The following is a 288358-nucleotide window of genomic DNA, read 5'->3' as shown; positions in this document are numbered from 1 at the left end:
ATTATTTTTATTTTCTCCTATACATGTTTATAAACTCAAAGAATGTACATAAACATAATATTTAAACATTGTGTATATGATATATTTAATATTAAATATTTAAATATGTATACACATCCTCTGAATGCATAAATATGTAAATAAGTATTATAGTTTATAAATTATATATAAAATATATATTTATATTTTATAAAAAATTTTATAAAGATTTTATATTTTATAGTTTTATATATTTAGATATGATTAGTTATAACTTCCCATAAGGATAATTGTTTTTTTTTTTAATTAATATCTTTCCTGGCAAAGGTTCTCAGATCTGTCAATAGAGTAGTATTTAAAATGAAACATACAGGGGCGCCTGGGTGCCTCAGTCGGTTAAGCATCTGACTCCCTTGGTTTTGGGTCAGGTCATGATCTCGCAGTCTGTGAGTTCAACCCCTGCATTGGGATCTGTGCTGACAGTGCAGAGTGACTGCTTGGGATTCTCTCCCTCTCTCTCTCTCTCTCTCTCTGTCCCTCGCCCATGCGCTCACTCATTCCCTCTCTCTCTCTCTCCCAAAATAAATAAATAACTAAAAAAAAAAAAATGAAATGAAACCTACTAACTAGATGAATGCCAAGGAGGGAAATAGCTTACATAATCCACCCAGCGGCAGTAGTACACTCACATATTCCTTTTACTTCTTTATTTTAATGGTAGTTCCCGATGTTGAGCCTCAGGGCATGCCAACAAAATTTAAGATACACAATTAAAAATGAAATGCTATTCAAAAGTTTTAGTTATACTGATAACTTTTTCTCTTTCCTCATAAAAACATTGACAAACATGCAATATAAGAAATCCTTGCTTCACTGGCTGAGAAAATTATAACATGCTTACATTGACTATATGAATGAAATATGTATATAAATGGTACATACACACACATACACACACCTCTCTGAACGCTGTGCCATGTGATTTTTTTGAACTCGATATTTCAAAAAGTATAGAATCAAAGTATTTCCAGTTATATATTAAGTGGTACACTTTTTAAGAGCCTCTTCATGTTCAAACTCTTTTATTTTGTAACTATGCCACTTTCAAAGGTATGAAAATGAAATCCTATATGTTTTAACATACATGCAAAGCCAATATTGAGAGTAGTAGCTGTAGTAGAGTTGAGGTGGCAACAAGTTGTTGCCGTTTTCATTGAGAGACAGCATCAAATTCTCTTTTCCTTGAAACCAAGCTGACCTTAATGACATCCTAAACCAATGGAATGTGTGGAACGTGACATTCTCAGACTTAGAACGCTCTTTCTGAAACTTCTGAGCTTCCAGATAGGAAACGTGATTACCTCAGACTGTCAGGGTGCAGAGACCACATGCAGAGCCAATAACCCAGCAGAATCTGCTCTTCCAGTCCTCATTGCCAAGGCAGAGGACAAATGAGTGAAGCCATGTTGGACCTTCCTGATAAGCTTATCCATCAGTTGGATCCTACTCACTAATATTCACGATGTCACAGGAAATAAAAGAATTTCCAAAAAAAAAATCCCAGTTGATATCTGCCTGAATTCCTGATTCACAGTATCATAAAACATGACAAAATAACTGTCTTAAACCACTGTATTTTGGCATGTTGGCTACTCAACTATAAATAACTGGCATAGGTTCCTAGATATGATCCTCATGAGAAGGCATGAAAGTTGTGTTTATTGTCAGTGAAATTGTCTAAATGATTTTATTAACCCTGTGCTCTACACCAATGAAAGTTTTTCTCAAGTTTTTATTTTCTTTTTCTGACCTGACATAATTAATGGATGATTTTCACATGCTCAAAGACTGCCATTAGTATCATTGCTTGTTTGGTCTGCCTCATATCTAATTTAGATTGTGGCTTGTGGGTAAGTCCCAATGCACTTGTTATACCTCAGTTCCTTTCTCTTTCTCTTCTCATGATAACCATTGTGTCTAAACCATTGTTGATAAACCTGTACTCTAAGCTACAAAAAATGTCATAGACATACACAGAAATTGAAATAAGGTCACAAGCATTAGACAAAATAATAATATAAATAAAACAATTCCTAAACATCTATAATCATAACCCACTTCTACAACCTGATTCAAATGACTCAGTTTCTAATCTTGGAAACATTAAAGGCCAGGAAACATGAATATTTATTATAATCTGCTAATATATTTAATATAATTCTTTACATTTTACTTATTTTAAGCAGATATCTGCTTTGTATATTTCAAAATTTGTGAAATAAATTTTGGCAACTTAATTTTTCACTCATACACCTGCCTAGGTTTTTACACTTCATCAATTGAAAATGAATATATTAAAGTATTCACTATTATTATTGAACTTGATTACTTTATTTACATTGGTTTAGTACATCTTTTACACTGTTTTCATTGTTAGTCTTTCCAAAATACCTCATACCTTTGTCTGCCTCTGGCAGTATATATTTTAAATTTTTTATTTTATTTAACGTTCATAATAAACATATGAATTCAAACCCATTTTGTAAATGAGAACAATGAAAATTTAAAAGGATGGGACATTTTCTGAGTGACTTAGCTTCTTAGACATGATTTGAAAGTATATCCCTCTTGGCTGGGCTCTTAAGCACAATTATCACTGCTGGCACTCAAAACCAATATATTTCACTTTACCCTGGTATCATACTTCAGTTTTTCAGTAAGCATCTGATATGGCAGAAGAGATGGTGTGGATATCTATCTTTTCAGAAGTCATCTCCAGTTTTTAAAAGTCACAATCTTTAAGTTCTGGTCACTATGAACAAAGTTAGTTCCATGTGTGCCAAAATAATTACAGTTTGCCAATATGATATACTTTTTCTTGCCCTCTTGTCTTTTTTCATTCTACTCCTTCTGTTTGCATTAACCTTTGCATATTCTTGCCCATGAAAAATTGCTACATTAAGTTGCACACTCAGCTTAGAAATGACCTCTTTCTCTGATCTCCACAACCTAAGGCAATTGGTATCTCTCTACTTCCCACACACTTCATTCTTTTCCCCTATAAACTGGATATAGTAGCACACCCTAATTTATATGTGGATGTTAATATTAAATGAGATGAAGTATGGTGAACTCCTATAATACTTATATTCTTAGAACAGGATATATTGACCATATATTCTCTCAAAATATATATTCCTTAATACATCTTCAAACCTGTCAACATGCACAGCAGCTACTTAAATATAAATGACCACTGATAAATATGAATACTGTATTTTTTATGACAATGGAAAGCTAGAGAAGGCTGACAGTCATTACAGCATTTGCCTCTTGAAAGCAAAAGTGACAAAGAAAATATTTTGGTTAAAGGTTTTTAACTGTTCTTTAAAAAAGAAAAAAAATAGAAATGAGAAGTCATAGATTTCTTATGTATTTAGGTCTTGTACAACCATAAATTTAAAGTGCTTTTTCACTTTAATTACAACCAAAACCATATACTGGTTTAAAGTATAAACCATATACTTTAAAACAAATATAACATTGCAAATGATGCTTTTTTGACAGAAGTTAAATATCTTTACACAGTATGATAATGGTATACATATGTATTAGTCAGGGTTCCCCAGAGAAACAGAACCAACAGGAGATTAGATGATATAGATAGATGATATAGATAATAGATAAATAAATAGATGATGATGATGATAGATAGATAGATAGATAGATAGAAATACAGATAGAGATAGAGATAAAGATAGATACAGATATAGATATAGATTTATTATAGGGAAATGATTCATGTGATTATAGAGACTGAGAAGTCCCAAGGCGTTGGTCAGCAAACTCAAGCCAGGAGGGCTGATTGAGTATTTTGAGCCCAAATCTAAAGGCCTAAAAAGCAGGAGAGCTGATATGTTAGTTCAGGTCAAAAAGCTGGAAGGAAAGAGGCCCAAGATGAGTCAATGTTTCAATTTGAGTTCAAAGCAAGAAAATGACCAATGTCCTAGCTGAAGCTATCAGGCGGCAGGACTTCCCTCTTACTTAGCCTTTTTGTTCTACTCAGGCCATCAATGGAGTGGATGAGACCCACTTACCAGGGAGAGCAATCTGATTTATTCAGTCTACCAATTCAAATGTTACTCTCACCCAGAAACACTTTCAGATACAACTAGAATAATGGTAGACCAAATGTTTGGGGGCCCTGTGTCCTAGTTTAGTTGACACACAAAATTAACCATCACATATTGCTATCACTATAATATATTCAAACTATTCTAAAAACAAAACAAAACAAAACAATCAGCTTTTCTTTTCTCACGTATCATCATTTATACATTAACTTTGCTATAGTTCTTTTCACTTAGCCATTGGCTATTGGAGTAAAACTAATTATAGCCAATGAGATTAATTTCTGTGCCTGAGTTTTTATATGAGTGTTCAGTATGAGAGCATTCTACTACTAAAATAGTATCCAACTTTCCAGAATATGCATATACTTTTAACTATGCATATAAATGTCATACATTTATATTCTTTATAAAAAGAACAAAATGTAAGAAAAATATCATAGAAAGTATCATAGGTGATATCCTGAACCCAAGAGATACATAGAATGCAATTTAAGAAGTAAGCGATTAAGTATGTACATAGTATTAAGTATGTTAGAAAGTCCTCGGAATTAAATATATATATATATACATACATGTACACAAAATATGTACATATAGGCATGACAAATCAAATAAGCAGGAGCTAAAGACATTCTTTTTATAAAAGGAAGTTTGGAAAAAAATGAAACAAATTATTTCATTGCAAACGTATTTTAGTATCAAAAAAATTTATTCCATCAGGTTTTCCCTTTCCTCACCTTACTTTATCCTTTGTCAAACAGTCAACAAATTAAAAACTATTTCTTACAAACCAATGCTCTACATTATCCACACATTATCCACATTATCTACTTTCACTATATGTATATACACACACACACATGCACACACACACACAAATTCACTATAGATAATGGATGAAAAGAGATAGAGATGATGAAAGAAAGAAAGAAAGACAAAAAGAAAGACAAAAAGAAAGAAAGATGACAGATAGATGATAGATGATAGATAGACATAGACAAAATGGGTAGATAATAGATGGATTTCTAGCAAAAGACTTTTTCTAATAATTGTTTAGAGACAAACCATTAGAATAAGGAATTAACTATTTTATTTTAGATAGTATGGGGACAAGTAAATTTTTATTTCTTAAAATTTTCTCCTGCAGGTAGAAGCCCTCCTCCTCTTTGTCCTGTTTCTCCTTCTGATACACTAGTTCACTTATCACCACCCTCACTGCTCTTTTCTAAGCTCACTTCAGCCATGTCTGAGCCAATTATGGAGGCTCTCAGCATTGCATTCATACTTTTTGAGTGATCTTTGAAAATAGATGTGGGCTCTTTAAATATGTTTTCCTTTGCCAGCGGCCCCTGAAGTTTGGCCACTGGAAGGTCTAGAGAGGAAAGGGCTTTTTGCTTCCTGATTTCAGTGTGCCCACTTGGCTGGCTCCTGCAATCCCTTCTTTTTTTTTTTAAGTTTTTTTTAATGTTTATTTATGTTTGACAGAGAGAGACAGAGCATGAGTGGGGGAGAGGCAGAAAGAGAGGGAGACACAGAATCCGAAGCAGGCTCCAGGCTCTGAGCTGTCAGCACAGAGCCCAATGTGGGGCTCGAATTTACAGACCGCGAGATCATGACCTGAGCCGAAGTCAGATGCTCAACCGACTGAGCCACCCAGGCGCCCTGATCCTGCAATTCCAGCTTCTTTAGCACCAGGCTCCTGTAGGGCCTGGCTGGCAGAAGCTGGCCAGCAGCTTTTCCCTCCCTCCTAACCCTTTAGGTGAATTTATGGCAGACTGCTTCTGGTGAAATCCCTCCTGTTCACAGCTTTCTCCTACAACTCGAGGCTGATTTCCATCAGTCTCAAAGGTCAACCTCTGGCAAATTCTACCACCAGCAGGGCACTACAGTGACTTCTCTGCTGTCCAGTGAACTATAGTCAGACTTGATCCACGAAGGTCTGGATTTCAGCCTTGAGGAGATAGTGGCATTTAATTGAATGTTTTGTCTCCACCCTAGGAGTAAAGGCTTATATATATTTAGTATAGTATAGGATAGTATAGTGTAGTATAGTACAGTATAGTATAGTATAGTATAGTATAGTATAGTATAGTATAGTATAGTATAATATTATTGTATTATTATGGCCTAAATTGTGTTTCCTCAAAACCTGTATGTTGAAGTCCTAACCCACAGTACCTCAGAACGTGACTATATGTGGAGATAGAGCCCTTAAAGGGGTAATTAAGTTAAAATGAAGCTCTTAGAGCCCCAGTACTCATACGAGGAGGAAATGTGGATACAGAAACATAAGGGATTCATACACACAGAAGAAAGACCAAGTGAGGACACAGGGTAAAGCCGACCAACTAAAAGCCAAGGAGCATGGCCTCAGGAGGAGGCCAAACCTACCAACACCTTGATCTCAGACTTTCAGCCTCCAGAACCATGAGAAAAACAAAATTCGTTGTTTAAGCCAACTAGTCTGTGGTATTTTATAATAGTAGTCCTAGCAAGCTAATGCGGATATAATCTCCTATTGCATTCCTTATAATTGCTACATTCTTTAGAGTCCTCATTAATTCTTACTAGCCAATCCCTCCTTATTCCAGTCCCTTGTTATAGTTTAATAATTTTCTATATTAGGTGCACCTGGGTGTCTCAGTTGGTTATGCCTCCAACTCTTGATTTTGGCTCTGGTCACGATCTCTTGTTGGTGGGATTGAGCTCCCTATCAGGGCTCTGCGCTGACAGTGCTGAACCTGCATGGGTTCTCTCTCTCCCTCTCTCTCTGCCTCACCCCTACTCACACAGGATCGCTCTCTCTCACTCTCAAAATAAATAAATAAACATTAAAAAAATAATTTTCTATATGAAACTTTCCTTGTTCAAATTACTGTGTGGTTTCTCTCTCCCTTAATTGGACCCAGACTGATGCAATATTCTAGCAAACACAATTTATCGAACTCCCTAAATCACATAATGCCACCAGAGTGAAAATGAAAAGATGATCAAAATTTCTGAAATTTTCTTTATAACCATATCAAGAACCTCAGACACAAGAGAAAATTTTTCTTAGATATATCACATCTTTATTGTCCATATAAACCCACTTTTTCCATTTACATATATGTATCTTTATCACAACTTTTGTTTTATTGCAAATATGTCCTTTTTTAATTTAAAAATATCTAGTTTACAATTTGCTATCTTGTACCCACCAAACATTAGAGACATTACCAAATAAGCTGGTGAAAAAAAGAACAGTTATAGCTATAACATTTCTATTAAGAAGTTAGATTATAGGGGTGCTTGGTTGGCTCAGTCAGTTAAGTGTCTGACTCTTGATTTCAGGTCAGGATCTCACAGTTTTGAGACTGAGCCCTGCATAAGGCTCTGCACTGGGTGTAGAGCCTGCTTAAGATTTTCTCTCTCTCTCTCTCTCTCTCTCTTCCTCTGTCCCTCCCCTGTGTGCTCCCTCTCTCTCAAAAACTAAATAATTTTTTTAAAAATTAAAATTAAGCTAAGAAGTTAGATTTTAATATATGTCTCTTGTCATTCATGATTAAGTCATTTATTAAATTCCCATTACTGTCGTGTATTCGGATAAAAATGTGTATTAAGGGTACAGCATACAGTTCCTATTATAACTAATACGTAAATAAATTATTATGATGCAAATGAGAACAGTACTCTGGTTTGAATAAAATTTTATGGAGAAGAGAAAGATTAGTTCATACTGGTATGGTCTGGTAAGACCAGAGCCACAGCAGAGGTAGTATGTGAATTTACTCCTAAACTCTCAGTAATATATTACCAAAGTGGGAAGACATAGAAAGGAAGCATTAACTAATGGAAAATATTTTTAAAATGTGCCAAATACTAGCATTAGTGAAAAATCAAGTATGAATAGGTCTGATTGGCAGTGTGAAGATAACTGAAAATGAAGTATAAAATATACATATGAATACAAGCTTTTTGTTCTATCAATATTATAGTGGAAAAGATTTCAAGTTTTGCTCACATTGTGTTGTATTTGGAAGTGTGGTATTAGCTAAATAACCACATTCTCAAGGCTGTTGGAGAATAAATAATATTAACAATAGAAGGCTGTACCTTGGTATGAAAAAGCAATTTTTCGTGCTCACAAAGCACTCCTTCAGTTGATTTAGGAGATAATCCCTAAATTCTGCTGGAAACAGAATTTCTCTCTTTACACCCTTTCCTTCAGATCTTCTTTTGTTTGTTTTGCTTTGTTCTGTGGTTTTAGTTGACAAATATTTAATAAATGTCACATGGAATCTGGTACTGGAGATAGAGGTGTTAACAAGATAACAGTCCTACTCTTGTGGAGTTTATAATCTAGAAGAGAGCGCTTTAGCAATCACAAATATGTGAATGCTACTAGCAAACAGGGGGGTGTTAAGCATACTAAATCTTAGTTCCTTAATTCCTTCCCTCCCATATGACTAATTTATTCCTAAGGTCCAAAAGTCACTACATAATCATCGAATTCCACTTCTCGTCAAAATAGAATAATAGAAAACTCTCCTACAGAATTTGCCACATTCTAGAATTTGGTAATTGAATCCCTGAGTGCTTAACACTTTTATCTGAGATCTGTAATTTCTTTTAATGGCAATTAGATCTAGAGGCTATTTGTTCCTTTAATTAGTTATTTATTTGCACAATATTTTACAGATGGTAGCAAATACTTCCTATCGTACCATACTCGAAGGCCCATAATGGCTTGTTGTTTCTTTTTATTTTATGTTAAGATTGGTCATTTAGCCTAGGTTTAAAGTTTCTCATCAGATTTTTATCTAAGAATTTTCTCAGCCTTTGATGATCGTTATCTAAATACATTGTCTTATTAGGGATTATAAAATGGTCATATTCTATGATTTTTCTTCATTTATTAGCTGGCATTCTTTTATTAAATATTTCCCACAGTCAATAATTTGATTTTGTTTAGGCAGTATTTTATAGGAATAAAGAAGAACTATTTTATTCTCTCCTTTTATTTACAAGTATTCAGATAATGAGTTAATCTCCTAGCAATCTCCAAGAGTAACCAACGAGGGTTTCTTGTAATATTGAATCATGGGATAGATTTTAGTATTTTTCTGTCTTTCAATAAACTGCAGTTACTTTTATTTTTATGCTCAATTTGTACCATTTTTTGGCCAGTGAAAAGCCCTTTCAACTTGGCTTCCATCTTTTTTTTTCCTCAGAAGAAAGGAAAACATTTTCTTTTATCTTTTAGTATTTTTTTAATATTTATTTATTTGAGAGAGAGAGAGAGCATGAGCAGGAGAGGGACAGAGAGAGAGAGAGAGAGAGAGAGAGAGAGAGAGAATCTGAGGTGGGCTTCTGGCTGATGAGAACCTGATCTTCTTCTGCGGAAAAGAACCAGAGAACGTGATCTGATGAGATCTTCTTCTGCGGAGAACCTGATGCAGGACTAGAACTCACAAATGTTAGACCATGACCTGAGCTAAAGTCGGATGCCTAACTGACTGAGCCACCAAAGCGCCCCTATCTTTCAGTATTTTTAGAAGAAATTTTGTTTCCAGCATTTTGAACAGGGGTCCATATTTTGGGGTTTTTTGTTTATTTGTTTCATCAAGATTTTATTTAAATTACAATTAGTTAACATACAGTGTAATATTAGTTTCAGGTTTAGAATTTAGTGATTCATCATTTACATACATCATTACATTCCATTTAATTCATCATTTACATTACATCATTTACATACAATACCCAGTGCTCATCACAAGTGAATTCCTTACCACCTATCACCTATGGGTTTTTCATACATGGCTTTTATTATGTTGAGGTATATTCCCTCTAAAAAAACTTTGTTGAGGGTTTTTATCATGAATGGATGTTGTACTTTGTCAAGTATAGTTCTTATTATTTCTCTTACTGATGCACGCATCACATTGATTGGTTTGCAAATATTGAATTCCCCTCGAAGCCCAGGGCTAAATCTCACTTGATCATAGTGAGTGATTTTTTTTAATGTATTGTTGGATTAGGTTTGCTAGTATTTTGTTGAGCATTTTTATATCAATGTTCATCAGATATTGGCCTGTAGTTTTCTTTTTTCATGGTGTCTTTATCTGATTTTGGTATCAGGGTAATGCTGGGCTCATAGAATGAATTAGGAAGTTTTCTTTCTTCTATTTTTTAATAATTCTGAGAAGAATATGTATTAACTCTTCTTTAAATGTTTGGTAGAATTTGCCTGTGAAGCCATCTCGTCCCGGACTTTTGGTTGGTGGGAATTTTGATCAGTAATTTAATTTCTTTGCTAGTAATCTGAGTGTTCAAATTTTCCATTTTTTCCTGTTTCAGTTTTGGTAGTTTATGTTTCTAGGAACTTATCCATTTCTTCAAGGTTGTCTAAATTGTTGCCATGTCGTTTTTCATAATATTCTCTTATGATTGTTTGTATTTCTGTGATGTTGGTTGTGATCTCTCCTCTCTCACTTGTGATTTTATTTGTTTGGGTTTTTCTCTCTTTTCTTTTTCTTTCTGAATAAGTCTGACTAGAGGTTTATCAATTTTATTGATTTTCTTTCAAGAACCAGCTCCTGGGGTGCCTGGGTGGCTCAGTCGGTTAAGCGTCCAACTTTAGCTCAGGTCATGATCTCACGATCCGTGGGTTCGAGCCCCGTGTCGGGCTCTGTGCTGACAGCTCAGAGCCTGGAGCCTGCTTCAGATTCTGTGTCTCCCTCTCTCTCTGACCCTCCCCCGTTCATGCTCTGTCTCTCTCTGTCTCAAAAATAAATAAACATTAAAATTTTTTTTTAAAGTTTGCATATTCTACCCAGTTATCCCTCATTTATTTGTATGTTTGTTTTGCCAAACTATTTATCCTGGAATTCAACTCACAATAGTCTACATAAATGTTACTTGTTCCTTTTTATGGCTTTATCATTGAGCAAATGCACTGGAGTTCATTCAAGCAGTCCTGTGTGATGATCTCTGGGGTGAAACATTTATTTTCAATAAATTAAATATTTTCAAAAAAGGTATTTCTATATAAAGCATCTCCTTTTCCTTCCCCCCTACCTGATTAGTTACCATCAATTCAGTTTATTAAAACTAAGTTTCCATTTCTTGAACATGTTCCAGACCTTTACAAGTACCTCTGGGTCTTCTTCCTCTGAATCTCTTCTTATATTTACATGACATTCTATTTATAAACCATTATATAAGACTCACCACCCTGCATTATGCTAATGACTTATCTTCTCTGTTTCAGCTAATAGACTGTGAGAACTTTGAAGTTAGCGTCCTTACCTTCATGTTCTTACTATGAACCTGGGTCCATTGTTAAAATTGTTGAATAAATGAATTAAAAACAAAAGTGACAAATCAACTTAAAAATTCCTTTAAATAATTCCTACTCTTACATTAAAATGTTAAGGAGTAATATCATTGAAACTAGCATTTATAAGTTCATGATAGAAGAAACTATTGTTATAATTTCAATAGGTTTTTAAATAAAGATATTAAGGCACATTTGTAAATTCTCACAATTCTCAATATCTGACACTTCCAATATTATATTCATTTCTACCCATGTGAAACAGAAAGCTCTTTTCATTAATTAATAGGGAACTACAAATGAAACATTAGCTAGTAACATGTGCTTGGTTAGCCCAAGGCTCTTTCCTCTTGCCGCTGTCAGAGTGCCAGATCCTTTCCAGTCATGAATTTTAAAAAGGAAGGGTTGTAAGAACAATTTGTAGGCTATGTCATAGTTCAGATTTGTCTTTTTTTAGGTTTTATTTTATTTATTTTGAGAGAGACGGGGGTGAGGGCAGAGAGAGAGAGAGAATCTCAAGCAGGCTCTGTGTTCTCCTCACAGAGCCCAGTGCAGGGGGTTCAATCACACAAACTGTGGGATTATGACTTGAACCAAAATCAGAGAGTCAGATACTTAACTGACTGAGCCACCCTGGTGCCCATAGTTTAAGGTCAGCAAAATACTTTTCTCAACCTGTCTCATTTGCCTTCGAACTTTTCTCTTTTACCTACATGTCTCACAGCACAAACCTGAGATGCTTCCCACTTACAGGTTTCCCCTTATTTTCTGATGCTTTTCAGAAATGTTTTAAGTGGGTTTTGTGGTCCTCTGTTCTTCATAGGGAAGTTTTAAATTAACTTTTCCCCAGCATGCTAAAGTTGAAAAAAAATACCATCTGTAGGATCATATAATTTCATATCATGCTCATCAAAAACCTAAGTAATGCCAAGGACCTCATATCTTACTCTTACTGCATAATCTTGGTAAAACATATTCTTAATTTAGCATAAGCCATTTATTTACTGTATGAAAATCAATTTTCTCATAATTTTTCTTTTATTTTGTCTAAATGAATATGTCTACCTCTAATTCAGTTAGTCATGTTTCCTGATTATTAAGCAATATTACTCTTATTTCAAAGACACAAAAATTTTAAATATTTTGTACATCACTATATCACACATTAACTGTTCTCAAGGTGTCAAAGATTAGCATGCATTTTAACATTATTAAATATGATGTAGTTTGTGCCTTTAGCTACCTTCCTCCTTCAATATCGCCCACTTAGTATTCACCCTCTTTTCTCTCCACACTAAAATAATTTTAAATAGATTTAAAAGTATAGGTAAATACACATTCTAGTGTTGTATCACAAATGTATAATGAAGTCAGGATCTTTAAGAGGAATATAAATCACATCTATCAAATTAATGTTGTGTGGGTTTCGATAGAATTGTTTCTATAATTGTCAACAAAAAATACTAATAAAGTAACTGCAAACTCTTAGGAGAAACACAGATTACAATTCATGTCACTGGAAATAATAGTATTACTAAATTGCTTAGATACCATTCAGAAATTTAGTATTAAAATATTAAACCTTTTTTCTCTAAAAGAGATGTGAAATTTCAAAATAATATTTAAAAGTCCTAGTACATAGAGAAATATATTGAATAATTTCTCTAAACTAGCTATCTAACTTTTATAAATGATAGCAACTATGCAGATTATAAGCTATTTAAAACATATTAATGTACATAACTTTCCATGTAGTCAGCAGATAACTTATACTAAAGATATGTTAATATTAATATGTCAATTAATAATATAAATACTGATAATTACATTAGTATTTATAGGTCAGTTAATATAAATATTTCATTACAAAACACCAGTAAAATGTACACTATTTCAGAATGATTTTATTTTAGAAGCCTATACTTTATAAATTGCTTTTGCTTTAGTTTGTGGTTATTTTTAATCTCTTTCATATATAATCTAGACACTCTAATAACTTGACATACAGGTTTAACTTCTTATGATTCTATTTACCATATTTCTCTTCATCAAAATTTCAGAGAGACATTATATAATAATTTATAAAGAAAATAAAATCTTATTGATTTAAAAATACATTCACAATTCATAGTACACAGGCAAAATTCTTGAAAAAACTAAAGGTATTTTAATCCTACAATGTGTTTTTACCTATTTTTAATCCTACACTGTGTTTTTACCTATGCAGTAAGTGGACTTGATTTCTATATATAAGTCTAAAATCTGAGGATACCTGACCACTATGCAAGAAGGTGTATCCCACCCTAAATGTATAAAAGCCATGTGTAGCTCCTAATCTGGAGCTCTTCCTTGGTTTAATTCAAGTAGGAAAGTCTTGCCATCTCTTAGTGCAAGAGATTTTCTTGGTTGGCCTCCCTTTCGCTCTTCTACTAGGATGGCAGACTTGATTCTATCAATTAAATAACCAATTAGTATGTGCTATATTTTTGGATAAGCCAGAGTCCCAGTAGGAAGCAGATGTCATATTCTAAGTGGGTAACGCAAGAAAAGTTTAGTATAGTTAAGAAACATTTACAAAGATGGGGCTGGGAAAAAAGAAACGCACACAGTAACCAGTTGGTAGCAAGAGAAAGGAAGCCCTATCTATCACTCCTGAGTTTGAAGGTACAAAGTAATGGTTGTTTACCAGAATCCCAAGAGTGTGGCTGCACAGAGACGGACAATTGACAGAAGCTGTGACCTTCAGCAGAGAAGCACAACCAACCCACAACAAACTGTCAGGGGGAATAAATACCCCAACTTCAATCTATTCTCAGACTCCAACCTTCTCCTCCTTCTCCTCCTTCTTTCTTCTGCTTCTTTCTTCTTCTCCTTCTTCTCTTCTTCTTCTTCTTCTTCTTCTTCTTCTTCTTCTTCTTCTTCTTCTTTGTTCTTCTCCTTCTCCTTCTCCTTCTCCTTCTCCTTCTTTGCCTTCTCCTTCTCCATCTCCTTCTTCTCCTTCTCCTCCTCCTCCTCCTGCTCCTCCCCCTCCTTCTTCCTCTTCCTTTCCTTCTTCTTCTTCTTCTTTTTTTTTTTTTTTGAGAGAACATGCTTATGAGCGGGGAGGGGTAGAGGGAGAGAGAGAATCTTAAGAAGTCTCCATGCCTATCTCTATCACAGAGCCCCATGCAGGACTCTATCTCATGACTGTGAGATCATGACCTCAGCTGAAATCAAAAGCTGGATGCATAACACCTGAGCCACCCAGGCAGCCCATCAAACTTTGATATTCTGTAGATGCTTCCCATTGGTTGAGCACTACCAAGAATCTAAAAGCAAAAGAGGCTTTATGCAACCCAACCCAGTCAGTACATTTCAGGTATGAAAGAAAGGGACTCAAAGTATTCTAGAGGGACAAATGAAAGGTAAGTAGCATGATATTTTAGTTGATAATTGAAAAATAGCAACCAATAAAAAAAATCACTGGGTTATAAGAACTTTTATAATAATTTTACAATAGAAATATAACCCTGTAAATCTCCTCTAATTTATCATTCTTCATGTACTTATCACCATTTACAATAAAACATAATTTACTGATTTATTTTGTTATTGTCTTTTTGCCCTCACTAGAATGTAAATGCTATAGGGCATAGATTTTTCCGTTTTATTCACTGCTATGTTCCCAGAACCCTAAATATTGCTTGGCTTATAGTAGATACTGAAATAGTTTGGGAATGAATGAAATGGAAAATAAACAGTCATTTTAATGCAAAAACTGTAACTTAATTCAAATTGAAACCTGTTAAGTAAGCACATTCATATGATATAAATACTTCACGTATAAAGGACTGTTTAGGGTTCTTATTCATGTATGAAAACTGCTTTAGTTTTCAAAAGGCATGAAAAAGAAGAGATTTCTTTTACATTTGTATTTCTCCACAAAAATTAATTTTGTGCAGAGAAGAAAATTGGCAGGTGTCTGAGATGTAAGAAGCAATAAATTCAGCTGTAGTTAAGTGTCAAATATTACCCTACTCATTTTGCAATAATTAATCTTTTTTTGTCTTCAAGTCCAAAAGATAATAGTATATTTTCTAGCTCTTTTTCAAGTAGCCCTAAATGCTCAAAATAGTGCATGTATTTACTTATTTTTTAAGTGTGCATCCAGATTAGTTAGCATATAGTGCAAAAATGATTTAGTGCATTTATTTTTAAAGAGACCTAGAATATAAATCGATAGATAGGTGTAGGAACCTCTAAACAAAGAAAGCACTATAAAAAGTACACTAAAGTAAAATTTGGTATGGCATCTTCTCACATGGCTTTATTTTTGTTATGTAACTGGTATCTGAATGTGCTTATAAGGAAAGAAAAAGGAAAAGATTGATGGTCTTCTAAAATCTTAGAACTCAGAGCAGTTCTGTCACTTGCCAGCTGTTTGACTTTAAGAGTTGTTACACTGTCCCTAGACTTCAGTTTTACTGTCTACACTATGAGATTAATAATATATATTTCTCTAGGTTGTGCAGCTTACAAGGAATAATGTATATCAATCATGCTGGCTTCCCACTACTCTGTTTTGCAAAGCATTTCTTTTGCCCATAAGCTTCTGAGACCTATTCTTTGGTACTTAAGAGCCAAATCATACAAATCTTTAAGTACTAATATGCAGAACTTAAGAAACAAAACAGATGAGCATAGGGGAAGAGAAGGAATAAATAAGATAAAAACAGAGAGGGAAGCAAACCATAAGAGACTCTTAAATACAGAAAACAAACTGAGGGTTGCTGGGAGGGAGGTGATTAGGGCTAAATGAGAGATGGACATCAAGGAGGGTACTTGTTGGGATGAGCACTGGGTGTTACATGTAAGGGAGGAATCACTAAATTCTACTAATACTATACTATATGGTAACTAATTTGCATATAAATAAATAAATAAATAAATAAATAAGACACTAAATTGAAATCAACCAATGACCAATTCTTAGTTATTCCACGTGCACTTTGCCATCTTCCCGAACATTTAGTCAATGTAGTAGGAACTACTTTTATGTTATCTCCAACTGTAACCTCTAAGCGCAAACATTGAGAGTCTAGGTTATATGAAGTATAGTAATTTAGATATATAGTTTCTACATTTTATCTATATTTTGCCTATCTTCATGCTCTTTCTTCCTTTCCAACTTCAAAAGGTGATAGTAAGGGATGGAATGCCTCGGTTTACTGTTTATAATTTCTTATTAACATTCTGTTATAACAAATAAGTCTTCCATTGCTTTCTTCTTTCAAGAAATGAGAGCAATTAGTCTTTCATGCAATTAGTCTTTCTCAGAACTCTTGGTTAATCCACCATCCGATTCAAAATACTGTTGAATCATGTTTCTATTTCATTATGACTTTGGACTAGAGGAATTGATATGCTAGATCTTTTATACATTTGCTATTTCTTTCAAAACTGTCTGGTTTATTCATATAGTTCCCTATATGTACTCTTCTCAATTTACATAGAGATAAAATATATGCAGAAAATTATGAACAGATGTGTGTTTAATACAACACTGATTTATTTGATAAATATTTATTGACTGTCTAATATATAAGCCAGAGACTATTTTGATGTTTGGGATACATCAGAAAACAAGCTGACAGAAATCCCTGCCTGTATGAAAATTACAGTCTCATAGAAGTTAGATAATTTTTCACCTCAGCAGAGAAATACATATGTATCTTTAACAGACAGAGACCTATGTATCCATCTAGGTCAAGAGAATAATTGATTTATAAAAAGCATTCTTTCCATACTTATTTAATACAGAATATAGACCATGTCAGGGAAGGATTAGGTCCTGATAATTAAGTAGGGCAGAGATTCCTAATCAAAGTAAAATAATCTGTGACCCTGGTTTATTGAATGGTAGCCAAAATCCGTAAAGAGGAACAAGGTAAAAAGAAAAAAGTACAAGCATGCAAGACAAAGTATAGTAGAGGAGTCCTGAATTGAAAATGGGTAACATAATAAAAAACAATCTATGAACTAGATGAGAGCCAAAGTATCTTCACAAAACGTGCTGACCATCATGGAAACTGCCAAACATACCATTATACTTTATTCAGTTTTAAAATCCAGTGACTCAAAAGAGGTTGAATAAAGAGAGACAAGGATACATGTACAGGATTTACTAGGATTCTCATTTCCATCATACCATATTGGTCATACCTGGAGGCAGCAGACCTGGTCCATAAAAAGGTCCCCTAACATATAAGGCAGAGAGAACAGTACAACCATGAATGATTATGCCAGATTATTTTTTCTGGGTAAGAAAAATATTTTTGCTATTTTATTCTCCTATATTCATCATTTATTTCGTCTTCAATAAACAAGGGTATCCCATACATCCATGCAGCCATTGAATCACAGCTATGTATAACTTGCACTCTTACTGGATATCATGAACTAGCACATTGAAAGACATACTCCTCGTAAACTACACAGAATCCTTTATCTGTGCTTATTTCCAAATGCTTTCTTACTATAAGTACATTATAATTTTGAAGATACCCATACTTTTTTCTTGAAAATAAATGACCAAAAGGTGAGTGCTCATCCACAAAACAATGGAGTCACAACTATAATAAGATGAAAATGTTTTATTTCACCAAGTCCTACCAAGAACCAAGAAGAATATAACTGACATGTTTTAAGCTAAAAACAAAATGAATGTTAATATTGCACCATAAAAAACACCCCCTTTTTTTCTCTTGGGAAACAATAGGGAAACTTTGCATGTTATGAATCTGAAGCTAAAAATGAAGGAACATGGCTAACCTTTCTAAAACAATTGTCTCTCCTAAGGGTCTGGTTCTGCCTCTGTGATCATATAATTTTCATGTTGTTTTATGCATTCCCTATGGCTGAATCAACTACAATATCATTGCATATTAAAATTTCAACACAGAAACGCACATTTAAATTCTGTGCTTGATATAAAAGTCATGAAGAGACTGGAGGCAAGTTGGAGAAACAACTGAGTTTAATAAAGAGATCAGTATAGCTGAGCAGACACATTACACCCTATTTTCCAAGACTTCTCATACATACACAAAAGGAACAACAACAACAACAACAACAACAACAACAGTTTCCAGTTTTCTCAGAATGCTTTTAGCGAGAGAGTAGATATCCTCATAAAGTAATAAAACATCATTATTTCTATATCCATCCTATTTTTGAAATAATTTTAATCTGCTTTACAGAGTTTTTGCAGTCCACTAACTCTCAAAAGTAAGAATGCACAATATATAAATTGATACCTAAGAATTCTTCTCATTCATTTGTGCATTTATGTAAATTTCTAATAAAATAAATGAATTTATTATGAATGTCATCTGAAAATTATACTTCAGATAATGGGTAGAGGAAAAAGTCAGTCTTTCAAGTGCATCTATTTTACCTGAGTCTACATACTCACACACATGAAAAAAAAGTTACCCTTTCCTCAGAAATTACGTAAAAAGTTATTATTTAAATAGCTGTTCTATTCAAAAATAGATGCCATTCCAAATTGTGACTGCCTCACTTCTTTAACACCAAATCAAGTGTTCACACCACGTGCGTGTGCGCGCGCGCGCACACACACACACACACACTCACACACACAGAGACATATGATGGTGGTTTAAGGTAATTAAAATTTTTATTTTATTTATATACTTTAAAACTTTTCAACTGTTCAGCAATTAATCTATATTATTAGAAAAACAAATGCCATCTTAAAAACAAAAGAGAACATTTGATATCATGGCCCCCAAATTCTAAGAGCTTATTTTCCATAATCATAAGAAACATTCCTTTCAAAATGCAACATCAAAGAGAAACTTGGATAGTTGGAAAATTCACTGATTAAGAAGTTAGTGACTATTTTAAATGCTTCACTTCCATGCTTACTTATACTTCAAATTAGACATATTTTAAAATAATCCTTTAAAAAGAAGAAAAAGTAATTTAGCCTACTGTTTCTCAAGTGAAAGGATGTAAGTTCCCTTTTAGGGTAGACAAGTATTCCATCCTGAAAAATTACCCAGGGTCAAGTCTGAGAAACAGTGACTAGGAAATTAAATATTGTCACGAATAACTTTCAATTGGGTTTTCTGAAAAATCACAATTTATATTTATAAGTGGTTCTTATTAGCGTTTATAAAAACAAAAATGTAAAATTAAAATATTCTCCCAGAACAATTAGACCTCAGAGAATATATCCACAGATTGTATTGTGGGAAAATATTGACTTGAAGACCTAAAGCTTGTGGTAGGGATTGTCTTTTAATTACAAATCATCTCTTAAGAAGTCTTTGTTACTGATAACATGTTCCTGTAGATACAATCAAAATAAAAATTCTAAACTTTAGAAATGTCCTAGACTTCTGTTTTCCAGAGCATGTCTTCAGACTGATTTAGACTATCTGATGAAAATAACTACATTGGATAGCAAGCTAATCTCATTGTAATAACAAGAAAACATTTAAATATTCATATCTGTACTTGCATATGGCCCATGGCAATTTCATAACTATTTATATTTTTTTAATAATGCATAATTTAGAGCATGCAAAAATATCTCTTGGAACTAGCCTGGTTTTTTTGACTATTTAGAATGATATCTAGTAGTTTCATTCCTATACATAATTTTCACTTGCTTGAATTATCTAGATAATTGAAGTCAAAGGTCATTTTTGGTTTCAATATCCAGACAATTTATGCATAGATTCAACTGCTGTTAATTTATAGCAGAGAAATAAAATGTGTTTTTCAAAATGTACAATGACATAGGAGATTCAATCTGTGGCTGTACATGGATCTTAGTGCACTCCCAATACTATTTTGTGAACCTTGATAAACATTGATTGGTGGTCTCACCTACCTGCCACATATGCACTACTTTTTGTTATATGGTAGGAAGAAAGAATTTGTTCAATACCACAAGAAAACCATATACACAACCACTATGCACATACAAAAATGTATTTGCTTAAATTTATACCTAAGCCTACCTTAATTGTCTCATTTCTGCTCTCCTGTCTTTAAATTGCATGCAGATGATTTGTTATATAAAAACCTTTGCATTGTGTTTTTATTACAAAATATGCTGAAAAGATATTCAACATAGCTTTAAGAACTAGAATACTAATTCTTTTTTACAATGCATTGCTGTCAACAGCAATATCAGGGCAGAGCCACACAGAAAATGATTCAACCTCCACAAGCTGCCAGTGTGAATACTATGCACCACATTCATAAATATGAAGACTGAAAGTATCATTATTCAATGTCCCAGAGAAAATGAAAACACGAGATTTTCCAGGATTCCTCCCTTATGTGGAATAATTTAATTTAATTTTATCATATACATTATTTTCTCTTAGCAAAGACCTGTTTAAAATCTTTTGATTTCATAAAACAATTGAATATTGAATCAGCATACAAGAAAATATTCAGATACATTCTTTTTTGCTTTTTTTCCCCCATTAAAGCATTTATGGATATGGCAATCAGAGATATGTGCAAAACAGCAAGCTACAACTTCAGCTCCAATTACCATAATTTGACCATTGTTTTTTAAAAGCCTTAAATAATAATTAAGAATATTTTATAAAATAGTTAATTGTTCTGTATGACAAATTGGGGATAAAATTTTCTGTAAAGAGAGACTCCATGTATATGTGTATAATAGGAACAGCAGGGCACATAGAAGTCAAAAGGTTATTATTTTTCTAAAAATTACATATTCTCATGCAAAATCTGATAGTCTTTATTGATGGACAATGTCATAAAGCCATCACTGTGTTTATAGACATTTAATTGAAGACAGCATAAAACGATAAACTAAGAAACATGCATGGTTGACTCCTCCAATTCAAACCATAAATCATACTGATGTTCAGACAAGTCGCCCAGACACAAATTCTGATGATAGATGAACCATTTAACTTTGATTTTTGAAAGCAATGAGCTTGCTAGCAATACCTCACACTGACTAATACCACATATGGTCATATAAGAACTCATCAAAAATCCATTTTTCCCTTGTGTGGATGCTAAAATTATCTTCTAAATGATCATTATTAAAAGTATGCAGTGTGTAACATCTTTCTAATGTGCATAGCTGGATTCAATGTCTACTTGCTTCAGTAAGCAATGATTTTATCACTATTTCTGTCTTAAAAATTCTAAAAATAAAATAAAGAGATAAAATAGTGTGTAAAGTTAATAAGTGAAAAACAGTATAAGCAAGTTAATTGAAAAATGTGGAGAGGAAAACATCTTAAATTTCTTAACATATTGCTTATTTTTCGGTGGTAACATATACATCAGAGTACACACAAATCTTGTATCTAATAATTTCATCACATATCACCCTAATAATCAATATGTCATGAGAAAAATAAAACTTTCTCCTTGTAGTCATTTTCCAATTATCAAATTCCAAGTAAAGGAAATACAAACATATAAGATGTCCTTAATGATTTCTGCAATATATATTTTTAAAACAGTTTGACTAATTTAATTTTTATTCAACTTAAATATATTACTTTCCTTGAATACAAGGAAGCTTTATCTCACTTCTAAAAAGTTGACAATATACACTGTTATATTAATCTTTTAGAAGTATTTAATGTATTTTAAATTATGGTTATCTAAAAAAATGTTACCATACAGTTTAGGATAAATAAAATGAACTATTTGAGAATGTTTTAATATTCGGGTGTGTGCTTTTTAAAGCTGGCCAGACATGTAGTTAAAAAAGCATAATAATTTTGTGATTCTGTATTATGAGACACCAAAATGAAGTAATGAATGAGGAAAATTCTTGCACATTCTAAGTCAAACACCTTGCTAGATAATCAGAATTAACCTCATTTTAACTGAAATGCACACTTCGATCCACATAGCACATGATTAAAAATCTGTGTAATACAGATGAAGACCTTTTCAGTACTAGAAATTTATTTTTAATCTTTTTGAAATATTAATTTTGTTGTCAATAATTTTATATGTAACTTTTTATAAAATATTATGAAAGTTTCTTGGAGGTTGAGATATATAATTAGAACACAGTTTTAACTTATGATTTACGAAGAAAAGAGAATATTTTGCCATGCACACTTCAGGCTCCAGCTGGTGGCTCTCTCCAACTAGCCTAAGCCGAATATCTGCTCAGGAGTCAACATTTTAATGCAGGGCCAAAGGATCAGAAATTTCCTCTGGGACTTGTTTCGCTGTGTAGCACAGTGTCAGATTTGGGGTCTTGTTAGTAAGCAGTATTAGGAGGATATAGTTTTGGCATAACTGATAGTCTTTAAAATTCATTAAAGTAGCCTGTTTTAATTTTTTTCTCTGTTATCCGAATGCAAACTGCCATCCTTAAAGGGGTTTTTGTTATCAACCTCACAAAAGATTTGAAATTAAGCTAGTAGATTTGAGAGCTTTGAAAGTAAGAACTTTGCAAGATTGAGTCCAAGAATGTAAACTAATATAATAGCTTGTTTTCAAAGGCAATTGAACACGTCCCAAATCCCCATCAAAACATTTGAAAGTGCCGTGCTTCACACAGCAGTGTTCATTCAAATGATGTTCTGGCATGTTGTCCTACTTCAACCCTTGCCAAAACGCATTTTTGCATGACCAGGACAAGATCAGAATGCACCCCTTCTGCTGTTTTTTTTTTTTTTGGTACCATACAGCAGTAATAAATGAAAGAGCAGTGATATTTAGATGGATGAGTTGTGTGCCAGGAAGAGAAAACTACCAAACAAGGACCTAAAGCGATCCCCTGTCTTCACATGCTTGATTTCATTCCTTAATTAGAGCCATTAATCAATAGGTATGAGATATGAGGCTTTAGAAAGGCTTGGTGACACGACACCTTGCCACCTGTCAAAATTACAGCTTTCTGTTCATGCACCATCCCTCAAATAGTTATTTTCTGCAAGCCTGGCTGCATCCCACAATTCATTATTTACTATATAGTTCTATCCCAGTGCGATGTCAGAAGATAACCCATTGATGATAAGTAATGTTTTACATTGAATGGTTAATACTCGTGTGTGCGCGTACGCGTGCACACACGCACACACACGCATGCGCACACACAGACACACACACACACACACACACACGCATTCTTGTTTTGTAGTTAAAACTTTCAAATATATGATCATTATCCCTGGTTGGCACATTTTCACTATATTAAAACAATAGTTTCCCACTAATTAAACATTTTATTTTTTAAAAATGTATATTATTTTAGGAGAAAATTTTCTCCTTAAAGAAAAACTAAATCTAACAATGTTAACCATAGAAAAAATTACCTATTACTATGTAACCTTATTGGAAGATGCCAAAAGACCAAAGAGGAAGGCACTTAGGTGCATCTAAAAACTGGAAGGCCATTCCCAATTAAAAGTATTTCTGAAGGAGATAACAATATAGTGAAAATGATACATACATGGGTATTTTTTTTCTTGGAAATGTAGTTTTTGAGAAACAGATCAATATTCAAAATCCATGCCAGTTTGCCGTAACATGTAATCTCTGTTAATATAGCTACAAAATGGATTGTTTCAGACCAGCTTTCATAGAATCCTGCGAAGAAATACTGAAGGCCCAGCTCTGCTTTTTACTCAGAATAGAACTGTGACCCTCAATTAATTTTTCCTAAAGAATACCAACAACCATCAGATAGCTCTCAATCACAAATGACCTTGGCATAATTTAAACCTTGAGCGAAAGAGTAAAAAAAAAGATTACATTTCACTAGCCATTCCTTGTGTCACCCAATCCCCATACACTATTTAATATAATTGCATTCTATTCAATATTAGTACAATACCTATCCTCTGAATGTCATGCCAGCAGACCCTCTAATTGATGCTATGCCTGAAAAAAATACCTTTCTCATTTAACTATTTTAAAATATCCATAATTTCAGCTCCTTGTTAGAAATTTGCACAATAGCTAATTTAAAACTGATCTTATATATAGACATTGCACAGTAAATGATGATTGTTTCAAATGAGAAACATCACATCATCTACAAAGGAAATCATCCCCTAAATTATTGACCTGCTGCATACTGTCTTTTGTAATGTTGCTGATCTCTTCAATGTTTCAAGATACTGCCTGGATTGTCTGAAATGACATATGTTAAATTGTAACAGGAGCAGCATACCCAGTAAGTACAGTAAGCCATGGAGGCAAGAGATGAAAATATGAATTACAAAAGTATTTGTATATACTATTTATAACAAGTGGTCACTGATGACTTAATAAGTGAATTCACATACTCTGCTCATTTAGATTTATCCTTAACTATACAAATATACCTAACACATAAAATATTATTATATGCAATATAACAAACAATGGGGAAAAATCCAAGCATTATTATACAATTTGAGAATTTTGTTAGTGAAAAAGTTATGTGGGTACTAGCAAGTTTCCAGATAAATTTTATTCAATAACCCCCAATGTCACTACTTATTATTTTCAAATATTTTTTACATATATGATTGAATTTTCAAAAGAGTTCTGTAAGTTGGCACATGAAATATATTGCATGTACCAATATAAGTATATTTATTATCCATTTACTCTGAGTTGATGGTATACAACCTAGTAATTTACATATATAGTAACAATCTTGAGATCAATATCCATCAGTGGTCAGCAGTGTAGTAGAATGCCTATACTAATTCTGTTTTGAATTTAGTGTTGGCTTATTTAACAGTAATAGAGTTTGTCATCACAACCAATTGGAGTGTGTTGATTTTATATCAAGCTATAATTGTATTCATGTTTTCTTTGTTGTTTATCTAAAAACTGAAAAAAAATTTGGGACTGTAATTATGATAATAAGTAAACAGTTAAATGGAAATAAATGTGATATCCTGGATTCATTTAGTCTTCTAAATTGCTTATCATCATAGGATACATTTTCCAGGCAAACATTAACTTTAGGCAGCATTCTGAAAATTATGTTCCTTAGTACACTGATCTCAGAATATTCCACCAGAAAAAGAGGTTTATGGGATAAAAAGTGGGGACTAATGATAAAGGATATCCTCTGCTTTTTTTCTTGTGTTTTCCCTAGTGTATTTCTTGTGTATTCCCTAGTGTATTTGTATACTAAATACAGTGGTCCTACCTAATTTGCAGGTGATACATTCCAAGACACCCAGTACATACAGTATGAAATTGTGGATAGGACTGAACTCTTTACATATACTATATCTTTTCTTATACATACCTGTGATATAATTTAATTTATAAGTTAAGCACAGTAAGAGATTAATAACTAATAATAAAATAAAATTATTATAACAATACACTATAATGAAAGCTATGTAAATGTGGTCTCTATCTCAAAATATCTTATTGTATTGCCCTCACCCTTCTTCTTCCTGAGATGATGTGAGTTGATAAAATGCCTTCATGATGAGAAAAAGTGAGGTGAATGACTAGGCATTGTGACGCAGTGGTGGCTGCCACTGATCTTCTGATGGTACATCAGGAGCATCGTATGCTTCTGGACTGCGGTTGACAAAGGATAACTAAAACTGTGGAAAGCGAAACTGTAGATAAAGGAGGACTACTGTATTCAGAGCAGTATTATGAACATAAAAACCATTAACTTGGGGTGCCCGGGGGGCTTAGTCAGTTAAGCCTCCGACTCTTGATTTCGGTTCAGGTCATGATCTCATGGTCGGTGACTTTGAGCCCCCAGTCAGGCTCTGTGCTGACAGTGAGAAGCCTGCTGGGGATTCTCTCTCTCTCTCTCCCTCTCTGCCCCTCCCCTGCTCTCTCACTCTCACTCAGCATAAATAAACTTAAAAAAATAATAACTCTTAGCCATTATTAATCAAACATTTTACTTCAAATGTCTTTTTCATATAAAAGCACTTTAAAACATTCTTTTGAACTAGTTTTTGTAATACAAGACTCTTTGGGAAATACTAAATTTCAAGAACTAATGAAAAAGAAATGGGAGGTAAGAACATGAAAATAGTCCTTCTTTCTGGGAAAAAAAAGAGTATGGATTAATCAAACAGACTTCCATGCTAATTTTAACTGTGCCCCTAAGTAATGATTGAATAAATTATTTACCCTCTCTGAATCTAAGTATTCTCATCTCAAGTGGTAACTATGCTTAACACATTGGCTTATTATAACAATTAGATTAGATATAATGAAGTTAAGCACCGAATCTCTATTAGAAGCTACTGTTAGATTTTTTTTTTGTAAGCAGCTCTAAATTACCATTAGTTTTTTCAGCAATGCAGTGTAAATGGCTACCAAGATATTGGATTGTGTCCTCTCTGTTAGATGACCCTTGTGTTATGTAACTCATGGAGTCACATTGGACACGCTATGACCTATTTCGTGTCCCAATCCCCACTCCATCTTCCATCTCCTTATGCCATGGTAGGTGAAATTGATTATCTTTTTTAAAAAGCTCTGGCTCCACCCAATTTTTATGACTAATATTCCATTGTGTAGATACACTACATCTTCTCTATCTGTTCATCAGTGGATGGACACTTGGGCTATTTCCATTGTTTGGCTATTGTAGATAATGCTGCTATAAACATTGGAGTACATTCTTTTGAATTTGTATTTTTGTACTCTTCAGGTAAATACTGAGTAGTGAAATTTCCGGATTGCGGGGTAGTTCTATTTTTAACTTTTTGGGGACAGTCCATACTGTTTTCCAGAGTGGCTGCACCAGTTTGAGAGTATTATGCTAAGCGAAACAAGTCAGTCAGAGAAAGACAAATACCATATGATTTCACTCATATGTGGAATTTCAGAAACAAAATAAACAAAAGGAAAACCAAGAGAGACAGATGCAAACCAAGAAACAGATTCCTTTTATTATTTATTTATTTATTTGTTTATTTATTTATAGCACAAGCAAAGGAGAGAAGCAGAGGGAGAGAGAAAGAACCTTAAGCAGGCTCCACATTCAGCCTGATGCCGAGCTCAATCCCACAACCCTGGGATCGTGACCTGAGCTGACATCAAGAGTCAGATGCTCAACCAACTGAGCCACCAGGCATCCCCAAAAATTCTTAACTATTGAGAACAAACTGATGGTTACCAGAGGGGAGGTGGGTGAGGGAGATGTGTTAAATAGGTGATGCGGATTAAGGAGTGCACTTGCGATGAGCACAGGATGATGTTGGAAGTGTTAAACTACTGTGCTGTACTCCTGAAACTAATATAACTATGTTAACTAGATGGACTTTAAAACTTAAAAAAAAATAAAAGCTTTAGAAAGTAGCGAACATAAACCTAGAATCATAAGCTTAAGCAATTTGAGATGATCACAGTTCTAAAACATGTCCTAAGGCACTCAGACTAGATTTGGATACCATTGAGGCATCATGGCATATGACACCAGCACCATGATTATTCATCCTGTGTACCTTGTATGGATCCAGTTACTTGTGCCTTCCCAAATTCTTCGGGTACTGTATCACTGAAGTGATCTGTAAGGGGCATTTATACTGCATTTTGCTATGGGTTAACAACATTTAATAATTAAATAATGGTTCCTGTTTCTGGAAGCAACATTTCTCAACAGAGTTGCATATAATTTTAATTACTTAGATTCAACCTTCTTAGAAAACAGGTCATTTTTTCCAAAAGGAAGAGAAAATAACACTTCTATAAATTGCTGGCCTGTGAAACAAAGTAAAAATGGAAGAGAATCTGGGAGGAGGTTTAAGATACCCCAGGAGTTAAAGACTCCATTCCTTTTACTTAATACTTTTATGTCATTATGTATTTATACACATGTTTAATTTATTAATCTTGCTGATAGTCTATCTCCCTCCTCAAAAACATAAGCTCAGTTGGGGCAATTTTTTTTTGTTTGTTTGTACTTACTGTTATACCTCTAGGACTTAAAACCATACCTGGCACATCACAGGAGTTGAATAAACACTTGCTAAACAAATTAATCCAGAGGGTTGTAAATGAGAACATATCAAGTGCAAATATTTATGAAGACTATCAAAAAGAAAATCCTAGACATTTTCTATTTTTAAAATTCTGTGGCTAGAGATAATATTAAAATTATTTTAAACTGTAATTTAGAAAACAAAAATAATTATCTTTAGGTCATATTAATGAGAAATAAAAGCTGTGCTTCAAAAATATTGATGGGGCGCCTGGGTGGCTCAGTCGATTACACTGCCAACTCTTGGTTTCCACTCAGGTTATGATCTTACAGTTTGTAAGTTCCAGCCTGAGTTGAGCTCTGTGCTGAGGGAACGGGGCCTGCTTGGGATTCTCTGTCTCCCTCTCTCTCTGTCCCTTCCCTGCTTATTCATTCTCTCTCTTTCTCAAAAATCAATAAATAAACATTAAAAAATAATTATAATTCTCTGATTATAAATGATAACCATAGAAAAATATTTGTAAATTTCTCTAACATCATTAAAAATTTCTTTTTTTAAAGTTTATTTATTTTTAGAGAGACAGTGCAAGTGGGGGAGGGGCAGAGAGAGAGGGAGACAGAGAATCCCAAGCGACTCCTCTGTCTTGTCAGCTTAGAGTCTGATGTGGGGCTCACACTCATGAAACCCTGAGGTCATGACCTGAGCTGAAACCGAGAATCAACCGCTTAACTGACTGAGCCACCCAGGCACCCCATCATTAAAAATTTCTATATACCATTCATGAAAACCTTTCCTGGCTTCAATGAATGCAAGGCTGATTTAAAACTTATGGGAAACTTTTCACAAAATATGGAAAAGCTAGTAGCAAAAGAGCAGCACTGGGTACTCAAAAAAATATGTGACATGACAAGTAATGAAAGGTGTTGCATCTCAACCCACTGAGAAATTAATATAAAGATATTAGCACCTAGGGGCACCTGGGTGGCTCAGTGAGTTAAGCATCAGACTCTAGGTTTCAGTTCAGGTTATGATCTCACAGTTCATGAATTCGAGCCCCACATCTGGCTCTGTGCTGCCAGCACAGAGACTTCTTGGGATTCTCTCTCCCCCTCTCTCTGGCCCTCCCTGGCTCTCTCTCTCTCTCTTTCTTTCTCCCAAAATAAATAAATAAGCTTAAAGAAAAAGCACTTAAAAAAAAAAGATATTAGCCCCAAGAGTGAGGGAAAGAGGACATACATGAATTTAAATAGGTATGGACATAATTACCAATAATATTTATAAATGGCAACTGAAAGAAATGATGATATACTTCAATCAGAGTTGATAAAGGACATGAACCAGAAGCCCAGAATCATATACCCTGTTTGAATTTTGTGAGCCACAGCATATGGAAAAGTTCATAGGATTCAAGAGTTTTACCCCAGATATCAGTTCCCAGTCATTTATATCCCTATGCTAAATAGTAAAGCATTATCACAGATATAAAATAATCTCCATCTGTGTGCATGCAAGTAAACCAGGTAATTTGGCCAGGAATCACATTCCTTTAAGAGCATGTGTAAGATTTTTCTCAAGGCAATGCAGGTAATATTATCCCCTAATGTATAGTAAATATATGTCAAACAATATATCTATATCTATCTATATCTATATCTATATATCATATGTATATTAACATAATCTATAGATAATATATATATTCATAATTATATATTTTTCATTCATTCAACTAAAAATGTTTTTGGCATTCAGGTATTATGGTAGTTACTAGGGCTGAAAAAATGAATAAAATATATTTATCTGCCTCAAGAGACTCACAATTCAGAAATATGAATATATAACCAAAAAACTGACATTACATTTGGATAAACACTATGGCTTTAACAAAATGTTTTTCATTACACGTGGACTGGAGCTCAAAGCACAATAATGAAAATATTATTTCTGTTTTATGTATTTAAATCATCATTGTAAAATTCCCTTTTGCAAGATCTGATTAAGCCTGGTAGTCAGGTAAGATGTGCGTAATAGATGTTTTGTAATAACAAAATGCTAACTCATTTTATATCATTTGAACACAGAAATGTTAACTCTGTAAGTATGTTTAATTTAGTCTTTTAATACAATCAGTTACAGTCAAAAATCTTCAAAGTCTTTTATATTGTTCCAAATAAAACACAAAGCTGCTCTCACCAATTCAACAGGAAAAGGCCTGTTTCTGAGAAAGCATTCGAGTATATATTTTATTTGCACAACATACTTATTCAGGGCTTATATGCCAGGTAAATCTACAGACCTTTTTGCTATAAAAAGTTATGCAAGAAATATATACCCCTGATATTCCTTAGAGGATAGACTTCAAAAACATTACTTTCAAATAGGGATAGAATTTCCAAAGAAGTTCTTCATATCCCTGATTTTAAGCTAGACATCTGCAGGAAGAGAGAAATTTGAATTTGTTGGGAAATAAGTGAAAACAAATTCTGTACTTGAATATTGCTGAATATTCAAATATAGATGCCTGTCAGAAATAAGTCATCTGCAACAGTAAAAATGCTTTAAATTTATACAGCAGCTTCTTCTGAGGAATTCATTTAGCACTAAGTTGGCAAATGCAAAAGGAAGAATATTACACTTTAAAAAGATACAGAAAGAGGAAAATCAAAGTGGCTGTCTACCTAGGAAAACAATAGACCATTGTAAGCAGGAGCTAAACCAATCAAATAACAAATTCTACTGGTTTGCTCAAGGACTTGACCACCTGCTTGAGATAAATGAAGCAACAAGCTTTGAGTATCATCTGCATAGATCATCAAATTATTTTTGAATAAAGATTAAGTAATATCAGAGGGCATTCATTGAAAAGTTAAGTATTTTTTAAAGATGTGATTTTGAAGTAAAAATAGACCACTTCAGATGTAAAACAAAATTGTTTAATAACAAACTGCAACCAAAAGTATAGAGCACAATCATCACATCAGAAATAGTAATAGGAACCATTATTGATAAACTTCCAATTGACAGTATTAAGACCTCATTCTTTTATCCATCTGTCACATTTCTATTGAGTTTCTTCTTTGTGTCAAGCAAGTTACTGGGTTCTGGGAGAATTCAATAATGAATAACAACACCAAAAAAACCCAAAAAAGATTTCTCCCTTTATAAGAGTCTTATTTAGTGACGACATTCTCACTGTAAAATTTATTGCTTAAAATCCAATCATTTGTTTTTCTCTTAACATGAAATTTAAGGAGGAATGGTACTGAAAAAAAATTGCATTAGTTATTTCTTAACCCTCTGTAACTCTAGGTTTCTAAAGTCTTTAAGTTTATACGTAGAAATACATTTTATGTATCATATATATTATGTAATAGCATGCAAATATATATAATATAAACACATTACAATACCTAAAAGTAGAGTAAAATTGGACCAGCAAAAGCCTCTGAGAACTCTCTGAACTTACATATGGTAATTTTCACCCCAATAGGGCAATGTTTAGGACCGATTCTCTTGAAAGCAGAGCCTGAGGCAAGGATTAAAATAGTGATCCTTTAGTTGAGAAGTACAAGCCAAGGGCCAAGGATGAAAAAAATGGAAGTGAAGCAAAGGTGTAAAGCACTAGTCTATAGCGTTACCATACTGACTATCATGTTACAAAGTACCACTAAGAAACACAGCAAGTTCTTCTGGGATAGCTTGATAACGGTAAGAGTTACAAGTTGTCCCTCCATACAACAATACTTATTTCCAAGCACCAAATTATGTATAGATTTTGGTAAATAAATCAGAATATAGTGTTGTTAGTTTGCCATCAAATCCATTGTAGATTTTCTTTTCACATTACATAAGAAATGTTTCTGTGTTGCATTCAAGTGTCTTTAATCACTGTTTTTGTTAGTTACTGAGATTGCCATCAACCTTACTTTTCTAGAATATTTATTCTCTCAAAAAAGATTTCCTTCATTCAGGGAATATTCTCTGATTTCTCTGTTTAGATTACTGAGTAATCCTAATCTTATTTATCACACCTTCTAAAATATTTCAGACTTTAACAAGGCAAATCTTAGGCATAAATTCTTACTCTACAGCCATTAAGATTCCATGCCTATCCTAATTTTGCCTGACAATTGTTTTTCACTGAGAATGGGTGTATGAAACGCTGAGAGCCCAGTGGAGTGAGGAAATAACTTTATCATCTTAAAGTTTTTAAAAGCAATAGCAGTAACTAATTTAATCTATTTACACTTATGCTAATTAAATAATCCTACCAAATGGCAGTCCATTCCAACTTTCATTTAAAAATGAGCATAATAATAGGCCACACTCTAAGGCAAAACATTTTCAAAGAAAGAGGTAGGATGGGAATTTTGTAATTGTTCTTAAGGCAATTTTCAATATTTAGAGTTACAAAGTACTCTAAATATTTAGAGTTGAATTTGCTAGCAACACATTTGAAATAGACTTGGGTCTAAAAATCATCATTGCCAGAGTATTAAAACACGCTACCTCAATGATAAAAAAAGTTTGCTTTGGATATTATTAGGCTTATGAATAAATGAAAATCTGATATAATAAATTAAAGAAACATGCTTAAGTTTTTTCCATTCAAATAACAAGAACAGAAAAATGTACATACACATTTAATCTCTAGAATAATCAGTTAAATATGAAAATGTTGTGAGGAAAACAAATAAAATAAAATCCTAGAAATAAGTGAAAGAACTATACAATAGATTTAAAAGTTAGGAAATCTACATTCTAGTCCTGACTGTGTCCAAAACTAGTAATGGGGCCTTTAGTAAAGTAATATTCTTCCTGATTTTAAAATTCTTTATCTATGCACCAAATCAGAATTGAAATCGATGTCACAAAGCCCATCTCCTACCCTACAAATATGGCAGACGTTGCAAATAGATCCCAGCACTCTTTGCCACTGTGCCCAAAGTGGCAAAATAAATTCTAATCCTACCACTTCAAGCAGTCACGAATAATTAATGGACTTGGCATTAGAGAAGAAATAGTTTTGCCATCTTTTGATTAGATAATCTCTAGGAGCTCTAGCATTTCTTAACTTGAAGCATTAGTTCCTTGTGGAATTAATTGTTCTTTAACGAAATATAAACCAATTCTGCTTTTCAGTGAGCCAATTTACAGAACACTTGTGTACTGCCGACATTCAGAAGCAGGGAACTATTCCATCCAGCAGCTAGGCCTAAGGGAGAAATCAAACAGCTATTTAAATTAATGACAGTTGAAAATTAATTCAATTTGAGTGACTTAAGTATCATAGAGGCAGAATAAATTACAGAGTTAGAAGGTCAAGATACGTGGATTAAAACTCTATCTTCTCATCTTTATCCAAGTTGAAGTATTCAACAAATATGTTTGAAGCCCAGCCACTCTGCTTGGTGGTAATACAGTGTGACATGAAACCAATTTAATCTCTGTTTTTATGGTGCTCACAGTCTAGTGCAGGAGTAAAGGAATAGAAATATATTTTTAATATAAAATTAAAAATTTACAAAATGAATTATATTATTTCATTAGCAGGAGCAGTCATGAAAAATATGATTAAAACATGGATATTTAAGCTAAGATCTGAAGAATAAGCAGAAGGTAGACTAGAACTAGGGTTGGTTCTCTGAGGAGGAAAGAAGTGGGCAATCTTTAAATACATTTTTGCAGGAAGGTGAAATACGCAAAAGGATTAATTGGCAAAGGATTATATTTAGCAGATAAAAGAGATAAAGTTTGACACCCAATTTCTGGTTTTACTTCTAAGTAGATAGAGGCACCATGGACTGAAATGGATAATTAAGAGGAGTGAAAGATTTGGAGGAAGGCTTAAGAGCTCTGCTTTTGGAATTAGAAGCTTATTATGCCAATAAAACTTTCAAGAGATAATGCCAAGTAAAACTTGATCTATGGGTCTGGAAATTAGAAAAGGTGTCCAGGATAGATATTAAATGTGAGAACCATAAACGTGTGTATTGTATTTAACACCATGTGAATGGATGAGATTGCCTAGGGAGAGAATTCTTCATAAGAAATTATAAGAGTCACATGCGAGTCTTGAGGGTTTTTAGTGATTTTACAGAAAATTTCCTCAAAGTGTGGTCTGTGAAATAACAGCATCAGCATTACTTGGAATCTTGTTAGAAATACGGCTGACTCTTGAACCACATGGGGGTTAGGGACGCCAACCATCCATACAGTAAAAAATCAATATATAACTTTTAACTCCTCCCGAACTTAACTAATTAATAATGTATTGTTGACTGGAAGCCACATTAATAACATAAACAGTCAATCAACACTTATTTTGTATAACAAAGAAATAAAAATAAATAAATAAATAAAAACAAATATATTTATTACATACTGTATTCTTATTATAAAATAAGCCAGAAAAAAGAAAATGTTATTAAATCATAAGAAAGAGGAAATACATTTACAGTATTGTACTGTATTAACCAAAACAAAAAAAATTCCATGTATATGTGGATCTGTGCAGTTCAAACCCATGTTGTTCAAGGGTCAACATTACAGTGTCTCAAGACCCACTGCAGAGAACTACTGACTCATAACTTGCATTTAGAGGACCACTTGATGATCAATATGTTTAGCTGCGAGAAGCACTTGAGAAAAAGAGAAAGGGTCGACAAAGCAAACTGAAAAGAGAAAAATGAAAGGCAAACCAGGAAAGGCACCTGGGTGGCTTAGTCGGTTAAGTGACTGACTCTTGATTTCAGCTAAAGTCATCATCCCACAGTTGTGAGATCAAACCCTGTGTTGGGCTCTGCACTGAGCACAGAGCCTGCTTGGAATTCTCTCTGCTCCTCCCCTGCTCATTCTCTCTCTCTCTCTCTCTCTCTCTCTCTCTCTCTCTCAAAATAAATAAACATTTAGGGAAAAAAAAGAAAGGAAAGGGAAATAAGGTGTCATGAGGCCACTATAAAGAATGCATGAAAAATGAAGCAGTAGTCAATAGTGTATAATGCTGTTGGGAGGACCTATAAGATGACAGAAAAAGTGTGCATTAAATTTAACAGCATGGGGTTTGATAAGTGATGTCAGCCAGACCAGTTTTGATGGAGCAATGCAAGCAGAAGCCAAAAATTTTAGTTAGTTGAAATATGAATGCTATGTAATGAAATGGTAATGGCTACATACAAAGAACTCTTGGAAGAAGTTTGCCCTTGAATATAGGTCAAGAAATAAGGGGAATGAGAGGGTGATGAAGGAATCAAAGTTAACACAAACAATGATAGATATTTGAATGTCAATGAGAAAAATCAGTTGTAAAAGAAAAAAAAATTGAAGCTAACAAGAGGTGGACAAATTGAAGGAGTTCAATTTTAACAAAGGGGAAAGGGAAAGGATTCCAAGCAAACCTGATGATTTTGCCTTTGATAGGTGAGAAGTTTCCCTTCATTGTTAGAAGAAGAAAGAAGAAGATGAGTATAAATGACCACATGCTTGGAGGAGGGATGCTCATCTAATGGGTTCTAATATGCGAGAAGGTCATTTGCTAAAAATGAAAATGGGAAGGGAGAGGTCAAATATTTGAAAAAAGGGAACATTTTTATCCTTACTAGACAAAAATATTATTCTATTCATTCATAACAACTATTCCAGACGAGATTGGGTGCATTCAGGGTGGTACATAACGACCACTCCAGATAGGCCATTTTCTTACCCCAATATTACAGATAAGAGATTCCAGGTCAAGCAAATTAAGCAAATGACATTTTTTGTCAACTGCACCAATATCTTTTTTTATAGAAAGAATCTACTTCAGAAATATAAGAATACAGTGTGGGGGCACCTGGGTGGCTCAGTCCGTTGAGCATCTGACTTTGACTCAGGTCATGATCTCACGGTTCGTGAGTTCAAGCCCCGTGTTGGGCTCTGTGCTGACAGCTCAGCGCCTGGAGCCTGCTTCCGATTCTGTGTCTCCCTCTCTCTCTGCTCCTCCCCTGCTCACACTCTGTCTCTCTTTCAAAAATAAATAAAGATCTAAAAAAATTTTTGAAAAAAAAGGAATACACTGTGATGATGAATTTTAATGATAACTGTCAGCCAGATAGTACTATCACCAGTAAAACATTGTCTTTATACAAATGAAAAATGACTTAATTTCACTCTGACTCACTTTTTGTCTTCACACTGAATATAGTATTATGGACCATTAAGAAAGCATAATAATATTTAATAATTGCAAAAATAATTAACCTTTGTATAACAGCTCAGAAAACACTTTAACAGACTTTCTTTTACTACTTATTATCCCATAATATTTAATAACTGAGTATATTTTCTTATAAAAATCATTTTTTTAAAGATATTTTTGATGTTGGGTCAGAAGTAATGTTAGGATAGTTCCTCTCGCATAGCATTGTTATAAGGTCAAATTAGATAAAATAGTTGAAAGCATGACATTCACAGGAAAAGCTCAAAACTTCATTATTAAGGATGAAAAAAGAAAAAAAAACAAATGAAAGGAATGAGTGTCATTGTTATTTTTAAAACTACAAAACTGACTTATCGTATAATGGATCTTGATGAAAGGTATCTTTTAAGATTGATAGCAACTAGTGGACTTGACCATAAATCAGTGAAATGTAAGTGTCCATTTGTCATATTTTTGAGATAACTGGGGTAGTTTGACTCTGACACAATTCTATGAAATAAGAAACTTCCATAGGAAATTATTAAGTACACTAGAAAAGCAATATGTTTTAAGAAACCTTAGAAAATGTTCAGAAGATTACTCTACACAGCCCTTTGTAAATGTTGCCAGGACAGTAGAAGATTTGGGAGATATCACCATAGGGTTTGGTAACAGCCAAAGGACAACTGAGAAAGAATCAACATGCCAAGATGTAAGAAGAAATCACAACAGCCCAGAGCGATGACACAAAGGATAAAAGGGTAGGGACCTAAAAAACAAACAGTGATTGCCAACTCTGTAAGAAGTATCCTATGGGTCTAGGGCAATAAAAACAAATGAGCAAACAAACAATTCGTCTTTGTCAAAAGGCCAAACCATATACTCAGTAAAACAGACTCTGGCCAAATCTACAGACAAGACTCTCTCTTGGGAGGTTTGATGATTCTGGCCTATGAAATAATACTACAAACTAACAAGAAAAGTAGGAAGCTGCTAAAAATACATATGACTAAAATTCAGCAGGATAAAATACACCTACTCCATCCAAAGAATTTAACCTCCTTTTACTTCTACACTGTACCTTATGATAAAGCTAACTTTTATTTTTAACTACAGATTTTCTTTTTTATAAATATGTGGTGAAGCTTGATGGGGATAACCCTATACGGGCACCATTATAAATGGGATGTTATTTGCCAAGGATGTCAGAATGTGGATGTAATTGCCAACTGGTCTAACTTACAAAGGCCTTTTGAATTTTAAAGATTAAAGCTTTTATAAAGAAAACAACACAAACTACTTGTTGAAAGTAATTAAACACATACTAACGAATAAGTATATATAGTTTTAGTAAACAGGAAACAAAGATAAATTTACATAAAATACAAATAGCATAAAGACTGCATCTCTGTAGAATTAGTTTTAATTTTTTCTTCTTCAGTATATATTGCTCAAAACATTATTAAACAACACTCATTTAATAACTGAGTATATTTTCTTATAAAAATCATTTTTTAAAAGATTTTTTGATGTTGGGTCAGAAGTAATGTTACTAGGATAGCTCCTCTCAGATATTTCCTTTCTAGACCTTCTTATATATGAGATTCTCAATCAATATTGATGATCTTTTTCGTTTTCCATTTAATCCTTTTTCTTTATGATAATCCCTGTTAAAATTATCCCTTCTATCTTTCCATCTGTAGTGAAAACTAGGACAAGTGAAAAAATATTCCATCAATATTTTTACAATTAATCATTATTAAAAATTCAAAATTAAAGTTAAAGCTCAAAATTTTCTTTCATTCTGTTTCAGCACATCTGGATCATATTTTTCTATTGACAAAGCAGAAGTGTCTTCAGTACCAAAGCATATAGAGTTATAATTTCTCCAGTGCATAAGTTTCAAGAATACTAATGTTTACCATACTAGTATTATGAAATGGCTTTTTCTATCCCTGTTTCACTTTATTGGCAAAAGAAAGTTTATAGATCAACTGGATTTTTAAAGGGAAAAGATCGCTTTTAATTTGAAAACCACTTGCCAAAGTGTCTCCACTACTGAAAAGCATGTAACTCTATAAACCTTCCTGTGTTTCACAATTCACGTCCATTTAAACAGGACTAAAAATAATTTTAACTTAAAACAAAAATATGTCAATAAAATCTTACTATACAAAACTAAATATCCTGATGGAAAATTTCAATAATCATAGTATCTGAACTTTGGTTCAAGAAAACTCACTAAATGTCCTGACAATTAATTGCTACTATGCAAAATATCAATAAGCATACCGAGCAATTGCATTTATTTCCAATTTTGCACCATTCCATAGTTTTATACAGATTTACAAAGTATACGATTCATCTTTTCATTTCCAATTTCAAGTAATTTTATTTTGTATTGAATAGGAAGGCAAATATGCACACAATAAAACAAAATCATGTTGGAATATCCAATAAATATAGTATATATTAATGAAATCTTGATAGGAAATCTTGGTACACCTCTAAGAAGAGAGTAGATATGTAAAACTTCTGTAATTATTATTATTTTATACATGATCAGACCACATTTTAATATTGAGCACTAAAATAATAAAAAAAAGTCATTTTATTACTGATACATTATTTTTATACATTTAATTGCTTAAAAGATCATTAGTAACTCCCACTTAATCTGGAACAGCCCCCTTTCAGCTAGTATCTCTCTTTCAAGATGAGTATTCAGTGTGTTCACAGATAAAACGAAGTGTGCTTGGCACCAGCAGCTGTGGAAAGCTAATTCCACCAGGACCCTGGTCTGGTCAGAGAAGTATTTAATATTCAGCCCTGAAGGCCATTTGCAGCAAAACGCACAAAAAGCCATCATGCCGCTAGTCAACTGGGTCACTGAGTAATACAGGACATTACGATTAGGTACATCTGAAATTTATACTGGAAATAGAGGCTAAGCCAACTTTGCTAAACAGCAGTCAATGTCTTTCTACAGTGATTTTCCCATTTGTTATGTAAACCTAGAAATCTTATATCTATTTTTTGTAATGATTTTTTTCGTTGCCGTAAACACTTTCACAGCTATGAGCTCATAAAACGAAACATGCATATTTAATGAGAAAGTAAATACCAAATGCCTATTTCTCTAGAAATTTAATGGTGATTTTGTAACTTATACAAAATATCTTTTGACATTTGTCAATCACCGTGGATTACACTCAGGTATCATTGACCATGAAATCAACCAGACATATATTTTGTGACAAAACATTTAACATATACTCAAAATTTAAGAATCTGCATTATGAAGCTACATTTTGGCTTTCACACATTTTGTGAAGTATGACTTCTTGGTTGAACAAGATGAAATTACTAATTCCAAATTTCTTATGCACACACAAAGAGTAAAATGATAGCTGCTAATGTATTTTCTCCATCTAGGCAACAAAGAATTTTTAAAAAAAGTTGCATAAGCCACTTTTTTTAGTCCATTTCATTAGAAGCTTGAATGAAAAATCAGTTATATTAACTCCAAAAACAGTCCCTTCTTTACTTCTGCTTAACAAAATTAAAGATTGTGAATTGTATTGATAAAGTAGAAACATCTGACATTATTATCAGTGTTGTATTTAATCAAAAAATTTAACATTGAAGATAAAAATATTTACGTTTACATAGATAATACCAATATAAATTGTAATAAAGGAGACTATTTGGAAAAAATACATGTATATTTAATGTGTATTTATTTTTGAGACAGAGAGAGAGAGAGAGAGACAGAGTGTGAGTGGAGAGAGACACAGAATCCAAAGCAGACTCCAGGCTCTGAGCTGTCAGCACAGAGTCTGATGCAGGGTTCAAACTCACGAGCCGTGAGATCATGATCTGAGCCGAAGTCAGAGGCTTAACCAACTGACCCACCCAGGCGCCCCAAAAACATATATTTTATATACACACATTTATTAAATTAAGAGAGCTCTGGGGTAGAAATGACTTGGGAATTGGAAAAAATGCACAAAACTCAAAACTGAGTTCAGTGATCAAATATTCTACTGACATAAATAAAAACTAAAGATGTAGAGATTTACATAAATTCATACAGAGTATAAGGATACACACAGAATAAATGAACTACAAAACTGAATGTCATTAAAAGTGATACAAAAATAAATCACCAATAGATACTTTCTCTTTAATTTGTTACTTTCATAAATCAAAATTTCAAAATGTTTGATCCTTTGAATAATCTTACTTTAATATTATAAACATGTTTGTCAATGAGCCCTGTACCTGTTCAAAATAAGTTAGAAAACATCAACTCAAGTATTCAATAGAGAACTAACGAATTTCAACATGAAACACTTTAAACAAATTGCCATTCCTGAAAAAAAAAAAGCTTGCAACGTGAAGCTAAAGCAAAATAAAGGTTAAATTTATAATTCTAAAACTTAATTTTGGCATCTATTGACATATGGGTAGACTATCTTGGTATTCCAATTGATATTATATGTTGGAATTAAATGAAAGTGAAAATACCTGTTCTTGAGATATCTAAAAATGGAAACATATTCAAAAGAATCATAAAGGCAAGATTGTTATTTATTATTTCTTTCACGTAAGGTAATATTTGTCAGAAAAAGCTATTTTTAATGGAAGCAAAAAATATTATTAAAATACTTGAGTGGAAATAATTACACAATTTAATTGTGATTTTTAAACACCATCCATTTGAATGGATTGACTTTGAACTAACCAGTACCTTAGCTCCTGTAGAAAGTCTCTTCTCTTTTAAATTATTGTTGTCTGGGTATATGCTATGCACTATAGCAGCCACAAGCCCTATGTGCCCCTAACATGTGAAATATGGTTAATACAAATTGAGATATTCTGTAAATGTAAAATACATTGGATCTTGAAGACCAATATGAAAAAAATCATTAATATTTATATATAGATCATATATTGAAATTCTAATATTTTGGACATACTAAATAAAATAAAATATTTAAAAAATTTACCTGTTTCGGGGCGCCTGGGTGGCTCAGTCGGTTAAGCGTCCGACTTCAGCCAGGTCACGATCTCACGGTCCGTGAGTTTGAGCCCCGCATCGGGCTCTGGGCTGATGGCTCGGAGCCTGGGGCCTGTTTCCGATTCTGTGTCTCCCTCTCTCTCTGTCCCTCCCCCGTTCATGCTCTGTCTCTCTCTGTCCCAAAAATAAAATAAACGTTGAAAAAAAAAAAAATTTACCTGTTTCTTTGCACTTTTTAAAATGTAAAAAATGGTTCCATTTGTGACTCACATTATATTTTTATTGCACAGCACTGCTCTAAGTCCAGAAAAGAGCCAATTGAAGGTTCAACAATTTAAAATACATTAATTATAAATTCAACTTTTAAAAGTTACAATTGAATTTATTTTCAGAATATAAAGAGAGTAACACAATGTTCAAAAAAACTTTTGATAATATCAGTGATATGATATTAGAGAATAAAAAGAAAATGATTTATTAACTGATATGTTCCAAGAATACATATTTTATATTTGTCTTTTTTTAATGTTTATTTTTTGGGGAGAGGGAGAGACAGAGCATGAGTAGGGGAGAGCAGAGAGAGAGGGAGATACGAAATCTATAGTAGGCTACAGGCTCTGAGCTGTCAGCACAGAGCCTGATGCAGGGCTCCAACTCATGAACTGCGAGATCATAACCTGAGCCGAAGTCAGATGCTCAACCGACTGAGCCACCCAGGTGCCCCAATGTATTAGTTATTTTTAATGTTTAGATAATGTAAAGAAGTGAGGTAGTAGATATCATGTATATCCACAGAAGAATAAAGAACCTAAAACAGTGTCACTTGTGAAAACTAAGTCCTCCCAGTTTATGAAGGATTCTGAAGAAAAATCCATGGCCAAATGATACCTGGAGTCACAGTCCTAAGGAGGATAGAAAGCACAGCCGTAGTCCAGTGATTTGGATCCAAAACAGAAAGTTCTTGTGTTCAGTGGTGAGGAGTAATTAATCAGGACCTGAGCATTTTTCCAGTCCTATCTAACAAATTTTTAAGATAGGACATTTCATATCAAAGTTTCTCCTATTAATATAACTGTATCCCAGAACAAATCTCAAGAACACATACAAGATATGAAAGATAAAGCCCTCTAAAACCCAAAAAGGTAACATTTCCAATTATCTGTCATCCAACCAAAATTTAATGCAAACAATGAAACAGGAAAATATGATCCATAATCAATCAACTGAAATCAATCCAGAACAAACATAGATGTACAAATTAGCAAACAAATAGGTACAGTTAAACTGTTATTCTAACTGTATTCCATGTTGGATAATTTAGAGACATGTTAGATATAAAAAAATACAAGTCAAATTTCTAAATATTGAAACTACAATCTAAAAAATGAAAAATGCAGTTGATGGAATTTGTGGAATTTACATATTGCAGAAGAAAAGATTGGTAAGATTATTAACACTGAAGATAGCAATAGCACCTATTCAATATGATACACAGAAAAGAAAATATAGTTAAAAAAATAAACAGAGCACCAGAAAGCTGCTGGACAGCACTAAATGGCCTAATATTGGCATGGCTGAAGCCCCTGAAGATGGAGGGTGAGCTTTAGGGGCAGAAAAGATACTTAAAGAAATAATGCCTCAATATTTCAAATTTGATGAAAACTATAAATCTACAGATTCAAAGAATTCAATGAACCCCAGAAGTGCACCAAAGCACAACATATTAAAATACTGAAAAGCAATGATTAAGAGAAAATCTTAAATGCAATCAGAAAATAATGAAGTGTCAGGGCATCTGGGTGGTTCAGTGGTTAAGCGTCTCCTATTCATTGTAACATTATTTGCAATAGTCAAGATATATACAGTAAAACCTTGGATTATGAGTAACTTGTTCTGTGAGTGTCCCACAGTATGACCAAACATTTCTAATAAATTTTAAGTTGATAAATGAGCAATGTCTTCAGTATGAGTAGTATGTGATGCCGAATGTCACATGATCACAACTGAGCCAATGCTTCTTGAAATTCACTTTGATATACAAGTGTTTTTGATAATAAGCATGTTCTGAAATGAATTATGCTCGCAAACCAAGGTTTTAGTATATGGAAACCACGTAAGTATCCTTGGATGAATGAATGGATAAAAAAGATGTTTTATATGTATCGATATATACATACAGATATTGTTATAACAGATAATATAATAGATATAATTACAATTAATATACTATATAATGCATATTTTATAAATGGATATATATAAATAAGATATATAGATAAATACATATAGATATACACATATATACATATAGATACAGACACAATGGAATATTATTCAGCCATTAAAATTCAAAAATGAGGGAAATCCTATCTTTTGCAACAACATGGATGAATCCAGATGAATTATGTTAAGTAAAATTAGCCAGACATAGAAATACAAATACCCTAGTTTCTCACTTATATGTAGATCTTTAAAAAAAGTCAAACTCAGAAACAAAGATTGGAGTGGCTATTATGGGGAGCCGGAGAATGGAAAGATGGGGAGATGCTGGTCAAAGGGTACAAACCTTAGTTATATTACGAATATGCTCCGGAGATCTAAGGTAAAAATATGTAGCATGGTGATTATAGCTGGGTACTTGAAATTCAGGGAAAGAATAAACCTTAACCATTCTCAGTGAGCGCACACACACACACACACACACACACATACACACACACACATGTAACTATGTGAGGTGATGAATGTGTTAATTAACCTGTTTGTGGTAAACATTTCACAAAGTATATGTCAAATCATCACAAATATACAGTTTTGTCAATTATATCTCAATAAAACTGAAAAAATAAATGACGATAGATGATAGATAGATAGATAGATAGATAGATAGATAAAACATCAAAAACAGGAAGTGGAAGAAGCAATCGGGGTTTTCAGCTCTCAGACTCAGGAAGGGCAAGTAGTCTTGTGAGTCATTTTGGGGCTTTACAGACTATAATCCAGCTATACTCCTCAAATTGGGAACCATGCAGAAAGACAGAAAAAGAGACAGACAAAAAGAAAACCAAAGATCACCTGAGTTCCAGAAAGCCAAGAGCACTTTCCTTCAAACCAAAAAGCTGGCAATCGGACTGTCAACTAGGAAGGGAAGGGAAGGATGGGGAGGAGAAAAAAGAGGAGAGGAAAAGAAGAGGAGAGCAAATGGACAGATTACAGAATGAAGCATGCCCGCAATCTAATTCACAGTGAAATCAACCTCTTGTCACATCACAGGGTGCGCTGCTTTTGACATATGATATTCATCCTTATGTGAGTCTTTATTGCTCTATTAACTTGTACCTTTTTATGGATCAAACAGATCTCTTTATATTTATATTTCATTAGTACTTTTCGAAACTGGCATGACTAAATAGGCATATTTATATGTTGGAAGTTAAACACCTGCTATTTAGTGAACTGTTGTATAACAAATAAATTAAGGATGTTAAAAATGTCTATTCATCATAGAAAATACATTTTCTGTATATCTATTTCTTTGGAGAATATTTTTTTCTCTTTATGTTTTTCAGTTTCCATCACTCATCTTTGAATGTCTTTAAAAATGTTTTTCAAACCCTGTTCTATTGTGCAACTTTTCTCTGTGGCAGTCTCCTGTCTGCAAAGGTCATTTACTATCAAGTTTACTGTATATGCCTAATTTTATATTGTGCAATAAATCTCCAACAGCCCCTACATGTGACAAGTCTGAAGGTTCAATCAGAGGTTGGATGTATCAATGTTTAATGCATTTCTCAATAAAAAATTAGCACATGTCTTCAACTAAAATAAATGTTCTTGTTTTATGTGCTCTGTTTTACAAGACTATTAAAATGGTTTTTTTTATTATAGTTTTAGTATTCAGATAGGGATAGTATCAAATTGAACTGTTCGGTTAACAAAGTAAAATACACTGTGAAACACGATTATATTAAATCTGAAAAATCTAAAAAATACAGATGATCAGGTATATGGAGACAAACAACATAAAATACACTTGATTTGCATAAAATAATAAAATGTTTTGAAATTTAAGAAAAAAAAGATTATGTATTTAGAATTGAAAAATTAGCCTTGCTTTTTCCTCTTACGTTAGGGTAAAAATGATTCAAAATATTGTATTTGGAATAGCAAGTATTGTATGAACAATGACAACACCAAAACCACTGAATTATTGTCCAAATCATCAATACCTGAAAACTTACTTCAGGATATAGGTCTTGACTAATAACAATATTTTTTTTTCCATTTCAGTTGTGGGACAGTCTGAAAGCTAAAGTAAATAATGATTCAAAGAGCTATGATATACATAATATAAAGTAGCTTATTCACATGTATGTATATGTGTATATATCATAATTAAAATTGAAAAGAAATATTATATATATATATATGTTGTTTCAAAGCAAAATACTTTACAGTACAAAATCTCATTAATCCGTCCCATAAATTATTTTAATACAGAGATTTTAGAGGCCAAAACCATGTTATAGATCTGAAATAGAAATCAACACAGCAACATATGCACATTAAAACTGATATAATTTTAAGATTCTCCATGGTCATTTGGAGGGAAAATATAAGCCATCTTGCTGATAGAATCAGGGGCTCTTATATTCAGTCATTTAAACCAATGCAATTTCTAATGGTTTTACTTGTGCTGTGGTGAATTTACTATAAATCCCACCAGTGTGACAGATTCAATCAGTCCATTTGTTGGAATGACAGGTCATATTTGCAGCAGAATGATCCAGCACCAAATATTTCAAAATCACTAAAGATATTAAAAATGACAAAGAATGCAAAGAGCAAGAAAATAGCAGTCAGTACAGCCCAATTTCAGAAATAAAAAGCCACTTAGATAACTACAAAATTACCTGTAACTTGCTGCGGAAAACAAATTGCTATCAAATCTTCTATTAAGAATTCTTCGCCCTTTAATTAGCCTCTATGAAATTGGAAAATATTCTCTTTGGTACAACTTTTCTGTATCATAATTCCCATACAGAAGCAGTGAAGTATGCTAAAAACAATTCTAGATACTGGGAAGTTCTGGCTCCTAGACCCAACTCTGTGACCTTGGGCAAATCTTTTAATTTCCCCAGACCCTGATATCTTCAGTTGGAATATGCAAACATATCTGTAGTCCCTTAGTCTCACAGTTGGGGAGTAAAAAGCCAAATTTTTAAAAATCATCACCAGATGAATAAGTATTGAAAACTGTAGAGAAATAGACACTTGTAAGATACTATTATTTTCATAATTTTGTGTTAAGAAATTTGTTTAAATGAAAATTTCTCTGATTAATCTTTAACATTACTTTATCTTAACACTGCTTTGCAAATTATGTGTTGTGCTTTCTGCATAAAAATTAGTTTTCTCCTTTTCAAAGCAATTCTTTTTCTATACACTTTCTGACTGTCCCATTTTCATATTAATATATCTGATAAGTAAGATTAAATAAAAGAAAGGCCAAAAAATTGCATTATAAGCTAATTTACTGAAGTTGATTTCTAATTTCTTTTTCAAATAGTACAATGACTATTAATCAAACTAAGCTCCATAAGAAGGTTATGGAAAATGAAATACAGTTTTAACTAAGGTATGGAGAATACTCATTAGTCTCAATCTGGAGTCTGAAATATATCTCTCTGAAATATTTAGAAGTCCCAGAAAGTTAAAATTTTCTCCATTTTCTTCCATTTTTTTCTAGAGGTCAAAATTTTGCCAATACATTTACCCCGGCCAACAAAATTTAATGCAAGTTTCCCATAGAGAGTTAATCACTAAATTGTTGACTGTAACTTTTATACACACACATAAACACACACTCATCCTGAATAGCTATCATCCTGGTGAGTCTCCAAATGTTTACTCCATATTTGATTCATACCCAAACAATATACTGCTAATTAAAATTTTAAATTGATGATGGATAATAGTAATAATAATAATAATAATAATAATAGATAGATGATGGATGATGATAGGTGGGTGATAGATAGATAATACATAGAAACAAGGACTCTGGGATATGTCCTTGGGCATATTATTTAATCTCCTTATTTCTTGGAGCTTCAGGTTCTTTCTCTGTCCAAAGAGGATGAGAGCAGGACCTAATTAATAATGTTGTGAAGATTAAATGAGGTAATGTATAGAAAACCATTGTACAGCACCTGACTCATAGTAAGCACCTAGTAACTGTTGTATATTTATGATGTTATTATTAATCATTACTACTCCACAGCTAATTTGCATACTTAGCTGTACTCTGGGGAGCATTCTCCCATATCACAATTTATAGGTCTACATCCCATTAGATGGCTACACATGGCTATTATATGACTGCATGATACATTTTTCTGAACAGTACCCTATTTGGGGACATATATTGTCTTTCAACTTTTTGTTATTTTTAAAAAGTCATTGTAATGAACATTCCTGAACATTGGTTTTCACATACTTGTGGAATTGAGGGTTGTTTGTTAGAAATTTACTTCAAAAATGACTTACCCTTTTTGAAATTTTTTTAAGTTTTATTTATTTATTTTGAGAGACACAGAAACAGCATGAGTGGGGAAGGGGCGGGGGGGGGGGGGAGAGAGAATCCCAAGCAGGATCCATGCTGCCTGTGCAGAGCCCGATAGGGCTCAAACTCATGAAACCACGAGATCATGACCAGAGCCAAAATTAAGAGTGGTAAGCTTAATGGATTGGGTCACCCAGGCACCCCCAAAATGACTTATCTTTAAACTAGACCATGTTGTTAATTATATCATCATTTTAAGATATTGGCACTAACATTAATATATGGACCATTGATACAATTCCATTCCTAATTAGTTTTTAATTAGAGAGTATATTACTATATCTAATTACTATCTAAACTGACAGTTCCAGAGTCTATTACCTTCACATATAATTTTAATTTTCACCAATCCATTATGAGATTTATACTAGGATAACTGGCTGACTTTATATCAGTAGCAAACATACTTTTAGAACAAATGACTAAAATACTTTGACTTAGATATTTGGTAATGTTACTTACCCTTTAATCCAAATGTGGGGTTGAAATTTATAAAACTTTAAAATATATTTAATGCCTCATTATTTCCTTTGTTTTGCTTAACAATAATAATATTAACATTGATAATACATACAACATATATATAATAATAACAATTAATAATAATAATAAAACTTCCTTGAATAGCAGGAAACACTTCCACAGATTTAAACAATTTTATGCAGTTAGATATGTGGTCATCAAACACTTATCTTTTACCTAATAGTATGTTTCCATTTGCTGAAAGTTAGAGTTTCTCTACAAAAGAATTTTTGAGAAGAGATTTGATTGCTAATATGAGTTATTTCAAAATGTTACAGACATAAATGGAAATATAAAATAATACAAATACCACTAAGAAGGGGAAGGTGGAGGTCATGATCAATGAGATGCTGACCAGAGGTAGCATAGAGGTGATTTATCTATGGCTGTGATGACATTTTATGAAGGGAGGGACAATTTTTAGATATAATAAGGAATTCAAGTAAATAAAAAGTATCTAAGCCCAGAGAAACAGAATAAGGAATGATAAAACCTCACATCAGTTTACTACCATTGGTTAAGGAATCATATCAACTACGGCTCACTTGCTCCCTGAATTGGTGCTGCCCAGTGCCATACATAACTGGCCAGGTTTGCCCCCTTAGAAAAGCAAATGTGTGTGAAGCTTCCAGATTATGCTGCTCTTTTCTTCTCATTTCACTAATAAGTGACATGAGCCTGAAAATTCCAGCACACAGTTGGCTGGCTGCAAAACTGGGACTGGGGTGCAGGTTTTCCTTACTTCCATGTGACAATAATTTCTACCACCTACACATTCATAATTCATACAACAAACCTTCTAATCTAGCATTTGAACTTGACTTTGGTTTTTGACACCTGGTCAAAACCAGGTTTTATATCCCCTAAGACTGACCTTGGCTCTTTTTATATACTCTTTAAGTATTGTTCATCTTGTATTATGGAACTAAAATGCCTTCACATGTCATTTCATCCAACCCCACATCTGTGCTGATAGGGGAACTAAACCAGGTTAAATTAAGTGACTTTTGAAGTTAAACCAAACTTAGGGAGAAAGCAAGACTGGAAGGTCACTTCAGTAGCAGAATCAGGCTCTTGCTATAATCCCATAATGCTGAAATGTTCTTCTCTGGTTGTCATCTGGAAGGAGGCTTGATTTCTCCTTTTACCTGGTACTGGCTGACATTTCTCAATCCCAGTGCAGCAACTGTAAATTCCAGCCAAATTGTGTTTAAACAATGATTCACACTGCACCTATGATAACAATTTGCATGTACATTATATCTCTCTAGTGTATATAAAATGGACTTATTTGTATACATATATCTATATCACATATAAAGAATACAGGTATGTTGTCTCGTTATAAACAAAAACTCACTGGATAATCATTCACTGATTCCATGAAGACTTTTCCTTAAAACATGTCTAAGTTTTGCTTTCCCCTTATATCCTCACAACTGCAATTCAATGGGAAAACAAAACAAAACAAAACAAAAATCTTGCTTTTTCAGCAGTTTCAACAAAGTTCTGGGCTTGAGCCTCAGACTCTGATTGGCTTAGTTTAATTATGAGCATTTGTCTTTTTCTAAATAAATCACCACAGTCTGAAGAATCAGAGGCTCTAAATGGCCAAGCCTGGTTTACCAACCAACTCATGGGAACAAATAGAGTCAATTTCACCACATAGAATAAGAAAAAAGGAGGACAGTGCTTGAAGGAAAATTGGAAGAGTATTTATCAGAATTAGGCAGAACATCAAATATGCACTACTCAATAGACATGCTGTTATATTACCCATATAGTAATTTATTTAAAAAAAAACCCTAAGTAAAAGAGTACAGATATATCCACCTGTATACAAGCTAGCTCTAATCTTAAATCCACAAACTATTAATTAGGAGGTACTCTAAACAGGATGTGATACTCCAGAGATTGTTACTTAGGTTTTTAACAATTATTATGAAAATTTTCACCATAAGATTTTAATTAGCTTAAGAGATATTAGAAATAGCTCTCACTGATGAAATCTTGGTACCAGATAATCAGTGATAAAAGTGGTCATCAGTTCTCTTGCATGCATATAAATAAGGTGTAAGAATCCTCCAAATGTCACAGCCTATCAATTTTACTATAACTCAAGAACCATAACTACAGTGTCCCATGTTCCTGTATTTCATAGAATGAGCAATGGTCTAAACCATTAAAATATTGTTGCTTTTGATGCAGTGAGACTTTCACGTACAATACTTGGAAGGATGAGACTCTAAGTGAGTAAGGAGCCACTGAGACTTATTTAGGCTTCAACAAAAGTTTCTTAGGATAGTATGCATTAATTTATCAAAATAACAACTTTTTTTTCTGTCATTAGTATAAATGTTCAGGCCATAATTGTATACAACTCAGCTGAAACTTAGGAGTTCATAACAAAATACACGAATTAAGGCAAATATTTACACTGCCGAGAGCAATATTAGGATGTATGATCATAATTTTATGCTATAAATACTGAGAAGCAATAATACATTTTTTGATCAAAATATCAATTTGAATTTCAAATGATGTTGATTTTCTAACACAAATTCTAATTTTTTTTTAGTTACATATTTTTTTTTTGTGATGAGGACTTTTATGATTTGTGCTCTGCAATTTTAAAATATTCAATTCAGTATTATTGACTATGCTCACCATGTTGCAGTAAGTACATCCCCATGACTGATTTATTTTATAACTGAAAGTTTGTACCTTTAGACACCTTTTGTCCATTTTGTCCACACCCACCATACTCCCTCTGGCAACCATCTATCTGTTCTCTTACATCTATAAGCTTGTTTTTTTTTTCTATAAGATTCTACATATAAGCGAGATCATATAGTACTTGTTTTTCTCTGAAGTATTTACTTAGCATAATGCCCTCCAAGTCCATCAATGTTGTTGCCAATGGAAATATTTTCTTCTTTTATTTTTATAGCTGAAGAGTACTCCTGTGTGTGTGTGTGTGTGTGTGTGTGTGTGTGTGTGTGTGCACGTTATGTGTGTGTAGTATAATGCTGCAGTGACTATATCTTTTCAAATTAGTATTTTCATTTTCTCTAGATAAATACTCAGGAGTGGAATCGCTAGATCATATGGCAGTTCTATTTTCGATTTTTTGAGGAACCTACATACTGTTTTTCCATAGTGGCTGTACTAATTTATTTTCCCACAGGGTCCTCTTTTCCCCACATCTTGGCCAACACTTGTTATTACTCACCTTTTTGATACCAGTCATTCTGACAGATGTGATATTCTCACTGTGGATTTGACTTGCATTTCCTTGATGATTAGTGAGGTTGAACATCTTTTGATGTGCTTATTGGCCATCTTTAGAAAAAATATCTATTCAGATTCTCTGCCAAGTTTTTAATGATTTGTTTGTTTGTTTGCTATTGAGTTGTATTTCTTCTTTTTGTATCTTGGATATTAATTCCTTATCAGATATATGATTTTCAAATGTTTTCTCCCATTCATTTGGTTGCTTTTAATTGGTGTAAGATCTCAACTGGTGTTTTATGTTTATAACCACCAGTCTATAGCAATTGAAAAGTCATATGGCCTTAGGGCATCTAGGTGGCTCAGTCGGTTAAGAGTCCAACTCAATTTCCACTAAGGTCACCATCTCACCTTTTGTGAATTAAAGCCCCACATCAGGCTCTGTGATGACAGCGTGGGGCTTGCTTGGGATTCTCTCTCTCTTGGTCCTTCCCCGCCCCCTCCCCATTCTCTCTCTCTCTCTCAAACTAAACAAACATTAAAAAAAAAAGTTATATGGCCTTAACCCCTTTGAAACATGGGTATGTGAACCTGTTGGAAATGGTGGTCTTTATCTTGCTTCATCTGAATAAGTGAAACTAGCTCTACTAATTTGAATAGCTATGTGTTGCTATTATGAATTACTTAATAGTATCAAATATATCAATTTTAAATATAAAACATGTTTTATCTTATTTATTTTATTAAGAACTTCGAAATGAGTATACTGTTATGCTTCAACACAGGGTAAAGCACAGAAAGTGGTAAAAAGTAAAGCATTTTATTTATTTTTCTGTTACATGAGAATTAGGGCTTTCATTTTTAACATCTTTTAAAAAAGGAAACAAATAAAATAACATTGGTTACCATGCATTTGTCATACATACATGCTTTTTATTGACCAGTAAATAGAGGTCTATATCTCATATTTATATTTAAACTCTCATATATGAAACACAATGTTAATATGCATTAATTAAATAACTTATTCATTCATTTAATGCTTCTACAAATAATACTTGGAAGAAAAGGGTTTCAGGCAGGCTTGAGACTATTCTTTTATGTTATGTTAATAGTATATTTTTATGAGATATAATTAACATATAACATATTAGTTTCAGGTGTATAACAAAATGATTAAATAAATGTATATATTGCAAAATTATCACCATAGTGAGTCTAGTTAACATCCAGAACCACTCATAGTTACAAATATTTTCTTTCTTGTGATTGATAAATTTTAAGATCTAACTTTCATATCTATCAATTTTTACTCTGAATGTAAATGTAGCTCCAATCAAAAGACGTAGGGTGTCGGATGGATAAAAAAAATAAATAAAACCCACATTCTGCCTACAAAAGACGCATTTTAGAACTAAAAATACCTGCAGATTGAAAGTGAGGGAATGGAGAACCACTTACCATGCAAATGGATATCAAAAGAAAGCCATAGTAGCAATACTTATATCAGACAAACTAGATTTCAAAACAAAGACTATAGCAGGAGATGAAGAAGGGGTCTATCCAACAAGATTAACAGTTGTAAATATTTATGCCCCCAACATGAAAATCCCAAATATATAAAACAATTAATAACAAACATAAGGGAACTCACTGATAATAATACAATGATAGTAGGAGACATTAACACCCCACTTATATGAATGGACAGATTGTCTAAGCAGAAAATCAACACAGAAACAATGGCTTTGAATGGCACACTGGATCAGATGGACTTAACAGATATATTCAGAACATTTCTTCCTAAAACATCAGAATAAACATTCTTTTTGAGTGCTCATGGGACATTCTCCAGAATAGATCACATACTAGGTCACAATCAGGCCTCAACAAGTACAAAAAGATTGAGATCATACCATGCATATTTTCTGACCACAATGCTATGAAACTTGAAGTAAACTACAAGAAAAAATTTGGAAAGACCACAGATACATAGAGATTAAGAACATCCTATTAAAGAATGAATGTATTAACCAGAAAATTAAAGAATAAATTTAAAAATACATGGAAACAAATGAAAATGAAAACATGACAGTTCAAAACCTTTGGGATGCAGCAAAAGTGGTCATAAGAGGGAAGTATATTGCACTACAGTCTTATCTCAAGAAGCAAGAAAAATCTTAAATACACAACCTAACCTTACACCTAAAGGAACTAGAAAAAGAATAAGAAATGAAGCCTGAAATCAGCAGAAAAAGGGAAATAATAAAGACTAGAACTGACTCAGTCAGTTAAGCACAGAACCCAATGCGGGGCTTGAACTCACAAGCTATAAGATCATGACCTGGGCGGAAGTCAGCCACTTAACTGACTGAGCCACCCAGGTGACCCTGCCTGACCATTTTTTGAAGTGCAAATCTAGTCTTGTTCATCAGCACCAATGAGCTCCTCCTTAAAACAACTTATTTTAAAACCTAATTTTCCTTTTTGTCCCCATAAAAACCCTGAGTCCATTTCCTGCAATCAGGACACTAACTTGGGTTTCTACTTAAATCTGTGTGCCCCAAATTTCAAATAAACACTTTGCCTCTTGAACTGGCTTCATGTTTTTAGCTTGATGGATAAACAAAATATTCTATATCCATACAATAGAATATTACTCAGCTATAAAAAAAGAATGATGCTACAGTCTGGATGGACCTTGGAAAAATTATGTTAGGTGAAAGAAACCAGTCACAAAGACTATGTATTATACGATTCCAACTATGTGAAATATCCAGAATAGTTAAATCCATAAAGACAGAAAGTAGATTAGTGATTTCTGGAAGCTGAAGATCAAGGAGAAATAGGTAATGATGGCTAATGGGTACAAGGTTTCTTTTGGGGATAATGAAAATATTACCTACCTAAAACCTACTATATTGTAATTTAAAGGATGAGTTCATGGTATGTGAATTAATCTCAATAAAAAATAAAGTTTATAGTCTTTAACTCTTTTTTTTTTGTATTTTCTTATTAATCACTTCACTATTCCATTACAGCATGCCCAGAACTATCTACTATGTTCTAGCAACATGTTAGGTGTAAGAGTCATAAAGATACAGTACTGAGGTCAAGAAGCTAACTTTGTAGAGAAGAAAATAGAAACATAACAAAAACCTATAACATCATGAAGCAGAATAGAAGACAGTATACAACAGTTAATGGAGCTGGACTTTCTGGATTCAAAAACCAGTTTAGCCACTTTCTGAAAGTGATCTTATGCGAAGTAACCTTTATAAACTTCTATTTTCCCCCAGGGAAATTGAATAACAGCACCTATCTCATTGTATGATTTGAGTATTAAATTAAAGTTTGAATGGAAACATCTGGTATAATGCCTGGTTTATAGTCTAAACACTAAATAAATGGTAGCCATTATCATTATGCTAGACATGTGTTCAAATTGTTATGGGAGCTTAAAGAAGAAAATACATAACTCTTTCAAAAGTCCAGGCAGTCTTTCAAGTGTGAGGTTGAATTTGAAGGATTAGTAATATTTAATAAGGAAAATAATTGAAAAGTGACATTCATAACACAGGAAACAACAGATTGTATGAACAAGCAGCTCTTGGCCATAGTTCCCATTCACTGGTCCTTAGAGAAATGCCATTCTGTGATGAACTTTCTGTGGCAGAAATGTCATTCTGTGATTTAACTTTCCCCAACAAAATTAGAAAATTTAAAAAAAGAGAGAGATTGAATTGAATTTAAAAACTTTCTTTCGGGGCGCCTAGGTGGCGCAGTCGGTTAAGCGTCCGACTTCAGCCAGGTCACGATCTTGAGGTCCGTGAGTTCGAGCCCTGCGTCAGGCTCTGGGCTGATGGCTCGGAGCCTGGAGCCTGTTTCCGATTCTGTGTCTCCCTCTCTCTCTGCCCCTCCCCCGTTCATGCTCTGTCTCTCTCTGTCTCAAAAATAAATAAAAAAACGTTGAAAAAAAAAAAAGAAATTAAGCAAAAAATCTTTCTTTCATGTACTTTATAAAATGGACCTTTATTTTGATATTAATCATATTCCAATTTTAGTAGGTTTTTATATAGTCACTATTTTATTAAATAAGAGAAATAGCACATGGAAGCATTGCTTTTAATTCTGCCAGATAAATCACCACTTTTCTTTTGATAATCATAATTTATTTACTACTTTGTTTCACATTTTACTGCTTAATGCAATATGAGAGTCTGGTAATCACTGTTCAGAGTGGGATTAAATGAGTTCAGAAAGGTAAGCAGGAGTTAAACTGTGAAGATTTCTTACCCTGTTAAAATTAGATTTCATTTTGGATGTGATGGGATGAGAACATGGGAGAATGTTAACAGGCTTGTGACATAATCAAATAAAAATAGCCATTAATAAACATTATTATATCAATAATTGAAAAAAAAAACCTTCTTCCTCAATAATTTAAAACTTCAAATTACACAGCTTGGGGATAGGATATACAACATACCAAATTTAATTAAGTAGAGTGTATATGTTTGCATGTTTTCATGTGTACTCCTTAAAAAACAAACAAAAACAAAACAAAACCACACTTAAACTAAAATATTGGCTAGTGTCTCTGGTAGACTGAATTTAGATGCCATGGAAAAAGAATGGAATATAACTTCTACAACATGAGATAAGCTGTTACATTTTTATATGACACACTTTATTTTTCCAAAACAATATTATGAAATTATATAAAATGTCTTAAAATAATATTTTAAAATAAGCCAAATTATTTATTACAGTTTTTCCTTGAATCGAATAATTCTATATATTTGCACATTAAAAGCTTCAAGTCATGCAAAAGATATATCCCTGTTTTAATTGATCATCCAGTGGCTGTTTTTGCGTAATTCACCAATTTCACATTCAAAATTATTATATACATGTCCTTAGTGCTTTTAGAAAAAATAAAAAATAAGATAAAATTACGATTATTATGCATAACCTTCATATTATTTTTCTCTGAGCTCAATGGAAGATAACACTGAATTTAAAATAGGCTATTACATAGGTTTCAATAGTAAGAGTCTTGCCAATGCTAGTCCTCATTCATAGTTACATATCTGAGAAAACATTTGTGTAATCTCTCTATGTAAGCTTTGAAACAATTTGTAGGTGTTAGTAATGCCACAAAACATCAATCATTCACATCCATTTATTTCAGTACATAATGAGTTAATTTGGATATCCCTGTGTGAAGTCCATACTATAACCCATTAGATGAAATCACTTTTAGAGATGATATTAGTCTTATAATGCATAGAACTATAAGGATATTCATAATGTCATTATGATATTATAATAATGGAGTGGTCAAAGAATGAAAAATCTCTTCTAAGAGGTTTGATTTTTCTACATGAAATTATGGAAGAGGTGGTTAATTATATTTAGCTCAACTTGGCTCCAAAATGGTCAAGTTTGAAATAGTCTTATAAAAGATTCTGTGTCTAATTTTGACCTATTTTATTTTTCAGTTTTAAAATTTTTGTTGTGACAATATGCCTTTGAAGTATGAACATATATTATTATTGTTGAGAAATGAGAGGTAAGGTTTCGGAAAAGAGATAGTGTCAGAATTAAGTTAGAGAAATAAAACTACTAGTGACATTCTCGAATAAGAGAATTACTATAGGGTTTTGACTTACGCACTTGTGAAGGCTGGTATCACAGTCTTGGTCTACTGTTTCATCTCCACTCAACCTGAATGCACAAGACAGGCAGTAAGGTTTGAAAGACGGACAAGGAGGGAAGAACAATGATGACTGAAACCTGTGTCATCATGGGAGACCCTATTGGCCTTTTCTCATTTCCAAGCCTCCAATCTCACTGCCATGGATAACTTGTAGACAGAGCTGTCACTATACCAAAGAACCAAACCTGCTCCTGGCTCGGACCTGAGACATTGACAATGGAGCTCCAGCAGGAGCTGGAGGCCTGGGCTGGGCTTCTGTCCATGCCAATAATCTGAGTAAGCAAAAGCACAGAAACTTTGATGAGCTACAGAAGAGCTAGAATTTATCAATCTTCCTAGAGTGAACACAGCTACTGCTTTATTTTCCAAGTCTCACACAGATATCTCATGTGGCCAAATATAAGCAAAAAACATAAAAGGAAAAGTTTCTGGGAAATGTAGTTCAGCCTATCCAAGTCAACACATTCTAAAGCCATCAGAGTCAGCTAGGCACCCAAATACCCTTCTTTTGACCATACTTAACTTCCAAATAGAGATGATAGTAATGTCATGCTTCTGCCTAATATTATATACCTATCCTGCATACAATGAAAAGTATGTTAACTTTCTCCTCCTACAGGTACAATGTCATCTTGTCTGTTTTTTAATTCATGTCCCATTCTTCTGGCTGAGTCATAGTCCCTCTGTTTGATATCCTGTAACTAAAATATTGAACTATTAAATCAGCTAGTGCTTACAAATGTGATGTTAGATAGGAGAGTAGTAGATGAAAAGAGAAAAACAATCAGTTACTAAATTTCTAAATATATTTATAAAAGTTAGGAAGAAATACACGAAACTGGTACAGTTTTCATTTTTGCAAGCAGCAACATGACTGTAGCTGATACATACCTAACTTCTTTCTCTATACATTCTTTCTCCTTTGCCCTCAGCTAGTCAAAGTTCCTTGAATACCAGGGTGATGCGAACTTTTAATGCTGTCAGAAGTGAGTTGTTGAATTAGTTCAGTCCTACTTGGATTGTGCTGTTACAGCTCTCCATTGACTTGATCCAGAAGATACGGAAGTACTAAGAGACACCCTAGAAAATCTTCTGAATTCCAAATAGAATCCTCTTTTTATTCACATCGTGTAGTAGTAACCCAAGTCTGTCCTAGAACTGAAGATTAGTCACCCCAATTGGCACAAACTCATTACTTTGCTTGATAACTTATTGGCATACAGAGCCCCAAAGAGCCAAACGGCAGACTCCACTTTTGGTTTAAAGTAACCCATTGTGTGTCCCTTGGAGGAAGCATTCTATCTTGGGAAACTGAGACCTCTAGATCAGCAAAGCTTACACTTGTGGGGATAGGAAACAAAATTTTGTTAGAGGATCAATAGGGGTAAATATGAAGAAAAGCTGTTCACATTAACACCACTTAATTACTAAACCCATGAATACTAGCTTAGGGAAAAGCCAGTACATACACTGTATACTATCAACTGGAGGATATTGCTCAACTCAATATAAGGCACTGGAAGATTTGATTTCTTTATCTAAATTATGAGAGATGTAGTATTATTCTTGCTTTGATTAAAGAGTGGTGTAGTTTGAAATGTACCTTTTTTCCAGATTTGCTTGCCAAGTAGTGCTGTTGTGTTTCAGTTTCGATTTTTACATTTTTATCCTGTCACTATTTCATTGAGGTATGAATATTTATTTCCTAAGTAATGCTGACTATTGAGCAATGAAAGGCAATAAACCAGAATGTAAGCAGCATGGGTTGTGGAAACACATAACCTGGGTTTACACCTTGGCCTTGTCATGTACTAGGAATAATCTCCAGGGAGTAAATGTCTATGACTCTTAGTCTTCTCACTTTTAAATGGGTGTAATAATAACACATCACACTGTTCTGTGAGAATTCAATAAAATGTATATAAAACAGAATAATTATGTGCCTACATAATAAACATTAGTATTCTAATTGCATTTTAAATGGTAAAATGCATATTCTCCTATAAATGAAGCAGGGTAAAATATTATAAGGTAAGGAAAGACTCATAAATCAAATAATTGTATTCAAAATGTATTCTAGAAATTGCATTTGCTGCTTGTGCTATGTAACAAATACTGAAACAACGTAAAAAATATTTATTTTTCCCTATCTCTGTTAATCATCAGAAGAATGCAATTGCATTTAAATAAGTATTTAAATAAGTATTTTAAAAGATTAAACTGTTAAATATATGTACATTATATGCATATTATGTATTCATTGTATACATATTATATGAATTTATTTGACTTCTCTACAATATTTATATTTGTAAATCTGCCAGAAATTTGGATATCCCATGCAGTATTTGGAAGTTTATTTTCCATCAGCTTAGTCTGTGTAGTCTGCACTGTGTAAGTCAAATCCCTAAGCAACTTTCAACTAAAATCAATGAATGTATAGAAGATCAAATGGTGTAGTAAAGAAATATATTCTCTATCCTATCTTTGATTAAATGGCTGCCTAAGTGTGCTCAAAGCATGATTTTTTTTTCGGTATGGTGGAGTCTATATCCCAGCACTTGGTCAAGATTAACAATGAGTGTTCTCAGTCTCTCACTATTTTTTCTTTTAATTTTAAATTTTCTTAAATCACTCATAAAAACATAGCCAAAGATATCTTCCATTTTGTATGCATGTTCTCTAATCTTATTTATATTCTAATATCTAGTTAAAACACACCATTATGAGTTCCAAAAATAAATTTCCCTTTGTACTAAGTGTTCAAATTATGCCCCTCCTTATTCTAAGTGATCATATTATGAGAAGACACCTGTTTGTTCTATTCTAAGTTAATATTTATTAAGGATAAGGCCTGAAATCATCAACCCTTTCAATAGTTCTTTAGAAATGTAAAGTAAAAAATAATAATTGTATAGAAACATTCTGAGCTTTTAGTTGTAAATTGATGCAAGATAAAAGAAGTTATGATGGCAATTATGTAAATGAATATAGAAAATTAGCTTGCCACTGCACTTGTTTCAGGAATAATTTTAAAGGCAGAAGGCAAACAAAAGAATTAGGATCTAGTTCAAAAACACAACAGTGTCATTGACATAAATGGCTTCCATTCATTTGATGATCACAAAGACAACAACGCTAACCTTTATTTTTTTTAAACTGTTACTGATTTATGTGTTTGTCTTCTGTACTGTATGCTTATTGAGTTAAAATTTCAGCTTCTCAAGAATTGCTGTGTTGAAACACAAAACATTTGAAAAGGTTAAACCTTTCATGTGTAATGAGAAAGTAACCCACCTACTTAAGAATAACTAAATAAATCGTTAAAAAAACACAAAGATTTCTGCCAATGAAACAAAAGCTAATAATAAATAGGGTCTGCTTTTCCTATTAAATCTTACTCTGTGCTGTATTTTTTTTTCCAATGTACGCTGTATTTTCCAATGTATTGCTGTCCATTTTGAAGAAGCCAATTCTAATTTATATAATATCAGGCATTTAGATCTCAAGAATTCTGAAAATAAACTACACATGACACGCCCAAGAAATATAAGTGCTGTACAGTTGAGTGTGATGTGCAAGAGAGTGCGTGGGTGCAAATACGAAATCTTTTCGGACAATAAATCTATGAAGAGTAAGTGAGGCTCTTCCTCCATCCTTCTATCAATAGTTTCACCATCAACAATAAATGTTTGCTTTAAATCTACAGATTTGGGATTCTATTAGGAATAAAAAACAATCTTGTCCCTTCAAGAGCCTTACAATCTAGAATAAATAACGAAAAATTAACATGGCTGGGTAGTTAAGATAAATACTTCAGATATTGGGGTGCCTGGATGGCTCAGTCTTTTAAGCTTCTGACTACGCTCAGGTCATGATCTCATGGCTTGTGGGTTTGAGCCCTGCATCAGGCTCTGTGCTGACAGCTCAGAGCCTGGAGCCTGCTTCAGATTCTGTGTCTCCCTCTCTCTCTGCCCCTCCCCCTCCCATGCTCTGTCTCTGTCTCTCTCTCTCTCTTTCTCTCTCAAAAATAAATAAACATTAAAAAAATACTCCAGATATTAAGAGATGAGGAGTGATTATCAATGGAAGACCTCAGGGATGAAACTACCAGAGAAGGTGGCTTGTGAAAGATAATGCTAATATCTGCTCGATAAAAGTTATGTGCAAGGCACTCTCTAAGTACTTTATAAATAGGTTCTCATTTAATCTCCAACAGTATATGGAATACGTAGTATTGTTTTCTTAATTGAACTGATAGAGAAAATGGGGCATAAATCAAATTGCTCAAAGCTACACCACTATTAAAGCACCACAACCTGGATTTTTCCCACTCTGAAATTTAATCTGAATAAAGGGTAGTAAGAGCAAGACTCAGAAGTAGGAAGGAAAAAAAAAAAGACAATTGTTAAGAAGTATAAATGCACGTATACAAAGCCCTAACATAGGAAATATTATGGAGCACATATCTAATATCACATTCTAATTATAAATCAACAAAGATGATTTTGTTTACCCTCGAGTTTCTGTATAATAAAGGATAAAGTTTTGTCACTAGTGTTTAGAAACAGATTCTCTGGCAACAATATTAATTTGTATTTCTAATTACTTATAATTATTGATAAGATCCTGAGCCACTACATATTCTGCTGGGCACTATGACAAATATTTTATATCCCTCAAGTCTTGAAAACAGGTTTGTGGACACAGCACCATACCCAAGAAGAAAATCAGAAAAATATACAAAATCATACAATTTTTGCAGTCTTGATTTTTTTAGTTTTACCTATTGTTGCAGAGCTACTATTGAATAACATCTATTTTAACTTGACCTTTAATATTTTTGGGAAGAGTCTATTTGAATAGTTTCAAATAAAAATATAGTTTACTTATTTTTAAGATTTAGATTCTCTTGGGGAAGAGAGAATCTTTTTAAGCTAACAAGTTTCTGTCTTTGCATATAAATCAGAAAATTCTTTACATGAATTTAAAATTCCCTGCAAACCAATATTTAGAATTGATAAATAGTTATTGCATGTTTATAGCATAACATTTTAATGTAACATAACATAATAAGCATGATACTCATTTTAATTTTGAAATATATAACATTTTATCAGAATCTTTTTATAAATAGCTGATCAGAATCCTGAGAAGAAAAAAAAAGAAAGAAAGAAAGAAAGAAAGAAAGAAAAAAAGAAAGAAAGAAAGAAAGAATTTAAGGATTAATAGAAAGAAAAAAAATACTGGGATATGTGATTATCTTAAGTGGAAATGAATAGAATGTGTGAAAAAATATATATAAAACACTATCAATTAGATGAAATAAATGAAATTTACTTAGAACTTATAAATCTGACAATCAAGAAAGGAAACAAAAATTTATATAAAAGTGCAAGGCTTCGCTCTTGGTATACTAGTAACTAGCTCTCTGGAAAAAATAAAAATAAAAAAATAAAAACTATCTGGTTTGAAGGATTTGCCAATTTCCATGGACGAAATATTCCTACCATGGTCAATTTCAAGTTATCAATATATCACTGAACAAGGAAGTAGAAAGAAGTGCTAAACAATCCAATCTCTTGATACAGTGCCAACCATCTTCAGCATACCTCTGCTTTGGCTTATCTGTCATCTACCATGAGAAGTTCCTTGCAAACACAAATTCAATTTCCTATCTTTCGTATGTATGATGTATATGTAACATACTAGACAATGATCATAACAGAGAAGCAGAAAAGCCGGAGTTGCCAAGGCATTGTTTACTTAACTAGTATTGTAGCATCCACATTTCAGTTCCATCCAGAACCATATTCAGCTCTGTTCCTACATTACTGTTCTTCCCAAGGACAGTGAAACAAAATCCTTTTCCTTGCTGCATGAGTACAATACAAAGGGTCGGATGATACGGAGCAAAGTACACAGCCTGTGGAGTAAACTTGCCTTATCTATCTATCTATCTATCTATCTATCTATCTATCTATTATCTATCTATCTTCCCTAGGGTATTAAAAGCTGAGAAGACAATGTTTGGCAACAATAATTTGAGTGAGGGATGCCTCTTTAGCTGTAGAAATGATTAAATCTGCTACTTAAAATCTGTTTTTGGAACAAGTACATGAGTAGAAAGTTAATAATTAAGGTTTCTGATATAAGAAAGTAACATTCCAACATCGCACATATGATTCAGGAACAGTGTAAGATACACAGCAGTGTTAGAACTGGATGAAACCAGCAGAAGAGGAACGCAAACCATAGAGCATAGTCTTTGAGTTATACCCCAAGGAGAAAATAATATAAAAACTTTACTGAATGTCACTTATTGTCTGTTTTATATAAATTATGGTTGTTAACTATACCATAAAGTCTACACCACTCTTATTTTCATAATTTCCTCACTCACGCTCATGATGTGCCTCTTTTAGGAAATACTATAGTAAATATATTATAGTATTTAACATACAATATATATTTATATATATATTTTAATATACTATAGTATATTAAAATCTGGGAAAAATTATGTCAAGTCTAACTTCTTCAATCAACATTCTTGAATCAGAGTGGACAAAATCAGATTCTGCAGCATTCCTTTACAGACTTTGGCTGAAACAGGGCCTATCTTTCCTTGGATGAACTAAATGTATCTATGCCTACATGTGAGTCATTAGCTTTCAAAATTCAGTGTTAGTTAATTTTGGCCAGGAAAATGCTTTATTTGGGAACAGCAAGCTTTAATAATAAGGTGGGTAAACAGGGATGAGAACTAGTTTTCCCCAGAAGATATAGGGCATTCAAAAGAGAGAAAAAGGTATATGCGTATGCAAGTGTTATGATTAATTTGCTGCAATGACTACTCAGCTATAGCAGAAAGCTGCGGAAAATAAACTGAAAGGTAAATAATTAAAGGTCATATGTAGATTTTTATTTCTTAAGGTTTTCACTTTATCTGGCAGATCAATTGTTTTAAAACTTTTGTGTAGAACAGGAGGGCTTTTTTGTAGTAGGTGCTATTACTTAGTCACTATATTTCATGCCCTCTATACCCCCGTCATGGTTTCACTATGGGTTGAGCATGTTTCTTTATTATGTGACATCGTAGGCCAATGTCATTTGAGCACATAGGAACTGAGCAGACTCTGAAATGTGCTTGTATTATTTGACCTGTCTCTGTTGCTTCCGCATGTTCATGAAGAAAGAGGCCACAAACGGCCACTCATACCAGAAAGAAAGACACGAGGAGGAAACCTCAAGTACCTGCAGCAAAACCACCTGAACCAATCCAAAGACCTATGGACAAGAAAAGTAAATATTTGCCATTGTTAGACACTGACATCTGAAAGATCTTCATTATATGGCATAATCACAGTAAATGGTGAACTTATCTTTAAATATAATTTTAGCTGTGTCAAACAAATAAAAAAAAGTGGAATTATAGTTGATTGGGTATAAGACACTCAAAGCGCAGCCTGAGTTAGCTTCTCTTTTGCCTATTCCTGGTGGCTTTGGTTTGAAAAGAAATTCAAGTTATCTGGGAGTATAAAAGGATTTTAGGTGGAGGAGTGATCTAATCACATTTCTGCATGTTCATATGTGGGCATGTTTTATGTCTAGCCTAGCAGAGAGAGGATAAATAGAAGAGGAAGAGACCAATGGAAGAAAGACCCAAATGAAGACCTGAACTGAGTAGTGGTAGAAAGATAGAGAAATGGGTTTAAGACATTTATCGGGGTAACTGACGTGACTAGAAGATCAACTGGAAAGGGTCTGAGGAACAGTTCCCCCACACACACACAATATGAATATATATATATATTTTTTATTTTTAAAAAATGTTTAATGTTTCATTTATTCTTGAGAGAAAGAGAGACAGAGCATGAATGAGGGAGGGGCACAGCGAGAGAGGGAGACACAAAATCGGAAGCAGACTCCAGGCTCTGAGCTGTCAGCACAAAGCCCGACGTGGGCTCGAACTCACGAGCCTTGAGATCATGACCTGAGCTGAAGTGGGTCGCCCAACTGACTGAGCCACCCAGGCGCCCCAAATGTATATATTTAAAACAACAAAGATCTAACATTTCTACTTTCTGTTTTAAGTCATTTGACAGGCAGAACAAAGAGGTGAGAAATGGAGCTTCACACAGTGTTAGATGAGCACAAATATAACATGTGACACAGGAGGAAAGTTGGACAAAATGATAAAAACTTGATATGCAGGAAATATTAATAAATCATACATCATTTGGTTTCCCTCTTATTTAAATTTCAATCAGAATAAGAATGCAAACGACGATGATGATGATAAGTATTTTAAAATCATGACTTCTCTAAGTAAGGAAATTATAAAGCCATCAGCCTTACAGATTGAAATGAGAAACTACCAGAGAATTTTGAAAAATAAAGAAAATTACAGTTTTAATTGTCAGAATAGTAGAAAAGAGCATGAGTTCTGGCATGAAATAAAATGGTAGCTAAAGAGAAGATAATATACAGTGGTAAAGACCCTTTGGTTTCCATGGCCTCTCCACAACTACTGTTTGAAGCAATCAGGATCCTCACACATGTCAATCTCTCAGGAATCGTGTGTAAGTCAAGTGAGAGTCCTGAGCAGTGGCCGCCATATGGAAACAATAACAGGTCAAAGAGGAATTGGAGACAAGTGCTCCTGCTCAGGAAGATCTCAGTGGAGGCCAAAGGGTTTAATCGTCTGGTTCCCTAATTTATCTTCTCATAACAGCACCCTCAGATCTTGATGGTGAATCAGAGCACTAAGCATCACTTCAAGAAAGTAAGTGCTTAGCCGTGGATCACAGGCCAGGTCTGCTTTGATGCTCAGGGCTTGCAGACTGGTGAATTGGAAGCTTGAAGTTTCCACATTGAAGGAAACAACTTTGATATAAGCCTTGGGGCTGAAATATCAAGAAAGGACTTCTAAGAATCAATTGATGATAAAAGCTCTACCCTGTTTTAACTTACTTTTGTGTATGTGAAAAGAATAGCACCAATTATTCTGTTTGTGAAGCTGGTTGCTTGTTCCTGGTGGCAGGATACCCATACTTCATAGTGAAAGGATGCTAACCCACAGAGAAATATCAAATTAAACCTTTAAGGTAAGGAAAAAATATCAAGAACCTTAGAACCTTCAGAAAATATTTCCACTTAAGCAATATCAGATGGAATAGAAAGTATAAATATTCAGCTGCTTTAGTAAATGTGTAAATAATGAGGTCAGAGGCTCTTTCCTATTAAATAGGATGAACTAATGCAAATAGTTGCAAGTAATGAGAACATCCAAAATAAAGCTTATTGGGCTTAAAATTCAGGAGAAAGTAGAATAATATGAGGTCATGAGTCAATGTGAGATTATGTAAGGTTTGCAGTTATTGGAAAAGTTATTGCAACATAAGACATCCTCATTGCAGAAAAGAATGGCGAGAAACTAAATGATCATAGTATTGGAACGATAAGATATTAACAGGTAATTCACAGAAAAAATATAAATAACCATTAAACATATAAAAAGGTGCTCAATTTCCTTTAAATTATAGAAATTAAAATTAAAACTATAATGAGTATAAGGAGATTCCATATTTTATCGACAAGACTGTCAAAAGTCAAAAGACTTACCACACAGTCTTTGCTGGCAGGCCATGTTCTCATATAATCCTTGTGGAAATAAAAATAATTTTCTATTAAATTAAATAAAAATTATAAGGAGAGAGAGGCCTTTATGAGGGTTGTATGAACCAATGGTGACCATGAACTTAGGAGAATGATTAAGTCAGTAATGCACCTAAAGTTAAAAAAAAAAATGGCTGACTATAAAAAAAAAATGACTGTTTAATTTATTTTTATTTTACTTATTTTTTAAATGTGTATTTATTTATTTTGACAGAGAGAAAAAGAGAGAGAGAGAGAGAGAGGAGGGAGTGCACACACAAGCAGGGGAGGAGCAGAGAGAGAGGGAGGGAAAGAGAATCCCAAGCAGGCTACATAGTTAGCTCAGAGCCTGAAGTGGGGCTCAAACTCACAAACTGTGAGATCATGACCTGAGCAAAAATCAACAGTCAGACGCTTAACCGACTAAGCCACCCAGGCACCCCAAAATGATGGTTCCATTTAAATATGAAATGACACCTAGCATCAACTTTCCCAAATATAAATAATATTTTTTGACTGTTTATATGCCTTTAGTACAACATACAATGTATCACATAAATTATTCAGTCATCTATCAAGTATTTCTTAATTTCATACTTCATTCTAGAGACTTCATTTGGATGTTATGAATATAAAAATGAATCAAATATACATCTTGCCTTCAAGCTGCTCATAATCTAGTGAACAGACAGAAACTGAGCACACAGTTTCAATACAGAATGTTAATATGTTAGAATGATAGACTTGGTATGAGAAAATATGGAACATTTCAATTAGAATAAAGCTGAGTATTTTCAGTACTCTGGCTTACTTGTTATGGCCAATTTCTTCCTTTACTGTCCAAGCAAAATATTTCATCCCTTTTCACTTCTCAACCTTCCAACACTTCCTTCCCCATTGTTACTTTAAATTGATAACCTTACTTCTTCTTTCACTGAAAAGTTCGATAGCTCAAGACTATCACATCTACTTACCGTGTCTGTGCCCAGTTACCCTCTTTTATATTACTGGGGAAGATTTGCCCATGTTCTTAACTACGGCCAAACTTTCCATTTTTCTAGTAGATTCTATCAGCTTTTTCATTCTCAAAACATTGTTCTAGCAATGATCCTCTTTATTTTCTGCATTATAATTTTTTTCTGTTACTGTGACCATTACAATCAGAATAAATATGCACCCACCAAGACACTAAAATTGCTTTTGTCAAGATCGCCAATGACCTCTATGTAATTAAGATTAACTGTTAATTTTTAGCTCCCATATTATGAACTATAAGCAGCATTTTACACAGGTGATCATTTCTTTCTCCTTGAAATGTTTTCTTTGCTTGGATTCTAAAGCTCCTGATTCTCCTGGATTTCTTATTATCATTGGCTGTTTGATTCCTTTCCTGATTTCTCATATCCTTCATCTTTTAATGTTAGAATACCAACAAGGCTTCTTTTCCTTGATTCTCTTTTTACTTAGCATTTACTTCTTGGTCATCTCATCCTTTCTCTTGACTTTAATAACATTGATATGTTAACAATTTCATAATTTACATCTCCAGTTCAAAACTTTCCCCTGAACACCTCAGTCTCTCTCTGTTTCTCTCCCTCTCTCTCTCTCTCTCTCCCTCACACACACACACACACACACACACACACACACACACACAAATACGCACACACACAGGCCCATATATAACCTTTCCACTTTGGTGTCCATTTGAAATCCCAGAAATTACAAAACTAGAGGTGAATTTTGAATATATTCTTTGCAAAACATAAGTTTTATCCCCTTCTGTCACAGAAATCCATTTTAGATTTTTAAGAAATAACAGGCATTTGATATTTCCAAACAAGATACTGAGTCTTTTGTTGTTCTCCTAATTCACAAATTCTGTAAGAGCAAACACTTTGTGAAAATTCAGGAAAATGTGGCTAGGAATTTAAGTAGGCCAATCATTACATATATCATTGCATATATGAAAACGTGTAGAAAACAATGTCTCTTTGAATATAGCTGCTAAATTTCTTTCCCAGTGCCATGGCATGGGTACAGGGTATGAGATTCAAATTTGTGATGCACACATTACCACGACTCATTATGAGCTTTCAGGGTTATTCACAAATAATGAGAATGTTAAATCCTCATACGCCCACAAACTCCTACAGTATTAATTAGATTCTGCATGAAATTTTAACATAGATTATCAATATACTGTCCCCCATATATGTCTTGTAGGAGCAATTAAGTATTTAACCCATCTCTGATTACTCCAACCCATAGAAATATTTATCTGTCAGAACTTCCAGAACAAGTAATATTTATACCGCATATATACAAGAGTCGGCAAATACCTCAAAGGGTCCTGAGTCCGCATTCCATTATTAACTCCATTCTCAGATACAGACCTAAATTTAGGAGAGATAAAGCAAATTATCAAAACAGAGTCACATACTTTCCTTATATTTAGTTTACTTTTATAATTTGACTAACCCTGTTATAATAACTATCAATAATAAATTATTAAAATAATTATAATACCTAAAATCAGGCTACCAATCTCTAGTAAAATGTTCTAAGGCTCAGATACTGAGATTGTAAGAATGATATAATAAATATCTTTTGATTAGTGGATTATAAAAGCTATATAGTAGAGGGCAACATACTGAGGTTTCTCAGCCCTCACAAAATCAGTGTATATAAGGGCAAAAGTTGAAGAATACATTTTTGTCTAAAGGTATTCTCATGTACAATCGTCCTACTACCACAGGAAACTGAGAAAGACCATTCATACTATAATCTTTCCACTTCAAAAAACTCAAGTTTTTAGAGAAAAAAAAATCTCAAAAATCTAAAGGTTTACCAAAGAACCTTCTTCACTGAGATTGCTTGACAAAAGTATAGTTTAACAGTAAATTTGGTAAACATTAATTTCCAAAATGTAATTAAAGCAAAATAGTTCTTGAAAGGAATATACGGGATCTTTTCTAAAGATAACTTAATAATATCACAACACTAACAAGATGAATTCATGTGTAGATTTCTTTTATTCCAGAAACCAAATTATATCTAACAATAAGAAAAAAAAAAAACCAAACAAACTCTTCAAATCTACCTAAGCATTGCTGGCAAAGAAAAAATAGTACTCGGGATAAAATTTTAAATAGAAACTCACCGTGCATAAAACCACACTACAGAAAATAGATGTAAATGGACATTTTTTTTCTCAACAATCACGGGCAAGAGAAGAACTAATTGAAAACCAATAAATTAAGTACAGTGCAGCAAGCGGTCTCTAGCTAACTCGGCCTATACATCAATAGGTCATTCTCAGTTAATTAAGTGAAGGCATAATCAGCTTAATTTATGTAGTTCACAGAAGTTAATGATATCATAGTACAGTACCTGACGTTTGGCCTGTCCTTACAACTTGTTTTATATGTTCAGTTCATTTTGCTGTTCCTCAGCACGGGCACTTTATTGCGGTAGCTCACCTCCAGTGTTTCTCTTCCTGCAGAAAATGGGAAATGTAACAGTGAAAAAAAATGAAAATCCAAAGATCACTTAACAAAAACTTATTGTAAAAATGACCTGATGTTTCAGTGAACTACTTTGCATTATATAAATATCAACTGCAGCAATGAGCAGACGTTTTCTGAAATAAAAGCAAATGTTAAAATAAGATTAATGTAAATGTATATGATATGCACATATAGATATTAACAAAACTGGGAAGGAACTTTTAAAATATTGTGCAACCATCACATATAAGCACGAACTTGATAGATGTAAGAATTATCTGGTATATTTGTAAATTGTGCTGCATTTCAACACTGGTTACACTTGGTACTGAACTCTTCTTTCTCAGGGAGAGGGTTTCTTTCCACTGTCTCTGTAGCTCATCTTCTCTTTTCTGAAGCTGCAAGTTTACACACAAAGACAAACCACAATGTCAACCAATTGGACCTCACTTAAGGAACCTAGGAGATCGATTTGTAAAGCAAAGAATGAACAGGACCCTATTTCTGAAGTACGTTGCTCAAACTGCTCTTTCATTAAAAGATGCTCTTTCTTATTGATTTTGGCTTAAGTAATGAGAAAGCTTATCCAAAAATCTTTAGCATTTGGGCTCAAGTTAAGGAAATCAATACAGTCATTTCCCATTTGAACTGCATATGTGAGTTTTATGTACGAGAGACAAGACAAAGCCAAATTCAGATAAATCAATAACATTGTCAATAGAACATGAAACTGACAAATGGCGTTTTTCAGCAATTAAAGTGAGTTGTAAATATACAAAGACTAATCAATTACAATGTTTTGTCATTAACAGTTTTTAATTGGTACAAAAGTTATATGTGAATGTGACTCCCCAGGAATGAAGAATAGAGAACCTACCTCAGCATCACGTGGGACCATTTCACTAATATTTTATAAATATACAGATAACTTTATATCTGACAAAACAAATTACGATCTTCATTAGGCAGACTGTATTTGAATATCAATTAATCTATGTAAGCCGGTGAAATATTTTAGAAACACAGAAAGTATACACCTACAGTAGCCTTTCTTCCGGAATGTACTATTTTTAAACACCATTTTAAATTTTCCAAGATTTTATAATATATTTTTGTATCTATTAATTGAACGAAATTAAAATAACTTGAATTTAATTTGAAATAGTAGCATTATTCCTACATTGGAAGAGTAAAAGTAAAGTAAGCATTACATTTCTTTCATGGTTGTAGTCTAAAAATACAAAAAACAATTTAAATATATATTTTGGTTATACATACAGAATTCTAGAATTTATTCAAGTATCTTTTAAAAGTATTCTGTATCAATGATAACCTGCAATAAAATACTGAGCCGTTATGGTGTGCCATTATCCTAAAGTATTCAGGAAAATTGCAGTACAGATAGCCAAATATAATTCATAATATACTAAGATAGGCATATCATTAAAATGCAGATAAAACCTTTGTTTTTAATAAAAAATGATATAACAAAAGTAAAAGGTTAATTGAAAAGCAAAATAAACTACCGAATTTAGTAAGGCACATTACCTAGATTAACAGAAATCAATGAAATCATTAAAACAATTAATAACTTAGAGCTCCGTTCAGACTAAGATAAACTCTGTGGCTATTAGAATGCGGATACAAGGCTACAGAGACATATCTATTCTGACTGGGTAATTTCCTCTCCTCTGTAACAGTTCAGTAATATATGCAACTAGCATTATACGGCCACCCATTTCTTCTTGTGAGACAAGAGATCTTTCATGCTTTTTTGCTATTTGTGTTAAGTGAATCATAAGAACCATAGTCTTTACAGAAGTGAACATACTTCCCCCCAGTGTTCAGGATATAAAATGAGCCATTAAAGCATCAATAGTATTAATCAAAGCCTCATCATTGTTCAGACTCTTCCTTGGATAGAAAATGTACAGATTTCTACCCATCCTCCAGTCATAAACAGGAACATATATACAGCAAGCCCGGCACAGATATCTTTCCAATTAACTCTGAGGGTCACCTAAAGCCAGCATGTACTTCTCTGAAGATAATAGTCTGGTAAATAACTGAAAATAAGCAAATTTATCACTTCATGAGTTACAAAATCAGAACAAAAGTTATAAATGCTTTTTACCTGATGCATTTTTAAAAAGGAAGTGAAATTCTACAAACAGAACAGAAATGTAAGGTAATGTTATGAAACAGAAAAGGACACTTGAGCTTTAACCCCATTCCAAAGCTTTAGCCTTGCTCTAAAGGAAGTTCATATCTTAAGTCTTACAAAACAAAAACACAAGTGACGTTTTAAATCTGTTTCAAGGCTTCATTGCCACCACCCTCAAAACTCAGACTGAATGATCACATACTATTTTTGTCTTTTATCACTGAGACTAAAACCAGAACTATACTGGTGCTCTCCAATAGCAATATGACTTTAGAACAATTCATTGTTTTAGATAAAAATCTCTGTATTCAATAGGAAAAAAGAGCACATTTTGTTAATTACTTTAATCTCTAGCTATGGAAATGCAAATTATTAGTAAATGTTTAAGAAATAATATACAAGCAACCAAAAGCTAAAATCTTAAGTTTTTGAAAAGGATTCTGATGAATAGTACTACAGAAGGTTGTTCTATATAAACATCTAAGAAACTACTTTAACAATTTATAAATATCAAGAAACTAAGTAGAAAATAGTATGGTAAAAAAGAAAATGTTCATTATTAATCCTATAATCTAAGGAAATGGATATCTCAATGCTAAAGAGGTAGCATTGGGGAGACTGGGTGGCTCAGTGGGTTGAGTGTCTGACTTCCACTCAGGTCATGATCTCACGGTAATTGGGTTCAAACCCCACGTCAGGCTCTGTGCGGACAGTGTAGGCCCTGCTTGGGATTCTCTCTCTCTCTCTCTCTCTCTCTCTCTCTCTCTCTCTTCCCCTCTTCCGCTCATACTCTGTCTCTCTCAAAATAAATAAAAATTTTTAAAAAACATCCAAAAAAGAGGTAGCATGATTCATGTAGATAATATATATTAGACAAAAGCCTACAAGTACAACAAATGCAAATTTAATAGTTACACTAAAACTGAATTGCAGGGGGCTCTGGAGGCAGATAGACCTTGGTTTGACACTGTTCTGCCATTTGCTAGCTGTGGTGAGACATGAGGCATATTTTTATTTTTCTCTAAGTTTCCTTATCTGTAAAAAGTAGAGAAAATAAAAGAGCATCCTCACGTTGTAAAAGATTAGATCAGATGATATATGTTATCCTTGGCTTCACACATATTAGGTCCATACTAAGTGTTTCCTGACCAAATGACTTAGTTTACTAATTAATAAACATTAGTCTTATTATAATGCAGAATTTAAAAATATTGAAATTTCAAAATATATTGCTGATCAAGTCATCTTACATAAATGTAATTCAGGTTCCATCTCTGTAAACTCCTAAGATTCCCTGTTATCTCTCTATAAGAGCACTTCCACTATTTGATAATTGCCTTTTTATTTGTCCCTTATGTTACAACACTGGAAATTCTTGGGGATAGGAACCATACTTTACTCATTTTTTGTATATCTGACATGACAAGTACTTCAGTAAATGTTGATTGGATTAGTAAATGAATTAACATTGTGTTTGAGAGTGAATTGTTTAGGACTTATTATATATTACATACTCTGCAAAGCACTTTATATAAATTATCTCATTTTAGTCCCCCAAAGAACACTCTATATATCATTGCTATTCCAATATTCTAGGTGTGTAAACAGACGAGAGATTAGGTAACAGCCAAAATCACATGAATGGTAAATGGTGGAGGTTCCAAGTTACCTAAATCATTGCATTAATTGCCTTGGTCCAGGTGACTTCTCATTTTTATAGGTTTAGAAACTGTATATAATCAATTTTCCAAGAAAGATCAGGTCCTCATTTACTGATGCAATGTAACTAAAAGTTTTTTTTAATATGAAACTTATTGTCAAATTGGTTTCCATACAACACCCAGTGCTCATCCCAACAGGTGCCCTCCTCAATACCCCTCACTCACCCCCCCCCTCCCACCCCCCATCAACCCTCAGTCTGTTCTCAGTTTTTACGAGTCTCTTATGTTTTGGCTCCCTCCCTTTCTAACCTTTCTTTTTTTTTTCTTTCCCCTCCCCCTTGGTCTTCTGTTAAGTTTCTCAGGATCCACATTAGAGTGAAAACATATGGTATCTGTCTTTCTCTGTAACTAAATGCTTTAAGAGACCAAAGCTTAAATTTATTAATTTCTAATACAGTATAAAAATGCTAAGTAAGACAAAATATTATTTTCTGTGTTTCCTTATCTCACCTTTAAAAGACTACATGAGCTATCAAATTGTTCACCCTCTCAGCAAATCTTACTGGCCACTCGTTATGTAGTAAGTGTTGAAGATAAAGCAATAAACTAGATGGGGGAACAAGAGCCAAGCTTCTATGTTCTAGCTAATTCTTATATGATACTTACTATGTGCCAGGCAGTAAGCACTTTACACTTATTAATTAACATAATCTTCATAATAGCTTTATGAAACTGTTACCATTATTGCCCAATTTTGCCGACGTGGACATGAAGTAAAAGAGGTTAAAGCATAAGGTTAAAGTTTTAAGAGCTTCACTTACAGTTTGGACCAGGCTTTCTGTACAATGAACTTATTACACTCCAGGCAAGGGAGCTGTGTGTTAGTGGATCACGTCACTCAGCCTGATGGGATGCTAAGAGCAAAGCTATAGAGCCCTGGCTGCCGTGAGCACCCGGCACTGGCTCCTTTCCTCAGGGCCTCCTGTTCCCCGAGTGATACTGCACATGCACTGATACAGACCTACTTTCCAGTCCTCCTTTATGCTCACCCGTCAAAAGCACCATTACCTCATGTCTCTTACATGTAATACAATTAAGTCAGTTACATTCCCTTCATATGAATTGCTTGTTGAAATTAAGAGACAGCTCACTTGTGCACATTTCCTAGAGCGGATGATCTATATTGCGCTTTGTTTTTAAATCTAGATGGTTCTCAATGTTATGCTTTAGGGGTGTAGAGGCTCCTAGTCTCTGACTGCAGCTATTGCAAAAACTAAAATGGAAATAAGCTTTTAGGTTATTACATCATTCTTGTATCAGGAGATCGACAGGACATTGTTAATACATAGTATCAGTAAGGACACTGAAATACTTTCTTTACAGACTTTCACTGAGTAATATTTTAAATATAACATATATTATGTGAATACGACATAGTTATTTCTACTTTATTATCTATAATACATTTAAATACCATTTAACCAATACAAGCATGTGGCATTCTATGGTGAAATAACACCCTCTTGTTTTTCAGTCCTCCCCCAAAGCATACGTCCTACATAGTAGCAGTGGCATTGTACCAGAATTGAAAAGTTGAAATCAAAATTTTCAGTAGCATTCAAGATTGGCTGCAAACAAAACTTGAAGATTTCTCCTTTGCAAAATTCCTTAAATATGTGTTTATATTTATTTTCTCTTCTGGTTGCTTCATGTGTCTCTTTTCTCTTCTTTTTTTTCTTAACATATGTGAGTCCCATTCAATTTCCTTCTCGGTACTCTACTAACACTTCCTCTCAATTCTAACTTAATCTCCTATCTTCTTTCCCATTAACCTTTAATATACACACTTGCTATCTCCTCTTTACTTCCTATCTGGCCCATTCATCTCTCATTTCTTTCCTAATATAATAGATGTGAGAAAGGAAACTCAATACTCTATAACACAAATACAGAAATTAAGGTCTCAAAGATTAGAAAACATGATAACTCAACTGTACCACTTGAATACAAACATATTTACATATCTCCTTCTCAAATGTTTTTTCATCTTGCTTTTATAAACCAATATTTTCTGGGAGGAAAAAAAAAGCATACAAATGTTTGATCCCTCTCTGCTCCATCAACTGCAATTTCTCTAAACAGTATTTGAAATAACCTGTTCAAAGGATTAAGAGCATGTGGTACTTATCTTTGTATCTCTGCTACCTAGCAGACTGACTGCCACAGAATAGGCCCTCAATGAGTATTTGATGAACAGAACTGAAATAAGTAAGCTTCGTACTTGATAGGAAAATAAATAGGAAAATTAAAATGGAAACACGCTCACCAATAGCTGTGGTGAAGACTGTGGAGGTGGAGGAGGTAGGCAGTCGATACTCACAACTCGGTCCCCCTATTGAACCTCTCACTATTCTCCCTGATTTTCCCTTCCCTTCTCTCTTTGGCCATTCATTCAAAGGTTCAAGCAGCTGTTTGAGGATTAGGGTTAAGGTTATACCTAGAGGTTCAAAGACTCAAACAGCTGATGCCCTATTAAGTTGCTTGGTTTTGATCCCTAAATAAATGGTGAACCAAATCTAACACGAGGCTAAAAGAAAAACCTAAATGTAAACCTTCCTTTAATGGTCTTGCTTTTCTTCCCTTCCTATCTCTCTGTAATACTCAAATTTAAGATACATTGTGTGAATTAAATCTTCAAATACACTCAATACAACTTGCACTCACGGATTGTCACAAGCACAAGTAATCCTACCTATCATGGGAGAACGATGGTTTTCAAAATGAATTCTCCCAAAGACTCCTTTCAGGGGGTTCAAGTTTTCCACTCCACTCCTCAAACTTTTACCAGAGAGGATCTGATTTACTTTGTACATTTCTCTCCAGTATACATCTGTTTGGGGAAAGGAATCTGTTGCTATCTATATTCTGTCATCAACAGACCTAACCAAATTCTATCATCTAACAATGCATAAAATCAGAACTAGAAAAGTTAATACCCAACATGTTCAAAAATAAACTGGTGGCGGGGCGCCTGGGTGGCTCAGTCGGTTGAGCGTCCGACTTCAGCTCAGGTCACGATCTCGCGATCTCGCGGTCCGTGAGTTCGAGCCCCGCGTCGGGCTCTGGGCTGATGGCTCAGAGCCTGGAGCCTGCCTCAGGTTCTGTGTCTCCCTCTCTCTCTGCACCTCCCCCGTTCATGCTCTGTCTCTCTCTCTCTATCTCAAAAATAAATAAACGTTAAAAAAAAAAAACAAAAAAACTGGTGGCAAAATCAGGATTTGAACCACTAAAATTGCCATTTATGTCTTTCATCTGTCAGCACTATTTTTAGCCCTGGTCTACCCTATTTGAAAATGTAGAATGGTTGATAGAAAAATTATATTGTGCTACCTAGCAAACAATTGCTCTAGTATTAATTTTTGCCGTATTCATAGTGAGTCTTATTCTGAAACTCCATTCAACCAATTCTAGAATTAATATATAGGGAAAAACAAGAAGAATGTGTAACACAATAATATGGTTTACTTAGTTCACAAATGAAGTCATTTCATACTAGAGAATTAGGATCTGTATGAGAAACAATGGAGGCCGATTGCAGGGGTAGACAATACTCCAAAAGGTACCAAACGAAGATTGATGTGAGCGAATGACAAAAAGTCTGGAAAGACTCTCAAAGTTAACTCAAGTTTGAAATAGACTGGAACATTCAAGCGGGAAATACTTAAAGCAAATTCTTCATACTCGTCCACCAATAAAGTGCTATGAGTCAAAGATCTAGAGTGTGCGTAGGTCCTTGAGCATTACAAGGCTTGTGGGTTTTCTAGAAGTCTTACATCTCCCAAATCTAACCAATTGTTCTTATCCCTAAGTCATTTCACCTGACTGCTTAAGGGTCTTTTTTTTTTTCATTAGCCACTGTAACATCAATCACCTTCATTCTTTTTTGATCCCCTATCTGATTAAAAAAAAAAAAAAGTTTAGAATTATTTTACTTGCCAACACAGTCCCAATGTTTATAAAAGTTTGCTGTTAGTGTGAGGATTTAATCAGGTATAAGAAACTTTTCTATTTATGTGTATATATGTGTTGTTCCTATATTTGCTTCTATGTTTTCTTTTGTTTTGTTCTCGCTATTCTAGTCCTCTTCCCATAGAAATTTCCATCTTCTGCAAGATCAAGACCTTCACACATAAATTATATATACAGAAAGTTCAAAATTCAGTGCAAGGGCACTCATCTTGCTCATTGTAAGATTCATGCTAATATTCCACAAAGTATGTGGAAGATAAAGCACTGTGGGCTGGAGCACACAGTTTAGTTACATTGGAAAGGGTTATTGTCAATCTCTCAACGAGGAATTTATTCGGTGTATCACATATAAATATTGTAGCAAACTCCAAACAATTCTCAAAACAGTGAAAATTTAGTTATTCTCAGAATAAATGTTTGTCAAATTTATAAAGTGTAAATATAAAAAAAAACAGAGGTGCCTGGGTGGCTCAGTCAGGTACGGTGTCTGACTGTTGATTTCACTCAGGTCGTGATCACAGTTCGTGAGTTTGAGCCCCACGTGGGGCTCTGCACTGACCTGCTTGGGATTCTCTGTCTCCCTCTCTCTCTGCCCCTCCCCTGCTTGTGCTCCCTCTCTCTTTCAAAATAAGTAAATTTTTAAAATAAATAAACAGATAAACAAACAAACATACTTCAAATATTGTAAAGATAGCCACCTGGCTAAGCCTGATTTTAATGCTCAGAAGGATAATCAAGAAAAAGATATGAAATAGCACATTTGTAGAGGAATTGCTGAATATTCTAGTAGTAGGATAGCATAAGGTGAATGGTGAGGAAGTAGAAAAAAATCATTGGTTGCTTTAAATCCTAATGGACAGGATTGTCAGAATCTCTCTCAATATCCAATTTAACCAATTCTCTGTTAAGATCTCCACCATCCCAGGAAAATATTTTCACTTCATCAAATTATTTCTTTTGTACACTCCTTTCCAAATGAAGGCTAGAGCCTATATTTACATTTTTTGTCTCAAATTTTCTCAATTCTCTCCCAGCACCAACATAAGCCTACAAAAGAGATTAATAAAGTCTGTTTTCTAAGGAAAAACTTCAAGTAAAAAACTAAAAAATAATGACCATCAATATCAAAACCATACTTATTAAAGGTGAAAACTCCAATAACTTCCTTTTCTTTCTTCTCCCAGCTCTCTGAAGTGGAAAAGGATTCCAGAAATATTAAGGAATATATAATTGATTAGATGTGGAGTCCAAAGACGGAATTGCTTAGGATGATTCTCAAATGTCTGCCTTAAATAATTGGATGAATGTAATTTCTGTCAAGAATGAAGACCAATGACATTCTGATTAGATTTCCATTCTGGAAAAGCCAAAGCTATAGGAAACAGATCAGTGGTTGCTAAGGATTAGGGATGGAGAAGAGGTTTAATACAAAGAGCAGCATGAGGGAATTTTTAGTAATGATAAAACTATTTGGTATATTGACTGTGGTAATGTTTACACATTTCCTTGAAATGGTCAAAACTCAAAGAACTGTACATCAAAGCAGCCAATTTTACTATAGGTAAAATAAAAAGTAAATAAAAATAATCCATGCTTACTGATGAATTATTTTAAGTTAGGATATCTTAAGAATTACATATGTCAGGGGCACCTGGGTGGCTCAGTCAGTTAAGTGTCCAACTTCAGCTCAGTTCATGATCTCACAGTTCATGAGTTTGAGCCCCATGTCGGACTTTGTGTTGACAGCTCTTGGAGCCTGGAGCCTGCTTCAGATTCCATGTCTCCCTTTCTCTGCTCCTCCCTCTGTCTTTCTCTCAAAATTAAATAAACATTTAAAAAAATTGTTAATTGAAAAAAAAAAGAATTACATATGTCAGAATAATTGCAGGGGAAAATATGTAAAAATTAATGGAACACTGAATTAGATATTAGAGAAAGGAAAATAAGATTGTTGCAGAGTATGACCAAGACTAAAGTAACTATTAAATTAAAAGTCAGTGACAAAAAGTAAAAATGACACCACCTCGGACTTCCACAGGTACTTATGTTTGAAAATTACTTCTGAATTTCTAATCACAAACCATATCAAAAAGTCATTTTCCAGACAGTGGTTGGCTTCAGTTACTTTTGCTCTACTTATCTGATTAACAGAATTCTTAGTGTTGAGTGTAGAAACAAGCGAACAAGAAATGTAACCCAAGGCAGACAATTCAGTCAAATCTGATGAGTTACCATCACAGCCCTCCATTCCCTAACTTTGGAATGCCAGGACAAACAGCATCATGCCACTTTATATCCCAATGGGCCCAGGACAAATCCCTATTCAGCTGTGGCCCATGTCTCTTTCCACCGATTCTCCTAACCCTATCCATCTCCTAAATTTTACCTTCTAGACCTGAGGGTCAATCATCAGCAAATTACTTTTAAAGTTCATATGAAACTACTTCATAGAAGGAAGCAAAATCCCTTCTCCTATTTGTTTCAACTGATTTGTTTCAATCCCTTCTCCTATTTGAATCTCCCATGGCACTGCTTCTAAAGCTGTTTAAGTAATAGGTTCTTTTCCATACTCTTTCTGCCTCAGGGACTAGAAATGAAGGAGATGCCTTTTTGGCTCCTCATTGCTGCTTCCAGATCACTATCACTACATTCTGTAGTCATCTAATGCTCCCCAATGAACTCCCCCTCTTTTCCTGAGAAGCTAGTCCCTGACTCACTGATTCCAATTCCAGACCTACACATCTTCTTGGCAATTTCAAGTTCCACATAGAAGTCAATACCTTGACCCCTTAAATCCTTTTCCTCATTTATCCAATGATCTTGTTCTCCACCCTATGGCAGCTATTGAGTACCAAGGTCACACCCTTGACCTTGACATTTCTCAATAACAACTCCGCATCTCAATTTAATACGCATCCTTTCTGCTATTATTTTTATTTTTCCATCCCACTCCTTCTGACTCACATCTCTAACAAACTTTGCACTTCATCAGAACTCTCAATTCATTTATCCTAGCAATTTGTCATCGTTTTTTAGTACCCTCATGTCCTTACTTCAGTATGCACCTTAAATTTATGGTAAATAATTATAATAAACCTTTCTCTTAATTCCTCCCACTTGCTTGACCAAAAAAAAAAAAAAAAACCTGGTTAAATCCAACTTTCCACCTACTCTACTCCGACACCCCTGAAGCTGAACTTGGCTGGAAAAATGGACCCTTTTTCCATATGGACCCTGAAGTGTATTTATAAGTAATATTATATTTATCTAATCTATTTTTTTACATACTGTCTTAGAAAACCATTTTTCCTACACCTCCAAAACCTATTGTGATTTCTTCACATACAACTCATGACTTTGCTTCCTACTTCAATGAGAATACAAAAGCAATAAAAACAGGACTTCCAAAAACTGTCTCTACTTTCTCTATGCTGTTATTGTGGGTGAACTCTAAATGCTCATAAGTAAGGTAACTCTCTCACTTACATACCAGTAACTGACTCTAGCAATTTTCTACTTTTTCCCTTGCATTCTCCACTTTTCCCTTTCCAGTGGATCGTTCATCAGGATACAACAAGTTTCCATTTCAACCATATTTTAAAATAAAGAAAATAGAACTGCCTAGACCCAGTTCCTTCAACTAGCTCACTCATATCTTACCTCCAGTTTTATAACAAACTCTCTGAAAGAATCTATGCTTAGTGGTCTTCTATTTCTTCCATCCCACTTTCTCGTGGTCCACTTAATTAGGTTCCACCATTATCATTGAGAAGAAACCATTACCAACATCAGCAATGGCCTTCACTTTGCTAAATCTGTTATTCCTCAGACTTCATCCTATTTCATCAGTCAGCAGCATTTAACACAGTTAATTATTCTCTTTTCAAATTTTTCTTTCTCTTGTTTTAACATAATCTCCAAAACATCAGCCTCATGTAAATTCTGTCCTGCTTTTTTGACCACTCTTTCTCAAAGTCTTCTACTAGTTCTTTTTTTTCATATCTGATTTCTAAATGTTAGAATGTTCCTGACCTTGGTCCTCAAACTTATTCTCTATTAAGTCATTATAGTGATGGTATTACCCAGTTTATGACTTAGAATACTATATATTTATGCTGATAACTCCCAAATTTATATTTTTTACCCACACTCCCCCCATGAAATATAGACCCATATCTAAAAAAATTTTTTTAATGTTTATTTATTTTTTGAGAGACAGAGAGACACAGAGTGTGAGCAGGGGAGGGGGAGAGAGAGAGAGAGAGAGAGAGAGAGAGAGAGAGAGAGAGAATCTGAAGCAAGCTCTAGACTCCAAGCTGTCAGCAAAGAGCCCAACATGGGGCTCAAACTCACAAGCCATGAGATCATGACCTGAGTCAAAGTCGGAGGCTTAACCGACTGAGCCACCTAGGCACCCCTAGACCCATATTTTCAAAAGCCTTGGACTCTATGACATTCCCCTAAAACTGCTTCTCCTACAGTTTTCCTCATCTTGGTTAATAGCAATGGCATTCTTCCAGTCACGCAAGTTAACAATGTTGTCATTCCTGACTCGACTTTCTCTAAACCCCATTGCTAGTCTGATAACAAATCTTATGCTCCCTAATTCCAAAATATATTCAGAATTGTATCACTTCTCCATTCCATCGCTGTTAACACCTTAGTGGAAGCTACAGTCATCTCTCACCTGGACTATTTCAATTAGGCTTCTCCGGGTCTTCCTGTTTCAAGGCTATTATGCTTCAGTCTATTCTCAACATTGCCTCTGAGTTGATCCTATTAAAACCTAATTCATATCATGTCACTCCCCCAGTGAAAACTTTCCAATACCCATCCATCTCAGAATAAAAGCCAAAGTCCTTACAGTAATTTTCAAGGGCTTAAATGATCTGGGTCCCTATTATCTCTCTGAATATGTCAACTCCTGCTCTTTCCTCTCTCTCCACTCCCACTTCTCTGGTAGCACTGGCTTCCTTGTTGTTTCTCATTTAGCTCAGAGACACCCCTTGCATTCACACGTGCTAATTTCTCTGCCTGTATAACTTGCCCTCAGTTATACACAAGGCTAGTTCCCCCACATCCTGTAGGTCTTTATTTAAAATCATTTTCTCAATAAGATCTGCTTTGGTCACTTATTCTGAAATTTAAGCCAAGAATCCTGTCCCATCAATATTCTCTATTTTTTTTCTCCTTACCATATATGTTTGATGTCATATTACTTATTATCCATCTCTAACATTAGAATTTAAGATTCATAGGAACATATTTTTTTATCACTTTCATTTATTGCTATATTATCAGGGCTCAAGGTAGTTTCTGGCACATAGTAGACATTCAACAAATAATTTCCTGAATTAATGAATAAATGTGCAAATGAACTTTAATCCAATCTGTAAAATAAAACATATAAGAGTGACAGTTCATTCTAATAGTTGCTTTCCAAAAAAACATTATTATTTATATATTTTAAGCAGTTACTGTATGGTAATAGGAAACTGATAATTTAGATAGTTAGAAACTAGGCATTAGAAGCATATGTGAGCTGTCATGAAGAGAAACTTTATTTTTTTTTTAAATTTTTTTTAACGTTTATTTATTTTTGAAACAGAGAGACAGAGCATGAATGGGGGAGGGGCAGAGAGAGAGGGAGACACAGAATCCGAAACAGGCTCCAGGCTCTGAGCTGTCAGCAAAGAGCCCGATGCGGGGCTCGAACTCATGGACCACGAGATCGTGACCTGAGCTGAAGTCAGACGCTTAACCGACTGAGCCACCCAGGCGCCCCAAGAAACTTTAAATGTCAATTGCTTAATCTCACTTTCTCTCTCTCTCTAGAGAGAGAGATAGAGAGATAGATAGATGTTGTGTTGGTGGAGGTTCTCCCATATCCAGTGGCTCAAGAATTCAGGTCCCTATTCTGAAGTGCAGTCATCTTTTTTTTTTTTAATTTTTTTTAATGTTTATTTATTTTTGAGACAGAGGGAGACAGAACGCGAGTGGGGGAGGGGCAGAGAGAGACGGAGACACAGTATCTGAAACAGGCTCCAGGCTCTGAGCTGTCAGCACAGAGCCCGATATGGGGCTCAAAACCACGAACCATGAGATCATGACTTGAGCCAAAGTCGGATGCTTAACCGACTGAGCCACCCAGGCCCCCTGAAGTGCAGTCATCGTAACATGAGAAGTTCATGGTTTCTAGACCTAGGGAAGAGGTAACATAGAGTTCCCTAGTCAGTTCTTAAATTTCTCAACCCACAAGTGACAGTACCACTATCATTTATATTTCTTTAGCTAGAAATTGTCATAGAGTCCTTGCCTTGCAGCAAGAATAGGGAAAGTTCACTAGATACAATATGCTCATGAATAAAATTATGTGTAAATTTCAAATGTATATGTTCAGGAAAGACACTATATACATAAAATAACTGAAAATTATACCAGGAAGCATAAGGAAGTTAACAATGAATTGAAAATAGCATAATTACTGAAGCAAATCAGTGAGGAGTAGGATTTTCAATTGGAACTTTAAGAAGAAAGCAAGACTTTGCCAAGAGAAAAGAAAGTTAAAAAATTACTGCAAGGAGAATTACTTTAATATTCTACTTTAATTTGCTTGCATGATAGCCAAGTTACATTTTCATGTTTCTGACAAGTGGTTAGAGACACTGAGCATGACCAAAGGTGCAATAGTTTTATTTGCGTGTTCCCCCTGGATTAACATATTAACTGTTAATAGATTATGATCATTGGTATTAAATATATGGCTGTAGCTTTATAGCTCTTATAATACATTATTCGGGACCATTATTGTCCATCTAGCATGCAGACAGATCCAACTTTTTCCAATTTTTAGAAACTCTTCTTAACAGATTCTTAAAAATATGCATAAAATCTGCAATTGTTGGTAATAATACTTTTGAAAGACATAGAGATTTTTAGGAGGAAAACAGTTTAACTACTATCATAAAAATACAAATGGTATTATGTAAAATTTGGTTATTTTATAATAATTTCATTCCCTATAAAAAGTTTACAGCCAAATTGTTATATAAAACCATTACAGTTATTCAAATTGGATCCAACTGGTAAATCTGAAGCTAGATTTTCCGTTGCATTATTTGTGGTTAAATTTTCAATATCTTATGCTATAATGAATGAGGACCTATCACAGACCAAATCAATTAAAGTTTCTAATGGAATAGTGAAGGAGGGGCAATGATTTTCTACTCCACACATTTTCACGAAAATGAGGTAACTTTTGTTTGACTTCTCAAGGAGCAAAAATTATTATAGAATCATTTCCACTTCTTTCTTGCTCATCAATTTGTTTTATCAACAATTAGACTTAGAGCTGAATTAAAGTGAATGGCTAAATATCTGTCAGGCTTCCATTTCTAAACATTGATATTAAATTGGTTTCAAATCTTAATCATTCACAAATACCTTAAGCTATCAGTTTATATACATATTATCATCAATGTAAAACTGTATTATGATTACTGATTATTAATATGTGAATAAAGTATTTCTTGTTCTAATGGGGATGGAGGGAAAATGTGTGTTAGCACTTTACTTTCTTTCATTAGTCTTAGTACCATATATATACATACATACATGTATATATATATGTATATATACGTATATATACGTATATATACACATATATACATATATACGTATATATATGTATATATGTGTATATATACACACACACCATATATATATGGTTATGCATCCAACTTCGGCTCAGGTCATGATCTCACGGCTTGTGAGTTCGGGCTCCGCGTAAGGCTAGGTGCTGACAGCTCAGAGCCTGGAGCCTCTTCAGATTCTGTGTCTTTCTCTCTCTCTCTCTCTCTCTCTCTCTCTCTCTCTCTCACTCTGCCCCTCCCCTGCTCACACTCTGTCTCTCTCTGTCTCTCAAAGATAAACATTAAAAAAAAATTAAATTCCAGTTAGATAACTAACATACAGTGTTACATTATATTCAGGTGTACAACATAGTGATTCCACACTTCCATACAATATCCAGTGCTCATCGCAGCAACTGCACTCCCTAATCCCTATCACCTATTTAACCAACTCCCCAACCACCTCCCCTCTGGTAACCATCAGTTTGTTCTCTATAATCAAGCATCTATTTTTTGGTTTCTCTCTCTCTCTCTCTTTTCCTTTTGCTCATTTGTTTGGTTTCTTAAATTCCACATTTGCATGAAATCATATGATATTTGTCTTTCTCTGACTGACTTATTTCACTTAGCATGATACTCTCTACCTCTATCCACACCATTGCAAATGGCAAGATTTTATTCTTTCTTATGGCTAAGAAATATTCTTACATTCCATCTTCTTTATCCATTCATTTCATCAATTGATGAATACTTGGTTTGTTTCCATAGTCTTGCTATAGATAATGTTGCCTGAAACATTGGTGTGCATGTATCCTTTTGAACTAGTATTTTTGTTTTCTTTGGGTAAATACTTAGTAGTGCAGTTGCTGAATCATAAGGTAGTTCTATTTTTAACTTTTTGAGGAACCCCCATACTGTTTTCCAGAGTGACTGCAACAGTTTGCATTTCCACCAACAGTGCAGGCAGGTTCCCCTTTCTCCACATCTTCACCAACACCTGTTGTTCCTTGATTGTTGATTTTAGCCATTCTGACCAGAGTGAGGTAATGTATCATTGTAGTTTTGATTTGTATTTCCCTGATGATGAGTGACGTTGAGCGTCTTTTCATGTGTCTGTTAGCCATCTAGATGTCTTTGGAAAAATGTCTATTCATGACTTCTGTCCATTTTTTAATTGGATTATGTGTTTTTTGGGTGTTGAGTTTTATAAGTTCTTTATTTGGGATACTAAGTTTTATCTGATATATAATTTGCAAATATCTTCTCCAATTTTATAGGTTGTCTTTTAGTTTCATTGATTGTTTCCTTTGCTAGCAGAAGCTATTTATTTTGATGAAGTCCCAATCGTTTATTTTTGCTTTTGTTTCCCTTACCTCAGGAGACATATCTAGTAAGAAGTTGCTATGTAAAATATGTATCTTTTAAAATGATTCTTTTCTTGCAGAGAACTTTACTATTTATCAGAAAGTTTATTTTCTGACTATGAAAAGTTAGAGCATACCACGTAAAACAGGCTAGGCACAGTTTTTAATCTTTTTAGTCAGCATGTCACAATAACTTTTTCTGAATATAATGTTTAAACAGCTGGATTGCAGAGAAAATGTGAATACGCTTAGTGTTCTTCTGACTAACCCATATGTTATTTTCCCAATTGATGGGCATGCATTTGCATTCTTTGGGGGAAAAAAGGCATTTTCAGTATAATATATACTCTTTCAGTAAACTATATACTTAAAATGAAAAATAAATAATTTCCTTTGCCTTGGTGACTCAAGATTAAACTGCCCTCTGTTTCTCCCAATGACATCATATAGTCGTTCCCCAAATTAGATTAAAAACCTCAGAGTAGTAGAATTATGGATTCGTATAATTTATCTTCTATTGCTATGTCTTCCCCTAAGTGAAATTAGTCACAAAATTCTCTTGTTTTTTCTTTAATAATATCTCTTAGAGCCACCGCTTCTTTTTATTTTCTAGTTTAGGTACCAACCTCTTCTTACTTGGAAGACTTTATGCCGCAAAGTTAACTTCTGATACTCTAGCTGTAATAATTTTCCTAAACATCAGATACATCCTGTTACTGCTATATTCAAAAGCCTTTAACGACTCCTCATTGCCTTCATTTCTGAAAGTTGTAAGGCCTCTCAGTTTTCCAGATTGGCCTATTTTTAAATCTCTCATGACCCTCTGGGAAGCTAAGAGGACTCATACTGAGTCCTTAAAGAAAGGAAGATTTTTGATGGTATAGAGATTAGTCTATGCTCCAAATTCTACATTTAAGAAATAAGGACAAAGAAAACTTCTGTTTTCTGTGTTATATAATTTAGCTTGCCTGAATACAAATTTGATGTCATTCAGGGAAAATATTATGTCTAAAAGTAAGAATGCTTATATTTTACTTTTAGGACTAATGTATAGTTCCTCTAGGTATAATATTTGGTGAGTTTTAGGGAAACAAAGGAAGCCCCCCAAATCTCTAAATTCTCTTCCAAATCCTATGTTCTATAATATAGTAATTTTTTTTTAAGTAAGGCAGACTGCCACAAGCCGCACCTCATTTGGATGTGTCTGGAGTCTTGGAAGCTTGACTACCCTTTGTTCTCCTACAAATGGACCTGGAGAGTTTGTTTGGAGGTTCTAACAGGGGAGTGTAGCTACTTGTATACCCTTGGCCAAAGAATGGTTCTCCTTTAAAAGGGAAGGTCGTCCTCTTCAACAGAGCACAAGTGTGCAGCTTTTGGAGGGACACACATGGAGCCATGTGGGAGGAAAGGGACATGCACCTAGCCAGCCAGATCAGCCAAATCAAAGCTGGTGATCAATGGGGTGACAGATCTTGCAGCCAGATCACCCTCACATCCTATAATATAGTAATTCTGTTAATGTTCCATTTCTATATTTTGATTAGACCTCAAATTTCCTTATTTCAAATGATATTTAGGTTATGGAGAAAGCAATATAGAAGTACCTTAAATTGACCATTCTCAAGAAGTTTGCGTTATTTTCTAATATATACGCAACAAGGTCATAATACAAGATAAAAGAGAATCAAGTCGTAACCTTGTGGAACACTACCTGCAGAGCTAAGAGAGTGACCTCAGGCAGAATAGTGCAGAAGGACTCCAGGAAGAAATGAAGAGTAACTTATTCCTTGAAGGATACCTAGGTTATAGAAGTTTAGAGAAAAATACAATTGGGCTGCAGCATTTGGAAAGGATAGCAAGAGTAAAGGTGCAATGTTGTAATAATGACCTTTAGACCAGACTAGTCAGAAAGGACTAGTCATGACTCAATCTAGTAAGCAGTAAACTTGCCTGAAAAAGTGGAGCCAAGATTGGTAAGAATGATGGGAATGATAAAAATTATATAAGGATACAAATGATAGACCTGGAATGGGAAAGTTTACTTAGAGAAGATTTTCAGAGAAAAATCAAGAGGACTTAGAAGCACATTAGTGATAGCAAGAATTTTATTAGAGGTGAGAAGTTATAAATCACATCCTTAAAAACAGTAAAGTTACACATCTGAAAGATTTGTTTAATACAGATGGATGAACAGTGTGATGCCTCAACATCTTTTCCAAATCTAGTTCTTTCAACACACACATGCAATTTTTATGTTTTGTGCAACCTGTTCTTTCTAATGTTCATTTTAGACCGTGAACCTAAAATAGAATAAGGATTATAGTATTTAACATGTTATGCATGTAAAATGAGTACACAGAATGTTTTCATTTGACTATGTGCCAATTCTGAACCATGGTGACATTTTGGAATAATTCAGGAAATTCTCACACAATCAAATAGTGTATATGTGTTCCTATACTTACTAGATCCAATTTCCCCTTAATCACTACTTTGCTACTAGTGTCAAAATACAAGTTGGGAAGTACCACAGTGGTGCAGCTCTAGAAATACAATCTAATCATGAGCCAGGACTGGGTTCTGTGTGAATGACTGGTCATGAGGATGGCTTAAGTGGCACATGGGTTAAACAACTTTATCTGTGTAGAAATATAATTAAAATATCATAAATACTTTGACTTAGTCTTATACATTATCAATAATTTCATGACAACAAATTAATAAAAGCTATGAAAAAATAGAGTAAATGAATAACAATCAGAATCATAGGAGTTCTACTAGAATATTTGGAAGTCACTTTTAGAGTTTCTTTGCCTGTGCTTCCAACTTCATTTCCGTTATCCAACAGAGATAAGGATCAAAGAACATTCTCTGGGGCACGTGGCTAAGTGTCCAACTCTTGACTTTAGATCAGATTATGATCTCATGGTTTGTGATATTGAGCCTCACATCAGGCTCTACACTAACAGGGTAGAGCCTGCTTGGGATTCTGTCTCTCCCCCTCTCTCAGCACCTTCCCCACTTGCTTTCTCTCTCACTCTCTCTCAAAATAAATAAAGAAACTTAAAAAAAGAAAAAAAGAACATTCTCCACTTCCCAGAGTTACAACAGATCTTGTATTTGACCTTCAGATAAGTACCCATTTATTTACACATTGTGCATCTTATGGAGGTAACTTATGCAGACACTGTAAATAACAGTAATATGTCTCTCATTAGTATATACACATAATTTTATATATAATTACTATATTCTTCATTTTTAATTGAATGTTTTAATTTAGGCAGTATTAATCTGTGCAACACAAATTCATATGAGATGGCAAGTATAATCACAAAATTAAATCATTCTCATAACAACATATTTCATATAAAAAAAGGACAAGTGCTTACTTAACTAATCCTGTATTAAAATACCCCACCTCCATTTAACCAGCAAATGTTCCATGGTAAATCTCAAGCAACAAACAAAACTTTTTGAAATCAGGCCCTTTATATTTATCTTTATTATTTTTATTCATTAGGCATATATACAGTAGCAATCACATGCCAGCACTATTCAAAAATAAGACATTGCTTTATTGTGTCTATTCAATATCTAATTTTTCTTTTTCTAGTAACAGCAGCCCAAATGTCTTTAGGAATCACATCTCTCCTTGTCTTGATTATGTATTTTTGAGTACATTGTTCCCTCAAACTCTTTCCTTAAATTTCAGTTATTAACTTATGTTATTATTTTCTTTATTCACTTAGTTTTACGTCTATATATTTCTAATACCACCATTATGAAAAACTGTTCTTGTTCATCTATCTGCATTTGAAAATAAAGGAAAACAATATGTCAGAGTTTTTAGTAATCAAAAAGATTCAAAAGACTCTAATAATCCAAATTAACAATGAAAGAGAATACAGTGACCTGGTAATACAGAGAACAAAACAGACCAGGTATATTCATTAGAGAAGAAAACATCAAAAAGGGTGGTCTAGAGGTTGTCCATTTAGTTGAGTGAAAACAAATTTAAGTCATCAATTCTCATTAAACTCAAGGGAATTTAAATGTTTTCAGTAATGTTTGGAATGAAAGAAAATGGAAGATTTGGTAAAGTGGAGAAAAATTGCCAACTACCACTCAAACTACAAATAGTTTGTCTTCAAGTCTTTCACACTCTTCAAAAAAAACATTTTGAAAAGTCCAAATTACTCAAAATCATCCTCTCCATCTTGGAAATGATCAAGTAGAGGTCAATTTGCCCCGACCATGTAACCATATAAAGGAAGTTTGGAAGCTATCTTTGAGCACAGTAAAAGGGAATCAGGAAGAAAGCTGAAATAGAATAGCTATAATACAAGACACACATAATGGAAGGAGAACTGTTTCAGAAAATTTTGAAAAGTTATTATTTCCTTGTATTTTGTCATGTGTGTGTGTGTGTGTGTGTGTGTGTGTGTGTGCTTGTTATCTCTGATCTCTGTTTTACCCAACATACCTTTCTGGAGGTATCAATGAAACAATCTGTCAAACACTAGAGAAAGCAAAGACAAAAGATATAGTTATCCTAACCTAAGAGAGTCTAAAATTGACAAAAATGGGAGCTTCCATCCTATATATTCATATATTCATTAATTAAATATAGAATTGCTCAATATTCACAAATGAAGAAAAATCCACTATAAGTTCCCTACCATAAGAAATTTCTATTAGTGGGAGCTATCCACGGGTAAAAGTAAAATTTTAGACATAAGGAAGTGTGCTAGTGGTTGATAGTGGACAGAGCTAAAATTCTTTCTGGTGACAGGAGTATGATCAATTAGAGTGCCAATTTAATGAGATAGTTATGAAGGAATGAGGAAGCTTATTTAGCAGCAACAATTTGAAGCTCCTTGAGAAAATAACGATTGTCAGCCGTCTTAAAACCGGAGTCAGTGTAAAAACATAGATGCACCTATTTTAGGGTAAAAGGAAAAATAAATCCATTGTAAATTTCAAACTTATAGTTGTCACAAAATTGTTATTTTACTATCAGGGATTCTTTTAATAGGTTTCTAGAATTGATAATTGTGTTTATTTACACAACTCCCAAAATCCCAATAATAAAGATAGAAAAAGAAATAAATGAAATAGATTACAGAAAAGAAATGGAGACAAGCTCCAGACACAAAATAAAGGGTTTAATTAGATATAATTTATGGAAGGGACTATTTACACTTGTGAGAGAAGTGTTAAGGAGACAATTAGGATGCTGGGCACCCAGGAACCAGTAATGGTGGAAGATCATTTCTAGCCTAGACATAAAGGGCAAGAGGAAAAAATGATGCTTCAGAAGCTTGGAAAGAACTAGAAGATGTGAAAGCACAGCCTCTGGAGAGCAGCTGTGGCCATTGTAGGATCTGGTCACTGTAGGAATCACAATCAGACATGGAGGGAGTGTGAAACACATCCCCACCTTACTCATTGCCTGTCCTGTCCTCATGCCAGCACTTTCCATCCCAACCAGAAGCCAGAATGCAAGGGAGTCTATGTATGCAGTTGATATTGGTCAGCCTCCTGTGTGTCGAGAAAGGCAGAGAATCATGGATATTTAATCTGGAAATGGAGAGGATGACAGATTAACCAATACACAAGAAATAAGACTTCAGCTTCAGGTTTCTTTGGTTTGCACTTTTCTTTATGAATTATTTCACATAATTCATATGTGGGAGGGGTGTCAGTTAAAATATAAGGAAGTCAGCATTTTGGGAGTGTGGGAAAGGCATGTTAGAGAGACAATTTGTATTTTTTAATGTTTATTTATTTTTGAGAGAAAGAGAGAGAGAGAGAGAGTGAATGGGGGAGGGACACAGAGAGAGGGAGATGCAAAATCCCAAGCAGGCTCCAGGCTCCAGGATCTGCCCTGTCAGCAGCACAGAGCCCAACGCAGTATTCAAACTCAGGAGCTGTGAGATCATGACCTGAGCCAAAGTCAGCTACTGAGCCACTCCAGAGCTCCTAGAGAGATCATTTGTAATATGCTGATTTTCTCTTTTGGATATTCACTATGTGAGCAAACCCCTTTCTCCAGAGAAGCAACTCCTAAATTCAATCCTATGAATGCACTCAGCATAGCCATGCAATAGGCTTCTCATGAGCCAGTGGTCCAGAAATAAAAAAGTCACCACACTACATATCCATTATATAGCAGAAACAAGATTACATAGATTAAATCTCCCACTCAGAAAATGGAAAAATAGGGTATCTGTGGCATGTTCAAATCTTGCAAACAGGAATCCCAAAAGCACCACTCCCTGTCAGTGGAAAAACTCCCTCAATTGCTCTATTGAACAGCAAGTAACCAACTGTAGCCGGAACTGCAATGGGGCTGTGCTGCTTTCATAGCACTCTTTCTACTTGTGGAATTTGGGGGTCTGGAGGTTGTTTCTGAAGTCATCTGATCATGCTTTTATAAATCACACTTCTGGTTTCTCTAGTAATCTATTTGCCTTGAAAACTTAGTGGGAATTCAGTCACTTTGCTTCTGGTCAATTCTATATTGGAGTAAACACAAACCGTATTCTTTGAAGACATAGTTTATAAATCTGATAATAGATCTTTTATTTACTGGTCTCTAAGTTCTACCCATTGTCCTCTCTTGTGAAACAAAGGCTCGAGTAAGAGTCAGTCCCTCTCATATGACCTTTAAGCTATGTTGACAACATTACTGGCTAAGCAAAACACTTGTTTCAGTTAGTAAAAGAAATCAGTTGGCTGGGGTATGTGTTTGTTTGTTTGTTTGTTTGTTTGTTTGTTTGTTTTTGACATTTGAGATCCTGAACTGTCCAACTCTTAATCAACTTATATTGCAAGCTACATGTAGTGAACTTTGCAAACACTTCCCTATATTCACCTTCTCTATATAAAAATACCAAGAAAACACTCCAACATTATCAATATTTCCTAGATCTTACATAGTCCATTGTCTATCTGCCTTCCAATATATCATAGGCAACAGTTTTACTGAGTGTCATTCCCTGGCATAACAAAGATGCCACCTTTCCAGTTCTAATATTCGTGTTCTCACTGCTCAATTATTTCCAATAATTCAAAGCCATATATTTCTAGTTCTATTCCATGCAGCACCCCTCTTCTGATTTGGGAAATATTAAGAGAAATACCAAAAGAAACAACTACAAGAGTTTAAAGTTACATTTCAAAAGTGGGATTGAAGGGGCACCTGGGTGGCTGAGTCGGTTAAGTGTCCGACTTCAGCTCAGGTTATGATCTCACGGTTCGTGGGTTAGAGCCCCGCGTCGGGCTCTGTGCTGACAGCTTGGAGCCTGGAGCCTGCTTTGAATTCTGTGTCTCCCTCTCTCTCTGCCGCTCCCCTGCTCACGCTGTCTCTCTCTGTCTCTCAAAAATAAATACATGCAAAAAAAAATTAAAAATTTTTTAAAAAGTGGGATTCAAGAGTAGAAAAATAAATGCTTTTATTTCCAATAAAATATTATATAAAATAATACATTATTATCTATAAGTTTTGCCCAAGACAATAGGAGCCAACATGGCTCCGAAGAGGAAATTTAAATGTATTCCAAATATAAAATTTTCCCAAACATATAAGACTAAGTTAGAGATAGTATAAGATGGTAGTACTTACTGTCTAGAACAATGATTCTCAAGTGGGGCCAGGGTTGCCCACCCACCTCCCCAGTGTCATTTGGTAATATCTATAGTCATTTTTATTGACCATGATTGAGAACGAGGAAGTGCTACTAGCATCTAATGAGACTCTACTGAGAGCAAGAGACTGCTAAACATCCTACAATGCACAGGACAGTCCCCTCCTTTCCATATCCACAACAAAGTATTATCCAGTCAAAAATGTCAGTACTGCTGAGACTGAGAAACTCTGGTCTATACCATTGAATAAAAGAGACTACACCTATGGGTAGGAACTACAAAAGTATAAACATGGTACCCCAACCTCCCCATTGACCAAACGGATGACAGACATATCAAGATACAGCACAGCAAACAAAGAGAAAGTGTGATTCTGGTAGTAGAGTTCTTACCGTGAGGATAGAGGGAAGTAAGGCCACTACAGTGGTTGAAGGGATTCGTGTTACTGGCTTGTGGACATGACAACTGATACTAGTCCTGGAGTCTGCCAAAGTTTCCCTCAACCGTAATATATTAATTGGCTTGACTAGGTGAAGGGCACTGAATTAGCATAAAACTGTATCAGTTTACTGTAGGAAAATAAAACCCTTCAAGTGTATGCCTCACTGATACAGTAGGTCAGTTACTTACTAAAAGACTGATTACTAAAGTAATAAAGAGGAAGGAAAACAATTATTTTGATGGATAGATGAACTCCAGAGTGTATATACTAATTTAGTTATTTAATTTCCATTACACTTATGAAAAACTAGAATTTAATACTAAGCATATTTCTTTAGGGAGTTTCATTTTTAATTAGATATGACTTGAGCTGACTCTTTTCCCACTGCTGAAATAATGTACAAACTCAGTATGCGTGTGCATAACGTACAAGTAGGTCTCTGCCATTGTATAAGTAATTTCTGTTTCTTCACACATACACCCAGATGGATCTTCATTGGAACACGAATAAGACCAAAAAAAAAAAAAAAAGCTGTAAGATATTATTGCAAGTGAATTTATATATTAAATTAACCATTGCTCCTCTAACTTCTGGAGTTTGATTTCAATCTTCTTTACATGATTTTAAATATCATTTTGTGTGAAAAATAAACTTTATTTCACATTAGATTTTTAGGAAACAATGCACAGGTAACAACCTTATATATATTTTATTTTTCTTAAAGTACTTTTTTAGGGATGAAGTCTTTTAAAAGAGCAATTTGTTTATTTTAATAGAATCCTGTATTGGTTCAGTAAGTTATCTTACTAAAATGATATTAAGCATTTTTAGGCATAAATATACTTTCCCAGATTTTAAAAAGAAGGTTTAAGACAATAAATAAATAAAAATTAAAAAGAAATAGCATATTATCCATAATTTTCAAAAAACATAGCTTGATTTAATAAAGCAAGTTGCAGAGTTTTACATATTAGATATCATTTGCATAATTTTTAACGTTTATTTATTTATTTTGAGAGAGACAGAGACAGTGCAGTTGGGGAGGGGTAGAGACAGACGGAGAGAGAGAATCCCAAGCATGCTCTGTGCCTGCAGGGCTTGATCTCATGAATCGTGAGGTCATGACATGAACCAAAACCAAGAGTTGGATGCTTACCTGACTGAGCTACACACACACACACACACACACACACACACACACACACACACACATTTAAAGCATTGGAAGGATACACACCAAATTAATATCAAGGATGCGTGTAAATAGGGAAGGAAGGAGCAGGGAGACAGATCAGACTGGCCTGTGACTGGAAAAATGGAGCATCATCTTTATCTGTAATGTTTTATTTCATTTATTAAAGTAATATTTGAGAATATTATGATGAAATGTTAATAGCTAATTTTGTGTGAAGTATACAAAGATGTTTATCATGTTGTTTTTTGAATTTACTGTACTTTTAAAAATTTCTCCAAAAAATTTATTAAAAATGAAACAGGGGAGGGCAAGGTATCTGATATACAGATGTAAATAATGAGACCAAACAAAAAGAAACATACCATATTTGAGTATCCACAAGTAATGGGACTTGCATAATTTTCTTGGGGAGAAGATTGCAAGATGAAGCCAGGCAAGGAGATGGTGAGGTTGTGTTAAGAATTTCAGATTTATCCCAAGGATGATGGGAAGACACTGGAAGCTAATGAGGAAGCAAGTTACATGGTCTAGTATGTAGTTGGAAAGACTGACCTAATATTAACAGAGATATATTTTCCAGTAAACATTCTTCATTGAAAAATGCAATTTTAGGGGCGCCTGGGTGGCTCACTTGGTTAGGCGACCGACTTCAGCTCAGGTCATGATCTCACAATTTGTGAGTTTGAGCCCCGCATTAGGCTCTGTGCTGACAGCTCAGTGTCTGGAGCCTGCTTCAGATTCTGTGTCTTCCCCTCTCTCTACCCCTCCCCTGCTCATGCTCTGTCTCAATAATAAATAAATGTTAAAAAAAATTTTAAAAAGAAGAAAAAAGAAAAATGCAATTATAAAAAAGATTACATACATAGAAACCAGAAAAATTAAACCCAATGCGCATTCTGGGTGTCTCTGAATAAGAAAAGATATACAATTTAAAATATACATTTAATAATATGCCAGAATACATTTTCCGGAAATAAAGAAAAATCGAATCTGCACTGAGGAGTGAACCTAGTCCAGGAAAAATTGATACAGAATAATCTCACCATGCTCTATCTTCTTGAAGTCATTGAACTTCAAGAATAAAGACTCATGTAGGCATACATACAGTAAGAGGAAGTCATCCACAAGAGAGAAAGATAAATTGGGTGCCAGACGTCTCCACAGCAGCATTCAGGGAGTGCCATAAGTAGAAGAGCAATGTCTACAACATCTGAGGACATCCACACTTCTGAGAGAAAGTGTGAACAAAGAATTTTATGCCTTACTAAGTTGTCCTTTAAGTCTGAAGGCAATGGATATTCTCAAATAGGAAATAACCAGAGCCCAGTGAACAGAGCATGCATGAATAATAATAAAAAAAAGCTGGTGGATCATATGAATCATAAACATTTTTCAACAAAAAATAAATCAAAAATTTCAAACTCTAGATAAATCATAGTAAAAAGAGACTATGTGGTGAACATGTAATCTAATTAATAGAGATCTAAGCCTAAATAATTGTGGGGATTACGGTTACATAACAAAATATATTTATCAAAAATTTTGACCTTATAAAGTTAAACTTTTTTTAAGAAATAAGCTTTGAATGATTTTTGCATCTATTGACTTCTTAAAAATGAGAAAATTAGCTCAAGTATACTTCCTTTCCTCTCTCCTTGCCTTATTCTACATTTCAATATCCTTACCTTACATTTATTGGGCATGTGCATACAGACATGCACACGCGCACACATGCACACACACTTCTAAAACAGACCATGGTTTTAAAGAGACAATATAGACCATATCCACTTTAAGGAAGAAGGATATAGTCCTACTACACACATTATCATCCACTCAGATTCCTTTGCCCAAATCACAGGTAATGCTTTACATTATTTTGAGGAGTGATTTCAGTTTCTCCTGCTGGTAGAACACCCTCTGATACATGAATAATGAAGCCCCTTAACAATTTTGCCAAATAATAGAACAATTTGCCACAGTGGCTTCATTTAGCAACATAGCAGAGAAACTGGGCACACCTTGCAAGTTAAAAATCATTTCTTTACTTTGTACTGTCACCCTCCATTCACTGATTTTTATAATCTGAAGGGGGACATTTATTTTTCTTCTTTCTACAACAAAATCAAAGCAGAGTTCGATTCTTCCAACTACATATACAATGGTATTTAATATTTTTGTTATAACTTATTTTAAAGTATTAGTTTTATACATGTACTACCCTACAGGCTGTGAAAGCTTATTTCCCTAGACTCTGTTCTGTAAACAATTCAGAAATTTGATCAAACTCATTAACCAGTTGTGTTCCTTCTATTTCAGATGCAATAAATTACAATTGGAGCTTCAAATTAGCATGTACAATGTGTGAGTTTAATTAACTTTGTTGCATTATGAGCAAAAGGTCATATCTTCAAGGAAAATTAGAAAAAAACCCTTTGAAGCAAAAATTAGACCTTTGTAACCTCAAAATGTTTCTTAGAGATTTCCTAATACAGACCATAATTTTTTATATAAAAGATTTAGGCTATGATTTATTTTTTCTAAAGCCACTCAGCTAGTCAGTACTCATGTTCTATCTATGTGACATAAATCAAGCTGGTTAATATCTACTTCCTTGTTTGCAAAACACAGTTGTCATCATATTGATAGCTATTAATTGATAGCTATTTATTTAGAAATAATTTGATGATGATGATGATGATGATGATGATGATGGATTCTTCTCTCCAGTCTGATATTGTTTTCATTTATACGTACAAGAAGACATTTTCAGAATCGAAATATCTAAATAACACCAAAAAAAATTTCCCCTTAAGATTAAAAATATACACAAAACAAATTAATCAATTAAGACAGCCAAATATTCTCAAGCAGTATGCAGCAATTTCATGTGTTATTTTATGTTTGCTATCTCAACTAATAAATCAAGTGAAGTTTTTAAAGAATGGACTTGCTATGCCTACGCTTCATGGCATAACCAGCATTCTGGCTAAGCATGTTGCCAGATAAAATAAAATATTATCTTGATTTTCAACATATACTCCATTCAATAAAATTGCAGCTGATTGTATACTGAGAGAGAAAGACTTTTTTATGAAATTTTAACTCCCAATAGGTTGAGAATACACTGTCAATTAGTGTTTTATCGGCTCTTTCTATTTAGTTTGCATGAAGAGATCATTTTTCAATCCAACCACTTCATTGCCAACTCTCTTTTCACACTCATCTCATTCTCCCTCCAAGACGTGCATAGAAGCATCCCTTGTGTCTGCACTGCATGGGAGAACAATCTATTCCCTGGACTGAGTATGTAAAAAAAGTAGGCAGAATATAGAAATAGAAAATTTCCTCATTCCTCTTGCACAAGGAAGATTCATTATTTCTTTCAAACTGAATTTCCTGAGTTCGGTCCTATAGTTCTTGGTCTATATCAGTTGTTCCAAGATACAACTTCCATGAAGCAATTAAGTTATTAAACTAAATTCGGAGACTGGCATATCCAATATTCAATTTTGTCAGTTAAGAATATTTTCAAAATCACCATTTCATTAAAGATAGGACATTTAACTTCAAAAATGTAGGAAGGATATAATTTCAGATTAAAATTAGGAACAGTTTATAATTTTTACACCAACATGGAAACAACACTATATTCAATTTTACTCACTCTGCTATAGACTCTTGAATGTTAATCACTGGTGAGATCTACCCATGGCATGGTATTAGGATTTTTTATTCCATTCCACACAGCATTTATCCCATACCACCTTGTATGGGTACTTGTTAAAAATCTCTTTTATTTCATTTATCATCTTTGTTTCGCTTTGTGTTGCCCACACACCTTGTCAAATGATTCACTCATAGTGTGTACCCAATACGTTTGTCGAATGAATGCATAAAACAATAGTGCACATATTTATATCTTTAATTTTTATTTTTAAATGCAATACAAGAGTCAAACAAACAGTGGATTATGTCAATTAGACGTTTACACATTCTGCTCTCTTTTAAGATGAATAATTATACTTCATTTTTATTTTTTTTCTTTGCAATTTAGGCATTTAATTAGGGTTTTAAGGCTTAATTTTTTTTCAATATATGAAATTTATTGTCAAATTGGTTTCCATACAACACCCAGTGCTCATCCCAAAAGGTGCCCTCCCCAATACCCATCACCCACCCTCCCCTCTCTCCCACACCCCATCAACCCTCAGTTTGTTCTCAGGTTTATAGTTCATTTTTAAAAAAGAATAAAGTTAAAAGTTTTCAGTACATTATTTACAAAAAAAAAAAAAGGATTTCGATATAAGAAATTATATCACATGCCTCTAAAATCTGAACACTCATACAAAAAAAAATTCTCACCAACTCAATCTCTACTGAAGTTCAACAACGATGTCTAACAGGAATTTGCCTCCTCAAAGTAACTTCAATTATATTCTGTATGACCATTGACCTTCTCTTTTGGTTACTGCATTTAAAAAAGAAGTTAATGACTAGGGGTGCCTGGATGGCTCACTTGGTTAAGTGTCTGGCTTTGGCTCAGGTCATGATCTCACAGTTCATGGGTTCAAGCCCTGTGTCAGGACAGCTCAGAGTCTGGAGCCTGCTTTGGATTCTGTGACCCCCTCTCTTCCTCTGCCCTTCCCCTGCTTGCATCCTGTCTCTCAAAAATAAATAAATTTTAAAAACATGAAAAAAAAGGAGTTAATGACCAACTAATCCTGCTGTTTAGCTTATTTTATTCCTTTACCATCTGTATTTCAGGTATCAACCCCGGAAATAGGTGCCGGTTTTATAAGAAATAGCCTCTTAAAAATAAAGTCATTCCATTTTTAAAGTAAATTTATATTATACTATAAGTTTAATCTCAATACTGATACACCTTTAATATTTTTGTTCCTCATGCTTTTCATTTTCACTGGCACAACCTAAAATATTAATTACGCCACTACTAAATATTTTATATATTTCTATTTATATGTCAAATATTTTATATAATCCAGAAAACATTTTCCCAGAGTTGACGGCAGTCTCTTATCTCTGAAATCTGTTGGAAATTAATATTGAAGGTCCAGTTGCTGTATTCTTGTTATACTGTCTTCAGGACAGTTGCAATTTTCCTAACTGCATGTTTGAACTTCTATAGAGGTTAGCTTCTTAAAGCAAAAATCAGTAAATCCAATGAGTTTTAAACTTAAGATTAGGCATTTAGTCAACTCAAGCTTTATCCAAGGATGTTTTTTAAACATTCTTAAAATTACAGAAAACTTGCTAATTTGCTTGATTGCAAATTAGCTAAATGTTTTTAAAATCTCACTCTTCTTCTATTACCCATGACTTTAAATGTTCCCATGCCATTAATATACGAGTTGTACAATTCTTTATTTACCACAACTGAGAACCATATTTTAAGCCCACTTTTAGTTCACATGCTTACACATGAATTGTTTCTGTATGATTTCACTTTTATGTACCAAATTTGGTCAGGTCTCTGTCACATATTGTAGAAAAGTATTGAAATTCAACATCTTTATTTTCCAAATTTTCATGTTGTATCACTGCACTATTGCATGAATTAGTGCAGCACAGACTATCGGTGATGCCCATCTAAGCCTCCTCCTCCTTTTCCCTGACTATCAGGGCCTCATTTCATCAGGTTGCACACTGTCTTTGCATCCATCAACTTGGGGAAGAGGTCCTTTAATTAACCCAAGGCAGAGATGATGATATTTTTTCCCCCTTGCCTGTGATTGATTTAGGCATGGGCATGTGATACAATAAGATTTCAGATGATGTTAGTGGAGTCTTCTAGGGAAGGTTTTCTTTGCTTTTAGAAAAGGTCAAATTATAGACATGTGTCCTTTACACACTGTTGTGTAAAGAAGTCATGATACTGTAACCATCCCAGAGAAGCAAACGTAGAGGAAGGACAAAGAGACCTGGGCTGCTAATGACATTGTTGGACTTCTGAAGCACCCATGGAACTTTTCCAGATTTCTTGTTATCTAAGATAAGCAGCCTCTTCTGTTGGAGCCATGTTGGCTATGTTTCTGTTACTTGTGATCTGAAGCACTCCAAACGGTGACATCTCCATAATACAAATAAGGAAAGCAAAACTCAGAGAAATTACATGGTGGCCTAACATGGCTCAGTGATTAAATGGTACAGGCCTGGCCAGAATATAAATTCTTAGTTCAGTCCTCTTTCCAGTACAGTGTGAAGTTTCTACTTTAAGAACTGGTTTCTTGCACAAATAATTGATTAACAATATAATATATAAAGCTGTCATGTATACAGTGAAGTATTTTATGCAATAATGAGCACATATGCAAATTATCTTACATTGAACTATATGAAACAACCATTCTTGTGCATCAAAACTGTTCAAATATTGGAAAATTTCACGTGGTTCACCCCATCAATTTTATTGAATTTCCATTGCTAATATAGAGAAAATATGTCTAATTAGTGTACATTAAGTGCTCTTTACTTTGATTCTTAAGTTTCTACTTAAAATTTAAAGTGAAATTTCCCTCACTTTTCCATAAATTACCTTTATCAGCCTTCTTTCAAGGAGAAATTCTAGTTCGTTCAAACTAGTTTGAAAAGTTTATAAGCATACCCATTGATGACAATGTTGTGAAACTTTAAGCATCTAAAATAAGGGCGCCTATTTATTTAAGCCTATGACTCTTGATTTCTGCTTGGGTCATGATCTCCCAGTCATGGGATTGAGCCTCATGTCAGGTTCCATGCTGAGCACGGAGCTTGCTTGGGATTCTCTCTCTCTCTTTCTTATGCCCCCTCTCTCTCTTTCTCTCCCTCTGTCCCTCCCCCACTCATGTGTGTATGCATCCACGTACTCACTCTCTCTCTCTCAAAATTAGAATAGAATAGAATAGAATAGAATAGAATAGAATAGAATAGAATAATTAAATTAAATTAAAAAAATATATGTTCACTTTCTGAAATGAATACCTACAGGGCTCAATCAGAAACTGTAGCATGCTTCAGATGATAAAGTGCCATGCATATAATATGACTTGAATAAACAGTTAAAATATCATGATGTAACAAGTGAGAAGAAATATACCTCTCCTTAGAAAATGCTGCATCACGTTTTTCTTGCAAAAGATGTATGTGCAGTGGATTTTGTGGATATTATCATTTGCTGTCATTTAAAGTGGTATTTTATAACTTATTTATCATTTTAATTCAGCCATTTGAGAGTTTATTAAATCCTTTCTTCTCAATGGGACTCCCACTAGTTTTAAAAGAGTAACATATAGAACAGCAAGAGTCAATTCGATTAGGTTTCAATATTATTTTAATTGGCATTAGAATATAGTACTGAGAGGAGGAATTCAACTTGTTTGCTAAGTTCTTCACAGTAGTTTCTGTTTACTTCCAAAAGTATATTTTCTACAAACTTTACATTAACACATTCTAAAGAAACTAAGATTATTTACTTACAAAAAGTTTAAACACTGCTTTAAATGCATAGAGTTCTCCACAAAAAAAATGAGATTAGCAGCTTCAGTTTTGCAGTGTAGCCATATTATAAAAATTATTACAGAAATCAATAATGCTTTCATTTCCAGAACTAATCTGATGGTAAGATCTTGTTTATATAGATATTAAACAAATGCATTATTCGCATTTTGTAATGATTTTCTAGAGAAAAAAGGACATTTTTTAAATTATCATATGGAAGTGGTGTAATAAATGAGGATAATCTTTATTAACAGAAAGTTAATTTACATAAAACAAATGCTCATTGAATTATTGAATATGATAATATCTACATGCCTACTTCTGTTTGTCATATTTTGTGCCTTTTGGCGACATCAGAATTATAACAATCTGATTTATGCATTAAATTTAATGCATAATATGACAACGTACAGATATGTATGCCTTATAATGTATAATTTAAACATGATTGCTATATATTTCACCCATTCTTTCATGGCTTTCCCGATTTTCTCATGCAGCCAGAAATCACGATTAAAATGCAGGTTGCCAGATATGAATGTCTGTTTGAATTAATGAATATTTTCATAAAAATACTCCAACTATGAATGTTTTAAAAACCTTGTCATAACATTCACCAAACTTACACATGACAGCAAGCATGTGTTACTGCATTTTCATCTTAAATATTTGATGATTGCCTCTTTAAATCCAAGATTCATAACCCAAAGGCTTTCATTTTCTTACACCATGTGTAATTCAAAAGACATTTATTAGTACAGTCCTCTTTTTATGCATCAACAAAACATATCTGAAAAAAAGCAATATAAGAACTTCCCAGAATTTTGGACATATTTTAAGGTATTAATTATACATAACAATATTTTATAATATGTATATACTATTTATACTCTCTCTCTCCCTCCCAATGGAATAAAGATAGGATTTACAATAAAGATGATTCTGGTTAAACATTAAAAGCTACAATACAACTGGAATCTTTTTCAACTTACATTAAAAATGTGTAAACACTTCCTAAACTATCCGCATTTTCAGGAAATGATCAGAGTGCACAGCTGCAATTTATGAGATTCTGAGAAATGCCAGCGTTCTTCTACCAATTTCTTAACAATAATGTCACTTTTTAAATTACAAATTTAAATTTAGCATAGGTAAATAATGGTAACAGGCCTATTACAGTCATCTTTATTATTTAAGAAGGAAACCAACTAATAATTGTAAGAGCAATTCCATATTAGGTTTCAACTGAAGGTTGCCCATTGATGGGTCACTCTCACTTGACCTTGAGTGTGCAGAAAGGTAGTTCACCATGGTAACCTTGGTCTTGATGCTTTCCATACAGTAAATCATTTCAGTCTCTTCATGTAATTCTTTTATTGGCTGTGCAATTGAAATGTCATGCTTCACGAACAGAGAAGCTAGTAATTTCTTATGGGTGATTAAACCACCTTTCTAATGTATGAGCATGGATAAAGTTGTATGCAACATTTTAACACACACTTAGTTCATCATAATGTTTTCTCTGTTTTTTAAAAAATTTTTTGGTAAACATATTTTACCCTAACATATTTTTTTAATCTTCAAATGCACACAGTCTATCAGTATACCATCTAATATCTGGTATCATTTGATAACTTCTATAGTGGTGTTTCTACCTTCAGAAAGAATGGGTGTGTGTGTGTGTGTGTGTGTGTGTGTGTGTGTGTTTATGTTTATAAATAAAAACAAAGCTCTTTAAATAATACTGAAGTTTCCAAAAGCAAGCAAGTTTTAAAAGGACATTTTGGGCCCTAAGCCAAAACTGACATTCCACCTTTAATTATATGAAAATCAAAAAAATGTATTTTAATGACCAATTATGAGAAAATCATGAAAACCATACTTTCGCTATAAAGCAAGAGTTAAAAAATTGCTTTTTCCTTTATGAACTGTTCATATACATATCTCTAGACAATCATTCCCTTATGCTTTTATAAAAAAAAACTCTGCTTTTTTTGAAGCTCATTCCAATCCACTATATTACTCTCATAATCACATTTGTTAAGATCCCAGCACCCCCCCACACCCCCACTCCCACCACCCAGCCCTCCCATTTGTTGAAATCTTGGCACTTAACTCAAAGTTTCTCTACTCATGACAATTTCTGCTAAAAGCCACATGGACAACTCTTCCCAAATCCTGGCCTCTCAGTTCCTTCAAATCATCATCAAGGGCTTTCTCTTTGGTCATCCACTTTCCTGGACAGACACTAGAAACTATCATTACTAAAACTCTTCCAATCTTAATATTGGTATTTTAAGAATTCTTCTCTCTCAGGGCACCTGGGTGCCTCAGTCGGTTAGCATCGAACTCTTGATTTTGGCTCAGGTGATGGTCTCATGGTTCCGGAGATCAAGCCTCATACCAGGCTCTGTGCTGACAGCATGGGTCCTGCTTGGGATTCTCTGTCTCCCTCTCTCTCTGCCCCTTCTCCCCTCAAAATAAATAAATAAACTTTAAAAAATGATTCTCCTCTCTCACATTACAAGTTTTTGTTTTAGTTTTTAGATTATTATTTAATTACACTAACTACAACCCTAACACTCATTACAACTGAAAAACTTCAACGTGTTGGTCCCTTTAGTATTGCCTTATAAATAATCTCCTTATGACAAAACCTCTCTCCACACTAAGTTAAAATCTTGTGGAACGTGATTCTAACCATTGTCTTTATAACACCTAAATCCTCTATTCCTCTGTCTCTGCATTTTATCTATTTAAAAGACCTCCAATTTGGGTGGTCCTTTTCTTAAGAACTGGAGACCTTTCTCTGGTCTAACCTCAGGCATCTGAGTTCTGCTACAGAAAAACATACAACAGGGAATGTGGAATCCTTTATATAAATTAATAAACCACCAATCTTAACTGAACACTCAACACTTCCCAGTAATTGTGCCATATTCATTGGTCAAGCCACTTTCCTGTTTTCCACATAAAGATTTCAGACCTTCTGCATATCCTCAAACCACCAGTCCTATCACGGAAACCTCATTCTCAGCAGAGAGCTTCACACTCTACTACACCGAGTAAATTGATACAACGAGAAGAAAACTCCCTGCCATCAAACCTAAGTTGCCTGCATTTGTCCTAGTTTCTTATTTTTTCCTTGTTTAAATAGGCACTTTTCTTCTGCTGCTATTGTACCCATTTACTTCCCATTCTCTCAGATACTTTAGTATCAATGACCCCTTCTCTAATTTTGACAAGTTCTCTTTCTAGAACACTCTTCCCACTAAATCGATGAATTCTTATAATGCTTTAGATTGCCATTCAAATATTTAGTCTTCATTGGAGACTTACTGTTCCCTCCAAAATAAACCAGATTCACTTGTCTTTCAATCTTATTTTCCAGCAACTGTGTTTCCTACTGTCCTGTATTTTAATTGAGATTTTTATCAAAATTTGAAATTCTATTTATTTAAGTGATCATTGAGTTAATATTTGCCCTTCAATATTTTTTAGCATTACAAGGTCACCACTAAGGTGCATAGTAAAAGCTCAATAAATCTTTCATAATGAATGAGTAACAATAGAAGAACATTTTGACATGCCGCGTACTACGTACCAAGCACCATATTTATAAACTTATTTAATACACCAACCTTATCTTCATGTTATAAATAAGAAACCTCAGGCAGGTAGGACTTGACAGATACAGAAGGATTTAGCTCCAGAGTTTATAATCTAATAACTACACTCAACTGCTTGAGAAAGGATGAAATAAAATTATTACAGTATGCCTACACAAAATGGCACAAATATTAGAGTATAACTGCGATAAGATTTACTTCATATTTTTATGATTTGCAGGATAACTATGAAGAGGCAAAGTTAAATATAAGTTCAGGACTTTTCCAATCCTTTGACAGTTTGAATTGAAGTGTGGAAAACACCATATTCATCTTTGGTGTTTTAATTTCATTCTAATTGTTCTTAGCAGATGAACAACATTCTAAGGTCAGATTAATATTAATGGTGATGAAAAAGGAAGAAAACTTAAAAATATAGAATATAGGACAGTGGTCTGTTTGGGAAATAACAGCAAACTACCTTTAGCCACATGAGTCGTCTGGGTTGAAGCAAATGGGTATACTCAAAATGGGTATACTGAGGGGTGACTTTGGCTATTGAGACATAATGAAAATGCTGGAAATGAAGAGTATCATAATGGTGGAGGCAGGAATGTGACAGGAGCCATTACAGAGAAAGAGAAAAGTCAGTTAAATATCTCTCCTCTAATACTGGCTTCACCCCGCTAAATTCTTTACAGCTGAATCTACATAGTGTTCAAAATACAGGGAAGAATCATACTCATTATATTTCATTTTTCACCAACATTCTATAAAGTATTGAAGAACTGAATATAATATCTGATTCAATAATCAAGAGAAGAGGAAGCAATTTTCAACAAAGCCATCCTCCATGAGAAAAGAAACACACTTGAGAGAATATAAGAAGGCTTTCAACTCAGTGGGAAGGGAATGTGAAAGCACTTCATTGAAGCTCATTGTAGCTTGTGCACAGTTTGCCTGCCAAGAAATGCTCATTCAATATAGGGAAATAAATTCCCATTCACTAATAAACACAGTCAAATGCAAAGTTGCTTTACAAAGTCAAAGTCTATAAATATCTCATAACTGGTTTATGCTTTAACATAGTTCCTCCAAATTGTATTTTATCACAAGGCTTTTTTTAGTTATTCCATTCTTGTCTTTGACTTCAATTGCTCATGGCACAATCACATGTTCTTTAAATTATTCATATTTCTATGGAAGAAGATCATAATTCTCCAAATACTGGGATCATGCAGTGTGGGGATATTTAATTTTTCAGGTTTGTACATATGAATAAACAAAAAGCAAGAAGATCAATTACTAGTAGTGTTAACCATCAGCACCCAATCCCCCTGTCAGCCAAGGCTCAAGTGTCATCTCTTGACGTGAACATTGACCCAGGAGTCAGGAAAATAGCCCAGGGGTTCTATTTTCCAATAATGTACTGGAGACCCATGACAAGCTCACAGCCAAGTCGTAAAGCACTTCTTAACTCACAGGACCATCAAACGGGATTAAGTGCTTTGAAATCCATGGATAACAGGTGCTCCAAGGACTCAAGAGCTCACCAGGTCGCCTCTTTCCCTCCGGGTCACTCACCTTCTTGCGCCTCATGTTAGGAGAATATTGATGAGAAGAGTGACAGAAGATGCCCATGGCAGCAGAAAGTAATGTAAGGGAAGCCTATTAACTTCTCATATACGGATTTTATGCTGTGATGCTAAAAATTCTATAATGGTCTTTAAAAACATTGATGCGATTTTCAGAACCCTTAGAAGAGTCTCATCAAATGACTAAAACTGGGTTTTACAGACAGTTACAGATTTGCTTCCATATTAAAATTGTTCCTAATCACATATTATTAGCCAATTTTAGGAAGATTTTTTGAAAAATAGTTTGATGAAGCGTAATCATCCAATAAGATAGCAGTACATCCAAATAAGGATTTAAAAATACTGAAGATGATCTAAAAATAGCATCTCAATGAGGAAATCAATTCAAAACTTGGAAAACGGTTCAACATTAGTAGAAGTTCACCGATTTACAAAACTTAACTTCTTGAAAAGCCATAAAAAGTTTTTAAGAAATAATCTATTCTTTAATTTAGAAAAAAAAAAGATTATTAAAGATTTCCTGGAAATGACACATGTTAGTAAGATAGTATTCAATTTGAAAAAAAAAAATCACTAATTTTAGGAATTCACACTTTTTTGGCATTGTAAAACAAGCTATGTCTACACTCTAGTCTATTTCTCCCCCTAGGTATACAGTCTACTAAATCAATGACCTCCAAATTGTATCCAAATTTAATCTTTCAAAACTTTTAAAGAATTGTAGAACTCTTTTGCAGTGGATTTAGATTCTCCCCTTTCTCCACGACAATCTGAAGAGGTCTCTAAAGCTCGATTTCAGAACCTCTGCATTATAGCATGACTCCACTATGCTATCCAGTGATCCAACTGATGGGTTTTGGTGAAATAATGGTTCATTGGATACTCATCTTCTTCATAGACATCATAAGAAAAAAGGGGAAAAAATGAAAGGATTGTGGTATAGTAAAAGAGTTTTGTACTGTTAGCTCATTTTTCTTTAAAGTACAAAACTAATGTGGTATAGTAAAATAGTTTGCACACTGTTGAATTTTTTTTGACTTCAAAAGGCATAGCAAACCTCTGCAAAAAGAGACATATTGACCTTTCCATCTCATTATAAAATTAATTTGTATTGTTTGTGGGAAGGAAAATACAGGGCAGAAATCACATAAGAACAATACCTAAATGTGGAAATAAATGTCTTTAAATGTTAGCCCAACTAATTTACATATTTTTTCTCTAAATTCAGCTGAAAGAAAAGTCTATAATTTCAACCTGGCCTTGAAGCACAAATATAATGTGCAACGCGGCAGCAAAAAACAACTGAGAAATTCTGACCTAAAAGGAATGGAAGAGCTGTACCACATGGCCAGAGGGATGCAGAGAGCTGTGTGGGGAACTGCCCGGTACAGACAGCACAAGTCTGTATATGGCTAAGATTGCTTCTCTCTGGATACCACTTGGATTCTAGCCAGCACCCAGGCTGGATCAAACCCTGTCACCATTCTCTACTCCTCAAGTTGTGGAAGAGAAAGATGAAAGCTCAGGTTTATTTTGCATCTTCATCAAATCCTTGTTTACAGTATGATAACTGAAAACTTTTGGAGATAGAGTTTATAAAACAAACAATATTTTTACTGCAATCAATGAGTGTTTGAAAAATGTAAAGTGCATTAGTAAGCTAATATTTAACTGTGAAAATCAATTTTTTAAATGTTTGCCAAACTGATTCATATATTTTTCTTAGAATGTATCTTAAAAAATGTGCCTTCATTCATCTTGGCTATAAAACTCAGATACTGTGCAATGGGCAGAAAGAATAAATTGAGAATTCAGTGGCAAGTAACCAAAAGGAGAAAGGCCTATGAAATGTTCAGATATCTGCCAACATGTAAGAAAAATAAAGATACCTTTGCCGTATTTTGAGCAGAATTATTTACTTTATGCTCAGATGTTGTTATCCTGATAAACAAAACTCTTGAATTTTTTGTAACTGTTTTCTGTTTGTTTTTTTACTCTATATTTAAATAACTTCTATTGCTTTATTATATTTTAATAGACCCTTGTACATAGCTGGGAGGATGAACTCATCTTTACCAAACATTTATTAAGAATGCCCTCAGTGGTACCCATTATAGTACACCCTACAGGTATATTTAGTTTTGTGCAATGAAGCTTTCCTGGAAAGCACTGTGTCAGGTCATAAATTCCTTCCTCCAATCCTTTCCCACCTACTGCCAGCCAAAAACATTGCAGCCAAGTGTATCTGTCTAAGGTGCACTTCTGGTCCTGTTCTTCCCTGCTTCAAAGTCATTTACTGACTCCCCACTGCCTGTTTACCAAATGCTATGCATTATGCTTATTACTGCAAATACATACGTTTCTTTAATCTTTATAACAACTCCAGCAGGTAACACTAATATTATCTCCACATTATAGGAGAATATAAATAATTTGCCTAAAGTCACACAGCCCATAAGTAGCAGAAAGGATTCCTAAGCAAGACCAGCAGACTCAAATGACTGTATATTTAACTATCACTGCAACACTTTTTCATCATGCCAGAAACTACTCTAAATTTATCTCTCAAGATGCCTTTACATAAGTCCAATGGTCCAGCAAGAATGGTTTGTCTGCTATATAACTCATAGAACAGGACTACACTAGGTGCCTCTCAGTTAATGTTGCTAGCGTCTGTAGAATAGCCTTTGTGACTAGAAAATACCATCATGATAAAGCTTTAAAACTTCTCATTCATGTGTGAAGTTTAAGAAACTAAATGAACAAAGACAAAAGGGACAAACAAACAAACAAAAAATAGACTTAAATAACAGACAACAAACTGGTGGTTGCCAGAGGAGAGGTGGAGAAAGATATGGGTGAAACCGATAAAAAGGATTAAGAATACATTTAACATGATGAGCACTGAATAATGTATAGAATTGTTAAGCCATTATATTCTACACCTGAAACTAATATAACACTATATGTTAATTATGCTTTAATTTAGAAAGATTTTTAAAAACTCCCAAATTTCTTATTACAATGTGCCAGTTAAACATAAATGAGAAAAAAAAATTTTCTTCTCAGCTGATACTTTCATCATTTCTTGTAACATTCTTAAAGATTATCTTAGAATCATAGACCTCCCTAAAAATGGAAAAGCTGTTCTCTTGCTCCATATTATAGAGCTCCCTCAAGAAAGTTATTTTTTGGAAGATTTATTTAGCATTTTTTTTGCTTCCTGCAATGTTATGTTATACATTCAACATATTAGAGAATATTAGTAAGAAAATTAAATATTTTAGAGATTTTCCTTACAAGTTAGCCCATCACAGATTTTTATCTGAATTTATCTCTATATAAAGAAGTACAGTGTTCTTATATCAAAATGGTTCAATTAATGATTATTAATTTAGACAAATTGTGACGTGATGTCATCTATGTAATTGTTATTCATTATCATTACTTGAAGAATTCAAGTTTAGGAAAAAGTGACTCTAAACACCACAGTACATAATATTTAAATGCTGAGAGATACTCCTTTTAACAAACGATTAACGAACTGAATGCAAATGAAGGAATATGGTTGACTGAATGCAATCTGAGAAAACCACATCTGCATGTTGGGACTAAATACTATTAGCTAACATTTACCCTGTAACTACCATTGCTCAGCTTATATGAATTATTTCAACTTTAATCCTCGTAACACCTACAAGAGGTGTTACTGCAACTATTATTGAATTGCATGAATGTACCTGTCATTATCCCCATTGTATATATGAGTACAGTTAGACAGAAGGAGTTCAATAGCCTACCCAAAATGACAAAACTTCTGGGAGGTGAAATTCAAAGCCAGATAGCCCAAATGCAGAGTCTATACCCTTATCAATCATGGGGGGTTGACTGCCTTATCCTGCAGATGCTTTCAATTATATGGCTGCACCTAAAGATATCAGGCATGAAATGATGGTTTGATCTCTACTCCACTATCTAAATTTGAAGAAAGGAAAACATGTTAATCCATGAATTGGGTTTTTTTTTTTTTTTTTTTTTTTTGCAGCTGTCAGAACAAATTACCACAAACTTGGTGTCTTTAAAAAAAAGACATTTATTATCCCAATAGTTCTGAAAGCTGGAGGAAGAAGCAAAGAAGAGACTCTGCCCCTAGAACGTCCAGAGGGAGCATGGCCTTGGTGACACCTTGATTTCAGACCAGTGATACCAATTTTGGATTTGGAGCTCCCAGTGCCTACCAACTTTTCTTGGCTTGTGGCTGCATCACTTCAATCTTCAGGTCCAGCATCTTCAAACCTCTCTCTGTTCCATCTTCACATCAGCTTCTCTGTCTGTGTCAAATCTCCCTCTGCCTCTCTCTTAGCAAGGCACTTGGGACCCAGCCAGTATTCCAGGATAACCTTTGCATCTCAAGATCTTTTCCAAATAAGACAGCATTTACACTTTCCAGGTATTAGGACTTGAAACCTTTGGGACCGTGATTCAGCCTGCTCGCCTATCCATCTATAAATGTAATGCCACCTGTCAGAGAAATATGCGGCTGAGAGGCAAAATATCAAGAAATTTTTCAAGTAAAGAAGTTTGAAGAATTTTTGTCAGGTTGGTGTTCTTCAGCAGTTTTTCCCATGCCTTCTACATCTGCGTTTTTACCTCCTCTAACTAACTGGACGTGAAGCACATTACAGTAACATGCTCCTTTGGGTGGCTAAATCATCAGTGAGAGATTAACAAATGGCAATCACCTTTTCCATGATACTATGGAAGTAAAGAGTCATACTTCTAGGTAAAATTGTTCCATAAAAAAGAGCTCATTTACTGCCGTTTTCAACAATATGGATGGACTCGAGGCCATTATCACATTTCATTAGTGATATAAGTCAGACAGAGAAAGACAAATAGAGGATGATCTCACTTACAGGTGAGCAGAATCTAAAGAGCAAAACAACACGAAACAAAATAAACAAGCTCTTGGATACAGAGAACAGATTGGTGGTCACTAGAGATGGAGAGTGTAGGGTTGGGCAAAACACAGGCTAAAGGAGTCAAAAGGCACAAACAAACTTACAGTCATGTAAAATAAAGTAAGTAAGTCACGAGGATGTAATATATAGCACAGAGACTATGGTTAATAATAGTGCACTACATAAGTAAAAACTGATAACAGAATAGATCTTTGAAGTTCTCATGACAAGAAAAAATTTTTTTTACTACTACACAATGTTGATGGATGTTGAGTAGACTCATTATGGTGATCATTTCATAATATATACAAATATTACATAATTATGCTGTACACCTAAAATTAATATATGTCAATTTTACTTCAATTTTTCTACTTATCAAAAAAAAGACATTCAAAAGATGAACAATAAAAATGTCAACATGTTTGGCTAGAAAAAAAGGCCATTTAGTACATGATTTCCTAGTCTGTCTATGCAGGTTACAGGGGCAGTGGCCTTGTCAGTATAATAAGTTTGGCATTTAGATATAGTGACCACATGGTGAAAGGAAACAAAACTCAGGATCTTGACAGATATGGAGTTGGAATATATTAAGTCTGGGTTCCAAGCATACCACATCTTAACTGAAGAAGTAACCTAGACAAGAAATTACCTAGTAACACAGGAGTATAACAAAGAAACCTAATTCTAATGATCCTAATCACAAACTTGCAATTTAAAGGATGTTGGAATTAAATTCATGTGAATAGCATGGCATGGGAGTTCCAACACAGGCTTCTGATATCTCTGGGACATATGACTGAAACAAAACCAGCCCATATCATAGAATATACACGCTCAGGATAACCACACACACACACACACACACACACACACACACACACACAGTCTCATTGAAGATAAGGAAGATAAACTAACAAAACACAATAGGAAACACAAATTAATGAAAAATAATTAGCAGATGCAATGGACGGTAGGATTAGACTCTAAGAACTGCAGAAAATTAAACAGTATGATAGAGATTCCATAAAATGAAAAACCTTAAAGTAATTAAAGCATGAAGAGTAAACATTTTATGATTTCATATAAAACAACAAATGTATTTTAGAAGGAATGAAATAGAATTGTTCTGTTTTTCAAACACTGAAACATGCAGTTATTTTAATTAAAAAAATATGATGGTCAATTGGTTCAGCAGCCAGTTAGAAGCAGCTAAAGTGAAATTAGTTACCTGGAAAATAAATATGTGAAAATGACCTGGAATGAACAGAGATAACAAAGAAATTTTAAAAAGAGAGAATAGTGAAGTTGAAAGGCCTAGAGAATAAAATTATGAGTTCCAGCATTTCTTTAATATAAGTTTCAGCATAAAAGAATAAAGAAAATGGAAAGAAGCATATAAAAGTAATAATGAATGAAAGCATTGAATTTTTAACTGTAACTCCAAAAGCAAAGGGAACAAAAGCAAAAATAAACAAGTGTGGGACTACATCACTAAAAAACATCTGCACAACAGAGGAAACCATCAACAAAACAAGAAGGCAACCTACTGAATGAAAGAAAATATTTACATATCATGTATCTGAAGGGGTTAGTGACCAAAATATACAAAGAGCTCAAGTCAATAGTTGTAATAATAATAACCATTATCATCTGATTAAAAATGGGCAGAAGATCTAAATAGACATTTTTCCAAAGAAGACATACAGATGACCAACAGGTACATGATAGGATGATCAACATCACTAATTATTAGGGAAATGCAAATCAAAGACACAATGATACATCACCTCACACCTGTTAGATTGGCCATTATCAAAAAGACAAGAAATAACAAGTGCTAAAGAGGATCCAGAGAAAAAGGGACCTTCATACACTGTTAATGGAAATGTAAATTGGTGCAGTTACTATGGAAAATAGTATGGAGGTTCCTCAAATGCTACTTAGCCATGAAAAAGAAGAAAATCTTGCCATTTGTGACATGAATGGACCTTGAGGGTATTATGCTAAGTGAAATAAGTCAGAGAAAGACAAATACTGTATGATTTCACTTATATTCACTTAGTGGCTGTTAGAGAGGAAGGAGGTGAGGGTGGACAAAATGTGAGAAAGGGGTCAATTATACGGTGACAGATGGTAACGACTTATTGTGGCAATTGCTCTGCAATATATACAAATATAAAATTATTCTGTTTTGCACCTGAAACTATTACAATGTTATATACAATTTTACCTCAGTTAAAAAAAAAAGGTAAGTCAAAGAAAGTGAAAGAAATAAAAATATAAGACATAAACAAACTATGAAATGAAAAGAAAAGAAATAGAGAAGTTAAAATCTGTGACCAGTTCTTTGAGGAAAAACCCTATATTGACCTGGAAGAAGGTATCTGCAATTCATATCAATAATAATAAATTAGTATCTGAAATATATTCTAAATATACTGCAAATCAATAAGAAAATGAACAAAAGATATGTGCAGACAACTCACAAAGGAGAAATCTAGAGCAACTAAATAAAATACCCACTTGACCAAAAAAAAAAAAAAATAGAAGAAGAAAAATTTGTTTGAGCCTCATTTATAATTTAAAAAGAAATTCTAAAAATGAGAGAATCAAAATGCCACATGTAGCAAAGAGATCCCGGAAGATGGAGCTAAAAAAAGTAACCATTGGATTTGAGAATCTAGAAGTCAAGGGTGATCTTTATTAGAGCATCAATGAGAGTAAAATCGATTTGCAATGTATTGAGAAACAAATGTGAAGAAAGGAAATGGAGACAGAGTAACGACTTTCTTAAAAAGCTTACATGATCCAGGAAGAGAACAGATATAGTAATATCTGAAGTTAAGACACCTGCTCAAAGTAGGCCAATATATTAAGTTTTTCACTTGATTGTTTTATTGTGGCTGGACTGTGAGCTTATTATTAAGCTGAGAAGTAGCCATAAGAAAGGGAAAAGTCCTCAAAGTAAGAGAAAATAAATGATAGAGCAATGCTCTGGAGAAAGCAATCAATTGCACCAATGCAAAGTTTAGCCTTAAGCAAAGAGTAGTAAGAATGCCTTAATTTTTAAATTAGTGTGTATAGGGGATGAGCATGCATGAGGTTGAGGATATTCGGTAATATAAGAGAGTAAAGAAAGAGGAAGTGAGTCTAACATTAGGTGAAGTAGAAATGATTTAGATATGACATTGTAGAGATCTAAGCGGTTGTCAGCCCATAACCATATTTTATTCATGAAAAAAATATATTATACAAAGCTGAATTATACATAGGCCATCATGCCCTTAAGGAGCTCAGTCTACCAGGAAAAGTGAGACTTGTTCACATATAATCAAGATAACTAAAATGCCGTTCATCCCTCCTTTCTCAATATATACATATTATTTTGTTCTTTTCTCTTTCATTTTATGAGATCACATAGCATTTTGTGTTCCTCTTTCTTCCCAATTCTCTAAAGGGATACATGAAAGTGGAAATGTTTACCATAGTGCCAACATTAAGTTCAGACTCCTTTCCACAGCTTTGCACTGTGATCTCTACAGAAGCTCATCCAGAGCTCTGGAATGATTTGCACTAAATGCATGAAAGAGATGAGGAATAGGAGAAGTCATTAAAATTATTCTGTTTCTTCTCCTCCCAGATCCAAACAAATTTCACTTTTAGGAAAATCATTGTCCACACTTCCTAATGTGAAGCTTACTTTTGTCACACAAAGTATTTTAAAGACAGACAAAATCAATCTTATTGACCATTTCTCAAAACCCTGTCCTTGAATATTAAAAGTTGTATTTCAGGAAAGTAGAAGTTTCAAATTTATATTCTTCAACTTCATTTAAGATCACTGATGCTGATTAAAATTTTCATCTTTTAGATATATTTGAAAATATTCTACCAAACAAGAAAAGGCCATTAACATTCAGTTTAAATGCAATTTATACTAGCCTTTGGTTTTCAGCATAAATGTAGAGACAAATGAAATTATTACCATTATGAAAATAATGTGCATTTTTTGAGACAGCAATGTTTTTTCCATGCATGTTGCTAAAGAAGGCAAATTTATCATGTCCTTTAATTTCTCAGAATCAAAATCATTTGCTCAAACTCCAAAGAAATTGTAATATATCTAAAGTTAATTACAACTTTCTTTTCAATATTTAATTATGTTTTCTTGTAAAGAATAAGCATCATTCAATTAACTTCATTTTATGAATATTACATAGAATCTTACAATGATTCTATGGCATATTACGTAGAATCATTGAAGCAGAAGAAAATGTAAAAAAAAAAAAAAAGGAGAAATAATACTCAGAGCATGCAGTCCTCAGACACGTCAGGCCATTTGCTCCTTTTTACTTTTAAAAATCTCTCCAACATTTCATTAGCATTCTTCTTTTTAAGCACTGCAGAAAATACAGACTGTATGTCTGATACACTATTTCTAGACTATGCAGTAACAAACTGTATAAATTCACTTGGCTACTCAGAGTGACAACTTGAGTTTCCTTAATATATAGTTACTTTCTCTGAAATTAAACAATTAATAAGCCAGCAGCTATGTGAATCATAAATTATTCATACTTAGTCTACCAATGAACATTAATCAATTATAAAGAGACACAGAAATTAAGACCAAGAGAAAGAGTCAACCATAGCCTTTTAATATTGAGACTCTGTTAACCCAGTCTCTTTAAACATATTTGATTTGTATAATAACATCAATATGCACAGCTATGCTTGCTGCTCAACTTTCCAACAAAATAACCAATTTATGAGTATACATATGCTGTCAACCAGTAACAAGAAATACTCATCACAATTATGTAGTCTTTGACTAAAAGGGCTTATTAGAGTTCTTTCAAATTATTGTACCTCATCAAATATTTAGTATTAACTCTCCTGGCTTCCCAAAGAATTTGAAGCACACTGAGAAACATCTTTAGAATTCTTTCATAGTTTGAATACCATAATTTTATACCAATATATATATAATTATAACAATCACAAAAGCAAAACTTCCACCTAGACAATGGCCCCAGTCAGTCAGTTGTGACGCATTACATCCTTAACAGACACAGGTTCAGCAGCAAACTTATGACTTACAATTACCTAATGAGAAGTTGCAACAGGCTTATTCCCAACGCATATGATTTCCAGATTATGCAAGTACCCATTCTGATTAATTTATTTAAAATCAGTCAAGGAAAGAGCTATCGTTCCTAGTGTTCATTTTTACAAAGAGTCAAGCAATAAAATAATGAAGAGTATATAGATGGCAAATAGGGATTTAAGTGGAGAAATGGAATTAATAAGAATAAAAAATTAGAATCGCCATTTGGTTATAACTAGCAATCAAGTGTTAATGCAAAATATTACCTGGAAATAGGCTTCAAACTATTCTTTGGTTGATGTTCTGTAGACATGATGTGTTTGCTTCTCACCAAAGACAGGAAAAGACCATTGACAGGTATCACTGGATGTATTATTTCACTATTTCTTGGAAGCTAGAGGAAATAGAGAAGCTAGGTTTACAATATGGGAAATTGAGAACATCTGAGTCTTTAGTTTTTTAAAAATTTTCTGTGTCCTTGAGCATTCATAAAGACATGGCAAATTTTTTCCAGACTTGATGAGATGGTCAGCTCAGGGTGGGGGCGGGAGCAGAACCAGGATAGCTTTACCAGTATTCTGAAAAGGTCATTGGTCGTAGTTCTCATTCAGCAAGTGTAACATTGTAAAACCCTGAAAACTCACATGCTCACCTTGAAAAATCATTAACTACCTGTTAGTCCTTTCTTTCAAAATCAATCAACAGATATATAGAGTGCATAATAAACACTAACACTATGCTAAGTGTTATGAGATATACATAATATCAGATGCAATTGCTAAAATGTAAATTAATTTATATTGGTACAAGATAAAAACACCCTACAAAAGGATAAGTTATATGCAATAAGATGATATAGATAAAAGTCCTACCAAAGTACAGACAAGGTAGATTTCTTCAATGACTACCGGCATGGTTACTTTGTTAGAAATGCAGATTCTCAGACACCACACCAGACCTACTGAATCAGAATCTGCATTTTAGCAGATGCCCAGATCTTGTGATATATATGCACATTCAAGTTTGAGAAGCCCATCTTAGATGTTTTCATAAGCAAAATGATACTTAAAACAATTGTTAAACTAATGAGTCGGCCAAGAAAGAGAAAGAAAAACAGTCCAGGAAATTTCAGGCAAGTGGTCAGAAGAGAACAAAAGCATAGCATGAGAGGGCCTGAAACATGTTCCAGGAAGATTTTAGTTTGCCAAATTTGCTAGGGCAAAAGATTTTATTTAGAGATTGCCAAAAGGTAAGTCTTAAAATGTAGAATGGGTCTGGTAAGAGATGGTCTGAAAGTTAGATTGAGAGAAATGCTTAGTATTTTTAGACAGACCAGTGCTTTTGGAATAAAAGTGATTCATACTGTTCAGATTCCACCCTTCAGATATGAAGAATTCACTCTGTTAGCTGCCTTGAGTATTGGCTGCTGGTGCCTCAAAGTTGAGACCTCCCCTGAGAATTGCCCTCGGCCAAAGGGGGTTGCTTCACCCAAGTTTACACCCTCTTCCTGGAGGCAGCTTACATCCAGTACTGGCTGATGTAGGGGAACAAAACCTTGGCCTCATGGCCTCAATCGGAAGCCACATTATTGAAAGACTGTCTCAAAGTTAAAGTTCCCTGTGGAGTGAGATGAGTTATCTCATACAAATGCATCTCATTATGGTAACTCTCTCTGCTCAGTCCTGCTTTTCTCATTCTCTCACAGATGTTGTTCCCAAGAGAGCTTCTCAATAAATCTCCCGCACACAATTCTCCATATCAAAAAACAAAACAAAACAAAAAAACCAAAAAAAACCAAACTGATCACTTTCCTCGAAACTGTATATCAATAAAAAATGTATAATTAGTTCTATATAATTTTATTCTGATATTATCCTTTGGTTACTTTTTTAATGTGCTGTAACAATCCACCTAAAATGTATATTTCTTAAAGGCAGGAAATGTGCTGTATTCCTTTAAAAAAATATTTCACTAAGACAGGGGTGCCTGGGTGCCTTAGTTGGTTAAGCATTGGACTTTGGCTCAGGTCATCATCTAACATTTCACGAGTTCAAGCCTCACATCAGGCTGTCTGGTGTCAGCAAACAGCCGGCCCCGGATCCTCTGTCTCCCTCTCTCTCGCTGCCACTACCCACCTGGCAATCTCTCTCTTACAGAAATAAATAAAACATTAAAAAATTGTAGAAAAATAAGTAAATAATTTCACTACGATGAACACAGGTGTGGGTACATAATAAGTATTTAATTCTCATTTGATGAATTAAAAAACACTTCTTTTGGGTTCTTTTATGTTAAAATTTCTGTGATATGTCTAAGATAAGCAAATGAATAATTTCAGAAAAGCATTTCTGAACTGAGAAGTACCTACTTCCAAGACTGATTTCAGCCCTGCACATCAACCACATTGGCTCTTCTGTGTATCCCTGTTACAGCACTTGGAACATGATAGGTACTTAGTAAATACCGGTTACCTTATGAATAAATGAGTAACATTTATACAGTGCATTGCAGTCTACCTAAGTGTCTTTATTTAACCTTCCTGGAAACTTCCAGGTAATAGCCTCAGTTACAACACGAAGCTAAACATACACAGAAACATCTAAGTTTTAAAAAACATAGATTTCCAGGCTCACCTCAGACTTTCTGAATATTAGAGCCTCTATGGGCTTTCATTACTTATCAGACTTAAATGTGTATTAATTCCTAACAAGTTCCTAAGTGATGGTGATTGTCTGTGTCTCACACAACTAGGTCAATGTCACACGTTAGACCAGTAATGCTATATTGTTTCAGAACTCCTCAGGAGATTTTGAGGTGTGGTTACTCAGATTTTTTTTTTTTTTTTTCAAGTCATGCTCAGGCTCTTCTCCTGGAGATTCTGTTTTAATTGGTCCAGGATGGAGTTTGGGTACTGACATTGTCTCCTCATATGCAGCCAAGGTTGAGAACCACAGCTGTAGTTTTTGCTCAAGAGTCATTATCATTGAGGATCGGGTAGAAGCAGGACTACACCTGAGTCTCAACCCAGTGTGCAGGCTTTTTATGTACCCCATACTATCTCCCTGAACATAGATAAAATGTCTGAATTTCCCCACTCACTATCCAAGTTAGGTTTGTTGATTCTGAACTATATTTTATATATCAAGATGGAATAGAGACCCAAGATAATAACCACTATTACATAAGTTTCTAAAAATCACAAAGTAAAGGACAGATATGTGATCAGAAAATGAAAGTGGGTAAACATGACTGAATTATCCTCAGAATTCATTAATAAACTCTTTGAATATTTAGTAAATCTAGGGGTTCCAGAAAGTAGTCCTATAAATTACCTGAACAATCATTTCCTTATCTCAGGATAGTATTTGGATGGAGAATACACATGCCTCTATGCTCTCCAATTCCCCCGCAAAATTCTTTACCATAGAAGTATTAGTAAAATAATTTCCTTTTGCTTACATTTTCACCTTTTTTGTAGGCAATCCACAAATATTTCACTGAAAAATTGTAGTCACCCATCATGGCGATTGAAAAATATCAGCACAGTTAGCCACATGTGCATGCCATCAGTTTTCCAACATAATATAGCAGGCGGTAAAGCGCAAACATTTCAGCCGAGGTCTCAGCCACTAGATGCCGCTGATGTGTCTGGAGGCCTAGGAAGTGGATTCTACAGAACTATAAAGGCTTACATCTTGGAAAATAAAATGCTGTTACTATGGTGACCAGCTGAGATTATGGATAATGAGAGTACCATGTTTTCCACTCTCTAAGGAGCTATTGTTCTCCGCCTATTGCTCTATGCTGAACATTACTGACCTTCAAAATGTATCAAAATCACTGGTACTTTCCTTTCTTTAAAAAAAGGGTATTTCATTCAGTACTTTTGCGTGAGTGAGAAGCTATACACATCAGTTATTCACACATACACGCACACACACACACACACACACACGGAAAGGAACCATTATTCAATGCATTTATTTTTCTTATTTACATAGAGAGGAGAGATCAATGGTCTTAACAGTACATGACGTCATAGTTTCTACAACTTAGGTGTTTCCAAATTCTTTACAATTGTCTGTCTACCAAGATAGAGGAACTGAAGAAACTAGCTCAATATTTATCATCTGTGTGACAGCATCAAATATCTAGCTAGAGATAATTGTAGGCGAGAACATGTTTTCAATGGAACAAGGATATATGAAATTTCCAGTTTAGTTACAGAAAATCTTGCAATACAGTTATTTTTCTTCTAAAGCTAGCAATGGGCAGGAAAATAGAGTCATGGGGAAATAGAAATCTCTTACATAAAAGAGATTGGAACAGGTATTAAAAGATAGCAAAAGGATAAATGACATTTATTATTTACTAACTAGTTGTTGGTTATTGATGAGTTTTTAATATTACTCTCCAACAAGAAATCTGTTCAGGTTAAGGTTCATGTCCACATATTTTTAGAAAAATAAATGTAAAAGAAATGTTCAGTGGGTATTGGGATTGTCTGTAAGAATATCATACCAAAAAAATTTACCCCAAAATAATTACTTGAACTTGTATAGCCCAAGGAAATCAAAATTAATTAATATATCTCGAAATTCAAGCAAGGGAAGTATTAATGACCATATTTTTCATGTCATAAGATTTTACATAATAACTAATGAGTATGAAAAGTAATAAATATGTTATTTTTCATAATATATGATGGATTCTCATTATCCCAGAAGACTCCACCCAAACACTCCTTTCAAACACTATTGCGAAGCTGCTTAAACCCTCAGTGAATTTGACATGCCATCTCCTTAGGCCTAGTCTCCAATGGCATTAAATGATTCATAGCAACAAAACTTGGTATGTAGTTCTTAACAGTGGCTGCACCCTTTAAAAACAAATAGAAGATAGAATTGGCAAGAAATATCTAGAAATAAATGTCAAGGGACATTGTTAGAATACTAACCTGGTATTTGGGTCATAGTTTCCTAAAATACAGGAAATTCTGAAAGCACAAGTTTGTGGCCACCCATATGCAGCTGTCACTTCCATGAAAAGGTAATAAAGATATTCCAGGCACTAAAAACAATGGCATGCTATACCCCACGATGTATTTTACTCTATTAGTTTCCTACGGCTTCCGTAATGAAGCACCATAAACTAGATGCCTTAAAACAACAGACATCTATTGTTTCCCAGTCCTGGAGGCTAAAAGTCCAAGATCAAGGTGTCAGCAAAGCCATGCATGCGCTCTCTCTCTGAAACCTGCAAGGGAAACTTAACTTGCCACATGCTAGCTTCTGGTGGTTTGCCAGCAATCTTTGGCATTCCTTGGCTTTCAGCTGCAATCTCTGCCTTTATTGTCATATGGCATTCTCCCTGTGTGTCTCTGCCTTCACATCACCCTCTTTTTATAAGGACACCAGTCATACGGATTAGGAGCCCTCCCTACTCCAGTATAGCCTCATTTTAACTAATTACATCTGCAATGACCCTCTTTCCAAATAAGGCCACATTCTGAGCTACTGGGGGTTAGGACCAGTATGTGTGGGGAGGGAAGACACGATTCAACCCATAATGCTCGCCCAATTCTAGATAGTATTTGGTATAGCATCAGACCTTATAAATTACTACCATTCTATCTCTTGACCTACAACTGCTTTTTAGGAGATCAAGAGATTTACTACCAGCTTTTTGATGCCATACTCAAGCATTAAAAATGGACTCTAATAACTGCAAAGCAAGACGGACTAGAGACCCAAGGAATATAAAGGATTAACTACAGTCTCTTCTGACTTCTTCCAGTGATCAGGCAGAAATGTATATAAATCATATAGTCTTAAAAAAACATACTGAATTTTTTTCCAGTTGTCACTGGCAAGTAAATAATTACCTATACAGATGGACATGAATGACATTGACAATTATTTTGAGGAAATGTTTAATTCTAATAATAATTATTACAGCTTCATATTTTGCTAAAGAATATATAATTTATACCACTCATTCTTTTGTATTTCATGTAGTTATGTAAATAAGGAAGTGAAAAAACACTGTAGTTTCATAAATCTGTGAACTAACCTTAAATGCCTTCTGTGCTTCAATCTGCCCAACCAAGGATATTCTAGTTAAATTTAAGCAATGTAATTTTTTTTTCAGATTTCATCATGTATTCCCATCAAATTCTCTTCTAACACTATACCAAAAGAGGAAACACAAATGACTTCCAAAGTTTTAAAAAATTAAAAATGTGCTCAATGACCCATTGATTCTTTCTTCCTCATCCATGAGGATCTACCACATTCCAGGTATAGTGGTTGGTCCTGGATTTAAATGGCCCCCGGGATTGGCAATGGAACTAAGCTGTGGTGGTACAGTCACTGAGTCCTGACTAAATTATCCAACTTGCCCAAATACTTATTGAATATACAGTAAGCCCCTTATATTAGAATTTAAAGAGGAATGCAGAGGGGACTGCAAAATACATATTTTGTAAATTACATTCTGATTGGGTTTCCCAACAGTGATGCTAATGTAATTTACTCTTAGATTTCAAGGGAAGCTTTGGATTGCTTCTGCAAGTGTTCATTTGAAAAAACAAATATGCAGCCACATTTTCAACAGCCTAATGGCAATCGCCTGTACGTCCTGCCAATACCACAAACTAAACATTTTCAACACTGAACCTATCATCTCGTCCTCTAACTACACTTATTTGTATGCTACTGATTTGTCTTGTTGACACCATCACCTTCCCATCCTGCAGGCTCAAAATCGATCTATTCTTTTCTTTCTTTTTTTTTTTTTTAATGGTCCCTCGATGGGGTCTCTCATTCACTTTTTCATTTTAACTCCACAATATTTTGCTATTCTGTCTTCTTTATTTCCACAAACACAACTCTCTTTACCTCTCTTAGAATGGTAGCTTTCTAAATGGTCTCTCGACTTCCTTTTCCAGCATATTTATCTCATTGAAGCACAAATCTGATCATGATATCCTCTTAAATAAAAACTTTTTTCCTTCCTATTGGCCCATGGAATAAAGGCCAAAGCCCTTTGTCTACTATTCAGTCTTCGGTAATCAGTCTCCTATCTCTGTTCCTATATTCCTTAAAATATAAAAGAGGTATTTTATTCTTTGTCATTTTTGATATTAGAGAATGTAAAAAAAAAAATAAGGATTTTCACTGAAATAAATCTTTAAGAGTTCTACTAAAGATGGCAAATAAATGTACTTTGATACTTGCATTATGCCCCAGATACATAATAGTGATTTATAAAATATAAAAAGAGAAAGCCAAAAATTCATGCAGGATCAAGACCAAGATAGACATGCCTATAAACCAGAGTCCTAACAGGAATCAGGACAGAAGCCCATGGCAGTTGGGCTCCCGGACTGAGCAGACAGAGTAGCAACTTCTGTTCAGGCTATCTGCTCAGGCAATAGTCCAGAAGGGAATGGGAAGCTCAGAAACAAAGCCATGCATATAGAGGAACTCAATATATGATGTGGTGACCACACATGCCAGTTTGGTCAGGAATGACTAACATCTATTGTCCCGGTGTTTGTTCTGGTTTAGAAACTATTGTGTTTGTTCATTTCATGTTTTTCAATGATTTCCAATAGTTGCATTAAATTAAAGAAAATATCTCTTGTACTTCCAGAAACTTCCATGGTCTGTCCGGTGTTGTGTGAGATGCGTTGTGCAATGAATTTAGTTAAATTAGCTTTGCCAGATCCTTCCAGATACAATGTAACTAATAATACACATTCTAAGAAAACATGCAGGGTATTTACTGATAAATGTGTTCTGAGAAGAGTAGCTGAAGGCTCTTTCCAGGCTCCAGGGGTGAAGAGAGAAGTATTTGACGCCGGGTGCTTTTGCAAGTCATTTACATATCAGCTGACTTTGCCTTGTCTCAGGTTTTGGCCTATAAGATATATGACACCGCCATGTCCATCAGTTGGTGGACCATGCCTTGGCCTGAAATTTGTGCAAAACTGCCAATTGATGTGGTCTTTGGATACTAAGGGAAATCATGGAATGTGCTCGTAGATATAGAGGCAAGCAGAGTAGCTGTACTGTAAACAGTAGGTGGCATGCACCAATGTCAATAATGCTGTCATTTATTGTATGGTAGAAATATATAACTTTTTATTTTTTGTAAATAAACCCTTTTGACAATGAAATAAAAAATATAAATGCTTATGCTGAATGAAAAGTTAAGTACAGAATTTATGTGTCTCAAAAGGTTGACTAGGTATGTATAATTTTCACAAAATGTTTGTGGATACATATTATTCACTATAGAGTCCTAAGGTTATCATGACTACATGAAAACCAAAATACAAAAAATGACCAAAGAACTGTTAGCATCTTGTTTTAAATGGAAAACTATTTTAAGAAAACCATGCTGAAGACTACAGTTTAACAAAGAAACCACAAGAAGTACATTTTCATACTTCCTTGTGAAGCATGACTTTTCATTTAGATCAAATAATAGTTCTTTTCAATTAAATTCACTCATTTTCAAATGCAAGATTTCTAATGCACAGCTGAAAAGGTAAGCAATAGCTGGTGATATGTTGGGCCCAGCATTAAAGTTTAATGTTTCTGTTTGTATAGGTGTTACTAATTGCTTCGAAAAAAATATAGGTCACTTCCAACATTGACTTGATTTTTTTCAACCAATTTGTGGAATAATATTACAGATGTTAGAAGCTCATTATGTTGTAGTTTAAACATATAAAATTATTATAAATGCTACTGTAAATTTAACTTAAAAGCACGAAGGTAAAATCATCTTTTTTGGTGATATCACAAATTTTGCTAGAGCACATTTATGCAGAAATGTATGGATTTTATACTTAGTTCAAAACACAGACCAATAAGAGGAACAAATAAAACCACATTTTACTCATGTTTATAACATAGTAAGTACTAAAAATTTCAATGTACGGCAAGGAAATATAGAAGAGGAAGGTCTGTAAGAAGATACATGGCCTTACTTTAAGCAAAATGGAATGATGCAAAACTCCCAGAAAATAAAATATATTTTCATCACTTTGTGAAAAGGATTCTCTAGAGCTAGGAGCTAGGAAAGAGATCATGCCCCCAACTCCCCTTTCTAAAGGCACATTCATTTTATTTAAAACATGAACAAGATAAAGGCATTATGTATATTCTCAATTTTCATTTGTAAATTATAAAATAATTATAATGCTCCTAAAAAAAACAAAAGCCAGCAAGTCGTGCCTACAAAGGAAATAAAAACTATAATTTAATATTTCAAAGTAAGCTTAAAAATAACAAATGTAGAAACTATAAACATACATAATTAGCTAGAAAACCTCAGAAATAAGATGCTTGTAAAATAGGAAGATGTAAAAATATGGGTGACAGCACTTAGGCCAGAGCTGAAAGTAAAAGAAAATATTATCTCAGAGATTAAAAAAATGAAATAAGATGAAATAATAAAATAAAATAGCAAATAAGCATGCTAAATGATTCCTTCAGAAAAGTAAAAGATAGAAAGGAGAAAAATATTCAAAAGCAAAAGAAATGAAGATATAATAATAAGGATTTGAGCTATAACTGTAAATATGGAAGGTAAGTTATGAAAATTCAATAGACATATAATGATCCCCAAAGAGAAAATCTACAGCAATAGAATAATAAAAAAAAAAAAATGCTGAAAACCGTAACTCAAGAAAAATTCCCAGAAATGAAAGACCTGAAACTACTCATCTGGAAATAGTCCTAAAAAGCCCAACACCAAGAGATATTCTCATAAAACTGAGACTTCAAAGATTTTTTTTGTGTTTCCCAGCAAAAAGATCACCTCTTAAGAGGAAAGGAAATCAGACTTTTATTAGACTTTTCAAAAGTAACACTTTTAGCTAGAAGTAAATGGAGTAACACATTTTAAATACTGAAGAAAATAAAATAGGATCTACAGATGTTATATTCAAGCCAAACCCATCTTTAAGCAGGAAAACCTCAGACATGCTGTTATGAAATACAAGGATTTGTGGGATATTGTTCTCACGAGTCCTTCCCACAGAAAACAAAGAGAATGAGCTTCAGACAACCAGAAAATCTAGAGATCATCATGAAGACTGTTGGAACCTTGGGGCCTGGTCCTACCAGTAACATGATCAGCACCTGGGAGAAGTTCAAACTTCATCATCAAACTCATGACCTCAAACCAGACCAGACTGAGCACTCCCTGGTTCCTACTTAATGAGCTTTAAAATCTTGAGCTGTGGGAATCCAATCCTTGAGCTGCTGGAAACCAACTTCTGATCAAAGTTACTCATTCAGTGCATATTATCTTTCATATTCTGTGGCTCTCATGAGAAAGTTCTGGAAACTGTGTGACTGATCTCAACTTAATTTTGGCCACAGGTCTTTGCAGAAAGGAACTGTATTATAAACACGTATGCCACTGTACTTATACCTCAAAAAATATGAAATTACTCTCTTTTTCAATATATTTCTTTTTACAGTTGCTATGACTTCCTGTTGTTATATCCTTTCTCCTTCACCCATTAAAGATGAATTTTCAAAAAGAAGAATGAAAGTGAGGAGAAGAAAGAGAAGAATGAAGATCAGAGATAGGGGTGGGAAAGCAGGAAGGGTAAGGAAGGAGATTAAGAGGGAGAGAAGGAAGAGGGAACAGAGGAGGAGAAAGAGAAAATGGGTAGGAGGCAGGACAGCAGAGAAGAGGGAGGGGTGAGAGAAAAGAAGGAGAGGGAGGAGGAAGTAGAGGAGAACAAAGAGGAGAAGGAGAGAAAGGGAGAGGATGAGGGGCAAGTGGAAGAGAAAGGAGGACAAGAAAGAAGCAGGAAGAGGAAGAGGGGGAGGAGGAGGGGCAGAAGAGCTAACTGAAGCAGGAAAACTATGAACTGCAGGAGGAACTATGCAGGACAGCGACAGGGAGGTCAACCCTGAGGGCTCTGTTGCAGTCAGACACCACAGTGTAAGTGACTGGGACAAGAATGCAGATTAGAGTGACCAGGTTACAAAGCCAAGAGCAACATCAGGGTAATTTTTGTATCCACCAGGAGGTAATGTTTATATCCACCAGGGCAATTTTTATATCCACCAATCCCATTGTGAATCTCCTGGGATCCTGTCAAGGGAACAAGAGAGACTTGCTTTAGCCATGCTTTAGCCTGTTGGGGCTCAAGAATGACGAATTTTGCAATTATGTCTGTCTCTTCACTGTTCCTTCAGGTTGATCAAGCATGCAGACCTGGGGATTACTTTAGGTTGATAACCACAGCAACAAAAATGTTGTTTGTTGAATACCTTAAAAAGCTAATCAAAGATATTAATAATGTGCCACATAAATAACTTCACGCATAGTGTCACTTAAGTTAATCCTGTTTTGGTATTGTAAGAAATATCTTTGAAGAGTGCTTGGGTGGTTCAGTCAGTTAAACATCCAACTCTTGATTTCAGCTCAGGTCATGATCCCAGAATCATGGGATTGAGCCCATGTGGGGCTCTGTGCTGAGCCTGCTTAAGATTCTCTCTCTCCTTCTCTCTCTGCCCCCCTCCCCTAATCGTGCATTCCCACTCTCTGTCTCACTAAAATATATATATTTTACTCTCTAAAATGTATATATACATATATATATATGTTTTATACATATTTATATACATATATATGTATACATACATATATATGTTTTATACATATATATATGTTTTATATATATGTGAATTAATGTTTAATTGGTACAGATGGAACTTACTCTGATAATCTCTTTGCTTGCTTACACAGTAGAGGGTACTTAAAGTTAACAAATTACATTTTAGGATGTTATGAGTCTTGTGAAATATATTTCCTTCCATGCTTCCACACCATAGGCACAATTCACATATGCTTAAATTTGCCTTTCCATGTACCAAATATGAATTAATGCACTGTTTGATGGCAAGAATTTCCTGTTTTGTGAAATGTCATTAGGTAGTCAAAATCTTTCGAAAGTTTAAGTGAAGCTATGAAAAACAAAAAAAACATTCAATTATAATAAAAATGAAAATCACTAGTAAAATAAGCACTCACAATAAGACTTACCTGTATGTATGTTTATTACCAACTAAAAGTATCATTATAAACATAACTAATATATGGGGCACCTGGGTGGCTCAGTTGGTTAAGCATCTGACTCTTGGTTTCAGCTCAGGTCATGATCTCGAGGTTTCGTGTGTTCAGGACCCATGTCAGGCTCTGTGCCGGCAGCACAGAACCTGCTTGGGATTCTCTCTCTCTCTATCCCTCTCTCTCTGCCCTTCCCCCATTTACGTTGTCTCAGTCTCTCTCAAAACTACATAAACTTTAAATAAAAACAGTAAACATAACTAATACATGCATAAAAGTAATCATAAATTCTCAATAACATTTTTTTCCTGGAACTAAAATACTTACAATAGAAAACACATTCAGTGAGTATAAGATACTATCTTTTAAATTAACTTGGCAGAAAAAAAATTGCTAAAATTCAGAAAAATATTTGAGAACTAAGAAGTACATAGTATATTTTTTAAGTACATATAAAAGTCTCCTTGTAGAATTATATAGGCTTAAATTTCTATATACAGAAGGTACAAACTTAAGCATAGTTTCTCAAAGAAACAGAAATGTTTGACTAATATACCAATAAGAACGATTATACATATGTGTGTGTGTGTGTGTGTGTGTGTGTGTGTGTGTGTATCTTTGTTCAAAGACATTTTGCTTAACTCTTAAAATATTAGGAGAAAAGGAAATAATCATACAACAATGCTTTTTCTTAAGGCCATGCATCACTCCAAACTGACACATGTAACTGCCATTTTTTGAATGCCCTATTTATATTTGTGGGTGTTTTTTTACCTTATTTATCTCTCATTCCAATTTTTTGGATAGCGCAATTAAGGTCATATCTTTAAATAATGTGTCCATGTTCACACAGGCCACAAGTATTAGAACCAGAATTCCAACACAGATCTGTCAAAACATAACCCACCCTTTCTTCTATGTTACATATCTATCATAATGTATTTCCTAATAAAATTCAATTTTTAAAATTATTTTTTAACATTTTAATATTTAATATTTAATAATTCACAAATCAATTAATAAAATTTCAGCTTACTTTTGCCTATCAGAGGCTGTCCTACCAATTTTTTAGACAGAATTTATAGGAGTTAATCCCAGATAAATTTAGCTGGAAAATTATTGAAGACAAAGAAGATACTCGTTATGGAAATGAGAAAGTGTTCAAGACAATGATGATAGAATGGAGTTTGGTTTCCAGAAGATCCAAGTTGCTTCCTAGTGATTCCTTTGCAAGAGCACTGTCATTATCAATGGCCCTTATCAATGAACATATCAGCCATCTTGTCAGTCACTTATATTTCACTTTAAAAGAGCATTTCTACCCTGGTTTAGATAGTAATCATATATGAATCATTAATTTGTGTGGTTTTGCTTATCTTTTATATAGTGTTCTGAATATAGAAAGAAGGGTTGTAGAGTCAGACAGACTGGTTCCCTTTTTTACCAGTTGGAGCTCAGGATATCCAAGTCATTTATATACCCATTGCCATCTTCACCTCATCATTTCAAGTGGGGAAATTGATAGTTGCCATATACAGTTATGGTGAGGATTAAAATGGCTAATATATGAGGGGTGCCTGGGTGGCACAGTCGGTAAGTGTTTGACTCTTGATTTCACCTCAGGTCTTGATCTCACAGTTTGTGGGTTTGAGCCCCACATCAGGCTCTGCACTGATGGTGCGGAGCCTACTTGGAATTCTGTGTCTCTCCCTCTCTCTGCCCACATAATCTCTCTCTCTTTCTCTTTCTCTAAATAAATAAATAAATAAATAGATAAATAAATAAATAAGATGGCTAATATATGCAAAGGATTTAGCAATTCCTGGACTCATAATAGGCACTCAGTAAAATTTAGTCACTTCAGTTTCTGTCTTTTTGTTTGTTTTAACCTCATAATGCTTACCAAAGTATATGTATATGCATATATATATATATATATATATATAAAATATGCATATATAGGCTATATATATACAATAATGTGTGTGTGTATACGCAAGTGAGAATAATGAATTTCCTAATGGATACAAAACTTGCTAATACGAAATGAAAAATGGATACAAAATATTGTGAATATAAAATGAAAAAAATGTGATGTTTCTAATGTGTGACAACAAAATGTAACATTTGGAGTTATATTTTGTGGGGCAAGAAACAATTGTTTCTCAACTGGATAAAATTTGTTTTTCTTACTATAGAAAAAATCATTTACATCACTATTACTTTTCTACAGTTGTAAAATAGCTTAGTCAATAGAAATTTCATCATCACACCCCTTTACAATAAAATAATCCCCATAGGTACCATTACACAATGTCCTCCACTGAAAGGACGCCTAGTAAGCTCTTTAGTGAAATTCCTAAATCTGGATGTGCTATAAAGTATAAAGCTTTGGATTATAACCCTCCCAGTTTATGAACAACTAATTTCTGGACTTCATTCCCTATAATAAACAAAAGCATGCTTTGAACATTTTAGGTAAACTATATACATTTTTAAAAATGTTTCCCATGTATTTGGATTTTCCTCTTTCTATGTCTTACTTATCCGTTTGGATAGTGTGTCTATTGCAGTGATTAAGAAAACTTGTTCCCAATGCAATTCTAGCTCCTCTCTTACTACCTGATTATATAGGCAAGTCACTACTGCTCTCTAAGCTGGTTTCCTCCTCTGAAAAATGGGGAAAGCAAAGGTACCTACTTTATTGTGTTGTTATAAGGCTTAAATGAAGTAAGAAACACAAAATCTTAGAATCACTTTTGGCACAGGGTCATCATTCAGTAAATGTTGCTTTTATTCCATTGTTATTTCCTAGAGAGATGGGGCAACATTCATTGAGCCTTTGGTTATAGAGTAGTCACCAGAAAAAAAAAAAATGAGAACAAAAACAAGTAATAAAAGCTTTCTGGACATCAATAATAATGATAAATGTGACAATGAAATAAACTTAAGGGACCTGATTGGGACTGTGTTTCAAAAATCAAAACGAGGCACATTTATTGGTTCTAGGGTGGCACTTTTCTTTCTTCAGTTAAAGAGTTCCATGCATTTACAGCTGGAAAATTTAATTTGAAAACAGAGATAAAGATACACAAAGTAAAGACTTTGCTTCACAAATAATACTCCTCAAAAATTATTAGCTGTTGGCATGCCTGGGTGGCTCAGTCGGTTAAGCATCTGACTTTAGCTCAGGTCATGGTCTCGTTTGTGGGTTCGAGCCCTGCTTTGGGCTCTGTGCTGACAGCTCAGAGCCTGAAGCCTGTTTCAGATCCTGTGTCTCCCTCTCTGGGGTGCCTGGGTGGCTCAGTCGGTTGAGCGACCGACTTTGGTTCAGGTCATGATCTCACAGGTCGTGGGTTCGAGCCCTGTGTCGGGCTCTGTGCTGTGCTGACAGCTGGAGCCTGGAGCCTGCTTCAGATTCTGTGTCTCCTCTCTCTGCACCTCCTCCACTTGTGCTCTGTCTCTCGCTCGTGCCCTCTCTCTCTCTCAAAAATAGACACTTTAAAAAAATTATTAGCTGCATTACATTGTTGATTTCTTTTCAAAATTTAACCATGTGTGTTATGTTTGCACTTTATGAATTTATGGAATGAAAAATCTGACTCAAGTACTGACTTAAGTATCTTCCTTTTGCTTTTAGAGAAAAATATATTAAATATCTCACTTCCTTACAGTTAAGGATGTCCGATCCTTAACTGTGAAACAGTCTAATTTGGAAGGTAATGAGCCTCCAGCCGCTTAAGTGAGAATGGTGGAAAGGAAATATGCTAAAATACTACAAGGTTCCTTCTATTTCTGTGATCCTGAAATACACTTTGCTGTAGTGTAGAACCCCTGTTTCATACAAGTCAAACTCTTGGTTTTGGGGGCAGGAGCTGTTCTGTTTGATAACATCCTGTTTTTTACCTTTCAAAAGTTAGGTTCGGGGAAAAAAAAACCCAAAACAGTCTGATCCAACATGATGCCTTTAGGACAACAGTTAGACTTACATTCTTTGAAATCTTATTAGGCTTAGATTTCAAATGAAATGTCCTGTAATTGCTCAAATTTAGATGACATATCAGAGGAAGTTTCCAAAATGCTGCACTAACCTTCAGTCTTTTTAAAAAATAGGTATAAAACTTTGACCAAAACACACTGAGGGTAACAGAGGATATTCCTGGCTGAGAGATGACTCATATATTTAACAGAAGTCTCTACTTACCCTCCAACTCACAAATGTACAAATATAGAACACATCTTATGTGGGGGACTAAATTTCTATGTCCAAAGCCATAAAATCACCAACCAATAGCTGAAATTTAGGGTCTCATAAATTAACTGGGCCCTACCATACACTGTTTGAATTACAGTCCTCTAATATTTTACTACATAATTAAGCTACAAATATGTAGTATTTATATAATTCCATGGTTTGAAATTTAAATACAAGTTAGGACGGATTTTATAGTATGTATTTTTTAACTAACCACATACACTTTGGAAAATAGATGTGTTTTAAGAAAAATAAAAACGCACACATACACAAAGCAAACTAACATGTGGCAAAGTTTTGACTTACTTTGAACATTCCATATAGTACAAGTTTTGAATAAATTATGAACTAGTTATGTAAGAAATTTTAAAAAATTAGAACTTACAAGAAATATATTTAAAACTTTTATCATATTATAAATTAGCCAGAAAAGCTAGTGAAACTTTTTTCTCTGTTCATTAATTTAATCTAAAAATTTTTTTGGACTCTTAGAGCAGGCAATACAATATGAAAGCTGGCTTATAATTTGAAATGAATGGATATTCCAATATCAGATTGGGGCAACTTGGGGATACAAGTATAGCCTTACAAATCTGAAAGAAATAAAATTAGAATGAAGAAACATCTTACCAGTTCTTAAATGTAGATTTCTAAAGCTACATTTTCTAATTCTTTGTCTTCTCTGAGTTTCCATAAAAAGATTTCAAAAGGCATTGTGGGCTAACATAAAAAATGTACCACTGTGCTTGAGATTTCTTAAGAATATTATCTACTTAGAAGATAGAATCAGATACAAAGTTCAGTGAATCTGTACGTAGTCACTTTTCTAAAACAGCAGACTTTTTGGCTCTGCACCACCTGACAATTTCTTTGTCCAAGCCCCACTAAAAATAGGCCTTTATAAAATGGAAATGTTGAGACATTAACTATAGCAACGTGAATGAGCACCACTATAATAAGGATTTCTCATCAACTCTTGGTTTATGTTGTATTAACATATGAAAAAGCTATTTAAACATTAAAATTAATACATCATAAAACAATGGTAATGCTTCATACAAAATATAGTTTTATTTGAATCACAACTACTCACAATAGCTATGAATATCCCCATTCAAATTGCTATCATGAATATTGTATAAAATGAGAAGAATAAACTAAAAGTAAAATTAGAATACTGCTTTATAAATTATAATATGTCAAGCTAACAAATGGTAGACTTGTCATATTGAGCAACTAAATGTCTAAATGATCATTCAGCACTCATAGTGTAGGAAGAAAAAAACATTGGCTTTGTTGCCTCTAAAGCAGTTGCTCGATTTTTCATACTGTCATTCTGCTCTATTAGCAAAGCCTAACACAATTAGGTATGAATATGCAGTAATAACATGCAAATTGTTCCCTCACAATTGCCCTAAGGCAGCAGTCTCAGCCTTTCTAAGCTTGATTCCTTCTACATCATTACAGGCTTGGCATAATTCATCAGAATAAAAAATACCTCAACCTTATTGCATGTGGCCAGCTAGTAAAATCATCGGTAGTTGTTAACCACTCTCCCTCGATGGGTTTGTTAGCGATGCTGTCCCCAGCTCCCTGCCACTCCTGCACTTGTACATGTTTCCCTTGGGTAATGTTAGACACTACATTTGAGCCTGCCAGAACAATTAACCCTACTGTTAATTAGAATGAAATGTCAGGCGCACAGATGGTACAAGCTGGCACCCTGCCATCCCGCCAACTGCTGCTGAGAGCAGCTACCCCACTGCTGACAGCTGCTCAGCCATGTCCCAAACCAGCAGATGTCAAAACTTTCCAGCTGAGGAAGGTTAAAAAAAGCAGAGAGGAGGGGTTTCTCATCCCAGCAGTGATGATGACTGTTTTACCGCTATTGTGTCTATTACCTGTTGTCACACTGTACCAATCAAGAGGCAGTCGGCAAGCAGTGAGACGCAAATTTAAAATAATGATACTAATAATCATAACATAAATAAACACAATATGGCTATAATGCAATGTAAGGATGAAAACGGCACAGGCAAGAAAGTCACTGAACTTTTTCACTAAGTTCTCCTGAAGCTGAGCGGCGTGTTTTAACACACAATTTTCAAAGAGAAAAAAAATCTTTTAACATTCTCAAATCGGGTAATTTAAGCCAAATAGTGCCTATCTAACTTTCAGGCAAAATTTCACTTTGTTTTCAGAATGCCTACAGAGGGATTAAATTATTACTTTCTTTCCTGGTATCTTTTCTGTTCATTATTTATTAACATAATTTATGAGATGATAAAGTATGTTTCCCTTTATCCTCATACACACATAGGTAATCGCCAAAAGGATAACAGAACATTATCCATGAAAAATGTCAGAAACTAAAATACAACAATGAAATCACAACTGGATACCATTTTGATTAGAAGGCAGCTTCAGAATGTGACCTAAATATCATGTTAATTTTGTGGCCTAAAAAAAAAAACAAAACAAAAAAACCAACTCGTGATGTTATTAGTTGGAAATTTAAGTTATTTCCAAACTTTAGAGGACTGGATCATAAACCTCTAGTATTTATTTTGACTTTAGGAAACAACAATTTTGTGTCTGATTGTTATTAAACATTGAAAGTGTGGAAGTGTGAAAGTAATTTCCTTTCAATTATGCTACTTTGAGTCATTCTCTTTAACAGCGTGAATGCAGGTGGATATTATAATTTAAATGCCACAGGAAATATGCCATAAAAGTTAAAGTTCATGTTCCTGCTATTTCTACTTCAATCAGACATCATTTATTGATAAATTATTCATTCAGCATTACGTAAGTACACATACATACAAAAGAAACCACAATGCAAAAAGGCGTTGAGTATTCAAAAAGAGTTAAAAATTACACTCATGACAACCATTCCCTCTAATTAGGTAAAAACAATCATAATACTCACAGATACATGGTCCTGGTATTAGTCAGGGGTTTTGTGTCATGTATAAGCAAAATTAACATATACCAAGAGGAGATTTACCAGAAAGGTATGAAATGGTTCCCAGTATATTAAAAAGATTTGTAAAAAGCTGAAGAACTGACTTAGAAATTACACAAATAGTTCAGGGAACTAGGTGGCAGGAACAATGGCAAATCTAAGACACTAAGATGAATTAGTTAAAATCATTTCTTCTAAGAATTTAAACTTCATTTGGTCTATTTTGGTTCACACACCCAAGCCAGGTATGTGCAGCACAGCTTACTAATTCCAACAACACTGAAACAAATGTTTAGGTTGCTACTATCAGGAAAAGGGCAAGTGGGTTCTGGGTGTCTAACACAATAGCGACAAAGATGACCAACACCCTGTGAAGTCAGTTTTAACCAATTCCATAAAGGGATTTTATGCGAACATCATTAAAACTACAGAGATCAGTATAAGCAAGGGAATGAGTAGTTATTCCAAATATGAAGCAGAGAATATATATGATTTTGCACGTGGTGATAAGAAGCCTGGCTGATTTGAGCATTGAATGTCTCACTAGCACAAACCAGTAACAATGATGACAGTGATAGCTCAATGTTATTACTTCCACTAATTTCTTCTGGTAAGTACTACATTTCTATAGCATTTTACAGTTTATAAAATACTTTCTCAGCTAAATTCTTCTTTTAGTCTTACAATAATCCCGGGAAATATACGATACACATATTCACTGACTTTTATATATAAAGGATCAGGTGGCCTGTTATATTATAGATACTAATATTAGAGCCAATGCATGAAAAGACTTTGTTGCTAACACACATGAAGAATTTGATATTTCTCAGACAGGTTTTTGGAAAGCTAGAATTCTTTCTTCAGCTGGTAATGTTTCTCAATAGCAATAAATGAATTATTTTAAATATGATTCCCTATTTCATTATTTCATTCCAAAAAATATATATTATCTGAGCAACTACCACATGTCCAATCCCAAATCGAGATACTAGGAGTAGTGAGAAAAATGAGAGAAGCCTTGCCCTCAAGAAACTTGGAATCTACTATAGAGATACAATCATGTACACAAGTGTGGAAATGTTCATAACTGTTACAACAGAGATGGGATAAAGTATCATGTGGACACAAAAAGGTAACGGTAAGGTCCTACGTGGGGGCCATCAAGAAAAGCTCTTGAAAGTGACAGGACTATTGATATATTTGAAAATCAGTCTGTCTCAAAAATTGACAAAGGATTAATTAGCATACAAAAGAGTTGAAGAAAGATAGTTATGAATTAAAATAAATACAAAAACTCAGCAAAAATAAACCTGCTCCTAAAATGCACAAACCATACATTTAACAAAAAAACAAAACGTTTGTGGTTTGAATCCTTTTTCAAAATGTCTCTTTGAAAGTAACATATTAAAATGAAGATGCTACTAAATTCAGTGTAGATGTTCAACCAGAATATGTCTCAATTCCAATTACATTTTGAGTTTAGAATAACATGTTGGAGATCCATAATATAGATTAAAAATTTTCCTTGACTTCCACAGAACTTCCAACGCTGAAAAGTGAGATATATATTAAATTGAAATTATAGGTATGGCCAAAATCCTTTTGAATATTTTTGTTGGACAAAAGTAAAAACAACATTTGCCCATTCAAAATTAAAGTATATGTAGGTATATATAAAAGTGTATAATTTTACCATCTCTATTCAAATATTGAATAAAGTTAATCATATTCCCTCTCTCTACATATGTGTGTGGTGTGTGTGTGTGTGAAATAATTAATAAAATGTTACTTTGAACATAGAAGTCATTAGATACTAGAAACTTGAACATTTTTAAACTCATAAACATATAGCAAGTTCAAGTCATATCATCCAACCTCAATCTGAAATAAGATAAAATATATTTTTTCTGGAACCCTATTTTGGTTGCTTTTCCATTATTCAATACTCTTTTACAGAAAATGCCGTATTCTTAGTATCAATACTCATTGGTACACAGATTATAATTTTTAACTTTCATCCTCCATATTCTAGCAATATAAAATATGTATTTTGTTCAAGGTTTAAATCTGCAAATGAAATTTGTTATCTGTAAGAATGAATAATGCAGTCTTAGGTTTTTATAGTGTTTTGGAGTTTATGCATTGCTTTTGCTTATAGCATTTTACGTCATCCCTACAAGGCCACAGCATGGGAGATGCTATCACCCTCACTTTTCAGTGAGCTCCTCTGGATCACATAACTTATAATTAGAGCTAGGACCAACCCAAGGTCACAACCTAAGTACAGTGCTCTTTCCGATTTAACATCTACATGTAGTCTGCCCCTGGCTCACCACATGACAAGGAATGAGGCGAAAGTCCAGCAGCATATAGTGACAGTCTTACTGCTGTTTTGTTAATTAGGCCTATTTTCATTTATTGGAATCAAATGACACAGACAGGCCCTGAAGCAAAACACCCAGCCATCTATTGTTCTCAGCAACCACAATTAAAAGTCAAAGACCTCTGGACAGCCTGGAAAAACAAACCAGGGATATTTAGTAAACAGTTGTGAAAAAAAAATAGACATTAAGTAGTTAAACAGAAATAATGTAGCTTCTGCTCCTTACAGACTTAATGGTACAAAGAAGTGAAATTCTTTATCAGAATAAATACACTTAGATTGAAAGGTATGCCTACTTAGAAAAAATTTAAAAAGTATTGTCAGATGAAGAGTGTAATCTCTCTTCTCCAGCCTAGGAATCTGTTGAGACACAGGGGTAGGGCAAGAGACAGACAGATACAGAGAGAGAAACATATAGACACATAGAGACAGCAAGAGAGACAATTTAGGGAACTGCGGGTATTAATTAGCATAAGAAACCCAGAATGCAGTCAGGACATTAGTTCTGACTGCAAGAAGAAAGACTCTAGGCATACCTTGTTTACATGGCAGTCTCCCTACCCCAAAACATTATTGCCCCACCCAAATACCCAAATATCATTTCTATTTTATTTCATGAATGCAGTTTCAATATATCACATTGTTTTAATTCCACTAGAGGATTATTCTCTTACAAAATGATGCCTTTTTTAAAAATATGAATATCTCCTTAAGAGTTAAAATACTATTATTGGAATCATAGAACAATATAACTAGAAGAAAATAAACCCTCAGCTACTGCTTAATTCAAAACCCCCATTTTAAACATGCTGCTGAGACTTTGAAAGTTGAAGCTATTTCCTTAAAATCACAAAACCCAACAATGTCACAACTGAGTGCTCAAAGTCTTTTCCTAAGGTTTCATGTAAAGGTAACAACAACAATAATAAACATTTTTGAGTGGTCACCAGTGCTCCGAGCTAATTCCACATACCGTAACATTAAATAGTACAACCTGTACAAGTTTTTTCCTCCTGTGTTGAGCAGAGGCGTAAGTAACCTTTAGACTCTGTTTCTGGAAATGAGAAGCAAGAAAAGAGAATGGATTGGTCCCAGTTTCAATGAGAGGAGATCTATGCCTGTCTGTGTTATATATTAAGATTTTGTCTAAGATTTAAGAGCATTCCTTACAAGTCTCCCTTTAACGTATCTGTCGATACCATTTATCCCTACCCTTCACCACCAAGGAAATCTAGTGAGCTGCACCTTTCTTACATGATAAAATATTATTAGGATCCACAGCTTGAAATCAGTGTTCCATAAGATTCTCATTATGTTAGAAGTTCTCAACAACCTTATAATATTACTTACACATATATGTCATTAAAAAAAAATTACTTAGAATCTCTACTGGATATCAATTCATGAAATTCACAATTATTCCAAGTCTTTAAAAGCAATAAGAATAATCTATAATTCATATTTGAGCTAATTTAGACTGCTGCCACCATCTATCTAGTTAGTCTGGATTATAATAGTTCACCTTATTTTAGAATAGAGAAGTTGTTATGCTTTTCATTCTCTCTAGCATGGTCACTTCCTATCCCTGACAAAATTCTTTCTAGCCATCAAAGTTCAGGTCGAATGCTACCTCCCTTACAAAGCCTTCACAATTTACCCTGCCAGAAGTCATTGGCCCCTCTTTGGATTTTACTTGCAATTTATTTGAGACTCTCAAAGATTTATTACATGTAATTTTAGATTAATTTATGTAAATATGAACTATTTATGTATATCTTTTTCTTCCCAGACAAGAAATGGCTTTGGACTGGGAGCACTATATTCTTTATCAGAGAACCAAGATAATACTTTGCATAACTTCTCAATATGTTTGTTTTTGAATGAATGAATGAATGAATGAATGAATAAATAAATAAATAAAATAAATAAATGAAAGATGAGTGGAAGCCACGGGAAATGTAAAGAAAAAATAAAAGAAAAAATAAATTGCTTTTAAATAAATAAAGAAAAAAAAAAAGAAAAAAAAAAAATAAATGTAAAGAAAAAATAAAAAAAAAATAAATAAATAAAATAAATAAATGAAAGATGAGTGGAAGCCACGGGAAATGTAAAGGGAGACAGGTTCTGAATGAGCTTGAGAAAATCCCTTAAGAGTCTCTTTTATGTTGCCTCACAGTCAAATCACTAAAGACTATGCCCAAAGTGAAACTTTCACATTAAATGCCTACCTATATTTAGATCATCAGAAGACATAGGTAAAACAAACCTAGCAGGAAAGTCTTTAAAGAGAGTATCCAAAGATATTACACACTGGTTTCATTTACTAGCAATAGCTGTAAACCCTGATATCAAGTAAGAGGAAACAAAGTGAGTAACCATTGATCTGGCATAGAATGAATAAGCCCAGACTTCCACATTCCAGTTCAACTTCCTTATGTATCTTCACCTTCTATCAGCTCTCATATAAATAAACAAACAAACAAACAAACAAACAAACATGGAAGGCATGTGCTCAGCTTTGAGGAGACAATTTGGCTAACTGATCTAAAAAAAAAAATTGCAGATACCTTTTGACTAATGGGGTACGATATTTAGTTTCCATTAAAATAATCTAAAACTTACTAAACTTAGAAGTAGCAAATAAACTTATGTACGTTTACAAGAAAATTAAAGAAACAGATTGCTTTCCATGAGCAAGGCACTGTGTTAGGCCTACTTCAAGAAGATTCAGAGATAGGGTCCTATCCCTTATGGAGTTGACAATCCAGAAATTCTATCACCATTGATCAATTAATCCTAAATTAAAATTTTGGTAAATAAAGAAAAAAAGAAGAAAGAAGGAGCATTTGGGTGAGCATTCAAGTGAGGGACATATTACAGTTTAGAGAAGCAGGAAAAAATTCCTCAAAGAAGTAACATAGAGCTTAATTTTGAAGAATTTATCTATAGGTTCTCCAAAGCTATCATTTATAATTTCTACAGATTTCTGAATGAATAATAGATGATTTAAGGTTGTAGGGCTACACATTGATTTTTATTTAACCTCTGCTTTAAAGTGTGTTTCCTTCACTCTAACAGAAAATAAATCAATTGTTGAAAAGCATATATCAAACTAAATATGTATATTTTCATTAGATTGTAGATTAATTACCTGATTGGGATGCTTGTATTTTTACAATGTTGTTTATGAACAAGTGCAGAGTAATCATACTGGCATTTAAACTAAATTACTTTGCTGAGATGTTCTGATATATTAAGAGGAGGTTTAAGGTGCCATATAACTACATGTGTAAGTACACCCTTATTGCTGACCTTACAATGCACTTAGTATCTTATACTTCACTAATGCTGTCTCCACTACCACAAGCAATTTATTCTGCCTCATGTTCCTCAAGTGCTCATAAATCAGCATTAGATCCTTTTTACTGAGTTGCTGATTTTAAGCCAGGAGAGTAAGAAAGAGCATTTGGATTCAAAGTATAATATTGGCACACATATTGATTTTAATTAGTCTAATTAGTTCATTACACTAAAAATCACACAGATCATTTATTACATCAAACCTAATGGCATATGATCAAGGATTTAATATGATAATGAAGTAGATCAATTATCACTCATAAAGGGAGTCATTAACAAGTGTAAACATTGTCAAGCTGAATACCATTACAAATTATGAAGTCATAGCTAAAACAATTTGCATATACACATTAATATTATTTTATAGTCAACATTCTCTTCTAAAAATGAATACATCTTTCCTTTTAAATTCACTTCCATGTATCTGCTATTACTATTTTAAACTATGCACAAGCTGGTTAGCATAGGTTGGGCCTCTATCTGGAGAGTTCCGATGGCAAAAATGTTGCAACAAAATTAATATCGTTGGCTGAAAGTAAAGGCCATTTGCATTTCTCTTCTTCCTTCATTTTGAAAATGAAGAATTTGTTCACTTTGGCAGTTAAATGGTCCTGGCTTATATAACTATAAGCAGACAACCAGTGACAGTTCTTGAGATATTTGCGATACTTGAGATACCACATAGGTTAATTGATGTGATTTTTTATCTTTAATTAAATAATAATAGCAATATATAATTACATTGAGCAAGGACCAAGATATCTGCAAAAAGATTTCAGATTACAGCACTACATTCTCATTTATTAATGCTTTTTGCAGCTTTAACATTACCAAGACATCTTAAATAAAAGCAGCCAACTGTGCACCCTGTTCCTAACCCAATGCATCGCCATTTATCATTATTATTGCTATCATTACCCTTTGCTTAGGGTCCCTTCACTCTGTTTTAAATCCACTTGACAACAGTGCACATTCAAGCCACTCAGAATTTATTTTTCTGGTGAGAACTTGTAAGGTAGTGTATAAAATATTTCCTTGATATCCAGATATAATATGATCTAATTGTCATTCCTCAAATGTTAAACTGCTCCCTAAAAATGCAGTCTATAGAATACTATACTTCTTCAGAGAGTTTCCAGACAAAATATGACTCCTTGTTGACAATGATACATATAAAATCTAAATTTGCATTATAAATGTTACAGTCACTAATAAATAAAATCTGAAATAAATCATCTCCCTAAAATACTACCTTATTCTGTTGTCAAAATAGCAAATCTGGAAACCACCCTCTATGACATCATCACCTGTTCCAGCGCTCCCCTGTGCATACCCCATAGGCTTGTGGTGAAGACTAAATGAATTAATACCTATGGGGGGGGGGGTGCCTGGGTGGCTCAGTTGGTTAAGATGCCTACTTCATCTCAAATCATGATCGGGAGGTTCGTGAGTTGGAGCCCCACCTCTGGCTCTGTGCTCACAGCATGGAGCCTGAGCCTGCAGCCTATTTCAGATTGTGTGTCTCCCTCTCTCTCTGCCCACCCCCGACTCGCACTCTGTCTCTCTGTCTCAAAAATAAACATTAAAAAAAAAAGAACTTAAAGTAGTGTCTGGCATGCACTAGTCACTCAGATGCTAGCTATTATTATTATTATTATTAGGCAACAATAATATTGTATATCTAGATGTCTGACATTTTCCTAGTCGAGCAGCTTCCTAAAACAGATCCTGGTGCAATGAATGACTATACATGGCTCACTTTATGCTTTGCTTTCTGCACCCAATAAAAAGTATACCTCAGTGATATGACTTCTTAATGGTATTCTCTTATTATTGCACTCTAATGCATCCTCCTTATTGCCATTATCTTCTAAGAACTAAAATGACTGTCTTTTCGCCAGTTCTCTTTGTAAGGAGAATAAAGTCAAGTTCACACTCCTTATCATGCCATGTCTCAATCCTGCAGTATCCCAACTCCCTACTCAAGATATGTGTGCTGCGGCCACAAGGTTCTATTGTGTCCTAACAGTCATTGTTCCTGTAAGGTTCTGGGTTGTCCACATCCTTAGTTCGTTTCCTTATGGCTTCTCCTTTTCCTTCCTAATAAATCCCTAATGTTTCTTCAATATTGATCTTCTCCAAATGCATTGCATTCTTCATTATGAGCTATACAACTCTGGGCAAGTTACTTGCTCTAACTTCTTCAGTGCAATGGATCAATAAGGAGATTATGAGATTATGTACATAATGTATTTAAAATCCAACTCATAATAGGTGCCCAATTAATTGTAATTATTATTCTTGTTAACACTGTTATTATTCCATCAAAAAAATGGAAGCCTGAATTTTTTATCCAAGATACAATGGAGGATATAACTCTAGGACCAAAGCATTTGAGTCCCTGGCTAACAGGTCCCCAAGTCCTAAACGGTGTGTTAACAGATAAGACACTACTAGTGAGTTTAACGTGGGGCAGTAGTTTAAAACTCTGTAGCTAAAAATCTATAGATTGCCTTGAGAGAAGAAGCCTAACCAATAATACAGAGGCAAATCCTGTGGGGGTGGGAGGGACAATTTCAAAGGTCAACAGTGTTATCAACAAAGTCATCCTGCAAAAATACACACCCAAACATGTTTATGGGAAACATTTAAATATTGCAACATCCTATTATTTTTTGAGCTAAGAATATCATGACATGTCACTGGTTTATGCAGCACAAGCAATGTACCTACAGATTAGTCTACCCTGCAAAAGCAAGGAGAAAAAAGAGCACCTCCATCTCCTTTTGTGATCTGTCAAATAAGCGCTGCTCCTTCTCTGTCAAGATCATGAGCTTCGGTGAATTAGTCACGGGATTCTTTGTTTTTAATTCAAATAAGCTGACTGTTTGCTTTTGAAACGGAGTGTACAGACCTGTTGGCAAGTAGAGAGGAAGCCCCCAAGGAATACACTGAAGACTACCACAGAATCCCAGCCAAAAGCAGCACAGAAACTGCTCGCCAGATTCCACTGCATGCACACACACACACACACACACACACACACACACACACACACACCCCGCCTTAATTAATCCATCATTAACATCAGAGCACAGCACTGAGCCTACCACACCTGGTTTGACAGCTGGATTGAAAGCACCGTTGACAGCTGGTGCTTATGCACTTGCTTGAAGTGCGGGGGCTGATAATGGGCTTGCCTAGGGAGCTAGAGCCCTGCCGAGAGGTTATATGTTTGATGAAGGTAATAGCAGTTAATGAGAATATTTTTTGCTAGAGTTTGGGGACTGGTGTAACAACATTACAATAAAATCTACGTATTTGGCAATTCAGTACCTAACTCTGCTAAACATTGTAAAGTCATGTAAACATTTGAAAAAAAAATGTCCCATATGTTAAGAAATAAGCTCCCACAGAGCGATACTTTTAACATTAAATGGCAAAATAGAATCACTGCAGGTACTCGTGATGTGGTGGGGTGTGCGTGGGTGGGTAAAATATCCCATAAGTCAAAGCAGTTCTCTTCTAATCCTTGGCCGTACCCTATATGCTCACCACTGAGCTACGCAAGGATAGAGTATGAGTTTAATGTCAAGTACTTGTCTTTTCCCAACTCAATGGTCAGCATTTATGTTTAAGAGCTTTATTCAGGTACTTCTAGTCCACAACCACTAAGGGTGATTAAGGGGCTTGGTGTGCTAGGATGATTCCTTCTAGTGCTTATTAAGTTCAGAGTATTTCCTTTTACTTGCTAAAATAATATAATACAAAAGGGTTGGGTCCGTTTTGTCTCCAGGATCATCAAGCTGAGAATGTGATTTTTCTCAAAGTGTCCTGCTCTTGCCCCAGTTTTGCTTTGCTTTGCTTTGCAGCAGCAGCAGCCAAGATCATTAAGAGCTTCACAAGGCCCGTGGCATTAAGGCTAACCTCTTAAATGCATTTAGATCCTTCTCCAAATGACTTCCACGATCAGTCCAACCTATCCCTCAGACTCTAAGGGGGCTACACTGAAGTGTTTAAGTGTTAAGTGTTTAAGTGTTCTCTCAGAACACACTGCATTTGGTGTTTTTTTTGTTGGTTTGTTTGTTTTTTGTCTCTGTACCTTTGTTCACATTGTCCTGACTCATCTTCCATGGCTGAGGTCAATGTGACCTCCTGATCACCTTTGCTTCCTCCAGGCTACATAAAAGAATATAAGTGGCTTGAGCCACTATTGTGAGTTTTTAAAAACAAGGGACCCTGTCATAGTATTGCCAAACATGAGCCAATCAGTATATTTTGTGAATAAGTTAATTAATGACAAAATCAAGAACAGAACCAGCTCTCAACTTCTAGTATCATGTTGCTTCCTCCCCACCCCTACCTGCACCTGCTGCATTATTCTACCAGCTGTGAATCAGAAGAAATTTAAAAGATAGAAAGAAGCCAAATCTATCCCTTCAAGTAAATGTAGTATATATCCCTTTACTAATTACAGCTACCAGTTTTAAGTCTTGATTAAGAATATTCATTACATTTTTAATTTATGACTCAGAGTCCACAAATGAAATATCACTCCTGTTTCATAAGTGAGGAAAAACATGACTCAGAGAGAAAGTTAAGTAAATTTTTTAAGGCCACAATGATAAAAAGTGATAGAAGTTAGATTTTACAGAGCTAACATTTGTTAACAGCATGTTTTAGAAACGGTTCTAGACTCTTTCCCATAGTAAGTCATTTAATCCCCCCAACTGCTCTATGAGGTAGGTATTCATATAAGTTTTACCAATGAAGAAATTGAAGAGCAGGGTGGGTGCGTATTACATACTTAGAAGATGGTAATTGGTGGGAGTTGAATTTAAACTCAAGCAGTTCAGCCTCAATCCTTACCTACTATGCTATAGTGATTTCACCATCTCTGACATCAAGTTCAAACTTTTTAAGTTCTAGGTGAATTGCCTCTGTAAGTAACAGAGTATTTACATCACTGTGTGTTATCATAGGTGTGTGTGAGCACATGCTTTAACTCTTTGAGGACATGAACCATAGCTTTCTCATCACTCTGTATCACACAATATCTAATACTAAGTTTTAAAACGTAAGTTCCCAATTAATAGTTGAGAGATTGCACTTAGGTATGCCTAAATTCAACAGAAAGCTATGAGAGACAACTCACCGTGGGTGTCAGGTTTCTGCACTTCCTTAAGGGCACCGACTGTTGCAAAAAGCCTTGAAAGACTAAGATAGTATCTTTCTCTGGAGTAAAGTACAAGTGTGCTTTTGGCCCTAGTTGTTGGAGGCAGCGTCTCCTCCAGAGCAAAGAATAGTTATGTGTACCGTCCATTATAAAACCAAGTTCCCTCTCCTGTAACACAGCCCATTGCTGGGCCCTTATCTCCGGGGATAAGGAGAACTCATACAAATAGGTTCGCGCTACTTGCTAGCTGTAAGTAATAAAGTTTTTTGCCTCTAATTGAGGAATGTTGGGTCTTCGGCCAGCATCCTAGGAACATGGTCAGGCCACTTGTTTTGCTTGCCACTAGGGTAAGATCTCAGACTTTTCACAGTTCTTCACGAAAACAGCCAAGGTTAAGAAGACAAGTTTCCATTGGTCTCCATGAGTAACCAACAAGTTATTTCTAAAGCGGAAATTCAAAATTTAATATAAATGAAATTATTGATTCACATGTATTTATCTCTAGTGAAGAAATTTACCATCCAAAAAAGTCTGCATAATATTTTATTTTTTTAATGTTTATTTATTTTAAGAGAGAGAGAGCGTGAGCAGGGTAGGGGCAAAGAGGGACGCACAGAATCTGAAGCAGGCTCCAGACTCTGAGCTGTCAGCACAGAGCCTGATGTGGGCCTCAAATTCGTGAACCACAAGATCATGACCTGAGCTGAAGCCAGATGCTTAACTGACTGAGCCACCCAGGGGCCCTGCATAATAGTTTTATTTTAAAAGACCTTATGAAACTTTTAAGACACCATTGATAAATTATAATTCAGTAAAACTTGGAAAACAAAATTTCAATTATCATTGATGAGTAACTATAGCTAGCTAAATTAATGTTTTAACCATATCATAATATATCTTGAAGGCTATGATTCAATTGGCAAATGTCTGTCTGAATTTTCTATTTTGTTTTTTTCAAATTTACAGAGAAAATTATGGCTTTGTTCTTTCTTGCTCAGGAAACCAGTGTTCTTGAACAGGAACCAGGACTTAAAATCAAAAGATTTAGGTTAGTAACAAAATCAGTATTAGAACTATGCCTCCTCATTCATTCATTCATTCATTCATTTAACAGAGTTGAGTGCAAGGCACTGTACTAGGCACTAGGATTCTGAAGGTTAGTAAGACTCAGTTTAGGAGAGAAGTCATTATGCATATCTTCAGCCAAGCCTCTTAAATGTTATACAAGTTAAAGTCCTTATCTAGAATACTGTACTATAAAATACTATAAAAACTTTTATAATATCTATAAAAGTATTTAGTTATATTTTATAGTTTTCCCACCTTTAAAATCATACAATTTTTAAATAAAAATTTGACAGATTCTATTTGAACCATGAACCCAAAACAATGTAGCACAACTCTAGATACCCCCAAATTAGGAATGTTTAAACACATCAAAATTTTTAAAATAAAGATCCACTATGCATTACCTCAAGGACATGAAGACTGTGAACAGATATACTGTGAGATAGCATTAGAAGGCATCAATTTTCCCCTCTTCCTCAAGTAGTTGTAGAAGATGGAGATATTTTACTTCGTTTCTAACAGAGAAGAGATTACTTCACTAATTAGTGAAATTAGAAGGAACAGACCTTGCCTGATTTTGTCCCTTCTAGGTTTATTCCCTTCTGACGACCTATCCTCACGAAGCTCTCCTATCTGCTTCTCCACTGTGGTAAGTCTACAATGGCAGAATTTACCCCTAGGGGCCTGGTAAAGGAACCAGAGAGGCCAGAGGTTCTGGATGACTATGTGCAAATGGCGAAGTGTTAAGTTCTGCTAAGAAGAACTTCTGTTATGAACTAACTGACAGCAGATTTAAACCATATTCTCAAGACCTTTGCATAATAAAGCTGACATACTGATTTGCCTCTACATGTTTCTATGGTCTTATTTTTCAATTGTTTGATAACTCATTAAAAGGAAAGGGTGAGTTTTATCAGTCTCAAACCCTAACAGAAACATATTTTTGAAACGTGTACATAATTTTGCCAAATACTGTGGGGTGGGGGGACAAAAGAGAAAAAGTTCAGAAACAATTGTTACCAATTGTCTAAAAAGAATGTCTCTACTGCAAATTTTCCAGAAGGGCATTTATTGCATTTTATCTTAATGCTCATATTTCCATAACTATTGTTTTATAATTGCCTAACTGTAGTAAAAAGCATATTTTAGATAAAAGTATTGGCCATTCCATTGAACTTAAGCCCTTGGGGACAGGTCAGATAAATGCTGAATGAGAAAAGTTAAGTGTTGAATTAATGATTCAAACAATGAATGATGAGTAATTTATGGAATTGCACACTTCCAGAAGATGAGAACCCACCTGGTTCAGAAGATCTCATATTCTACACTTCATTCAGTACAGAATATTTTAGGCAAAACGATAAGTGTTCAATAAGTGTCTATTGAATATGCATTTAAGTAGGTAAAATACTGCATAAACTCATTCGCTCATTGTTTTCCCCATTGAGTCACTCGTCAATGGATTTTTACTATAAGTTTTGGACTACATGTCTTCAAGTCTATAAATTCTACATTTCTTTTTTAAAAATATACATTAGAAGAACAGTTAATGTGTACATATGAAATCATTAGGGATAACAATCTATAATTTGGTAATACTGCTGTATTATACTACTAATACTGCTTAATGGAAATAAAAATATATCAAATTACATAGAATTTTACTTTTGAAAACATCATATTTAAATACACTGTGTAATGTCTATTTGACAGATGAAAAAACTGAGGTTCAGAGAATGTGCACTAGAATGTGGCAAGTTGATTCTTGAGTCTAGTTCATTTGATGTCAAATTCTCATTATTCAACACTATGACTGCCTCGAAATAGGTTTGTAATTAAGAAACTTCTCTAACTGCAAATTATCTATCAGTTGCCTGTCATCTCTCAGATTTTGCATTTGTTGAACTTTTATGCTGGAGTGGGAGAGCAAGGGTCACTGAAGGTGATGTCCGCTGTGCAGTGCAAATTAAAAGGACCAGGATGAATCCTGCTACCAAAAATTCAATAAGAATAAAATGGGGCCAGTTCAGAAAAATAAAAAAATTCATTTTCAACAATGCTTTCAAAAAATAATGAACCGGGGAGCCTGGGTGGCTCAGTTTGTTGAGCATCTATCTGACTTTGACTCAGGTCATGATCCTGCGGTTCATGAGTTCGAGCTCCGCGTTGGGTTCTGTGCTGACAGCTCAGAGCCTGGAGCCTGCTTCGGATTCTGTGTCTCCCTCTCTCTCTCTGCCCCTACTCCACTCATGCTCTATCTCTCTCTCAAAAATAGATAAACAATAGTTAATAATAATAATAATAATAATAATAATAAACCACCCATCAGGATATTGTTTGATCTTTAGAACTAAAGTTCTCAATTGTGGAAACTATTTTTAGAATGCAATTAGCATGTCATCAGGATGTTTAGATTATGCCTATGAGTTCATTGTAGACTATACAAAAAACAGACAGGAGAAATTTGGATCTTTCTGTTTTTTTCCTTCAACAAAAAACATAGATCATCTGCTTGATTAAAAGTTTTAAGCAAAAGAAAACAAAAACAAAACAAAACAAACCTTTAGCTAATGAATAGAACACATCCTGAATCATTTAAAACAATGCTTCACCTAGTTTACCATCTGGACAGTTTCCATCAGAACAATAATATCTCATTCACTGGGCACTGAAGTATATGATTAATTAAGAATTTTTATTGCAAACTAGGCCCAAATTACATACCAGTCCCAGTGTTTTGATACATTTATTCTATATTCTTCCCTTTAAGGTTGAAATTTTAATGAAAGTTTTCATACACAGAAAAAAATTAATGTAATTCTATCAAACAAGAAAAGAAAAAAAAAAACACCAAGTTGAGCAAGATGAATTGCTATTTTCTTTGCGGGGAGAAATTATACCATATATCACAAATATATTTACCCACAATTGGATAGTCTTTTTTACAATTTACATTTCTTTCCTCTTTCCTTTATTTATATCAAACCACCATTTACTGAACATCTATTAGTGAACAGGAATGAATAAAAGGGAAGAGGCAAGGTAAAAAAAGAGGAGAGGGTTTTGAGACCCTCAAAAACCTAACGTGCTAGAGGAGCAGGAGAAAGAAAAACCTATAAGTAAATAATGGAGATTAGAAAAGTAGCGCTACTAATATTATTTTAAAAGTGTTCTAGCAGCAAACTTGAGACAAGTACCTGACTGCTCAGGAAAATTACCAAGAAAATGACATTTGACCTAGGCCTTTATGACTAGGTACGACTTGACTAGACAGGTAATAGGGATAGATAAATCACAGGCAGAGGAAGACTGCATATAAAGGCACCAGGCAAGTTTAGGAAAGGAGAAGTAAATCAGTGTTGCTGTAGGTATATACTGTTGAAGCTGAAGTTAGGGAGAGTAGAGTAGGTAAAGGTGGAAAAGGACATCTATGATGAGGGAGCATAAGGCAAGCTGACAGTCTGCAAACCTCCCCGCCCCTCCAACCTTGAGTGGGATACTTGTGACATTCCTCAGGCACTCCTGGCTGCCCAAGAGCAAAGGAAAGGGAAAAACCACTGGTTAACTTGTAGAGATCACAGTCATGCAGGACATGAGTTGCCATCAGTTTACAAATGTCTTAGAAAATGACAAGAAAAAGGCAATCTTATCAATAGCCTAATCTCCAGAAACCCATAGACTCAGTTTCCTAGAGCCTTAACGTCACCCTCCCCTCCATAGTGATGTAGGGAACAAAGGCAAGAAGAAAATGTAAATAACATTAAATTTCTTTATAAGCTGCATCCCATTGACAAATACTTGAAGCAAATACAGAGTTTACCATTCCTTCAGGAAGTCCCTACTGCCTTAATGTTAGTACTTTGCTAGAGGGGAAAAACATACAAACAAAAACACCTTGGCTTGACAATATCTTGGCCTCCAGTATCTTATGAATCCTCTTTAACATATGAAAGTCCTTTTGGAGACCTCCCTTTTGCCTTTACCCACCCCACCCTCAACTCCAATCAGTCACTTCTCACAACCCTGGTGGCTGCCCCCCGGGGTCCTGTCCCCATGCTTAAATAAAATCATCTTTTTGCACCAAAGACATCTCAAGAGTTCTTTCTTGGCCATCAGCTCCAGACCTGAAAACTGCACCATCTATACAAAGAGCTTCGTATTAATTGCATACTGAAATACTATCAAGCTGAAAATCACTGTAAGTTTTTGGAGTAAAGAAACTGTAGAATGACACTGTTTTAGGGAAATTACTCGACTGAGAGTGTGGGTGGAGATTGTAGCAGAGACAAAATCCCAAATCTCCAAGACCAGTTATGAAGTTATTTGTTCCCATAAGATGAGACAGAGGGATGGGGTCCCAAATTAACATACTGGCCTAGAGCTAGAGACAGACTTTGAGACATTTAATAGGGGAGGAGAGGGGCACCTGAGTGACTCAGTCAGGTCTGGGTCTGAATCTCAAGGTCAAGAGTTCAAGCCCTGCATTGGGCTCCACGCTGGGTGTGGAGCCTACTTTAAAAAAAAAAAAAAAAAAAAAAAAAAGGACGCCTGGGTGGCTCAGTCGGTTAAGCAGCCAACTTTGGCTCAGGTCATGATCTCGCGGTCCATGAGTTCGAGCCCTGCGTCGGGCTCTGTGCTGACAGCTCAGAGCCTGGAGCCTGTTTCAGATTCTGTGTCTCCCTGTCTCTGACCCTCCCCTGTTCATGCTCTGTCTCTCCCTTTCTCAAAAATAAATAAAACGTTAAAAAAAAATTAAAAAAAAAAAGGAGAATAGGGTTAGGATGGGGTGGGAGATTGTATATGAGGGATAGAGAAGGATCTGAGATAATACAAGCTTTTGAATTTACATGATTATGTGGTACCATTATCAACAATAAGAAATCTAGAAAGCCGAAGAACAGTGCTAAGCTGGTAATGAGTTTCATCTGAGGCATTTTAAGTTTAAGATGCCCTTGGAGGAGCACCTGCGTGGCTCAGACAGTTAAGGGTCCAACTTTGGCTCAGGTCATGATCTCATGGTTTGTAGGTTTGAGCCCCGTGTTGGGCTCTGTGCTGACGGCTTAGAGCCTGGAAACTGGTTCGGATTCTGTGTCTCCCTCTCTCTCTGCCCCTCCCCTGCTCGCACTCTGTCCCTAAAAAATAAATAAACATTAAAAAAAAATTTTTTTAAAGATGCCCTTGTAATACGCAGAGGGATATATGAAGAAGGCAGGGAGGAATATGGAAGAGTTTAGCAAGAACTATGGACTTCTAGGACATCCTGTGTGAGTAGAACTGGTGATAGTATATGAGATCACACAGAGCAAGTATGCACAAGGATGATTACTTAACCAAGCAGCACCTCAATTTTTAAGGCATGTGAGGTAGAAGGGTCAGTAAGAAAAACAGAAGGAACTTCAGGAGGAAGCAGAATCCAAGGAAGTATAGAAGTTCAAACAGGTAATGATCAAGAGGGTCCAATGTTGCAAGACAGTAAAAAGGAAAAGAAGTGAAAAACATCCAATTAATTTACATTCCCCAAAAATGCCATTGATGGAAATTTGGGAGTAGGAGGAAAAAAAAACTTGCTTAAAATTAAAATAGGCCACAGATAATGAAACAGAATAGGTAATTAACATATATTTTTACTCTATTAAAATATTCAGAACTGCCAAAAGAAGTATTTTCTCTTAATTTATTCTTAAGCAGAGCAAGACTTTATGAGTCATAAATGATTCTGCTGTAAGTGAAATTCTCTGTCATCATTTAAGCATATAGATTCCAAAGCGGTCCTGAAAATACAGACAGGATGTAGAACGTTTGAAATACAAAAAGAAACTTCCAACATTTTTGTTTCTTTCATATTCATTGACTTTCAAGCATGGTTCCTGATGAACAAAATAAATAAGGACCACATTTTTATTTTCTACTTTTGTGTTGACCCCCTGAGCTTTTTCCTCCCTAGTCCTGACATATTTTTCCATCTCTCCTAATAGAAGTGATATTGCTTATCCTAAAATTAATTTTTAAAACTTTTTCTTGAATCAGTGGGAATATGTAATTTCCTCCCTAATAGCACAAAATATATTAATAATAATACATACTTAGCATTTTATATGATATCACAATTTACAAACCTTTCCATGAACCATCTCATCTGATATCTTCAATAACTTATGAAAGCAAACATAGCAGATACATTTATCTTGCAGGTATTAAGTCTGACTCTAATGTTTAAGTTACTTGTCAAAAATCACATAGCTGAGAAGAATCTGGACTTTTTCTCTATGACACTCCCTCACAGTTATCTTTAGCCTGGAAAATAAAACTCCATAGCAAATGATAACTTGTGAATTTTTATTGTAAAATAGTCTTAATTTTATATTTTTAAAGAGCAAACACATTGGCTGATCTTCTCTTTAGTAGTTAATATATTAAGCCATGCTTAATAGATGTTAGGTATATAAAAAGTATAAAACTTCTATACGTAAGTAAATTTATTTCATTGTGAGAAAACAGATGGCATACAAATTAGTACTTTGGACTCTGGAGCCACATTGACTAGGTTCAAATCCTAGCTGTGCTACTTATTAACTGTGTCACTTTAGTCATGCCACTTAATCCCTCTCTGCCTCAGTTTTCTCATTTGTAAAATAGATAATGATAAGAACAGTACCTACTTCATAAGTTTGTTGCATGAGTTATTACATCTAAAGCACTATGTAAATGCTAGCTATTGTTGCTATTTTCTTTTTTTATTTAAAATGTTTTTAATGTTGGGTTGCCTGGGTGGGTCAGTTGGTTAAGCATCAAACTTCAACTCAGGTCATGATCTCGGGGTCCATGGGTTTCAGCCCCATATCAGGCTCTGTGCTGAGCCTGGAGCCTGCTTCAGATTCTGTGTCACCCTCTCTCTGCTCCACCCCTGCTCACACTCTGTCTCTCTCTCTGTCTGTCTCCTTCAAAATTAAATAAACATTAAAATAAATAAATAAAAATAAATAAGTTAATTAATTGATTAAATGTTCTTGATGTTTATTTATTTTGAGAGAGAGCATATGTGCTGTGGGGGAGGGGCAGAGAAAAAGGGAAACAGAGAATCCTAAGCAGGCTCTATGCTGGGCTCCATGTGGGGCTCTACATGGGGCTCCACCTGGGGCTTGATCTTACCATCACTAGATCATGACCTGGGCTGATATCAAGAGTCAAGACACTTAACCAACTGAATGACCCAGGTGCCCCCCTATTGCTGTTATTTTCTATAACGTAGTCACCTTTCTTAATGAAGCAAAAGGAATTAACAAAATGAACACTTTTTGTTTTGTTTCGTTTTGTTTTGTTTGCCTTGTGGCAATGTAAGACTCCAACAGGCCTCTATGTGTGTCTATTGAGCAGACCTAAGGAAATGAAACTATAAGGATAACAAGTTTCTACCATCATAATCACCATATTCAAAAGGATTTGAAAGTACAGGCTGTGAATGACTAGGATAAACCTAAGTCCCAAATTTTTGTTTGCCTCTGTTCATATAAATTATATACATTTTTAAAGGCAAACCTAAGTTTACATGAGCAAAAATACATGCATAAACGTCGTGCAGAAGAATAAAAGGAAGAAAATATAAACAACTATCAAAATATGTTGAACTGTACTTTGGTGACCATGGGAACCCACATAGGCCTTGGGATCTTGATGGAACAATCCCATGGACCTTTCTAATTAGTGTTGCTCTAAAATAATTCTTTTTTTTTTTTTAATTAGGTTTTATTATTTTTTTTTAATTTTTTTTAAACGTTTATTTATTTTTGAGACAGAGAGAGACAGAGCATGAACAGGGGAGGGGCACAGAGAGAGGGAGACACAGAATCTGAAACAGGCTCCAGGCTCTGAGTGGTCAGCACAGAGCCCGATGTGGGGCTCAAACTCACGGACCGCGAGATCGTGACCTGAGCCGAAGTCGGACGCTTAACCGACCGAGCCACCCAGGCGCCCCTGCTCTAAAATAATTCTGCTGCCAACACTGCCAGTCACCACTCTTTTCAATACTGCAAATCCTCGGGAAATCTCTGAGCCAGTTTTCATTACACGCTCACCTTGGGCAACTAAACTACATAGGAGAGGCAAGGTGATGCAGGCATTTTCAGGATGCTGAAAACTCCCCTATAACAATGATGGGCAATACAAAATAGAGAAGAATGGAGAGGGCTAGACAGACAACCCTCCCCCAAAATTCACTATAATTTTGTTATACAGAAATATTTGAGTCCATCTACCTACTTCCACAGAGGATAAGTAGCATAAAATTACTTAGTCAAAGAATATTACCATTGAAACCTCTTCAAAGAATTGCCAATTTGCTTTATAGAAAACCTATTCTATTAGCACCTCTCCCCCACCCCAACACTGGCTGAGGTTGTCTCTTTCATCACACCCTTGCCAATGTTAAATATTATAATTTAGGAAAAGAAGCAATTTCAACTTGACAGGTTAAAAAATGATAGCCATTATTTTAACTTTAATTTTGTGAAAGTTAGATATCCCACAATCTTCCAATAAATTCTCCTACCACTCTCCCTCCCTCTTTGGCCTTAGGCAAACTCAAGTTGATTTCTCATACTTACAGACAAAATTTGAAAAAGAAAGTTAAAAATGTAAAGGCATAAATCTAAGTGTTATTTGAAACAGTGAAAATTTGAAAACAATATGTATGCATCAAAAGGAAATGGCTAAATATGGTTTGTTAGGAAAGAAATAATATATTTAAAAATACATTTTCAAATAGTATTTAATGATATTAAATATGATCCTGGTGCAATTTTAGGTGCAGATAATTTATTTCAAAAGACTTTGTATGCATCATATAAAATGGATGAAACAAATAGAAAAAACTGAGAGAAGGTAATTGATTAAAATGCTAACAATAGTTCTTTCTACACAGTGGGATAAGTAACTTTGTTTATATTCCTCTTTTTCTTGCCTTTCCTATTTTCTTTCTTTCTTTTTTTTTTTTTAATGTTTATTTAGTTTGGGAAAGAGAGAGCATTGGAGTGACAGGAGGGGCAGAGAGAAAGGAGAGAGAGAGAATCCCAAGCAGGCTTCCGCTCTGTCAGTGTGGAGCCTGACTCAGGGCTTGATCTCATGAATCATGAGATTATGACCTGAGCCAAAATCGAGTTGGATGCCTAACCTTGATCTCACAAATCATGGGATCAGGACCTGAGCTGAAACCAAGAGTCAGACACTTAACATACTGAGCCACCCAGGAACCCCAGTTTTTCTTATTTTCTAAACATACGTTATCCATATATTCCACCAAGATCCCAAAGCTTAGGTCCCCAAAGCTTAGTTGAGGCTCAACATTGTTTCATTAGTTGTTACATTCTTTTTTTATTATTATTATTCTGTGCAATGTTTATGCATGCCTTTTGCTCAACTAAAAACAGACAGTAAAACGTTGGATTGCAAGTAACTTGTTCTGCAAGTGTTCTGCAGACGAGCAAACATTTCTAATAAATTTTAACTTGATAAATGAGTGATGTCTTGCAATACGAGTAGTACGTGATGCCAAATGTCACATGATCACAACTGAGTCAACGGTTCCTCTCTCTCTTTCTCTCTCTTGTTGAGAGATTGTGGGTGATCATCTCCCATCCTCCGATGCTTGGTCTCAGGCTGCAGTGTTGGGCAGAAATCAGTGATGTTTCAGAGCACTGGAAGGTGCCCACAACTGACACTAGTGTATTTTTTGTCACTTCATAACACCCATGGACAGTCCTCTGCTTTTCCATACAAGAGTAAGCTCAGGAATGCTTTGCTTCATTCTAGGTCAGGCTGCCTGCAGATAGAGACCCTTTCCTCTGCTGCCTTATTGCCAGTTACATTAAATACAGTATATGACAAGAGTTTATCAATACTGTACTGTAGTGAACATCCATGCAAGTGTATACAATGTCCTTCATGCAGAAAAAGGTTGAAAAGAAAGGTGGTATAAGGAGATGATTACAGTGGAAGCTAAGAAGGAAATCATCGAGATGTATGAACAAGGTATGCGAGTGGCCAAATTGCAAGCTTTTATAAGAAGTCTACATCTGCAGCTCTTATGCAGAGGAGGAGGGAAAAAAGGCAGAGGAATACCTCACCTCAAATGAGATTAGGGAGATGTGTAAAATGTGAGAAATTTTGAAGAGTACCACCCAAATAAAGCTGTAGCAGTGCAAACGATGAATCTATTTAATAACAATGCAATGACACATTTCTGTGAAATCCTCAAAAGGAGGGAAAAGCAAGTATCATTGGATAGGTTCCTTGTTAAAGCTGCACAAAAGGAAAAAGATTCCATTAAGCCAAAAGATAGCAGTGATTCTGGTAGTGATAGTGAAAATCATCCTGCACCATAACCCTCCTCTCTCTTGTCCCACTCACACCAGCCATGAAGGTTTTCAAAGGGAAGTGCAGGTTAATTTACTTTTCTTTCTATTTTGTATTTTCTTTATTATTTTGTATTATATTACAGTATTGTAATCATTTTTATAAGAGTATTTTTGGATTGTGAAACAAATCATTTGATTTTCCATTATTTCTTATAGGGAAATTCACTTTGATATACAAGTGCTTTGGATTACAAGCATGTTTCCAAAATGAATTATGTTGGCAAACCAAGGTTTTACTATACCTAGGCATGCCTGAGTGGTGCAGTCAGTTGAGGGTCTGACCCTTGATTTTGGCTCAGGTCATGAACCCAAGGTCATGTGATAGAGCCCTGCATCCAGCTCCAGTTTAAGATTTCTCTCTCTCTCTCTTTCTGCGCCTCTCCCCCACTGATGCACTCTCTCACTCTCTCTCTCTCTCTCTCTCTCAAATAAAAAATAAAAACAATGGATCTGCCTTCAAAATGCATGTATTTAATTTGTCATAATAGAAGCAAATAAATAACTTGAGATTTAGGTATACATCTCCAAACTATCCACAGCCACCTACTTTCAAATCTTTTTGAATATAGTGATTATGATGGTTGAAACTTGTTATACTGATTTTTCCATTTCCTTAGGTCTGCTCAATAGATGTTTAGAGTCTTGTTAGAATAAAAAATTGTCATAAGGCAAAAAGAAAAAAGCATTCTTTTTGTTAACTCCTTTTACTTCTTTAGGAAAGGTGTGACTACATTAAAGAAAACGATAGCATTAGCTGATGCCTACATAGTGCTTTAGATATAATAACTCATACCACAAACATGAAGTAGGCACTATTCTTATCATTATCATATGTATTTTACAAATGAAAAACTGAGGCAGAAAGGGACTAAGTGACATGACTGAAGTCACACAGTTAATAAGTAGCGCAGCTAGGATTTGAACGGCAATGTGACTCCAGAGTCCAAATATAGCACCCAGTATGTGACTATCTCTCCACTCACGATTCTATACTGTTAGCTCCCTCAGCCAAAGCTAAAGGGCTGCTGGAATCCTCAGGGGCCCTGATGGAGCACATGGAGAGCTCCAGATGCAGTTCTTTTTGCAGAGGCCTGGACAAGCACAGGACAAACAGTGCTAAAATTTGGGATGCAATTCTGAGAGTAACAGATCCTGGAGACAGTTTGGCTCTTGGAGATCTGTGGATCCCCAGAACAAGGTGACGGGGCCTTGTGCTAAGCAACCCAGACCACAAGAGTTGATTGAGAACTGAATGGATATACTGGCATTTCCTTTCCTCTGAGACAGGGAAAGAAACTGGTGCCTTGGCAGGAGACAGATCGACAGGTTAATGTTACCAAAAACACAGACATATCCACCAGGTGTGGTATACTGTAACACCCAGACCTATTCTTAAAAAGATGTATTTATAGCAAATCTGAGGTAGAGTAAGGCCAACAGAGTAGGAAATTACTGCCATTTAAAGATACTTCATCACTTACAGTTCCCAAAAGAAAAAAAAGCATATGGTGTGGAGTTCCCCAGAGGAGGGGCCATACAGGGAAGCACTGGGGACAGTCAGGAGGCAGACAGAGAGGGCATACTGTGGACAAGCATCTTTGTTAGAGTTTCCTTGGGACAAAATGGGTGAGGCAGGGCAAGCAAGCTTAAGATTGGCCAGTTTGAATGATTTCAGTGTGCTCTAGGGGATAGGGGCTCTCCCTGGTTGCCAGGAATCTGGGTTTGGGACGGTTAGGACAAGTGTATAGTGTTCCAAAGTAAAAGAGTCTAACAAAGAAGCAAAATTCTGGACTGTTGGTTTGTATTGGAAAAGCATGGCTGGGAGTGGGACTCTTCTCAAGTAGGAGGGGTGACAAGAGAGGCAGGAGGCCAAGGAAAAGTGACTCAGGCATATAAATGGGTTGTCCAGAGCAGGCATGTCTGGCATATGCATGCAGGGCAGATGTTAGAACATCAAGTTTACAGAAGCTAGAAACATGGTTAATACAACTTGGGGACTGGTAAGCCAAAAACAAAAATAGCAATTCATCTAAGGGATGCCAGCAACTGAAGAGAGAAAAAACAAACAGAACACACATCCAGTAAAATGGAAATGATGGCGGATTTAATGAAAATATGAGTAAAAGTAATAAAATCACTTAAATTAATTCAATAGATTACTTGGGAAAAAATCATTTATGAGTTCTCCATGTAATAAACTTCCCAGTGCTCAGAAAAATTATAAAAGAATAAAAATCATGAGGGAAAAGGTAAGAGATTTGAAAGATAGAGCTAGGAAGCCTGTAATTTAAGTGACTGACATTAAGCTTTTTTATTTATTTATTTTAAATTTACATCCAAGTTAGCATATAGTGCAATAATGATTTCAGGAGTAGAATCCAGTGATTCATTCCCTACATATAACACCCAGTGCTTATCCCAACAATTTTCTTTCTTAATGTCACTTGCCCATTTAGCTCATCCCCCCACCAAAAACCCCTCTAGCAACCCTCAGTTTGTTCTCTGTATTTAAGAATCTCTTATGTTTGTTCCCTTCCCTGTTTTTATATTATCTTTGCTTTCCTTCCCTTATGTTCATTTGTTTTGTGTCTTAAATTCCACATATGGGTGAAGTCATATGATATTTGTCTTTCTCTGACTGAGTAATTTTCCTTAGCATAATACCCTCTGGTTCCATACGTGTAGTTGCAAATGGCAAGATTTCATTTTTTTTATTGCCAAGTAATACTCCATTGTATGCCGAGTAATGCTCCATTGTGTATGTAGGCATATATATATCATGCCTACATCCCAGGTATATATATATATATATATACACACACACACACCTATATATATAGGTATATATATATATATAGGTGTGTGTGTGTGTATATATATATACACACACACACACCTATATATATATATATATATATAGGTGTATATACACACACACACACACACACACACACATGTATATACATATATATACATATATATGTATATATATGTATATATGTGTGTATATATGTATATATATGTATATATATGGTATATATATGCCTATATATAGGCATATATATATATCATATATATATCATATATATATATATCATGCCTGCATCCCAGGTATATATCACATCTTTTTTATCCATTCACTTGTCAGTGGACATTTGGGCTCTTTTCTATACTTTGGCTATTGTCAATAGCGCTACTATAAACATTGGGGTGTTTGTGCCCCTTCAAAATAGCATACCTGTATCCCTTGGATACAGGTAGTAGTGCAATTGCTGAATCATAGGGTAGTTCTATTTTTAATTTTTTGAGGAACCTCCATACTGTTTTCCAGAGTGGCTGCACCAGTTTGCATTCCCACCAGCAGTGCAAAAGAGATCCTCTTTCTCTGCATCCTCACCAACATCTGTTGTTGCCTGAGTTGTTAATGTTAGCCATTCTGACAGGTGGTATCTCATCGTGGTTTTGATTTGTATTTCCCTGATGATGAGTGATGTTGAGCATTTTTTCATGTGTCAGTTGGCCATCTGGATATCTTTTGGAGAAGTGTCTATTCAAGTCTTTTGCCCATTTCTTCACTGGATTATTTGTTTTTTGGGGCATTAAGTTTAATAAGCTCTTTATAGATTTTGGATACCAACCGTTTATCTGATATATCATATGCAAATATCTTCTCCCATTCTGTTGGTTGCCTTTTAGTTTTTCTGATTGTTTCCTTTCCTGTACAGAAGCTTTTTATCTTGGTGAGGTCCCAATAGTTCGTTTTTGCTTTTGTTTCCCTTGCCTCCGGAGACATGTTGAATAAGAAGTTGCTGCGATGGAGGTCAAAGAGGTTTTTGCCTGCTTTCTCCTCTAGGATTTTGATGGCTTCCTATCTTATGCTTAGGTCTTTCATCCATTTTAAGAAAAGTGGTCCAGGTTCATTTTTCTGCATGTTGCTGTCCAATTTTTCCAACACTATTTGCTGAAGATTGTCTTTATTCCATTGGTTATTCTTTCCTGCTTTGTCAAAGATTAGTTGGCCATACATTTGTGGGTCCATTTCTGGGTTCTTTATTCTGTTCCATTGTTCTAAGTATCTGTTTTTGTGTCAGTACCATATGGTCTTGATGATTGCAGCTTTGTAATACATCTTGATGTCTGGAATTGTGATGTTTCTAGCTTTGGTTTTCTTTTTCATGATTGTTTTGGCTATTCAGGGTCTTTTCTGGTTCCATACAAATTTTGGGATTGTTTGTCCTTATTCTGTGAAGAATTCTGGTATTATTTTGATAGGGATTGCATTGAATATGTACATTGTTTTGGATAGCATCAACATTTTAACAATATTTGTTTTTCTAATCCGTGAGCATGGAATGTTTTCCAATTTTTTTTGTGTCTTCTTCAATTTCTTTCATAAGCTTTCTATAGTTTTCAGTGTATAGATTTTTCACCTCTTTGGTTAGGTTTAATCCTAGATATTTTATGGTTTTTGGTGCAATTGTAAATGGAATCTATTCCTTGATTTCTCTTTCTGCTGTTTCATTATTGGTGTATAAAAACACAGCTGATTTCTGTGCATTGATTTTATATCCTGCAACTGTGTTGAATTTATGGATAAGTTCTAGCAGTTTTTTTGTGGAGTCTTTTAGATTTTCCATATAGAATATCATGTCATCTATGAAGAGTGAAAGTTTGACTTCCTTCTTTGGCCGATTTGGATGTCTTTTATTTATTTGTGTTGTCTGATTGCTGAGGCTAGGACTTCCAATACTATGCTGAATAGTGGTGAGAATGGACATCCCTGTCATGTTCCTACCTTAGGGGGAAAGCCCTCAGTTTTTCCCAATTAAGGATGATATTAGTGGTGGGTCTTTTATATATGGCTTTTATGATCTTGAGGTATGATCCTTCTATCCCTACTTTCTTGAGGGTTTTTATCAAGAAAGGATGCTGTATTTTGTCAAATGCTTTCTCTGCCTCTATTGAGAGAATCATGTGGTTCTTGTCCTTTCTTTTATTAATGTGATGTATCACAGTGATTGATTTGCAGATACTTAACCAGCCCTACATCCCAGGTATAAATCCCACTTGTTTGTGTTGAACAATCCTTTTAATGTATTGTTGGATCCAGTTGGCTAGTATCTTGCTGAGAATTTTTGCATCCATGTTCATCAAGAAAATTGGTCTATAGTTCTCCTTTTTATTGGGTCTTTGTCTGGTTTTAGAACCATGACATTAAGCTTTTTGATTGCAGAGGCATCCATTTCACAGACATCCATTTCAAATAAACATACCGCCAACTGTATGACAAAGCTACTAGCATACAATTATATTAGAAGCCAGACTTCTCTCTCCCGTGAAGTTCCCCTCTTAGAGAGCCCTGGGTGACCTGGACAACTGACTGCTTGGGTGAGCCTGTGTTTCCCTTCCCAGGCCTAATTCCCATTGTCATATTTTAAAATCACCAGTATCAGGTGAGTCCTTAAATCCCTAGGCACGCCACCTATCCAAAAGGTATAACCTCAATGCCCACACACTCTTTCTCTCTACCCACAACCTTCCTGTGTGGTCCTTGAGTGTGCTATATATCCTCCAGAACTTGTAAGTAATAATTTTTTTTAAAGTTCCCTGGTGTTTGTTACTGAGGTGCATCTTGCAATCACAGTAAGGACAAAAGCAGTCCAGGCACAATATTGACTCAGGGCTCACAACAAGTTGTAGGAACCCAGGTGAGTGCCCTAGGCAATCCCAGACCAACACGAAACAAACCAATACATTACAACAACAGGAATTCAGAGAGAGAGAGAGAGAAAAGATAACGAAAAAAAACCTCCCCCCCAAAAAACAACAACAAAAAAGAAGAGATAATGAAAAGCTTAAAATAGTGTCTAAAGACAATTTTCCTGAGATGAAGAATGTCTTGAGTCTTCAGAGTGATTGGCTCACTAACTTCCAGGTAGGATTAAGGAGAACAGGTAACCTCCTAGGCATATAGAAGCCGACATTCCCAAACTCAAAGGACAAAGAGACAATCATATGAGCTGCCAAGAAGAAAATCAAGATCATATGATTAAATATATATATATATATATAATAGAAATATAATTGTATGTAGTATAAATAAATAAGTAAAAAGATAAACAATTTATGTATATAAACGATTCCAGGCTTTTTATTAAGCATTTTGGAGACTACCAGGCAGTAGAACAGCAGCTACAGAAACTTCCAGCAGAAAAGACTACAGGTAACACTTAGCAACATCTCATTCATGTTTTGGGTTAAAAGTAAAACGTTTGAGGATATGCAAGAATTCAGAATATACACTTAAAAATTCCATATAAAGAAAATTCAGGCAGAAAAAGAAAATATGACCAGTTAAAAAATGAACTCAATTAGAGACAACAATATGAAGGACAATGAAGCATAAAGACAGCAGTGAGCAAAGAACTTTGACATTCATAATTGTATGTATATTATAGACATGATTATGTCTATACAGATCTTATATCAAATATTAAATCTAAATGGATAAGGGTAGATTGAAAAGGTACAATACAAATACTAAATAAGCACTCTTCATGATAAAATATCTATGATAAAAACTGCTAATCTATCTCAGGCAAAGATATTACATGTGGTCAGGGAGGAAGACAAAGCAAATGTTTTCTACAGAGCTTAGTTTGCTGGTGTTGTTAGGGAAAGACAGGGAAATAAAACATCTAGAAACCGAGTGTTATGAATTGAATGCCTTTCCCCAAATTTCATATGGTGAAGTCCTAACCCTTCCAATGCAACTTTTTTCAGAAATACTACTGTTGGAGTTAGGATAAGGTCATACAGAGTGGGCCCCTAATTCAATTTAACTGATGTCCTTATAAAAAGGGGAAATTCGGACACAGACACATATACAGGTAGAAAGAAGGCCACATGAAGAAGACTTCCAATCTCTATTTGAGTGATGCACCTACAAGTCAAGGAATGCCAAAGTTTGCCAGAAACCTCCAAAAGGAGACCTAATGAATGGAATAGATTCCCCCCTCACAACCACAACTCAGCTGACATCTTGATTTCAGGTTTATAGCCTCCAGAACTGTGGATTAATAAATTTCTATTGTTTAAGTCACCCAGTTTGTGGCACTATGTTACAGTGGCCTTGGCAAATTAATACAGCAGATGCAAATTTGTGGAAGAGCAAGTTGGTATCTTTTTTCTAGGTATCAGCAGAAATACATGTTTCTGATTATATATAAAAACAGAGAAAGGAAAAAAATAAAGATTTATAGAATGTGAAGAAACAAAAGGGAAAAGGAACAAAAGGAAGGAAAAGTAGCAACTTGATCAACAAGAAATAAGGAAAATGGAACAAAAATGAATAATAAAATCAAGCACAACATTCACTTTACTAAATGAGAACAAAATAAACTTTCGTGAGATACTTTACTTTTTTAAGTTAAACTTTTTTTTTTAAATTACTCACAAAAAACCCATTGTCATAGACATTAAAAGTATTTAGCATTATTAGATTCTTCTAACTTTCCTGGGTGCATGAAGACTACATTCCCAGGTCTCTTGCAGGTCAGTGTATCACATGACTAGTTTTAGCCAATGGGCTGTGAGCCAAATAATTTAATAGGAAGCATGGGCACCAGCTTCTTCTCCTCCTCCACAGTAAATACTGACTCCTCAAAATCAACAAAGACTGGAGATCAACACAGATGGAAAGCAACTGAGTTGGAAAGTAAAAAAAAGTAAAAACACAAAAACAAAAACAAACAAAAAAACCTTTATTGGATGTAGTGAAAGCCAAAAAATACACTGCTTTTTTTTAAGTCTCAGAAATGTCAGGATTGATTTGTTACTGAAACATAGTTCTTTCTATCTAGGCTGATACACATAAATAATTTTCAGCAACTAAAAAAAAATGAAAAGAATAGACAAAATAATACCAGGCAAATGCAAAAAAAGGAAGCAAGAATGGATATATAATAAGACAGATTATAAGGTTAAAAGCACCAAAAAGAATAAACAGTGACATTGTAAAATAATAGAAATCATAATTCATGGAGAAGGTATATAAGTGGTCTTAAATAAACACACACACACATACACACACATCAATAAGTTGATATTATATATCAACAATATGGTAGTTTAAAGATATAAAAAAACTATTGAAAATACAATAAAGTGTTGAGTAGAATATGAAATTTTAGTATATCTTTCAGAATCTGACAGATCTAATAAACAAAATGTAGAAAAGCCATAGAAGAACTGAATAATAATTGACTTAACAGATACATCATTTGAAGACAACAATAGATCCATCTCTTAAACAGAGTATACATTCCCTTTGTATGTTTAATTTGGCCACAAGATAAATTTTAACATATTTAAATAATAATAATTCATATAATAATTCAATAAAATTAGAAACTAATAAAATAATAACTAAAATCATATTAAGAACATATTAAAAATAAATTTGGGGAAAAAATACTTAGAAGTCTTCACAAACTTGCTAATATCAAGAAAGCATTAGCATATGGAGTGAAAATAACTACCAATACTATACTATATCTCATCTTCAAATCATCTTCTGCATCTAAACAGCATCTGAGATAGATGATGGCTTATGTTTCTTCCTGAATGGGAGAAAAAAAAGAGTTTGTTTCCCTACAAAGCCCTGTAATAGCCTAGCTATGAGGAAACAGAACTTATACAGACAACACAAGATACTTCAGCTCAGAAAAAATCCTAAACCAAGTTACATGCTAGGTTTGAAAGATCCTGTCCATACATCATTGTACCGTCTCCATGTAATAGGATGACCATACATCCTGGTTTGCCCAGGACAGTTGTGGTTTATGCCTGTTGTCCAGGTGTAATTATTAATAGCGCTCCTTTTCACTTTCAAAAGTGTCTCCGTTTGGACAATAAATTTTGTAGTCACCCTACCATGTAGTGATACAGCCCATTGCTTAAGAGGATAGGGGTCTCTGGGCCTTTTCTATACAAAGATTTGTGAGGACACTGAGGCCATCTACGGGCCCCTTTTAACTGTCCTGAATGAAAGTACCAGAAGCAGCATTCATGACCCTGACCCAATTAAATAATTAATGTTTATTGAGAAGACAGTAAATGCTATGTTCTACTACATAGGTGTGTACCAGGGACAATTATAATTATGTATTAGGAAAAACATAATATGTTTTAATTAAATATATAAAGCATATTTTTCTAAACAAACAAAAACTCATCTATTCAAAATCAACTCTGTATAAACTGGAACACAGTTCATGCCACTGTGATAAAAAGGAACAATATCAATTTGGTCACCTTATGTACATTAAAAAAAATTATAAGGTGAAGTGAATTAAGTGGTAAAACTTCCAGTTATAAAATAAATGTCACAGATATGAAAAACAGCATAAGGAATATAGTTAATAATTTTATAATGACATTGTATGATAGATGGTAACCACACTTATGGTGAGCAAGGTGTAATGTATAGAATTGTCAAATCACTATGTTGTACACCTGAAACTAATGTAACATTGTTTATTAACTATGCTTAAATAATAAAAATTAAAAAAATATATATATAGTGGATAAATTGTGAAAGCTATTGATAATATCTTGGGTAATATGTTACCTTCTTGATTCTATTTTACTACCATCACCATACCCCTGCCCCACACTGGTCATTGTTTTTTGGTACACATATTGACTTCTACATTTATTTCTATGAGTAACCCCCAATTGATAGATTTGTATTATCATCATCCCTATGCTGTAAAAGACCACTTGCTAATGTAAAATAAATACACTGATTATTATATTCTCAATACATAGTCAATACAGCACAAGTCAATACACCCATATCCTCTGTCTACTTCTCTTTGATATAAGAAACTCTGACTTTAGTTGATGCCTGGGCTATTCTTGAACATCTAATGTTACCATTGCTTAGCATGTATCACTTCTTGCTCCCCATTTCACTTTTGCAATGCTCACTACTAGCAACGTCTTAACCTGCCAATTCATTTTCAACCCAATGCAAATATCTCTATTTATAACAAAATGAATGCAATTTTCATCCTTTCAGGTCACTTGACAGCCAATACTGTTGGCTACTGTAGCTGATAGGCATCTGCTTTATCAGTATTGTATTAATTTGATTGCTTTAGATACTTGTCAATTTGTATAGATAGATGATAATTTATCTTGAATCTCTGTGAAATCAATGCTCAGTCACATAATCTCACTTTGTTTATTTGTCACAGAAATCTATGTAACACTTTACCTCAGAAATTAAGTTAATTAGCTGGCATGGGATGATTATTAACTATTGAACTTGAAGTCTATCATTGCTTCTTGTCTCCCACTGGTGGTCCAACTGACCATCAAAGTTATCATAATGGCAATCAAAATGATAAATACAGATTCTCCTCAGAGGAGGAGTAGTAGAGCTTTCAAGGAACATAAGAAATTTTATTTGTTTTCAAATGCGCAACTTCAAGAATTCAAAAGTAGGACTTAAAATCAGTCCATGAAAATTTGAAAAAAATTGAGTAAATTTATTTTAGAAAAATCAAATAGTCCTTTTTAATGATTAATAAGTTATATTCAATATTGAATGTAGTTTCACAATTTATAGAACTTCAAATTCAGTATACTAGCAATTGAAAAAATGACCAAAGCCAACATGCAAAGTACATCTGAACAAACAAGTACCTTCAATGTTTTGTAAACTGGCTCAAAGGTTTTCATTCTAAATAAAGGATTAATTAATTCTGGTAATATGTGTGTATTTGGAAAAGTTTATATTAAAAAAAGAGAGAAGAGGAAATATTTTTTTAAGTTTTTGTTATGTACAGTTTTATTGAGAAAAATATTTTCAATTCTCTGTTTTTGCAATCAAGGTGAATAAACATGGATACATTAAAAACCTAAAGCATATAGTAAGAAGGGTGTGTGTGTGTGTGTGTGTGTGTGTGTGTGTGTTCATGTGTGCATGTCACAAAAATTACAACCATTGGTGTTGCTGATAAAATGCTCCACTAGACACAATATAAAACTGTAGTTTCTATAACGAATAGGAGAAATGGTGGTGTTTGGCTAGGGTCTATTATTCAGCCCAAACTGACTCCACAGTTTCATCTTGAGCTAAATGCACACTTCAATATAATTTCTGGTAACCCAGAAATTGTGTATGATCAATGACAATGTGAATACAGTAGGTGACCATATTACTCAATCAGCAACTAAACCATGAAGACTACAAAGAATGTTTTTCATATTTTTGTTAATATCTGAATATTTAATTTCATCATATATAGGAAAATACTCAAGATATCCTACATGATGGGGCGCCTGGGTGGCTCAGTCGGTTGGGCATCCAACTTTGGCTCAGGTCATGATCTCACAGCTTATGAGTTCGAGTCCCACATTGGGCTCTGTGCTGACAGCTTAGAGTCTGGAGCCTGCTTCAGATTCTGTGCCTCCCTCTCTGTGTGTCCCTCCCCTGCTTGCACTCTGTCTCTCTCTCTCAAAAATAAATAAAGATATATAAAAAAAAAGATGTCCTACATGGTGAAAATCTACATTTTATGGGTAAAAATTCATCAGTGATATATAATTGTGTAGTTTTGTTGTTAGAACATAACTGATGAGCTCTTCATTTTAAGTGAAACCATGTTTTTTTTTATTTCAAAAAGTTAAAAGAGTAGTTAAGAAGCCAGTAAGTATAGGAGTGCTTGGGTGGCTCAGTTGGCTAAGTGTCTGACTTCGGTTCAGGTCATGATCTTGCAGTTTTTGAGTTCAAGCCCCGCATCAGGCTCTGTGCTGACAGCTCAGAGCCTGGAGCCTGCTTTGGATTCTGTGTCTCCCTCTCTCTGCTCCTCCCCCACTCATGCTCGCACGCGCTCTCTCTCTCTCTCTCTCTCTCTCTCTCTTTCGCTCTCTCTCAGAAATAAAGAAACTTTAAAAAAAAGAAAGAAAGAGCCAGTAAAGATATTAAGAGAATTAAATAGATAAACCTGAGAAGAATATTATGTACTTTTTGAATCAACAGTGTTTATGAAAATTTAAATATAAAGTAGAATAACAGATAAGTAGAAAGCAGATAAAATTATGATTCTAATTTTTTAGAATTATTTCTCCATTAGCATTCATAGCATTAAAGTAAATGACCTTAAAAACTTTATTAATATTTTTAGATATTTAATTTGTTTAGGTCATAAGTTTTTTTAAGATTCATATCTGTTTCTCCAGTGGGCATCAGTAGAAGGAAGCATCTGTTTACCGTACCAACATGTAGCAGAGTACCTTCAGGAGCAATCTAGAAACTGACAGTACTGAAAAAACATTGTTCCTGAGTTATAAGGTCAAATTATAGAAATATGAGCTTTTAAATGTACATAATTAATATTAATAAATATATTTTTAAATTTTGGTAAAATTTCAAATTTAATGTTGTGTCCCAGACATTCTATAAATGGTATTTGACCTCAACCTTAGCTTTAGCCATATATTGATTTTAATATACAGCAATTCAGGGTGCCTGGATGGCTCAGTTAGCTGAGCGTCTGACCTCGGCTCAGGTCATGATCTCGCAGTTCATGAGTTTGAGCCCTGTGGCAGACTCTGGCTCTGTGCTGACAGCTCAGAGCCTGGAGCCTGCTTTGGATTCTGTGTCTCCCGCTCTCTCTGCCCCTCACCTGCTCACACTCTATTTCTGTCTCAAAAATAAATGAAAATTTAAAAAAATTAAAATCCAGCCATTCAACATGGTCCAAATTCAGCCCCCCATGAGGAAAGGATCCCTCTGACTCTCCAGTGAGCTCTCCAAAAGAACATCTGAGTAAAACCCAAGAGGGGCTTCTCAAACTTGAATGTGTGTGGGCACCCCCTGGGGATCTTGTGAAATGCAGTCTCGTTCTGTAATAAGAGTCTGTATTTTTGTCAAGCTTCTAGGTGATGCCAGTGCTACTGTTTAGGCCCCACACTTGGAGGTTCAAGTTCTTTTCAAGATCCCTGCGGACAGGCAATGCATATGTGTAGGTGAACACCTAACAGGTTCTGAGCCAGAAATCCTGGAAACTAATTCTATCTACTCCACAAAAGTTCGTGTTGGGATCTGTGTAGAAAAAGGGAAATAGAGGGAATCAGGTGTTAAAAGATAAACTAAGGCAAATTAAAAATTTTAAGAATTTATTCGAGCAAAAATTGTTCAAATCAGGCATGTCCAATCTAACAGATAGAAAGGAGTTCTGAGGAGCTGTATGAAATGAGCCACTTTTATAGGCAGAAGGGAGCAGGAACAAGGAAGTTGTATTAGGCAAAAAAGTGGGTTGATTACTGTCAAGTCACTTTCCTTTAGGGGATGGCGGAGTCTATCAGGCAGATTACCTAACTAGTGCTGAACAAGGTATTTTTAAAAAAAATTTTTTTTAAGTTTAGTTATTTTTGAGAGCACGCACGAGAGAGAGAGAGAGAGAGAGAGAGAGAGAGAGAGAGAGAGAGCGCTAAGGGGGCAGGGCAGAGAGAGATGGAGAAACAGAATCCAATGCAGGGCTCGAACTCAAGGAACCTCGAGATCCTGACTCAAGTTGAATGCCTAACTGACTGAGCCACCCATGCGCCTATGGCCAGGCTATTTCTTGATTGACTAGTTAAAGATTTTATTTCTGGTGGCGCCTGGGTGGCTCAGTTGGTTAGGCATCCGACTTCAGCTCAGGTCATGATCTCATGGTCTGTGAGTTGGAGCCCTGCATCAGGGTCTGTGCTGACAGCTCAGAGCCTAAGCCTGCTTCAGATTCTGTCTCCCTCTCTCTGCCCTTCCCTCACTCATGCTCTGTCTCTCTCCACCTCTCAAAAATGAATAAATGTTAAAAAATTTTTTTTTAAAGATTTTATTTCTGGGAGATCTGAAACTGTAATTAAGTCTTAGTTTGGTGACATGGCACTTAGCATAAGCAACTCCATTTTGGGCCTGTTGTTTTTTAACACAGATTATGTCTTGCAAAACTTAAGAAGGTTCTAAATATGTAAATATAAAGGAGAAGCATCAGGGAATCTGGCAGTCCAGAGAAGGGTTATATTAAAGACCAAAGTTTGAGAAATGACTAAAGTATTCTGAATTCTATCTTAAGGGTAAAACTTTAAGGAGCATTATGTACAGTTTCTATTACAAAGCAAAAAGGAGAGTTGATAGAAGTTCAAGAAAAGTAAACAAAAATTTCCTGATTTAAAGGTCCTAAAAATAAAGTTAAAAGTAAGACTACATAGCATTAATTTAAATTTAAAGGAAAAGGATAAAGCAGGATAAAGTGCTAGCTACAAGAATAAAGCAACAAGATGGAATTTATAAATACTCTGTACTGAGGACAAGATAATTGAGAAAAAATAGACCTAATAAGCCAAGAGGGGCATAAAATTTATTATAACTAGAAAATGGCTAAGATATTGAAAAGCATTTCATATCAATCTTTAGGTAGAAAAATTGAAGAAATTAAATCTTTCAGGTTAGAAAGTACTGAAAACCTAGCAAAAAAAAAAAAGCTATAAAGTCAGATAGTGAAATATTTTAAAATTTTGAGAACACATAAATCACCCAGGTATCACATATTACCAAGAGGGTGACATGTAATCTAAGAGAGAGGAAAATTTAATAATGTTCCCATGGGACTAAATTTTTATTGTTATAATCATTACTTAATATGTCTGAGCATCAACAATATATTTGGGCTGTACTTAAGGTAGAAACAGCTGCTTCTGTATGAATTTATGGTTCAAGCTGAAAGACAAAACACAAGAGAAGAATAAAATACATTCATGGCAACATCCAGAAATCATTTCCCCCCCCCAAAATATTAGAATCTACTACATAAGGATAATATTGTTACATTAGTCCTTAGAAAAGATTATGACAAATGAAGGCTCTGTTTGCAGAAAAGTTGAATTAAAAATATGCTAATGAAACATAATAATTTCTATACTACTTAGTCTAGACCTGAAATATTTTCTTACTATTGAGTAACCCATGATAACATAACAGGGGGAAACCATCCATTATTAACACACAGGAGTAAATGAAGCACTTTGGAAGTGAGCTACCGTTCAGATCACCAACGCTCTATTGGCTTAATTGCACCCCATTGTACTAAGTGGTACTTTAATGGGAGGGAGGATGTAATGCAACTACAAGGCACTTGACACAACAGGGAATATTTACTCATCTGAGAGGATACTTACAGATACTGCACTGATAACAATTGTCTAGTACCACTTCACGCAAACACCTCTACGTTTTGACGTGTAAATTCACTTTTAAATTTGTCATTGGAAGAAAGGGTGATTTTTGCACAATTCAAAAATGTTCAGAAAGAAAAAGGGTATTTTAAAATAAAATTAAACGTTAAAAGAGTTCTTAGGATGCCTGGGTGGCTCAGTCGGTTAAGTGTCCAACTCTTGATTTCAGCTCAGGTCATGATCTCACAGTTTGTGAGTTCAAGCCCTGTCTTGGGCTCTGTGCTGACAGCATGGAGCCTGCTAGAGATTCTCCGTCTCTCTCTCTCTCTCTCTCTCTCTCTCTCTCTCTTTCTTTCCCTCTGTTCTTCCTCTGCTTGCACTCTATCTTTAAATAAATAAATAAATAAATAAACAAACATTAAAAAAATAAAAATAAATAAACTGAAGAGTTCTTCAAACTGCTTAAAAGCAACAACAGCATCTTCTGTAGTCACTGTAGTGTCCAACGTGAACCACCATGTATGTGTGTATGAGTGTGTGCATTTTGACATGGGGTGGGAGAAGCAGTGTATGTCTCTATGGGAATTTATATACATTGTGAGTGGTAGACATGCATGAAAAAAATGCCTTGTCCCAGTCCCTAGGTCATCAAAAAAACAGGATTCACTTTGAAGTTCTAACCTCGTTTGACCACAATAAATAACTCTTGACTCCGATTCACTCTGCAAGAGACCCACTGGAGCCCCGTTCTGCTTAGAGGACACGGCCCCATTAAACATAAGGTGGGTTATCTCCGGCTGGGCTGCCTGAAAAGCCTTTAGCATCACTATTCAAGGCAGCAACAAATATCCTTTGATGTAGCTATCTCCCTTCCAGGAATTTATCTTTAAAAATCATTGTGGCTATATGTAGAGCAAAGGCATACATTTGAGAATGTGTTTCAAAGTGCTGCCTATATTAGCACAAATGTAGAAACAAACATGCACGTGCAATAGTAGAGGACCAATTAGTGTGCTATATTCTTATGGTTAAATACTAAATAGTCAAATAGTGATTACAAACACATCTAATGGCATTGAAAAACAGCTGTTACATTAAGTGAGTAAAACACATGATCAGTTAATTTGCCAAGTATTACTCCATTTTGTTATATCTGCATATATAAATGTGTAAAATAAACTACAAAAAAAAGAGAGAATGAACGATGCAGGTTTGTTAACACGTCATAATCTATCTGGAAATGGAATCAGAAATGATCTTTCTTCATTGTGCTTTTCTCTAGTTTTTCATATTATATAAAAGAATCACATGTAATTCATCAAAATATTATACGTATCTTAACTGTTGGCACCATAATTCTTCCTAGGCAGGGAGTGTTTCTGAGAAAATAATTTGATGAGCTATCTGAAGCAGAGGGTGAAAACTGGAAGCATGGGAGACAATGTCGACAGTATACAAGATAAGAAAGGCAAATGCAGGTTACAAGGAGAGTGCTTTGTTTTCTTCTTGAAAGGAAAGGGGGAGAACAGAGAAGATGAAGGACCAACAAGTGGGATGATATGTGGAAGTGGGGACAGTGCCAGAAATCAGTCAGTGGAAATCCGCCTGAAACAGGATGGCTAAAGAATACTTTAAGAATAGAATGACTAGTGTTCAATTTCATGTTTTTATATTTGTTGCACGGGTTCCTTAAAATACTTCCAAAAACCTTCAGTATAGTTCAACATGCCCGTGCATGCAATGTGCAATGGCCAGTTTCTTACAGTCTGATAGTGTCACAGTCAGACTCTGTGAGAACCTAAGCCTAAAAAACTCACAAACATCTTGGAGAGGGCTGTACATTTCCAAAGGACATGGACATGGAGTGAGGCAGATGAGTGAATTAATTTGACTGGTTGCTATGGACCTTTACCCCAGTGGATCCAGAAGGCAGAGCATCAAACCAAAGAGGATAATTCTCAAGCCTTAAGATCTGATGGAACTTGACTTGCTAGGTTTGGGACTTGTTCAGCACCGGTCATCCTTTCCTTCTTTCCTATTCTCCCTTTTGGAATGAGAATGTTTATCCTATGCCTGTCTCACCATTGTATTGTAAAGGCACATAACTAGTCTGGTTTTACAGATTCACAGTCGGAGAAGAATTTAGGCTCAAGGTGAATCATACCTGAAGTCTCATTCACATCTAATTTAGGTTATATTTAGATGAGACTCTGGACTTTAGATTCTGGAGCTGATGCTGGAATAAGTTAAGATTTGGGGGGGATATTAGGATGGAATGAATAGTTTGTATGTGATAGGGACATGAATTTTGGAGGACCAGGGGTAGAATGCTGTGAATGGAACTGTGCACCACTTCCCACCAAATTCATATGTTGAAGCCCTAACTCCCATTGTTATATATGGAGATGGGGCCTTTGAGAGGTAATTAGGATTAGATGAGCTCATGAGGAGGGAGCCTTCATGATGGGATTAATGCCCTATAAAAAGATACCCGAGAGTTTGCACTCCTCTCTCTCTCTCTCTCTCTCACTCACTCAGCCATATGAGAACACAGAAGATGGCAGCAACCTGCATGCCAAGAATGGAGCCCTCATGGAGGAATTGAATGGGCCCATACCTTGGTCTTGGACTTCCCAGCCTTGAGAACTATGAGAAAAAATGTCATTTAAGTACCTAGCGTATGGTATTTGTTAGGCAGCCAAGCTAAACACTGTATTAAGAGGCTAGAGCATAATCGCTAAAGCTAAGACCTGGGTCACAATTTTAAACCAAATAAAACTCTAAAAACTCAGGGTCAGTAGTTAGCCTGATTTATGCCATTTGTCTTTCAGAGAGAAATTCCAGTTATTATGACTGACCTCAGCTTAACATTTTACCATCTTTTTACCTTCCTTAGTTACCTTCCTTAGTTTCTCCACATTCTATTGACTTGTTATTTCATCCTAGCCCCCCACGTTTGCTGGAATGCCTGGCTACCATTTTGTTGCCAGCCTATATTCAAAAGTGATGTAACCCTGGTTCAGATTTCTCTGTTTCCAACCTTGATGTTCTTTAAAACCTATTATAAGATGCACGCTCTAGTATTTAGCCCTTAGTACTATTTTTCTTTTTTTTATTTTATTTTTTTCAATATATTAAATTTATTGTCAAATTGGTTTCCGTACAACACCCAGTGCTCATCCCAAAAGGTGCCCTCCTCAATACCCATCACCCACCCTCCCCTCCCTCCCACCCCCCATCAACCCTCAGTCTGTTCTCAGTTTTTAAGAGTCTCTTATGCTTTGGCTCTCTCCCACTCTAACCACTTTTTAGTATTATTTTTCTTTTAAAGATTAGTCCTTAGGGGCGCCTGGGTGGCTCAGTCGGTTAAGCGTCCGACTTCGGTTCAGGTGATGATCTCAAGGTTCTTGGGTTAGAGCTCCGTGTCAAGCTCTGTACTGACAGCTCAGAGCCTGGAGCCTGCTTCAGATTCTGTGTCTCCCTCTCTCTCTGCCCCTCCCCTGCTCACTCTCTCTCTCTCTCCCTCAAAAAAATGAATAAACATTTTTAAAAAAACAAAAAAAAAATTAGTCCTTAATCTGTAGGCCATTAGTCCATCTGTATGCACACAGAGAACTGTTGGCTGCATGTTTTGATTTTCTCAACTACATTTTTCCATCTATAAAGTTAGATTATTTGTACACACTCATAAGAATGTCAGAGTGTGAGTGTTTTTAATTTTTTTCATGAGGAAATGGTGGCCTTGTGCCACCTGGTCCAGTAATTGTTATGGTTTTCCTCACATCTAAAATCAATAAGATTTGGAAGTACTGAGATTCCCACAGGTTCAAACTAAAGTAGATACTTAGGAGTAAAGACAAAGGCAGGGGTGGGGTGGGGAAAGACACACTAAAAAGAGTTCTGGTGGATGGAAATTTCAAATAGTGCAGAGAAAATACGAAATCAACCCTAGCCTCAAAGGAGAACATCCATGAGGTCAGTGGTCAAAAATGTCATATTACTGCTGAATCTCCTAGTTTTACTATAGTGTCTGGTGTCAAATAGGAACCTGTTACATATTTGTAGGATGAACGAATTATGAACTGATGGCTACATCTCTCCACCTGACTACTGAGGCTATTCTCCAAGAAATTACAGAGAAGATATGTCTTTATTAGGAGTGGCTGTTATAATCCAATTTTATAATCCAACTTGCTTCAGATAACTTATATTTAATTTTGAAAATTCTTAGTCTCCAAGTGTCCAATATTTCTTTATTACAAGACAGATAGTCCTAGGTACAGCTCTCAAAGACAAGGCATAATTCTTTGGCTTCATGTCTTCTGATGTTTCCCCAGTTCAAGACCCACTGAAGATTTCTTAGACAGAGAGACTTACCTCTCAGGTCAGATCCCCCCTTATACCGTTGTTATACCAGCAAACATACCCTACAATTCTTTCTTTTTCTTTTGCCTCTTACCTGGTCTAGACTTTCAGAAACTTCTTAAGTGACACTTAACATTATCTTATTTGTAAAATGAAAGTAACCAATCATGTCCATGGAAGATTTAAAGAAGGATTCTCCCCATTACTTCACTAATCCCTTTTAGTTCAGTAATGTGCCTTTTGGAACCTAAATGTAAGACAGGAAGCCATCAAAATCCTAGAGGAGAAAGCAGGCAAAAAACCTCTTTGATCTTGGCCACAGCAACTTCTTACTCAACATGTCTCTGGAGGCAAGGAAAACAAAAGCAAAAATGAACTATTGGGACCTCATCAAAATAAAAAGCTTCTTCCCAGCAAAAGAAACAATCAGCAAAACTAAAAGGCAACCAAAAGAATGGGAGAAGATATTTACAAATGACATATCAGATAAAGGGTTAGTAACCAAAATCTATAAAGAATTTATCAAGCTCAACATCCAAAAAACAAATAATCCAGTGAGGAAATGGGCAGAAGACATGAGTAGACACTTCTCCAAAGAAGACATCCAGATGGCCAACGACACATGAAAAAATGCCCAACATCACTCATCATCGGGGAAATACAAATCAAAACCACAATGAGATACCACCTCACACTTGTCAGAATGGCTAACATTAACAACTCAGGCAGCAACAGTTGTTGGCGAGGAAGCAGAGAAAGAGGATCTCTTTTGCGCTGCTGGTGGGAATGCAAACTGGTGCAGCCACTCTGGAAAACAAGATGGAAACAGAACTACCCTATGACTCAGAAATTGCACTACTAGGTATTTATCCAAGGGATACAGGTGTGCTGTTTTGAAGGGGCACATGCACCCCAATGTTTATAGCAGCACTATCAACAATAGCCTAAGTATGGAAAAAGCCCAAATGTCCATTGGTGGATGAATGGATAAAGAAGATGTAATACATACACACACACACACACACACACACACACACACACACACACACACAACGCAGTATTACTCAGCAATCAAAAAGAATGAAATGTTGCCATTTGCAACTATGTGGTTGGAACTAGAGGGTATTATGCTAAGCAAAATTAGTCAGTCAGAGAAAGACAAATATCACAGGACTTCACTCATATGAGGACTTTAAAACACAGAACAAATTAACACAAGGGAAGGGAAGCAAAAATAATATAAAAACAGGGAGAGAGACAAAACATAAGAGACTCTTAAATACGGAGAACTGAGGGTTACTGGAGGGGTTGTGGGAGGGGGGATGGGCTAAATGGGTAAAGGGCATTAAGGAATCTACTCCTGAAATCATTGTTGCACAATATGCTAACTAACTTGGTTGTAAATTAAAAAAATAAAAATGAAATAATTATAATGTGCCTTTTGGAGACAGTAGGATTCCTTTCCCCTCTCCCTGCTATTCGGTGCCACTTAGTACCTCAAATGATGGAGTCAAGTATGACGAGAGAGGAGGGTGGTATCAAGATTGTTTTAAAGGAGGGTTTCATCTCCCTTCAAATTTTATAACAAATCACTGAGATATATCCTCAAAAATGGCAATTTTAAAATTCATATTATTTTTTTTTTACCAATTAGTATTTTGTGGCATATGCTTTAATGGGTGAAGGGAGAAAGGAGTTATTGTTTTTAATTGAAAGAGAATTCACTTTAATTTTGGCTATTCTACTCACTAAATGCTACTTACTAATTCTGAGTTTAAATTTCTTAACTGTAAAATGGAGATATTACAGATGATAGATAGATAGATAGATAGATAGATAGATAGATAGATAGATAAATAGATAGAATGAACCTATAAACACTTAGCCCAGGCCATGTTCCTAAAGTAACTCAATGTAGATATGAATATAGCTACAGCTATAATGGTAGAGATTTACCCAAAACCTATCCCTGTTTCATGACAATATGTGAAGCTTCATGAAGACTTCTATTAGTTCTAAAATCTTGGCTGCTGACGAAAAGTGAAGAGTAACTAAGCAATGTCGGGTGTTCCACTCTACTGACATGTTTGCTTAATAGATTAAAATTTCAGCCACTTTTTATCTTCAAAATAAGACTCTATTAAAATATACTCCTGTGGATAATTACACACTCTAACACAAGTATACAACAGCAGGAACACAACAAAACAAGACTTGTAACAAACAGAGACTCCATGCTGTGAGGAGCCTGATGCAGGGCTGATCTCACATGTCCTGAGATTATGACCTGAACAGAAATCAAGAGTCGGACACTTAGCTCAGCTACCCAGGTGCCCCCTGTTCAAGATTTATAAGGGAAAATAAAACATTTTTTGGAAATACAGAATTAAGGGAAAAAGTGATTTACTAAGAATTTGAGCAAAAGTGCCATATGTGTTTGCAAGATAATACTTTGCTAAGTTTCTGTTATTGGAAATGGTTTCTCTGCAGCCTACCCCAATGAGAAGCATGCTCAAGGAATAAATGGTAGCCACTAATCTCCTTAAAAATCTGACTTGTTGACTGAGTTGGGGACACAATTCAGCCGAGCTGATTTGCTGGAGAAAAGAAGAAGAAATGCTAAATACTTCTCTAGATTTCTCTCCACAGATGCATTTCTTTAGCATCTTCTTCAGTATTTCTTGTGAACAAATGTTGAACAATTATTTAAATAAGATTGGTTTGAGTAAGTCCTCTGGGTGCCCATTTGTCTCAGTTCAGCCTTTCCCAACCATTACATTGTGACCCATACATGAAGCAAGTCTGGTGGCCAGAACTAACTACAGAGCAAGTAATTACTTGATGCATTTAGTTATGATTGGATATTCTTTATCCATGTGTGAAATCTGTCATATTATTTAAAAAAAAGCCTTGGTCTCAGCTCTAAATTAATCCCTTTAAAACTGAAAAGAAAGCTCCTCCCACCCTTCTCCCCTTAAAATATAATAGTTTCTGAAATGCAGAGGGCATACTTTCTTCAGTTTTCTGCCCACTATAATATCTAGAATTATGTTTTGCAGACACAAGTTTATATTGAATGATTACTCTATATACAGGCAGATAGCCATCAGATCTACAAGTCTAACTTATGAGTACTACATATTGTATCTCTTCCAACTTTTGGTTTTCTAAAAATTTTGTCAAAGTGGCTGTTACCTGAATATTGTTTTCTTTGTTTCCTAAAACATAGCCAGAACATACCATTTGCTTTTGCCTTTTAAACAAATACATAATGCCACACTTTCTTCCATTGCCTTCCTAAATAGTAAGAAAACCAAGCATATCGTGAGAAATGACTCAAATGCAATTGCTACTCTGCTTTTATCCAGTCTATCTTATCTCTCTATTTGATTTCTATTTAAGAGGTCTTGCCAGGAAGAGTGGCCATTCAGAAAGTGTTTGTGTAGTTACTCTTGGATGAATTGTTCTTGCCAAATGTTTAGGAAAGTTTCCTCAAATGCTCTTCTCAAACAAACAAACAAAAAACTATATACAGTAGAGATTATAATCTGTTGGCTGGATAAAAGCCAGGATAATTAGGAGTTAACTATTCAAGAGGTCTTCAGAAATTCAAATGTTCCATCTGAGATAAAAGAGATGTAGAGTCTGCTTTTTATTATAGTTTTAGCTAAGAAGAGAAGTCAAAGATAAAAATTGATTTTGATGAATGCTACCCTCAGCATTACAAAAGTGGATAGGACAAGCCATGATCTTTCATTACCGAATCAGCTAGGAAGTTAGATGTTATAGGTAAAGAGTCACCATTTATTGAATAATCAATTTATTCATTCAACAAACGATCAAGGGGCAGTCCTTATGATAGGTTCTAGGCTGACAAGAATAATTACCAAACCTTCTCATCCTCAAAGGCTTACGACTTAGTTGTGAGGCAAAGACATAAAAAATAATATGCTAAAAATGTTTTAAGTGTGACAATAGAAGTATCTATGTAGAAAAAAAAAGAAGTATCTATGTAGATTTAGCTGGAGCATCCTTTCATTCAATCAGTGGTAGAGGGGGCAGTTTGTCAGCTAAGGCTTAATGGAGGAAGTGGAGCTTGAGTTAGAGACTGCCATTCTGACAAGGGAAGAGCATTAGTGAAAGCACAGAAGTGAGGGATGGCAAATGAATTGCTTGGATTAGAAGAATATACAGTGTGAGACTGGTACCAGCAGACATGATCCTGGAAAGAAGTATTTACTCGTTTATTTGACAATAATTGAATATCTACCATGTGTCCTGGGGAAATACTTGTCCTCACTGACCCACAGTTTAGGAGCAGGATACACACACACACACACACACACACACACACATACATACATATATACACACACACATATATATACACACATATGTATATTTGAAGAATATATTTTATATTTATATATTATAATACTTTTAATTGGGCTAATCACAATATAAAGATATACATGGTATATTATAGGTGCATCCCTTATAGTCAGAGAAAACTTCCTGGAGATCAATTCAGAAAACTTATGATGAATATGGAGACTTAAAAGAAGAATAAAAATAAGTAAGGTAAACACGACAGGAAAAGCCATCTCATAAAAATGGAGAAGCACAAATACAGGGGAGACCCCAACCAGAAACAGCGTGGCAAATGCAACAGCACAAGCGATAAGTGATACGAGGTTAGAAAGAGAAGTCAGGATAGATGATAGGCTGACTTGTATGGCTAAGGTGTTTGGACTTTATCCTGTAGGAAATGGGGAAACTTTGAAGAATTCTTACCCACCAAGAACTCGGTCTGATATCTGCAATTTTGTCATTTCCTTATTTGAATTACTTAGTTAATCTCAGTTGCTTTCTTCATAGTGATTATCATTAAAATCCTCCAATAGAAAACCATCCCTGTGCTTGTTTTCCAAAGTAGCTAGGAAAAGGAAAGTGAGGGAGATTGCTTTACAGTCTGCAATTAGGCTTGAATTAAGAGAGAAAGAATGGAAGGGAGGGAGGGAGGGGAAGAGAGGGAGGGCAGGGAGGGGAGGAACAAAGAAAGGGAGAGAGAGAGAGGAAAAAAAAAAAGTCAAGGAATTGAATGGATGAGCACACAGGAACCAAGAAAGGAATAAAGCGAGCTGAATCCCTGGAGCTCCCTTCTAGGAAGAAAAGAGCTTCCGGTAAATCTAAGAAGGTCCTGAAACAGGATGATCAACAGACCCTTAGGGCTCCCACAACCCTCCCAAGTGAGAAACTGGGAGCTTTGCAAAGCTCTGTTACTCAGTTTGAGCAAGGCAACCTGAGTTTACGCATAAGAAACTTGATGATCCACAAACTCTTGATTCTGGTAATACTGGAGTGAGACATGCCTTTCCTTCATTAATTTCTTTTTTTGGAGGAAATTTACAGAACATTTTGAATTCTTCATGTCATTACTGATGTGTAATTAAGTGACACACCAATATAAAATTAGTCTTTCAATACAATTTTCCAAGGGTAATTATATGTAATTGAAGAGAAATAAGAGTTTCTCCTACTTTAAGGTGGTGATCATATCATACCATCATTTATGATTCACATGATAATCATACCCACAGCATAATAAGATCAAAATGTGTGTTTTTAAGCAAGAATGCTGACTTAAGTGGCATAGTATACCAAGTAATTAAAATGGAAAAAGCTCCCAGCAAAATGTCCAATGTTTGCAAAGAGAAATGAATTTTCAGAGTCTGTTGGAAGATAATTCTCAATGGGTTTCCTACATTTCTGCATGTCTTGTGAAGTGAGGCATTAATTGCCCTTTTTTTTGAGTCACTAAGTACCCTTTGTTGCAGACTATTTTTTTCAGATGTTTGTATAACACACAGCCTTGAAAGATAGTGTGTCCCCCTTTAGAGCAAAAGACAGTGTTGTTTACAGGCTTGAAAGATAGAAATATGTCTCCCTCCAGAGTGTAGGGTCCATTAGACTGCCCATTATGAAGAATCAGTTTCCCTAAACTCAGAGTTCTTCTCTGGGTCTCCTGTAACACATACTGCTTGTACAATCATCTGTCTGGGCCCATTGCACCCACGGAATTAGGGGACAAGGAAAACTGATACAAATACACAGCAGTGTTCCTGCTGTTCATTGTGCCATGAGTAATAAAGGTCTTTGTCTCTAACTTAGGAGTCTCATGTCTTCTGCCAGCTTATATGAAACTGCTACTGGCTAAATTGTTAGCTTCTGAGTAGAATACAATCTCAGATGCATCACAGGTTTGGCAGAGTCAAATAGTCAAGGGAAACTACGACAGTTTTTGGATAACATTTTAATTGGGGTGGGTCTCTTAACAGGACAACTTGACAAAAATCATATTAAAATGTACATCATATGTCCAAAGGAAAGGGGGTCTGTGGGAAAAAGGTGAACAGTGTACTGACTCAGGCTCTTCTAACTCTATAAGAATGTATTATAAACCTGATAGGAAAGATATTTCTCTAGAATGATAATAGTTTTCTCTGAGTCAGGCACCAATCAGAAAAGGCACTTTGATCCTTTAGCATGTTTTGTTGGAGTTACAGGAATAGAATCTGTAAAGAAGAATAGATCTGCAAAGAAGATCAGGGTTTTCGTCCTTTACTGCTCTGCCACTTTCAACTTTAAACAAGCTACACACTCTTCTGCAACCTGTTTTCTATCCCCTAAAAAAGAGAAGACAAAGCCTGCCTTGCATAGTTACTATGTGAGAGGGGTGGGGGGGAGATGATATATACATAGAAATGTACAGAAAAATATACATATTATACATACATAAGTGTCACCTGACACATGGTTAGCATTTAAGATGGTAATTATTGTTATTAGCACTTTTATTAATTATTACAAATAATACCTAGTAAAGTGTGGATTCAGTTTCAGGGGATTAACCAGTCTATAATCTTGTTCACATTTTCACAGGGGTAATACTCAAGAGAAAGCATTAAATTTCAACTGATGATGGTTACTAAGAGTCTGTTTTGTTGAGTTTTCTAGAAATCATTTACGTATGTGACAGATTTCTCATTGTGTTCACCACATGGCAACTTAAAAAATAATTTCACTCAGGGAGTCTGGGTGGCTCAGTCGTTTGAGCATCCAACTCTAGGGTTTGGCTCGGGTCATGATCTCATGGTTTCATGGGTTTGGGACCTGCATCTGGCTCTGCATTGACAGTGTGTGGAGCCTTCTTTGTATTCTCTGTCTCTGTCTCTCTCTCTGCCCCTCCCCCACTCACACTGTCTTTGTCTCTCTTAAAATAAATACATTAACTTAAAAAATAATAATAATTTAACTCATGTATTTAATACACACTTAGCAGCTGAGAAAAAAATATGACATAGATCTCTGCTGTCAACTATTTTCTAGATATAAGCAAATAATTACAATAAAATGTGGCAAATTTAATCCACTGCTTATTTATTTTTACAAGGCCAGGATACAAATAAATAACTTGTAAAGACCAAATGTGATCCCCACTGATATGCTGGAGGCAGATATAGACTAGTCTCAAAGCACAGAGAGACAGCTGACTATCTCTGACTGGAAACGTGACCTGATAGATGAGAGGTGTGGGGAATTCTAAACCCTATGCTTTTTTGATTGGAAGAAAGTCCAGATCAATGCCTCATCCCTCCACCTATGCAGTAGATTTAGAGTCTTGCTGAACTACTCAGAAAGTCAATATGTATATGGTAAAGGCTATTCTCTTCATTGTCTCCAAAACACTTACTGTTTTAAGAGAAATAATTATGATAACACTTCCTTCAATCCCAAGATAGCATGTCTCATCCTTGTCCTGGATCCTGGCCCCTCTCTTTCTCTAAAGAACCTTAGCCCATCATTCATTTCCTCTCTCTTTGGTACAAAGGCTTTGAACCTAGAAACAATTAGCTTTTTAGGACACCAGTAATTCCCTCAAATGGCATGCAAACTTTAGTAAATACATGTGCTATGCATTTTTTCAAAATGAAAAGATTTCGTTAGATAATCAGAGACTGTGACACACACACTTACGAAGGAGTATTCTGGTGTGTATTTAATTTCTCCCTCTCTTGTGGCCCTTTCTCATCAGCACATTTTCTAAGAGCACTTCACAGTCCTCCTCTACCTATTATTCTCTTTGCCTCCTTACCTTACCGCAAAGCTTCTTGGAAAAGGAGTAAGTGCTTGCCACATATATTGATTATTTACAGATGATGTTTCAGCCTACTACTTTCTGGCTTCGGGTGCCAGAACTACTCACTCAGATTGCTCTTGCTGAAGATATATGCCATTTAAGTGACCAAAAGAAAAGCTATTTATTCAGTCTTATCTTACTTGATAACTAAACGTGTTTACTATCCCCTTCTCTCTAACACAGTCTGCTGCTTTGACTTTCAGACACCACCTATCTTGTTACCCTCTGACCATCGTGAGTGTCTTCCCTCAAGATATTTTTGTTTCTCATGGATCCATCCTTGGCTCCTTGGAGTAATTCTCATTCTTATAGTCTTCCTGGACAAACTCCTACAAACCCACCCTTTGCTTCAATTACTTGTAATTCTGACAGCTTAGCGAGCCTTATCCCATATTACGAAGGAAGTCCAAAGCTTTACATACAATTTATGTGAATTCTTAGCAGATTAGGTTTTCATGGAAATTCCTGGCTCTGAGTTCCTGGCCCTGCTGGACTTAATCTTACCTGTATTTCATGTTCTTCAGTTGTTCTGATCTCACTGCTTTAGAGGTAAAACTTAGCTGTTTTGCTTTTTTTTCTTGATTTCCTCCAAAGTAATTTACAAGAGGATGTATGAGCAGCAGTCTTATGAAGGTACCAAGTAAGTAGTGTGTGTATATGGGGTGTGTGGGGGCTGGAGAAGCGGGGGGAGTTGTACATGTGTGTGCATGTGTGTGCATGACAGTGAGGGAAGGGTGTATGGTTATATCATAGCATTTCTCACTGTCCCCTTTCTGCACAGACTCCCCTCCTTTACCATATTCCTCAGAGCATACTCTTGCCCTCAAGTTGCTCTCTTATTTCTCTACCTCTCTGTTTCTAGGCCATCTCCTATATTAGGCAGAGCAATGTAACTTTCTACCCCATAGTCAATTGTGAGTTTAATTTTGCAGATTCAAAACCTCATTACAAAATCCATTAAAATAAAGAACTAGTATCTATTAAAAAAATAAGTGGAAATTCTACAAAAGTAAAATATTAAAACTGAAATTATGAACTCAGGAAATAAGTTAACAATAGGCTAGATACAGCATAAGAGAAGATTAGTAAACTGGAATTTACGTTAATAGAAAATACCTATGCTAAAGCATGGAGAGAAAATTGGGAAGAAAAATATAAAAACGAGCATAATAATATAAAAAGCATATTGAAATGAACTACATTATCAACTGGCAAGATCCTAGATACTAAGACATATCCAAGGAGTGCCAAAACAATTTCTCATGAAACAACATCAGATTGAGAAATCCCAAACAGAATCAGCCAGTAATTCCCCAAGAAAGTGCTTTCTAAGTTTTATATCATGTACAATAATACTAAACTTAAAGTATATATCTAGCAAATATAACTATGGGAAATAATTAGGCTTGTTGGTGAAAATTTTAGAAATATTTGCAATTAAAGATGTAATTTTAATATATATTAAATGCCTTATGAACTTATACAGTTACTTCTTGTTATTTGCGGTCATTATGTTCCATAAAGTCACTGCAAACTCTGAATTAGCAGATACTAAGTCAGTGTCCCCAGGGAAAACACAAGATTAGGTTTCTGCCAACCTCTGGTCACATTTTCTCAAGCTATCAATACATAACCTTGTTTAATGTGTATTTAAGTTTAAGTACACTTTATTTAATACATATTGTTGTTTCATTAACATTGAACTTACAGCCCACTACACTATGACTCATTCATGAATGAAGCTAATCTAGCACACTTATTTTCCCCACAAAGCATATCATAGCCTCTTGCATTTAGGAATAACAAATAAAATTTCATCAGTATGTTTGGGGGGTATTTTAAACAGAAAAATGATCAGCAAAAAGAACAAAGTTTTGAAGAATGTGGCACTAAATATACCATGGAAAGGACATTGTTGTTTTGTAACCTCAAGTGGGAACATGTATAGCAAGTAACTCAATTTTTTGCTCCTCTGAATATATGCATTTCTGTAAGTGACCAATTAAGTGACATGAATATTGATTTGGGATTACAAATAAATTTTAGCAAGTTGGTGAATTCACAAATGCAGAATCTCTGAATGAGGGTCAATTTGTGTGTATACACACCCATATGTACATACATATAATTTATATTTATATAATTTATCTTTAAGTTGTTATAATTTATATTTATGATAATAAGGCATGCAGACATTGATGCACTTTTCTACACAAAAGAAGAAAGAGGGGTGCTGGGTGGCTCAGTCAGTTGAGCACCGCATTCTTGATTTCAACTAAGGTCATGATTTCACGGGGTTCATGAGATAGAGCCCTGTCTCAGGTTCTGCACTGATAGTGAAGAGCCTGCCTGGGATTCCCTCTCTCCCTCTCTCTCTCCCCCCACCTCAAAATTAAATAAATAAACTTAAAAAAAAAAAAAAAGAAAGAAATTCCAATAAGGGTAATCTCTTCCCATTCTTCCACTCCAGCACTCCCAATCCCCCATGTCCTAATTCTCTTTGTTTTGTAGAACTTAATATTGTCTAACAAATGCATATATTTATTTATTTACTCATTTATTTATTATTCACTCTTCCATTTATTCATTTATTATGTTTATTGTTTATTTTCTGTCTTCTTCTACTATAATATAAATTTCACAGGGGAGCCTGGGTGGCTCAGATGGTTTGGCATCCAACTCTTGATTGGGGCTCAGGGTTCATGAGATTGAGCCCTGCATCAGGCTCTGAGCTAACAGCATGGAACCTGCTTGAGATTCTCTCTCTCCTCTCTCTCTGACTCTCCCCTGCTCACTCTCTCTTCTCTCTCAAAATAAACAAATAAATAAACATTTTTAAAAAAATTCACAAAAACAGGAACTTTCTTTTGATCACTGGTGTATCTCAAACAAAAAATTGGAAAGAAGAAATTAGCTTTAATGTGTTTCTCACTTCTTATTTCCTACTAAAGTTCAAAGCCCATGATGCTTGCACAGATCATAATAGGCTATACGCTATAAAGTAGTGCAAGAGTACTGAAGAAGTAGTTAGAGACCCGGGTTCTAAAATTGATTTCCCCACTTATCTGGGCAATCTTATAACTCTGAGCCTTGGTTAACTCTTGCATAGAACTAGTATTTACCCCTATGAATATCTCAGGATTATCAATTACCAAATTTTAACAAACAAGATCATGTAAGCTGAAAACATGAAGTTGAGGCACCTGGGAGGCTCAGTTGGTTAAGTGTCTGACCTCAGCTCAGGTCATGATCCTGCAGTTTGTGAGTTCAAGCCCTGCATCGGGCTCTGTGCTGACAGCTGAGAGCCTGGAGCCTGCTTTGGATTCTGTGTCTCCCTCTCTCTCTCTCTCTTTGCCCTTCCCCAAGTCACACTCTGTCTGTCTGTCTCTCTCTCTCTCTCAAAAATAAACATTAAAAATTTAAAAAAAGAAAATATGAAGTCGTTATTTCAGTAGGTACTCAAAAACAACTATATGATATTAAGTTAGAAATTCTAGGATATTTCTGTTTAGACTCAACAAAAGACCTTTTCCATCCTTCCCTACTTTATCTTATTTTAGTTTTCAGGTAATATATGCTTTGTCTGTTGTGATTCTACACAATTTTTATACATGATCATAAAAATTCTAATTTTATGCTAAAATAGTCAACATTGAGAAATAAGCTAATAAATATACTAATTGTTTGAAAAAAAGAATAACTCAGATAAAAACAAGATATATAGGAATGTATTGATTAGACAAATTAATTCTTTATAATAAATGCACTAGAAGAATTTAAAACATATATCTTACATAGAATCCTCTATAATACACATGTGGTTGCACAGAGGGAAAAAAAGTGAAATCCTTTTCTGGAACCAGGGACAGTACTCTTAATTTCTCTCTTTCTATGATGGGATTGTTTTTCTCATGAGATTTTGGCAGGCCCTTAAAATTGGTGTCATTTTTGATTAATTCTTTTTGTACTCTGATGACAGCTAATGGAATGATTTGAAAGCTATTTGCTTTACAAAAAAAGATCCAATATAGCTGCCTTTTGTGCCCATTCTTAAAGCTTTTACTTCTTTTTCTTGAAATAATTAGTAAAAGAGAAAAAAGATTGCTGTAATTACTAAGCATTATAAACTATATCTGGGTGCCTGACATTAACAGTAGCTGTCATTAAAATTAGATCACTTGTCTCACTTTAAGGAATGTTTCTTTTTCCTATTTTGATGATATAATCTGAAAAATATCTTGACAGGATACTAATTCAGAAAACAGAATACAGGCCCTTCAATATGTACTTATTTTTTCTTATTCAGAAATCTATAAGGTGATTAAAGTGTGCCTTCAAGTCTATCAAGTCCTTAGATTGGCATTAAAAAAATGGATCAAAGCCATCAATTATTTCATAGGAACCAGTAGAGTTCAAGCATTATAATTATATGTCAATTTTAAACACAGATCAAAAAGTAAAAGGTAAGAATATCCTTTCAATCCTATTCAGGTAATCAACAGATTTGTTTCAGGGGTAAGACTTCAAGTAAAAGGGTTTTAATATGCATAATGACTTCAATGTTTCTTTTTCTTTGCTAAAGTTAACATTTTTTTCATCAGTCCCTTGTTCACTGGTATTACAGAAAATATTATCATATATAATTTTCATTACATAGCAATTTCTTCCAGTAAATGCATAAATCTTAGTTAACAAATACAATTATAATATTGTCATATGCAATGGGCAGAAATACTTCAGAGACAAAGGAAAAAATAAGCAGCGTAAGTAATAAAGACCTAAGTCAAAATATTATCAGTGAGAATCCAGAATATTTCTCCAGATACAGAAATACCTAACCACCTAAATGATATCCTGAAAAAAGCAAAGATCTTAAATTCCCTTAATTAAACATTCTTATGGTGGCAAGAAAATTCATAAGCTATACAAACATAAATGCTTTTAATTTGTTGAATAATTAAATGCTCTTTAAGAGCAAAATTTTATGCTATGCATCTTATATTTCCATGCTACACAAGGTATGTAATTATGGTAACTATGAAAACCAACAATAAAAACATTTGAAAATAATGGTACCTAAAGTTGTGCTTGGAAATTAATGCTTTTCCCCACCTGGAAACAACAAAGTTGATTCTATTAAATGTGATAAATGAAATGTAAATTAAAATTTTAATAAGGTGCTTGTTAATCCATTTGTTCACAGCTAACTTGAACTCAGTTAAATTAGCTCCTTATTATGAGCACTGGAGATATGATTTCTTCTGAATCTCAAGGGCAAATATGTGTTAGAGGACTGCTTGTCCCACGATAGCTTCATAAATTGTTATTAAAATTATTCACTAGACACTTTTTCTGTGATGCATTTCATTTAGAAAATCAATTCTGTATTGTTAAAGATAGTAAAAGTCCTCTACCAGCAATCACACCACCAGATACGAAGGCAAAATAAATCTACATATGAGCTATCCTGGGATATTTATCATTGCCTTGATCATTCTATCTCCATGAATTGCAGAAAATAGTCTTTAAGTACTTGTAAAATATCACATGATTTCTGAGGCACACAATTTCTCCTAGAAAGTTTGAAATATCTAGTATTTGTTAAATGTTCTATTTAGTCTCCAGGATAGTGTTTCTCAAATTTGGGCACCTGCAGACAGATCAACTAGGTAAGGCAGTGAGTCTAGTGTATGTCTAATGGGTCTAGTGAAAATATGAACATCAATTTTAAGTAAAATTTTAAATATAATTCATATAACTTAAAAAGAAAAATGAAACAATAATTAACATTCATAATAACTTAGTTCTCCGTGCCAGGGAGAGAGAGATGGTATTTTTTACAGTGTTTTACCAGGAAGTTTGTGGCCAGACCATTAGTAAGCCATCACTGAATAGAGTGCAACCAGTTGGTTTTCACTTCTTACCCTTTATTTCCACCACATGGAAAAGCCTAGGTCATTATTATGGATGATCTAAAATAGCTACATATGCTTGGTGGCTCTCTCAGGCAATTCTCAAAACTCAAATCAAGCATGGAGATCTTTAACAATATAAAACCAATATTGTGTATGAGATGCCAAGTTAATAATCATTCTGCCCACATATGTGGAAAGTTTTTGAGTTTCTAGTACTCTTAGAAATAAGGTGACAATAACTGCAGAAGATACAAATTTAAAAAACATAAGGCACAACTTAGAATGATAGTAACTGAATGCTTCTTAAGAACTAATGATCCTTAAGCATATATACCACATTTGAAAGCAATTATTGGACCTGGACTAGCCAAAATAATCTTGAAAAATAAGAACAAATTTGGAAGAATTGTACTTCTTTTTAAAACTTATTTCAAAGCTAATGTAATGAAGGCAATTTTGACTGGCAGCAGAATAGATATATAGATCAGTAGAATAGGACTGAGTCTAGAAATAAATCCATACATCTATGGCCAATTGATTTTAAACAAGGGCGTCAAAACAATTCAGTCAGACTAGAAAAGACTTTTCAACAAATGGTTCTGGGACACTAGATACCTATATGCAAAAAAAAGAACAAAGCTCGACCTTTATTTCATACTATATACAAAAATTAACTCAAAATGGATCACATAAATAAATGTAAAAGCTAAATCTATAAAATTCTTAGAAGAAATCATAGGTATAAATATTTGTAAAGCTACCTTAGGCAATGGGTTCTTAGAAATCATCCTAAAAGCATAACAGACAAAAGAAAATATGAATAACCTGGAATCCATCAATATTTTTAAAACTGTGCTTTAAAGGACACAATAAGAAAATGAAATGGAGACCTTTATAATGGGAGAAAATATTTACAATCATTATATCTGCAAGCAACTTCCATCTAGAATACATAAGGAACTCCTACAACTTAACAATAAAGATAATCCAATTTAAAAACTGGGCTCAGGAGCTGAACAGATATTTCTCCAAAGAAAGTATACATATGTCTAACAAGTATATGAAAAATTTTCAATGTCATTAGTTATTAGGGAAATACAAATCAAAACCACAAGGTATTGGTAATTTCTCAAAATGTTAAATGTAGAGTTATCATATGACTCAATAATTCTATCCTTAGGTATATACCCAAGAGAAATGAAAACATATATCCACACAAAAATGTGTAAATAATTGTTCAGATCAGTAATATTCATAATAGCCAGAAAAGTGGAAATAACCTTAATATCTAATCATAGATGAATGTATAAACAAAGTGTGGTATACTCCTACAGTGGAATACTATTCAACCATTGAAAGGAATGAAATCCGGATACATGCTACACAATGCATGAACTTTGGAAACATAACCTAAATGAATTAAGACAATTATAAAAGACCACATTTTACAAGATTAATTTATATGAAATGTCCAGAATAAGCAAATCAATAGACATAAAAAGTATATTCGTGCTTATGAGAAGTGGAGTGGAGGGAAAATGGAGAACAAATGCCAATGGGAATGGAGGTTCTTTTTGGGGTGATAAAATCTTCTAAAATTAGTGATAAGGGTCAACCAACTTTGTGAATATACTAAAAAATGACTGAATTTTGTGGTATGTAAAGTATACTTCAATGAAACTGTTATTAAAAAACAATTGGTAAATCCATTATGGAAATGTGTATAAATCATGCCAAATCTCAAATAAGGCTCCTTTGTATATGATCCAAAAGTTAAGTACTTTTAGTGGTAGGAACCATTTTTTCAAATCCTTATTTTATACATGAAGAAAGCAAGGTGCAATGATATAAATTACTTATGTAAGGGCTATTAGTCATATTTTATTAGGATTATAGAGGAAATGAAAATGTTTTTAAGTAACACAATATACTTTAAGGTTAAAATAAATTAGGGAGAAGATTTCAAAGCGAATTTAGTGGCACACTGAAAGAAATATGTTTAATGACTGTGAGTAGTCATACAATGCAAAGCAGTCAGTTGCTGCAAATTCTATATGAAATGGAATGAAAAAGTCAATGGCTTTGTCAAGACTCTGGAATCATAGAGTTATAATTGTCAAGTATGTACAGAACAATGACACAAAAACAATGGGATCCTGCTCAGGATGGAGTCATATCAAAAACACATTTCTGCAGAAGTTAGCTGATACGGTGAAAATAACTTCCAAATAATTATATAGAGAGAGGCTATGATGGACAGCTAATAAAAGTAGAAAAGAATAAATGCATTAGAAAGTATCCAATAATTCATACAAAATAAAAAATAAGGAATTCAAAAATAATATTTATAAACACTGACCATAATTCAATATACTTAGGGTTTAAAGATTATCTGGTATCATAATTCTTAGTAAAGAAAAGGTAATAGACGTTTTTCATTGATTTTCCTAATACGTAGAGATATAAGATTTAAAATTGAAAGTTACTAATGGAATGATAGGACCAGAAAAAAATAAAACTAAGCAAGATAAAACAAAACAAGGAAGTGAATAGGGGAGCAGAGTACTATGATATTTTGAAGATGGTATTATTTCTAATGTTTATTAATAATCTTGTGCTAGAAGTAGATTGGAGAAATATAAGGAGAAAAAGAAGGATACCATTGTAGCATCACTTCCTGTGGCTAACTAGATACAATGGAATGGTGCATCCCTAAAAACCTCAGAAAATTTACAGGGACAAGATGACAAAATACAGCCAAAATAGAGTAATATGGAAGATTTCAACTTCTTAGTCATCCACTGGAATTTCTATCAGTCACCATAAAACAACTTAAAACTTTCTTCGCCTTGCTAACAATTTCATCAGCCCAAAGATAAAGAATGTAGATAAGACAGGTGACATGGAAAGTACTCTTTGGTAAATATTTTGCATCCAAAGGCGGGGAACTGGATGGCAAAGCAGAAGTGACAGAAACCTGGGAGAAAGTTACCATGTCATCTCAGAAAAAAAGTTTAAACAGAGTCAGATACAAAGCTATTTCTAATGTCATTGAAGACAAAGCTGCTGCTTCTTTTCTTTTTTCAATCTATGTGTCATTTCCTTTGTTACTTGGTATGTTTCAAGAATGGGAGCTGGAAAAGAATGCTTCTAATAGAAGTGTAATGCATGCAGAGTAGGGGAATGAGGAAAGAAAGCTAAAATAATTATGTTTATCTAAGAAAGTAATTTAAAACCAACAAGAAACTTTTTAATGAGAAAAAAAACAAAGATTTTTATCTTAAAATAACAGAAGATGCTCAATTAATAGCCGATTAATTTGTTTTCAGTAAACTGACATAAAACTTTCTAGCAGATAAAACAATCTTAATCTACATTAGACTTAAGAAGTTGATTACAATAGACTGACACACCTTAAAACAGTATGTTACCAAGCACCCTATGAATATTTGAGAAGTTCATGTAATTCTGAAATAGCATGTCTTGCCTGAATCCTCCAAGCTCAGACTATCTAAGCAATTGGTTATTTTTGGTCCAATCTATTGTAATAACAAGATATAAGCTCATTCTCAAATGTTCATGTCATTATCTTCACTTTTATGGCAAGCCTATTGTTCCCTTGCCTTTTTCATGCCATGGAACAAAAGGGCCAATTATAAGGAATTGTGCCCAAATACTTCATGATATTTAAAAAGTATTCAGGTGTTTGCCATCCATACCACCGTCTGGTAAGATTAATGAATAGTGAAATGTTAATATTATATGTCTGTTATTAAATTGAAAATTTATCACAAATAGTACACATTTAAATACTAGTAAGAAAAACAATTACTCTCCAGTTTCATTAGGGTTTGGGACAGGGAACAAAAGAAGCAAGAACTTTTTAGGAACATTTATTTTTCACAAGTAGCACGTCCATTTGAGAAACAGATAAACACAGAGACTGGGTCTAGATTAGAACTTGAGTTCTTTCTGTTCAAACCACTGGGATGTGCTATTGTAATATATTCACTGCCAAGAGATACATTACAGAGCAAATGATGGAATCTATCATATACAGAAAAATTGACTTCCCATCAACTGCATAATATGAAAAGAAAAACTGTAATGAGGAGCAGTGTCAAAATGTGAAATAGTATGAAATATATTCATCATTCACATATGAAAAAGAAAGAGTATCACCTGCCCATTGCAGACACTTAAAGGTAAATGAACAATGAGTAGAAGGGTGGTAGTGCCTCCAGTTTGGATGACAACATTCACATTTGCCTTGTGCTATATTTATTGGCTATTTTTTAACTTTAACAAGCCCTGGAAAAAGGTTTCAATGAGGCCACAAGGTGTAGAGAAGTCTTGGCCAAAAAGCAATAATTACAATATGGCGCAGGTCAAAAAGCCACAGGCTATTATAGTTCAAATTACTATTCATCCAATCCTGGTTAAATCTAGTATTACAGTTTAAAAGAAGAATCTAAGCATTTATAAATATTTATGTATTTTGTGTTGACAGTTCATATATTTTTTTGAAGACCCAAAACTAAAAATCTTTAAAGTGCTTTTATAGAAATGGAGGCATATATTTATTCTTTATCCATCTTATCACCCTAGAACATAAACTTAATATTATTCATTATTAACAAACCATATACCAAAGCCAATGAAATTACAAAAGTTAAAACCAATGAAAACTTTAAGTGAACTCATTCATATCCCTAAGTAATGTGAAATATTTTCAAGAAAAGAATAGAGATTTGGAGAATTACTTTTACCTGATTTTCTGCATATCCATTTTAAATATAAACAAATAAGAAATTTAAGATTTTACCACCTAATGTGCAAGGCAGCATACAAGTTGGAAGTGTTTGTCCCAGAGAGAGAGCACCTTCACTTTGCGGACTTGCTACTCATAATCCAAACCAGATGGGGAAAACAGCTTTCTGTCCCAAACTGCACATAGATTACCCCCCAAATTTTAATGGTTCATCTTTTAATGTTTTGGTTCTTTAAAACCCTGACTTATTTTACTTAAATGTATCCAGGTTACATATAGAAACTATCCAAGTTCTGAAACCTACCAACAACACATAGCAAAATGAATAAAACGGAGTTTGGGGTGGTTTACCAAACTGCAGTCCACAAAAACTGAATCACTTAAGTTTTAAATTATACCGGAAACCATCCAGAAATAGGTAACTAATGAGACACCTGACAAATGTCTTCTCACATATAAAGACCTCTAATGTGAAAAAAGCAAAAATGTTTCTTGCCTCAGAAACAAATCTGATCTGTTTGGTAGAAACTTCAAAAGGATAGGTTTTCCACTCAAGACAAGAAAAAAATGTCTTAATAATTTAAAATATCTAATTATTTGCCTGAAGTTAATCATGTTTTCTTTCAGTTGAGGTAGTCACTTAAAGAGATGATAGTTATCTGTCAGGGTTGCTGTAGAAAACAGTTCCTCATTAACAGTTGAAGTGGAAAAAGAACCATGAATGTCCCTTAAAATTTTGAGTTTTGTAGTTTAAAGATAACATCTTGAATTTTATGAAAATCATTACCTGTCTGGTTTTTCCATTTCTTTCTCTTTTGAATTAAGGAGAATGGAGTAGATGGGTGTCTTTGATAACTCTGAGGAGACTGTAAATGATTAAGATACATTTGAAATGATTTAAAAAATGAAGAAGAAACAGTATTAGTTAAGGAGTGCAGCAATTAAAATTTTCATGTAATATTAATGGGAAAGGATATTATAAACGTTCTACAGGACCCTGGGTTGTGTTAAGCATTTCTTGGGACCAGCAGTCACATTCCTGGGAATTCTCTCCTAGAGACACCATGCAAGATTATCTTAAAGTTATGCACTGGAGAATGCTCACATTAGACTCATTTCTAATGACTATAAATTTCAAACAATTTTAACTACTAATTAAATAAATTATACTGTATTACATAAATTATAGTATACAGATTAGCAGGCAGTCATTAAAATTAGTGATGTAAAATTATTATTTTATTTACACAAAAAGGAAAGAATGTCCACCTAGTAAAACAAAATCTCTCTTTCTGTGATTAAATACACATCAATACACATACGCCCACAGACATACATGTAGACTCACAATTAAACATGGGTGCTGATTTTTATGTTTTCCCTTAAACTTCTCTGCATTTTTAACTGTGTTAAGAGGAAATGCATTATCATTAATAAATAATTTTTGAATTACTTTTTATGGATTTAAAACATTTTTCATGACAGTTTTATCTTATGGAAAGAGGATCTATGAAAAGAAAGAATAAAGAGAAAACTTTTTAATTGATACAGTGAAAATCAGCATACAAGATCAACATACAAAAATCAATTATATTTCTGTATATAAGCAATGAATAACCTGAGAATGAAATTAAGAGAAGAATCCATTTATAATAACATCAAAAAGAACAAAACGCTTAGGGATATATTTAACATATTTTAAAATACTTAATGAGCTCCCACCATATGTTAGGCCCTGCTTAGGAACTGACAACAAAAGATAGATCAAGCAGAGTCCCTGGCCTCATGGATCTTCTAGGCAAGTGATTTACATTTTTTTAAGTTTATTTTCAGAGACAGAGAGAGCATGTACAAACAAATGTGGGAGGAGCAGAGAGAGAGGGAGAGAGAGAATACCAAGCAGGCTCCGCCCTGTCAGTACAGAACCCAACTGGGGCGGTGGAGGTGAGGCGCTCCAGAGTCAGATGCTACCAACTGAGCTACCCAGGTGCCCCTTTAAATTTTCCAGATAATACTGTAATACGTTTTCTTTCCAAGTAATTTTATATAATTAAGTGTTCTATTAGACAGTTTTCTATAATTGGTCTATTATAGGGGAACCTGGATGGCTCTGCTGGTTAAGCATTCAACTGTTGATTTCAGCTCAGGTCATGATCTTACAATTCATTAGATTGAGGCCTGCTTCAGGTTCTATGCTGAAAGCTTGAGGACTGCTTGGGATTCTCTCTCTCCCTCTCTCTTCCTCTCTCTCTGCTCCTCTCCCACTCGTGAGTACTCTCTCTCTCTCTCAAAATAAATAAAATAAATTAAAATAAATTATAATTGCTATATTACAGACCACGCAAGTTTTAAAATTATCATCAATGGCTAATTGCTCTGTGAAAATGTGGTACCAAAAACTTTCTTGCTCATAATCTTTGAGAGAGCACTAACATTTTGAACAATAGAAACCTCAGCATATGACTCTACTTAAATCTAATGATTCTTAAGTAATTTAAATTTTGGAGTAAAATAGATATCAAAGGGAATGATATGTATCTTCTCAATTTAGAGAAAGGAATTTAAAAAAAAAAAAAACCCAAAACTCTGAACTACAACTATTGTTCGAATAAGATAGTCCAAAAAGTAAAGATCTTCCTTGTTGAAAGCTAGAAATAATTGCATTTGCTACTGAATTTTCCAGTCATCATTCCTCGTGTTTAAAATGAAAAGGGTTGAGTCATATTTCTTTTCAAAACTGAATCAAGTTAAAAAACTAAATCAGATCTTTAAAAGAAAACCGCCCACCCAAAAGGAAATTGCCTTCCCTCACTTGAAAATATAGCAGCATGTTACCTCATTAAAATGCCAACATGTAAGGTATATGTGGTTGGTAAAGAAGAAATAAAAACTCTTGTCAACCCTGAGGTTAGCACGCTTTGTAAAGTGACGTAGTCTAGAAGTGGAGGGTTATTTAGTGCACTAAGAGGTAAAAGGAAGGCCATCAAAAATAAAACCTCCCTGTTAAGCGTGAATCAAATTCCAACTTAACATACACACTCACAATCAAGCAAGCTTCAGTATGTGCAAGAAAAGAAATCAAAGTCCACTACAGAAAAATCTGTAAACACTTATTCCAACATGGAGTATACGACACATAATATTACTTAAGTCCCCAAAGATTTGGTTTAATATATTTTCCTAAACTAGTGCTTGTAAATATATGGGAAAGTAATGTATTTTTATATTGCTTTTGGAAATATTCCCAATTACTACACAGTGATTTTTTGTGTTCTAAAAACTATCTTTAAAATATATGACTCTGGAATTATTATTCCAACAATTATTCTTAGAAGATTTCTTTAAAATACAAAAAAAAAATCAAAAATATTTTGTAGATAGTCCACAAAAATTAACTGCCATTATTTTAACAACTATTTAAATGAAAAACAAGAAGCAAACTTCTTCCCTACCACTTATTCCAACTGGTATCTACATATAAGTAAAAAACAACGAAAGGATACTACCATTTTCTTACCAAAACATTAACATGACTTGTCCAAGAAGTCACATGTTGCCACTGTCTATGTATACTCTATATTTTGGTTATTAATAAGAGTCCCTTTATGCTTCTACCTGTTGACTCTATTACTATGATACCTATCTCTTATTAAATCTCTCCATTAGCTGATTTCCACTTCTGAATACTCTGCTGTGTATCTTTTAAAATAAAAAAGTATTTCCCTCTTTATCAATGGGCATCAGCCTCCTGAAGTATCATAAGCACTGAAATTGGGGTAAAGCCTTAAATTTTAACTTCCCCTTCCACAAATCTATGAACAAAGTATAAACCTTCATTGTGTACTGGTGTCCTCATCAGTGCAGTATGGTCCCTACCTGAAATAATCTCTCTGCAAAGATTATGAAGGCAAATTGATACATTTTATGCAAATGAATGTTCTTTGAAAACAAAAATATAACTATACATATTGTATTTTATTTTTTTAAGTTTTTTTTTTTTGAGAAGGAGAGAGAGAGAAAACTTACAGGGGAGGAGAAGAGAGGAGAGAGGGAGAATCCCAAGCAGGCCCTGCACCAGCAGTGCAGTGCCAGGGCAGGGCTCGAACCCATGAACCATGATATCATGACCTGAGCCAAAACCAAGAGTCAAACGCTTAACCAACTGAGCCACCCAGTCTCCTGTATACATATTTTAAAAATTGTATATTTAACTACATGTATAGAGCTATATATATTGCCTATTTGAATAAATAGTATATACATAGTACACTGATTCCAGTCTATGGGACATTTCTTCCAGTTTGTAAAACTAATTGAACCTTGGGTGGCCCTATATTAGTCAGAAACATAACACATCAGAGAAATAGGCACGACACACTGTTCTTTTAGCTAACATCTCTTATAAGCATAAGCGCACACACACACACACACACACACGCACACACACCTGTATTCACCTACCAAGATGCTCCAAGAAAATTGATAAAATTCATGGTGACAATGAATTCCACTTATCCTTCAAAATATAGCAAACAGGGGACCTACAGGGCATCTGTTTCCAGCTATGCATCACATCCTATCTAATAAATCACTACATACATGCATATATGCATGAGAATGTGTATACACATATACACATATAAACACGCATACACACACACACACACATAAAGGTAAAGGCTTAATCTATAAAATCTCTAGAGGAAAATGTAAGGAAAATTATTTGTAACCTCGGAGTAGGCAAGGATACTCAAGGTACTAACCATAAAAGAAAAAAAATGATATACTGAATTTTTTCAAAATCAAAAATTTTGTTCTTCAAATATAATCAATAAAATAAAAAAACACATGACATAGACTGTGAGAATATATTCCAAATGTATGTATTTGACAAAAGACTTATATCCCAAATATATGATTCCTGCAACTCAAAAATAGGAAAGCAAACACACAGTTTAAAAGAAAAAATTGAGTAAATGATTTTAACAGACACTTCGCCAAAGATGATATATAAATGGCCAATAAGCACATGAAAAGATACTAAATATTTTAACTATGAAGAAAATGACTTAAGATCAAAATGAGGTGTCAATACATTCCCACTAGAATGGCAAAAATAAAAATACCAACAACGCGAAGGATTGGCAGGAATGTGGAGCACTGGCCCACTCATATATTGCTGTTGGGAATACAAATGGTACAATCATTTGGATAACTGGCAGTTTCTTATAAGGTTATATGTATGTTTATCATAAGACCTAGAACTTCCATGCCTAGGCATTACACAAAATAAATGAACATAAATATAAACAAAATATTTGCACATGAACATTGTTAGTACTCTCAGTCATAATTGCCAAAAACCAATGCAATCCAAAAGTCCACAAATAGGCAAATCAATAAAAAAAACAACTGTGGTATATTCATACAATGGAATACTACTTAGCCATTACAAACTACTGATACAAACAACACCTCAGGTGAATCTCAAAAATACTATACTGAACAAAAAAGCTAGACACAAAAGAGTACACACTTTATAATTCCATTTATATGAAGTTCTAGGGCAGAAAAACTCATCTCCAGTGACAAAAATCTATGGTTGCCTGAGGTAGAAGCAGGGGCTGGAAATTTACAAGGAAACATTTTGAGGAGACAGAGATGTTCAGTATGTTGATTGTGATGTTTGTTTCACTAGTGTATATATGCTATGCATACATTTGTTAAAAACATATCGAATTGTATGTTTAAATTGGGTGTATTCTGGGTACATAAATTATGTTTTAATACAGTCTATTTTATAAATAAAGTCAACAGAGAAGCAGAAAGCAGGAAAGGAGTAAGAAAAATAGGAGTTGATCTTCAGAGATGACAAAGAGTTGCCATTCTCATGCATATTAGACACTTGATAAACATGCATTGAATGCATTTATTGCACACAATGATTTGGAAAGTTAGCAAGGCAACCACTATTTCTCACACTTTGTAGGTTGAGATTAAGATAATGTGATTCAGGGAGCCACAAAATGAGTCTAAATGAACACTTGCCATAGATCACAAGGCAAATAAATAAATTATATTTCTATCAGAATTCAAGTTATTCCCAATATAAAGATGTTTCCATATAAATTACCTACACAATTCAAATTTGGTTATCAGTAATTAATTTCACGGAGTTACCAAAAGACTTACATTGATGTTGTGTTAAAGAAGAGTATTGTTTGAAATAAGTCAATTCTAGGCCTTGGAAGCCTTTCATTATGAAAAAGCTTATTTAACAAAATGGTGTTTTTTAAGTTGCTGTTTTTAACTATAGGCCCCAAATGTGAATACTTAAACACTGAATACTTTAAATATTTAATAGAATTGCCTATTATAAAGGTTGGAAAGAACTTACTCTAATCCCTATGCAATACTTGAAACTTTTACATATTCAATTTAATGTGATAGAAATTGAGAACATAAAAATGAAGATGTGGCTGCTGCAATCACAGAGCTTACAGTCTAAAAGACAATAAAAGGCACACAAACAAATAAATATTGTAAATGGCTTAGTGGATGTTCTGGACATAGAAGGGCCATAAGTAGAAAGCAACTTTCTTTTTCCCCACCTGTGTGTTCACATCAGCTTCCCTGTTGGCTTTTCTGGCTTACAACTGGATGAAATTGTAGGCAATTTAATAATCTATTCATTCAAGTTCAGATAAATAAGTCAGTTTAGTCTAATTATTAAATAAGTTTTGAAATAACTCATAAGAGCTGACTGTGAAATGAAATGCACAGGCATCAGAGGGTTTACATCATTTCAAGTTTTACTAGTCATTTCAAGAGGATTAAACAACCACAAGACACAAAGCAGAGAGAGGCCTGCAAAGTGAGAGTGTCTCCTCATGTCCTTTCCTGCATCGAACATACATCTCTGGCTTGGAATAATGGAAGAGGTCTCTAATATACAGCAGGGAGCACTTAGATTATGAAATATTGTCATTTTTTTGTCCCAGAAGGTTGTATAGCTTACATGAAATTCTTCTTGGAGACATGCCTCACAAATTCATGGATTCCAGATTTATTTATTATAAATAAACAACTCTGTGGGCTAATTCTTTTCTTGCCACTGATGACACTTGAAGCAAATCTTATATCTTTTGGTCTTAGAAAATTAATAGTCCTGTCATCATTTTTTCATATTAACAGTCTCATGTTGGTAATTAAAATGTCCAATCCAGGGTAATAGTCAAAATTCCGAACTGTCAGCAATTGGCTTTTTCCCTCACCTAGATTAGTGCTACCAAACAGGTCAGAAAGTTTGCAAAGGGAGAGGTCTTTACCTAGCCATATGCTTTACTGACTGCACTCCCAAGTCACAGGATCCAGATCCTCAAAATGAGATGCCAGGGGAAAGGACAATGGGAAATGACGCCCTCTCCCTAGGCTTCTAAGGCTGGTCAGAACTGTCATTATATAGTACTGCTGTACTCTGGGTTTTGTATGCTCATTTAACTCTTTCTTTTGGCAGGTTTAGTGGGTTTCTTAGAGATTAACCCATCAAATATCTCCAATTGCAGTTTCCATGATGCAGACAATGGCTCTACTCCCTCCAGCAATTTAAACTTGGAATCCCAACCCCCAGGACTTCTGGTAGTCTGGTACTCCTCCAGGGGACTCCACCCCTCCCCTGTCCACCAGCTGCTGCTGGGACCTTCATGGGTGAAATCCTTTTCAAGGATTACCCTGATTACTCTCCCATGGGTCTACTTGACTCTCAGGAAAAACTCACATAAACTCTACCCAACTATGAAGGTGCAGTTTGCTTGCACAACAGTCTTCTTTCTCTGCATCTACTGTCAATCAGATGTTTTACCTACAGTCTCCAGCCTTTAAAATTCTCTTGTGAACAATCAGACACCACCTGTTCCTTAAACTTCAGAGATGCAAATAAACCTTGAAGTTGTACTTACTGGCCTCAGTAAGAGTAAAACATCATACTCCCTTTCCCTACTGAAGAATAAATCTCTCTGAAGGTAACCTCTGCCAATCCTTCAACTCCATCCAATAAATTAGAAATGGCGAACATTTAGCATGGCTGCTTTCCCAAATTCTTAGTTTGTCCAGGATGTGTATGAAGGTAAGGCTAGTTGGTAAGGATTACATAGTTCTTAATCTCTGGAACCCCCGATAATTCTAAGAAAGAATGAGTTCCAAGACAACACATACACACACACACACACACACACACAACTTTTAATATTTGGTTACACTATTAAACAAGGTAGAATCTGGTAATTGTCAAAAAAGAAGTATGATTTCAGTGCCAAGGGAACATGGGTAAAGAGAAAGAAACAGTCATTTATTTTTAAATATTCCCACAACATGGATGTATCCATATATTATTACATTGTTTCATCTTTCAGACCCTTTAATAGAATGTGATTTCTTGATACTGGGCTAACCTATGCCTCTATACCTCTCAGTGTTTCTGGTTCTACCCTTGGAAATCACAGGAAACAAGTTGACATTTCATCCATAAGACTGTCCTTCAAAATATGTATCATATTTCTATAAGTATTTATCTTTTTGAACTAAATACCACCCCCCAGTACTTTCAGTCATTTCTCAAAGTTACGGTTCTCACTTCCCTCAACATACTGTGCACACACCTCTAAATCTATTATGTTCTGCCAATGTTTCTAAAAATAATGTGTCTGAAACTGGAGAAGTATTTAATCTGACAGAATTGTTCTGAATACTACATTTCTAAAATGAAATAAAAATTACACCATCATTTTTTGTTATATACATAATGCAGCTGACTTTTTTGAGCTCTCAGTTAATGAAGTCCCCTCAAGTTATTTTATAAAATGTTGTTTATTAAGTAAAACATTTCAAAAATACTAATTCTATTTAATAAAGATAATGTTAAAATATGCAGTATTAAATGTCCATGTGACTTTGAGTTTCACTGTCCAATCGCTTTGCACTGGTAAAACAATATAATAAAACCTCCTAATACATACTTTTAAAATAAAAAATTGAGGAAGGGCAGGTATTTCACCAGTTGACACTTCCCTACCTGGAAGCCACAGCATCCAATCTTGAACCATTGTGCAGTATTTCAGAAAAGAGGAGTCAAAATTTTTAAAAAATAATGGTTTTTAGGATAAAAGCTGGACCTAAAATATGAAACTGATATGAAACTAAAATATAGCAGCAGGGTTACCTGTTATATCAACCCACATTATATGCAAATTAATATATACATATGGGAATACAAAACTCCTAAGACACTTCCCACAAGAAACTTACATTGTTTTTGAGAAGAAAGAATATTTGCATCTAAGACCATGTATATTAAAATCATGCATTGACAATTTTGTCAAATGAGTGAAAGGAGGTCTTTAGAGATTAAAAAAAAAAAAGAGAGGTGGAACTTGAGTTGAAGTGAAGAATGACTAAAACTCAGATCAATGGTGATGATGAAGGTTTTCATTCTAGGTGAAGTAAATCCTGTGTGCAAAGGTCAAGAAAATGTGTAAGGCATACTGGGGCATTACAAATGAATTACTGTATTTGGAAAGAGGGAATAGTGTGTGATATGTGGGAAAAGATGGGGTGGGGCCAGAATATATGAGATTTTAAATGATGAGTAAGGAGTGTGGTCTCCAATATATTGGGGAGAGATAGTCATGGGTGGTTTTGATCCATACAGTGGCAAGCATACAGCAATGTTTTAAGAGAAATAATCTAGCTGAAGGACAGGCACACCTCAGAGATATTGCAGGTTTGGTTCCAGACAATAAATAACACAATAACGTGAGTCATATGAGTTTTTTGGCTTTCCAGTGCATATAAAAGTTATGTTTACACTACACTATAGTCTACAAAGTGTGCCATAGTATTATGTCTAAAAAAATGTATATACCTTAATTAAAATGTTCTTCACTACTTAAAAATGATAACCATCATCTGAATCTTCAGCAAATCATAATCACTGATCAAAGATCACCATAACAAATATAATAATGATGAAAAATTTGAAATATTGTGAGAATTACCAAAATGTGACACAGAAACAAGAGGCAGTCAAATGTTGTAGGAAAAGTGGTGCTGATAGATGTGCTCCACGCAGGGTTGCCACAAACTTCAATTAAAAAAAAAGAAATAAAGAAACGCAGTATCTGCGAAGCACAATAAAAGTGCAAAAAACAAGGTATGCCTGTAGTCCCTCCTTATCTTTAGGAATACAGTAGAAGACCCCTGTGGATGCCTAAAATCATGAATAGTACAGAACCATATACATACTATTCTTATACATACGTACCTATGATAAAGTTTAATTTATAAATTAGGCACATAAAATTTTAATAATAATGAATAAAAATAGAACAATTATAACAACATACTATAATAAAAATAATGTGAATGTGGCCTTTCTCTCTCAAAATATCTTATTCTACCGTACTCACCCCTTTTCTTGTGATGATGTAGATGACAAAATGCCTACTGTGAGGTGAAGAGAGGGCAATGCCATAGGCATTATGAGGTAAAGTTAGGTTGCTATTGACTTCTGACAATTCGTCAGAATTAGCACAGATAGTTTACTTTCAGTGGTGGTTGGCTGTGGGTAACTGAAACTTCACAAAGCAAAAGAGCAGAAGCAATAACAAAAGAGAGACTTCAGGGGTGCCTGGGTGGCTAAGCGCCCAACTCTTAGTTTTGGCTCAGATCATAATCTCACAGCTCATGAGATGGAGCCCGGGGCCAGGCTCCGTGCTGACACTGCAGAGCCTGCTTGGGATTCTCTCTCTCCCAGTCTCTCTCTGCCCCTCCCCTGCTCCCTCTTGCGTGCACTCTCTCAAAATAAATAAGTAAACTTTAAAGAAACAACAACAAAAGAAGAGAAACATAATATATATTTGTTTGTGATGAGTTAGAATTAAGTTTGTTTGGTGAGTTGGAATTAAGTCAATGGATGAGGTGAAATAAGCAAGGACTGTTAAGAACTGACAAATCTTGCTATGGGTTGACAGAGAGGGGTGGGGGGGTGGAGATGGGCTAGATGGTAGATGGGTACTAAGGAGGGCACTTGTGATGAGCACTGGGTGTTGTATGTAAGTGATGAATCACTGAATTTACTCCAGAAATCAATATTGCCTGGCATGTTAACTAAAATTTAAATTACAAAAAAAGGAACTCACATATCTGAGAGAAATTATAAAAGTAGCAATCCAGTAATAGCTTTTTTTTTTAAGAAATTCTTTTTTTTTTTTTTTTTTTTTTTTTTTTAGTTTATTTATTTTGAGACAGAGATAGTAAGAGGGGGAGGGGTAGAGAGAGAAGGAGGGAGAGAGAATCCCAAGCAGGCTCCACACTGCCAACATAGGGCCTAGCACAGGGCTCAATCTCATGGACCGTACCGTGAGATCATGACCTGAGCCAAAATCAAGAGTTGAACGCTTAACTGACCGAGCCGCTCAGACACCCCATAGTAACAGCTTTAATGCGGAACAAGAGGACACTATAGACAGATTACGAAGAAAATACTGTTGTCATTAGCAATGATACAAAAGAACGGGAAATAGGTAAAATCTATTAATTTAAGGTGAGGGTGGAACACCTCCAAAAAACAAGTCAGGCAAGTAGTTTTAAATGTGGCTTGGAAGCTCAGAAGACAGACCAAAGCAGATATAGATTCAGTTGTAAAGAAGCAACCGAAACCGTGAGCCATGGTGATATGATGAAGGAGGGAAATAAGAAGTGCATTAGTCAAGCTTATGAAACAGGAAGTAGAGCAATGGAGGGGGCAGAGCACCCCAAAGAAGGATTAAAACAGGAAGAAATATATTACCTTGGCCCCTTTCAAGCCAGGGCATGAGGGCAGAAAGGGCCCAGCCTACTAGATAGCTTGTGGGGCAGTTCATAACAAAGTTTTTGAGACCAATCTAGAAGTCAACTACTATGTGATCAAATGCAAAAGCCATAATCAATGAGGTAAACTGGTGGAGGCGAGTCGCTGTAAGACAGTTTTGAGGCTTGGTTATGAGAATTCCTATTGAGAAGTGATAGTGCTGTTTTAATGTTGCCAGAGAGAATGTGGTGCCATAGGATCCAGAAAAGGTGAGTATTTAAGAAAGAGACAGTGTTTAGCAGTGCTAGAGCCTTAAGGAAATGGAGGAAGATAGCCTATTAGTGACCATTCTAAGCAAAATTACTATATATAGAAGAGTGTTTCCAGATCATTTCAAGTTTGTTCTATTATTTAGCTTAATGTTTCCATCAGGATTCAATTTTTGTGATTCCACAAAACTGTTGTGAACTTCATCCAAGTCCTAGTCAAATAAACAACAATGCTGAACTGGTGAAGTAGAAATTAATGATAATTTGCTCAAATAGAAGTATAGCATGGCTTCAGTGGAGTTTTAATTGAATAACAATTTCAACATTTAGACAGTTACTAAAACTGGTATTTTTAAGATAGAAATACATCTATTAACATGCTACCTTTCAATATTTGGGAAAATTTTACATACATCTTAATAAATAGGTGTCAGAATATATTAACTATAGGATGGAATATGCCGTCAAATACCATCAAAGTAAAATTGAATGACATACTTTCTAATTTTTTTCATAATTTCACAGAGTTCATATAATTTCATAAACTGCAGAATAGAGAAAGATAATTACCGGTTTTTTTCCCTTGCTCTGCCAAGGGATAGTATAATAATCTTAAGAAAGTTGGATAATGCAAACAAATAATCTGATTAATTCACACTTTTCTGTTTTGTTATATATGAATGGCCACAGAAAATCTTTTCCATTATTTTATTTCTAACAAGTGCCATTGTATTATTTTTTCTTACGGATTCAAAATAAATCCATATGAATTCCTTGATTTCTTTACTTCAGAATACTTGGTATATACCAACAAAGACTTAAGGGAGACTCAAGACTTAGGGGAACGATATTTAAAATTAGGTGAACTATTATCAAATACCATGAACTAATATAACAATAAAAAGAATTCTATAAACAATAAAATAATGGCCACCCTCTGACCAAGTTGCTAGACAAGTTACTTAAGCAGTTATCAGAGAAAAAAAAGATTCAGAAAATGATATATAACTGCTGTATTATGGGGAAAAAACATATTAGACTCTTCAGACAATTTATTTTAGACTTACGAAAAACAAAACTTTCATTTATAAAGGAAAATGTATATTTAGTGAGAATAACTATTGTTATTAGAGAATATATGTACATACTAAAAATGTATACTTGGAATCCGTGATAAAAATGTATTTTACTTAGTGTGATGGTTAATTTTATGTGTCACCTTCACTGAGCCATGGGGTATCCAGATATTAGTTTAAACATTATCCTGGGCAAATCTATAAGGATGTTTCTGTATGAGATTAACTTTTAAGTTAATAGACTGTATAAAGAAGAATGCCCTCCCCCATGTGCGTGGGCCTCATTCAATCTACTGAAGGCCTAAATAATAAAAGGCTGAGCAAGAAAGTATTTACTCTCTGTACATGGTGGCCTTCAAACTAGACCTCTTATTCTGCCTTTGGACTCAAACTCAGACTGAAATTTACTTACAGGCTCTCTTGGTTGTTAGGCCCCCAGACTTGGGCTGGAACTATACCATCAGTTCTCTGGTATTCCAGCTTGCCAACTGTGGATTCTGAAACTTCTTAGCCTCCATAAAAACATGAGTCAATTCCTATAATAAATCTCTGTCAATGCTAGAAAGATAGATGATTGATTGATAGATAGATAGATAGATAGATAGATATAGATAGAGCGAGCTATATATCTCCTATTGTTTCTGTTTCTCTGAAGAACCCAGACTAAGACACCTAGTAATACCATTTCCCTTCATTACCGTTTTAGTAATCCTTTTAAAAGAAATTTTAAAGAAATTTCTCCCTGATTACTGCATAGTTCAAGAAAATATTGCCAATGTTGTTGTCTCGATTCCTGAAGTCATTAACTAAAGTGAAAACTGAGATGCCATTCAGAAAGGAAGAGTGGAAATATCATGTAACGTGGAGCTGGGATTCTGCTGACCTGAAGTCCAGTCCTAACTACTTTATTATTAACTTTCCTGAGCTTCAATTACTGCATCTGTAAATTAATGACTTTGGACCAAGTGGATGTTTTTCAAGCTTCTCCTAGCAACACAACTCTTTCTCAAAATGAAAATCGTGTGGAAAAGCAATATATTTTACATGCCCATAAACAAATAAAGCAGTGAAAGTGTCTATCCAATAATCAAGCACCATGGGAGGCAAATTGAAAAGTGCTGAACCAGCTGGTGCCACCCAATCCTACCACTGGGGAATCCTCAAACTGATGATGTTTTATTAATCATAAAAGCAACATTTATTGACAACTGGGCTCCACACTTTATATACTTTACTTCATTTATTCATCTAACACTAGATGGAAAATGAGGTCCACTTCATTAATTTGCCCAGTCATCACACAGCTAGTAAATGATAGAGCCAGAATTCAAACCCAGGACAATTCAATGCCAAACCCCATATTGAATTTCATGACTGTCACCATTTGTTAAATATTTACTATGTACTAGGTGCTGTGCTTGATTAATACTCATAATTATCTTATAATTTGAATATATATATATTTTTTAATTTGAATATATTAAACCCATTTTGCAGCTATGAAAAACTGTCTTATATAAGTCATGTCTCTCTTTTCTTTGACATCAGTAAACTATTCCCCAGCAACTTTTAGTATTTCAAGCCCACCTACATTCTGTCATTGTTAATAATAAACACTATTCCCAGAGGTTGGATATGCATTATGAATATTTCATTGTGTGTGTGCTGATATGTGTGTGTATATGTGTGTATATGTATATGTTTCAAAAGCGAGGCACTGTGGTGCCTTGTAGGGCTATAAAACAAACACAGTTCTTCCCTTTCAGGAACATTTAGTCTCGTTCCTTTGTAACAGTATTTATAGACTGCTCAAGAGTTTAAAGATAATCATTATTATTACTCCGAGTCTGTAAATAAATTAACCCCACTGAGAATAAAAAATGATCACCCAATGACTGGAAACATTTAATATGAATTAGCATTTTTTAAAAATTAGTAGACATTTAAACTTTATTCCAAATTTTTAATATATGGAAATAATATATAGTCCCATCTTCTATATTCTAAACATTAAATATTAACATTCTAAGCCCACAAGTAACAGCCTGAATAAAGAATATTCAAACCTCCAAGAATAAACAAACAGGTCAATCAGAGAAATTATTTTTAGCATTCATAAATCAAAGAACACTTGGTTTCAGATTTTTCCTAAGTTAGAGCCTCTTCAGTTTCTTACAAATAGAACATAAAGAGAAAGTGATTTTAAAGAGATATTGAGCCTCATATATTAAAAATAAAGTGCTGGATTTCATCCAGAAGCAAAGCGGTAATTGTATTAAAATGTAGATGCTGAAATCTCTCCCTGAGCTGCCTCTTGAAGTTGACCAGGGCATGCTAGCAACTGCCAAAAATCCAAAATTGGCACTTCTGAAGTCAGTGTATCATGGTTGGCCAGCTGGAAAATTGCCTGAGGAGTTCCAATAATTTGAAAATCATCAACATAAATTTTCTCCCTAAAAAGAATGCTTCTTCTGGGGAAACTGAACCACTATTCCAGAAGACTGTTGACACACAGGTACTTTACCAACAGCACATCCAGGTATTGGCCTGAATTTATGCTTACAGGTCCAAAATTGACACCCACTTGGAAAGAATGCAAAAGAGTACAGTCTCGTGTTTTAGGAAACAAGGAATCCTAGTTTAAAAAAAAAGTCCACATTAATGTTTGAAATGAATCTTAATTTTGGGTAAGAGTTCTTTATCTGTGGTAGAATCTTTCACCAATGGTTCTTAACAATAGCTTTTGGTGGAAAAGCACAGTGATTTCTGGTATAATTGAGAGTGGAGTTGGTTGGGGAGTTCACTTTTGCCTAACAAAGTTGTCATTCACTCTGCCAAAAAGACTTTACCAAGAGTAACTTCATGTTACCTGGTTGAAATGCACTGTACAGTATATTAAACACTAGCCAAGAAGATCTTTACAAAGACTTTAGAGGGTAGCCAAGATTCTTATCATTCAACTTGTGGAATGCTTTATCTCTGAAATCAAGTTATGTAACCTATCAATGGAACAATATTTCAGGGCACTCTTTGATCAGCTTATTCTCTCCTATCAGAGAATTTTTAATGCAAAAAATAAGCTTCTTTTTGAGTAGGGGGCTTGTTTTTATTTGCTCTGTGATATTTTGAACTCCAAGAAGTCATTTAAACGAGGTGGATGATAATAATCAAAAATTTCTAAAACATTTCCATGGAAGACACAGCCAGCCAAAGTGGTGACAATCAGCTAAGGAGACAAAAATCTGAGAATTATTACTTGTATTCCCTCACAAACTGCATTTTAAAGGAATGCTAGCAAATGCTCTTTGTTTAATGTTAGATATGCACTGAATTAACTAGCAATGGAAACAGTGAAGAATGAATGCCAACATACCTATTTAATAAACTATGGCACCAGTGCATTAAAATTTTCTACAAACCTAGAGAAAGATAAAATAATGCTTTGTGATTATATAACACTTTCACATAAATCATGGCAATTGATTCGTATATTGGTGCTTTGAGTGAATAGGAAGGAGTTGTCCAAATTTATAGATGAAGAATAAGTAGAGATGTTTAATTGTGAATACGGAGGGGTGAGTTACAGGGATGAGGTCAGCGAGGATGATAACACTAATAGTGCTGGAAAGGAAGAGAACAGGGAGGCGGCTAAAGCAGACAGACTGGGGAGGAGTGGCCAGAAGTAGAAGCCACAGCACTTACATCTGTGGCTAATTTTAAGTGCTCTATTTATGACGAAATTCTACGTTTTCAAATGTCTAGTTCATTTAAAAAGCTGACAGATTGAGTTATCATTCTGCCTGATGCCCAAACATATAACTTGATTGGATCATGAAAATCCTTTGTATACAGATTTAGAGCGATTTAAGCTGCTGAACATATTTTACTTTTGACGTTAGGGTGTAAAATGAATTTAAAGATGAATCAAAAAATAAGTAAGCGAGCAAATGCATTCATTCAGTAAACACGTATTGAATGTTCTTTGCATAACTTGCCCCTCTCGTCATGCAGGGTCATGTCAAGTGTTGCTCTTCAAATATACCATGCCTGTCTAGCCAACATCATCAGCCCTGCCCCCTTGCGGTCTCTAGCTCATTATCCTGTTTAATGTCCTTCATAACACTTATAAACGTCTGAAATTATCTTATCTACTTGTTTACATGTTTATTTTCTGTCCCTGCCTGCCATCCACCTCCAACCAGAAGCTCTTTGAAAGCAGCGAGTGTGTCCATTTTCAGCAATGCACCCTCCACAGTGCCTTGAGAAGTATCTAGGTACTGTATGTACTCAGTTTATATTTAAGGAAAAATAAAGATCTGCCAAATTTTACATAATGTTTTATACAAAGTATAAATTTTATACAAAGCAGTCATTTTACATACATCGTTGCAATTCTCAGAAAAGTACTATGAGTGGCTGCAGTTAGCATACATGTTGCAGGAACATCCTCCTACACTTTCTCCAGCTCATAGTTCATACAAGAGAAAATCAGTGTTCACAGACTGTAATTGCTGAAAGACACCCATGCTCTCAAGATGTCTTCAGTACCATACACTCACCAGACTGAGTTCCATGTGCCTTGTTCATTCTATGTTCCAGATGTAAGAGGAAGCACCGACCTCACATAAACTTTCAGTGACGTTTTGTTTCCTAAACAGGATAAAGCACTGGCAACTACTAGAAAAATCCACCCACTTTGCTCCTCCAATTAGCCCAACTATGTGCAGATGCTAAGGCACGTTTTCACACATTAGGCTAAAAACAATTAGATCTACCACGGAAAAACCTCTCTATGTTTTAAAAACCATTGATACACCCTAGTTAATTCTATTGTTAATTTTTCTTTAAGACAGGTGCACATTATATATTTAGAATCTGGTTGTTTCAAATTATGACATTGTTGCTAGATTGCTCTTTTTTGTCAAAATACACTAAATGTTCTTCTAGTGTACACAGCTAGATTTCATTTGTTAGCTCCACAGTGAAGTGAGAATATGTGTCTGAGATCTGGCCTGAGGATGATGCATGGTTATGGGCAAACACATTAGGAAGCAACACTAATGGACTGAACTCAGAGGACGTCAGTGAAGGTGGAGCCTGGGAGCCCTGAATGATCACAAACAGGCACATCGAGCAAGGTTCACCTCACTGGACTATGACTTAAATGAGATATAAAATTTCTATTATATTAAGCCAGTAAGATCTTAGAGATGTTCTGCTACTTGGCTAATGTGACTTTCCATCATATTGTTTATGGTAGAAATTTTAAAAATACAAAAATATATGGCCTTTTCTCTCATGGGTTATTATTCTAGGTGATCTTCAGAATCATTTTGTTAGGATTTTAATTAGAATTGCAATTAATATATATGTTAATTGGAATATAGCGTTACAGTTGTAACACTAGATATTGTCATCCAGAATAAGGCACACATACCCACTTATTCAAATCACATTCTGCATTTAGGAACTGCATATTTCTTGTTACATTTATTCTGATGTATTTGGCTTATTATTTGCAATGATATTTTTATTATTTGTAATGACAATAGGAATACTTTCCCCTAAGTCACATTTTTGCTTATGGGTTTATCAAAGTTGCTTTACATATTTCATGACCAGTCACGCCTGAATCTTCTATTCTTTCTAATAGTACTTTTTCCTATCGATTCTCTTGGGTTTTTCAATTATGCAACCACATCATCTATAAATAATGTTAATATTTCCCCTTCTTTTCCAATGTATATAATCATTATTTCACTCCTTTGTCTAATTTAATTATCTGTAGCATTTCTAGCAAATACTAAATAATAATGGGGAAACTAGGCACATCTGCCTTATTCCTGAGTTTACTGGAGATGCTTGAAGTGTTTCATTGCCAAGAACGGTGCCAGCAACTGGTTTAAGAAATATGTATAATTTTTCTTACAGTAGTATCATTCTCTTCCTATTTTTTAACATATTTTTCTTCTTTGACCTGTACTCAATTGTACAAGAGATTTCATATTATTAAACATTCTTGCCTTCTTGAAATAAACCCCACTTGGTCATGGCATATTGTAGTATAGTGCTAGATTTTATTTACCGTTTTGCATTAATATTCATAAGTGAGATGATTCATCATTTTCTACTTTGTGATATCTTTGTCAGATTTTGGAGTTAATATCATACTAGTTTGGGTTTATTTTTTTAAGAATTGGAATGCTCTATTTTCTATGCCTGAAACAATTTAAATTGCATAGGAATTACCTGTTCTTTGAAGGTTTGAAAACATTCATCCATGAAATTCTTTCATATTTTCGCATGCAAGGCCCTAACTTAACAACATAATTAATTCCTTCCATGATCATTGTTTTATTTAGTGTATCTATATATTTTCAGTCAATTTTGGTTATTTGCTATTCTTTGGAAAATTTAGAAATGTGTTCCTGACTTTTTAAGTTGGCTACATATTGTGTAATATTGGTGTAAAAAAGTGGAAATTCAATATTTTTTCCAAAAAGGTTTTATAAAGGAGATATTCTTAAAAGTATGTTTCAAGGATGTTAATAGAATAATATAAAAAGAGGATCCATGATCAATATAACTGGGAAATGCTTTAAAACAAATTTTCTTTTCTATGGGACTTCTCAGAGTCCTTAATATTATTATGAGCATTTTCTTTTTAAACGAGGCATTGGGCATAATGTATACAACACTGTCCATACTTAACTGTGTAACCTTCCCCCCTCCCCCACTATTTTCTTTCAAAGAGAATCTCATGAGACTTCTGTTCTCTGGTCTCACTTTGGGAAAGAAGTCTAAAGAAATCCAAATAACAAGTTTATTATTGTAGAAATATTTTCAGGACCTATGAGACTACAATGTTCTGGAACACAATCCCTTATAGAAAACACATAACAATACAATAAAAATATATAAAGTTCAATGGCTCAGAAAGACTCTAGTTTTTATTTGACTCAAATATTTTTCATGGTCATACCTTTGCTTGCAAAGCACTCTGAGAATTTCTGAAGACCTTAAATACTATGTAAAAGATGAAGCTGCAACTATTTGAATATTTTTAAATATTCAAATAAACTTAGCTTAAGTAATGAGGGATTCTGCACAATTTTTATATATATTAACTAAAATATTTCTTTAAGCAGGGGGTATTTTACATATCATAGATATTGGCCATAAAATCAAGGTTGTTTCCACAATGTTATGCTGTCTCCAACTTACAGATGAGGCAATGTCTTATTCTATCTAAGCAAAGCCTTTGTGTAACTCTTCAGGGACTTGATCTTTAGGAACAAGCCTATAATGACATCTGGAAAATTTTCAAAAAGCTGAAGAAAGAAAAGTAAGCGCTAATGTGTGACTGACTACACCTTGTCAATTACAGATGTACGTTCAAACCAGCACATGCTCAGAGACTGATTCTTCCTCCTTTTCTGAGACCTATCAAGGAAAACAGAATATGGGCCCCAATTTAAAAGCTATACTTAAGCAGTCAAGAAACAGGATGGATCGGTAAAGCATTCTTGCATTTGGAAATTTTAACATTATTTTTATAAAATTATTACAACCTCAGGCCTCATTAGCAATAAACAATCTTGAACTCCATTGCCTATAATTGCTTGAGGAAATTCACAGAGAGAAAACAAGACAGTATATACAGTTAAAGCAATCTGCCTCACATATAATGGCTCCTTTTATCATTTTGTTAAAAGTATCTAAATCAAAACAGTAAGTAAGCTTCTCCTGGAAATCTACAGAAGCATAAGAGTCTGGCAGTGGTGTGCTAGAGCTGGCTTGTATAGCTCTCAAGAGCCAATTGTGCACGTCCTTCCTAACTCTGCATTTGGTAATCCCACATTGTGGTAGGATGGGGAAGCATTTACATCATGAGAATTGACAAACTTTAAAATCAGAACTTTTTTCCCCAGAAAGTTGGTTACGAAACATTTACCAGCATAGTACTGTTAATTATCCAAAACATATTAATAATGTCAATATCAGTAACTGAATTATGCGGTTTGTGATAAATATGAAATATACAATAAACCATGAATTCACTCATTCTAAGAGTTTCAAAAAATTACATGTGCACACCATACATTTTATTAGTTTAACATACTGCAAATTCTACTACAATTGATACATATTGTAATTATGATAATGTTATAGACTTGTTTCATTATTATTTATAAAACTTTGAAACAGATTCTAATATTTAACATAAATAGCTAGCTGTCTTTGGTGTGAAAACCAAATTTATCAAACGTTAGGACTTATGTGACTGGTTTGGCACATGTTTTTTATTTATTCTTTTTCCTTATGGTAATGAATTTGCACATCTCAATTTTTCCCAAGTTTCCCAGTGATCTAGTTCACAGAACTTAGACTTCAGAGTTTAGCACATTTGATTTATTATTTGATCTAGATGTTTATTTAGATATTTATAGGAGCTATAGATGATGTTTCTGTCAAGAAAATTAAAGTTTACAGAATTAAATATTATAATTATTCAAGATACTCACATTTCTGTACACTGATTTTAATTACAAATTTCAAAAAGGATAAAATGTGTTCTCTCGGTGCTATAATGATCTTTCTTTTGTGTAAAAACTTTCTTACAGATGTAATGGTAACATTAGTTATTTTGCACCATGTTAGAAAACTTTGGTAATCTGATATGCCCGTAAGTATCAAAAAGTGTCAAGGAAGATATTGTTATTTTTGAAATAGTGTCTGTTGAAATAATTTATCTACCTCTTTCTATACACACACACACACACACACACACACACACACACACACACACAATTTAGTTTTAAAAATCACATAATCTGAAGTTAATAATGTAAACTCAAGATACAGGAAGATAAATACGTCAAACACACCAACAATGAGGGTAAGTATAGCTAAAAACTTTTGTTCTCATACTTGACCCTGCCCTTCCCAATAGCCAAAGAAAAAGGCAGAGAGAAGGCATGAAAGTTGTGTGTGCCTTACGATTGGAAAAATTAAAATTTTACTTTTTCCAGAGAGACAGTACTTTCTCCTGCTTAATTCATTTAATAAATTCATCCAATAAATATTGATTAATTGCCGACTACATGTCAGGCACTACACTGAAGCTGAGCATACAGAAATTAAGCAGCTGTGGAGGTGGATATAAAAATCAAATAAGTAGAAATAAGTATAATGTGTGCCTTGCTGTAATGGATGTAGAACACTGTGGGGCACCAAACGAGTGAGTAATATATTTAATCTAGGGGGGTGACCATAAAAGTTTTCACAGAGACTTTTCCCAGAAAGATTTTAAAATTAAATGTATCTTTGTATGACAGGCATTTCAAGTAGAGAGTGTCACAAGCAAAGGAACAAAAACCCATAACAGCAGGGCACATTCAGGGAACTTCCAGTACTTTTAGTTCTGTTGGAGTATAGAGTTTGGGGAGACGGAGAGAGATTGAAGGTCACGGCGCACAGAGAGTAACGGATAATAGGAGAAGAGAATTGGGGATATTGACAGTGTCTACTCTGAGAGAAAATAAGCCTAAACCATAGGCGGTAAAGAAGGGAGGCTAATAGGGCGAAAGAAGAGATTTCTAGACAGAGTTCTCCATGAGTGAGTTAGGAAACAGAGACAGTGGTGAGAATGTGATAGTATAAGTAGACTTTCAGAAGTAGAGAAATTCGAAATTCTTCCAGACTCAGAGAATTTCTGCGGAGTGGGATGACCCTGATAAAATAGGAGTGATGGTAACTGGAAATGAGGAGCTCAAGAAATTGAGAGTCTAAGATCTGGTTCAAATACCCAATTTAATGGTAGGAACTGGATAAAATAGGAACTGGGAAATAGGAAGCCATAACCTACCTACCTATGCTTCTTCTGACATTTAAAATATTGCAAATTATTTACTATTTAAATTCTTTAAGTCCCCCCTCCCCCACCCCTGTCCCAGGCATTTTTGCATAACAATGGTGCTGGAGGATGGTGTGCCTTATTTATCTTTTTACTTATCATTTATGACAAATTGTCACATCCCCTTGGGTGTACATACATGTATGTATGATGTGTGCATGCGTGTGTGTGTGTGTGTGTGTGTGTGGTGGCATGCTCCAGCTTGAGATATACAAAGTATGGATAGAAGAAAAAAGGGTGGCATTTGCAACCAGCAGTGTTCATTATTTTCCAGGAATGGGTTTAGATCCAATTATTATCACTGTTTTTCTGGTAAGGAAACTAAGACTTAGTAAGCTTAAATAAATCAGTAAGAAGCAGAACTGTGACTCAAATCTATACTATCTGACAAAGCCTCCATTCTCCGTATTATACTGGGCTAATTAATTAATCATTTAAATAGGAATAACATCTACCTCATAGAGATAGATAAAAGATTAAAAGTAGAGATTCAAAGTGGTTGCGTTGTTAACTCCTTTTGCCTGGAAGTAAGATTTGTTTATGAATGTGTGCATGTGTTTATGTTTTTATGTAGTGATTTATTTCCCAGCCCATTCAGAAAAAACTCCATAAGTGTTCAATGAGTATGTAGTACATTGAACTACAATAACTGAATTTGATAATGCATAGGCACAAAAATAATTATATTCAGAAATATACACTTTCAAAAATATTTTATTCAAAAAACCAGCACTTTTTATGTATAGAGCAAAGTTCTAAGTAGATCATCTGTGACTTCATTAACTAATTACTATTCATTTTAATATTATTAACATTAACATTACCAAAGAATCAATCAATATGAACAATAATGACCCCTGAGCTTTTTTCATAAGAATTTTCTCTACTATTTACCTGGAGTATTACGGCTGACAATAAGTGGAATGAAGAGAGAATGTGAAAGTTGGGCTTGCTAATTGTTAGTGGATATTTCTACATCATGGAAGAAGAGTTATGGAAAAGGAGGAATACATTGTACTGATAAAAATTCAATGTTTAACAAGATCTAATACAGCAAACAATGTCCAATCAATATCTCATTTTTTGCAACATTCCAAAGTTAGACAATCAGGTTTCAACTGTATCTATTTTCTTTTAATTACATGAGTCTTTTAAAAATTCCTTTTAGGTTTTTTATCTAATGTAGTGGGCTACAAAGCCATTGTTTTTGTCTATGTAGAACAATTTCCCCACATTGCCCTTATTCTGGTAGCAGATAGGCTTTCCTGGTTAAAGAGATTGGACATGTAAGCCATGCCTGGCCAATCATGATCCCTAAACATTTTGGCTAACTGATAACATAGTATACAAACAACAAGAAATTGCTTTATTTTCAAGTTTTTCATGAAGTTGGTAAGCCAGGAACACATGGCTCTGTGGCTACTTATGAACATCTTTATCAGCAGCATGAAAGAGGGTAGTTTCCATTGAAAGAAAACAGGCCACCAAAGAGAGAAGCTGATTCTGGAGATGGAGAAAGAAAGACAGTTCAATGAAACTAAAACTATTGGTATTCACAGATCAAGCATTAATTGCAATCTACCCACTTATTAATGCCATGAAATCCTGAATTGTTTTCTGTTTCTTAGTATTCAAAAGGTCATGGCTAATACTACAGACTTAGATCAAAAGCTGGTTTCTAATTCCAACTAGTTGGACAATCTTGGGGAAATCACATTGTGGCTTATTTCTTTTCCCCCTGGGTGTGAGACTCCTTACTTAATGATTGATATGAACTTAATCCTTTGGTCTTTGTTCTAATTTTCCATGATTCTATGACCTAAAGATACTATTAAATTAAAATGACTCTTTCACACTCTATCCTAGTTTTGCTCATATATCATTCCTTCTATAACCATTTCTCTGATTCCTACCCTGTATTAGTCCTACATAGTGGAACTGAAAGAGAAGAGAGTACAAAAAGAAAGTGTAACCAGTGGTATTTTGCAGGGTTTAATTTTTGATTTGGCACTGTTTTCATGAATTGTATGATCTACAATATGAACTGTAGATAAGTTACTTAAATGAAAATTATTCATTCTCTATGGAAATAATCCAAATATGTTTATGTTTATTACTAAATATTTTATGTTAGAACTTATAATCTAAACTTAAAACCATAATAAAGTCTATACTAATCAGATTTTATTCAGAAAAGTTTATTAGACACTTTGAAAAAATGAAAAAGTACTTTACATATTACCCAAACTGGGTCTCTTTGGGTCTCATGCTTAGCGCTTTGCTCTGCACATTAAACACTCAATAAATGTTTGTAAATTAAATTAAATTAAAGGAGTTGCTTTTACTGCAGCTCACATGCCCTCCCATGATTAATGAATCATCACTAAGTGAGAAATTAATGAGTATGCTTTGTGCATCAGGAAAGAAAAAATGTGTTCTGTTTCAGAGAGGGACAAAATTTCACAGCAGGGGAAGAAGAGAAGCAACTCCAGGAATTAACAAGAAAGAAGCTTGCAATTATAGCTACTGACATGTGGATAAACTCAAAATAGGTACTAACATCACTACCTATGAGCTGACATACACACTACTTCATATTAATCAAGACTTGACAAATCTCTTCCCCATCCAATTCGGAAAGAACAGAAGGCGGAAGAATCTACCCAGGAGAGCTTCAAACAGAAACAACTCCAAAGTTAAGATTTCTCATGGCTGCCTACATCTTTCTACCTATTTCCCATAATCAAAGAACCAGAACACACAGGGACGATCAGACAGTAAAACTAGGCAACCCGAATGAAAAGAGAAAGCCAGCGGGGATGGACCCCAAAACAGGAAAAGGGGGTAATTCTGAATCCACGTGTAGGTATGTTAGAGAACTGCAGCAAATACAGAAATCTAAGCTGTCAGGCAGACAACTAGTATCTGGAAGATCCCTGTAGAGAGCAGCTGATCCTGAAGGTGGAACATAATCATCAATGGGGAACAGCAACAGGCAATAAGAAGTCTGAATAAGCAAGCAAACAGGAAAGGATGCAAAGGCATGGAGGAGCCTGGGGTTAGGTAAAATTGGGCAAGATACAGGGTTCAGGAGAGCAAGTCATGTAGAAAGTAAGTAGGAGACAGGGAAAGGTCACATTTTTGGTCAAAGGCTTGACAACACCACTTACTGCAACTGGGGCATAAGCAAGGGGCATCCCTTACAAAGGGATGGCCTGATGTTGAGTCAGCAAGTTATTGTCCCAAGGCCCATTAATATTTCTCAACTATGAACTCAATTGGTCTTGGGCCTGGACCAGCAGTAAATTGGTTGAGATAGCGTATGCCAAGTGTCAAACAGAAAAGAAACACTTCACTAACACCTTTTCCTTTTTAATTTTCTTTCAATTATTTTATTTTGGGGCCAGAAACAGAAAAATCACACAACTAAAATACTCACTCTACCTCTGCAATGTATACTCAGTCCCATCACCATCTGAACACTGGGATTCTTAGCATAACACTTCTATTATTTGTTTTACTGCTACTGATAGCACTATGCTCTTATGAAATAGTATGTGCTGTGAACAGAGGTAATGCAAGGAAGAAATAAGCAAGAGAATCTTGCCAGGATTTCAGAATCCTGGCGAAGTAGAGGGGTGCCAGGGTGGCTCAGTGGGTTAAGCATCTGACTTTGGCTCAGGTCATGATCTCGCAGTTGGTGGGTTTGAGCCCCGTGTTGGGCTCTGTGCTGACAGCTCAGAGCCTGAAGCCTCCTTCAGATTCTGTCTTCCTCTCTCTCTGCCCCTCCCCTGCTCATGCTCTCTCTCCCTCTCTCTCTGTCAAAAATAAACATTAAAAAAGTAAAAAAAAAAAAAAAAAAAAAAGAATCCTGGCAAAGTAGCTTCAGGCCCTCTCAGTACATTTAAGGATCTCCACATGCAGGAAGCAGCCCACCATTACTTCTCATGAACTCCACAATGGCTGCTGAGTGTGGTTATTGGAAATGAAACACTGGTTTTCATTCAGAATTACTTGCTGATGTATATAGATAAGGAGAGTAAAAGAACTGATTAGAAAATTATACCAGTGTTTCCTTTATGACTATTCAATTCCAAAATTTTTGTATCAAAACCCTACTTCCCTCCCTCCCTTTTAGATCTGATAAAATATAACACTAAATAATTTCCTCTAGAATTCTGTAGTCACTTGATATCAGTACCCAATAAATACAAGTGGTTGCATTTTTTGGTTAAGAGATGTATGGGGGTGGACTATAGTTTTCAGATTTGACACTGACTAACATTGACATTGCAGTATAATGGCAATTAAGCATAATTCTGAAAAATAGAGAGAATAATGATCTACTGAAACAAATTCCTCCTACCCTTGTCAATTAATTCTAGTCTAACAAGTTTCTCCCTTGCTACAAAGTTATATCCACCCACAGTAATCTTCACATAGCTATAGAGTTTTCAGTATTTGAAAGTTTAGAAATCCATGTGAACTAGTTTTCTTCAAATATATTGGGATTTACTTATCCTTTCTAGTAAGATGCACTCACCAAAACATTTTTAAAAGCTATCTTTATTCTTTACTGACTAGGAACTTGATTTGGTTAAAATTATTATGACATATGTTAATTTTATGCCCCTCAACTAAAAATGATACAGAAATTTAAATCTATACTTTTTTAAAAATACAGACTTGATATGTGATGAAAGAAAACTTATTAAATTTTACATCAAAATAACTGCTAAAAAGAAACTATGAACACATTTAATATAGGACGTTGTAACAATTAGTGTTCACTCCTGCCAACAGGTTATTTTCTCCATTTATGATTTTAGGTTTTACAATGTAATCATCAGGCCAATAATAGCTAATCATGGCATAAAATAAAGTTAAAATGTTTTCCCAGTCTTATAAACATTTGCGCTCCTAGACTTTTCACTAGTTGAAAGCAAGGAGACAGCCTGTTAGGTAGCTGAATATAGAGTATATTGGAATTGCGCCATATGCTGTTTCAAAGAAACATCTGACTTAGCTAAGAACATGCTTTTGATTTATTAGTTGACTTCTGTGCAGACATATGTGATTTCTTGATTCTTTTATTCGTGTCACACTTTTGATGCAATCAACCCTCATGTTCTCTTCTTCTTTTCTTCAATTTCTGGGAGAAAATACATCAATCACTGAGGAAATGTGGTAGGGTAAGAGCCCTTTTTCTAATACAATTTTCCTTTTTTTATCCTGCTGTTTTAAAAAATATGTTTTTGAAAGAGAAAATAAATGAGGTGATTTAGTGGTGATTTTCCTCTCTGCACATTTTCAAATTTGGCCTGCCTTGATTTGTCAATTTTGATATTGGAAATTGATAGAAAATGATAAAATTCCTCTTACTTTTATACTAATTTGTTCCTAAAAGAAGAAAAAAAAAACAGTTATAGTTTGTCATCTCTTCCAGTACCTAGAATTCTGAAATAAAAATGGAGTTTTAAAGACCAGACAGGCAACTGGTACATGCCTCAGATGCAGTGGCAAGCCCACTGCTAAAGGTAAAGGAAGTGCATTTTATTATCACTTAGCACTTATTGAGAACATACTAGATGCTGAGGAATACCAATACCCTTTACCTGGATTATCACAAGTAATGTTCCCCACAGTTCATAATTCAAGTATCGGCCTTTGCCCCATTTTGCAGTTCAAGTAACAGAGTCTCAGGACTTCTAAGTTACTGTCCAAGGTCACACTGCTGCACATTCAAACAGAGGTCACCTGACTTCATGGCTTGCAATACTAAATTGCCCTCTTTCTTATCAACTTTAAAGCATGGTAAAGCACCTAGACTCTCTTAGCTTTTGTTTTCTATTGTATTCTCTAAAGCATGAGTGATATCCCACCCCTTCAGACATTTGGGAAGAATAAGTTGATTAAAACAAAAAATGCGTGAAGAGTTGAGAACAGTAAGGCATAGACTTCTACGGATGTGAGGAAACCATAAAGACTCTTTGGAGAGATTACATTGTCTTAAGTCATCTGCCCAGATAATCTTACAACTAAGAACCTTTGCTGAATCACACAACTATTTTAGAATCGGGGCTCGAACCCAACTGCGCAACCAACTATACACTTTTCCCAACCATCTTGAAATGGAACCTGATAATTTCTGCACCTTAAATACTGGTCTGAGCAGTCATTTGATATAATAGGAAAACAAACCCACTGAATTGAAAGGATGGAACAAACTGTTACCATCACTAAAACTACTGAGGGCTAACCTTCATGCTAAGTGGTGAGGTGAAATACAGGCATGGTTTCAGGGATTCTACAAACGGACCAGACCAATGGATGAGAGGGGGACAAAGTACTAAAATACATGTAATTATTCCCATTCTCCCACTTTCTGAGAAGGAAAGATACTCTGGCTACTGGTTTGGCTTATTCCAACTGAGGTGGTTGTTGGTCACCAGTTACCTGTGTGGCTAAAGCAAATGGTCAATTTTCAGTCTACATCTGGCTTAACTTTTCAACAACCCTGAGAACAATTGCTATTTTCCACTTGGCATCCCTTTTCTTGCTTTCTCTCCTCCCTAACAGTTTCTCCTTCTCATTCCCCCCAACTGGATCTTCCTCTTCTCTCTGATACTTAAATGTTGGAGTGTCTCAAGGCCAGTCCTTTCTCTCCTTTTCTATGCATTGTGGCAGAAACAAAAATAACAACAAAAATATGAGTGAGTTTCTAGCAGAGAAAAGCTAAGGCAAATAGGCAAAAGTGAGGAGTTGGCCTAGATATCTGGCTTGTTTGTTGACATTTTGAAAATGCATGAGAGGAAAAATAAAGATATGGAACCCAACAATGGCTGAATGTCCAATTAACAGGATTGTGTGCAACATGGTACTTCTAACACACAAAATGATCTAGTAATGATATTGCAAGGAGGAGGTAAAGACCAAAAGGAGCCCAAGAACTAGAAAAATGAAAAACTGAGCAAACAGAATGAGGGTCCGTATGGGATCATGTGAGCAAATGCTATGTGGCAGAATGAAGTAAAATCTTTAAGTTGGTCAAAATGGCTCAGAGAAAGACATCTAAAGAAGTAGCTCTCCCCTAGAAGAATGTACACCTAAGTTACCAGCAATTAAGTCTAGAGAAAGAGACATGTCTCAAAAGAGTCATGGGTGTGACTATTAGCCAAGAGAGCTAACCAGAATTAAAGATGCAAAGCTATGTTTTTGTGAGAGTCATACTGTCTGCAGCCTGGACTACAAGAGGATTGTGACCATTTGTTACTTAACGTATCCACTGGTCTCCTAACATTCAGAAGCGGGAAGCAGAGGCTGAAAAAATTACTCAGTCCCCAGAGAAAGCATAGTTTCTAAAGCCTTCCTCAGGTGTAGTCAAGGAAGATGACACAGATGGAAGGGGACAGAACTAAGGATCACGGAAAACAGTAGAAAACCGGAAAGTAATCAAAGAACATTTCTGCATACCTAGGGTAGAGGGTTATGTAAGTCTAGGTCCTCCAGATGCCAAGACAGGATTAAACATGGAACAATTTTATTAGGGAAAAATCCTATGTAAAAAGGGACAGAGCCAGATGTAGCTGAGAGAGCCATCAGACCATGATACAAGTCTGTCCGTGACTGAAGGGGAGAAAGGGAGAACATCGGGAAGCATTCTCGACTGCTGTGCAGTTGAAGCAAAGTCTAACAAAGCCACAAGGGTACTACCAAGTCAACCCACTCATAATTCAAATTCGGGCTTTTTCTTCCTCCTTCCATACATAAATATTGTCAATTGTTCCATATGAATGTGAACTGTTTCTGGTCCTCTTTTATCAATGGAATGGAAAATAATGCATTTTACAAGGCAGCACCCATATCTTTATCCCTGAGGCCTTATTGAAATACTTTAGCAATAATACGATATCTAGCACAGCAGATTCAATTGGGGTTACTACTTGGTTAGACCTACAGTAGTTTATAGCTATTTTCCTGCATCCATCTGGTCTCTGCAGGGGCCAGACTGGGCAAATAACTTGATATATAATAGAGACCACCACCCTTCATCATTTAGGTCTTAAATAGTGACACTAATCTCCACCATCCCCCCTGGGATAAAATACTGTTTTGATTTTCTATCTTGGCTGGGGGTTAGTGGGATTAGTTTTCGAGGTTTCCATTTGGTCTTCTTCATTATAATATTACTTACTCCATAGGCCAAGGACCCACTGTGGCAGTTAATCCTATTCCAAGTATGTATCAATTCTGATTATGTTCTCAGGACTGGGGAAATGACCACTGGGTGGGTTCATGGAACAAGTGGACACATTGTGAGCTGGATTTTAGTCAGGACTTTATTCACTACCTGGTCTCTATAGCCCCACTCCAACAGGAGGCCAGGAGGACATGTTGGTCTCTGGTTATCAATGTCAATTCAGAGTTGAGTCCAGTAGTCCTCCTAACTCTTGTTATTCTCCTTTCCCCAGTGTACTCTTACCCAGATAAATGACTGTAAGTCTCCTTGGGGAAGGACAGGAGAATTGTCATGGTATATACTTACTATGGGGTTGAAGAGCCCATCCTCTTAGGAACCAAGACACTTGTTTAGTCAGTGAGTTCCAGATCTGAAAATTGACTATCCCTGAGAACTGAGCAAGGGATCTTGGTTTCTTATTGTGCAGGACTATTTTCAGCCTCTTGTTTCTCTATCATTTTCTTTTCTCACTCCCCCTCCTCTCTCTTTCTTTCTCCCACTCCCTCTTCTGTTCTCCCTTTCTTTCTTACGTATTGATGTTAGGCAGCACTATTATTTGCCCCACTATTATTTGTGGGGACACATGCTTTATTTACCATCTCGGCAACTGCCAGTGACCTTGCTAGATTTTAAAATAATTGTGGCCCCTGGCTTCTGGTGGTTAAGCACTACCACCTGGCCTCTACCACTGATGGGCCCCACAGGACATCAATTCACGAAATGAGCACAGCTCTTTGACCCCTACCATCGTCACTGGCCTACATCTCTCTCACCAGCACATTCCTGATGACTTTGGTGAGTGATCTGTCCTCTCTAGTGTTTCATGGAACATAATCTCATTGTAGATTTTTTGGCCTTACATAATATATCCACTCCAGCATGCCCACTTTTCTCAAGCATTTTTGCCCTCTCTCTACCACCTGCTGGGCCAACTCAGGCATTCCTAACTTACTGAGAGTTGGCCATTATTTTTCCAGGTTTCTAAGAGCCACCACAGGAGCACATTGTCCCATGTTCGGGTCTTTGCTATGGTGGTCACCCTTATTTCCCAAGAAAGTGTTCCCAAGTTAATATATCCTGATGTATTCAGACTTACACTCTGGCCCCTTGACCAAGTACTCTTAAAAAATCCCATCCCTAGTTATTGGTCTGACAGCCAGGAGAGGTGAGGAGGGTAATGTGAACAGGGCACCAGTTGCCCTGTAGGGAGAGGCTTCTGCAGCATCATCCAGCACAGCTGAAGTGCCAGTCCTTTCTACAGAAGGGAAGGGTGGTCACTCCACATATCTAGAGGGTCTGGAGGGATTATAGAGTGAACATCCTCAGATCTCTATACCACTTCTTAGGATCCCTGTTTTCCCTACTAGGCCGCTGACTTTCCCATAACAGATCTACCTTGGCTGAGCATTCAACATCCCTACGCTTCTGCAAATCTCACAATTAGTTCTGCTCCCTGCCATTTTACTGTCCTTGCCTTTCAATATGCGAAAACCACCCAGCTTCCTAGTTTTCACACTTAGTCATTAACCATCCATTAATGGGAGGCAAACTTCCATTATCTTTTTCCACTGCCTCATTTTAATATAGCAGGTAGCCAGCCAACTCCACTGTCTTTGTAGGTATGGCTGCCTGTTTTGGTCACCTGTGGCCATACCGAACTCTTTTGGCCAATGACTTCCGTCTTTAGTACAATGTTTGAGATGTTTGTGGTTGACTGGAAAAATAATTTCAGTTCAGTCCAGCTTCAATCTATGTGACCTGTGCAGAGCCTTGCACTCAGAAGGGCTCTGCTATTTGCATCATGAAATTCTCAATGATTTCATATCAGAACTTGTGTTTTGTAAGTAAAGTCCGGTGAGACAATGGTACATACATGTGAGCAGAGGAGATAAAGCAAATGCATGTCACCCTGTTTTCTTTCCTCCCTCCCAATTTAGATGTATGCTCATAAGGTCCACGAGCACAGGGTTCCACTGTACTCACAATAAGTTAAAGTTTAGAGAGGCTCAAATTAAGTGCACAGTAAGTATGTTATGTCTACAACTGAGTAAGCAAGGACACCAATAGCCGCAAGTGCCTATGCTTTCTGTTCAAACCAGAATTGCTTCAAACACAGAAAGAAAACAATGGTGTTTTAAGAAATGTGAACAACCAAGAAACTTTATATTCTTTCTTACTCATATCAGTTTCCTGTATTAGTAAACTATTTTACATTTAAAATTATGACAGAGAAGGAAAGGAAAAACAGGACAACCCATATTCCCTTCTATTTTTAGTCCTTCCTTACTCTCCAGGGAGCCAGAGGTGGACAGTGTTGGTAAAATGTGTGTGTATCAAGAAGTAAAATAAAAACAGTTGAGTTAGTTTTGTGTATTTTTCACTGTTCTGATAAGGAAAAAAGAAGATGTTCAAATACAAGCTAAAAAAAAAAAGATATTCAAGTACAATTTTGGTGATTCCACATACAAATCAAATGTTCTTATATTTGCTTTAAAAGAGATATTGCACAATACAGAGATGAATGGCAAAATTCATGCTAGTATTTTAAACTTTTAATTTTCTTTTACTTAGAACACTGAATGGCAAATTAAAAAATACCATGACAAGAGAGACCATGAAGGAAAGGTAAAAGGCTTCATATTTCAGTAGCTTTAATGATACTTTTTTCCTTACTTTTTTAATAAGAGGCTCCAAATTTTCATTCTGAAGTGACTTCTGCAAATTATGTAGCCAGCCCTGGCCAGCAGCTAGTTATTTGACTTCTCCCTACCTCACTTATTTATTATTGACTGATTAAGTGAAAAACAGGTTGTGGCTGCTCAGGTCCCAGAATGCGGCTCCAGGCCTCAAAATGAGGGGAACTGATGTGCAGGCTGATTTGTTGGGAGGAAGCATGTCATAGTAATTAAGAACGCACATGCCAGAGCTGAGAAAGGAAGTGCAAATTCTGACCTATTGCCTTTATGATCTGGGGCAATTTACTTATCTGTCTGTGCCTCATTATTTTTATCTGTAAAATGGGATGATGATTATAATAATGCCTACTACATACAGTTATGAATATTAAGTGAGCTAATATAGGTAAAACACTTAGAATACTGTCTGGCAGATAATTGGTACTACATAAATATTAGTCATTATTTCACAAAATAGAGGGAAATAGCCTAACCTTAAGCAGAACTATGAGCCGTCTATACTTTATTATAAATTAGTACTGTATTATATACGTTAGCATTATTTTTAAAAATTACACATTAGAAACATTTTCCTTCATTAATGCTACTTACACATACATGGATATGGTATAAGATTTTGATAGGTGAACATAAATCCATGATGATTACCCCAAAATGTATCTGGTCATCTTAAGCTTATGAGTAGTGCTCAGACACTGCTTCAGGTAGCCAGTCTATAGATAACCAGATGTGTTACTGCTGCATTGTGTCTAAGCTACAATTACTTGGGGATGAGGAGAAATTTATGACATTTTAAGTTAAATGTTTATTTGGTAATTCACTAACCACACAGAAAAAAATAACTCACAACAAAGCTAGCTGAAACACACTGGCCTTGATGTATCCTAGAGACTCCCCAATGTTTGGATGTTCCAGCACACACGGATCATATATTATATTGAAGTAACACAACTTGGACGGTTCAGTACTACAGAGAATAGAGCCTGAATTTAGCTAGAACTGGGAAGTAATGTTTGTAATTAGAGAGACCTAAGTTCTCATTTCTCTAAACAGCTATGAAACTCTTCCATGTTCCAAATCCCTTTGGAAATATGTGAATGTAAGAAGGAAATAAGTGCCCAGCCTCAATAATTAAAAATACCACTGCAACATTTATCTTAAAAGAGAGAGTTGCATGCTGGGAAAAGAAACATTTCAACCTGATTACTAAGTAAAATAATCTTTAACAAAGTATTCACACAATTATTTTATTTAAAAAAAAACAAAGCATGCATTTTCCCTTTTAATTCCATTCTCCTGCAAAATGTGCCAGACATTTTGATTCTTTTGCTGTTGTTCATATTTTTATTTCTTTGTGCTTCTCCTCTCCTAGTATACAAGCTACCCATGGGCAAGCACTTTCTCTTCAGTGTTTAAAACCTTCCAAAGTGATTAATATTCCATCAGATAAGCTGTAAAATTCTCATTTCATTATCATTGAATAAGTGAATTTTAAGATTTCCTAACAAAGATAATTTTAAAATGACAGAATTTGAAAGGAGTAAATACAGAAATCATAGATTTTATGCTATCTTTCTGTAATAATGGCTGAAAAGAACACTTTGAAGTTATTAAATCTCTGTAACTTGAATATTATAAAACAAAACACTTAAAAATGGTATAGTAATAGCAGGCCTAACTCGCTTGCCAATTCTCAGGGCTACTTTTCTCCTCAGAAGTTTGTGGAATCAAAGTGGATTAAAGCTGGGTTTCTACAACTCTGGATAATGTCAAAGCCTACCTAAGCACACCACCCTTTGACATTCACTCACCTCGGTATCTGGGTCTAATCCAAAGTGTCTAGAGGCATGTGGCAGCTGACGTTTAGAATGGCATACAAATTAGAACTAGAAAGTTCTCAAAATTTACCCAGCCCATGCTTTTCATTTTCACATGTGGTACCGAGGCCCTTGGGAGTTCTATCATTTTCCCAAGGGCATTCAGCTCAAGAGTGAAGGTGGATACAAGAGATCAAGTCTCCTTAACTCCAGGCCAGCTCTTTTAACCTGACAGCACTGCCTTATCCAACTTTCAGGGGATTTCTGTGACCCAGAGATAATCAGGAGCAATGTTTAGTTATTAGATCCTTCTAAAATGAGTCACGGGAGAAACAATGCACAAGTTCAGAAACCCAAGAGAATCAGGACCTCTGGATGCTTCCCAGACTGTTTAGAAATCATGTGGAAATCCCCATGCACCTATATAAATCTTCATTCTACTTCCTACATTTTTGAGGTATATAAGAATATTGACTGCAGACTGGTCCCGAACCTCTAATGTAAAGAGTGAACAGTTCTTGTTTGGAACACCTTATCATGGTTTCCAAGGCTTCTTTTTGAAGAAGTTCCCTGACTCTAAGAGTCACTGAAATCCTCCTGGGTTGGGAGTTGGGCTGGGGATAGACGATATACTAGATGCTGAGGTTGCAGAGTTTAATGGTGTCAGGTTGAATTATTGCCATATTTTTTTCTTTTACTGACTTCCTCTGTTATAGGAGTAAGATATACAGTACAAATACTCAAATAGATGAAGAAAAGGGAGAGATTTTACAAGGAAATGACTTCAAGCTTATTCCTCTAGGGCTGGTATAGAATTTGTCTGCCTGAGAGGTAGAGGGAGTATCCTCTCCTAAATTATGAGATCAAAAATAACAAGAGGAGCCAAATTGGGACTAGGCTAAGAATTTAGGACTTAGCCTCTCTTATGGATGTAATTATGTTATTGCAGAAAATTTGCAGACATAGAAAAGATGGCTTCAAAAAATACACGGAGCAGCATAGAGGCCTCCATGTTTAAGTGTAGAACTGGCTTGAAACTGCAGGCATACAGAACTGTCCTTCCGAATCCTAATCCATTAAAACAAAAAGAAATCTTAGAGGACATGTCAAACAGATGAGAGATTAAGAAACTGAGACTCATGACAGTTAAGAGACCATCCAAAGGTCACACAACTGTCAGAGACAAATCAAAGCCAGGTCTCTCTATGCTTTTCATATTTGCAATCACCTGCTTAATACTGTTGTGAAGCAGAAGTTCAACCCCAAAATTTAAGAATCAAAATGTAATCTTCTTGAATCTATGGATTGGAGAGTTCTGAGACATGTCAAGGACACCAAGAGACTATGTGGAAAGAGAACACATATTTTCCTTTTGTCATTATTCAATGAGCAGTCTGTTCCTCCATGGCCACTGCTTTTGGCTAGGTATGAGCTATGGAAACATTTTTCCTGGATTCATCTATTCCCTGGAAAGGAAACTCAATCTGGCTTAAGAGAAAAAGTTTCTCTCCAAGTAATGATAAATTGTCTAAATTGAAAGCTCACACTATAAACAAATTTGAACAGTACAGACATCTCACAAAATTAAATTTCCATCTAGTGAACTTGAATGATGTTTTGAGAAAAAGAGAGAATAATATTTTCAGCCGTGTTTTATATGACTTTCTTCCATAGTACTGTTTTTAAGGTCCACTCCCAGGTAATTGAAAACACAATCATAATGACCCTTTTTTTTTTTATTTCTATGTGCTCTATTTTTAGTGAAATACTTAACGTGCTTTGAATGTAACCACTAACAGTTTTATTTTTACAAGGGAATAAAAAGGTTTGCAAATGTTGATATTCATGCAGTTTTACTGAAACCAAATACAAACTGAACACATATTTGAATGTGTTAAGAAATTTAATCACCCAAAATGTTCTGTGTGCATTCCTATTTTTTTTTTTTCATTTCATTGGAACTAAATTTCCTTTTTTCATACAATCCAATCAGATTCTCCGGATTTCAAACTCAACAGCATATTATCTCTATAATAGTTCGGTTGCATAGTTTAAACTAAAGTGTAGTTGATTTCAACTACTAATCAAAAATCTCAAGAATCATTTTTTTACAGAAAATATTCATAATCTTTTACATAACTGTAAGCAGGCTCCAAATTACCTTTCTAATTTATCTCCCACTACTCCTCATCCTGCCTCAGCTCTAGACACTCTGGTGGTGTTTTCTCATCTGTCTCATGCTTTTCCACCTCTTTTGCTCAACTGATATACTCCTTCCTCTAACAGCCACAAGCCTAAATCCTACCCAGCCTACAGGAGTCAGATCAGATGGCTCCCCAGCAGCCTAGTGTTTCCTAGCACCCTGATCAGGATTAACCTCACTGCTGATAAGCCCTTGGAGCCCTTCCCTCTCTTCCTGCTACATCCATAGCCTTTTGCCTTATAACACAGATCTTGAAGGAATAATTTATAAACAGTCCCTGACTCACAACGGTTCAAACTTACAAGTTTTGACTTCATGATGGTGGGACAGCATTAGACATTCAGTAGAAACCATAGTTCGAATTTTGAATTTGGATGTTTCCCTGGGCTGGTGACCTAAAGTACAATCCTCTTTCATGAAGCTGGGCAGCAGCAGTGAGTCACAGCTCCCAGTCAGTCAGGGAATCACGAGGGTAAACAGTCAACACATCTGTGACCATTCTACACCCACCCAACCATTCTGTTGTTCACTTTCAATACAGTATTCAATAAATTATATGAGATATCCATACTTCATTTTAAATTTTTTGTTTACATTTATTTATTTTTGAGAGACAGAGAGAGATAGAGCACGAGTAGGGGAGGGGCAGAGAGAGAGGGAGACACAGAATCTGAAGCAGGTTCCAGGCTCCGAGCTGTCAGCACAGAGCCCGATGCGGGGCTCAAACCCACCAACCGCGAGACCATGACCTGAGCCGAAGTCGGAGGCTTAATTGACTGAGCCACCCAGGCGCCTCCATACTTCATTATAAAACAGACTTTGTGTTGGATGATTTTGCCTAACTGTGGGCTGGACACATTTAAGGCAGGCTAGGCAAAGCTATGATGTTTGGTAGGTTACATGTATTAAATGCATCTTTGACTTAGGATAATTGAAACTTACAATGTTTTTATCAGGACAGATCTCTATTGGAAGTTGAGGATCTGTAGTACCATGGTTAAGAGTGAAAATTCTAGAGTCATATGACCTGGGTTCACATTCTACCAAAATGTTAACTGGGGATCTTGGGGTGTCCTTGAACCCCTCCATGATCCAATCTCATTAGTTATAAAATGAGATAATCATAGTACCTATCTCATAGAGTTGATGTAATAATGTAAGAAGACATACAAAAAATTATTTTAGGCACACTAGATGTGCCTAACATCTAGTGAGTACTCAATAAATGTAAGTTACTACCAATATTCTAACTGTAATGTTATCATCATCATTATTTGTGGTAAAAAGAGCTTTCATTAACAACAGGGAGACCTACAAAGTTACCTTATCATGTCAATTCTTTTTTCCGCATCTGTACTAAAACAGTATTAATATCTTAGTACAGTTATGTATTGATGCATAACAAATTACCCCAAAACTTAATGGCTTAAAGAAATGTTTCCTATCACATATGTTCCCCAGGTCAGGAATCTGGGGATGGTGTAGCAGTGCTCTCTGGCTCGGGCCCGTCGCACCAGCCTGCAATCAAAGTGTTCACTGGGGTTGCTGTCATCTCCAGGCTCAATTAAAGAAGGTCCACTTCTAAATTTATGCTCTGGTTCTTAGTAGAATTCAGTTACTCACATGCTATTGGACCAAAGGCCTTGGTTACTTCCTGCCTATTGGCTGGAGGGCACCATTGGTTCCTCGACATGTTAGCCTCACTATCAGGCAATATACCACACTGTAGCTTTGTTCATCAAAACAAGCTGGTGAAAGGGAAACAGCCTATAAGCAAGACAGAACTCACTGCTCTGTAACCTAATCCCCAAAATAATATCTTATTGCCATCGTCCTGCTCCATTTATTGAGAGCTCTCATTTATTGAGAGTCCACAGGTCCAGCCCACATTCAAAGAAACAGATTACCCAAGGTCATGAATGCTAGTGGTGGGGATCATCGAGGGTCATCTTAAGGCTGCCTACCATATGTTATAAAGTTACTGTGGAAATTAAATGGGACTAATGTATCTGAAATGCATTATAGAGTGCTTAGCCTCTAGCAGATATTCAAATATATGAGTTTACTTACTAAATAAAAGTCCTTGAAAACAAGGACATTGATCAGTGATACCGCAGTACCTTAAAACTCTGCTAAGCAGATATGGCTCTCACCAACCACTGAGGAATAAATGATAAATGATACCAACACAACTGCTCACATTTTAGTTAATACTGTCTCCATTTTCAGAAAGTACAACCTATATACCCTTTAGCAGTAATTCATTTTACAGTACAAGGGTATGGTAGGCAGAATAATGGTCCCCTAAAAATGCCTTTACCTGAACCCCTGCCCCCAGAACCTGTGAATAAATTACATGGCAAAACATAGGACTTTGCAAATGTAATTAACTTAAAGACCTTGAGATGGGAGATTGCCCCAGATTATCCATGTGGACCTAATTCTTACCACAGAAATCCTTAAAAGCAGAGAGACTTCCCTGTCTGCAGTCAGAGAAAGAGGTTCGACTGCAGATTGGTCAGAGATACAACACTGGTGGCTTTGAAGGTGGAGAAAAAGGACCACTAGCTAATGAATGAGGACATTCCCTTACCAGCTGGAAAAGACAAGAAAAAGACTCTCTATCTGAGAGACTCAAGAAAGGAATGCAGTTCTGCTGACAACTTGATCTTAGCCTGGTGAGATTAGTGTTGGATTTTGGATCTACTGAACCATAAGATAATAAATGTATATTATTTTAAGGCATGAGTTTGTGATAGTTTGTTACATTATAGCAGGTCATAGAAAAATAATACAAAGAGAAAATATGTGAAGTATTCATGAGAGGAATCATACACAGTGATCTCTAAATGGTTAATGAATATATATGGTCATTCTATAAGGTAAGATATTAAAAATCATTGAAAGTTAAAAAATCTCTAAACATCACAATCAGAAAACTCTGGGCTACATTTTTTTAAATCACTGTATTATAAAGAGATTAGCTATTATCAAAAGCAGTGAGAATATAAACTATGGTATTTATTCTGAAAACATTTCTAGAATATTTACTATGTGGTAGACACTATTATAGACACTTTAGAAACATTAAATCATTGATCTTCTAACCCCAAGAGATGGTTACTATCGCCATCCCTGTTTTACCAAGAAGATACAGGGTTCACTAGATGCCCAAGAGTATATAGGGAGTAAGTGGTAGAGCCACAAATCAAAGCTAGGGACTCTGGCTCCAGAGTCCATGTTTTAACCACCAGTTATGTTTCTTCTAAAATCATAACCTTATATATTCCCAGTAAGTTGCTTTATACGCTGTTTTAGGCTTAGGCAGAATTTTTCAATTGTATGTTTTCTGAATTCTTTTCCCTTTGTATCCATTCAACAATTACTAACCACCTCCTCTAAAGAAATAGATAAAACAATGAGCCTCCCCTTCAAGAACTCACAGTTTAGTGACAAGAGACAGACATGTAAATAGATAATGACAAAATAATATAATATATTCATTCAAGCAAAACCATCTCCTATTCCCTGTCAATGAGTTTCATGATTTAGAAGTAAAGTGCTTAAATAAACAATTGTGATACCTTAAATGCTACAGTAGAAGCACCGAACTGGTGTTAAGAGACATAGAAAAAGGAATATTTGCAGGAACAGGGGTATGGGGGAGACACTGAAGGGTTTGAAGAAGGAGAGCAACAGAGTAACACGCGGAGTTGAGTACTTTAGAAAGATGACTCTAAGTGAGTAGGGAAGAGAGTAGTAAGCCTGAAGGGACATAGGGCTGGAAGCCACAGATCTGCTGGGAGATGACTTAAAGTGCAGAGATGATGAGGGCTTGAATTACCGCAATGGCAGCAGAGATTATTAGAAGACAGGGTGAGGTTTGGAGTGGTATTAGAAGACTTTATGGCCAGGGGCCCAGGATATGCCACAGGCCTCCCTCGAGAAATAGCAAAAGAGAACAGTGAGAAGTTAGCAATGATGGCTGTGTAAGTAGTAGGCAGAGGAATGGCAAGAGGGAAAATTTCAAGTTTGTGTCTGCTGCCTTTCTAAGTCATTTGGACATTAACCTGGGCAAGCAGAGTCTGGACAAAGTGTTTAAAGTGTACAATCAGATAATGCCAGAAAATAACAGTGCTAGAAAGATGCAATCTAGACTGGAGTGGGGAGAAATCAGTGGCTGAGAAAGGAGATAGCACAGAGGTATATTAAAAGAAAACGTTTAATTATATATTTTTTTATTTTAATGAAATTTAAAAAATTGCATTTCATAAAGAGATTCAAGTTACCTAAAGGAAACATTTCTTGTTACAGTGAACTACTGTTTTTAGGTTGAAATTGTCAGGGCTCCTGGGTGGCTCAGTGGGTTCAGCATCTGACTCTTGATTTAGGCTCATGTCATTATCTTATAGTTTGTTAGATTGAGCCCTGCATGGGGCTCTGTGCTGACAGTGTGGAGCCTGCTTAGGATTATCTCTCTCCACGCCCCCCCACCCCCCCCCTTTCTCTTTGCCTCTCGGTCATTCATGTGCATGTGCATGGTGCACGCATCCCCTCTCTCTCAAATAAATACACTTAAAAAAAAAAGAAGTTGAATTGTCACCAATAATTATAGCTAGCAATAGCTTATTATGTGGAGGTGCTGTTCTAAGTATTTCACATATAGGGCCTCATTTAATTCTCAAGCATTATTATTAATTCAGTTTATTGTTAAGTGAGATGCACAGAGGTTGAGTAACTTGTCCAGGGTCATCCAGTAACCAGTAAGGGTAGAATTTGAATCCAGACATTGTGACATGAAATCCTGCACTCATTATTATATCACTAAGCATGTTTAGTAAATGCAGACATTCAGAAATTATTTTTACTGTGTTGTGGTTCAAAGCACAAAGAGGCTCTGGACCAGACTGTGTAAGTTCAAATCCTCATTTCACCACTTAACAGCTGTGAGATGAGACATTACACAAGTGACTTCCTCACCCCACCACTGTTTTCCTATCTAAAAATGGGGATAATAATAGTGCATGTCTCCTAGGGCATTTCTGAGGCCTAAATGAGTAAATGCAGAAAAAGTTTAGAGTAGTGCCTAGAACATATTACACATCCCATAAAATTTACCTGTCATTAGTAACATTATTCAATCCTAAATGCTGAGAATACTGGTAAGTAATGCTGTATATACTGCATGGCCCCAGTTAAGACCTGCAGTAGGCAGAATAATGGCCCCCAAAATGTCCATGCCCTAATCCCTGGCACCTATAAATACGCCACCAAACAATGGCAAAAGGGACTTGCCCGGTGTGATTAAGGTTATGGACCTTGAGATGGAGAGATTATCCAAGATTATCTAGGTAGCCCAATCTAATTAGATTCTTAAAAGACAGCAATTAGAGAGAGAGCAACGTAAGAAAAGGCAACAAATGAGAAGGAGGAGAGGCTTCCAAACCAGCAGTGCTGGCTTTGAAGAGGGAGAGAAATGACCACAACCCAAAGAACACGGATGGCTTACAGAAGCTGGGAACATGTCATCAGCTGACAGCCAGCAATGAACCAGGAACCTACCACAGCAAGGAATTGAATTCGGCCGACCTGAATGAACAAAACACCAAATTCTTCCCTATACCTTATAGGAAGAAACACAGACCTGTGGATAAACTGATTTTGGCCCAGTGAGATCTGAGATGGACCTGTGACTACAGAACTGTTTGACCATACATTGGTGTGGTTTTGAGCTGCTAACTTTGTGGCAATTGTTACAGCAGCAGTAGTAAACATAAGATCCATGCTTAACTTTTCCTTAAAAGACTCAAAAATATTGATTTAAGAACTATGTAATATGCTAAAATGGATTTAACTTTTTAAAGTCAGCAATTTTAAACTGTTAGGGGCATAAATCAATGTCTCCTTTACATTTCTATTATTAAATTCCTTAGAACCTAAAAGTTCCTGAAAGGCTAGAAGTCATAAATAAGATGATATTATAATTCTTTTCATCTTCTCTTTATATTTAAAGAAATATTCTATTTTTTTCTTAAGTTCTCATAATTAATGGATGAATTCATTACACTTAGATTTTTTTACTAATACATTTTAAGCCCATAGCCAAATCCTAATAAGAGTCTTCATTAACATGTTGGCAGGGATTTATAAATTCTAGGTTTAAACAATTAACATGCTGAATTTACAGAGGTAAAACACTTACATGCCAAATACACTATGCCTGGGTTATCTAATTTTTCACTGTCTCTGAATTGGTACTCATTAGCTCCAAGAAAGTAAGGGCCATGTCTGGGTGTTCACCTTTATATGAAAACTGCTTAGCAAAACTCCTGGCCCCCAGCAGGATTCTGGTAAATAAATGAATGAAAAACAAATATATTTTTAAAGCAAGTATAGAAAGTGGGAAATAAAGCTTCCCTGAAACCTCAGCTTACTAGCTCCCTGGCAAATTAAAGAGGTATACTATATCTAGAGGTTAAATGATACAAATTGGAGCTTATTTTAAACATTTTCAACAAAAATCTTACATGTTCTACAGTTTTATATCCTTAATCAGATTCAGTAAATATAATTCAAGTATCTTGATAGCTTGGTACATATATGTATTATTAACAGCTCATGCGATGTTCACATGACATACATAAAGTTCCATGAATTAGAACCTGCTCTGAACATGTCATCCATATTATGGGGGGGGGGGGGGGGGGGTATGTTTCTCCCATTTCCACAAAAATTCAATGAAGCACAGTGTATCTGCTGGTCTACCTGAGAAGTACAACATGGTTGTCTTCCTTCACAGGTGCTAAATGAAAGCCTTGGTCTTCTTGAAAAAGACTTTCTTATCCTCCAGAACAGCACCATTCAACATAAACATAACACAGGGAACATATGTAATTTTAGATTTTCACACACATTCTCATTTCAACATGTAATCAGCATAAACTGAAACAGTTTACATCCTTTCCTTTTCATACTAGAACCTAGAAATCCCGGGTGCGTTTTACACAGACCTCCATTCGACCTACCCGCATTTCAGGTGGCTGGGAGCAACTACATTGGCCAACTGCAGCTCTAGAAAAACCTCCCCTCCTAAGCCTAAGTGAGCTGCATACCCTGTGAACTTGCAGCTCCTACTCTATCTCATCTGTACTGTTGGTTTATGTGGTAGAAAGGACTTTTTTTTCCCTTTGTTTTAACTAATTCAGGAAACCATCAACATCATCCTCCTTAGGACTGTTTTTTTCCGAGATCTCCTTAGTGTATGGAAGACAATAAATATTGCCGGTATAAATGATGTTAAATTGTACACCTTGAATGCAAAGATGAATGTGAACACTATTAAAATCCGTTAATAAACGTTCTTTTGTCCATGTTTCATCCTGAGTAATGCCTGTTTCACAGAAAAGTTATTTAAAGAAAAAATAAAAATCTTTCTTGTAACGCTCCTTTACAGGGTAAGCTCTCCAACATGTAACAATACAGTTGTCGTGGGAGTGTGTGCTCCTGGGGAAGAGAGGTGAGGCAACAACTGAAACGTACTTAAGACCTACTATGTGCAGGAAGGTTCACCTACCTGTCTTCAGCTAAAGCAAACCCTCCAGCCGAGACATTGCTATCCACACCACAGAATCAGTAGGCAGTGGAAATTCACGCAGCTACACATAACTGCCTGGTGAAGCTCAAAAAATACCTTCCCTCAGGCCCTAGTCTTAGAAAGTCAAACTCAGCTACCCAGGGGTGGGCGACCTCGCCTTTCCGCGGTTCTCAGAGCTCCTGGATGTTTCAGACGGACCCCGCGGCCAGGTGCTCGCTCCCCCTCGGAGAGCGCGAGCGCGCCCGGCCCGCCGGCAGGGCCTCTCGGGCCGCGGCTGCGCAGGACTGACGGCCAACGAGACGGGGTTCCCGGCCTTCCTAAGCCTGCAGGGGTCAACACGCTACCCACCCTCGGCACGCACGCGCCACAAACCTGCCCCAGCCCCGAAGCTGCCGCCCCCGCCCACCCCGTCCCGGGACTTTCCTCCCCAAGAGGCCATCCCGCAGCGAGCCCTCCACCCTGGGCTAGCCAGAGCCCGGCAGGCGCGGAGGCGCCCCGCTGCCACTCGGCGGCGCTTGTCCGGCGGCACGCCGCGGCGTCCGAGGACAGGGAAATCCTGCCCTCGGAGAGCGCCGACTCCTCCGCGGCCTCTTGACACAGCGGTCTCTTCCCCCACGAGGCCCCGACCCGGGGCTGATGGGCTCGCGACTGTCCTGCCAATCAGATACGTTTTTCTCCGAATGGCCAGCCGACCAATCACCGCGCGCGGGTGTCTTCTTCGGCTCTTCGGCTCTTCGGCCCTTCGGCCCTTCGGTTCGCCGGCGTTCGCTGTTGCTGGGCCCTCCCCGGCCTTCCGCACCGCTCTAAAGCTTAGTTCTCCTTGTTTAATTTCCTCTTTTTTCTCAGACACTTCCGGGTCCTGCGTCGCTCCGGAAGCCCGCGAGTTCCGGAAGCCTGGGTAATCCAGGTTCTGCTAGCAGAAGTCAGGCTTCCCAGAGAATGTTTCAGAAAAAGTTACGTGGAACGGGGGCGTTTCTCAGACTCGTAAGGTCAGTGTCTGCCGGAGAGAACCGGAGTGCAAACCGGAGGTCTTGGTTACAGCTGGGAGGGCGTGGAGTTTCACGACCTTGTCGCTGTCGCCTTTAGCTTCAGTTTCCCCGTTTATTGGCTTCCTGTCTTCCTGGAAAAAGCAAATCAAAGTGTGATTTTTGGGAAAGGCAATGAAGCAATCCCGAGCTCCTAAAAATGATCTTAGAATCGCACCATTAAAAGGAAAAAAAAAATAAAAATAAAAACACTGCTAGACTTGAGTTCCTGTGCCTTCCTCGAGGTGACTAAGACACTTCGAAATCACCGCGCATTTGGCGTTGGTGAGGTTTAATTCCTTATGAATGGCTTAAGAATTATGCAGTGTTCAAACTACTTAATATCGGATGGCTCATGTAAAGTGTTATATTTGGTACAAAAATAAGTTGAGTATGCTTAAGTTTCTAACATTTTTGAAAGCCTGTGAACTTAGAACTAGTTTTAATTTTCTTGAGGAAGAGCTGGCTCAAATGGTCTTGCGTAATTGCTTGCAATGAGTTTCTTATATTTAACATTGATTTCTGATAACTGTGAGAATAATTGACATTTTTCTTCTGGTATTTTAAAATAAAAGTCATTGTTTCTTTACTTATTTCTTTAGGTCCCATTTTCTAAAACATCACATTTAGTGAAAGGGCTTTTCACGAGACCAAGTTGTGTTGTTGACTGTTCACATCTAACACGTTCTGGTAGTCTTGATGCCCCTTGAGAATTTTTTACCTTAACAATTACAAGCAGTTACAGGGAGATTGAGACTTTATCCACACTACAATTTGCAGTCTAAACATCTTCCCCTAATACATTAACTTTAGTTAAACCTGAAAAAAATAAACTTGGGATGGCTGACTTCTTTTTCACTTTATCTTCTCTCTGATCTGCCCATATTTTCAATTACTTGTATCCAGAAACATTAGAGTTTAATGATCTTGAGTCAGAAGGAGATTGCAAAGAAAAGAGGTAATGGAATTATTTACAAAGTCAAAAAAAGGGCTTTTATATATACGGAGTATATATTACATATATATATAATATAGATACATATTATAGATACATATGTAATATATAATATGTATCTGTATCTATATCTATATCTGTATTCCCCCCCCCCTTAAAAAAAAGGAAGAAAATGGAAATAACAGGACATAGTAAAGAGAATGCTAGACTAAGTCAAAAGAATTGAATGCTAGTCCTGACTCTGGTTTTGTTCGACCCACCCTACCTTGTGGTCTTATTCTCTTCATTTTTAGAAATTAGGAGTGTCAGTCAATCTGTGGTTTTAAATCTGTTCTGTAGAATTCCTGTAGAAATTTCCTGGAACCACGCAGGGGAGAAACAAAGCAAGCCAGCTCTCAGCCATATTTTACAAGAGCAGCTATTTTATGTGTTGCTTGAAAAAGTGTTTTCTGTTAAGAAAATTAAATTCATGTCTTTGAGGAGATGATCTGCATTTCCTTCTAGCATTAAGATTCTGTTTCTTAGGGTAGTTATTCATTTGTATCCAATGTGCATTCATTCGATTTGTACAGTTTTTTAAATAGTAAAAGATAAATTCATGGTTAATTCATTACTGAAAGCCTCGAACCTCTGTGTTGTCTCATTGTTTAGTAAGTACAAATTTCACATTTAATTCTTCATGATCAGAATCATAATTCTTTATTTTTCTCTCTTCATCCTACCCTTGTATTTTAATACCAAATTTTTATGAATAAATTTATGTTTTGAGTCCTAGCCCCGTGTTTTCCTCAGAGCGTCACGTCATTTTAAAGTTTCTTTCTCTCTTGCACTCCACTGTGCTCAGGTTCCTGTTGCACAAGGAAGTGTATGGCATATGCACAATCTTTATTTCTGGACAAAAGTTCTGCTCTGAATCACTTGCTCCTTTTTTTCCTCCCTTGATTATCTTGGGCAACTTAGAAGCAAATTGGATGTCCCCTTTATCTCTTTCCTGTGAAATGACAGCAGTTTCTAAACATTCCATGTTCCTCTTCAGTTCCTTTGGAATGTGGAAGAAACCTCTGGAGAAAAGCTCTGTCCTGCTCCATTTGCCCCATGTAATCCTGGCACTGCAAATACCAGCACTGTCATTTCTCTACATGGAGGTGGAGGCAGGGAAAAGATGTCTAGCACACACTCTCCTTCCCATTGTGCACTGTTTATCAACTTTTCAACCTTTACCGTCTATAAAATCAAAATGCCCTTTTCTGTGTTGCTTTCTATTCTTTTAATATATTTTCCTTTTTTTTTTTTTTTTCAGAGCTCTTCCTTCTTAACTGCCTGTCAATAAGGTGAGATAAAATTCCATCCAATCTGTGTTTTCCTCTTACGGTTAAAACAAAAATACCCAAGAGCTGTAGAGTAGTTCTGTTTTGATTATGCATAACCGTTCCCTTCTAGTAATAGATGAATTGGCATTGCCTCTACTTTGCATATAGTGTGTGTTCATAACAGTTAAATGAATGTTCACGCCTCATTTTTTTCACCCACATATTCCCTTTGTTCAGATTTGACTTCCAGTCTCTTTGAATGGTTCTCTGACCACATGTACAGGGTCAGGGAGAGAGAATGTAGACAAGATGCATCCCAGGCAACACAGGCAACTTTACCACATTCCTTTACTTTCTTTCCCCATTTTACAGTCCTGAGAGCTTGACTAGCAGTCTGGTCTTGTGAATGATCATGAGGGGAAAAAAATTAGCTTTGAGCTCTGCGGGATTGAATCCATACTACTTACTAACTCCCTTTGTGTGTTCCACAGTTTCTCTAGTGTTTACCAGAAATTTCCTGATTGTCAGTCTGACCTTAAACAGGTGCTTAATCTTCTCAAGCCTAACTTTTGTCTTCTTAAGATGGACGTGATAGTACTTACTGTGTGATAAGGATTATATGAGATAATGTAAAGAAAACATAATGCCTTGCACATAATAATGTATCACGTGATACTTCTTCCTTTTCCATCGCTAACAATACCTCTTCTGCTTTGTGGATATTTCCATATTGTCTTGAATGCCATAAAATATGCAATTAAACATGTATGCCAGTAATATGAAAGTCATTTAAAATTCTCTTCTTAGGTTCTAAAGCCTTTTTCTAATTTTATAGCACACTAAAGACCTAGTTGCTTCATGTGTTTCATGTGGCTCTTTGTTTATCCTTGGATGGTAATTTCTGCTGTAGTTCATGCCTGCACTCTTAATAGTGCTTAGCCTTTAAAATAGCCCTATTTGTGTGTCGTGTTGTGCTCCTGAAGTGTTTATGTTCATCTTTTAGGCCCGTCACCACCTTGTCAGTCGAAGACACTAGTTCAGAGCATGGTTCTGCCACTTCTAGGTGTGTGATTTTACACAAGTCAGCAAATCTCTTTCTCTCTGTGCTTCAGTTTCCTTGTTTTAAAACATAAATGATAAAAGAACCTCTTTGATTAATATTGCAAGGATGAAGTTATTTAATATTTATTTTTTTCAAAGGATACTTAGCCATGATAGTTCCTTATTAGCACTTGATAACTGGTAAATGGTATATATTTACTACAGTCGTAAACTCATAAATTGGTAGGGAGTATCTTCCATAATGCTTTGCTGGTTTTTTTCTCTATGGTAGTGTCTTTGTCTCACATGTTCTGTTTTGATTTCTCTACTTTCTCTAGCCTTTTTCAAACTCATGTCCAACATTACCATTTCCGCAGTTGGAAACGGCTGTCCTTTTTTTTTTTTTCTTCCTCTTCCAAACTTTCCTAAAACAGTCCCTATGAGGATTCTAAATAGGTAAACTTTTCATAGTTAATTTTTTAAATTGATTCTTATATCTTTTAACTGCTAGAGAGTATAGTGTGGTAAAATGACTTGTCCAGAGGCACACAGCCTGTTGATGAACCTGGGCTAAAATACAGAACTAATCAGAACCAGTTGAACTCTCTTTCCCCATATTCAGTCAAACATCTGCTCTTTATTTTCACAACATGCTTTCTCTCTTAAAGACTCAGAAGTATCAACTTTCTGAAAGAAAAGATTATGAGTGCCATGCTTTTCTCTTAAAAATGTATTTGTAAAGCTAGGCCAACGTATTGGAAATTCTGTTTTAAGGTTTGAAAAAACCAGAGGGAAACTTTTCTGTTTGTTTTAGGTACTTGAATAAGTACATCATAAATATAATAGGGAGAATGCTCAATTGTGTAAGACTCACTGTAGTCTTGAAGATTGTAGTATTTGAGTTGAGTTTCCTTTTCTTTCTGAATTAAAAAAAAAATATATATATATATATGTGTGTAATGTATAATATGTATATATATGTATATATAGCATATATGTATATATATATAGTGTGTGTGTATATATACATATATATGTATATATATATATTCTCATCTGCTAGGGCAAGTTGTTCATCTTTTTGAGCAATTTATGCTATTTTGGAGTTTATCCTTCAGATACATTTTAGAAACATTTTGTTGAGTACTCACTACCACTCCCCAAAAGAAAAATCCTGTTTGGATTTTGATGAGGGTTACATTTAAAAGTAATTTAGAAGAATTTAGTGTCCACAACAGAATTTTAAAATTTCACATGTCTTGTCCATACCCCAAAGAGTACAATTGGAATTTGTAGCATTGGATATCTATAAACTATTGAAACTTAGTTTATATTTGATGAAAGAGAGGAACAACAGAATAGTGACAAGTCATTTAGCAAGCCTGTGGCAGAAGTGGGATTTGAACTTCTTGTTGTTGACTTCTAGGCCTATTCACAGTGCCAGAGGTCGCAGTGTCCTAATGGATCTCAGTCATAGCTTTTTCTCTTTTGCTTGTGTTTGAAATGTGCTCTGGGAATCGGTGTCCTGTTAAATCCCTCTTTGATGCATGTCCCACTTATTAGTATTGATTTCAATACAATGGACAGTAAATCTATCTGACTACACAAAGGAAATAAAATAGTAAGGTGTAGGTTCAAAGCTTAAGATCTCCAGTTATAGGACTTTATTCACATAACCTCATAATATGAAACCATTCATTTAAAATTTTTTCAAACCTAAAAGGAAAAATGAATGTATTGTCTCATCCATTTTGATTACTAGAACCTTTGGGATAGAGTGGCAGTGACATTGTCATACTAAAAATTAGTTGATTGTTGTGGATCTGGGAAAGGATGGCCTGGCAGTGGTTGCACAGATGGTTTGATACCTTAGAGATTACTTGGGAATCACATGTTTCTGCTGACAGAGTTTACAGGACTGTAAATTTAAATGTAGAATTTTTGTAGGCAGCATGCATTGACAAATATGCCTAATGGTAATACATCTAGTACTGAGAGTCTCGGAACAGGTCAATAATAATGTGTATATTGATAGCAGCAATGTAGGAGATGTTACTTGGTATTGTAGCTAAAAATCCATGTTATCCCCTTAATCATAATTACATTAATATTGACAAGCCCTTGACAATACCCACATTATTATTGATAGATTTCTGTCAATAACATGTTTTAAATAAAATATATTCATTCATAATTTGTACTATACTCAATGAAAGCTCTGAAATACATCCTGGAAAATTCTTCCTTCTTTAGTGAGATGCAATCATTTGATTTGGGTTTGGAATGTGATATAGATGCAAAGTTTTATTTGGGGGAATGGAAAGCATAAAAGGAAAAGAGTAGTTATTTAAGGGATAAGCTCTTAGTAAATGAATTTCGGGTTTTTTTCTTTTTTCTGTGAAAGAAAAGCAGTGTGACTTGTCTAGTGATAAAATGTTAGCAGGAGACCTTTTTAATAGTTTTTAGTGTTAGATCATTTTGTCTTTTTTTTTTTTAGATCATTTTGTCTTAAACATATGTATGTGACAGGTTAATCACACTAACCTGTAGATGCTATACTTTGCCTTGAGCGTCTTTTTCACATACTCTTAACATAGTAGTGTCCTTCACTAGACACATATTGTTTAGTGCCAATTATACTTCTAATTATTTTTAAAAGTCTCTTTGCATGACCATAAATATATCCCCCTGGTTGGCCCTTTAGATCTTAAATTAGTATGGTTTGGGAGGTGGGGATTGGGAAGGGAGTTATAGAATTGTGTATTAGAAGAATGAAATTTCATGTAGAATAGGAAAAGGTATTGCCTGTTTTTAGCATTTTGGAAAAATCAATTTGAATTAAATCTGATGGTGTTTGTTTCAATGCTGAACAATCCCAGCTTTAAAAAAAAAAAAAAAAAAGATTGTTTTGTACTTTTTTTTAAACTATTCAGGTTGGAGCCTACTTTTGAGAACGTAGATCCTAAACTACAAAACCCAATAATATGGGGATTGTTAAACCTTACTTAAATTAAATTCCTGAAATAGACTGGCTATTAGTTAGGAGTGGATGGCAATCACTATACCAGAGTCAGGAAGGTATTGGTTTACCAAAAAAGGATTGGGGTTTTTTGATTCAAAAATGCAGGGGTGCTATAATCTTCTTTTGATTTTCATTAGTTCTTAACTTTCATTACTTTAGTTCATTACTTTAAGTTGTTCAGAAAGTTATTAACACCTCAGTTAAGTGCCTTGCATTGTTGTAGGAGTCCTAGAACTGGTCTTCATGAACTGCAGCCTTCATTTTCTTCAGTCTTATTGAATTCTGCTATCAGAGTAATCTTTTAAAAATATATCTTGTTATGTCTCTTCTCTTCAATGATTATTCATGTTTATGAAATCATTGCAGTTTCCTTAAAGTGGGCTTTTTGCAGTGGGTTAACTCTTCAGCCAGTCTGTCCTGTCAACTTGTTGTGCTTAGTCACAGCACATGATTTGATTCTTTGCTTGTAGGTAACAAGCACAGCACAGTGATGGGAATTAAATAACCACGGATGCAGCTCACGTTGGAACCCATCCCAATATCTCCCAGATAAACTATGGCCATGTTTCATGGCTTGCACATTTCTGGGGTTTGCACACAACCTGTTCTTGTGTCTTAAATGACCTTTTTTTCTTTTCTGCCTGGAGAGTTTTGTGATCCTTCACATTTCAAGATTCATTCTTTGCTTCAGAGATCAATGGCTAGTCCTGATCATAGTAGCATCCTATTTCTTTAAAAATGATTGACTAAAAGGAAGTTAACTGAGAGTTAAATTTTTGGATTGAATTCCTGGTACCTAGGAAATTGCCTGGCATTTGGTAAGTGCTCAAAAAATGTTGGTTAGATTGAGCCACTTGTCAGAGAATTAGGATTCACTAAAACACTCTCCTTACATTATATTGCGAATAACTTTATGTGACTTTTACAGGTATTTATGACATTTTGCAATGCTTCACACCTGTTATGAACAATAATTGTTGTACAGCAGTGGAGGGAAGAGGATTCATTCTATAGTCAGATTAATTGAATTTCTAGTTATTTCTGTTTTATCAGTTTCTTCTACTCCAGGGCCTTCCCCTTCTCTAAAGCCAACATTCTAGAATAACTGTATCTGCGCAAAAAGGGAAACAAAAGGAAGAGGAATGGAATGTCACATGTTGGTGATGAACTAAGGTTGGATGCCCATCTGGACTGCCTGTACCATGTCCTATTCAGCAAAGCACCCTAGGGTCAGATAATCAGTGTGCATTCCTGAAGTTTTCTTACTTCCAAATGACAAGCATTACCATATTGATGAGGGTTAAATAACCAAGGGAGAGGGTCCTGCTGGGACCCATCCCCATTCTCTCAGAATTCCTCCTCCATCATCTCCTTTTAGATAAGATACAAGAGTGTGATGAGTTCCACTGAACCATGTCCCTGCCCCTTCTCGCCTAGCCCCCATACACGTACACATCATAGTGATGTCAGGTTCACTATTTAACTGCCACAATTATATTTTAATTTTGTAGTCAGTATTTCCTGGAAAAAAAAAAAAAATCCCTTTACCACAGGTTGATTGAGGCATTAGTATGAGTAATAATGAAGATTTCAGTCTTTTGAAATAAATTTGCCAAAAACAACTCAGAGTCTTTTTCTTCTTATGCCCATCCCTAGCCAAAGAAGCAATAATATAGTAATAATAATACTTTCCAGTTTCCAAACCACTTTCATAACATTATCTGGTTTAATCTCAACAACTTTGTGTGGTAGCTGTTATTTCCAACTTTGTGAAGAATCTGAGGGTAATGACTTTTTTTTTTTAAGATCACATAGCAAGTAAGTGACAAAGCTGGAACTTGAGCTCAGGTCTGATTGGTTTTAAATCTGCTTTTTTCTACTCTGTCACAGTTGCCTAAATAGGAATGTAGAGCATAGGGAGGGGTATTCCACTTGAACTTACTATGGTGTGTAACGGACAGTGTCTGTTCTATGTTTACAACTAAAAGAAGTCACAAAAATGACTAAAATGTTGGAAAGTAAAACCTAAAACAAAAAAATAGAGAAATTATTCATCTGGAAAAGCAAAGGCTGAAGAACAGTTTAATGATAGTCTTTTGGTCCATTACGTAGGGAGGAGATCGAGCCCAGCTGTTCTTAATCTACAATGAGGCCAGGCCTGGGGAGAAAAAGAGGAAAGGGGAAAAAAAAAGTTAAACTGTAACAGAAGGGATAAGAAAGAATTTTTCGATAATAAGGATTGTTAAATATTGGATTGGTTAGAGAGTGTGTTAAGTCTCCTTTTCTGGCAGCCATTAAAAATTCCTGTCTTTGCTAAATGTTAAGTATGATTCCTCCAGAAATGAGGTATTTGAAATAGATGATTCTTCTGAGAAACCACTCCCTCTGACCAGTTTTTCACTAAATATAAGTAAGGAACCTGAACAGAGAAGGCTCCCTTCACCATCCAGTTCATCTAGATGCTTTCCTACAGTATTCAGTCAGTACACTCATTAACTACCAAGCTACTCATTCCATTGCACATAGATTCAACAAATATTTATTGAACAGCTACAATAAACCCATCTTTGTGGTAAACTCTATAATTAATAACGTACTCATCAACCACAATGCAGAACTGATGATGACTCTAGTATTTAAAGCTACATAAATGGGCACAACCGGTCCTCCAACGTAAGCCATAGATTTCATCTGATACTCAACTGAAAAAAAATAATCGATCCAGTCCAGTTTTGGGGGTGTGAGAGACGTAAGAGGAGGGAACTGGTAGTGTGGACTTATATCCATGTACAGTAAGGTCAGAGCTTTTCAAGGGTTATTTGACAATAAGAGAGCTTCCCTTATCTTGCTGACCACAGAAGGTGAAATCTGGGGAAGATGCAGAGTTTAGCCACTATTATAGTAGTCACATTTGCCATATGCCCACATACCATGGATGATTGTAGAATTTTGCATGAGGAAAACTTAGCTAGAAATCAGTCGCTTTGTAGGTGGTGGGTGCTTTGAGCAAAAAGTATAAGATAAGGCACTTTTCCTTAACTGGTTCAGGGAAAGAAGATGCACTGACATGACTGAAATTACAGGACAGGTGGTTGAGGGCTCAAGTGAGTGGCACAGACCATCGCTGCCAGAGTTGAAGGTGGTGATAATAGGAGTTGGAGATAGTTTTGAAAGTTTCACAAAAAAATGTTGAAATAGAGTTGGAATGTGAAGGGCAGAGAGTTGAGGGCAGCGGGGATAGTTGGGAGAAAAGGTAAGTGTTTAGGGGCCTGAGAAAAGGCACAGAGTCAGGACTGAAGGATGGCATGGAATTAAAGAGCTGGAGACACAATTGACTAGGTTAGGTCTGAGAAGTTTGTACTTTATTCCAGAGGTAATGATGAGGTGAGAAACCGGTGATTTGGTAAGTGTAGGCAAATACACTTTTGGTTTTGCTTACGGGTTTTTTTTTTTTTAAAGTTCTAGTTTCTTTCCTCAATTACATAACTGATGTAAGTTAGAAAATTTGTAAACTGCAGAAAAAAGTGAAAAAAATCTTACTGATGATTTTTTGCATGAATTTTGGAATTCTTTTTCTACTGAGATAACTTCGAAGTGTTATATATATTCTCTTTGAGGACCTGTGATATCATATACCTCTGTTCCTAACCTAGTTGTCTGTTTACTTGCTTGCCACCCTTGCTAGACCTTGGTTAGGGTCCTGAAGTGAGAATAAGGATTTAAAAAAAAAAAAATTTTTTTTAAGTTTATTTTTTTATTTTGAGAGAGAGAGAGAGGGGGAGAGAGAATGAATGAATTGGCTCTCGTTCCAGGCCTACTGAATCGGAAACTCTGGAACTGAGACACTGTAGTCTAAGAAGTACAAGCAATCATGATAAACACTCAAGTGTGGAAACCACTAGCAGAGAAGAACAGTGAGACTACAGGACTCATGTGAAGACCACAGTATAGGAAGATTGGAAGCCCACAGATGTGTGTGATGTCAGTGAACATAACCATTGAACAGCCATGGTAGCTGGAACGGGAAAACTAGGACAGTAAGATTATGTTGTTACAAAGAAAGCTGAGTATGTTGTAAATGGACAGGATCTACTGATCTTGTTTAGTTCACTGCCTTCCTGATCTTGGCATTTAGGTAGAGCAGGTAGATTTAAAATAGATTAGTCCTAGGAGAGGGACCCCACATTCAAAATCTACACTCAGATTGTCTCTCCTATATCTCCACACACCTGCCTACAAACTCTAGCTGTCTCATCGGAGCCTCAGATCTCTAAAACTACTGTGGTCATTACCTTTCCCTTCAAACCTGTATCACTGCTTGTGTTTCCTATTTCAGCAAATTGGGTTATCATCCACTCAGTTCAGTTATTCTTGGCTTATTTCTCCCTAAATCGTGTCAGTTCTGCCTCTTCGTAGCTTTAAAGATACCTATTTTTCTCCAGCCCTGCTGATATCTTTATAATTTAGACCATCATTATTTTCTCATTGATCACTTTAATAATCATTTAACAGTCATCTTAACTGGTCTCTAAGCCTCAAGTCTTTTCACCCTCAAATCTATTGTGAATATGGCCAGAACAGGCTGTCACAAATGCACATTTGATTAGTTCTTTTCTAAAAACTCTCCAGTGACTCCCCATGAACATAAAATAATGTTGATAAAATACAGCTTCCCCAACTTGGCTATTAGGGGCTTTACCACTGGTCTCCTGTTTCCTTTCCAGCCTGTTGTCCTTGCACCTTCAGGCCTTGCAGCTGCTCACCCTTTCCTTGGAATGCCATTCTCACCGTTCTCTACCAATCTGACACTGCTAGTCCTTCAGGTAGCCACTTAGATAGTACCTCTCCACGAAGCCTTCTCCGACCTCCTGAGGTCTAGTGTTAAGAATAATGCCTTGAATTTCCCCTTGCGTATCCCTCGTTGCACCTATTATTGCCTGTTTATTATTTTATATAGTGCATTCTTCCCCGCCCCCCACCACACTACATTGTAGTCTCCGCAAGGGTTGAGACTGTGTCAGTTCTACCATTACATCACAAGCTCTGACACATTAACTGGCAAATAGCAGATGTACAACAACCATGTTGAAATAAGTAATAATCAACAATCTGGATATGGTTGTTTGAAATCATTTTGAAGGCTAATGGGTAGGAATTTGTCTTTTCTATCCTTCACCTACCCCTGACTTTATCCTATTCATCTAGCATGTGTAGCTTACATCCTGTGTACCGGGCACTGTGCAAGTTGTGAAGATTCAGCTGTGACAAGATTCAATCTTTGCAACAGGCTTTATCCTCTAGTGGAGGAAATAGTTTTAAAGTAGTGTGTGTATAGTACATAAAGGCCAAGAAGGTGAAAGAACAGAGTGCTAAGGGAACAACTAGAAGAGGCACCAACCCAAATTTGGGGAGTCAGGAGGAAGTTATGCCTACGCTATTAATTAAAAATTTAGTACTTAAAAACTGAAAACTGAGTTTTTCAATTAAAGAACAGGAACATACTGTTCCAGATGGAGGGAACAGACCATAAATGTTTACTAGGGAACTAGAGAAGGGGGCACCTTATGACTGCGGGTCATAAGATTGTGTGTTCAGAAGACTTTAGTGTGGGGAATGCACTGAAAAAGCTAAAAGGTAGGATAGACCAATTAGATGTAATCCAGCAGAGAGATAAGGGCAGCCAGAATTTAGGAAGAGGCTTGCAGGGGAAAGAGTAGTGAATGGATTAAAAAAATATTTGGGGCAAAGAGCAGACCTTGAAGATTGATGCGATTTATAGAGAGAAGAAAGGGAACTCTGTCCTAACCTCCTTCTTTTCCTGTAGTTCCTGGCTAGTATGAGGCAAGGATTTTACAGAATTTGCAGCAAAATCCCCACTGCCATAGCTCTGGGCTGTGGAATTTTGAGGGAGCTGCAGGAAGGGGGCAAAGGTGAGATCACCCCAGAAGGCAGATGACATTTATGGGATAGAAGTATTCCTGTCAAATGTCTGGTTTGGGAGGAAAGCAGCACTAAACAACCTGTTATTTAATAGGCACTTTTGTTTTCTGTACCTGAACTTGTAAAGCATGCAGTCTGCCACTGAGTCATCTAGGATCTGTGAGTAATTTAAAAACATCCCTCTTAAAAACCTCTTTAATTGTCAAAACAAACAAACCTCTTTAATTGTCAAAGATATTCCCTCTTTCAAGAGGTGCAAACTCTATTATAGGATGTACTTTCAGTTCTTTAACTCCTAGCAAATTACATGTAATATCTTTTTAGTAAAAATCATAAATAGAATTTGAAAGGACTTCAGAGGTCAGTTTATCTCAGCCCTCAGTTTTGTAAGTGAAAAAAATAAAGCAGAGATTAGGTGAAACAACTTGTCCAAGATCACCACTGCCACACCCCTGGTGACAGTGAATTTCAGTGGGACACCTGCCTCCCTCTGTAACTTAGTGTTCTGTTAGTACGCCAGGCTTTTTGAAGGCCCAGCGATCATTCATGATCAAGCTCCATGTGTTCAGGGCCCATTTTAGAAACTGAGTTTAAATAGATTGCTTGTCATAGTTTGGATTTACCAGTTCTTTAACAGTAAGTAAAATATCTAAACTGGTCTGTACATTCCTTGACAACAGCAGCCACTGGGTGGCTTGTACATAATAGGCATTTAATAAGCCAGTCATACCTAATTAACTACTAGTCAGTTTTTTCTATTTCTGTCCCCCTAATCCTGCTAAGGGGATTTTTGTCCCCTTAGCACCTATATGATTCTTTAGTGTATTTGTGAAATGGTCCTAGTATATATTTTTACATCATAGTTTTCTTAGAAAACTGTATGGGGGCTCCTGAGTGGCTCAGTTGGTTGACTGTCTGACTGGCTCAGGCCATGGTCTCATGGTTCGCGATTTAGAGCCCTATGTTAGGCTCACTGCTATCGGCAGTCTGCTTCAGATCCTCTTCCACCCACTCTCTACCCCTCCCCTGCTCATGCTCTCTCTCCTTCTCTCCCTTTCAAAAATAAATGTTAAAAAGAAAAAGCTGTATGATGTGTACCTTCTTAATATCTTAACAGCATTTCCGTATTCATGTTGCTTTGTGCTAGTATGTATCTTCTACAGTAGTGTGATAGCATAATAAACCCTGATTGTGCATTTTAATTTTTTCTCCTAACTTCCTTTATGGACATAAAACATATTTCAGAAAGATTAAATGACTTGTTAAAAAATATACCTTTGGAGTTAGTAGAAGTGCTGGCAATTAAACTGGGGTCTTGACTTACATTCCTTGGAATGTTCCATAGAGTTCACTGTATTTATTAAGTTCATGTATTTGTCCATTACTCATGTTATTATTTAGCGTCATCACTGTTAGCATCAGGATTTTATGATCTCTGCTAAAATATCTGACCAAGGAGAATACTTGGAGGTAATTTGTGGAGAAAAAGGTGCAACTTGCTACCCCAGTTATTCCTTTAATGAAGGGTCAAAAAAGGAGGGAAAAAAAAAAGAAAGGAAATGAAAAGAAAGACAAGCAAGGAAAAGAACAAAAGGAGAAAGTAAAAGAAAGAGAAGGAAGAAGGTTGCAGTAAGAGGTGATCGCTCACTGCTCTCTGACACCTGCCAGCCCCGTCTGTGTGTCTTGGGTCATTGGTGTACCACAGTCGTAGACATGTAAGTTGAGGAGATGGTATGAGCTCGCAAACGTCTGATGTTCTCTAATTGTACTTTACCCTAGAGACCTTCAGAGAAGACATGGCTTCCAGAGAAGAGAAGACAAAGAGGACAAACAGAGTGCTAAGAATAAGTCAGTTGGATGCACTTGAACTAAACAAGGCCCTGGAGCAGCTGGTCTGGTCCCAGTTTACTCAGTGCTTTCATGGATTTAAGCCAGGGCTGTTGGCCCACTTTGAACCAGAGGCGAAAGCATTCCTGTGGCTCTTCTTGTGGCGCTTCACCATCTACTCGAAAAATGCCACCGTGGGACAGTCCGTTTTGAATATACAGTACAAAAACGACTTTTCCCCGAAGCAGAGGTACCAGCCACCGAGCAAGAATCAGAAGCTGTGGTATGCTGTGTGTACAATCGGTGGCACGTGGCTGGAGGAGCGCTGCTACGACCTCTTTCGAAACCGTCATCTGGCGTCATTTGGGAAAGCCAGGCAGTGTGTGAACGTCATGGTTGGACTTTTGAAATTAGGTGGGCTGATTAACTTCCTGATTTTCCTTCAGAGGGGCAAGTTTGCAACCTTGACAGAACGTCTCCTAGGCATCCGTTCTGTATTTTGCAAGCCCCAGAGCGTGCGTGAAGTTGGCTTTGAGTATATGAATAGGGAACTTCTCTGGCATGGTTTTGCTGAGTTTCTGATTTTTCTCTTACCACTTATTAATATCCAGAAGTTGAAAGCTAAGTTATCCTCGTGGCGTATTCCTCTGATTGGTGCTCCTAACGGTGACAGTGCCTTAGCCACCAGCGGCAAACAGTGTTCTCTGTGTGGAGAGTGGCCCACCATGCCTCACACCATAGGATGTGAGCATATCTTCTGTTACTACTGTGTTAAGAGTAGTTTCTTATTTGACATGTACTTTACGTGCCCTAAGTGTGGCACAGAGGTACACAGTCTGCAGCCACTGAAGTCGGGAATCGAGATGTCAGAAGTGAATGCTCTTTAGAAACTAAGACTGTGTCCTCTGAGGAAAACTGTATTGTCTTTAAGTCCTTAATATTAGTCATGCTAAGCATACCGTTCAGGTGTTTTTTTCTGAGGGGAGGTGCTTCTCTGCCACTGTCTTCTGTTCCTTTCCAGGCATGACTAAATTCTAATCACTAGAAACCACATGATTCTAAATACATTATGTAAACAATAATGTACTACTTTCTCTAAATCATTGCATTCAATTTTTAGTGTTGAGAGGAGTGGACAGTTTTTGTCAGTGTACTAAAAATGCTCTTTCATTTTGCTACTTCCTGGAAAGAGGTTAGATTCTAAAACAATTTTGGAGACTCTGGGGTGAGTGTGTATTTATTTTCAGAGGTGGCGTTGTAACATCATAATCTGACATTGATAAAGCCCTGTTGTTTTAAACCTTAGGGTCTGATGCCCCAGTTGTAATTTTAAGCTTTTCTTTAAAACCCGATTGTAGGGGGTTCGCTTGGCTTCATTCGCAGGCAAAATGAAGGCCACCAGAAGCTCCAGGCTGATGTTCTGCCAACTTTCTGATCCGCCTGAAGTGAGGGCTTCCTGCCTAATAGTTCTCGCGAAGTCTAGGACTCACTGTCATTGGTCTGCCTGGGACTATGTCCACATTTGTGAACCAGGATAGAAAACTACTACTCTTGATTACTCAGACGTGGGTGACATCCTCACGTGTGTCACATGGACCCGTAGTAGGAGAGTAGGCAGTTCACCACAGGAAACTGAAGTGGCTTTGAAAGAATAGTGGACATGGGGTAGGTAAAAACAACAGATCCCTATTAGAGTTTACATTTGCCCTTTTTACCAAAAGTCTGCATGCAGTTTTTAATTTTACCGGTGATCTAAGTTGATGAGGACATAACTGAATGATTAACTTACTAGATTGCAGATTTGAAAGGATTAAATAAATAAAGTCAACACATTTTGTTATAATAACAATTTGGTTACAGTGTTATTTTGGTAAAGTGTGTTCTGAGTAGATGCCCGTACTATCATAATTTTAACATGAAAATAGTATTTTACATATATGCTAACTAATAGAGTTGTCAATATTATGGGGTTTTGTGTTTTTCCAGACACTAATGGCAGTACAATGTATTTTTTTAATTTTTTATTGTTATTTAACATCTCCCACCTCACTAAGTGATTACCCACATGGAGTCAGGGAGTATGACTGTTTTGCTCATCACTGGATAACATACCTCTCCAATAGAGACATTCTGTTAGCTGAACAACAAAACCTAATAATCACAGATCGGGTTTTGTAGAAGCAGATGTTGCAGGGGTTTTGAAGTTCTTTGGCCTGGATTGGGCCGAAGTAGTCTGACCTTCTTACCTACACCTCTGGGTCACTGGCCATGGGCTTCTCTGGGAAGGGTGTGGCCTAGAGCATGGCGCCTCTCTGCAGCTGAGGCAGACCCCAAAGGAGCTGACCCCATCCTCCAGCTGGGCAACAGATCCATCCTGGGAAGAGCTGGGTGTCCAGCCTAGTGTTTACCACACCTAATACTGTCTCTCCATTGTTTTCCTTCATAGTTTTCCATTTTTGTTTTTCTTGCTTGCAAGCATGCAGACATCACACAAATGGCAGGTAGCCGTTCAACTTAAAACCATTGGGTTTAGGACTGACTTGTGCACTCCAGTGCTTCAGGGAACTCCAGCTCACTGCAGAGACCTAGGCCTGCTGGCTAAGTTGCTCTGACAGTCCCAAACCCCATTCAGTCCCTGCCTCGCTGTGCACTGCCACGAGACTTGCTTTAACATTGGTGCTTCTATTCCTGTTCCCCAGTGGTCTTAGGGCTCAAGGTGCAGTATAACTGGGTCATATTTAGCTGCATGATGTATTTCTGCTTTAGCCTCAAGAACCTAACTATCATCTGTGAGTATCTCCCCTTGGGAAGATAAAAACTTTTACACTAACATTGTTTTTCCTCTCCCATGTAACTTGTTCTCAAATCAGATTTGCTACTTGTGTATATAATGTATCCAGTTGCTTCAGTGATCATATCTAAAATAGGTACCAGTCAAAACTAACCCAAGGCATGTCCTGCATCCTTGCTCCCAACAACCCCCGCCTCAGAACTCAGTTCTTTAACTCCTCTGAGATTCAGCTTGAAATGCTTGCTTCCTGTGAAATGGACATTCAGTTATATCTACCTTTTAGGACTGTGATGGGAATTAAATAACATCATTCTTTTAAAAATTACTTACGAAGCCCCTACAGGCATTCTTCTATATTCAGAGATTTACTCATAAATAAAAACCCCTGCTCTCATAGAGTTTATATTCATGGAGGAATAATAGACAATAAAGACATATGGAAGATCGTTTCAGATGTTGGAAGTACTCTGAAGTATAAAAGAAATGGAGAGTGACAAGGGATTCTGTTTTAAACTGAATACTCATGGAAGGCCTCTCTGAGGAGTTGAAGTTTAAAAAGACATCAGAATGAGCTGAGGGAAAAAGCCAAGTAGGGGACAGGTGCTGGGATAAAGATAGGGCAAGTGCCCAAGCTCCTAGATGAGAGTCCATTCCTGGTTGAGGAACAGTAAGAAACAGAGTGACAAGAGAGAGGGGTAGGAGGTGAGTGAGGTGAGGGGGCCCAGGGTCAGGCCACGCAGGCCGTAGTGAAAAAAATACCTGGATTTATTCCAAGTACGAGGAAGCCACTGGAAGATTTTAAGCAGAGAAGTTACAAGTTGAGATTTTTAAAGGATCCCTGTCATTAATCTATGGAGAGGTATGAGGAAAAGCCAGAAAACCTAGTCAGAGTCTACAGCAAATAATCATTTGGTATGAACAATAGTTATTATTATTTCCATTAGGTTTGTGGTACATTAACAGTGTCACTATCTGAACTGGTCAGGAACCTGGAAGTAAACAAAGCTGTAGGAAACCAAAATACATTTTCATGGATTCCACACAGCAAAGCTCTACTCGAGGTATTTCCTTGAGTCCCCATTTAGAAGCTGCTTTATTTTGAATAGAATTCTAATGAACTTTCAACAACAGAAGAAAATAACAGGTAAGAGGGAGGGAGAAGACTGATGAAAGCAAGCATGTTCACAGTAATAAATAATTAAAAAAAAAAAAACAAAAAAACTTGTATCAGTGAACAACAACAAACAAAAAAACCCTATAATCTGGTGGCAGAGCAGGGACACACAGGCTCTGAGGACCAAATGAATAATTATAATAGTTTAAGAAAATGACCTTGGATCATCAAAGTATACCTTATATTCTGTATAATTTGGTTAAGAAGGCAGGGACATTAGTATTCTTATATTTGAGGATGCCTTCAAGTTATGTTGGCACTTACAGGCAAAAACTTAATTCACTCAGAACATTTGCTTTTAACAAAAAGCTGTTTTTCCTAACAGCACTTAACAAGTGAAGTGTTACTGAGTTAAGATCTTTTCAGCAACAGAACAATTCCAAACACATTTTTTAGCCAAACCAGTTGGCCATATTATCTATAGAACTGATGCTCCATGGTTCTCTCCAGCTAAAACTAGTAGATAACAGCACGTTTATATTCATCACAAGTAAGTTGACAAGTATTTCGCTTGTATGTCTGGGGTTTTTATTGCTTCAAAAAGCATTAAATCGTGAAATAAGACACTATGCCTTCATGTTTCCAAGTAGTCACTTGTTTTCTCTTGATATTTTTGAGAAAAAGCTGATGATTTGAAAATGTCATTTTTCTTGAAAGTAAGCATCATTATCATTTTGTCCAATGGCCTTCATCGAATACTGCCTTGAGTTGTTTTGTGGCAATTAGGACAATTCAAACAAGATTAATAATACGGGTAACTCCTGAGGCCAGAAAATCCAAAAGCATGGTATTCAATAGGTAGTTCACTTTCCTTCTCATTAGTAATAATTTCTCACTAACAGATTCAACCCATCCATTGCTGATATTCCAGAGCCAATAAAACTGAAATCTGTTAAGTAAAACTGATTTTAAAATCAAATGGATGTGGACATGTTTATATGCATCGACTTTAGAATTTATCTCAAGGAAATGGTAAGAATTTGGATATAGACTTATTGAAATGAATTTCACCATAGCATGATTCATAATAAACATGGGAAGCAGCAAAAATGCTTAATAATAGGGAAATAAATAAAATAGTATAGCCATTTAATTGATTCAATGTCATATATAAGTACCTTGCAAAATTTGTGCAAAATTATATTAAATGGGAAAAGTGCACACAATGTAATACTGAAGGAAGTTGGATATTAAATATGATCTCTCAACACCCATATCTGTATCTTGAAATGAGACAAACAGACACTTACCATGAGCTAATAAGCAGACACATATGTATATTACAATAAATGTCTTAGGGTAATTCAACTATTCATTAATCTTTACGTTGTCTTTTATTTCCCAAATTTTCTACATTGAGCATATAATATTTCTTGATTACACCAAAATCAGCTGTTTCTTTTTTTGTTTGTTTGTTTATTTATTTGGGGGCAGGGGGGGGGGGGTGGAGAGAAAGAGAATCCCAAGCAGGCCTCTCACTGTCAGCATGGAGCCCGATGAGGGGCTTGAACTCAGGAACCATGAGATCATGACCTGAGCCGAAATCAAGAGTCAGACGGTTAACCAACTGGGGGAACCAGTTATTTCTTTAAAATCTTGGCCAATTTTGTTTCATTCAATTAAAAGGTAAAACTTCTGCCCAGCTAGTAAGCAAGTTAATGTGACTTTAGAAGATAGAAGATCCTAAAAACCTGAGAGTATCCATTTTTTTTTTTTTTTTTTTTTTTTTTTTTTGCATGACAGTAAAATCCTGCCTTTCTGGCCAACCATAACTTGAAATAGTCTGAATTATTTCATACATTTTGAATTAAATATTAAACTTGATTCCACATAATATATACATTTCTTAACCAGCTAGAAGTATATAGGCAACAGAAAGGTAAAAAGTGCCCACTCCCTTTTCCAAAAGTATTTGCTATTTTTATATAAATGCATGGTATTTTTAAATAAGTGTAGTTTACTTATTTTAAAATATCTAGAACTCATACACCGGATCAAAACAATTGACATGAATATATTATCAATTCGCCTAAGCCTGGAAGATGCCTGTGTTTCCTCAACTAAGAGTCAAGACCCAGGATCTGACCCAAGATTCTATATTCCTCCCAGATATGGATACAAAAATGCTGATATTTCTGAGGTATTTTTGGGGGTTGGTTACTAGTAAGACATTGCAAACTTGAACGTCAGTTGAGACTTTATCTAAATAGTCAAAATTGTGAATTAGTGGAAACAGAGTTTACTGCCCTGAGAGGTGTCCAGGATGGTTCCCTAATAACCAACCGTATCTCACTAAGCATTCAGGAAATAGTATGCCTGTCCTGACAGCCTCTATCCTTTTAAATCCACACCAAATTCTAAGAGCGCCTTTTTAGTCAACAAAAATTATAAAATACCACAGTATGGTCAGTTGCTTTAAAAATGCTTTGCTCCAGACCAAATACAAAGAACAAAAATACATTCTTTGAGAGCAAGCACCCCCTATCCAATATTGCATGTGATATTTCTTAGTGCCCTTTCTCAAACCTACTAGACTATTCAGTGTCAGCTAGAGAACTCTCTGAAAAGCAACATTGACTATGAGCTCAGTAAGGACAGACTCTTACCTCTTTCTCTGTCTCTGTGTCTCTGTGCCCCCGTGTCCCTACTCCCACCTCTCCTCTCTTTTCTTCTCTCTCTCTCTCTCTCTCTCTCTCTCTCTCTCTCTCTCTGTCTCTTTCTCTCTCTTGACACTGCAGCCAAAAACAGTGACTAGCACAATACAGTTGCTTAGTAAGTGTTTAAAGAAGGCCAGAGAGTTGGGGGTTTGATCATGAAGCGCCTCACAAACACTGAGCAGAGCAACTAATGGAATTATTGTGGGGAAATTTCTACAGGCACTTCTTTAACAGTGTAGAGAGGACAGCACCCCCAGTTTGTCTTTTGTCGTGTATCTTAGGAGTGCCATTTTTAATTTAAAATGTTCTGTGGCATTCTTGCTTTGAGGGAAAACACAGTTGGAACTCAGGAGCACAATAAGAGAATTAATAACTTTTCATTGAAAATACATGCAATTTTGGAGCTGTCAATTTCAGCTATGTCTCTTTAAATACTTTTTCTTCTAGAATCCAACTGGGTAGATGAGATTTTTTTTTTAATTCCATTATAGAAGTAATAGCCCTGTTTTGGTGTTTTGTAAGCAGATAATATTCTGCTAGTGACTGTCTTTGCAGTAATGCATTGCTCTGAATTCTGAATTCTATTATTTTACATCTACAGCAGCTTAAAGTGTATTTTTTTATAAACAGCAAACTTCACCTCATAAAAATTCATTACATAAGGGCATAAACAAGTGCTTTTCCTTCTAGTCATTGGCAGTAAGTGATTCATCAGTTTTCCACAGAAAACCAATTTCGTTGCAGATGTTCTGTAATTTCCAATCTCCCTGAATTGTGGAACCATATCACACAATCCCAATGCAAGGGATGTAAAGATTTTTTTTTTTTTTAAGGTCTGTGCTTAGCCTCTTTAAATAGGATTGAATATCATTTGCTGTCTCATCAGTTTTATTTTTAAAAATTAAGTAATCAGGCCCCTATTCTTTCCTTTCTTGCCTATGTTGATTCCACACATGGATGGATAACTGGAAGAAGACTCGAAACCCCAAAATGACTTAATGTCTGAAAACTTATTTTCCCAAAGTCAAACTAGAAATATTAGAACAAAATTTTTCCCAAGTCTAAATTCTTTTTTTTTTTCTTTCTAGATATTTACTTTTATTCTTTCAAGCCCACAGTGAATGAGAAACAAAAGTAAGGGCGATGGAAGGCTGAGGATACGTCCACCTTTCTATTAACAATACAGCCCCTAACAGATATCCTTGGGAAAATCACCTCCAAGACTCGCTTGAGTTTAGTTTGGTCCAGTGTTTCAAAGTTGACATATGGGAAATGGGCATTCAAGTATTAAATACGGAGTTGAGAGGGAAGAAATGCCTATAGATTCCATGATAGTCTAAGGCCATATAGTATAAAATAAAAAAATTCTCAGAAATGCTGGCAAAGAAAAGGTTAAATATCTTCTTAAAGTCCAGTCTTTTTAAAAACACCTCAATCTTTAAATTGAGAGTTTGAATCAAAAGCATGGTAATTAAATTTACTAACAATACAAAGCTATAAGGTATAGCAAGGGTGAAGTGACAGATTTTCAAGACCACCAATTAGATTCTGAAGCTGATCCTTATTCACCTCTCTGCCTTGCATTGCATCTCTGGTTACCCACATACTTCTTTTAATGAGTTACATAAGGAAGGGCCGTGGACTTCTCTCAGCAGGGCCATTTTCCGCAGAGGCCTCTGAGTGTGTTTTGAGAAGCATAAATATCTGCATGAGTCTGCCATGCTCCCTGGAATCCCATCATCAATGGAGAGTAGTGTGTTATAAGGGAAGAGCATCATCTCTAATATCTAATACACTAAATTACATGGAATGTGCTGCCACCTCTAGTGTGTTTCCTGCTGGCACCAAGCAGAGACTAGAAGCAGCCAGAGAAAGGGCAAAATTGGCCACTATACATGCAGCCATAAACTTTGGAGACATCATATTCTATCTTGGGACACCTGGGTGGCTCAGTCAGATAAGCGTCTGACTTCAGCTCAGGTCATGATCTCACAGTTCGTGAACTCGAGCCCTGTGTTGGGCTCTGTGCTGACAGCTCAGAGCCTGGAACCTGCTTCGGATTCTGTGTCTCCCTCTGTCTACCCCTTCCCTGCTCAAACTCTGTCTCTCTCTCTCTTAAAAATAATAAATAAAGCATTAAAAAAAAAAAACCCTATTCCGTTTTCTCATCCCCTGAACTCCTCAATTATTGCACATTTCATCTTTTTACTCACTGTTCAAGTGCATTTTAAACTGGCTTCTCCTTTATACAAACTGAAATTTAAAGCAATAAGAATGATTAACCATAGCCTTCCCCCTCCCTTCAATTCAAAAAATGATTATTGAACACTTTCTTCAGTATGTTGAGCACTAGGAATCCCAAGATAAGTAAGAGATCAGAGTCTACCAAAGGAGAAGAAGATACTGAGAGTGATTAGACAAAATGCCTGGAGAGCCTTGAGATGTGAATAGTTTATTCCATGGGGGACCTGTAAAAAGCCTTGGTAGGAACACAAGACATCTTCGGGTGAAACAAAAGGGCATTGACATGAAAAAAAATAAAAAATAAAAAAACACTCTTGAGAGTTAACACATAAATCCTTAAATCCAAATTCAGATGAATACTCATTCAATAGATAATCATTAAAGATCTACAGAGTACCAGACACTGCTAGGTAAGCACTGTGGATGGAAAGAGAGATAAAACACAGGACATGTTTCTGCCCATAAGGAGCTCACAGTTTTCTTGAAAACCACTGTGGAAAACAAGATCTGGTTAGAGCAAGGGTTTGTACATGAGCAGGGTGAAGGCAGGTTCATAACATAAGGCATCATTTTGAAAAGAAAGCACACATTGGTCATCTCAAGTGGAGAGCCATGGGGCCAACAGGAAAGCTAAGGATGCCTGGGAAGACACAAGTGGCAAAACAAGAGACAAGATCCATGACAGGAGACAGACCGAGTAGCAAATGAGGTTTGACTGAACCCAAAAATCTTTAGCTCTGCTCATTGGCTGGTACTCTTCTGGAATTTTTTATTCGGTGAGAGGAGTGTTATATAAATCACACTTCACAAAAGAAACAATGAAGTAATTTGTCCCAGGTTACTGTGCAAGTATGGGAACTAAGATCTTTCTGACTCAAAACCCACCTCTTTCTACAATATCAAACTGCTATTCAATTTTATTTCTCAATTGCTCCCAGAGGCTCATTGTGCAACTGGTTTGTCCATAACTTCTGCATTACTTCAGTCTCAACAAAAATCAGGAAAGTATCAGAAAAAAAGGTTGAACTACCCTTTAGAGTATTGGCCACAATAGAGCAGACACTGGTTAGAATGTCCTATTTGAGAAACCATACTATAATTGAGAAATAGAGAAGGTACAATGTATTCTTGAGATACTTGGATACTTGAGAGGAAAAGTCTATGTAAGAATCTCTTTTCATCCAAGAAATGAAGATGATTCAGAAAGGAGGGGGTATTACTGTTTTCTCAGACTCCACACTGTGCCTAGTCTGTGATGGTATTCACCTATTATTTAAATAAATAGAAGAATAAATGTCAAAAGGTAAAGCATCACAGAAGCTTATTTTAACCTACAAATTGTCAAAGTCATTTTCTGGTGGTGCTGTTTTTAATAATCATACCAAGTATTGTTGGCAGTATACAGAAATGAGCATCTTCTTATATTACTATAGGACTGTAAATTGTTTTGGGGAACAGATTGGTTATATGTATCAAAAGCTTTAAAATATGCCTCCTTTTTCATGATAAATTACAGTGTATGTGTGTTTGTGTATGCACATGCATGCACGCTTGTGTGTGTGTGGAGAGAGAGAAAACGAGAGAGAGAGGGAAATTTTAATTGGCTTACATGATTACAAAGGCTGGAAAATCCAAAATCCGCAGAGTAGGCCATCAGGCTGGAGACCCAGGAGAGCCATTGCTGCAGTTCCAGTCTGAAGGCCAGCAGACTGGTGAATTCTCTCTTGCTTGGAGGAGGCTGGTCTTTTTGTTCCACTCAGGCCTTCAGCTGATCAGATGAGACCCAACCACAGATTGGAGGACAATCTGCTTTACTCAGTCTGCCAATTTAAATGTTAATCTCATCCAAACACCCTCACAGAAACACCAGGATAATCTTTCACCAAGTATCTGGGCACCCCATGGCGCCAGCCAAGTTGACACATATTTTAACAAATACAACCTTGTGATGGAGGGCTGTCAGCAGAAGATCAAGGAAATATTCTTAGGAAGATCCTCATTAAACATAGGCATAAGCAATGTGTCTCTGAGGCCAGAGTGGAGTGAGGGGCTTTTTTCTAGTTGTTAAGGAAAATGTAGCAATGATCTGATGCAATGAATGCTTAAAGAGTCGAGACAGTTTTGTTACCTCAGGCATTTGCATCTCTGGGAACTGGCCCACAAGGCCCAATCTTCAAGTGGTAATTTGTTACGCAGCAATAGATAGCTAATACAATAAGACTTTATAATACTGAACCTGATTTTAGACTGTACTCATGCCAAATGGCAATAAACTATGAAAGGTAGCCACATAAGTCAGAGTTAACATTATTTTCATTTTTCTTCTGCATGTTGAAATAAGGTACTTTTAATTAAGTAGTAGTGATAGTATCCTAAATTCAGTAATACCTGGTACACCATAAAGATGCACATTTCTAATCACTTAAAGCTACTTGGATTGAAATATTGTTTTAAGCAGTTAGCTTGTTTCGTCAAATTAATGACAATGACCGATTAAAAAAAAAAAAAGGCATTGGGTGGTTTCTCTTGCTGCTATTGCTGTTTTCATCTTGACTGCCTGTCACATGGTAGGCGTTCTATAACTGAGTATTGGTGAACGGGTTTCCCATAAATTAAATGTGAATTCATTTTTTTTTAATGATAAAGTATTTGAGTTTCACCGAGTTCACGGGTTTACTGTACCACTGATCTTTTGAGTATTTATTTTCCTTTATTTCCTATAATTCTGATTACACAGCTATCATTAAAAGTAGATATAAGGCATCCCTGGATTTTCTAAAGTTCACATGATGCCTGTTCCAGTCATTTTGGGGAAAGACCTACATTAGTACCTGTTTTCGCTAAGCTCGATAAATCCCAAAATAATCTTTGCTATTATGAGAAAAAGGTGGAAAGAAAAAATAGCATTCAGCATTTTGTTTGAAGCAAACCCGTATGAAGGCATCATGCACCCCAAACAAGAGTGGCACCACCAAGCTCCTTACCTGGCTGGGAGCTACATGCTGCATCTCAGCATCGAGCCACCATAGCTTTGAAGTGTGTCTGTGAGCATCTGTGCTTTATCTTGATTTATGTTGTGCATTTGTTAGCAAGATCTGTCCTAAAGTCTCAGAAAAGCCTCGGAGAGGTTATTTTGGGGGTCTGGGAAGGCTCAAACATTTTTTTCCATATAAATTAACGGTAACTACATCTTCATTTTATGCCATTTTGGCTTATGAGGGATTTCATGGGAATGCTCTGCTTCCAGATAGCAGGGCAACCTGTATTGTTTATGTGATTGCTAGAGCCAATATTTTACTTTGCTGAAAACATTAACTCCTAGGCCCTCCCATCTGTTAGAACTTGTTTCTAGTCTCCAATGAGGATTAATTAGTTGGAAGATAGAACATGTTCCGAGATGAGCGGCAACCTCCTGAACTAGGAAACTGGATTTTTATCTTCTTCTATTTATCCTTTGAAAAGGCAGAAGTCACATTAGCTGTGTAACTAACCTGCTGGCTCAAGTTCCTCTTGTCTCTCTTAGTGAGCTGTTTTCCTTTGTCTGTTGTTTTTTTTTTTTTTTTCAACTTTCTCCATTGCAAAAGTCTTTGAAAAGAAACTTGACTTTTATCAACTTACAGTCTTTTTCAAACAAAGTTTATTTTCCTTAAATTCGTTGGATTCGTTAATTTAAATTAAAACGAGATCTGTGATATTTATCATCGTTACTTTCTTGCTTCAGTTAAATATAGATACTTTATATCCGAATACTTATTTATAGTCAGGCCGAGTAGCCGGGGCAGGGGATCAAGAGCAGCTGGCTCCAGGGGTTCCCAAACAGACCAGGTTGGGTCACCTGCTGCTGACAAAATCCAAAGGCAGTGAAATGAGCAGTGGTGAAACAAGAAAGAAATTTCTTTCAGTGAGGCCAACACCGGGAACACAGTAGACTAGAGTCTCAAAGACTGTCTCCAAAGTGCTGAAAATACTTCCGGATTTACATAAGGAAAATGTGGGGCAAAGGTTAGTGGGTAGGCTCAGGTAGATGGTGAAGGTTAAATGGATCATTGTCTTGGAGTCAATTACCAGTGGGGTTTTGCTGGCTCAGGGCAGTTCTTCTGACTGAGAGGGTACTTTTGGTTCCCATCAAGGGATGCTTTGCCCTCAGGGTCTTCCGCCTGAATGGAGAGAGGAGCTGGAAAGAAGAACCCACCTAGAAAAGTTTGAGGTCAAAATGGAGGCAGCCAAACTCCTCTTTCAGCATACTGAACACCTCCATTTTGAGATAAAATTGATGTGGGAGATGTAAAATATATCAAGTCAAAGCAACTGAATTCAGAAACACAGACAACAAACACCAGGCTATGCAATTGTTTACATTAGAAAAATCTGGGGAATACAGACAAACAATCTAGCCAAATTTAAATCAGAATTTCATCCACCACAACTTGTGCTAGAATAATCACTCCATTCAGGTAGGACTTTTAGGCCAAAGCAAATCTGGTACCTTTAGCAGAGTCGTAGTGAACTGTAGAGCAAATATTACACAGTTATGCAAATATTAAAAGTTAAGTATCCTCTGGGGCTTTTATATTTTCTCCCAAATCTTTTTATTTGAGGAAATATTCCTATTACAAGAACCAAACCAAGTTCTGCCTCCCCCATTCCAGTCATAGGTTTACTGGCCATGACACTCATTTGGCAAGTAATTATCAAATCTCAGGCTTGAAAGAATTTTGCAAGAATTCCTCCATACAATTTTTATCAGGTGGATATCCAGACTCTTATTTTGTTACTTCCAATGATTGGACTCACTGTCTCCCGGGAAAGTACCAGTCATGCTTTTGATCAGTTTTATTTACTTAAAAAGTGTACGTGCTATTTTGAAATAGGTGCCTGTTGGTCAGAATTCTGCCCTGTAAAATCATTAGAAATAAGTCTAATCTTCCTTCCCCAAGAGAATCATGTATCTCCTTAAAGTAAAAACAAAACATGGCTCTCTTCCTTTTCTCTTATCTAATCAGATGGCTCCAGGCTTATCTCCCCTCACTCTGGCACCAACACCCATACACCCACACTGCAAAGGGTAGCTGGGTCAAGGTGTAAATTGGAGGCAAAATTCGGGCCACACTCCCAGTGCTAAGTGTTGAACCCCCAACATGGGGCTGTAGCCTCCCATAGAAGGGGTGCCTTTTATAATACTTACAAAGGCACCCCCTGTCAGGTTCACCTGCCAGGCCACTTGCAGAACTTGGTTTATCTGCAGAAATTACCTTCTTATACAGACACAGATGTTGTGTAGTTGGGGGATCTGTGTTCCTTACATGACATGACATCAAATCTCCCCTCTGTGGGAGATTTTTCTATTGCCAAATATTACTATTGCCGTCGCCATGCCTGCATCACCAGCTTCTCTAAGATGAATTTTTCTTAATCTATGTTTTCTTCTAAAGTTACATATGTATGGGACACCTGGGTGGCTCAGTTGGTTAGGCATCCGACTTCGGCTCAGGTCATGATCTCGCAGTCCGTGAGTAAGACAGCTCGGAGCCTGGAGCCTGCTTCAGATTCTGTGTCTCCCTCTCTCTCTGCCCTTCCCCCACTCATGCTCTGTCTCTCAAAAATGAGTAAACATTAAAAAAAAATTAAAGTTACATGTGTATAGACAAGAAATTGTACTTTCACATCCTCTTTAGTATTCCATAATTTAGCTCTTCAATAGCTCTTGTCTAATTACTTCATCAAAGTTGAACTCTTTGACCTGATTTTCAAAGACCATCATAAATTGGGTCTAACTTGAGACTTTAACTCTGACAGGTTCAAAGCTTAACTATCATTATCCCCAAACCCACTTCTTTACTATGTTCTTTTCACTGTATCACCTTCTATCCAGTCACCAGGAAAGGAAACTCGGGATCTGTCTCCATTTCTGCTCTTCCTTCACTCTCACATTCAACTGGCTCCCTACCTAGCCTGGGGGAATTCTACTTTTGCCTTCTTACAAGTCGTTTCTACCCACTACCATTTCTACTCCCTGCCTGAGTTTAGATTGTTCTCTCTGACTTCCTTGCCTCCAGTCATCCAACCGGTCCTTTACAAAGAGGATTGTATCCAAATTTCAAATTCATCAGGCTTCCACACTTCTCAAGTCTCTGATGGTTTTTTCTTTTTTCTAAAAGGAAAAATAATTAATTTGGCACTGCATTCAAGAGTCTTTGATTCTATCCCCCATTTGCTCCCCACAATGGAAACACCATCAACTTCCATGGTTGTGCACTTCAGATGATTCAGCTCCCTTTATGACTAGTGCTTCCTAATTCTTCCCAAATGCCAGCAGCCATCAAGGCTATAAGAGCCTGATTATCTTTGTTCTAGTGCATGCCAGTTAGCAGACTTAAATAATAATCACTCTTAATCAAATTAGGAACTAATAGTAGGGATTAATTTATTGTGACAAGAATAAGTCCCCTCAGAATGATACTTCAGATTTTAACATGATTTCTACTGTTATTCTGTCCTTAAATGTCTGCTATAAACATATCACTTCCACTCTTAGTAGACTCTGCCCTGCTGTAAATGGCAATGTCGTATTTGAGTACTAGTTATTTGTACCTTTGCTTGTTATCTTTCACTTTGTGATTTTTATATACTTTCATACATTTTTCTTACATTTCTCTTCCTTCTCTGCAAGTCCACAGAATATGAAATCGTCACATAAGAGCAGGATCACATGGGGATGCCTGGGTGGTTCAGTTGGTTGAGTCCGACTCTTGGTTTTGGCTCAGGTCATGATCTCGTGGCTGTGAGTTCAAGCCTTGCATTGGGCTCTATGCTGACAGTGTGGAGCCTGCTTGAGATTCTCTCTCTTTCTCTCTCTCTCTCTCTCTCTCTCTCTCCTCTGCTGCCCATGCCTGTGCGCATGCTCACATGCACTCTCTTTCTCAAAATAAATAAATAAACATAAAAAAAAAAAACAGTAAGACCACAGACTTTTAACTATGTTGGAAAAAATATTTACTAATCATTTCCCCCCGCAAACTAATAACTTAAGAGAATTTTACCCTGTGAAGAAGTTAAGCCAGAATCTGTTTTAAATTTGCTCCTAATATGTTATGTTGAAATACTGAGATAGTTTACTGAAAAAAAAAATTAAATAAAAGTTCTTATCAGCAGAAAGCTGACTTGGCTCCTTGTCATCAAGCCTTCCTGACAGTTCAAGTAGATACAGGGTAGAAAAAAAAAAAAAATCTCCTTAGAGCTTAAAATAATCTGAAACCCATAGATAGGAGGGTGGTTGAGTCAGATCCAAACCTAGACTATACCAGGGTATCTAGATTTCCTACATTTTTCAGAATGGATGGAAATCTGCTGTCTCAAGCCCAATACCCTCTTGCTTGATCAACATAGTACTTAAAAATAAACAAAGAATCTGGTGAGTGGGAGGGAGGGGAAAGTGGGTGATGGGCATTGAGGAGGGCACATGTTGGGATGAGCAACCAATTGGTATGGAAACCAATTTGCCAATAAATTTCATATTAAAAAAATAATAAAAATAAAAATAAAGAATCAAAAACAACCAAAAGGAGGTGAAGATGTTACATTGACAACATTCTTCTCTTTGAGAGCAGTTTCAAACTTTCAGGAAACAGGTTCATGGTGGAAAGACCATGAACACAGGGAGAAAAGGTTTTGCTACACAGTGACAGATATCTAAAGAGTGAAGAACCTTTCTTCCAGAGAACTTTAGTATTGGGTTAATCAAAAGGTCAGCACCTAACTGGCTTTCTGTTTATCCTGAAGGAGTCAAGCCTCAAGGAGGAAAAGCTGCTGGACAGGTAATACCTCCTGGGGATGGGTCACAGCCAGACGGCTCCAGGAAGCTGGAAATAAGAAGTGAAAGCTGGGAACCCTAGACTGAAGAAGACCATGCATGAAAATGGAACCTGGTAAGGCAGTCTGAGCCATCACAGATTAAAAAGAAAAAAACAAAAAACAAAAAACAAAAAACCACAATTATTTCAAAATTGGTATCTCATTTTCTTTGTCCTTTCTATGGAGTATCTCATTAATATTTATGATGTTTTAATAGTATTTGCCTCATTTTGAAAAAGACAATTCTCTAGAGTTGGTTTCCATTGTTACCAATCGATGAGAAGTCTGGGGTAGGCTTTTAGCTACCTAGGAAGACAATGGAACCACCCAATTGTGATTAATCTGAACCATAGCCCCAAAGTCTAAGTCTTTAAGCATGCGTTTCAATCATTTTAATGCAAGCATCCCATTACCTTGTCTGAACTCTAACATTCTTCAAATGAGTGTTTTTCGAACTACAGATCAAGACCCATTAGGGGGTCATTAAATCAGTTTAATAGCTTGGGACCCATATTTTTGAAAACTAAAATCAAATAGAATTAAGAAGAACAGAAAACAACTTCCCTCACATATGGAAAGGGCAATGTATGAGTCAGGATAAGATAACCTATACTCATATCTAAGTGCCTTTAACACAATAGAAGACTTCCCTATCCCTCATACAAAGACAGCTCAGGTTAACTGAGCCTCCTCTGTCTTACAGCTTCCAAATATGCAGCATGTAGTCTCCAAGTCAGAGTGTTGCCTCCAGCAGCAAAGAAGTCTTTTGCCCTAATAAAATGGAAATGTGCAAAAGTTCCTAGTCTGAGAAAAATCGTCACCTTATTGGGAAGAATTTTTGCTCTGGTGAAGAATCCCTGTTGCACTAGAGAGTACTTGTCTGAGCTTCACATCCCTTTTGCTCAGCCTCTGTGGGCTCTATCCATTGTCCCTTCATCTTCTCAGCCTTGGTACCTAGCTCTAACTAGGTGCTGCTATGGACTGAACTGGCCCACGCCCCACCCTCCAATTCATATGTTGAAACCCTAACGCCCAATGGGACTGTATTTGGAGGCAGGGATTTTAGGAAGCTATCAAGGTTAAGTGAGGTCATAAAGGTGGGGCTGTAATTCAGTAAGACTGGTGGGCTTATCAAAAAAGGAAGAGACATGGGAGCTCTGTCTCAGCACGCACATATAAAGGAAAGACCATGGGAGCACACAGAGGGAAGCAACAGTCTTTGAGCCAGGAAGAGAGCTCTCACCAGAACCTAACCAAGCTGGCACCCTGGTCTAGGACTTCCAGCTTCCAGAACTGTAAGAAAATGCATTTGTGTTGTTTAAACCACCCAGTCTATGCTTATGGCCACCCAAACAGACTAAGACAGGTGCTGACCTTGGATAATCAATAATAGCCTATAAGTGTTAAGGGTCTCCTCTGTGCAGTTTCCCCTCACCTATCCAAGCTGAGTTCATTCCTTCCCATCTTAGAGGAGCGTGTATACACACTGCCTACATCACATTCTATTGTTACTAATTGTGCACACATTCTCTCTTCTGCTAATATGTACATTCCTGGAGAAGAAAGAGCGGTCCAAAGATAATGCCTGATGGTGGGTAAACATGAAATAATTATAAGAGGCATTAATTATTAAACATTATTAATTCCATTTTGCAAACAAGAAAACAAGTTCTGGTATTACCCTGAGGTCTTGCTGTAAGCGGTCAGTTGAACTGAGATTTGAATGAATGTATGTCAATTTCCAAGTCACATTTTCTTTTATTATTAAGTTACAGCCCTCCCCTCATCCCTTTCCCTGTATCTTACCAAACTTTTGGAATTGGTCCCATCTCCACTTTCCTCACTGACTCATCTCTTCATTACTCACTTCTCTGCTTTTCTACCATCTCTGCTCCTTCAATCCTATCAGTTTTCTGTGTCCTAGGTCTTTAACCCATTGTCATCTATCTACATTATTGGACTTGACACCTTGATTAAAACAATGCAATATTATAATATTGAGTGACTCTATATTTAATTATTTAACAATGCTTTCCTTAGTGGGCTAGTTATAATAGCATAGCTAATGAATCAATTTAATTAGATATAAACAAATTTGTTCTGCTTTCCTTTTAAAATTAATCTGATTCTCTTTTTCATCATATTTATTACTACAAAATAACAAATGCAATCCTTTGTTAAATTGCTTACATCCGTTGGTTTCATATTATCAGGCACAGAAATGTTTGCCATCACAAGTCTTTAATTACTTTTCCCACTCATAGTAGGCACTCCCAAGTACTATATAATATGAATTTACTAAAGAATTATAAAACAAAGAAGAGCAAAACGTCAGGCTTCTGAAAAGCCTTATCATCAGAAAAGCCTTATCATCATCATATTTTGATGATTCAGACAGAGAAGCAATATAAATAGATTAATAAAACTAAGAGTGATTCATATTTGTTCCCTGGTGCAATTAGCTTCACTAAAGAGAGCATGATGCCATTCTAAGGCTGAAAGAAGACCTTGTAGCTGAAGTTTTAAATATGCCACTTTAAAAAAAGTGCTTTATTTAAATTTGATTGACTGTCCTCAAAGCATAAGGCCTTAAAATATTTATGAGTCATTTTGGGTTGAATGCAATCCACAGCAAGCCATAGTGGCTATAAAAAGCACATTAAAAATACTAGTAATGACCCATAATATTGTTTTCAAGATAAGTCTTTTCCTGATCAGTGATAATGCTGTCTCATTCTTTGAGTTACCATCTTTATTTGTTAAAAAGTCTTGAAGTTTCAGCTCAAAGATGTTCTCACAACAGGGTTCCAAATAAGTTAATAGCCTGTTTTAAGAACTATTGGAACTAGACAGTAAAAATTGAAGCCACCATTGCAATTGAGTTTGCTCAAGTCTAGCTTATAGTTTTTTCCAGACTCTGGGATCAGCAGTTTCAGAGAGAGAGAGACAGAGACAGAAATCAAGACCCCCAAATTTCCAAAGAGCCCTATCCAATATATTCACTGTATTTCAATATGCCAGAAGAAGATTCCATGGTGTAAGATAAGCTCCTAAGGCAGTATAATATTAAATGGATGACAGCCTAGACCCATTGATTCTACTGCTTAAAAAAAAAAAAAAAAAAAGAATGAGTATAAAGGAACTGGCATTGTTATTGACTTCTATTTATTTTTATAAGGGTTGTTAGTCCCAGGCCAGTTGCTCCTTAATTGCTCAGCAAGGTCTTGGGTGGCTTTCTGCTCAACTTGTGTGTTCCCATGGAATGCAGTCTAATTGCAAATATTGGCGATCCATGAATCATGTAAATCTCATTCTATGAAAAGCCACATGTAAGCTTCTCCTACTAGGAATACATTCATTCCAATGATCTGTTATTCTAGATTATTCACACTGCTGCCCTTGTTCAGTCATTCAGTGTATATCTTTTGCATGTCTACCAGATGGCTGCTGTATTTAGCATGGGAAAAACAAAGTGATAAGATAAAGTTCTTTCAACAGGCACACAAGATGGCAGACAATTATTCGATGTTTCAGGAATTACTGGGTTGTAATCCTTAGAACGACTGCCTAGTAGGGTAGGTGTCACCATCTTCATTTACACATGGGGACAACGGTGAAAATAAACCTGAGCCTCAGAGAGGGTAAACATTAAGTCCAAGGTCACAGAGCAAATATGTTCCAGAACTTGCCTTCACATCTAAGGTAGTTTTATCTAATCCCCAAACCTATGGGCCTTTGATTATTGTTTTCTGCTTTCCTTTATCAGTTTAAATGTACGGTTTAAATTTAAAAATGAATTAATTTTGTTTGTAAGTCTTCCTCAAACCATCCTTGTTCATTATTCTTAAACACTGACACTTTACTATGTAGTAGGCTAAAACTGTGATACATTTCATCTCTTTAACAAAAATAATACTATTTAAAAATATTTTAAGCACTCAAATATCATACAGCGTCTTGTGCCATATATATGTTTTTACTTCCCCCACATGCAAAGAGAATAAGTGCACAGGGAGCAGGCCTAAATGAGCCCCATTCTTCAGGCCAGTCATAGGGGTAAAACAGCTGAATGTAGAAAGAGTGTGGTCATGAAGAAGCATGTCCTGAAGAAGAGCCAAAAAGGACTCACAGTCATTCTAGAATTTGAGGAGTGATTTTTAACACTCCAGGAAGAAGTGAGTCAGTAAGGAAGAATGTAAATCAAATGGGTACCAGTGAAAGGAAAAACACAGTCACTTTTATGTAAATCAAAAGATCTGCTTTCGCCAAAAGGAAATTCTGGGAAATCTCTCTCCTACACATCAGCAAAATGCAGGCAAGTTCTCATTTGTTTTCCTCCCTCTGTCAGGAACAATATTCCCAGCCCAGTGGGGCATATAGGACTAGAATGGAGACGGATGGATTGAAACTTATCTTTGCTATGAAATCACAAATGGTACAAATACACCATTTTTTTTCCTTCCTTTTTGAGAAATTTTCAAGACTGCCATATGAGTCAGACCAAACTCTGAGCTAAAACTAAGTCTTTCTAGACCATATCTAGATTTAAATAGTAGACTGGAAACCAAGAAATCAATCATTTTTCATTTTGTTAATCTTCTATAATAATAAAAATTAACCCCCTTTTATTTTCAAAAAAAGTTTTTGTTCATAAAAAATAATGGTTTGTGGTGGACTTTTTGACAGTATCATCAATAATAAAATAATAAATAAAATGTTGATAGTATTAATAGATTATAAAAGGTTTTAAGATCTAATTGTCACACCAGCATTTCACACTTTACATATTATTTAATTTCTATTTTAATGGCATATAATTTGAGAACTTTTACCCCCAAGTAACTTTGTGAAAGTCTGTGTGGTACTTAAAAAGTAAATTGTCCACACATTTTTGGAAATCTGAGAAATCTTTATCAATATCCTCCTAAATATTTTCAGTTTTTTCTAAAATGTTCCATCCCCTATCAGCAAATTACTTAAAGTCTCAATTTATTCCTACAACAGTCCCTGTGTTTGTTTTTTATTGCTGCTGTAACAAATGAACACAAACTTAGTGGCTTAAATGACGTGAATTTATCATCTCACAATTCCATGAGTTAGAAGTCCAGCATGGGTCTAATGGGGGCAACAAAGTGCTGGCATGTCTCGAGACCCCAGGGAGAATTTGTGTCTTGCTCATGGGGATATGGACAGAATTCAGTGTGGTACAATTTGCAGGACTGAGATCTTTGCTTCCTTGCTGGCTGTAGCTAGGAGGTATCTTAGCTTCTCAAGAAGACCTTTCTTTATAGTCTTTACATGTGGCCCCTTACTTCCCAGAACCAGCAGTGGAGGGGGAGAGGGGGAGCAGGTCCTCCCCATGCCATCACCTTGGACAATGACTGGAAAATGTTTCAACTTTCAAGGCTTCATATGATTAGATCAGGTCCATGGAGATAATCCAAGATAATTTCCCTATTTAATGATCCTTAAACGTAATCACATCTGCAAAGTTCATTTTGCCTTGTAAGTGATATATTCACAGGTTCTGGAGGTTAGGATGTTCTGCCTACTATAGCTCCTCTACTATAAAGAAAGGCTAGATTCCTTCAGATGGTCAAGCTTTTCCAGTAACTCTCAAATTAAGATGGTTCATTGCCCCAAATTTATATTTCAGAACCAGAAGATAACAGTCAAAATCCACCTCCATCCTGTTGCCAAATCGTCTTTGCTTGCCCAGCATGATTTAATTTTTCTTCCTTATTTTTTATATGATTCTATTTCTATTCTTACCATGATGATTTTACTTAACTTCAGGGTGTTCCCTTTATGTTTGGAGTTCTTGAAACCTGTGCCAGATTTCCTCTAGACCCACCTTTCGTCATTCCAGTAGACCACCTGCCCAATAAACAGATATTATAGTTCCTGGACTAAATCCAACATATTTTACCCCCATCCAATTTTTAAAAAATGTGTATTGAGAGGGGTGTGGGGGAGTAGAGGGGCAGAGAGAGTGGGAGAGAGAATCCCAAGCAGGCTCCTCATTTCAGCACAGAGCCTGATGTGGGGTCCATCCCATGAACCATGAGATCGTGACCTGAGCCAAAATCAAGAGTTGAACGCTTAACCTACTGAGTCACCCAGGCACCCCAACTCCCATTCAATTTTAACTCAGCCACACCTTAGTACCTATAATTAAAAAAAAAAAAACAACTTTTTTTAATGTTTATTTTTGAGAGAGAGACAGGACATGAATAGGGGAGGGGCAGAGAGACAGGGAGACACAGAATCTAAAGCAGGCTCCAGGCTCCGAACTGTCAGAACAGAGCCCAATGCGGAGCTCGAACTCACCAACCGAATCGCGAGATCATGACCTGAGCCGAAGGTGGACGCTTACCCGACAGAGGCACCCAGGCACCCCGTTAGTACCTATAATTTTTAGAGTTTTTCAGTTTTAAATATTAAATTCTAAATTCTTTCTCTCTGGTATTTACTATTGAGCTTTCCACTGCCAGTCCTGCATGACTACCAAATCTTCTCTGTCATTCCATCCAGTCTTCCAGGTCCAACTTCTCTCTACACTAATCGTCATTTATATTAGACTCATTAATTTTTATCAGAGCAACTTAATTCACTAATTTATTGATCAAATAGTTATTTAAAACTACTATTCTCTGCTAGATATTGTGTTGGTCAATGCAGATTTTACAGAGACATTACAGTTGTCCCTAATCTGTTTACAATCTGGTTTCAGTCTCCTTCCTATTCAGCCCGATCCTCATGAAAAGTTTCAACTGTTTATTCACAAGTATTCAAAATTTTCTTGACTACTTTGTACTATTGCCACTGTGTAATTAGTTCACCCAAATAAAGGTTCTGTGCTTTTCTAAGTCATTAATTAGGCAAAACAATAAGTATTAGGTGGTTGAATAAATAAACATGGGCAAACCCTAAACTCTACTTTCTCTTTTGAATTCCCTGACTTTTGAATGAGTCTGTCAAGCCTTTGCTAGACCAATACTGCTCACTGATTCATTTAATTAGTTAATTTACTACTCTCTTTACATTGATGATTTCAGAATTTTTCTGCTTTTCTTAAGCCATCCATATATCCCTGTTAACAACCTGTTCTATACATCACAGAAAAAAAAAAAAAATGAAGATCACCAAGTACAAATTCTCTTGATTTCTATCACTTACTTCTCTCCGAACTTACTTATAATGGTAGTCCCTACTTTCTAGGCTAACTCTGCACTCACTTTACCTCACTTTGTGGACAATGCTACGTCCCAAGTGTCTGGATATTTGTTTCATCAATTATCTAGCTTCTTCTGCATCTTCCATGTTTTCTACACCATTGGCTACAAGTCTGATTGTCTCCTATTCTAAGAAAAACTTTCCCATTCATTTCTTTTATTCCCTTAACTACTAAATATTTCATGAAAATAATCTTTCCTCTATCTCATTTCCTTCTTAATCCCTTAAGATCTTATGACTGCCCATAAAATATCATTGCAACAATTATTTAAAAGGTCATTTAGAAACTATTGGTCACTTCTCTGTTCTCATCCAGCTTGACCTCTCTATAAAAAGATGCTATTAATAATCCTTCTATATCTGAAGCTCTCCCTTGGCTTTCATGACAGTGTTGTACTTTTCTGATTGCTCATCTGAGCAGCATTCTACACTTATGACTGCTTCATCTAAGCCCTTCACTGACTCCTTTCTTTCTGTCTGTCCTACATCCAGTCCTCCATAATGACTTCTTAGTCTATGCTGGGTCCAGAGGACACTTCTTCCTTATATATGGTGTCAGTAAATACCTTTGTCCTGATTACTCTCCAGTCTCTATCTCCAGTCCTGATATCTTAACAGATGCCCCATATCAAATCTTTAAGCAAGCCTTCTCTCAACCTTTTCAGGGCTTGGTTCAAGGGTACTAATGAAGCTGGCATATCATCTGTCTAAATATTTGAAAATTATAAATCCATCTAAAAAACTGATAAAATATATGTATTATTGATTCTTCTATTCTGACAAGTATTCCTCCATAAAAACTTGGAAGTCCAGGTTCAAATTTAAACCTCTTGTGTTTCTGGGAACTTATCTCTAGAACATAACAGAACGGGGCAACCATTCTAGACGTCTCACCTCTCCTTTTCCTTTTTACCTTCTGGCTCTATTCAGTACCACATAGGGCCTTGTGTATAGGCATAAGGACCCCCATGCCTCAGGTGCAGGCTGCATCCATATCCTTGCAAACTTTGAACCATCTTTTGGACCTAAGGGAAGTATATCAGAGGATGTACCCAATGAAGAGGGCTACATCAATCCCAGAAGTGGACTTTGGGCCATTTAATTATGGTATGAAAGGGTCCCAACCCAGAGTTGATCTATTAATTGCCAGTGGATTCCAGGGCACATACCCCTTAGACTTGTGGAGTCCTCAGCCAAGGGGAAGCATATCCAAGCCAAGCCAGGAGAAGAGTAGAGACCTCCAAATTGTGGGTCCTAGGGCAAGGACTCCTTTGCCAGGATCTGAGGACAGGACCACAATTACTACCTGCCAATCATCTCTAAGAATGTTATACTGACATATCCAATTTTCTTTTCTTTTCTTTTTTTTCCAATCTGAGTTTATTTCACCAGGATTATTCTTTCTAATCCTGATTCTCCCCCTATGGTCCTGTATATGTATCCAATCTACCTAGCCAGAGATTTCTCTAGTCAGAGAAATCAAACTCATCTTCAACCTCATCACTTTCCTCTACCCTTATTCAAATGGTCACTCAGCACTATTGCACTGGTCTCTGAAATGCATTTGTCTCTTTAATTCTTTCCAACTTCACTTTCACTGCCATAGCTGAGACATTCATTTTCTTTCCTGAGTAGCCTTTCAACTAGTTTTCTCTTGGTGATCTCTTGACTCTCTAGTCAGTTCAAGTTATCTTTCAACAGGTCAGATAATGACAGGTCTCTCTTCTAACTCTTCATTGGTTTCTCACTGCCAATCAAAACTATTTTTACGATGTCATCATATGCTTTTTACTTAATCCATCACAGATTCCTGCTCTGGCCATACTGGCTAACTTATGATGTCAACATCTAAAAACTTTTATAATTTTACTTTTTAAAACTTTTCTTCCTTTAGCTTAGAACTTTCCCCTACTTCTGAGTCTATTAGGTTCAGCTCAAAAACTATCACTTCAAGAAACCTATCTTGATCTTACTTTCAGAATTAAATCAGTTCTCCTACTTTTAATTCATCTTGATAATTCCTCTACTCATTCATTCATCTTTTCCTCCATCCCTCCGTCCACCAAGTCATTCCACAAATGTTCACTGAAAACCTACAATGAAAGAAGCTGTCTTCTCTGTCTTGTGAGAGTTTCTGCTCTCATGGAGCTCTGATTAGTGGGGAAGAAAGATATTAATCAAATAATGGCCCCAAAATATAAGGATGAACTGACATGAACTAAGAAAAGAGCTCTGAAAGAGAGGAACGTGTTTTGTAAGAATGCATGACTAGTTTTTACTGAGCAGTTGAGGAACTGATGGGCAAACTGAGATTTGAAAGACTGGTAGGAGTTAACTGGATGAAGAAAGAAGAAACATCCCAATAGAGGGGCTGAGAATATAAAAAGCTTCATGATGGGAGTGACCTTGGCTTATTTAAGGAACTGAAAGAAAAAGGTTGGAGTGCAGAAAGTAAGGGCTGAATGATGTGACAGAATCTGTTGTGATAGAGAGGGTCCATCCAGATTTTGTCTTAATTCTTTTATTTTTAAGTTTATTTATTCTGAAAGAAAGAGTGAGAGAGAGTGTTTGCACATGAGCAGGGAAAGGGCAGAGAGAAAGGGAGAGAGAGAATCCCAAGTAGTCTCCTGGCTATCAGTGTGGAACCCAGAGCCTGATGTGGGGCTCGAACCCACAAATCATAGGTTCATGACCTAAGTGGAAACCAAGAGTCAGGTGATAAACCAGCTGAGCCACCCAGGCACCCCAATTTTGCCTTAATTCAAAGTTTATTTTATTTATTTATTTTGAGAGAGGAAGAGAAGGGGAGGGGCAGAGAGAGGGAAAGAGAGAATCTCCACACTGTTAGCACAGAGCCTGATGTGGGGCTTGAACTCACATACCATGAAATCATGACCTGAGCCACATCAAGAGTCACGTGCTTAACTGACTGAGCCACCCAAGCACCCTTGTCCTAATTCTAAAAGAAATGGAAAACCTCTGGTGAGTTTTATGCAGGGAGGTGACATAGTTGTGTAAAGAACTTTCTGGTGGTAATATGGAAAATTGTCTGAGGATGACAGAAGTGAATGCAGGCTATTCAGTTGTAAGACCATTGTTGTAGCTCAAGTGAGAATTGGTAGCTTGGGCTGTGATTGTGATAAAGAGAAGTGTACATATTTGATAAATACTTAGATGTTGAAATCATCTAGACTTAGACATGGTTTGATATGGAGGGTGAGAGTGAGGGAGATGCCAGTGTTTTGAGACTGTGCATAACGACAGGTAGTACCAACCACCAAGACAACATTGGAAGATCAGGTCTAAGGGAGAAGATCCTTCTAGTTTGGGGAAACTTCTGTTTAAGGTACACTTAAGATCAGGGGAGAAGTCTGTGTTTGATGTAAATTTGAGATTCATTGACCTAGAAATCTCTTAGAAAATATGTAGCATTAGAGAGGATAAGAGCCAAGGACCCATCCTTGAGGAACATCACCACATAAAAATCTTTAAGGTGTGTTTGTGTGTGGAAAGGAGGGGTATAGCACCGGGAGGGAGGGGGAGGGGGAGATGCACCTGCAGAGAAGTCTGGGAATTTTTTCTGCTTTGGTTTATACTTACTTATGCTTTGTATGTCTCTCCCACTGAAAATTCCTTGAAGATAGAGAGGGTATCTTACTTACAC

The 288358-nt window shown here is 35.4% G+C and overlaps 1 protein-coding gene and 1 long non-coding RNA gene across 3 annotated transcripts; one reads left to right on the top strand and one right to left on the bottom strand.

The window, feature by feature from the left end:
- Positions 1-57627: 57627 nt before the first annotated feature.
- LOC102954366 lies at positions 57628-209124 on the bottom strand. Its single transcript, XR_444779.3, has 5 exons — positions 209037-209124; positions 120024-120151; positions 70729-70834; positions 69678-69731; positions 57628-57683 (listed from the first exon to the last, which is right to left on the bottom strand). It is a non-coding gene; the product is annotated as an uncharacterized LOC102954366 (long non-coding RNA).
- A 37064-nt stretch (positions 209125-246188) lies between these two features.
- Positions 246189-265998, top strand: PEX2 (peroxisomal biogenesis factor 2). 2 transcript variants are annotated; one of them, XM_007080343.3, is made up of 3 exons: positions 246189-246610; positions 248902-248932; positions 260694-265998. In XM_007080343.3, the coding sequence occupies exon 3, from the start codon at positions 260711-260713 to the stop codon at positions 261626-261628; it is 918 nt and encodes a 305-aa protein (XP_007080405.1). In that variant the 5' UTR covers positions 246189-246610; positions 248902-248932; positions 260694-260710; the 3' UTR covers positions 261629-265998. The 2 variants fall into 2 exon arrangements, with proteins under 2 accessions (XP_007080405.1, XP_007080407.1); XM_007080345.3 differs by lacking the exon at positions 248902-248932 and having other exon boundaries at positions 246191-246610.
- The last annotated feature ends 22360 nt before the right edge of the window (positions 265999-288358 follow it).

Source organism: Panthera tigris, chromosome F2 (genome assembly GCF_018350195.1).
Source record: "Panthera tigris isolate Pti1 chromosome F2, P.tigris_Pti1_mat1.1, whole genome shotgun sequence".
NCBI lineage: Eukaryota > Metazoa > Chordata > Mammalia > Carnivora > Felidae > Panthera > Panthera tigris.
Note: the sequence above shows the minus strand (reverse complement) of the source record. Positions and strands in the feature narration are given on the sequence as shown.

What these genes read in the sequence shown, in the direction of transcription:
- PEX2 (XM_007080343.3), top strand. Translation starts at nt 260,711, where the DNA reads ATGGCTTCCAGAGAAGAGAAGACAAAGAGGACAAACAGAGTGCTAAGA.